The following is a 256,112-nucleotide window of genomic DNA, read 5'->3' as shown; positions in this document are numbered from 1 at the left end:
GTATGGGCAACGAAGAAGAAATAGTGCCTATATAAGATGTATTATTTCCCCAGCATGTGTGTAGAGAGCTGAAGAGAGCCAAGAATTTGTTGTTTTGATGGCCGGCGGAGGAGGAAGTGTGATTATGCATTCTTGAGGTCAGTGATTGAAAAGTGATTGTCGAAGGCCACACAACTGAGTTAGGGGCTAATGAGTATTGGCATATCCACTGCCTTGATCCAGCTTTGTAAATTTGATTATCTCATTCTCTTTGGTGGTGATCTTAACTGCATCAAATGCACAATGAACTTGCTAGTCGCCCAGTCAGATGTTTGTAGTCTTTCTCTTCAATTTCACAGCACAACTCTTTCGTAGAAGCTGTCAATGAAAGCTTAAAGGGCTGGTATAGTTTTGGTTGAGGCCTAACTTCAGGTTTTTAACATTTTTGGGTGAGATAATGAGAAATCTCTTATGAAATATGACAGAGCATGTAATTCCAAGAGGAATCCAACGTTTATTTGATGAAAATTGGTTATGAAATGGATGAAATACCCAAAACAGAGCAATACTAGTAAAGTGTGGGACCCACACTTTATTACGATTGCTTTGTCTTACTTTGTTTTTGGATGTCTCAGCCATTCCAAAACCAATTTTCATCATATAAACTTTGAATTCCTCTTAGAATGGCATGCTCTGTACCATTTCATAAGTGGTTTCCTGGTATCTTGCAAAAAGTTAAAAGCCAAGTCCTCAGCTCCACCAATAATGTACCATCCCTTTAATTCACATTTCCATACTTCACACAGAAAGCTCGAGTTGCATTGTGATTGAGTAGAGTGGTGTTCCACACGGTTTTTTTTCGAGCAAATTCTAATTTTCTGTCGTGGTTGCATCTGCAAAAGTCATGCCTCCCAGATCTGGACAATATAGAAGCTACTGACCATTTGGAAAAAAAAAAACCCACCACCACCACCACAAACAACAACAACAACAACAACAACAACAACAAATAATCATAGCTTTGTCATTAGATTTACATTACAGCAAAACTTGGAATTTTCTTTGTAACTTTGTTCATTGCTTGTCTAGCACAAACATTTCTATAAAAGGTTGCATGACTTTGAAAAACAATACCCCCCCCCCAAAAAAAACCCAACAACAACAACAAACAAACATACAAAAACAAAAAACACTCATTTGTTCCAGTCTCAGAATACTGTGGCACATATAGAGTTAAAGGACAAGTTCACCTTCATAAACATAAGGATTGAGAGAATGTAGCAATATTAGCAGAACACATCATTGAAAGTTTGAGGAAAATCGGACAACCCGTTCAAAAGTTATGAATTTTTGAAGTTTTTGTGCAGTAACCGCTGGATGAGAAGACTACTGCAGTGTACGATGTCACATGCGTACAACAATATAAGGAAAATATAAAGAGAATTTCACAAAATTTCATCTTTTGAAAAAAGTACACATTCCCTTGACTCGTTACCGACATATGTCATGGGTAATATTATTCCCCCTACCTTTAGAAAGAGGCAAGTCAAATGCTCTTTTATTATGCGAAAAAAATGAAAATATGTTGAATTTTCTTTACATTTTCTTTATACTGTTGTACTCATTATGACATCACAAGCTGTAGTAGTCTCCTCGTCCAGCAGTTCCAACACAAAAATTTTAAAAATTCATAACTTTTGCACCGATTGTCCAATTTTCTCAAACTTTCACTGATGTGTTCTCCTAATATTGCTGCATTTTCTCAATCCTTATGTTTATGAAGGTGAACTTGTCCTTTAAGGGACACCAATCTAGTGGTGTTACTGGGCTGGTAGTCTTTCAAAATGAATGATAAGTTAAGTAGGCATATAGATTATGTTTGTGTGTGTCTTGTGTTCTTATTATGGCTGTTTATTGGACAGTGCTAAGCTAAAACAACTCTCACTCAGACTAAAATAACAAATCAATCCTTTGATAAAATATCACTTTATCATTTATTTGATGGTGATTTTTTTTTTTGGTTCATAAAAAAGGCAGATGTAAAAGTTCTTTTGAATAGAGCAGGTGCCTTGGCCTAATATAATTTCAGTTCTTTTATTGGGTGTATCTTTCAACATGCACCTATACTCATTCAAAAAGAGGAATCCATATTTTAATGCTGTCAAGAATTATTTTACTCTTTTGGAGATTAGTCTTATGAAATGCCATTACATTTTGTGCCATATGAATCGCTCACACTGATTGTTGTGTTATAATAAGTCCAGGACAGTCATTTTCATGCTTGCTAATTCACCCATAACAGTTAACACAACCACTCTCACAGACAGAAAAAAATTAAAAGAACCCAAATTTTATATTCCCAGTTGATTCATCTTAAAGGTAGGGAATCCCATTTGCACGCCTTAAATGAAGAGTTGTATAAATACAGTGGTATGTTGAAGAGAGTATCATTTTAGAAACTCCCATAAAGTATTGAAAGTTGAAGGTAACAATTAGTACATTTTTATTGACCGTTAGATTTTGAATTGAATTTTTTTCGGGGCTCACCGTAAATTCCAGTACATTACTAGGCTACCTTTGCAGACCCATGCACTGCATGTGTGTCCATCATGTATATCTTGTGAAGAAAGTTTATCAAAACTTACAAAAATTTCTATATACATTCTTGCCACACACTCTATATGTTATTACATCAGCTCTTATACTTTTAGATTTGTGTTTATAGATAAAAAATACAGAAGACTGCAACAAAAAGTCTTAAGTGTGGCTGATACACAGAACTACTGAGTAGTTGAGTTTTGTGCATTATTCAAATTGTACATAACTGTTGACTTCCAAATTTCTCAGCAGTGGCCTAAACAATCCCCTGAGGTTCATATTTAATGTTTTGCTGCATTTTGGGAGGTCTGTAAAAGGTATTCCCTACCTTTAATGAATTTACATCCTTACTCTTGAAAATGCATTAAAACATATTTCCCCCAAATTTATTGAACAGAGCTAAAGGAAAAATAATGTTTGTCTATTTAAGCAAAGTGAAATTCATGGGTTGTCAATATTCTTACCCAGTAAGTGGTTCTAAAAAGCTGATACCCTACCAAGACATGCATTCTGCGTTTGCTGCTTCCAACATAACGACAAGGTTTGGGACTTACTGCCTGGCTAGTTGGAGTTGGTCACAACTCTCTCGATATTAGTCTAATTTCTCTCCAGATTTCAATGCTTTACTCATATTCTCATGCCACCCCAATCTTGAGTTTGATCCGTACACAGGGAATGTGCTCTCAAGGCTCTGCATTTTGAAGTAAAAATGTTATGAATACAGGATATGAGGAGCAGGCATGTTCACTGGGGGTGAAAGTGGGACATGACACTGCAACTTTAAGATGTCTGCAGTGCACTTATAATAATTGAAAGAACCACCTGGGGTGCAGTTAGTCAAACAGTTGCTCGTGGTCACAAGTCAAAACAATGCTACTTGGCCAATCACAGCAAAGTAATTCTGATTTGTAGGGCCTACTTTTTTTTGGTCTTTTCAGCTGGGAGTATTTGCAACTTCAGATTCTAGGCAGCCCATGTATTTCTGGCCTAGTCATCAACTTCAGCAAAACCTGAGGTTCATAAATTTTACTGTTAAATTGCTTCTGAGTTTGTTTGTTTTTTTTTTCTTGTTTGATATTACAGGAAAACTGTAACAAAGTGAGCAAATCGTCTGTTTTCTCCTTAAAACCTTTCTGCACTTTTTTTTTAGATTTACGTAATAGACAACATTCTAACTTTCTAGAAACAACAAGGATAATGTTTAAGATCTAGTACACCTGACTTTTCATGCCCGTGGTGAGTTGACATCAATTTGAAAAACTTTGTGGGTAGACTAGTCTTATTTCCATGCAACCTCCCTCTTCTTCTGCTCTTCCCCTTCTGCTTCTGCTGCTGCTGCTTCTCCACCTCCTCCTCCTCTTCCTCCTGCTCTTACTCCTCCTTCTCCTCTTCCTTCACTTCATCCTCTTCCCATTCCTCCCTCTCGTCCCCCTCCTCCCTGTCCACCTGCTCCACCACCTCTTCCTCCTTCTCCTTCTCCTTCTCCGCCTCCTCCTCCTCTTCCTCCTCCTCTTCCTCCTCCTCTTCCTCCTCCTCTTCCTCCTCCTCTTCCTCCTCCTCATCATTCTATTCCTCTTCCTTCTTATCCTCTTCTTCTTTGTCTTCTTCTTCTCCTTCTCCTCCTCTTCTTCCTCCTTCTCATCCTCTTCTTCTGCTCCTCCTCCTTCTGCTACTCCTCTTCTTCCTCTTCTTCCCCCTTATCCTTCTCCTCCTCTCTTCTTCCTCATCCTCCTCTCTTCCTCCTCCTCTTCTACCTCCTCCACCTCCTCATTTTCCTTTTCCTCCTCCACCTCCTCCTCCTCTTCCTCCTCCTCCTCTTCCTCCTCCTACTTCTACTCCTCTTCCTATGTCTTGTTCTGTGCTTCCTCCTTTTCCTCCTTTTTCTTTCAAGAAAAACTGCATCTGTTAGTATTCCTAGTTATAAATTATTGTTTCCCATTTGAAAGAAAAAAAAACTTAAATTGGCAAAACATGTATGCAGTCTTTACTTGCAATGAGTTATTTGATATACTGTATGAGCTGAAATTTTCGCGGTGGTTTTATTTTCACGAATTTCGCGAATCGCCTTTGAACCGCGAAAATAACAACGTGCGAAAATAACAATGCGCAAATAGTTACATTCGGTTAGACCATCGCAACCGTGAAATTAACAACACGCGCAAATGTCCTCCAAGTAGCAATTTGCGAAAATATCTGTACACGAAAATTTCAGCTCGTACAGTAATGGCTATACCATGCTCTTCTTCAAGTTTGTGGGTCAATGCAATATATTTTCTTTTGAGTAATAGGTGGAGATGAACATTGAAATGTGAATTTATTTTTCTATGAAATGACTTTATGTGACAGAAGATCAAATTCAGATGCAGTAAAAAACAAAATAATAAATAAAAATCCAGGATCAATCCCAAATTATTCTAGCTTCTAGGCTAAGGATTACTTTCTCATGTTTAGCATGGGACATGCTGCATGGAAAAGTGTCTGCCTCAGTTGTGCCATTCATGGCATTGACCTGGGGATGGGCTTAAAGGTAGGGGATACCTTTTACAGAACTCCCAAAATGCAGCAAAACATTAAACATGAACCTCAGGGGACTTGTTTAGGCCACTGCTTAGAAATTTGGAAGTCAACAGTTATCTACAATTTGAATAATGCACAAAACTCAACTACTCAGTAGTTCTGTGTGTCAGCCACACTTAAGCCTATTTGTTGCAGTCTTCTGTATTTTTTATCTATAAACACAAATCTAAAAGTATAAGAGCTGATGTAATAACATATTGAGTGTGTGGCAAGAATGTATATAGAAATGTTTGTAAGTTTTGATGAACTTTATTCACAAAATATACATGATGGACACACATGCAGTGCATGGGTCTGCAAAGGTAGCCTAGTAATGTACTGGAATTTACGGTGAGCCCCGAAAAGAATTCAATTCAAAATCTAACGGTCAATAAAAATGTACTAAATGTTACCTTCCACTTTCAATACTTTATGGGAGTTTCTAAAATGATACTCTCTTCAACATACCACTGTGTTTATACAACTCTTCATTTAAGGCATGCAAATGGGATTCCCTACCTTTAAGGCAAACAACAGAAGATTGGTAGTCAGGCAAAACAGTAGTAGCTTTTTCCCATAGTGTCATCCCATGAGAGTAGCAGGTTGCTAGGATACACCAATGACAAGGATGCTAGCAGGTTATTCTCATAAATATCATCCAGAGAATGTTAGGTTGCCAGATTGATGTAGTGGTAACTATGGTGACGGGCTGCTTTCACATAATGTCTTCTCACCAAACCTGTATTGCTGGGATGTGGTAAAGACAATGATGCTGCCAAGTCACTTGAATATATTGACATCTCCAGGACACCTGCTTGTTGTTAGAATACAGCAATGATCATCATCATCATTATCATCATCATTAGGCTGGTAGGTTACTCTTAATGCATCATCACATATTTTCGGTTGCTAAGATATGGCAGTGACAATGATCGTGATATGAGTGAAGGACTAAACCATCTACACTCCATGAGACACAAGATGTAACATCTCCAAACTAGCAGGTCCAATGTCTGAAATGCATCCTTCATCTTGGATTTGACCACATTTTCTGCCATCTATTTAAATTAGCTGTTTACTTCTCAGATCAGAGAGAGAGTCCAATGTGAAATGTTTCAGTCTCCTTTCATATCCTGTCTTGTCCATGATAAAACCTTGGTGCACTATTAGTTTAGAACACTGCTTCTCAGCTGCTTGTTCCATTTTCTTCTTCCTCTTTTTTTTCTTCTATATTTCTCTGTCTTCTTCAGACTAATCTCTCTTGCTTACTCCTGCAGATTTTAGACACAATTCCAAGTTAGTTGCTTTGAAGAACAAGCTCATCATTTCATTGATTGCATATTGAATTTTAAGTTGTGGAGTATAGCATACAAAAAAAATATATTATAGGTATTTTTTTTCTCTTCTATAAAGGGGCTTTAGTCTTTCCTGACGCAGATTGCAGAAATTGCAGTCTGTTTTGAAAAAAAAAAAAAGAATCTCATATCAAACATTACAAAATATTCCTTATAGTTTATATACTTCCATAAGAACTAATAACTCCATCCTCTTTTTAACTATCAAAGAGAAGGCTGTCTAGAAACTTTATTCTTCAAATTTGAACATCACTTGTTAATGGTTCTAATGGTACTAATGTTTGATAGATATTTTTATGTGTGTTTGGGGTTGGTGTCTGCCTTTTTTGGTGGTGGGAAAAATGGAACAATGTCTCTGTATATGAGAAAGGGTCCAAATATCTCTGCATCTTTTCATCTTGGCATTATTGTCTCCTATGATTGTTTTTCCAGGGAGGATCACCAAGGAAATGTTGATTTAAGTGTTCCTTCTCTCCAGCCGAATGTTTATGAAGGATTACGGCTTGTATTTCTCTCTCCTTCATCACATCAATTTTTTATGACTCACTGCGCTGTTCGTGGAAGTATTTCTGAGGGTGGGTTTCTGCGTGTTTTAAAAGCTGGAATCTCATGTGCACATGCGTGGACTGTCCCCTTTCTATTATTCTTCTGCGACCTTTCACCCTTCCAAAGTCAGGGTCAAATCATCTCTCCAACGAGAAAGTGAAAATGGGAGTTTCAAGAGTTTGGCCTAACTTCGTGTCTCCATGGAACCTTGTTTCAAGCAAAGGATGAGGACCCAGTTTTCTTGGCACACAGGCAGCTGATAACTCCTTAGTGTACTTGCACGTGTTCGCGTCTGTTGTTCTCTTCCAGGCATCTGCCTATTTTCACTCACAGACTCTGTCGACACATGCAACTGTGCAACTGACTTGGCACTTTGTCCGTAGACTCAAGTGAAAGTTTCCCTGAATTTCTGATGCAGAATTTGAAGTGCCTTTAGCTATGTAGGTCATAATAATGCCCTGATGGGCGTAATGCCAGAAGTTGTATGGATGCAGCTGAAATGGGGATGAATAGCCATTTACATATTTAAGGTGTTCATCAATCTCAATCTTTAAGAAATAGACCTAGTGTAACATCATGCACAATGTTATAATCAGAAATTCATGGGCAGAGAAACCAGTATTCATCATTATGAAAAATCAATTTTCCATCGTCCCAAGTTCTGGCCATTATTACAAGAAAAAGAGAAATTACACTTAGATGATAAGATTCCTCATGAAATTTTTTTTTCAATATGCTGCTTGCACAAATATGTACGTATGGTACTCCTTGAGTTCTGTTACCAGGGCCTCTTAGACATTCATGCTTTCAACACTCTCATATATCATTTTGAATGCACATAATTCCCCCCCCCCCAAAAAAAAAAAAAAACAAACACAAAAAAACACAAAAAACAACAACAATAATAATATTTTGAAGAGTCTTATCGCAATAAGTTAATTCTTATTAAGGTGAGATATTTGTGATTAAAGTTGCTAAAAAGTAAAGGAGACAATATGGAACATTCTTATTCATAACTTACAGAATATCAGTTGTTATGTTGCAAGTGAGGAATCACTGAAAAAGTTTTATTTTCTCTTTGATCTGATGATGGACTTCAAAATGTTTGAAAATGGTGCTTAGCCCATTTTGTGATGAAACTATTCATATTGTGCTTCATTCATCACTTGAACATAAGGAGAAATTCTAACACTTCACTAGACATTTTACTGTGTTTTTATTGGCAGGAAATCAGAAGGGTATTTGCTCTATGCAGATTGTGTGAAATAGTTACACTCTCCAACAGAACCATTATGATAACATTATTAGGGTACCGGGTAACAGTGCTACAGTAACGGATGCCAAGAGAGGGTAATTAGATCGTATGATCTGGATCTCCGCAATATCTTACTTGTTTCATGCATTGTTTACGACAGAGAGAGAGATATATATATACAACAGTTTCAAATTGCGATAATTGTTCTACTTACAAATTGAACAGCTGATAGGCTGTTGCTGAACCATTGCCATGAACATCACAAGTTACAGTTGTTTTTTCGTCATCAATTTGGACAAGGTTGGGTTTTGTTTTTCCCTCTTGTATGGGTATGAAAACCAATCGAATTACTTCTTTTTCCTGCAAATCTATGCAAAATAGATTTGTGCAGTTAAAATATGATCCTTTGTTTCAACCCTTTAAAATCAAGATTCATGACATATAGAATTTTTGTCACCCCTCCCATGATAAATCTTTTTGTTTCCTGGATATTTTGTGACTTACTTTTTAAATCCATTCCGCATCAAGGCTTAGCTTACATTGTTTCTGGAGGAAAATTATAGAAGGTTTATGCATCTTTTGTGACTAAATCCTTAATGTTGACTGAAACAGATCTCTCCTTATTCATGTGGGGTTAGGGGGAGGGGGTAGAACAAGTTCATAAACAAGAAAAAATTATATAAAATGTGAATGCTTCATATGAGCCACCAGAATTCTGCTTAAAGATATTGCACATTTTGAAGCAGTGTCAATGACTATAAAGGAAGTAGTACCAGTAGGTTTGATGATTACTACTTCTCTACTTAACGGACGCATCCGGGATCGAGTTCACAATGCTTGTCAAATATCTCTGTCCATTGTCAAGATTTGCATGTTGCCTAATTCATGTGGGTTTAAACATTAGTAGGTAAGTTTGATTTTATCATTCTTAAAAAAGTCAGCTTAATAGATGCTTTGCATGTAGGCAGGTCTAGTAATATAAAGATTCATAAAGTATTTTGACACATGGTGTGAGTAAAAGAGATTTATTAACACCAAACGTTTGCAGTAAAAATTATCTCATTTATTTTGAAAACAACTCTGTGGCAGCATAGTCCACAATCCCGTCATCGTTTGGAGAATGTCGTGCTTACCATCTCAGACATTTCTACCAGAGCTAAGCTGTCAGCAATGAGTCTAGGTGTGCAGTTTGACCCTGCACTTAAGATGGACAAGCATGTTTCGGATCTCTGTCGCGGACTGCATTACCATCTGTCAAACATAGCTCGCATTAGACCATTCATTATTTGAGGATGCCGTCAAAACCATTTTTGCATCCAGACTGGATTACACCAACTCGCTGCTTTATGGCATCAATTCTCAGCAGGTCCAGCGCCTTCAGAGGGTACAGAATCATGCAGCAAAACTCATCTTCATGTGCCGTCGGCGTGATCATGTCACCCCCTTGCTGAAGCAGCTACATTGGCTACCAGTCGCACATCGCATTGCTTTCAAGATCTTAACAATTGTATACAAGTGTCTTCAAGGGAAAGCTCCAACTTATCTTAGATCTCTGATCATTCCATACTGTTCTGCTCGTCCTGGACTACGTTCAAGTGCAGATAGCACCTTACTCCATGTACCCAAAACCAACAGTAAAGCAGGGAACAATGCTTTTGTGACAGCTGCACCGCGATTGTAGAAAGATCTACCCCGGTTCATTCGCATTTCCCCATCCCTTGATGTCTTCAAGAATCTTAAGACTTTCCTTTTTAATGCTAATCTGTGACTGAATTTTGTTGTGAAGTGCTGTGAAACCAGTCATTGACTGTGTAAGGGCGCTATATTAATGATCCGATTGTACTGTATTGTATCGTATTGTATTGTATTGTATTGTATCGTATTGTATTGTATTGTATTGTATTGTATTGTATTGTACTGTATTGTCTTGTATTGTATTGTATTGTATTGTATTGTACTGTATTGTATTGTATTGTACTGTACTGTACTGTATTGTATTGTATTGTATTGTGTTGTATTGTATTGTATTGTATTGTATTGTATTGCACTGTATTGTATTGTATTGTATTGTATTGTACTGTATTGTATTGTACTGTATTGTATTGTATTGTACTGTATTGTATTGTACTGTATTGTATTGTATTGTACTGTATTGTATTGTATTGTACTGTATTGTATTGTACTGTATTGTTTTGTATTGTATTGTATTGTATTGTATCTAGAACTGCACCTGATTGAAGAAGTTCAAGTTCAAGCTTTTTTTTCCATCTCCTGTGAGAATTAAAGATATGAAACATTTTGAGTGTGATATGATTTTTTTTTTTTGGGGGGGGGGGAGGAGGGGGGTTGGGTTGGATATGGGGGACCCACTGAAAAGTGAAGTTACTAGATTGTGGGTCCCATTACGAACATTTCAGGTCACATTGTGGGGTTTAAAAAAAAATCTTGTCTGAGGCTGTACGTGCCAGAATGGATTGAAATCCCAGATCTTTCTATGTATGGATCAAGAACTGTGTGCACAACATTGCAATGCGAGCACATGTAACATTTTTTTTTTTTTTTTTTTTGGGGGGGGATACACATTGATTCAGCTGATGAGAGCTATTTGCACACTCTGTGCTTTAATCACTGATATAACTTGATTCCAGTTGTTGCCACACATAGGTGCAGCTGCATGAGAGAAAGATCAGCATGAAAGAGTTGGATCTGTGTTCACCCTGCTGTGTGTTTTGTCCCTACGTAGTAGTCGATAACATGGTTTGATGTTCATCGACAGATGGTCTACAAATTACAGCAAATTCAAAGACATGATTCGATAAACCAAAGACCTATCAAAATAGCTATGCAAAAAGAACCATTCTATGGTGAACAAAGAGCTTTCATTATGCAGTTATAGCCCTACCTATGATCCCAATTTGTTTTGGAAAAGCTGGGGTCAGACTGTACTGTGTGCTTACCTGCAGGTTGTGGAAGTCAAATGAAAACCTAATAAATGCCTCCTTGATTTATAGATTCACATCTATGTACATACATGACCCCCTGGATCTGTGTAATGTAGGTATGTATTGCAAAAAGTCCTCGATGTAATTCCTATTTCTGCTCTGTCTTACAAATTTAGTGGTAACGTACCAAATAGTCTTAATGTAAGTTAAAAAGGAAATTAAGAAATCTGTATACTATCTATATGACATAAATGATATGAAATCTATATGAAATATTAAATATTACACATTTTTAAAATTTATTACTGCAGTCCTGAAAAAACAACAACAGCCAAATGTTCTATATTTTGATTTCAGTAACATATACATATATTCTTATTAATTCTTTTTAACAAGTTTTGCTATGAACTAGTATTTTTCAGGTTTTGTCCTTTTTTTTTCTGTGTAAAATTCTGTAAACTAAACATAACCATCAATTTTTAGTTCAGGAATAAATTCCCATAAAACATCATACATCTACTTGATAGGCAGGGAGAAATGTATCTTGGCATCGATTTTTACAGAAGTTTCCCCACTGTTGTCTCTTCCCATCATTACTGGATTAGGATGTTTAGCATACATATAATCATCTTGAATGTGGCAGTTTTGTTTCATTTGTGTGTGTGTGTGTGTGTGTGTGTTTTTAAAATCTCTACACAGTTTAGAGTGGAGCAAAGCTAAGCTGAGAAGAAAAGACGTTCTAACAAGTCTGAAGGGTTGGTAGAATATTTGAGTCCTTCTCCCTCTCGTGAAAGAGTGTTACCCTCTTTACCTTCACTTAAAACCTTTTTGCGCCCCTAGACTAGCTCCAAAGAGGTGACTCGTCTAGCAAAGAAACACACAGAAAAAAAAAACCACAGAAAACACCCTGCAATTTGTGCCAATTTTCTCCATTATGATGAGAATCGAATTTAAAAATGAGTCAAGCTCTGTGGCAATGCTGGTTTGGCAGCAGCAGTTGCGTCCGACCGATATGAGCTTTGCCCCGCCGATTAGCGGTGGCGTAACTGGGGTCAATATAGGTGCGCTGCTTGAGGGGCAGACGGTGTAGTCACTGCCAAGTTTGTGGAAGCCAAATTCACCTTCACGATCATGGGCCCAAGGGCTGGTCCACACACATCGGAGGAATAAACCTTGTATTCAGTTACAGCTGTCCTCTTGCCATCACAGCCACACACAGTTTGGCTAATATCACCACTGGTTTTTTTTTTTCTTTCTTCTAAAGTTGGTCCATAATTATTTGATGATAACAAATTAAAAAAGATATTTTCAAGATGATATGGAAACTTATAGGATCTTTGATAAACCTGACCTATTACTATTAGGGACTCTTTGATTTGTAGAGATGATGCATAACAAGAAGAATGTTTAAGGCTGAATGCAGTAAAATGAATCATAATTCAAATTAAAGTCACAGTAACAATAATTCTCATTATGGGTTACGATTCACAGCTTCTCCTTTCATAGGTACCCTGATAAAACTTATCCAGAATCATTAGAAAATGCTGTGGCTGAAATAAGAATGATTGATAGTGCTTTCTATAGCAACCATACAAATTTCAACTATCAACCCTACCAACTCCAGAAGTAGTACTCTGAACTTGATGTAAGTAACGAATTATTCATTGGTGCATGAGAGGTGAAAATCTTTCCAATACAAACGATATAATTGTCAATCTGTAGGTAGTGGGAAAAAATCTTATCAATTTGTGTCTTTTCTTTTGCAATGTCTTCCTTACAAACATGAGTTGAAAGCTCCATGGTATCTCTTCTTCATTTCTCATATCCATTGGCAAACAGACTGCAATTCTGACAAAATGATCTTGGAGAAATACACACAAAAATCTCTTGAAGACAGCGATTCTGACAAAGTGATCTTGGAGAAATACACACAAAAATCTCTTGAAGACATATATACCTTTTTATTCTGTCTTTCTCTCTCTTTTGCTTTCTAGCTATAAAAACATTTTAATAGTAATGTATTTATATGTATGTGTGTTTGTGTGTGTTTGTGTGTGTGTTTGTGTGTGTGTGTGTAGAGAGAGAGAGAGGAGGGGGAAAAGAATGATAAAGAAAGAGGACAATGTATAATTGTATGTTTAATACATATACAGCTAAATGAACTTGTACTTTCAAAGAGATGTAAAGTCTTGTTTGCTTGTATCTGTGTGTGTGTGTGTGTGTGTGTGAGTGAGTGTGTGTGTGTTTATAAGTACATTGTATCTGTAGGGAGAAAAAGAAAAAAAAAGAAAAAGGGAGGAAAAAGCATGCGTAGGGAACTTTTGACATTATGCCACCCACCATACAAGACAAACACATACGGGATGACTTCTCTTCCGGAAGAGCGGAAGAGCATAAACAGAAGTAAATCATCCCAGATTGGATGTGGAAGAAACTTGAACGCAAACTCAATGAATCAGTGCTGATGTAGGGGGAATATGATTGAAAATATCCATGTGATGAGAACAAATAGGTTGCGGAAATAACTGGAGAGTGAATGGAGAGAGACATTGGGGATGAAATGGTTTGAAACATTAAGGTGAACAAGTGATAGCATTGGGTAAAAAGTGGTGGACTTTTTTGCTGCAAAACATAATAGAATGCTTTAATCAACGCACATTAGATTGACTCAGAATTATACATACACAAAATATTCAATACTGTGGACAGCACACTGAAATAAAAAAGGGAAAAGAAATGAGAGATAGAGCCAAATAACACATTGGACATTGAGAGTAAAATGCTTTGGGTGAATGAAAATTCAATGGGAAAAGTGAAGTGAAAGAGATGCATTAGAAAATACAGACATATATAGACAAAGAGATATATAGACAAAGAGATATAAATAGACAAAGATATATGAAAGAGATATATAGAGAAAGAAATATATAGACAAAGAAATATATAGACAAAGAGATATATAGACAAAGAGATATAAATAGACAAAGAGATATATAGAGAAAGAGATATATAGACAAAGAAATATATAGACAAAGATATATAGACAAAGAGACCAAGAGAGGATGTGAAGCAGAAAAGGAAGTTAAAAATGGGAAAGGGAAGAGAGAGAAAGGATGAAAAGGAATAAAGTAAGGGAGGACTTGAAAGGAGTAGGAAGAGAGATGAAGAGGAATGCAAAGAACTTTGAAAAGAAAGATGTGAAGAAATTGAGAGAAAGTGGGGAGAGAGAGAGAGAATGGGTAACTCTGCCAAGGAAAGCAACTGCACATTCTTGATCTTGAACTATGATGCAATCTAATGGCTTCTGTTCCCGTTACCTGACGAACTTGACTTGAGGTTAGTGGAGCGGCTGCCAAAAAATTGGCATTACACGATTTTTGACGGCCATGATGTTTTGATTACCGAAGGATCGTGCCCCCGATCTTGAGACATTTGAGTGCAGAGCCAATGCCTGGTGAAATGCGATTAGCATGGCATGTGATACAGTCTGGTGGGTGCTGAATTTCACATTCATATTGCTTCTGTGCTGACTGTCCAAGACTTTGAGACGGCAAAAGTGATGTCTTCATATGTATTCCCTTTTTTGCACTATTTTGTTATGAAGCATGAAAATTACAAATAGTCTTTAAGGATTTCATAAAACTTTATATTTACATGCATACTCTGTGCCTTGCAGGAGTCACCTCATCACATTCTGCAGCAGTGATTGCAAAACTTGACATCATAAAGGAGGGGTATGGAGGCATGCCAGTGCATCTGCTACTTATGTCGCTATCCTCTCATTTCGGGATATCACAGCTTTTCAGAGGAACATTGGTGCTTCTGGAATAACCTCTCATGGACTTTACGATGAAGCCAGCAAACATCTACAAGAATTCATTAAGGTCTTCCTTATTTTTTTTTAAGAGGACATGCAAAATTATTCATGACGATATTCTCATTTTTTCTAATAGTTGTCGAATAGCTGTCATTGAAAGTTGAGTACTGGTGACACATGTTTTTGTACTTTTTGACATAATCTATTTTATTTTTTGTAGTGCATTTGTAAAGGAAACCTCGTAATACATCTATAATTTGTCTTGTCTTGTCTTGTGCAGGACGGTTTGTCTGTGTAAAAGTTATTCAGTTGTGATGGAAATTAGTTATATCATTGTTATTGCTAATATTACTATAAATGACATCATTTTTTTAAATTTAATTTGTGGAGTGCGATTTCATACTTATATGCTTGGATTGTACAGGACCTTGATGTGAAACAGTATTTGCTAGATAATCTTATTAACCTGTTGAAATATCTTGAAATAAAAGAATAGATATCAGCATTACCAGTAGTACTGTAATTAATATTGCTATCATTTTCATTGTTATCATCATTGATACCATAGTAACGAGCATGTTTGTGTACTTAACTGTATTTGAAGACAACAAGGACTCGTTTATATCATGGTTGCAATACTTTAAATTCTAAAGTTGATAGAAAATATCTTACAATACACAGAATTGTTCTGTGTGAGGTATAGAGAGATACAAATATGTTGTACTGGTTTTATCTTCAGTGAGATTACAGAGAAAGATAAGGCTGGCTGGCAGTATGTAAATATTTGTCCTATCTACCTGGTTTATTTTTCTGCAAAAGATTCCAAGAATAGAAAATATCTTACTAATACACACAATTGTTCTATGTGATATATTATAGCAGTATAAATATGATTGGGTGTTGGGTTTATCTTGAATGAGATTGTAGAGAAAGATATGGTTGGCTGGCAGTATGTAAATATTTGTCCTGTCTACTTGGTTTATTTTCCTGCGAAAGATCACAAAATAAGAAATAAGGATGTGGGAGGATGGAAAATATTCTGTATACCTGGAAAAAAAAAAGTCAAAACAAATAGGCCCTTTGGGTGTGTCCTATTCATTGTCAGAAATAATTTTGTGTGCATTAAAGATACCGTTGTTGTTTTTTTTTTGGGGGGGGGGGGAGCAGTGATATTAATAATGTTCAAGATATCACATTTAATTCATGTGTAGGTCAGTTGTATCACAAAAACATCCTACCATGCAAAAATTTTGCAATAAAGCCTGAATTATAAGGAGATAACACTACTTTTCTCAATAAACCATAACTGTAGATGGTTTAATCTAGATACACTTTTATTATACTTCTTGTTCATATTTTGTATGTTTAACAATACTTAACATTGATTATACTGATTAAACTTTTAAAAACTGGTTGTTTCTATCACGAACTCACATTTTAGGACTATTTTGAAGCACTAAAGCTGGGTTTTTTGTTTCTTCTGCAAATGGTAAATTATGCCTTTAAGACAACACTTTGCATAGTAATGATACAATATGATTTGTTCTGGCTTTTTCATTAATGAGATAATAGAGAAAGGTAAGGCTGGTTGGCAGTATGTTAATATTTGTCCTGTTGAAGCTGCCGGGTTTACTTTGATGCTAGAGATCACAGGATAAGGAATAAGGATGTGGGAGGATGGGAGATGTTTCCTGTACCTGGAAAAAGTCAGACAGATACGTATTTTCCATCCATGTCAGACATAATTTGTGTGCATTAAGACAACACTTTGCGTCAAAATCATAGAACTGATTATATTGGACTGAGGCTGTCAGAACAGATCACGAATATAAACAGTTACATTTTCAAGCAGCATGCTGTGTGTGTTTCATGCCTATCAGCAATGCATTATGAATTGAAGCGGAAGAATTTGCCTGTGTGTGCACAATCTCACAGCTCTGATTCCTTCAAAATCATCAAAATCAAAATATTCTTGTCCATGGTCATTTTCATTGCAGGGGACATGGAATTGGAGTTCTAGTTTTGTTGAGTGTGCATTGGTTTGAGTGTAGTCTCTGTTCTTGCAATGTTCATAGACATGAGATTTAAACAGGTATTATGTTTTAGTGGCAGAAAGAAATTACCATCTATCATACTCATGATGCAATACTTGCATTTCATGTGAAGTTATGGAAGATTGCATACAAAATTTTGTGTTTTTGTGTTTTGTTTTGCACAGATTTGCCAGTTAAAGAGAGAAACTGAAACTTTAATGTTTTGAAAATATGTACCCAAACTTTAGAATAAATTATACATGTAATGTAATGTAATGTAATGTAATGTAATGTAATGTAATGTAATGTAATGTAATGTAATGTAATGTAATGTAATGATTGCAAAAGCTTTTCAAAATTCTGCAATGCAAAACAAACAATTGTATAAGAACAATATTGAGTGATCCACATTTTACAAGCATTTTTTTTTCAGTAGGTCACTCTTTTACATTGCTTTATTTACTTTTGATCAACTTTGCAAAGTATAAGACAAAGTATATTATATATTATATCATTTCTCTCATACGTGTGCATTTATTTGTACATATATTTTGTAGTATGCTTTATGACTAGCACTTCTTGCAAATTGTTAAAACGTATAATTCATTCTTGTGATACAGCTTACAATAGATATGACAAATCATGATGAAAAGATTTAGCACAAAACCATATAAATGTGGTTTCCAGGACATTTTGGGTTCATCCTACTTGTAATCGGACCTTGTGCAATATCTTCTTGATATAACATTCTATATAATCTGATATGCTAACTTTATGATGACATTGCAATACCTTGTTTTATATCCAGTCTTGGTCGTGTCTTACTTCACAAAAATGATTGTTTTATTAAAGTATAAGTATGGATGTGTTTAGATTATATGTTGTGAAATTAACTTTGAAGTGGAATACATCTAAATCAGATCTGTTCATGATACCCCATGCATCCGTGCTTCACTCAATAAGATGAACGATGTTTAAGATACTTCTGACACTTGTGTTGGTGGGAAGGTTTACTTAAGTTTTTAAGTCAAAACATACCCGTAGTTGCACTGTTTGGTAATGTATGTTGAGGGCATCATACCCAGGTACAGGAAACATGGATTTTTGTTATTGTTATTTTTTTTCTGCAGTCTTTGAATGTTGTTTTACCAATTGGGAATGTGTGCTATAAATGAATAATGACTAATGCTATGTCCATGCAAGTTGACGGTGATACAGCAGTTATCTACATAGTGAAGCATGAGTATAAGTTGTGTATCTGTGTGCATCTGTTTTTATTAACAGAGATATCTTTGATATGTTTGTGAGATCTTTTGTTCTCGAGCATTGACTCAACTCTTTACAAGACAATTAGACAGGGACTGTGAAGCAGCTGTTATGAGGAATAACTTTGAAAGAGTGTAATAGCTCGATATTAACCAGCAATATTCAAGACTTCCCCTTGTGGTCTGCTCTTAGTTGTTGCTGTGATTAATTTGGCTTTTCCTGCTTATTCCTCTAGAGCTTCACTCTGTAGTAAACATTACAGTGTGCAAGAGGAAACGCATTCATGATCCATTGCACCTCAAGAACGTAGCCATTAAAATTAAAGCTTTAACATGGTTCTCAGCAGGACTCAAAATTCATGCTGCAGCACAGGCTCTACCAACAAAACTTGTCTGACTGATGCAATTTGCCAGGATAATGAGTTGTTTGGAGTATTTTGAGATTAAAATGACTTGGGAAAAAAAAGTAATGTAAGATGTGAAAGTTACAGATGTGATGTCAATTACCGGGAAATATTTCCCTGTATGTGACAGTGCTTTAATACCTCTCATATCTTTACCTTTGATATTTCACTACTATTGGCATTTTCTTCTCTGATACTTACTCCATTTTTACACCTATATTTGGCTGATGTAAATTTGCATTTTTATCTTCTTTTCCTCTCTCAGTTTGCCCAAGACCTGGGTATTTACATGATGTGACAAAAATTAATGTGATTTTGTTTTGAACAAATTTATGTCTACTGAAGTGAAAATGTGGAATTACAGTGTTAGTTCATATGTATCATTGTTAAGTACCAACAAATTGTAAAGAAAATGTATCTAATCATGGCAATGCTAGAGTTAACAAACAACTCTCTTGTGAATGGCAACCTAGTACCAGCTGTAAGACATCTAAATATAGAAATGACATCATTTGTGCGTGACTCCAGGCTCTGGAGCAAATACGATGATGCTACGGGGGTGGGGAGAAGGGGAAGAGGGGATCTGTAAAGGATTTGAGTGCGTGACACAGTGAATATACTCTGCCCAGGGAAGACATGCACCCCTGGGGTGACAAGACCTTGTACCTCAAAATTCATGAATTTTTAGGAGTGCAAGAGACCTCTTTTATTTTCGCTACATTTTCAGAAAATAACATCAATGTTGAAATTTAAAAATGTACAACCATCATTCTAGATTACATTAAAAATTGTAATGTTCTAAAACTATACCAGTATTTTTGTTATTCAAATTTGACTGAGGAGGTTTTGAATGTATGCCAAATGTGTTACGAGGTCTAGGTCCCGTCAGCCCAGGGACGCAGTGATTCCTGTAAAAGACTTTCGTAAGAAGGCAATGACAAACTCAGGTATATCAGCAAGCATTGCTGAATAAAGAAATAACAACAACTACGACAATGCCAGTGAATCAAGAGAAAACCATTCCTCTGTTCTTACTGCTATTAAAGTATATTCTATATATGTTCTGATGAAATCTCTGTTGTATGTAGGCTGAATTTTAAAAGGCATCTTGTGAATTTTATGGGAATTAATTTCCATTTTTCTCCAGAATGATAATGCTGTCATTCTATTAAAAAAAAATATTCTTTTTTATCTATTTTTGTGATGTATATGTTTTTTTTTATTATACTGAATGACTTGTGCTTATTTCAAATGGTTAAATGTTATGAACCCATATATGTTTACTTTGTATTATATATAATTGTGCAAATTAAGTATAACTGAAATGGAAAATGGAAAATAAAAATTTCTAATAAAAGAGATATTTGTACCTGAGACATCTTTCACTTGTCTATCATGTACATCTGTATCCCATCTGTATCTAACACATACACATGCACTCGTATTTATATGCATGGAGTATATGATGTAGATATATATACAAATAGTCGTGACATGAGGGGCCAGCAGATGTAGCAGTTATTCATTTTAATGCCTGATATATTATTATACATGTGTGTATATAAGTGTATGTATAATATATATATATATATATATATATATATATATATATATATAACATATATATATATATATATATATATATATATATATATATAAACATGCTGAGATTTTGCATATTGGCTCTACGGAGAAATGAAGAAACAAACTGGTAAAGCATTTGACCAATAAACCCTTGCTTCATTTGTCAAAAATGCATTACCAGTTTGTTGTTTGTTTCTTAATTATATATCTATATTTATCTATATATACATATATATATATATATGCATGTACATGATATATAATATACTCAGTATATTAAGTGGGTTTGTTACTAAGCTTACACTTTGCTATATGCCTTTCCATTCATGTGACCTTCAAGCGGACAGGGATCTATAGGTAATTAATGAGTATGCAAATAATATCATGTAAGATCAGCCTCTTCCTTTGATTATTTAAGTCATTGAGTTTCAGCATTGAGGGTTGCCTTGGGTATGACAAGTGATTGACTTTTATCTGGAGAGAAAAACCTTCATTGGCCCTGAATCACTGGATTGGAATATAGACAGGGATTTATTTTTTACCTTGACTTATAGTTTCTAAGTTACAGTGCTTGCTTGGTTGAAGAACGGATGTTTTGATGATCAAACCAGAAAAAAGGAAAAAATAGTTGAATGCACAGTAATTTATAATCCTTGGTTTAGCTAGGTTTTGTTTTTAACATTTAGAAATCATATTCACAAAGAAGCAATTGCAGAAAAAAAAAGAAATGATAGCAGCTAGTAAACACATAAACATACACATGTGTGCACACACACACAAGAACACCCAGTGTGTGCAATGAAAATCCATAAAAATTAAATGCCACTCAATTTTCAAGTTGATGGTAACCCATCTATATTCAGGCTGTACAGATATGACATGTATTTACTCTATGAGGACTAATTACAATATCTGGAGTGAACAGTTTAATACTTTGAATGAAATCAAGCAAATTCGACATGGCAGTTTCATGGACCTAAAAATAAAAGTTACTAAATTCTAATGAGTTCCCCTTTGACCTGTGCACAAATCTTCACTGTAGATTTCTTCTTTTGTGAAATCAACAAGAAAACATCCACTACATCAAATGAATACAGTGCGGTGATAGTCCTGGGAAGGCCTTATAGTTGAAAGTGATCAAACAAAATGATAAGTTTTTGTAATCTTATGTGAACAAACTAAGAGGGCAGTTGTGAGGTGATGAAATCATTACCTCAATCGATTTGCATATTACCTGGTTGCCAAGAAACAGAAACAGGTGAATTTTATAAGTCTGCAATTTTCTTGCTTTGCATGTAATTTTTGATGAAACTTCTACTCTTTGATTTGCTTGCATTTTCTCTTTTTGTTAAAGCCAACTTACACACAGAATGCTTTTTCACTTAAATTGATATATTTTTGGCCTTATCATTACTAGTCTGTGGTACTTCCACCTGAGCTCAATGCCTGAATAAACCTGTTTGAAAAGAGAAAGACATCTGTTGATTATGTTATCACGCAAGACAGATTTTATTTTTGCTCTGTAACACGTATTCCAGATATATTACATTCTCCTCTCTGTGATGAGCACAACCAACTGGTTAGAACTGGACCAAGACTCCCCCAAATGTCTGGCTCTCTGAGAACTTATATCAGATAAAATATTGTTAAAATATGACCGTGCACCTCAAAACGAACATAAAGTCGCACACACTGATTTTGCGTGAGGACTGAAAATAAGTGAAATGGGTCAACCTAGCCGAACTTGGCTTTTTCATATTTTCTGAAAGAGCAGATCTTCTTTTACATTATGCTAAAATTTGGTATCACAAAATGGGCAGGAAAGGGTGTTTTTTTTTTTTAGTAGTTTATCTCGAACATTTTTGGTAGAATAGTGTGATTAGGTGTTTCTTTAGAATCCCTTTTTCATTTCTAAAAAAACCTTGTCCACACTCTTCACTTTCAACTCTAATAACTTTTGAAAAGATAGTGCTACTGCTTTGAAAGTTGGCATTAATTATGGACAGAATGTGTTAATGAGGCATGCTTAATTTCAGTTTTATCTGATAATCCCTTCATTGTTGTTACTCTGGTGGTTTACTTCCTGTTTTTTGTCCCATTCATCGCACAGCCAGCACGGTTTGGTAGACACTGTACTTCAGAGCCTCTTTTCTCAGTTCACACTTTTCCTGAGTTTGTGCTTTCTTTCAAATATTTAGATAGGTTAGGAGAGTCCATTTGATTTGAGTTATACATCATTTTAAAGCTTAAAGTCTGCTCTTTCAGAATATGGTCTTAACTAAAAATTCATGTCTGGTGACTTTTTGTTGGTTTTGAGGTGCAGGGTCACAAATAGAATATGATAGCCATGTTTCCAAAATGTGTCCAAGCTCATACCTACCGGTTGGATCAAGTTTTCATATTGTGCCCAGGCTCATACTTTATACTATATGACCCATTGGTCCATAAGAGATAAAGAAAAGCTATCTTTACAAATTTCTAACTTTCTGTGAGCTCACAGTCATCATTCATTTGCCTAGTTGGACATATAGGTAATTCTTATTAAGATTTCTCACTTAAAGAGACTTGTTCATTAATGTTTATAATTTTGGTTAATTCAGTTTGAAGAGTTGAATTGAAAAACATATATCAATTTTCAACGGTTTTTAAGGAACGTCATCATCAAATAAGGAAAAATCATATCTTTTTCAATGGTACTGCACTCCCTACATAACAAGAAATATTTTTAAAGATATTGCTTATATTATCACATTATTATATTTCAATTATTTCATTTGTTTTCCAACAGCTTCAATCTCACGAGTCTCAAGTTCATAAAACTGGATAGATTATTTTTGCATTTGATTTCTTCATATTTTACCCTCTATGGATGGGGATGGTGCAACAATTTATAATGTCACAACTGAGCAATGATATTTGCATACTTTTTGTACTAAAAAGATGTTATATTAAGAAAAATATATTTTCTCAAAAGCATTGTTCTCTTGTGAGATAACAATTACTGTAAAGTTCCCATCTACAGAGGGCAACACATAGAATTCATCAAAACTAAAATGTTACTAATGATGACAAATGATAATGATGATAATAATAATAACAATAATAATGGGGACAATAGTAATGATAGTAATGATAATCATCATCAGCAGCAGCAGCAGCATTATCATCATCACTATGGGGTTTTCTGTGCCAATCAGCACTCAAAACACATAGAACGAAAATTTAAAGGTTTAAGGGGCCATAATAAGATGGTCAGTAGTGAGTAAGTCTCGTGTTCTTCTATTATCTGTACTACTTTGGAGGTCAAGGGGGCACTTCACATATTCTGATTATATTTCTGTCTAAATTTAGTGTCACTTTATGGATAGCTGCTATATGTGTTTGGCATTTGTCCTTGAGTTTCGATCATCTCTACGAATTTAAATCTATAGAGCTATTACTGCATCCCTCAGTGAGTTATATAGGCCCATTGACATGTTACTTACTGCACGAGTCAAACAGAGTTATTTATATATTTTTTAATGAGTTTATTAAAAATATTGGCCCCTATCGTCATTAAGCATTGACACCATTGTTCAGATACTATGTGCATTGTTTGAATATAGATATATTTTTGACCACAGATTCCAACTATGCAGCTTTCTCCTGCGTCAAGGCCATTTTCACAAAATCTCCCACCCTCCTGCTTGAGATCGAATTTTTCCTGCTCTAGTTGTGTGTCTCCCACTTAAAATGTATTTTATACCACTGAAAATTGAATATCTCCCACCCCGACATTTGTTTTGTCGGGTGCTGTTCGTTATTCCGAAGGTTCGCTATTCCGAAGGTTTGTTATTCCGAAGGGTCGTTAATCCGAAACACGCAAATTCCCTATACCTACAGGTTCGTTAATCCGAAAATGAAAAAGGGTTTGTTAATCCGAAAATTTGTGGCGTTATTCTGAAGATTGGTTAATCCTAAAATGAAATTCGGAACAATGAACCTTCGGAATAACGAATCTTAGGAATAAAGAGCCTTCGAAATAACGAACCTTCGGAATAACGAGCTGTAACTGTTTTGTCACATACATGTTAAAAGATAAGGCTAAGATAGCACCACAGAGAGCATCTAAAACCCTATAGACATTGCGCTTGCAGTGTACGCTATGCGTATAAAATATTGTGCCCATTTTTACTCGATCAGAGACATCAGTTTGCAAGGGAGTCAGTGCTCCAGGTTGGAATCCCTGCTAAGTCTCTAAAGTGGAAAAAAAGTTATCATTGACTTCCTGAATGTCATTGTATTTGTTTAAATACTTATTGTGATCATTACACTGTGAATTGATTATGTTGTTGTTGTTGTTTTGAAGACAAGAAGAGAGAGAAAAATAGGGCCGCATATAACAAATAATTTGCCCCAACAACACGAGTATGTGCATGTAGGTTTGAATGCATGTAGCGAAAATCAAACTTAAAATTAATTAACTTTCATGCATGATTTTCATTGAAAAAAACTCTACCTCTGTCATTTGTCATATCATGTGCTGATCTTCATCTTTAAAGTAATATAATAGAATTTGGCAGAAGGGTATCAATCCTATAGAAGTTAGTTTTCATTCAGTTGTTAAGAGTTTCAAGACAATGTGCACTTTCATATAATTAGCAACAAATGTTTGATTCTTTTAATCTTTGAAGCCCTGAAGACATATAAACTGCAATACACTGTATAAAACATTTTCAATCAACCAGTAGTTTGATATGGAGATACTTCTACAAACTTCCATATAAAGCATTTTCAATCAATCAGTAGTTTGATGTATGTATGTATCTTTCTTTTTTTTGGGGGGGGGGGCGGGTGGGGTGTTAAACTCATAATTAGCGGACCCATACTTTCACCTCACCTCTTCTGCATGTGCCCTCATATTTCCTTGTTAAATTTATACTGTGAATTGATAGAAGATAGCTGTCAAATGGTGTTTTTTTTCTTGGCACAATGGAATTTCATTATCATATTTATTTCACACTCTAGTTTCAATTCATTTTGATACATCTTCATAATTTGGATGTTGCTTGTTGGCCTGTAAACCATTAGAAATATCATACTTTGGCTGAATGTGTTTTAGGAAAAATGTAGAAAAAATGAAGAAACTGAATCAAAACTGAAGTTGTACACTACCTTTAAGAATGACCTGGGAGATGCAAACGTCTTATTGCTTTATAGGAAGTACAGTGAGTCATACCTAGGCCAGAATCAGTCGTCAACATGAATACTGCTACCCAACTAAATTATCAGACACTTGAAGGTAGACGCCCGGCACCTGGAAAATCTCCTTATTTCGCTTCATTGTATTTAACTTTGTTTCCTGTTGAGGGGATTGTGTTAGCTGTGGTGCTTATTGAAGCTCCTAAAAAGGGGCAGAATGCAAAGATCCCTGGAAAAAAAACATTCACATGGGACATGAGGCAGGAGAAATTGGAGAAAAAGTGTGTGATTTCAGTGTGCTGCTTAAAGGTTAAGACGTCTTAGTCTGTGCAATGGCATCACCAGTAATGCCTAGAAAATAAACCGGCCATGTCATGAATATTACATCATATCTGTCTCACGTTGGGTTGCTGTAAGCTTGTTCTAGACATTTTCATTCCAAGTTTGGCTCATGGCGTGTATTCATTTTCACTGCTTGACAAAATTGACTTTTCTGTATTTTTACTGGGATATAAAAAAGTAATGATATTATGTTTGTTTTCACTGTCCTTTTAACAGTTGTCCATGAATGATGTTCAGTTTATTTCACTCATCATAAAATACATAAAAATACAAGGACATATACAACTACAAATTTTGAACATTTATTTCATGTGAATGGGGATCAACAAAAAGAACTTTATAGTTTTATGACACGTAAACCCCTGAAATATAAAATATTACATCAAGAAGGACACAAAACACAAACACAACCGGACAATCATTAAAAAGTAGATAACGATACAAAAGTAGCTTTCAAACAAATCAGTGACAGGAAGAATACAAACTCATAAGAAGATCTTTATAAGCACGTTTAAAACCATTAAGGAATGGGATGTTTTTAAGAAGAAGCGGTAAACTATTCCAAAGGATTGGACCTTTAAAAAAGATAGTGTTTCTATAAGCATTTGTTGGGACCAAAGGAGGGTGAAAGTAACCGGAGTTTCGCGTATGGCTGTCATGAATAATATTATCTAACTTAAACTTTCTTAACATAACTACAGGCAGCAAACCTGTGGAACAGAAGAACATAAACATGGCGTGTTCAACATATTAATTTCATATACATTCAATAAGTGTAATTCATGGATAATTGGCAATGTATGGGCACTAAAAGGGGCATTTGAAATTGATCGGACTGCCTTTTTCTTTAATACAAATAACCTTTTCATAAAACAATCGGAACAATTTGACCACGCTACATTACAATAATTAATGTGAGAAAATATCAAAGCATAATATATCATAATCAATACGTGTTTCGGAAAATGTCTAAGACGACAAAGCACATCAACACATTTCACTACGCCGTTGCAGACGGCACCAACATGTTCACGCCATGTTAATTTATTATCAATATATACACCTAAAAGCATAGGGATATATTATGTACACTTACTAGGCAGGAATTAGTATTTTTGGGGGTTTGTTTATTTGTTTGTTGTTTACCTCTGAAATACATTGACAAATTCTTGGTTGAAGGAAAGGGATTGTCTCTCAGTGTCAGAGTTTTTATAGACTTAGCTTCAATTCTGCTCGACCTTGGATTATGTAACGGGACAAGAACATTGTTTTAGCAAAAAGAAAAAAGAAAGTAAAAATACAACATTTGCAGCGTAACAATATTGTAGTTTCTATGAAATCAGTTTGATAACAACAACAACAGCAACAACCAATGCAATGCAATTGTTTCAGTTGTAGCTTAGATAACTGCTATTGTGTGACAACAGTCATTGAAATTTATTGACCATAATTGGGAGTCCATTTATGAAAGTGGATAGCAAACATAAGCTAATTAGCCTCTGTTACATGCAAGCCCTGATTCCCATTGTAAACGATATTGGCACTGGGCCGGAGAATTGTCCGTGAGTAAACTCTTCTAATCCACCCTTTGCAAATATGTGGACTACCAAATCCAAGCTTGTTTACCGGGCGTTCTCCTGTGATTGGCTTTTGAAAGAGTTCTTCTCTGCTTCTCATTTGCCCCCGGGCCTATTGTTAATGCGCCCAGTCAGAATGCCAATCAGTGATTGGTCGAGACTGAGCAAACTTTCATCAAACCACGGACTCTGTGAGCTCTGATTGGTCGGTCCAGTTTCCCCCTCTGCTGGTGATCCCCTGTTGCCGTGAGACTGCAGCAGTGTGTACTGTTTGTGTATGCTATGTGTACCGGTATTTTGTTTGGTTTCGTGCTGTGCACACTGCATACTTGGGAGCGATTGTGTATCGTATCTTCCCCGCTGCTTTGATCTGAATAATTTACGTCGTCCTGACTGGCTGTGTAGACACGGTGAGATCCGCATACTTTCCCTGGTCATTTGATTTATTAATTTATTTTTTTTTTCTGCCTTACACAACTTTAGATGATTGCTTGTTTTTAAATGTCTACTGAATGCTTTCACATAGATTACTCTACTTTTTATGCTGTTTTTAAAGCTTTCAGAAGAATGGTGTTAAGTTATTTTTATTCCAAATACTAGTATGCATATTTCAAATCAAGGAGTTCCTGCCCGAAATTATCAATATCACCAAGCAGCATATATGATCCTGTTAGATTAATGACTTTGTCTGTCATTTTAATGAATGACTTCTTGTTTATCATTCCACCAACCATGCTGTATTGAGAGTTTAATTGTGATATGAATGCTAGCAACTAATTAATAGGAAGAAGGGAGCTTGCCATGCTGGTTGTGCAGATAGTATGATTATGAATGATCAGACGACATCAGCCCGCGCGCGGGGTGTTGTTTATATACACTCTCAGTACACCGTCAGCCCCTTGATACTCGTAGCCAATGATCTACTCGGATTCTTCACAGCTGAGCTTGGGCACAACACATGACCGCACGCTGGTGACGTACATGCACGACCGACCCAAACACATCGCTAAAATCTCACACTCTCTCGTCCACTCAACAATTTAGTTCAAGACAGGGGCACAGCCGCAGCAGACACCTTTATGCTCCTCTAATCCGTTCCGACTTCCTTCTGAACCATCGAAAACAAGTGAAATCCCACTGGTAATTCCGCTTGCACTCTGCGAGATACTCATTTTTGGACCCCATTTCACCCCTGTGAAACTGACGCTGAATGTGTGCTTCCGAAGTGACTTGAAATCAATTTGACAAGGGATACTTGAGCTATTCAGTCTGTCATTGTTTTGGAGGAATATTCCGTGATCCTGCAGTCATTTTGTCGTGGACATCGCAGCGAGTGAAGATCACGTGTTGTTTATTTTGCTGAGGTCTTTCCTATTCATGTTGGATTAGAACCGACCTTGATAGGGCCTTGCGTTCTACGAGAATTGTCGCCTTCTGTGTTTTGAATGAAGGTGAGAATTAATTAGCAAACATTTCGAGAATGTATTTGATCACGAATTCTGCAAAGGGTGATGCTCTAATCAATAAGCCGGTAGGAATATAGAATCTTGATACTTCATGCCCCCTAAATGTTATCATCCTTCACGTACGCAAATCTTTGTAATTCTATCAACGAACTTTTCACCCGCTGCACGATCGCTGACTGATCACCGTAAATTACTGCTGGAAGTCAAAATGACATGCCCCCTGATTTAGCTGAAAATAATGATTTTTGGCATATTAAGACAGAAGTTTTCCCTAGTCTAAAGGTCGCAAGCGTAGGTGGGTATATGGATTGCTCTCCAGCATTTACGTGCAGGTATTTGAGGCCAAGCATTCTGTAATAAACTTTGTATTATATTCAAAATGACATGTAGGGTATAGGAAATGTCCTATTCGCTTGATAATATACTATATAGTTTTTATTATTAAGTTTTGTGTATCAGACATTCTTGTATTATTTGTTCAGAGATCTTATCTGTTTGGTGTATAGCTGTATTTTGGGCCAGGTTAAATGATGTTCAGTCAACCCTCGATAGTTGGGGAGCAGAAAAAAAAATCTGATTCCAAAAATAGCTCTACCAAACTGAGAATATGTTTTTGGTTTTTTTTGGGGTGTGTGTGTGTGTGTGTGTGTGTGAAATGTGAGCTGAATTTACAGCAATTGCATATTAAAAAAAAAATGTAGAGTTGGCCATCGTGAACAATATTGTAAACAACTGATGTTTCACTATTATGTCTTCATTACAGTACAAGTTTATATTTGAATAGTCACAAGTTTTTTACCTATAGTGTGACTACCAAAGATTGCTAAGTAGGCTAGAATAGAGATTACATATAGCTCGTTGAACATCTGGGAAACAACTCTTGTAGAAACATATTAACAAAATAAACAAAACTAGGTTTTCATTGTCTTTCTTTTTGCTTATTTATTAATTGTTTTCAAGATGTTGTCATGATGATATAGTTTGATCCTAACACTGAAAGAAGATAACAAGATAAATCAAAGAGTAATCTTGTTTATACCTATTGTACTTTCTTTATGGAGGGATTGTTCATAATATATAAACATGACATTTTCATTTCTAAGCAAAGTTTGAGATGAAATTGGCAGAATTCGAATAGAGGTTTGCAAAGAAGGGCATGTACAATATTTCATAAGAATTTCTAGAGTAGACACTGTGTCAGATACTGCTGACATTCAAGAAAAAAAAAAGACACAAACAAGCAAACAAGCATAATCATTGCACAACCTTTATTAGACATGACCCCAAACACCTTCTGATGTGGAGACTCTCCCACCTGAAACCCCTAGCCAATGGGAGACTCCAATTTCATGTGCGCAAAGTGCACATCACGAGCGCGAAGCGCAGAGTTCCTTTCGGTCGGGGTCCAGGCTGGCCCTTAAGCGGGCCTTGGAAGTGGGTTCCAGATGCTCCCTCGTGCTATCTCATGCTTATTTTTCGACATACGATGTTGCTAAGTAAGAGATCATTTCAGGCATGAGAAATTGCATCTCGAAAAGCGAGAGAACGGGAGATTTTGCAAAAATGGGCTTTTGGTGGGAGATCTCCCACTGAGTTGTGTTAGAAATTTTGTCAGCCAGACTTCTATGGATGACTGACTATCACAAAGCCTATTCGTCCCTGACCAATAGGATTTAACCCACAATGTCCCTCATAACCCAGGTACACAAGGGCACCTCAATAGTAACATGGGTAATGATAATGCCAATGCCCTCTGGTAGGACATTGCCATTAGGCCTACTTTGGAGGCTACCATGAGCCAATATAAGATCACATTTTAATGTCATTATTGTTGGTTTTTCTACTTCAGCTGTACTAGATTTACTACTTCTGTTAATGCTACTATTGTACTAGATACTGTTCTATTTCATTTCATTTATTTGTTTCCATATCCAAATGATACAAAATAATTGCAAAGTAGCATAATCAATTTGTACAAGAAGGTGAAATGTTTTTAACAGCATTGCTGTCGTGTGAGGACAAGCACCTAAAGAGACCAATGTGTGGCTTCAGTTTATCAAAACAGGAAGTCACACACACACACGCGCACATAATGTGCTGCATTTACTGGGTTTTTTTTGCAAGTCCTGACACCTCAGACAAAAGCTATGTTTGAGCATAAGCCTATCTATTCATAAGCCGAAGTGTCAATGTTGGTGCCAATTGTGAATTGACTGTATAAACAAGGTCAGTGTGTTATTTTTTTTTTTCTTCTGTGGGATCTGGATAGTCTTTTGATTAAAAGTACCAGGTACACAGCCCTGGGAATAGGTTAGTAAGGTGCATGTAAGTCATAACTTTCAGAAGTGAATCATTGCTATTAAATAGCATATATGTTAGTCCAGTTTGGAGAGTTTGTGTCAAGTGAAGGTAGTATTAAGAAAATCCTATTGAACAAACTCAAAATAGCATCATAAGATTCAAAATTCAAAACCATGTCCAACTCCCATCTGTTTCTTTGAATGTTTCAGGGAAAGTCCTGTATTTCATTAATGTGTTCGTGTTTCTGTAATGACGGAATTATTACTTGTTTTTGTTATCAATTAGGATCAAGGCTTTATGGCTTTGTTAAAAAGGGAAGTCCATGGTGTCCATGAGGAATTAGTTCCCTTCCTGAATGGTACTTAGTCCTAATGTCAGGAGCTGTGAAACAGACACATAATTGACACTTCAGAAAAGTAGGCCGGATGCTTGATCCTCTTATCGTGAAGGAAACAGATCTTGAAGGACTTCAGACTTACAAAGGAACCTGTTTGTAAATACTTCAGAAGCACGTCTCATGGTGATCAAGTTATTTTTTTGGTTTTTTTGTGTGTGTTTTTTTAACCCTGAAAGTGCTCAAGAATCAGATTCTCCTGGACACATCTTGGCACATCACCTTCGGCCATCCCACACCCAGACCTGATTTCTGATGATGATAATCACTGGTTGTAAAATGCTCTTCAGCCAAACAGGGCAAAGTTTGGGGTAGGGGTTTAAAATGATAATTGATGATAGAAATAACTTGATGGCACAAGATGGCAATATCACAACTTTCTACTGTAGTTAGTAGGGTCTAATGTTTGTATATGTTGTCATTAATTGTTACATGAGATGGGGTAAGAAGTTATGCTAGTTGTACAGCAAGGTGATAAAAACTCTGTATTCCTACTTGGGTTGATTGAGCAAATTTACTCTTTGTCCAAATATGATTGGTGATACTGAAAAGTGTTTTTTTTTCTTTGTTGAAGCTCCCTTTAATCATTCAGGGAAGGTATTGTTGAATAGAGCTTGCTTTTGATTCATATCATTACATGTTTAAATATCACAAGATTTATGAGATGAAATTTTTTCTTAAAGGCATTGTTTACCATTTGCAGATGAAACAAAAAACCAGTGTTTCAGTGCTTCAAAATAATTCTGAAATGTGAGCTAGGGATAGAAACAACCAGTGTTAAAAAGTTATTCAGTATAATCAATGTTAAGTAAAATATACATACAAAATGTGATCAATAGTTATGATAAAATTGTTTCTAGACAAAACTGTCTACATTTATGGTTTAGTGAGAAAGTAGTGATATCTCCTAATATGTTAGCATTTAATGCAAAACTGTTTATATGGTGGGATGTTTTGTGATACAACTGACCTACACATAGGCCTATGCATCAAATGTAATAACTCCGAACATTTTTTGAATCACTGCTCCCAAAAGTAAACAGTACCTTTAAAATGATTCACAGAGCATTAGATGTAATGCTTATCACATAAAGTTGCTGTATTTCAGCAGGGAGTCACCTCCCTGATATCAGGCACTTGATGTGTGTAGGTGCATGTATGTTATTCCTTCCTGACATTGACAGTTTGCTGTGTGAATTTGCACCTCATGGGAGCCTTTGAGTATAGGACATGCAAACAATGGGTGGCCCAAGTGGTGCAAGTTGATAGGAAGTGTCGGGAGGTCACATGAACAAACTTTGAGAGATTAAATTGCTACCACGTTCACGTCGGAAACTCACAAGTGGCTCATTCAAGAGTTTTGGAAAATTTGCTAGGCGACAAACTGGTTTGAACAAGTTTGCGAGTTTTCACATGTGGTATTTTGGGATCCTTGTTGGATTGATTATAAAGTAAAACATCTCAGAGTTTGAAAACTCACAGTATTTTAATGTATGTATGACTTGCCCTGTTGCCCACAGTAGTCACAAAAGCAAACTTTGAGGCTGCAAATTGCTACTACGTTTACATTGGGAACTGACAAGTGGCTTTTTCAAGAGTTTTCAAAAATTGCTAGGTGGCACACTGGTTTAAACAAGTTTTCTAGTTTTCACTTGTGGTATTTTTGGATTGCTGTTTGATTAGTTCAAGCAAAAACTTCTCAAAGTTTGAAATCTCACAGTATTTCAATGTATGTGTGAATGGCCTCACTGCCCAGAGTAATCAAAGATAAGTCTTTTATTGCAGTCATGAAGGGTGACTCATTGCCAACTGCAACCACAAACCCCAAATTTGTTGGTGCTGCAAGATATGACAAGCAGACCGCTTTTTTCATTGTGTTTGTGACAGAATTACGCGTTCCTTTGTCAACGTACAGAATGGTTGTAGTTGAACATGTTCTGATGAGGTACTGACCACAAAAGGCGTGACGAAGTCGTTGGACCATGCACTTACTGGCCTCAATTGTTGCCTGCGGCTTAGAGTGTTCAAACTTTTTTTTTCGTCAATGTCAACATTTTTATAAAAATCTTGTACTGATGTTTCTTTGTTGTGGGTAGTGAGTGAGCATGTATTAAGCAAACTAGTAATAGCCATCCAACTGAAAGAAAATCTATTTTGCATTTCTGCTTTCAGAATAGTAGTATGTGGTATGGGATTCATGCAAAGTTACTGAGAATTTCAAAGGATTTCACACTTGTAAAAGTTTTGATAATCATGACACACTGGTATTACACTGTATTCCTGCAACAACAACAAAAAAAAACCTAACTTTTTTTCTTCCTTGCTCTCGACCTACCAATATTTCTACTTGAAAACTTCATTTTTTTCTTGTATGTCTAAATATCATTATCTTCTTATTTTTTGTTTTCAACGCAGAATGAGGTGTGACTTTAAGTTCATTTGACTTCAGGTTTGTTCTAAATTGTGAACAGTTTTTACTTGTGCAGGCCCTTCTGACATTGACAACTTTGGGGCTTAAAAGCTATCCCTCGAAGTGTAACTTTACCCTTTTACCTCACTTAGGCTCTGAATTGCCCCCACCTTGGCATCCAAAGAAAACAGAATGATTTCCAAAAATTAAAAACAAAACAAAAAGGGTCACAGAAGTGAACTTCTACACTGGAAGAATTTAGCTGCTGAAAGTTGAAACCCGATGATCTGCTTTCTACAGCCACACAACTTTTTTTTTTTCTCAGTTGGTATAATGTTCTACTTGAGCTTTGCCCTGTACCAGAGTCACTGAAATCAAGGCAGAGGAATGTATCATATATCGGTACAGGTGTGTCAGAGTGTTCAGACGCAAAAATTTGTACTAGAACAGTATAGCTATACCAAAACAGTATAACTACTGTAAAAGTGGAAATTTTCGCGGTGTTGAAATTTTCGCGCATTTCACGCAACCAGAAACTAGCGCGAAAATAAAAGCCTGCGAATATTTTTGCTTGCCATATGTTCCTGTGCGTGACATCTTGATTCCGCGGAATTAAAAACACGCGAAACTCTTCTGACCCGGCCAAGCGCGAAAAATTAGTCACGCGAAAATATCCACTTTTACAGTATATGATGAATTTATACATCTGAACGCTGACTAATGAAACGACGTATAGGTAAATGATGGTCAGAGCATAATTTCGAACTAGAACTCGATAACGAATCAGCATTCCATTGTGTCCATTGTGCGTCTGAACATATGGCGACCATAGAACGGTATAACTGGGTGGGGCTTAATGGGAGTGGTGACCATTCCGGAATGGTCTAAATTAATGTCTTAATGGTCTGTCGGCTACATGATTCGTCATACGTCATTTTTTTAATTGAGATTTGGTATAAACTGGCTTGCGTCTGAACAGGGGGTGTGTCATGACATACCTAGCTTCAGCCAGATACAATAACTTTGTTTTTATTTACGGAGACATGAAGTACCAGTGCTCAATGATCAAAGGATTGCCTCCGAACATCAAGGGTATCATATGATCTCAAGATTAAAATCTGCCCCTGCACAAAAACACCAACCATCTTAGTAAATCTTCAATCTGCCTTCTATTAAATTGTTAAATGCCAGCCTTTGTTTCTGGAGAATACAATTTCAACCTGGATATAATGCACCCAGAAAAATGCTTTAGATTAAGGCACTGCCTCTTTTGTGTTGCACAGCTATTGGTGTATCAGGTTTGTTGCCAAGAGAGTAAAACGTCATCGTGATTCAACTCAAAACCTAAGCTGCAGAATGTGCTCTGCATTTGATACCATATATCCTTGCTTTGTCAAGTTTATATTACATACAATCCATGCCCCGGGTAATGATCTTGGCAGTGCCTGTGTAGAGATAAGAATTTTGATATCTGAAATTCATGATAGACACACAATTTCTGCTTATGTTTAGACTGTGTTTATTTTTGAAAGAGACTTTTATGATGAAACATCAAAAGCCTCTTTACCAGTTTCCCAGACATCTTGTAAATAACCACAGGTAAGATTTATATCTGTGGTTGAAGCAAAAACCAGTCTGGGAGAAAAGGGGACATTGCCATTCTTCTGCATACAGACAAAAATATAGGGTAATGAAAGGTCAGAACTTGCGAGGCTTTCAAGTCTTCCTTGGCTAATGATATGATGAATTTCTTTGTTTAGCTGGCTTGTGATTTTGTTTAGATTTCATTTAAACATGATGTAAGATGAACATGATAAGAGTGCTTTGAAAACTGTCCAAATCGTCTTTATATTGTGAGCTTTGTGTATGGCCATAGAAGCTTGTAAACTCTCCTTTGTTGCCCTGTTACATGATAGGTATAGTGTTACCAGGAAGCAGTTTTAATCAAATAGTCCCTCGGGAATTTGAAGAGCATAACAGATTTTTTGAAGGTTTTGTCCTTCGTCAAGAAGAAACGTGATACAGAAGCTGTTTGTTAACAAAGACAGACTACTAAACATGAAAAAAAAGAAGAGCAAAACATGTTATTTGTCACATCCGCTTCATTTCCTGTAACTTTGATTATCATGTTGTGCTCATTTTGTATTGCAACTGCTTGACAAGATGCCTGTCTGGAGATCAGGAGGTCGTAGGTTCAAATCCTGCTCAAGTACCTATGTATGCCCATGATTTCTTTTATCATGGGTATTATCAAACACTCATCAGCGCTTCTATCTAAACATATGTTGATGTAGGACAGTCGTCAATTAGTTGCAATAAAAACAATCTGATGCTAGAATTTAATCAATTCAAGTCATTCTGTATTGTCTGAAATTTCTGTTGCTATTGTGTAATCTGTAAATGTCTGTTAAGAATGCAATTTGTGGAAATTTTTATAAACAAGTGGCAGAATCAGTATCTAAGTGGATTCAGGCTAATAAATTGTCATTGAATTTGACCAAGACAAAATTTATGGTTTTTAGCAATATAATCAATATTTTACCGGGTAAGTTGGTTGTAAACGACGTAGAATTGAACCAGGTGGAATATATAAAATTCCTTGGTCTTTATATTGATTGTAAGTTGACATGGAAAGTTCATGTTGATTCTTTGCGTAAATTATTATCAAAAAATGTAGGTGTTATGTATAAGTTAAAACAGTTTTTTCCTAAACATGTTCTGTATTCATTGTATTCTACTCTATTTTTGCCTTATATAGGTTATGGAATCCTGGCATGGGGAAACTGCTGTACAACTAGACTTAATTCTTTATTATTGATACAGAAAAGAGCTATACGGATAATTAACTTCGCCACATTTTTCAAACACACTAATGTCTTATTCTTTTCCAGTAGAACACTTAAGATCCAGGATTTATATCATTTTAATATCGGGTCATTTATGTATCAATTAAACTCAGGTGGTCTCCCTGATGTGTTTTCTTCGATGTTTGTCAAAAATACTGAAGTTCATTCTTACCCTACTAGACAAAAAGATTCTTTTCATCTTTCTCCTGTACGAACCGTATCTGCTTTAAAAACAATAACCACTACAGGACCTAAATTTTGGAATGAGTTGGATAGAGAAATAATCCAATCTCAGTCTCTTTATTCATTTAAACATAAACTGAAACTAGTTTTTCTGAATTCATATCTATAGCTATTCTTCGATCCTCCTCGATATTCTCTGTTCATACTTCACATTACTGACATTATCGATTATGTAACATGTGCCTCGCTCGTGATTTCTGTATTATCTCCTGAACTTCCTTTGTACACATTTGGTATCTCTGCTATTGTACACTGCATCTGACTTGTACCTCGCTCGGGTGATCACGCAACACTCAAGAAGTCTGTGCCGCGGACATTGTTTTCATTGTTTTCTTTTCTCTTTTTCTTTTTACTTTTTGGCGTTTATATTTCTCCAATTCAGAAATTGTCATTCCTTTAATTACATACCCAAGTAAGAAATAATCTCACATCCGCATCTGGGAATCTACACCCTACAAGCAATGCTTCTATGTAGATTCCTCATATTTCACATGTTTTATTGTCTTACAAGCTGTACGTGACAATTCATCCAGGCTTTTGTATTGTGACGTTTATGTTTTATGTATTTGTTGAAATGTGGAATATGGAACAATAAAAAACAAAAAAAAAACAAAAAAAAAAATTCCAACTTTTGGTTCAAACTGGCTGTCAGGTATACCAATTAGCATACTGGCAGCTGCCATTGGAGGTCTGTACCTTGACATGCATGGACCATGATTACATGATGAAGGGTAGGGGGTGGAGTTACACCTTCCATGCCAATCCCATTAGATACTAGTATGTTACCAGAGATGGTGCGTATCTCTGGGATTGGTTCGTATGATTTGCATGCTAATTAAGTCAACCCATTGAGGATGGGCTGATTTCACTGCAATACACACTTCCCATAGAAAATTGCCCGAGCTTACTCAGGACTCATCCTCACCAGGGTAATGTTAATGTGCTCAAGAGTGTTTTATCATCACCAAAGTTCTCACTGGTGATATCATACCATGCATGGGGAAAAAAAGAAGACTTCAGTCCATATGAAACAAATGATCCATGTGCATTGTTCACCAATGCACATGGAAATATATAATCTAGACTAAGAACAGAGTATACAGGTATAAAGTAGAATATCATACCCTCAATGTCAGGCTAGGACATTAAAGGAAATCAAACCTACTGATACTGCTGGCCAAATGTAGAAGGTCATCTATGGTAGAGATAGGAGGCAGAAGAATAGGAAACCAATAAATAAACCTGATTGTTTCTCAAATGTTAAAGGGACTGTACAGTACTGGTTGAGGTGGGGATTCATGTTTTGAACATTCCTAAATGAGATAATGAGAAACCTCTTATGAAATATGAAAGAGCATGTAATGTTAAGAAGGATTCAATGTTTATTTGATGAAAATTGGTTTTCAAATAGCTGTGATATAAAAAAAAATGAAAATAAAAGGCGACAAGCCACGCCTTTAACATAGGATCTCTTTGTTTCACTGTGTTTTTGGATATCTCAGCCATTTCAAAACCGATTTTCATCAAATAAACTTTTGATACCCCTTAGAATTGCATGCTCTTTGACATCTCATAGAATGTTTTTTGAATATCTCTCAAAGCTAAATCCTCACCTCGACCAGAACTGTATACACCCTTTAATGTTTGGCCAACACTGATTGCTTGGCCTTACACATTTTTTGTGGGTCCCCCCCCCCCCCCCATAACCCTATGAGTTGATAAACAAACCTTGTGTATGATTTCCCCTCATCCACACATTTGGTGTATTAGATGTCCTTTGAACCACATTGTGCCAGATATGTTGAGACTAATAGTGCTGACAAATAACACAGACATACAGTACTGTCAGACTGAATGCCAGAACAAAAGGCTAGACAGATGTTTGTTCTGACATCACATTCTCTGTCTTTTCATATGAAATTCCACTATTTGTTCATGTCTGATTTGCAATGTTTATTGAGGGGGTAGAGCTCATCTTTGCTCCCTTCAGATTTTAAAGGGTGTGTTCTGTTCTGTTTTGTTTAAGATTTTTCAAAGTATTATTTCTCTGGTCAAGAATCACCATAAATTTCACAAATCTATACATGGAGTTGTGGATTTATGTACAACATGATGTGAAATTATGAAAATCGTCTGGAATGTCCCTTTAAATTTTTGTGAATTTTACTATATTCATTGTTCACATTTTGCATATTCAACAATACTTGATTGAAATTTTTACAGTGGTTGTTTCTATTCCTAACTCACATTTTAGAACTATTTCAAAGCACTAGTGCTGGGTTTTTGTTTCATCTGCAAATGGTAAATTATGCCTTTAATGATCCAACATTTAAAATGCTGGCTTATCTGGAGCTAGGAGGACGCCTTTAGAAAGGTAGGCAGATTACTCCTCACCTGCCGGAAGAGGTAGGCTTCGTGTCCTTGTCTGCGAAGCCTCATAAGAGCTGGTGCTTAATGTTCCATAAATGCTTACTGGCAGGATCTCCTGCTACACATTAGATTGGCTATCAAGTTAATCACAGTGGGAGGTGATTGAATGTGTATTAATGAGTTCACACTTTTTTACCTGTTGGCCACTTCAGTATGATATCTACATTTGTCTAAGATGAACAGTTATGTTTGTTTGTTTTTTATATAATGGGAATTGCAATTAACTCAGTGAGAGGAATAGATGTACAATTCAAGAAATAAAGTTCTACTGTCTGTATATCAGTTCCTTAAACGTATTCTGTTTTCTCTTGTTCTTTGTCTTTCAGTATCCTTGGGCTTGTTTACCAAATGCAATTAATGTTATGGGCCTACCAACATACCGGGCTCAGTGGCGGATCCAGAGGGGGGCGCAACCAGCGCATGCCCCCCCCCCCTTTATTTTTCGTTAAAAAACAAAACAAAAACAGAAATGAAACCCCGGAAGTGGCACCAAAAACATTAGTCACGCCCCCCCCCCCCCCCCCTCCTTTACAGAATTTCTGGATCCGCCCCTGGGGCTTCATATGAGCCACTGCTTGTGAGAGCCACAACAATTCTTTTTTTGTCATAAATTCATCCACTGGTAAATCTAATCAGGCCAGTTTGGATCACACACTGTTCCTAAACTTTTAGTTTAGGTCAAAAACTTAACTCTCGATGATTACCTTGTAGTTTAGCACCGTGTGGACGCGCTCAAAAGTTAGCAATCTTTAAGTTTAGTGGATGATTAGAACCACAAGACATCCTAGGGTTTATGCTCTTTCCACAGGGAGGGGGTGGGTCTCCACTCGCAGTTTTGCTTCGTGTAGACACAATAATCAACTAGACTTGGAATTTGTCAACACTGACAAATTAGGTGATCCGATCTATTTGAAAATCAATGATTTGAGTCCTGATCCCAATAGGCACGACCATACCGCTTTCATTTGTGTTAAGGAGACACTGGCCGTGTGATGTCTGGATTCTCATTTAGAAAAGGGAGTCGGACCTGCCATCTTTGGTACCGAATTCCGTATACACTAATGAAGATACCGAATGAAGTATATTTGACCTTTGACCCCACTTTGCACACCCAAGATGGTATCTGAGCGAAAAGTGGTTATTTTGTGAAATGATCCTTGTAACATGCCCTTTGCGTGTGCAAAATATGGGAAAGACAGGCCATGTATTCACCAAGATACAGGATGAACCATTTGTGACCTTTGACCCTAATTTACCTACCCAAGATGGTGTCTGATCAAGTAGTTGTTATTTTATGAAAAAATGTACATGACCTGGACTAAACATGTGCAAAATATGGGGGTGATAGGGGCTGTTTTACTGGAGTTATTGCAAAGAAAATTGCAGAAAGAAAGAAATATCTCCCTACATCGAAGCTAACGTTCAATTTCAACCAAGTTTTCCGATGTGATCCCGGCATCCAGTAAAAAAATAGATGGCGTACGGTCGATAGCCCAAAATGTCAGCTACAACATATTAAAATCTTTGAGAAATTCACCAAAGGGTAAGTGAGCTAGTGCTCGATAAAGACAATCATGTCAATTTTCACACCTAGAAAAATTCCCTCCCATAGAGATAACACGTCATAACGAAGATACAGAAAGAAGTACATATGACCTTTGACCCCACTCTGCATACCCAAAATGGCATCTGAGCAAAAAGTGGTTATTTTGTGAAATGATTCTTGTAACATGGTCTTTGCGTGTGCAAAATATAGGAAAGATTGGACATGTATTTACCAAGATACAGGATGAAACATTTATGACCTTTGACCCTAATTTACATACCCAAGATGGTGTCCGATCAAGTAGTTGTAATTTTATGAAATAATGTACGTGACATGAACTAAACATGTGCAAAATATGGGGATGATAGGGGCTGTTTTTCTTGAGTTATTGCAAAGAAAGTTGCAAAAAGAAAGGAATATGAAAATACATCGAAGATAACCTTTAATTTCAACCAAGTTTTTGGACGTGATTCCGACACCGTATGAAAAAAATGAATGCACATTGACAATAGCCCAAAGTCTCAGCTACAACATATTAAAATCTGGGAGAAATTCACCGAACCGTAAGTGAGCTAAAGCTCGAAAAGGACAGTCATGTCATTTTCTATTTCCAGAAAAACTGCACTCCCATAGAGATAACCCGTAAACTGGTCAAATTTGACAAGGTTACATTCAATCGATTTTTACGAGGTAATGCCGTCACCCAATCAAATTGTTGTTATTACATAAATGAAAGAACATGTAATAAGCTACAACATATTGAAATCTGAATGAAAATGGGCAAAGGATAAGTGAGATACGCTCGAGTGAACTTGAAATTTGATGACGTCATTTTGAAAATGTACTTTTTTTATTTCATTAAGAAATTTGATACCTTTTAATCATTTTTCCAGCATCGCCAACCCATGAAAGGACATGTACAACTCATCAGCTTTCAAAATATGTAAAGAAAATGGGGGGTCACCGTCCATCCTGACGAGTAAAATCGGATTTAAAATTGGCGGTTTTTTGGCATAGTTGCACTGTATATCGCCATTGACGCGCGCGCGGAATTTCAACTTTGACGGGCCCGTATGACGTCATATTGAGTCGAATTGACTTGAAACTTGGTAGAAATATTCCTTGACATTTCAGACATCCGATAAATGTGAAAAAACGGGAAATTTCTATTGCATATGAGCTGTGCGTGCGTATATGTGCGTGCGCGTACGCGTCCGTACGATTTTTTCAATTTTTCAAAAAATGCTCCAAATGGTCTGAAACGTGTGCAAAAAAATTTTGAGCCCGATTTGAGCATACAAATATTTCAACGCGCGTATACGCGCACGTATTAAGAGTATAGATGAATTTTGAGAACATGAGTAGAAGCAGCTTAACTTGAACTATATGTGACGTAAATTTCATTGAAAAATTCCATTCCATTAATTCGATATGAATGAAAACGTGTTTTCATATAATGACATCATAGTGACGTCACGGTCGACTGATCATTTTGATTTTAGTTCGATTGTCGTCTTTGGGACACGATACATATATGGTATAATTTTGACATTGATAGGAAGAGGACTTTCTGAGCTAACCTCTGCACAACTTTTGTCCAGAAATAAAGAAGAAGAATAAAGAATCCGTACAGATACAGAAGGTGATCCGAGAGGATTCTCGGATCACCTAACGAGCTTGTGAGTTAGTGTGAACCTCGCGTCTCGTTCTCTGCGCTTTTTTGTATGGGCAGAAGGTCATCTAGCAAAGACTGGACTCGAGTAGGGCTTGCTTGTAAGCTGTAACTTAAAGTTTAGGTGCATGTGTGAACCCGCATTGTGAATTCACAAGTGAAGCTAATCATCAACAGTTAAGCTTTTGACCTAAACTTAAAAGTTTGGCAACTGCGTGTGAATGTACATAATGTTGTCAGGTGTAATGAATAGGAATAAACTGGAACACATTTCCTTCAGTCTGAGAGGGTCAGAGGTCAATCATCAGCAAGTGGTCAAAATCAGTTTACTTCATCAAAATGTAAATGGAGGGCATGTCTTTATGTCATAGAGAATGATTATGTGAGTACACAGTTGTGATAGAGCATTGCAGACAACTGCATATAAAAACATCTAAATGATTCCAGCTCAAAATCAACTTAAAGAGAAGAATTTATTATCCCTCACACTATATTGCAGAATTGTGATGGTTTGCATGATGGATTTTTGTATTTTTTGTATTTTATGAATCATTTAAAAGAAGAAGATTTCATATTGTCTTTTTTCATGTCTAAAGTCAATTAACGCGTAAGGGCCTGACTGAGTTTGCTACAACACACATTTCCCATAGACACTTGCCCGAGTATACTCGGGACTCGTCCTCAACGGGTTAATGAAGCCAAATACTTGTACAGTGCTCTGGACATGACTTTGTTGACAAACAGATATCATACACCGAGTACAAATGCAACAAAAGCATGACTACCAGAGTTTGGTATTTCATGTTCACCTTCACCTTTCTTCCACATCCCCCCCCCCCCAAAAAAAAAGTAATAATATTGAAAAATTAAATGATGATGAATGAGGAGACTGTGCTTGTAAAGATGTAGATGAGTATTGTGTTGTTGATCCATATACTATTTAAACACATTGACCTCATGGCCCGTCTCGACAGGTATGAGTCATGTAGAGTGTGGTTCATTGGTAAGCTTGTTACTCAAGATTGACACTTTCTGAAATCAAAATGAGTAATCTACCTATTTTAAGGTAAAGGGCATCCTTGTGAAAGCCTAAAGTACTAGTATATAATATAGAAAAGTTATGAAAATTCGAACAAAATGAAATAAAGACTTGTCATATGATTGGGGAACTGAAAACTGCTTCTTTGTTGAATGTGAGGATTATGAAGTTAGGATTGACGGAAGGATTTTGATTTAATGGATATGACTGTCTGTATCTCTGGTAAGCATTTATTGTGTGATATTTTTGATGATACATCAATGTCATCCTGCCAAATTATAGTGCTGATGAAGATTTGTTTAAGGATGTAGCAAAAATCTACAACTCAAGTTGAACAAAAAGGTGATTTCTCAGGTAAATTTAATTTGTAGCTCACTATGAAGCACAGTTTTTATAAGCCATGTTCAAACACAGAAGTTTTTGATAGTTGCACTGTGATATAAAAAAAAGGAGAGATTAAGAGATATTTGAATGTAGGCTCTACTGTTGAATATCATTATAAGGCATTGTTTATAGATTGATATGTTAATGGGGCCTCAAGTGAATCTTTCTAAATCACTGTTGCATAAGATAAGATTACATCTTGGGATTATTTGAGTGTGTGCAGAGATAGCCTTGTAATTGTGCAAGGAGCTCTGTCATTGGACTGTACTTCAGTTTCTTTATCAGAATTTGAAGAATTTGTTGAACACCTGTTATTATCTCTGAATACTTGTTGGCACCATTCTCGTTTGTAAAATACCATGGTATAACACAGAAATTCACTTGGTACAGTTCTGATTCACAAAACAACATTTGTGGATAAACAAAAGTACTGAAAATTGCAAATGCACATATTTCCAATGGGAAAAGATGCAGAATGTGTCAGATCAAGGGAGAAATACACCACTGTACATTAAGTTGTATTTCATTACATGACTCACACTAAAATATTGCAGGCATATTTCATGCAAAGTTTGGATTACCACCATAAAGTTCCATGGCAGTTCAGAGTGACAGAGTGAAATTTTCATTCACATTATGAAATGCCACGTTTTTTCACCGTGAATGTTAATGCTTCTCTTGTTGCGTGCAGTAAAATTTCATGCGTTGATTCTATTTTCATGGCAGAACAAATTGTTATTGTCTCAGTGGTGTTTGAATAACATAATGAATATCCTTGACACATTTTCTGCCCCGTCAGGAAAAGAAATTTGAGTTTTGTAACTATTTCTGTGCTAGTTTTTTGTCATGCACCAAGAAATGTTATATATCATGCAAGTAATGTCGCAGTTGCTTGATCAAGGCCAGTGTTCAATGGCATTAAAGATCATGATATGACAGTTGAGAACTTTAGTACATGTATCTTTGTGCAAATAATACATTTGAATATATACTGTCATGTTTATAGACATTTTCCCCAAAATGTTAAGTTTTGATCCTTCACCATTCAAGGGTCTTCACACACTAAATTGTCATCTGCAAGTATGTCATCTGCAAGTAGAAGATATCACTTTTCATGTGGATGCAAAAGTATCTTTCTAGTAATTCTCAAGTTATGACATATTCATTTATCTATTCATCTTTAATTGCTTTCACATTTGATTATTCTTTTATATATATGTGGTTAAATACTTGGGAAAAGTGATTAGTTTGTAAATTCCGTCATAATGTGATCATAAATCAAATTCCGGGATTTATGTTTGTTATAGATAATCAAGTTCAATATCTTATGCGGTCTGTATCACCTAATTACAATTGCATCATACCCAGTTAATAGCAAATGGAATGTGGCAGCACATAAATCATCCCACAGTAGACAGTTCAAGGGGATGTAAAAATTCATAACAATACTACCTTTCGTTGATATGACCTTTAAAGGGATGGTATAGTATTGGTGGAGGTGTAGACTTAGCTTTTAACTTTTCGTGAGATACTAAGGAACCACTTATGAAATGTTACAGAACATACCATTCTCAGAGGAATTCAAAGTTTATGATGAAAATCAGGTTTGAAATGGCTGAGATATCCAAAAACAAAGTGAAATAGAACAATCATAATAAAAGGTGGATTCCACCTTTCCTTAGTATCTCTCTGTTTTGGATCAGCCATTTCAAAACCAATTTTCATCAAATGTTGAATTCCTCTTGGACTTACATGCTCTTTCATATTTCATAGGAGAATTCTCATGATCTTACCAAAAACAGCTTGAAACCTGAAGTTTGGTCTCATCCAATCCCTTTAAGCCATTTTGCATGTACATACTGAAATTTGTCACTTTGGCAAAAGCTGGGGAGGTCATATGATAGGACTTCATCTGTTCGTGGACTGGTAGAGTGATAAAGGTATAGTGTAGACTGAACAAAGCAGCAGTTTGTCACTCTTACAAGCTTAAAGGGTAAGGTTTGCTGTCAGCAAAAATTACCACTTTCCTGTGGACTTGGAAACTTGTCACCGTGGACACAGGGTATTCATCAGTGATTATATCTATTTGTTCTTCAATACCACATTCTTGTCACATTCGAAGCATTTGATAAAGATATGCTGTGCAAGGAAGTACATGTATTTATTTTGTGTGTTATGATAATGTCTAAGCATTGAATTGAATGAAGGAATGAGTGCCTGAAAGCAAATTTATGGACAGTTAATCCATGGTATGCCTTGCCATATAACTTCTGTAATCCATGAGGTTTTCTTCATCTGTACATTGCATTGTCACACACGAAAACAGTTATGTGTAACAATATTGTCAGTACTTTCATTTACTTATAATTATGATTATGATCATTGAGAAATTAAGGCTTTTGGGGAGCTTTTCTTCCACAACGAATAGTAGGTGTTCAAAGTGAATGGCATGTGAAATAATATTTCAGTGTAATATCCATAGAAGGGCACTGGACTTTTAACTAGATGGCAGCATTGAGGCTAGCGGGAAATATTCACCATGTATTTCAGTGGGTAATCATCCAAAACGTATGAGTTGTAATTATCAAACGTCTTTAGTTTTTATGATAACATTGCCATTAAAAAATAGAAAATAATTCTTCTATTTGTTTCTCCCTACCTGGCTGGGCAAGGGCTACGTGCATGACTAGAGAACAAAAGGATAGAGTAAAGATTCTTTACATTGCTTAAATAATTTCTTGCGAAATGTGATTGTTGCAGACGAGATGTTAATACCAAGACTGCCACTGATCCCCACTCATTTACACACTTGCCAGTGAATAAAGGAGAATGCATTGTATTCTTTGCATTCAACAATTCTGAGTTTTAACTAAGTCATTGATGCCATTTATTGGGAAAGAGTTGTAGTTGCCGACTATGTAACTGAAAACATCATGTGGAATTTTTTTTTGTCTTCACAACCAATAGGACTGTATTGAGCTGATAATACCATCACCTCATCTTATGTGCTCTTTTGGTTAAGACCAATTTTATATGTGTAATTTTGTGAAATAATAAAAAATGTGTGAAACTCAAAAGATTCCATACCTTTCTTATCGTTCATCAGATTTACTGCAATAGCTCTCGTTGAGGGTTTAATTTTGACGAATCTTGTGAGTCACTATTGAACTGTGAATTTAACAGTATGTGAAAATATCTGAAAGTGACAGGCATAAGTCCATTTATAATAGCCTCGGTGTAAAAATCATGAAAAATGGCATCTTGCCTAAATGTCTGTGACCTCCTCATGTGCGAAAGGTACAGGAAAACAAATGCTTAGGCTCATACAGCCAGTTTCGTGTGTTTTTAATTCAGCAGAAAACATTGTAGTACATCACAAACAGGAACAAAGGGCAAGCAAAAATATTCACATGCTTTTATTTTGACACTAGTTTCTGGTTGCGCAAAATGCACTAAAATTTCAACACTGCGAAAATGTCCACTTTTACTTTTTCATGTTACAGTCAACTGCAACGCGGGAGTGGCATTAAACTTTAAAGGGAGTAAGTAGGATATTATGGTTCTTTTACTGAATCGATCCAGGTTCGCTGCCCACCATGGCACATTCCAAAATTGCAACAAGCACAAAATAGCATTTGCCCATCAGGTCAGCGAATATGCATTGCAAATCGGAAACTCCAGTCAAGCAAGATACTACGGCTGCATTTATCCTGCATGGTTGTGAATACACGATTTTGTTATAGAGATCATGACCCAAGCTCAATAATACCCTGTCAGTCTTAGCCCATTGAGGCAAGCTGATTTTGCTATAACAAACATTTCCCATAGATGCCTACCCAAGTATACTCAGTATTAGTCTTCAATGCGTAAAAAAAAATCCCTAGAATAGCACACCCTAAAGGTGAGCGCCATTGGCCAACGACCTTATATCCTGTCAACAGTACAATCAAGCCTTTTCTGACCCAGGGACCATCTTTACAGCTGGACATAATGCCTTAAAGGGAAGTACTCCCCATGTGTGCTTTATGTGAATGCAGAAATAATCAAAAACACATAAGTGAAGTTTGAGGAAATTGGGCCATCTGATCAAAAGTGATTAAATTCTTTAAAGTTTTGGCTGAATCCATTGCTGGATGAGAAGGACTACAGCAATTCATGATATCACAGTAGTATAACAATATGAACCAAATATGAATAGAATTCTACATTTTTGTAGAATGCCTGTGACTAAACAGCCTTCAGAAAGCAGGGAGAATATTTCACACTTAAAGTCTTACTTAGTATGTCATTAATAAAGCAAGGGAATGTGTAATTATTATCAAGTTTTGTGAGATCTTCTATACTTTCTTTGTATTTTTCTATTACTGTGACATTAAGAATTGCTTAAAAAAACCTTCAGCTGTAGCGATGATGGCGCATGGTTTTAACCAAAATGTTAATATTCACATCTTCCGATCGCCCAATTTTCCTCAATTTTCACCAATGTGTTCTTCTAACATAATTTTTGCATTCTCTGAATCTGCATGTACAACTGGAGTAACAGTCCCTTTAAACTAATAATTGGAAATAGATGCTGAGAGTACCAATACAAACATAAAATTTTGCCAAACTGTGTGTCTGAACACAATCCATAATAGCTAGATACCAAGAATTGAAACATATATTACCGGTCAGCATGTGAATGCAATATTACCAATTAAAGCTTTACCATAGAATGCATATTTTCTAGCCTACCTAAAAAAAGCTTGAAATTCTGTCAAGGGTCATGTCCTAAATTTTGAAGCACATGTAGTGGAAAAATTTTGGCTGTGTATGATATTATTATTACTTTGGTATCTTGTAGAATACTGTGAGAAATAAAGATTTGATCAAGAAAATCACAATATGCGCAAATTTTGTACAGCTAACTCTCTTAGGTTTTCATGCAGCAAAAAAAAAAAATAAATAAATAAATAACTGCATATCAACTTTTACAAAATTTATGGGTAGGTTGCTCTTTTGTTCAGATTTTTATCAGCATTATTTATTTCCTTTTTTAATTCTATGATGCATTGAATTTATCATTCCATCTTGTTAAGGCGGAAATCAAGTTGATTAATCCTTCTTTTAAAATAGATTCTTTATTACATTATGTATATTGACCAGACTTTATCCCATCTTTTATAATGGAGCAACTGAGTGACTGAATTTTTAGGGCTCTGAAGAGAAATAAGTGTGCAATACGTAGTACATGCAGTCTCATGAAGAATTGCTACAAGCTTGTTACGAGCTTGCCTCATGTCTTGAATTTCTCTTAAGTGTTACTCCTTAACCCGTTTAGGACGGACTGATTTTGCTACAACACGTAATTCCCACAGACACTTGCCGGAGTATACTCGGGAGTCGTCCTCAACGGGTTAACTTCAAAGCCTATACAATATGCGTTAAGAACAATTCTTTTGCTGTGTGACTCTGTATTTTCTGCATCTAGAGCAGGGGTAAACTTTGTTCCCAGACTCTGTCTGACAGAGTCTAGGTCGAGTCAAGTCTTATCCAAACACCGAGTCCGACAAACCTGTCTCAAATTGATAAATCACATTTCCCCTTTTATCTCAGTGAGTGATAAATGTGGCCACCTCCTCCGTACTTGTCATTCTGCGGGCATCTTCAGAGCCGATTAGATGTGTTTGTGCTGGAGGTACGGTCGCCCTCTAGCTCAGATCTCAAACCTCAGACCTCAGACGGAGGTTGTTGATGTGTCCGTTCTTTCAGACAAGATGCAGGCAAGATCGCCAGATTTTGATCACTCTTAACGAGCACAAATAGGGCGATAACATCGCCAGACACAAGCTGTTTTGATGGAATATGATTCCCAGAAATGTATGTTTGTCGGGGCTATATGAGTGAGAGCTGAGATAGGTCATTTATAATAGTGCCTGGCAGAAGAGGAAAATATTTCAACGATTATGTATTTATGAAAATAAAACAGGCTTCTTCAAGATCCTTGTTTGTTATAAAGCCTGAGATTGGGTATGAAATTAATTGATATAATCTGTTTAAGATAATTGATGAGGCAAAAATCATTGTATTTTAAAGGTACAGTTTACATTTGGGAGCAGTGATTTAAAAAATTTTCAAGATATCACATTTGATGCATGATGTGTAGGTCTGTTGTATCACAAAACATGCTACCATATAAATTTTTGCAATAAAGCCTAAAATATAAGGAGATGTCAGTATTTTTCGCAATAAACCATAACTGTAGACGGTTTAGTCTGGAAGCATTCTTATTATAACCAGTGTTCACATTTTGTGTATTTAACAATACTTAACATCAATTATCCAGATTCAGATTTTTACAGTGGTTGTTTCTGTCCGTAACTCACACTTTAGAACTATTTCAAAGCACTAATGCTGGGTTTTTGTTTCATCTGCAAATGGTAAATTACACCTTTAATCAAGCTTTCACTGATGTGTTCTACTGATATTGCTGCATTCTTTCAAAGCACACATATTTTTCTGGTTTAATTCCCCTCTTACCAGATGCAGAAGAAACAAGATTGTTAGATACTTTGGTAGTGAATCATTCCAGGGACACTAACTATGAGTTCTTGGCCATTTGCCACATTTCTTTGGATGTGGTTGACTGTGGCTGTATGAGGATGGCATCTGGGCAATATGGGAACCATCATCTCAGCCCCTTGACTGGCTGCAAGGGGTCAATGGATTTGGGCCCCATGACTCTGAACCTGATCCCCGAGATTGGTCCCTGGTTTTGCCCTGCTCAGCATCATAATCCCATCAAGGATCTATGCCATAATATTGACACGATTATGGATACTTCACTGGGCTGGATATGATATTGTGATGGAGTCATCGTGATAAACATACGCCAGAAGTGCTCTAGTGACAGATGTGTAGTTTACCTTTGGGGGCAAGGCTGTTCCTATAGATTGGAGTCTGCCATTCAATAACTTGTCCCCTCTTTCTCTGCTTTATGTCTTATCAGGTAGTGGCTGGAGGATTTATGTTAAGGCTGCGTGTCTGGCTGTAAACCTGCTTGTTTTGTCCTTATTGGTTTTGTATCTAAATGCCTCAATTTTGCCTGAATAATGGTATGAAATCTCTTCATTAGGACCTTTCCTTCTGACAATGAAAAACTATGACATTCCCTTCCCTTCACAAGTTCCCTTGGAGGCCAACTGTGCCAATACCCACCTCTAACATTGCACCATAGAGAAAGAGCATACCAGAATACAGTGGCAGAGCCAGGTGGGGGCACACCAGGCATGCGCCCCCCTTACTTTGTGTTAAAACAGAAGAAATAAAAAAAGGGGGCATGTGCACCCCTCCTAATTTTGTAAAAGCATTCTTGGCAATCAAGACCAATCTTATAAGAAAAGTTCAGGCACATAACACAAACAATTCTCTCTGCAAGCATGGATGACAACATGAAGCCAAATCTACAGCATCATTTCATGTTACATTTGTATGTTTCAATATTTGAATGATTGCACACTGAAACAACACCGGAGTTTGCATTGTCTGTTTAGTAAAATGTCATTGGTGGTGCCTTGTAAAAATTCTTTATCTGAAGAGTTTGTTTGCAAAAACCGATAAGTCCATTTTTGAAGATTTTGAAGTACGGTCTCTGTCATAAAGTACAAAATAATACCTTTTAAATGATATATTGGTCACTACATATAAAGGTACATTTTTTAAAGTTATGATCAAAAGAACAAAAATGTTCTTATTATTCTTTTTATTTTTCTTGACCTTTAATCGCAAATATCTCCCTTTGGCAAATATGGACTTATCAGTTTTTGCAAACAGACTCTTCATCTTTTTTTCTTTGATATCTATACCAGTAAACATATTATAAATTTGCTTTGTTACATTTACATTTTTCTTCTCCCAGGTGAAGACGACTACAAATTGCTGATCTAGGCTACCGTACAGAAGGAAAGATATTGTTCATAAGAACGTGGTCAAGTCAGCTCTCTGGAGGCATATTGAGTGGAAACACTGGGATTGGTGTATGAGACTGCTTCATTTGTTCTCTGGACACAATAAGACCATGGCAATCTTACCCAGAACTGGATATGTTTGGTGGATTTTAATGTGAGTATCCAGAAAAGTTCACCTTTTTTTTCTCCCACAGGTGCATTTCAGAGGGGTGTTTCATCAAGTTATTCAGCGCTGACAAGTTGTCAGTCTCTGACAATCACCATGGTAACAGTCGGCGACCAGAGCATCTCAGCCAATCAAAACCACGGATTTTGCTGAAATTGTCAGCGCTGACAACTTGTCAGTGCTGACTAAATTAATGAAACACCCCCAGGTGCATTTACAGACTTTCTGAAGAGATTTTCACGGTTGTTATGTATGCAACTTGGATGTGAGAGATGATTTTGATTGACAGAATGTACTTAGTGTTTTTGTGGGTAATCATTATTTGTTCTGGATTAGAAGTGTTTGTCTTTTGCATTTTATCAGGTGATGGTTATCTTTCTGTTTTACTGATAGAGCTGACGAGGATAGTGAGTAGATGATGATGATGATGACGAGGATGATAATGACGATGACGATGGAGATGATGACGATGATGATGATGATGATGGAGATGATGATGATGATGACGATGATGACGATGATGATGATGATGGTGATGGTGATGACAAAGATGCTAATGACTATGATTGGTTTGGTGATAATGTTGTTGCTTATTGCAGTAGTGAAGGCACAAAGTTGATGAACATAATAACTATTCTTATTCTTCATATATGGCACAATGTGCCTGGTTGTTGCTCGTCTCCAGGTGTGAGCTACGAGGGGTCTGCATCATATGCCAATATTCTGGTTCAGGTATGGGAGTGGACCACTTCACCAAGTTAGCTCCCTACTCTTTGCGATGATTGACTGTCATGGGGTCTTTTACATGCATTAGACATGACTAACTCACACACGGGACCTCCATTTAATGGCCTAGACCAGGGACAGAGTGTTTTTGCCTCTAAGAGGGGGCGACATGATTGCATACAACATTGCTGAGCCAAACTAAATGGGAATTGAACCAGAGTCATTCGATCGCGGAGTGGATATGCTACAGACTGAACCACATCACCTTCCTTTGATTATGATGACCATTATAAACCTGTAACCCAGTTAGGGTGCAGCTATAACACATACAGTCATAATTTTGAATTCTACTCATTGTCTTTATTTGTGAAAGCACAATTTCCCGAGAATCCACAAGAACAATATTCAGGTCTTTTTTATGAGCTGTGATCAGTATCTATGAGAGTATCAGGATAATGTTGTCTTTTCTAACATTATCTAGCTTTATCAGTTTGGCATCCATGCTTGCAGAGAGAATTGCTTGTGTTATGTGCCTGAGCCGTTCTTATAAAATTGGTCTTGATTGCCACTGCGATCAGAGAAGTGAGATTGCTGGTGTGGTTAGTCATATATGTGCTAAATGTCACTTGGGCTGCACTTGGATTATACTTGAGCGTGTCAGGCAACCTCTTGGGTTGATTTTGGGGCTAGTTTACCACGAAAAGGGATTCATGCGGGGAGAGTCAATGAGCCCTGATGCCCATGTGCTGTACGAAAAGAAACAAGTGACACAGTGACAGTTCATGCTTTATATCAGTCCCTCAATCTTTTGACGATAATTCCCCTAAATCTGGTGTATCATTCAGAAGGATACCCAAACTGTGTTTCAAGCAGAGCAGGTTTTCATCTTTTTTTTTCTTGCATGCATGAGAACATATCATTCAAAGTTGTGCCTTAAAAAGTGCCTAGTATTGCTAAAGCATGTTATTGTTAGAGCATGTTCATTCCTTTCTGTCAAAAATAGGCTAGTCATATTTTTCAGATGATGTCATTTGTATTTTTCTCATGTGCGTGTTGCTCTAGTCTCTGTGATTTGTTCAGAGGACTGCCAAAACAAGCGTTGGTTCTTCCCTAGACTTCAAATGAGATCTGCAGGGGAGCGAAGCAGGAAACCCTGGTTCACGTGGCTAATCCATTACCATCAAGCTTGACAGCACAATGACTTCTTGTTCAACTTCCATTGGCACTTCCAACATTTCTTCTTCTTCTGTTCTTTTTTTTTTCTTGCTTCGTTTTATTCCTTCCTTCAAAGTCGGATTTCCAAAGAATGCCTCATATTCATGCCGACGTTGACAATTGGTCACCTAAAAATGAGCTTCCTCACGAGACTGTCTTGCTTTATCGTGTATTGCAAAACCTATAGGCATTGTTGCACTTTTAAGAGTCTACTACTTTTTATGTGAAGTCCTATGTTGAAGTAATTTACATCTTGTCAATAGGCTGCGGTTATCATATGTCCCATATTTGAAACACCTTTCAATACCCACTATCAAAACGCATTTGCAAAGGCCTTTCGAATCATGTTTCTGTTGTTCTGTTCGTGTTGTGTTTATCATCTCTATCTTGAGTTGAGAGGGAGGCCTTAGTTGGCAGTGGTTGACATGGGATGGTCTGAGCTTATATACAAACACATGTAAAAACGACTTTGCGTTTATCATCTCCACAGAAATGCGTTTCTAGCTGGCTCAAACATGTTTATGATCACACTTTTTGTGCGGTTTCTAACCCCATAATCTGAACAGCTTTATGTTTTACTAACTACGTAAGTCTCCCTGAAAGTTGTAAAGAAACCTTTACCTTCTACGCCAGAAGTGAGTTGATAAATGCATCCATAGTCTGAGTTTAGGCACACACACAAAAAAATAGATTGTACCTATATATCTGCCAATTTGTAGGCTAAATATGTCATATTATTTATTGTGGTTCATGGCCTAGTCCAGTATTTTTTTTCTCTCAGTACATACATGTACCTATGATGGACATATACACTTTATATGCCAGTCGCAACTTTCTTGTGTGTTAAAAATATAGTATTCACACTCACCCAAAGATTCATGGTTTTCCAAAATAAATTTTTGTAATGCAATGCAAAAACTGTGAATTTGTGTGCATGGACACAAATAATGTTCTGAACTATTAGCATTGCAATACAAAAACCAGTGGATATTCTTCATTTTTGGACGCCAGCTTTGTGTGTAAACTGCACAAACGCCTTAGGTCACTCCCCAGTCATGTTTAGGCAAGTGCAGTTTGGAGAATTAAAGGACAAGTTCACCTTCATAAACATAAGGATTGAGAGAATGCAACAATATTAGTAAAACACATCAGTGAAAGTTTGAGGAAAATTGGACAATCGATGCAAAAGTTATGAATTTTTAAAATTTTTGTGTTGGAACCGCTGGCTGAGGAGACTACTACAGCTTGTGAGTCATATGCGTACAACAGTATAAAGAAAATATAAAGAAAATTCAACATATTTTCACTTTTTTCGCATAATAAAAGAGCACTTGACTTGCCTCTTTCTAAAGGCAGGGGGAATAATATTACCCATAACATTTGTCGGTAACGAGTCGGGGGAATGTGTACCTTTTTCATAAGATGAAATTTTGTGAAATTCTCTTTATATTTTCCTTATATTGTTGTACGCATGTGACATCTAAGTTTTTCACACACTGCAGTAGTCTTCTCATCCAGCGGTTACTGCACAAAAACTTCAAAAATTCATAACTTTTGAACGGATTGTCCGATTTTCCTCAAACTTTCAATGATGTGTTCTACTAATATTGCTACATTCTCTCAATCCTTATGTTTATGAAGGTGAACTTGTCCTTTAAAGTGCTTACTCTTGCCTCAAAATTAAGTTAAGTTTTTTTTTTGTGGGGGGGGGGAGGGGGTTGCCAAATTGTTATCATCTCTCATTCAAATATGTATGATTTCTGATTTAAATCAGTATTATCTCTACTTAAACTTTGTTTTCTCTCTTTTGATATATGTTTCATCTCTTATTCTAATGTGGCATATGGAACCACTGAAGTGTATACCCTGATGTAACTTTGTAGTACCATACCTGCTATATGACATCACTCTGAAAGGGACTGATGTTACCCACATAAATCTGGAAATCAGATGAAATGTTATAGTTACTTTCATTTTATCAGGCAAAAAGTTGAGGATTCTACAATTAATGTGTCTCAGGTATTATGAATGATATGTGTGACACTATATATGATAAGTTTTATTTCTCCAGATTTGTTATAGCATCAAGTGGTCATATTGAATATCTGGAACATGATGTCATTAGCTGTGTGTTTCATGTTCATTTTGATTTGATATGATTTTTGCTTTGACTAATAACACGCTGGTATCAAGAAATGTCTCTCCAATGTTGGCATGTTTCATATTTGGCTGTATTAGAGAGAGAGAAAGAAATTTGAGAAAGAAAGAGAAAAAGAAAGAGGGGAAGGAGATTGATAGTTAAGCATGAGGAAGCATGGGAGAGAGAGAGTTTATGCTCCTACCCGATAAAAGTACAATTCAATACTTTCCATAGTGTCTTCACCTTTCTGATTATGGACTAAAGATCCAAAGTTTTATATAAAAAATTGCTGATGTTGCATCAAACTGGAATAGCCACTTCTCCTTCACCCTATCACTGTCTGGATTACATCCACAGAGCCCTCATTCCATCTGCACTAAATCTTTATTTAGCATTTGATCCGTAAAGCAGAACATTGATAGTTTGAGTGTGCCCTGACAGCAGAAACAGCAACAACAACACTTATGAGGCAACCGATCTCACCACGGGATACATTAATAATATCTGAATCACATATCTCCACTCCTGTCACCTCATTACCCCGCAGATTTATACCCCATCGCCCAATCTCCCCAAAATTTGTTTCCTTAAATGTTAATTTTGTGGCATATGTATGTTCCAGAAGCATAACAAAATATTTCTCCTAACCAATGCCAGCGATCTATAAATTCTGGCATGTTTTTTCCCTTTTGGTAGATAAAGTGTTGACAAGTTTTCAAAACTCTAGATCTTAGTGAAGGAGGGAAAGGAATTGGATATGTTTGTGATTGATTTTAGAAGGAAGAATCAGCATTTGGAAACACTGGTCCAAAGTGCCCTTCACAGCTTTGCTATTTATGCTCAGTTTTACTGTACCTTCGAGCTCAAGAAAGAGCCGATTTTGCAAACATGCACTGTATTGTTGAAAAACTATAAATTCCTATTGTAGTGAACTGTTCAGGGTACATGATTTTGCATTTATGCTTCCCCAGTAAATGTGATTACAGAGAATTGCCAATTGTAAACATGGTTTGTTTTTATTTTGCATTTCTATATATATTATTGCATCTGATATCTGTCAATAAAGAAGAAGAAGAAATGCAATGAGTTTTGCAATTATGTGTGTGTTTCTGTATGTATGTTAAGACAAAGTCTTGCAAATCTTTACAGGTAGAATCTAGGTCTCAAGGTGATTATTTCATGTGCTGTTCATATATATTGGATAAATCGCATGTTAGTAACTCAACTGTTCCCCCCCCCCTAGCATTCTTCTAGTCTAGATTGTCTCTGTATGAGGTCTTCCATTCATTGAGATGGATTAAAGGAAAGTTCAGCAAGAAAGAAAAAAGTGCCATTATCATCCTTAGCTTCACTGTATAAAAGTGATAATTAACTTGTTGGTGCGCAGAGTTATAGTGACTGCAGTAATCAGGAAATGGATTAAGAGAAAACTGTGAGCACTTCCTAAACTTTCATGACAAAAGAGAAAATCAGAATCCATGTAGCATGATCATCGATCGTTGTGGTGTAATTTTTAATGCATTCCCCCTGAAATATTGTAATTATCACATCATGACATGAAATGCTGTTCTTTTCTGAGTTTATTATAAACTGCCCTTGATTCGTCAGGCCTCGTAATCTCGCTGGATTAATAAGGGTAAATCCCCCCCCCCCCCCCCCCCAGTGAGCAGAGAATTGTGATTTCTTGTGCCATCAATACAGAGCCACAAGTTGCAATAAATAGTTAATAGACCCATTCACACATGTCTGAATATAAAGTGTTTTTAATTTTAAATCCTGGGCAATCTGATGCAAAACAATTCTTGTGTGAATACCAAAAAATGACTAGAACTATCACAATCTGCATTGCATTGTGAAAATCAGTTTGTCCTGATTTTTTTTAAACCCTCATAATAATTTGCTCGGTGCAGTGTGTATGACCACCATGCAGAAAACAAATTCTTGATGATTTTTTTTTTGGACCTCTTGACCTTTTGCTTGCAACCAACTGATTTTGTTGTTGTTCTTGTTGTTATTGTGCTAATGGTGGCATTGAAACCGATTTTGCTTTGCGATCCAGAAACTTACAATTTGACTGTGTGAATGGGCCAATTGGTACTCTGGCTGTGAGAATACTGAAGGGAGGTTGCAATGTACCTATTTGTAGTGACCATATCAACTAATTGATAAGATTATGAACTTTCATTCTGTCAATTTAGGAATATGAGTAATATAGAATGGGAGTGTTGGGAAGGATGGTAATTGATACATGCCATTCTTTCAGTCTGTCGACTGAAGATTTGTCACAGAGTATGCCAGGACTCCCTATCGATTTCAGCGCCATTTCCAATACGTAAGCACAGCAGCGAATCATGTTACCGATTACGGCACACTGGTCTGTGTGTTCACACTTTCTAAGTTTGAGCTAGAAACGAATCTTACACACATGACTACAGCACATTGTAGCAATAAGCAGCATGGAATATTTCTGCTACTCCACCTGAAGGTGTTAAGGATTTATAAATTGATTACCGGTAACATGTCTGAATTGCATACTAGTGATTTAAAGGACAAGTCCACCTTCATATACATAAGGATTGAGAGAATGCAGCAATATTAGTAGAACACATCAGTGAAAGTTTGAGAAAAATTTGACAATTCGTTCAAAAGTTACGAATATTTTAAGTATCTGCACAGTCACTGCTGGAAGAGAAGACTACTACAGTGTATGATGTCACTTTAAAAATTCATAACTTTTTAACGGATTGTCCGATTTTGCTCAAACTCTCACTGATGTGTTCTACTAATATTGCTGCATTCATTCAACCCACATGTCTATGAGGGTGAACTTGTCCTTTAAGGTTACCTTTGGTGTTCACTGAATCTGGAATACTTTGAACTGCCAGGACAAATTCAGAATGTTGAAACTATCATTCAATCTAACATGCTTTCTTGATAAAATTCATCTTTGGTTATGTGAATATTGGGGTATGCAAATTTGTGATTCATATCTGTAGACACAAAATGTGTATTTCTCATTAGGTACTTTCAGCTGTTGCAAAGTAACTTTAGTTGATTGAATGGATATTTAGTGATTTGCAAAAACTGACATCATGGGAAGCAGGGAATGTGTACATCACTTCATAATGAACTTTGATGGAGTAACCATCAGTGGACATAACTTTGAACATTTCCAGTAATGTATCAACAACTGTCATATGGACAACTGTTCTTGAAGTGCCCATTGAACATTGAAGGAGATTTTTAGCTATTCATGCTACAAGTTGGTTTATCACCCCTATCGACAGATTTACTCAGGCATCGTTGATTTGTAAGCAGGTCTTTAGTTTCATTGCATTCACACAATTTATGTTTGCCTCGATGGATATACTACCTTTTAGTCATTGTCAAATTTGCATTCAAAACTGAAACATAAAAAAACAAACTACACGTATCTGACGGTAATAGCATTTTTTTCTTACTTGGATGGCACATTTCTTGTTCAGATGGCACAATATGCCAGGTTGATAGTATACATGTAGTTGCTCACTATTGGTAGTTACATGGGATGAATCATGAGGAGTCGGCTTCATTTGCCCGTTTTCTGGTGTGGGAGTGGGGGCAGACCATTTCACTGGGTTTGGACCCTGCTCTGTGTAAAGAAGTTGGATCTTCTACATTTGTGACTTAATACTTCTGCACACACTGGTCCTCCATTTAAAGGCATACAATCGTGGCAAGTGGTTTGTGCGGCATGGAGACGAACGCAACACGTTGCCTCCCCCATTCTGTATCAATGTAGTGACCCCGAATGAGAATAGCGCTGGCTCAATGGGTCGGCGAACAACACTCTAGACTACAAGAGCTCTGTGTGCTACAAATCTCCTAACCCAAAATGGCTGTCCGAGCGAGCCACGAGAGCTTCCGAATGGACGCACACTCTCAGTGCGCATGCGCATGAAGAGAGGCCAAAAGAGCCACGCGTCTTCTGGCCTCTCTCCTCCAATCACCGCAGCTCGCGCCGACAATGTTTGTGTATGATGCGTACACACACACGCACACACACACGTGTCTCAGTGGCAGCATTGTCCCACACGTTTATGGATATATAGCACCGAGTCTGGCATTGCACAATTGCATGCACAAACTTCGGTCGTTCGGAGTTTACGTACCATAAGGGATGACGATCGTATGCCTTTAATGTCCTTTCAGAGGGATAGAATGATCAAATATAGAGGTTTGACAGATCCAATATAAGAGATTTCTGAGGAATGTCATGAAAAATGACTGATCTACTGGGACTATTGCATCAAATAATTTTAGAATGCCTACGTGTACAGGAGTGGAATTCTTCAACTAGCGGGAAGCATATCAGTGCTGCAGCTTTATCGTGATCCATGAGCGGGCTTTAGAATCAAGGCATGATTAGGGTAGCATCGTAGTATGGAGATTTGCCGATTACTGGCATTGCTAAAATCCCCAACTGATGCTGTTTAAATACCTCAGTGATTCAGGGGGTTATTCTCTTGTAGTAGGCATCAGGTTGACTTGCCTTTTTTCAGTTTTGTGTGTTACTACGATTTTTTGTGATGGTGAGATTTATCTCCTGATACGGGTGTCAGATTCGGGTGTCTGGTTATGTGGGTTCAGATCTCGCTCATTGTGTCACTGAACTTTGCACTATGAGAGGTAAAAAAAAAAAGACAGAGGAAACGTTCTCTTTTTATTTGAGTGTTTGTCTGGTGTGTAATTACAGATTAGAATAGATTGATATGTTTAGTAGTATTGAATCTCTCTCTCTCTCTCTCTCTCTTTGTATAAGAAGAGCATTAGAGCAGGTGGCAGAATGCTTAGGAAGTGTCATAGCCTGCTTAATTCCCCATCAAAAAACAAAAGAGGAAAAAGAAACATTAAATGTCTGGAGGTTCAGCATGCTGGTAACTTTTTTTTTTTAGGAATGGTCTACATTTTTATCTGCCTGTGAATGATATTGCTGAGAACCTTTTTTATCTATTCATTCATTTATTTATTTTTCCATGTCTTTTCATGTTATTTTATGTAGTATAGGCCTAATGGAAAATAGGAATGCTTAAAACAAGTGGAAGGGTATTACATGTTGTGCTAGTACATTGTGGGCTTGAAAACTTCTATGGTCACAAATGTAATACTGTATGTACGGCAAGAACTGCTTTTCTATCAAGAGCATACAAACTCACGAAATATACTGGGGTTTGGACCATAGACCTTTTGTGATATTGTTTTTTTGTTTGCTTTTCCTTAGTCAGATGCACAAAAGAGTTCTAAACATCACTTTTTTTCCACCTATGTCCGAATGGCTGTATGGATTAAATTGCGACTGGTGTAAACAAATTGGAAACAATAGTCAGATTAAGACTTGTAGGAAAAATATTTAGTCAGCTGTCCCAACCTGTAAACTAGAAGACAATGACTCTGTGGATGTGAATGGATTTGGTTAAGTGGTGCTAACTGTTTATTTATGGTATTTTTCTTGTCGGAGTCTTTTTACCTGTATGATGTTTTAGTCTGGTTTTTCAGGCAACATACTGTGAATTGTCACTATTCAGTGTGATCTGAAGTTAAGTGAGGGAAGGAAACTTGCTGATATTACCAAAGATAAGTAATTTTTATCAGTGTGGAAATGATCTACAGTTGAACCTCTCGTATCCGGACAAGTCGGGACCGGGGCTCATCCGGATAAGGGATTTGGCCGGATACGGGAGACTCAATGCTTTATACATGTACATATACATACACATGTACTGATGTAGCCCATTGTAGTAACACATGTAGTCCATTGTAGTAACACATGTAGTAAGGTGTATACTGCAATCTTTTCATTGTTACACTCAGTAACAGACCCCAAAATAGAGGTTCGTGTTTGCAAGAATGAAATCATTTTCTTTTATAAATTCTTGGGATGGTTTACCTAAATAATTATTAAGAAATGTATCAAGTATATGTAATTCATGTGTGTTTGTGTAGGAGTTCTCAAGGAGTAGGAATCCTCCTTTCCTCCTGTAATTCTTTAAAAAAGAGAAAAAAATCACGGCGAGATTGCGTCCGGATAATAGAGAGATCCGGATAAAGGGAGGCCGGATAATAGAGGTTCAACTGTACTTTCATTTGGAGGCTGAGTAATGCAGAGTTTGTGATCTGCTTTCTGCTGCACTGTTTAGTTTATCCACATGTAATCCCAAAGTGTGATACTTACCTAATTCTCCCTGTAGTGGAATTGTTTCACGACATTAACATAATACTTTTTAACTGTACCTTTTAGTTCGTCAACAAGAGCCACTCATTTGGATTGAAGATTTCCTAAGCTGTATTTGAAGTTTGTTGAGCTTTATGTGGTGAATGTAACTTCAATTAATTATGCTCTGAATCCGTTATAGCTTTCTGTATTAACAGAAAAATGCTGTAGAATACCATAGTTTCTTTATGTCACTGAAGTGGTGATTCCTGTCACCATAAGACCGCTGAAATTGTTGGTAAGAGTGACTTACTTAGACACAACTTAATAATGGTAGGCAAATACCAAACTATTGCAACCAACAATGAAGAAAAAACAGTATTTCATTCTAAAGTTTTTTGTTACTGAAATGGTTGTCTGGAGATACTTTTATGATCACAACTCTCTTTTGTCTAATATTTCTTTCTGAAGTTTGACTGTCCTCCTCCTTCATTGTTAGCTCTGTCCCAAAGGTGGATAAGATTATTTTTCTGAAGTCCTAGGAACAGGTTTTCTTCCACCAGCTGGGAGAAATTTACATCCACGGTAACAGGATGTTGACAGATAATGGTCTGCATGCAAAGACTAGTGTAACACCATTCTTTTGTGATTGACTCCTTTATGGGGTAATCACCGTCCCAACTGAACATTGCAAGGAGGCGTGAAGTGCCCCTAGACACTGGCAAAGAGATGGACTGTAAAAGTGGCCTGGGGTTTTATAATTTCCATCAGTGAACTTGAGGTGAAATTCAGGTCAGTTTTTGTTCTCTCTCAGCTTGTTATGTTGTTGTTTGACTTAAAGACTTTATTGAAGTTATTGTTCCCTGAAACCATTTTTTTTTCTTCTTTTTTTACAAATTGACCTGTTGATATGGTAACCTACATAGTCAGGGTGTTCAGATGCAAAAATTTTATCGTAGAACCAGTGTAGTTATACCCTAACGGTATAGCTATACGATGAATTTATACGTCTGAACGCTGACTAACGAAACGATGGTCAGAGCATCGTTTCAAACTAGAACTCAGCATTCCATCATGTCCGTTATGCGTCTGAACATATGGCGACCATAGAACGGTATAACCGGGCGGGATTTGATGGGGGCATGCACGAAAGGTGACCCTATACCTGTTATTCATGACCATAACAGCATGCGCATTGAGAAACTGCACATATACCTTACACGACGTTTTCCAGAACGGTCGACATTAGCATCTGAAAGGGGGATTGTCTGGTATTTTGGAAACTCCAGTCACGAGATTGGGACTGGAACTATCTTATCCCATCATGTTCTTATGTCGTCACTGCATACCAGCAAACAATCTCAATGTCAGGAAAGTGAATCTTCAGTCTGTCTGAGTCAATATCAAAACATGCTTATTATAACTACAGGCCTCGGATCCATTGAGTCACATTTCATTTACAATGCTTTAAAAAAAAAGGAAAATAAGAGAAACCCCATCAGCAATTTCAGCTGGTAATCTAATATCTAACTTAGATGTTTATTGAAGAACAATGAAGGATACACAACATTATCTCTACAAGATGTAATTTTGACAAATTTGTAGATGATACTGACTTATGATTGATATCATGCAATCAGCACAAACATTAGACCTCCAATAGTGTGCCATGAAGCATGGTGCTCAATCCCCTCTGCATATTGTAGGCTTATGATTGAAGAAGATTTATTGCAGTTTCTCCTGATGTGCCCGCAGTATCATATATCTTTGTGTTAAGAAAATGTAGACATTTATTTATTTATTTATTTGTTTATTTATTAATGTATTTATTTTTTGTTTACTTATTTATTTGTTTGGTTATTTGTTTAAGTGTTTATGAATTTATATTTATTCATTTATTTATTGATTTATTCATTTATTTATTCATTCATTCATTCATTCATTTATTTTATTTTGTTTTATTTTGCTAAACCAGTCAAAGATGATGTTAGATGTGTGATGTTATATCTCATAGGTGAAAGAGCTAGAGTGGCAATAGGAACATTCACATTTGATTTACGTGGTATTAGATACTGCAGTAACAGATAGTACATACCATTTTCATTCATAAAATACCACGAGTGGCTTTTCTAACCTGAAAGTATACCTCTCTGAGGAAAGCACTGCACATACTAGTATCTCCAACCGGGAGAAAACAGGGGGTGATCAGGTCATATTGGAAATACTCTGACATATGATTGGTGGCATTTCATGACACTCTTTCATAATCAAATCTCGTGCAAAGTTTGTATTACCATATTAAATACCATAGTATTTCTCAATGTATTTGGTGGTTTACTTTGTCATCAATGTATGTGCATTCCCAGTACAAATTTACTGTGCAAAATACCATTATTCAATTATCTTGATTATTTCACCATAAAAGTGAATGCAACTAACTTTGACCAAATCATTCATAGTACCCCAAACCAGAGCTCTGAGAATCTCAACCAGTGCTTGGGAAGTGAAATCCATCCTGTGAGAAAATCCTTAAATATTATATGTCTGTGCCTCCACTTTATTATGTCTGGCACATCAGCCTCCTGTGGAGGTATATTTCTCTAGAAACATTTTGGAAGAATTCACATTTTTGCAACCCAGAATTTGCCAGATGATTTCTCCCCCCCCCCCCCCCCCCCAACAGAAGATGTCTGTAGTACCGCATTGGCAATGCAAACGGTTCTTTTGATAGTTCGACTGTCAAATGAAACATGGTTGTCTGTTCTGCGAGCTTTCCACCGGGTCTCGCGAAGCCAGACTCGTTGACTTTGTGCCAGCAGACGACACGCTCGACAGATGAATGGAATACCTGTATCAAAAGTGTGGGTTGATTTGGGTGAGGATTGATCCCATTAACGAAAGCGTTCCTACGTTGTAATTGCTTTTCATGCTGGCTGGGAAATGCAGAGAATGTCTCAACAAAAGTTTAAGAGACGATTTGACCTATGGGTGACAGAATGAATATACGTGGACCCTGTTCCATGAAGCATGTACAAAATTCACAAATTTCAATAATCGCATCTACCAAGAGGAGTGTGAAGCAATGCACAGAAAGCTGGAAGGCCTTTAACCTGTTGACTCCTAAAGCCCTGGTAGGTCCTGTAGAAAGCCTGTGTGAATTCGAGAATCTTGTATGGAATAGGTTAGAGTATTTTGCCTTGTTAGTGGTGTTCATTACAAGTTAGAACAATTTCCAAGCATGAATATACTTTTGCATATACTTTGAATATACTCATGCATACTTTATATTGTATTTGAAAAAAAAAACTGTCCGTAAGACAAATCGACAACTTGTACTGCTTTGAATCATGTTTTCTTTTTCTTTTTTGATGATGGAGATAAACTATTGAATTGAATTGAAAATCAAGTGGCATGCTGGTCAATCTATGAGGAGGATGAATAAGTGCAGCAAAAATAGAAAAATTTCAAGCAGCCCAATTTTTTTGAAAGGACATGCAACAACAGAAGGAACCAAAGTCACTGCAAGTGGTGTATAACTGCATATAGACCACATACATGCATTGAAGAAAAGGTCATGAGGAAGAAATTTTTCCTCCGATATGATGGTGTGTAAAAACAAAGAGCACAATTCCACACTATGTTCTCTCCTTTCTTCATCTTCCTTTTCCCCTTCCATCTCAACTTTATTCCTTACTTTCTCTTTCTTCTTTTTTCCCCCTCTGTCATAAGCATATAGGCAGATCTTCCAAAACCCAAAGAGAAATGTGGATTGAGTGAAAGCAGCAACATTAGTAGAACACATCAGTGAAAGTTTCAGGAAAATCGGACAATTGATGCAAAAGTTATGAATTTTTAAAGTTTTGGTGTTGGAACTGCTGGATGAGGAGACTACTAGAGGTTATGACATCATGTGTAGACAATGATATAAAGAAAGTATAAAGGGAATTCAACAAAAATTCACTTTTCTAGCATAATGAAAGAGCACTTGACTAACTGCTTTCAGAATGCAGGGGGAATGATTGCTACCCTTAACATATGTCAGTATCAAGTTGATGGAATGTGTGATTTTCATGAAAAATGAGTTTTTGTGGAATTCCCTTTATATTTTCTTTATATTGTTGTCTACACATGACATCACCATGGGGCCTAAGTGATGTAATGCAAGCTGTGTTTTTGATTCAGGTACCCCAATGTTGTTCTGATTTCTGTTTATATCACCTGTAGTTACTAAAATATATGTTTTGACTTATTTATATCAGGAGAAAACAAAATGTCATTGTATTGTAGTAATAAGGGTAATTTAACTTCTTTGTGTGTGTGTTTGTGAACACAAAGTATAGATTCAAATTAGTTAATTCATGAGGCTCCTTTTATAGATAGAGTTATATCAGATGGACAAACATTCATAGTAAATCAGACCTGAAGTCAAGGGAAAAAAAGAAAGAATAAAATGTATGTTCTCTGACAAGGATATATTAGTGAAACATATATGACCCAGGTGTAAATGTTCAGCATAATTGAGGCTCTAATTTTAGGTATATACTTTTGACTTTACTCATAAACATAAACATAAACATAAACAAAGCTACAGTTGTCATAGAGCTTGGAACAGTTGATGCTAACTTGTTTCTTAGAGATAATGAAATCTCCATTGTCTTTGTACAGTTTATATTAGTTTACCATATCTAATGGCTTAATTTGGACGTCATGGTAACTTTGAAAGTTTGGGACCCAAATGTTGCCAGGATATTGAACATAGTAACTACAGGTCCTTGGAAGCATGTACATCATGTCAAGTGCCAATGTGTTAATTAATTGAAATCTTTTTATGGACTTTACCCTGACAACTGTTCACATTGGTTCATGAATTACACACTATGTTGTTATTTCCATGGAGCTGGTTTGCAAGGACATATATACAATTAGAGGCTATTTATGGTTCTTTACAAGCTAATTTGGGCACTAGTCAAATTTCCTCTTTGTTTCTGGTGTATTATGATTGTTGTTGTTGTTTTTTCTTTTATCTGCCTTTCTCATCCTTCCCATGAAGAGTGAGTGGGGGAAAAAAACAAAGAGAATGGAAAATGGGTTAACATCTCAATGTTTTCCTGCTGTTTCTATTCTGTTCTCTTTTTTTTTGGTCATATTTGTTAATGTGTGAATTGCATGATGTTCATGGCTCAAAAATCTCTGATGCAAATTATCAACCATCTTTTCAGAGATTATAGGAGCTTATTTTGCATGTGTGTTTTCTGCATTTTGTTTTACTCTCTTTTCCAGTTTGAAGGGATATGGATGGTGATGCAATTTTTATTCCCACTTTTCATTTGTTCAGAGAAAAAACCTTTATTTGCATAACCTTTGCGGTTGATGTTTTGTTTGGGTGAATAAAAGGACACTTTGCCTGTTATTACAGGAAAGTGTGAATAACATTATTAACTTTGCCTATTAATGTCCCAAATTGGCAGGAAAGGAAAAAGAAAATGACCCACAGACTGTGTGTCCTTCTTTCTTTGGTTCTTGCAAGTTTCAATAATAGTAGTTTTAATGCAAAACTGCTGTGGTCGTTGTTGATTGGTTGTTGCCTATGGTCATTGCCATGGCAACTGCAGCTATGGATGTCAATGATTATCATAAAATTATTTACTAAGGAATGGAGCTGGAAGAACTCATGTGTATATGGTACTATTGTATGACTTCGAAGGATATTGTCATGTTTGCTACCCATACTCTTAAATTTCTCTTTTTCTTCATTTAATGTTCTCTCTTTCATTTTCTTCAATGTGATTGGCATGATATTAGATTTCTGTCACCAGGGTTTAGGATTACAATTTGGCACTGTTCATATTTCCATCTATTATAGAAGTGACAAATGTGTGTCACCATTGTTGTGATTTACAGGGCCTCATTATCATCCCATTCTGTGTCCCTCCTGACCAGAATTGCCATCAGCATTCCAAATGATATTTTGATATATGACATTGAAAATTCTGTGTTGTGGGGCACAGTGCCAGAGGCTGGGGTGACAGTATTGGTTGCACCTGTCACTTCTACATTATTAGGTCTGTTCAATGCCCAGTAATGTAAGATTGAATTTAGCAAAGTAATTGTCAGATTTCCTGTCGATTTCACCACGATAATCTTAAGGGGAACTGTCATATAGGGTAAGGAAAAAAAAAAGAAGAAAATGAGCTCATGAGGAAAAAAAAAATCTATTACACCCCTTGCCTGACTTGTAATTCTTGCCTTTGCAGGATGTGCATGAAACAGTATGCCTTTTTGACTCTGCATCACAAAAACAACAAAAAGTCACCAGATGTGGATTTTTAGTTAAGGGCAGATTGTGAAAGAGCAGACTCTCAGCTTTAAAGTTATTCAAAATTCAAATGCGGTCTCCTATTTATCTAAATATTGGGAGGAAAGTACACACTTTGGAAAGTGTGAACTAAGAGAAGAGGCTCTGAAGTACAGGGTCTATTCAAGCAATTAATCTTTACCAAACAGTGCTAGCTGTGCGATGGTCAGGACAAAATACAGGATGTAAACCAACGGAGCAACAACAATGAAAGGATTATCAGATTCATGTGAAATCAAACATGCTCTATTAACACATTCTGTCCATGGCTAATTCCAATTTTCAAAGCAGTAGCATTATCCTTTAAAAAGTTATTAGAGTTGAAAGTGAAGAGTGTGCAAAGAATTTTCAAGAAATGAAAAGGGGCCTCTAAGACATGCCTGATCTCACAACTTTACAACAAAAAAGGGTTGTAGAAAAACTGCTGAAAACACTCTTTTCCATTCATTTTATGATTTCAAACTTGAGATTAATGTAGGAGAAGAACAGCTCTTTCAGGAAATATGAAAAACTGAAGATTGACTTGATTGACCCATTTCACCTTTTTGAGTCCTCAGTAAAATCAAAAGATGCGACTTTTTGTTGGTTTTGTGATGCATGGTCATATCTAATAAATGCATTTGAATAGAGATTGATATGTGAAAGTTAAATTCTTGTCTTTCAAGACATTGCAATTATTGATAGAAACAATGCTGAGACACCTGAGGCAACAGTGTGCATGGAACAGAAAGAACTAGGTAGGGCACTGACACCGTATTAGCGGATAATGTCAATCAAGCAAGTCTGGCATGTGCATTGGGTGTCTTGGGTGTCTTGTTTTGGTTTGGTTTCATCTTTTTTATGTTAGGGGGAAGGGGGTGACAGGAGAGGGGAGAGGGTAATATTTTAGTTTATGAGACTTTGAATTATGGCATGGTTTGGGGAGAGAGATTTAAATTTGTGATCTGTCTAAAACAAATAGTCTACACAGGATATATTTTGCAAGTGGTTTCATTTTAGGGGTCGAATGAGTAATCCATTTTAAAGCTACACCTTGATGCCATTTCTTCATTTGATGAAAATGGATAAGCAAGCATGCAGTATGCCTTCATGAGTAATTATATGAATGCATATAGATGATCATATATTAACCCATACACATATCAACATTTATGCACACACTTTCACATGTCTTGCAACAGAGAAACTACATGAGATCCACTTTATAATAGTGTCTTTTACATTGTTAAAAATCAGATATGAAACACTGAAAGGTGTAATGCATGATTTGAAAGTTCATGACCTCTTTAAAGGTACTACTGCACTTTTTTTACTTCTTTTCTTACACCATTAAACTATAGGGAGGCATTAAATCTCCCTTATCAAATATATAGCCATTTAGAACCAGGTGTATACACTCAAGAGAAAAAACAAACAAACAAACAAAGAAAACATTACATAAGCATGATTTTGTGAAGCTCAAAGGTGATTGACTTTTCAACTTCTGATCCTGACGGGTGGAAGGCTTATGTCATCCAATGCTGTGGTCTGTTCAAAAGCCCTCTACATTTCCGCTAGTACAAATGTGAGCAACAGCTTGCTACTGATTCCCAGTTGCACATCACAGCTCACATGTGACCTGTAGTTGCCATGGATCCCTAGATCAAAACAAAAACCTGGCTCAACCACATTTTCCACAAAAACACCTCCGCCTGGTATACCCTTGAGTTTTTTTTTCCTCTCCTCCCCTGGCTCCCGGGAATCTAAAGTGTGAAGTGGTTGCCTAGTGATAGAATATAGTGTTTTTTAAGAATGACACATCAACTTTTTGACTTGTAAATCAGAAATAAGAGTTCATTCCTTCTCATAAAACAAAGTTTTTGTTTAGAGGTTATTAAAACTCTCGTTAGAAGCAGTTGATAAGTGAGCAATCCAATCCAGTTTGTGTAACAAGTACTTGGGGTATTAAGTGGGCATTTGAATATCAAGATCAGCAAACCATGCCATTCTTGAACCTCTTGAGTACTGATCTTGATCTTGTCTCCATTATATCTCTAGTGCAGAATTTTATGCTATGTACTGCATAAACAAATTAAGTGACCAATAATCATATTCTGTTCATTACTGCTTGTTGACTTCAGGAATCTTTAACTATTCATAATGTTCTGCCGTTATTTGGATACGGTTTTAGGTTTCATTGAAATTGCCTCAGACTTTTACTTTTTTTTTGTTGCTTCCCCTCTTTTATTAAAAATCATGAAAGAGAGTGTGTATAGAAGAATCAGCATTTGCTTTTAATTCATTAATAGAACACTTGGAACAAATATTTACATTATTTCCTCTGATCATTGTACAACTGCTTTGCTTCAATAGAGTAAGAATCACAGAATATTCCAGATCATCTTTTTATCTGACCTATGTGTTGTTTGTCTATTTGATATGTGATGACGTTGGTGAGGACCTATTAAATGCAATGAGGCACTAAATATCTGGAAGCCATCAAATATGTTTGTGGTGCTGAAGACACATGCACATGTATATGATGTTTGCATCATGTAGTTTCGCAGAATTGTTTGTTTGTGGCAAATGTTATGCACTGATGCACAAAGTTGAAATTTACAGAATTTCTTTTTGTTTTTGGAGCACATTAGTTTACCTCTCAGAACATGAGGTTTCAGCATGAGTTCAAGGAGGGGACAAGAACAAAGGAAATCATCTCACTTTCTTTGAAAAATAAAAATGAGAAAATAGTTCAGTCACCTCTCTCCCTTGAATGGTAATATTACCAATTATTGAAATATTATTTGATATGCTTTACTTTCAATAGAACTGTGATCCACTTCAAATGATTTAAGAAGCATTGTAACAGCAGAACCCCCCCCCCCAAAAAAAAAAAAAAAAACACACACAACAACCCAAAACCAAAAACAAACAAACACAAAATGAATCCCCCAAACAAAAAACAAAACTCTAAAAATTACAGCATCTGAAGTGGGTTCAAGAAAAGTTTTGGATGACTGCATGCCATTTGTAAAAGAAATAAGCACTAGGGATATTTCCCTCATGATTACAGAATATGCAGGCTACATATAGAACAGCTTATAAGTTAGCATTGATCATGTCCTTAATAAAATATGCCCCTCTTTCGTGCCATTGACATATTTTGTAGGAAAATAAAACACAAAAAGAGAAAAGGAATCCTTTGAAGGGTTACTGTTATGCAACATGACAAATTAAAGATCAAAACTGTCTCTTGGCATCGCCACAAAAATTCAGGCTTTCTATGCAATTTCCTTTAATTTCCTGGAGTTGCATAATGTTTTCTCTTGTGGCCTTGTAGAAAAAAGTAGTCCATGCTTTGATTGTATAGTTACAGTGGGGTACATGATTGTCAATTGAAGTTATGAACTGTTTGCCACTAAAATGGTCCCTGAGGATGGTGTACAAGTTTGGGCTGTTAGCTCTCAAGGAATTATGAGAATGAAGTGTGTTGAGAGGCATCCCAAACCGAAGCTTCTGTCCATCTTTCTTCCCTACTCCGCCCCCACCCCCCCCCCCCCCTTACTGTACAGAGAACTTTTCTCTCTGAGGACTTTAGAGGATACACTAATTGGATGCACCCGCTTCCTAGTCTGGACTCTTCATTTCTCTTGCTCCAGTATTTTAAAGACTAAATTGATTAGATTTGTTCCCTATTTGGTGACATTCATAGCGCCACCAAACCTGTACTTTTGAGTGGATTGCTATCAGATTAACTGTTCCCAGTGCTATATGGATAGAAACCATGATAAGAAAGATAGCTACAGTTTTGGTATTTTCTCTTCTTCTTTTTTTTTTGTGAGAAAGGACTCTAATCAATTCAGACAGAATTAGGCCATGTTGTCTGCTTTGACGTTTGACTAGTGTGGCCTAGGTTCAAGATTTAGACATTATTTTATTAGTTTTGATATGGGCAGTATCATGTTGACCATCTGAAAGGCTGTACACACTACCCTTGTAATGAGTTGACTGGACCCCTCCCCCCTTAGCTCAAAGTATGAGATGCATAGAAACACTATACCTCATATGGCGACTGTGTCTCTTTTCAGAAAAAGCATTGCTGTTTCATCAACTACTGGGAGTATTTGAATAGTTGTGATGCATTTGTCATGCTTTGTCATGCTTGAACCCAACCACGAATGTTTGCTGGTCTGTTTGTGTTTGTCTAACTCAGTAATTTGTTTGTCAAGAAGTGCTCCTTCCAAGATCTATTGTTGTACCTGGGTGTAAACACGTGCCCATTTTGGGCAACCCAGTGTTTGGGGAAATGCCCTTGTGCCAAGACGATTATTTGATATCATCTCAAAAGTCTTTCCCCTGCCTGTTGTATTGAGTCAAAGATTGAGGCAAATTGTAAGCTGTGACTGAAAGTTTAATATGAGCGTGCTGTACTACTACTAGAAAACATTCTTTATCCACAAGCTATAGATGACGCCACCACACTGGTGGTGGTTCGGTGGTGTTTACATCAAGCAAATATCGGTGGCTGAAGAATGAGACTAGCAAGAGTGGTCATTTGAGGGCACGTCTGTCATACGGAGACACCAAATTGTGATGGCAAGTGTTGGTGCCTTAAAGTGCAAGGGACACCCCTCTCTTTAAACTTTGTTGTGATCCCTAGGAGAATGAGGGGCGGGGGAATGAAAGAATGATATTTGTGGCATGTCCTTCCTCCCAGATATAAAGAAGAGTTTATTCTAAATCTATATAAATATTACTTCACTACTCTGGCATACCAATGATAAAGAAGTGATTGATAGCTAGACAATGGTGTTTTGAAATGTGACACAAAAATACTGGATCATGGAGGTGGGCAGCAATTTTACTCTCTGTTATTGGACTGCACTCCCTGTAGTGTGCCAACACCTCCTACATTTAGGCCTTGGAATTTCCTGTGAAAATAGAACTGGGCGTCAACACATTTGTAAGGATTTTCAGCAATATTTCAATACATTGACTCTTGGTGGTTTCTGTGACACATTCTTATGTGTGGTCAATTTTGCTTATTGACAGATTGACAGAGTGATAACTCCCTCTAAAAAGGATGGGAGTAACCCTTTGCAACTCCTGTTCCCAATTTCTAACAAATTTTGTCTGAAGATGACATTTGCTAGCAGAACATGTGATATAGTTCAGCTCAAATGAAATATGCTTGTTATATAAAGAGAACATATTTTGTCCCTATTTTGTATTTTTACATCAAACATCAAAACCAAGCAGTGGAGCTGTATTCAAAGAAGCTTTATGCATATATAATTCACACCAATGCTGATGGGCAATATCAGCAATTCCATTTGTTTGATTAACTAACTGAATTGTTGTTACTTAATTATACAGGAGGTGTAGTAGGCAGGTTAAGCTTTCTTTCAGCTCATGAATACTGAATAGTAGTCACATTTGCAGATCTAAAAATTCTCTTGACATGCTCGACTTTAGCTCTCATTACTTGCAATGTTGGCATTGAGAACTAGTCTTTTAACCTGTCGAGGATGAGTCCTGAGTATACTCGGGCAAGGGTCTATGGGAAATGCGTGTTGAAGCAAAATCAGTCCATCCTCAATGGGTTAAAAAAAGGCTATATCACTTGTGTGATTGTTGAGTTGTGCATGACATGTTGGTCACTCAGAAGGTGGATGGTCTGAAAACTTCACTGTACAGATTGTTTACAGTCCAGCTTGATTTGTTCTAAGAGCTCCTGCATCAGCTGTCCCGTTGACTTCCTGCCTTTGTCACAAGGTCATATCAGTACCCTGTAGAATTATGACTCCTCTGACCCAAAATGAACCCACCTATTCACTCTCAGATTGTTGATGGCTTTTCAACTTTCAGAACAGCGTTGACACTTCCCATCTAGGATTACAAACATTCCTAAAAGAAACCCAGCTTCTCACACTACTGTAAAAGCAGAAATTGTTGCCTGCATTAAACTTTCACAATTATAGCAGTAAGAATCATCAACCAAAGAGATGTAACAGAACCATTTTGATTCATATTTCAACTCAGTGATTGTCTAGATACTGGCCTTTTCTGGTAAAATTTCAATAATCTGTGATATGATATGTATGAAGGCATTCAAAGAGACCATTGAGAAGTAGAATAGAGGATTCATGAAAACTGATCCAACCATTTTGATCTAATCAGTCTTCTTCTTTTTTTTTTTTGGTGTCATATGACAAGGAGCTTCTACAAAAACACACAATAAACACAAAAAACAAAACCACTACCCCTGCAACTCATATTCTGAATTTGTGCATCAAAAGGTAATATGGGATTGCAAATAAGTTGAAGATATACTTGTTCTTTATTCCAAATAGAGCCAGTGACAGACTGATTAAATTTCCACCGACTGTCCTGGATTATGTATAAAAAGAAAGCTTAACAGACTCAGTTCACTCTGTACATCTACTACACAGCCTCATGTGTGGGAAATAAACTAGTGATCAATTTCCTGATAGCATTTCACTATGATGTATTTCACAATAAAATTTATGCCGCAACAAACCTTATATTTTACTGACCAGCTTCCGTCCAGCTCTGTGGCCTTTCTGGTATTATCTTACTAAAACTGATGAAAGTTTTCTGTTATATATGGTATATACCAATTACTTTTTAACTCTTTATGAGCCATGATTTAAGTGATATAAAGTGATGTAAATTATATGACATTCTATGATTATTGTTCTGTTCTTTCAATAGGCTATGACACTGTAACTGCATGTATTGTCCAGGAATGAAAGGCATGACTTTTGAACACAACAGCTATGTCAAAAAATTAGAATTTAAATCCCTAGGGAACTCTGCTTAATATCCAATTGTCATGCAATGCAAGCTACATGTGAGAGGAATATAAACGTGAGTGAAGCTTTCAATACACCGTCTCATTTGGCTATTTATCAGTCGGTTTGGATGGGTTTAAGCGTTTGAGCAAAATATGCAAACTTGGCATGCCGTTGACTGACTCGGGTGTGTGAACGTATAGTACCTAAAGAGTTACAGGAATTTCCTCCACCTACCTTTCAGACCAAACGGCCATGAAAACTTGGCCACCAATGTTAATAGCTTGATCTGGGGGTGTGTGGTTGTAAATGGCATTGTTTCAACATTGATTAAATGGGAGAGGCCATTAAATATATAGAAACATGAATCTTCTATCGAATCACTGTTTGATTATTGGGAGTTGCCCCAGGGTTGAAGAAAGAATCTCTTAATAGCTCAAATTGTCATTGGCATTTTTAGTGAATCACTCGGGATGATCTGAGATATTTTCCAAACTCAAGAAATTCAATGAGTGCATAAGGCAATTTCTGCTAGTAATCATGATCATCTCATAGGTAGAGTAAAATTCTTTCATTTCAGTCTTTTTAGTTTTTATTTTGTCTAGGTTGTATGCTACTAAAACTATTAAAAGCCTTTAGAAGCCTATACTTCTTGAAGTTACAACTGATCATCAAATTGGCAACATTTCTTAAGAGGAATGAATTGCCTTTGTTTCCTTCCATATTTACCCACGCCGATGAAAATCGGCAGGGGGTTATGTAAAGGGTTCCGTATGTTTGTTTGTTTGTTGTTTGTTTGTTTGTTTGTTTGTTTGTTTGTTTGTTTGTTTGTTTGTGTACAAGATAACAAGAGAACGGGTAAACGGATTTGCACGAAATGTTCAGGGAATGTTTGGATAATGACAGGAAAGAATCGATTAGATTTTGGTGATAATCGGTTGACCCTTGCAAATTCTGTGTGACCTTGAAGTTTTGACCCCATGGTATAGTGACCATTCCGAAAATTTCCCGTTTCTCACTTTGCGATTTTCCGCTACCATACGAAAACATAAACTCCCCAACGATCCGACTTCGCTGCTCAAATGTTCGTAAGAATTCCGAAATTTATGTTTAGGCCTATTTGAGGGACTATGTCCTTCTAGATTTATGAAAGTTCGTTCTCCGTCATCACAAACTGGCCCGTATTTTGATGATTTTTCAAATTAACATTGATTGTTTTTTTCGTTGGAGGAGCATTTTGCTCGGTCGCAGTCACACTGCACGATATGCGTGCTCAATGTCAATGCGTGTGCAAGGCCGCTGATGATGCATCGCGCTCTACACTGTTGGTGCAAAATTGCACCGGGGACGTTGCGGCGCTCGTTGGTGGCCGAATACTGGTGCAGTAGACATTTGCATTCAACCCTTGCATTGAATAATTCCCGTAGACACTAATCATAGGGGTAATTGCCTAGGGGGTACGTAAATTTTGTTTTTCTTTTTTGCTTTTGTGGATACCATCAAAGATCGTACACTCATACGACCTTTGATATCATCACACTCTCGGCTTGCTATAATCAAAATATCCCGCAAGAAAACGGCGTATTTCTCGATTTTTAGCGCTTTTTCCGCGACCCGTCGCGTAGACAATACTCTTAAAACTGGACTTAATTCGCGCGCGCTTGGAAAAGTTCCGATTCTGCACTTTTGACGGTGGAATTTGGGATTTTCGATGGATTTTTGGAGGAGACTTAAGGACTTTCCTGTACGTAAATGAGTGTTAATACCGTATGTGTAATGATGTGATTTGCGTGTGATGTGACTGTAGAACCAAAGATCGTACACTTCAGTGTACGATCTTTGGTAGAACTCACTGGCTGGTGATAAAGCACACTGGCAATTAAGTGGCCGAATTCTGGTAGATGACCGAATGCACATTATGTTTACCCCGACTTTGTACTTAGGCGTGGGTCTGCCGCCTTTGACGGCCCCTCTCTAGTTTCAGAATATGTTACCTCTTAATATTTCTGAAATGTTCTTCGTAAATAACAGCATCCATCATTATGATACTCGTAACAGTAATTTATTTCATATGTTTAAGATTAATACAACTTTTGCTAAAAAATCTGTCCGGTTTAATATACCCGTTGTTTGGAATTCTTTGTCAAATGATATACACTGTCAAAGATATTTAAAGACGTTTAAAAAATCTCTCAAAAAGTACTTTCTTGACAGATACTGAACCATTTTTTCCCCCGCACATTTTCATATGACTGTTACATCTATATGTTTTTGTTGTTTTTGTTCTGTTCTTGTCTCGAAACTGTAATACACTCAATGTGCCTCCATAATCTAGTACTCGTACATACCTGAGGGAACTTATTTCATACAAGGCCGCAAGGCCTTTCTCTAGTTCTCTTTTTCATTTCCATGAATTGTTTGATTTTTGGCAAATATGTAAACTTGAACTTTGTTTGTCTGTATTATGTCAATTTTCGATTGATTATTGTTTTGTGTGTTTAGTAACCACAGATTTTTATTGGAATGAATAAACGAAACTAAACGAAAGGGGCATTTCTTTGTATTTCTATCTGTTTGGTGCAGTTTAAAGAGTTTATTTGGTTGTATCCAGTCTTTCTGAAAACTAAAGATATGCAGTAAAATTCAGAGTTGTCCAATTAATGAGGAGACTTTGATTTTTGTTTTGCAGTGCAACTTGATGGGTTAAAACAACAGCGATTATATGAAGGTTGAAGGTAGGGGCATAATGGGGATGAACAGGTTGATGAATGTAGGACAATGCGCAAGTTCAGCCTTCTGCTCTGGGTTACTTTGACAATAAATCAGTGTCCGTTCTTCCTGGTATTTTTTTATTGTTATTGATTGAGGCTGACATAAGTTTCTTTTACAGTACCGTAGCTCTCTGCAAACATGATAAATCACAACGGCATACCAGTCACGATACATGTGTGAATGCTCAATACGTGCTATTTGTGTATGCTGATTCCTATTAAGGATATAGGACTTATATGCACAACTTATGTGGACCAGATTGTCATGCTACTTTGTAAAAGAAATGTTCATGCAAAGCAGAGTCTTTATGGGCGCATTTTTTTAACTTTTTTTTTTTTTTTTGCAGAGACAAGTTTTCCAAATGGCTTTCAGGGAATGCTATTAGCTGTTTTGATTATGGGGTTGGGAAAGCCTTTTGGAAGACCACAAATTTGTGCTTTTCGAAACGGGTTTCAACCAGAAACACGTTTCTAGAAGTGAGATAAAGACAGACGCAAAGCTGTTTTGAAACAGCTTTGTACTGCACACACTGTATAAGACCCCTTCTCCTCGGGTCAAACGGCGCAATATAGCTGTGCAGGGACAAGGCCAGTTTTCGTGTTGGCGATAAGTTGATAAACGCAACTTATTTTGGAAGGCATTTGCAAAGGGCTGTAGAAACGACTTTTGATAGTGGGTATATAAAGCTGTTTCAAAGTGGGGAAAGATGATAAATGCAGCCTAAGTTTGTATAAAGGAGAGATATTGTAAAGAAGGAGTCTGCGGTGAGAGACTAGAAAAGATTTATGACTGGCCCCTAGCCTGATGTTGATGTATGACCTCATGAGGATATCTCCCAGGAGACGGTTGCTATGGGATACCTCCAGGCTTCTCCTCTGACCTTGTTCAAGTTCCCTGCTCGCTGCTTTGTCAAGAGGCATCCATCCATTCTGTGATGTTTCAACACTGGGAAGTGAAGAGTGAGTCCAATTATCAGCACATCTGACTGCGAATCTAGTGCAGAATTTCAGAATGCACTGAATCTGCTCTTCAAAGGTTTAACAAGTATTGATGTTTGACCTCAGCATATATTAGTCTGAATTAATGCCAATGTATCAAACATTAGTGATTAAATGTTGTTGACCTCATCAAGAATTGCGCTTGAATTTATGTTGACCTCCATAAACATTTGGTGATGAATTTAAGTTGACCTCAGTGAACATTATATTTTGGATTGGTGATGAATTGATGTTGACCCCAGTAAGTACTGGACAAGACTGGACATTGACCTCATGATCAGTTTCCAGGCCATATATCTGTGCCAGTGGAGTTCTACAACCAGAAGTCCAGCAAGCCCATTTACTGGAATAAACCCACGACGACTAAATACCTTACAACCAAGTCACTACTAGGTTGTCAATTCAGGTGATGAAACTTTTAAATCTTTGAGCTTTGGAACAATTTACCTGGATGCATAAAACAAACAGACTTGATAAACAAATTCAAATCCATGTTAAAAACTTATTTTTTTATTGAGTAGTCTTATGTCTCATATCTAACCATCTCTGAAACTGTACCTTCTTTTTTTCTTTCTTTCGTTCTTTCTTTCTTCTTCCTTTTCTATTTTCCCCCGTAGCACTTAGAGACATTTCATGTGATAATGCGCTAATTGAATATTGTGAATTATTATTATTGTCTTACTTTGACTTACAACTTTGCGATAGGGATGGTGAAACAGGGACAAGATATACCCTTCTGCTTAGAAATGAATGAGAAAGCAGAAAGGAAGAAATGGTGAAATTGAGGCAAACAAGCAAGAAAAGAAGAAGGAAAAGATAAAGAAAAAATGATATGAGTAGTTTAAAGCATGGCAGTCTGTAGGGAGGCTTTAGGAAATAATGGGCAGAATGAGCTGAAATTGTTCTTTCAACAGGATTAGATTATGTTAGCGTCAGCAGTATATGTATCTCTCTTCCAGCTCAAAACAACTTGGCTGGAGTATAAATACATAGTTGCATGTACACTATAATAACATGCAGCAGTTTCTACAAATGTCACTTGAGGGCAAGAAGGGCATTGGTGCCATATAGGAGAGGTATTAAGTTACCAATGTCATCTTCTTGGGTTTGTGCTGTTCTTCGAACAAGTTCTGCTGAATGTGAGGTTCTTTGTTGTTTTTTAATACCTTTTTGTCCCAAAGAGTATCTGAGACATTCAAACTTTTTTTGTTGTTTTTCTTTTTTGTTTTGTTGGTGTGTGTGTGTGTCTTTTTGCCACAAATTTCAGGAACATGATTTGTGACCATGCATCACAAAACGAACAAAACTTCGCACCCCTTGATTTTACGTGAGGACTCAAAAAAGGTGAAATGGGTCAACCGAATCAATCTTGAGTTTTTCATATTTTCTGAAAGAGCTATACTTCTACATTATTCTTTAGTTTTGGGTCATTACATGAATGGGAAAGTGTTTTTTCAGCAGTTTTTCTACAACCCTCTTTTGGGGGGAGAATAGAGTGATCAGGTATGTCTTAGAGTCCCATTTTCATTTCTTGAAATCCTTTGCATACTCTTCACTCTCAAGTCTAATAACATTTGAAAGGATAACTGCTGCTTTGAAAGTTGGCATTAATCGTGGACAGAATGTGTTAATAGAACATGCTCAATTTCAGCTTGATCTGATAATTCCTTCATTGTTGTTGCTTCTGTGATTTACATTCTGTTTTTTGTCCCTTTCATTGCACAGCTAGCACGGCTTGGTAAAGATTAAGCCCTTGAATAGACCCTGTACTTCAGAGCCTCTGTTCTCAGTTCACACTTTTCCAGAGTATGTGCTTTCTTTCTAGTATATAGATACAATGTAGGTTAGGGGAGTCCTTTTGAATTTAGTTATACGTCATTTCAAAGCTTAGAGTCTGCTCTTTAACCCATCCACGTACGGGCCTCTGTGTAATCTATAATATCGTGCCTGCCTAGTAAGTTGGCCATGAACTTGGGCGCGATCTTCCCTACGGCGCGATCTACACGCGAAGAGCATTCATACGTCATTGAAAAAACTGCCTGTGTCATTCCCACTAGGCAGGAGGGATGATGCGAGTACACTCGTGCTAATATGCACTTAGTTGATTAAATACAGCACTAGTTTATGTGAATTTTATGAAAGAAATAATAAATTGTGCAGGAATTATGAAAAAATATTGTTTCTGTGTATTTCATTGATAAATCCTCTTCATTTCAAGCCATCTGTAATCACATCTTACCCACTTGCGAATCGACGTGTCCATAATGTCCTCGAGCCCCCCCCCCCCCCCCCCCCCCCCCCCCCCCCCCCCCGAGATAGCTCTGGAACATTCCATTCAATGACGGGGTTTTTATTTTGCAACGTTATCTAATAACTCTCATGTAAGCAAGTTCTTGCTATGGCTAATCTATTTTGTAATGTATCATAATCTATCTATGCTGAGATAGCCTAATTCAAATTTGCAGAGACATAGAAAAAGATTTGTTTTACAATCATGATACGTTCAACTACTCATTTACCCTGTGCTGAAATCCGCATGTCTGCTCCGCACATGTTATCGCTATCGCTCAAACTTCGATCGCGATGGCTTGTGTGTGTACAGGTACACAGTGCTAGTGTGACGTGTGTGGAGAAGCATGGGGCTGAAAAAACACGAACTCCATGTGGTGTACAGTCAAAAACAAATCGGACGTTCGAAGTCGTACATTCTAGAGCTAAAACAGACAAATAGCGAATTCAAAGTCCACTGAAAAGGTCTTGACATTGTAATGTATGTTCCAAAATCATGTCTGGCTTAGTTTTGAGAGAATTTTCTACACGTACGAGATCAGGAATGAGATCGGTGAACTGGCTAACAACGTGTGTACTGTGAACATGTGACTGGCTTGTGCACATGGCCTAGCTAGGTGATCGTGAGAGTGCGGCAAGAACGCTAGGAATGCACCCGAGATGCGGTGTGTTGCAAATTCTTGGGGTGAAATTAGACTTCCTTGTTCAGCCCGTCTAGTATCTATATTTTTTTTAATAATTCTAATTCTTCATAAAATCACGATAAAAAGACTTCATATATTCATTTTATATTTTAGAAGCGTAATATGAAATATTTTGGGGTTTTTTTCAGTCCAAGAAAAAAAAATAGTTTGAATAAAAAAATAATAATAAATAGTAGTCGTTCTTGACTCAAGTCTAATTTCCTGCGCCTTCTTGCAGTTACCCCGCAGTTGCCCATGGATACGATGCATAAATAATCAGCTGTTTACTGAGTCGTACTAGTGTACCACCCTACTGCTCTTGTTCAAATTGAGAGGATTGTTATTTTATCGGCGGCACTTAGTTTTATAACCTCATCCAATAAAAAGACAAATTCAAACATCAAATGGTGTGACAGTTTTTGTCAGAATTCCCTATCAATTTCAACTTGTTGCCAGGATAGTTTTCAGATTTCACTTGCTTCATTATCGAAGCTGTTTAACATTTGAAAGAACTGCTCCATAAGAAATCACCTTTCATTTGTTATTTATTTTCACAAACAAGTATTTTGGTCACTTGAATATTTCTTATTATTATTTCAATGTCATGATATTTCATGATGGTTATGTATTCTGTCTTTACATGGCAAGATGGGATTTTTTTTTTTCCATCCAGGGTCAAAGAAGAAAGTGACAGGAAGGAAACCAAAAGGATAGGGAGGAAATGAAAAGGATACTATGAAACACCTGATCAGCAGGCTCTTTTTTATTACAATGGTGAATGCAGTACATCAGAATTTAAGTACAGTTCTAAATAATTTATCAGTTGAAAAATGAGCAAAGAAAATGGATTTCATCGAGTTCTAAATGAAAACTAATTTAGCATCGCCATTATGATTTAGATCTAGAACCTAGTGCTAGTACTACAGAATAGACCTGATGCAAACTTGTTGTCAAGCTTTTGGTTGAGTTCTTCAGAGACACGAATTTTGGTAGCACAATACCCGAGTGAATAAGAAAAAGGAAAAAAAATATGAATACACAACTGTAATGCAGGTCTCTAGACCACTCCCGTGCACGAGCGAGCATCAGCCCCCGTTTCTTCAGTGTCACTCTCGTCATTGGCCTAGGCTAGGCTACTCGTGTCGTAGTTTTACTCGCCATCATCAATGTCATACATGGTTACACAAAATAAATTACATCTTGCCATCACCTCAACCACAGCAAAACCCTGAATATCACTCCCATCATAGTCACTCTCAGCTCACAAAACGTATCAGCAAACGATACAGACATCGCAGACCTAGCTAACTAGCTCTAAACATAGTTGTAACTACGCCACGTTAGACATTAGTTGTACACAAAAATGAAACGGAGGTGAAAAACTAGTAATGAATACACGATGATCATCAACGATGGCATATTACCGTAGAAAAAAATACACAGAACATCTTGCACCAAAAAAAAAAAATCGAGGTAAAAAACTACGATGAGAAAAACTAGGGTGAAAACACGATGCTTGGAAGACGAACGATGAAGACACTACGGCAAAAATGCTTACACGGAAAACAAACGAGTGGGTACCACACAAACTCAGATGTTTTCGCACATACGTAGATAAGCTACATCGTGTTCAATCAAAAAACTCAACAAACACTAGGACAAAAACTCACCTCTAAATTGTTGCAAACGAGATAATCACTTAGAAAAAATGAACAAAACACTCTCAGAAGTACGATTGTACTCTGAGAATGAAAGATATAGAATGATACGAAAGCAAAAGAGAGAAAAGAGAGAGAGAAATGGACGGGAAACCTAGAGAAGTTACCCACACTCACTAACGTAAATGGAATTCAACACACACACCCCCCCGTCCGTGCCCGGCGGCGCCCCAGCATAGCAGTACACGTACACGGTACACACAAGGAGATATCGTCAAGCACTCTGAGGAGATCGATATCACGATACCGCGCGTAAGAAATCACTGCAGTTGCTGGGGCAACAAAGATACATGCGCGCTGTAAACATGAATATTGATTAGTTTCTCAGCAGGCTCGAACCCCTGGCAGGTGTTTTGGCCAATAAGAGACATTCTAAAATATGTTTCTTTGCATAAATTATTTTTCTGAGTCCCAGTAAGGATCTCTGTGATTGGCTAGAATTATTCTACAGCTCCTGGCCAAGCCTGAGGTCCTAGGACGCCCTCTTTTGGTCATAAATAATAAAAACCACGTTTTTTGTGGGAGCTGACGGGGATGGGTTAAGAATCTGCCCTTAACTAAAAATCTATGTCTGGCAACTTTTTGTCGGTTTTGTGATGCAGGGTCACATTTAATCGTATTAAAGCCTTTGTGTGCTTTTAGTGCTAATTGGCACAGAAAACCTCATAGCAATGTACACACTTTCCAAAGTTCCTGGTACAGAAAGGGTCAAGAAATTTCCTTTCGTAGAATTTCATAATGATTGGCCCAGAAACAATACACGAAGTATTGATATTCTGATTTTATAAAATGGGTTCAAGAATGTAGCCAATAGGAAGCGCTGAAATGAGTCACGTGTGCTTTGGTTATTCAAGTCTCATCGCACTGCGTGTTAAATCCTATTGCCGATCGTCTGTGTGCACGGCAGCTCCTTTGAATTGCATGCATACAGTACGCGCTGTCAATCCTGTAAACAACTTCTAGTTCGGGCTGCCGGCCGGCCGGCCTTTCTTCCCTTGTGCATAACATGTGTGGCGTACATATACTCTTATACGCACACTTTGTACAGTACAGTAGACCAAGCGTTGTGGGACCGGACGCGTACATGGAGTCACTTTGAAGGGCAAATCCAACGATTTAGCAGGTTAATTCTCACGCCGTTTTCAGAGTATGTTGTCTAGTAGGCCTATATGAGGAGTCTATATCAAGTCTTTAAGGTAAAGGGTGCATATTCTATGTAAAATAAGTAAGTTTTCATGCGGGAACTTAAGTGTCCGGAAACCCAACCCCCCATCATACTTATACTGTATGTGCGGGATTTCCGAGTGCGACGTGCGTAGATGTTTGGGAAGAACATCTTCGGACGTCTTGACCCACAAAAGTACGTGAAAAACACTGAAAAATGCTGTTAGTTTTCGAATTTTCGACCCATTTTATAAAACAAATGATGCACAGGATTATTTTGTGGCGTTAGTGGAGGCATATAGCGCACTCGAGGGTAGTTACAATTGTGAAACATGCACGAGGCGAATATCCTGTGCATCATTTGTATAATATTCTAGCATATCTGTCAAGGTCAAATGTCACCGGACTTCTGCTTTTTCGCTCACCTGAGCCGAAGGCTCAAGTGAGCTTTTGCGATCGCTCTTCGTCCGGCGTCCATCGTGCATCGTCCGGCGTCCGTCGTGCGTAAACTTTTTACATTTTCATCTTCTTCTTGAGAACCCCTTGACCGATTTTCACCAAACTTGGCAGGTAGCATCCCTAGGGGGATAGGATCTCAATTTGTTCAAGTGGGCACCATACCCCACCTGGGGGTCCGTCCCCCAGAGGGGCCCAAACCCCCAAAAATTAGGAAATCTTAAAAAATCTTCCGGTTCTTCTTTAGAACCAGAAGTGATAGAGCTAAGTTAATACTATGAGTTAGTACATTGATGACTGTAGTTTTAAGTTTGTTCATGGCGGAATCAGGGGTGCCCCCCTTGGGACCCAGGGGTGGGGGATGGGGAGGGGTCCTAATTGGGCCTAAATTGTACATTTTCATCTTTTTCTTGAAAATGCCATTATGAGATTTCACCAAACTTGGTAGGTAGCATCCCTAGGGAGAAAAAATCTCATTCCCATCAAATGGGCACCATGTCCCACCTAGGGGCCCCGGGGGGCCTAAATTTGGACCTAAATTGTAAATTTTCATCTCTTTCTTGAAAACCCCATTGTGAAATTTCACCAAACTTGGCAGGTAGCATCCCTAGAGGGATAGAATCTCAATTCCATCAAATGGGCACCATGCCCCACCTGGGGGGCCCCCAGGGGTCCCCCCCCCCCCCCCCCCCCCGTGAGGAATGCAGGCCTAAATTTTTATTTTCTTGCTGAAAACAGCAAAATGGATTTTCACCAAACTTGGCAAGTAGCATTCCTAGGGGGATAAGATCTCAAAGTGTTTGAATGGGCACCATGCTTTCCTTGGGGGCCCCAGGGGGTCCAAACCTCCTAAATTAGTGAATATTCAATAATATTTTTCTCTAGAATCATTTTAAGTGATAGGGCTTTAAGTCTTTTTTTTTCCATACTGCATAATCCAACATTCAACATAAAGTACAGTGTACTTGACAGGTATTTTTACCAGTGTGATGGAATATGCAAATGGACACCATACCCCCATCTCTCAAAGCTACCCCCACTACAAGTTTCCAATGTTCTCAGGTAAGAGTCTGCAAGAATGGAAGGTGAACGTGCAATACTCGGGTGAAGGTGCAATACTCAGGTGAGCGCGAGACCCTCGGGTCTCTTGTTAATTTTCTTCTTTTAACCAGCTGTAATTTCAACTAGTCCAATGAATATATAATTTGGTTAGAAGGATACCATGATCGTGAATTAGCAGTTATTTGTATGAAGTGCTGGGGCATACAGAGTACTAGTATATTGTCAGATCTTAATGTCGTTTGGTAGAGATATCATTTTCCACCTGTCACTTTAGCTTGGAAGAACTGTACACCATTCGCTGAGGTGGATAAAAATGTGTTTTAATCATATGATGTGAACTGACAGGGCTGAAATAGTAAGGGTCACCAACATTTAGCTTAGAATACCAATAATGGGACAGAACTGGAGAAAATCCAATGAGAATGTTATTCATATTTTGGGGAGAAAGAGGACTAAAAGTCAATTAGCGAGGTAAGTAGTCTAGATTGAGGGACTTAAATGTAGGGTCATACTTATGGCAAAGTAAGTTATTATGAGAAAAGTTGGAGACATTTCCATTGACTGCAATCTGCAGATAAATTGCTGTAAATTGTCAATTTATCATGACTTCTGATTAAGTAAAAAAGGAAGAAAAGCACATTGATTTCATTCACTTACTCAGATGAGCTGCACCATCATCCACACATGGTTATGAAGGACCTTTTGTGTATTACCAAGTACATTGTGACAAAAAGTGACTGGCATGCTGAAAAATGACAGATGTTTCATTGTACGTATATCAGAAGGATGCTGATAAATGTGTGTGCAGCATCAAGTTTATATCCACAATATCCTTCTTTTCTGTAGCTTGCTTCTAATTCTCAAGCAGTGATATGTTTTCCTGAGGCTAGTGGTGACACCATAGATGTGGATTTTCGAAGTGGGGTCTGTAACTTGAGATTTGCCCATTAATGAGCCAATTGGGACAGCTGAAAGACTTCGGAAAATGACTCTCTCCCCACATATTACCCTCTGGCCTGTGTGTTAAAGTGAAAAGTAACTGCACAGATTGCCAAACTTGATGTGAGGCTAAAAGGGGACACTGTAAAAAGCAGCTGGATGCAATTTCCTCACCACATGAGGGCGGCCTTTCATCTCCTTTGTCTTCTATGACACCTTGGTGTCAAAACTGATTATGGAAAATATGCCCCCCTACTTGGTGAATATGTAACAGCACAACAGGTTGCAATTCACTTTGTCACTGCAGCAGTTGAAGTTTGATTGTATATACTCCAAAGATCCTACACTCCATAAGATGATCAACTCTCCCAATTTTACACAGCCGCTGGTGAAACGGAAGTGGTTGCCGCTCGCTAGCGTTGAGCAGGTATAGATTGAACGAGCGTTAGCCTTTTGCAAAGGCAGCTCGCAATAATTTGTGGACGTGCACAGTCACAGCAAGTGTAGCGACCTGCGAGCGGAGCTGAGTGAGCTGTGTGCAAGTCTACTGCTCGCTGTGACCAGGGAGGTGAAACGAAAATTCGCGGTGCACAGATTTTTGGAAATTGAAATAATGATAAACCTGCTGACGGTTGGTGTTGCTATTGATGCAGTTTAATGCACTGCACCAATTATTAGATGTAGGCCTATACTCATGATTCTTTACAGAAAATTCCCTCTTTCTTGTCTTAGCCTGTCTTGGTCCTACAGAAACATATCGGGAAAGTACAACTCACCCGGAAACTTTTCCCCACTCTACGCTAGTTGGCGCACTCCTTAAAAATCCCACAATTTCAAGCGGCAGCGTTTCACTTTTCAACTGAGAGTTGACCATCTTATGTAGTGTGTAGGATCTTTGATCTTACTCATGCAACACAGCAATGGTGATGCTTCATGGGGACTCGCTGCAACCCTGGCTACAACGGATGCTGTTTTAACCCAGAATGACTATTGAAGGATGTAGTTGACTTATAAAGGAACTCTTTCACAGTAGCCCAGTTTGGACTGATGCTAACAAGAGTCTCTGATATTGTGTGAATATGAATCTTTGAGAGAAGTAGGGTTGAAAGTGTGAGGTGGAAAGAAAAAAGAATGAAAAGCTATACGACACTAGATTAACCATTCATGTACGGTAGGCAGTAGTGTTACTGTTAGAATTATAAACCATAGCAAGATAGTGTATCCTGGTATGATGCAGCTCTCTTGATTGTGGCAATGTAATTCTCAAAAAGTTTGTTTGCTTTGAGTTTTTTAAAACCCATTTAGCTCATTATGTGCCATGGTGGAAACCCCCTGTGTGCCACATTATTCTGAGACACCAACGTAGTCATGCGATGAGAAAACATACTGTTTGTTCAAATCTATATAACATTTATAGATTTATGTTCAATTGTAGACGAAGTGAGCAAAGTTGTAGAGAAAAATTCCAAGCTTTGCATTGATGTAAATTCTACGGCAAATCTATAACTAATTTTCTTCGAAATGCCCAGTAACTACATTACTGTAATGTATGACTTTTACACACAAAACAGAGACAGAAACTTAGAATTTGCACGCAAATACAGTGTGAAACACTGCTTGTTAGTCAATCACCACATAAAATGCAAGCTATAGACGAGAGGAACGGAATAGCGAGAAACGCTTTCATTGTACTGTGGCATTTGGCGATTTATCAATCGGTTTGGGCGCGCGGGTTTGTGCTTTTGAGCGGAATATGTGAAGTTGGCATGCCGTCGACTGAGTCGGACGTGCGAACATGGCACATAAAGAGTTAAACATCATGATTAAGCTCAGTGTAGTGTAGTCACTGATAGCAATATAGCGCAAATTGACTGACTATGTGAAATAGACACTTGGAAAATATTCCCTGAGAGATACAGCATATGTCTCTCTACGTTGGCTATAGAGTAAATCACTTTATTGGTCTATCTTGCACAACTCAGTCAACAAATGTGATATATGTTGCACATGTATGTGTATCTCACCAAGGTTTCTGAAGGTCAATGAATATATCTTGCTTCCTACAGCTGCAGTCCCATATATATGTTTTTCTGTGAGGTACCAGCCAGGTTGCTTGTAATGATCAGATCAACCCCTCAGGCACTCAGTCTGTCAATGAGGAAGATTAGATGTTGGATTGAAGGAAATCCTTAGGATGCTTCTCTTCGACTCAAGGTCATTTTGGAATGATGGGAAGGAATAGATCGTTAAATGCAGTCATAACTTGAGGTAGAGGGATATAGAATGGCATTAACGATGGGCAAAATTGCTTTCATAATGAGCCGTAATGAGTACCTGTGTCTGAGATAATCAAACTTATGAGTCAGGTGCTCTACATTGGAAATTAAATTGTTGAAATGTAAGCCCAACGATCAGTGTTACATTTTGGTTTTTGGCATGCTGCTGGTTTATGTGGTGCAGAAGTGATAGATCTACAAGTGGACCTGCGCTACTGTAGCACAGCAACTTGCCCATACTTAATGGCTAATTGACTTTATCATTTGATGCTTGCATATGATCAAGGTGATGTGCTATATTTCTTTGAAAACTTAAAAAAAAATATATATTTCTGTCTTCATGATTGAATCTTCTTACCCCATCATAAGATTATCACTCTGGTTACTAATTCTTATTCCATGCATTTTGTTTTGTTTGAGCTGTATGAAGTCTCTACCCTGTACAAGACTTGTGCATTTCATGTATTTCTTACAGTCTTGCTCTGATCTCAGTAAATGTCATGCTTGAGTGGAAAAATACCTCATGGTAATATTATGAATCATCACAAACAATTGTGAACATAACAAAAAGAGTTAACATGTTAGAGATGGCAGCCCTGTGGATGTTTGGATGAAATTGATGGTGGAATAAATATTACATATCAATCAAAGAATTATTGAATATTGTATGGGAACCGGAAGAAAATAATTAAGTTGTGATCATATGGTCAGAAATAGCCAACAAGAGCAAGGGAATGCAAATGGTGAAGTGTGAATGAAATTGTAGATTAATTAATTAATTCATTCATTCATTCATTCATTTCTTTCTATCTCCAATAGAACTTGTAAATACATTTTTGTTTTCACATAAGATATAAGTACATATATATGGCAACATTACAAAATATGATAAATGAAATTTATGGATATACAAATGATAGGGTGAAAAAGAAAAAGCACAAACAACAGTTTGGAAAATGCAGGAGATGGGGAGGAATGCTGAAGAAGAAATGCTTGTAGGGTGCATTCCCCCCCCCCCCCCAAACATAGTAAAACAATTATACATATCATATAATTGATATTCTACTTTGTACATGAAACTAGATATACAAAATGAATTCCACAAGCTACATGAATACAGGGAGAGAGAGATGGGGAGAGTGGAAGAGGGTACAAGAGAGAGAGGGGAGGGATAGAAGAAAAGAAGGAATCTTGTGACATTTGGTAGGAGGATTGTTGTCAGCAGCACTCTGTCCAAGTCACCCCTGCCACACATTTCCCTTCAACTACTCCAGGAAGGAACTCATTACGTCCACAAGGGCAATTAGTCTTCAGCAATGTTCAATATGTACGATGGCCCCTGCTACAGAGATGTCCGTGTCATACTTAAGCCTTTTATTGAGGCTATAATTCCCAGGTTAACTTCTCCTTTCCCAAATACGTACACACGCACACACACAAACACACTTTTCTTTCTCCTTCTGTAGAGTCAGAAGGAAACCGTAAGCTCTTTCCACAATAGTCTTCCATGGTGTTGCACTTCTCTGTAGTACTAGTATTAGAATTCAATTTCCATTTGACCCATATGACGTACCTGCTATCCTTCCTATCATGTTCAGTTTTGTTGTTATTATCATTTTATTAGCTTTTTCATGGGAGTAAAAGGTGGAAATGAGGATTGCCAACGCATTAAAAAAAAATAGTGATGATGATGCATTGTGCTGTTTTATTTGCTTTCCCAAAGGAAAAGGGAAACATTAATATGTGAAGAATCCTATCAGTAGCTTAGAACTGTAATCAAATATTAAGTAAATCATTAATTAATATGTGCTTTACTGATTTGAATTTTATGTTCTTTTTTTTTTTGGTCTACCTATAGGTGATAATTTGGAGGAAGAGAAGATTTCTGTGGAAACCACTAAACGTGTTATCACTAATGTTTTCACCTCTCTAGTAGACTCATGCTTGTGTAATCAAGTGACGAAAGCTTTCAGCGAATGTTTTGCAACATAACCTTGCATGAGTTGTGTAATATCATAATGACCTTGTTGTGTAATGGTTATCAATGAAGCCAGCTGTAGTATGTATATGTTTTAGGAGGAGGGGATATAAGATATAAAGATTGATTGAGGCATGTAAACATTACATCAGGATTGTGGTTTAGTGTATCATCACTTCATCTTCGAGTTAATTTTAATGAATGGAGTTGGGTCACACAAGCAACGAAAGAAGATTCACTGAAATCAGATGTATGAAGAGACAAATATATAAATCCTGTTGTACAATATTTGTTTGTAATACTGAAAATAGTTAGTATTTGATCAACCACATCCAGATGTCGAATTGGCTATGATATCATTGCTTCACAACTCTTCCATTGGTGTTTTGATGTATGATATTTTCTTTTTCGTGATGATGTAGCAATTACAGACCCTTCCTTGAAACTCATTACTCAGTTATTCACCTCCACAACAATTTGACATGAAAGATGGGATTTGGTCTTTTTGATTTCATTTCAAATCATTGAAATTTGATGATGTTTTCAGGCACATTCAACTACGATATTTTTAGAGCAATGAGATCACAAATATTCCAGTTATCCCTTAAAAATCATTAACTTTTTATAGTGATTTGAACTGTCTCAAATTTTCCTACTTATACCTTCTGGACCTAAATGGCAGACTAAAAGCTTGACATAGCATATCTCATGTGTCGACGAATTAATACACATCAGGAAGAGCTAGCTCTTTGTACGCCATGCCATAAAATAGCATGTGGGAATTCATCGATGTTTAATCAAGATGGGAAACTTTTCAAACCACAGTCTCATGACTCTAGGCGTGTCTTCATCAGCCCGAAGTTCAAACTAGCGGGACATTTTGCGGTCTTAGAAAATAGCCCGATACAGCGAATATGCGTCTTCATCAGCTCGAACAGCCTGCTTCGGGAAATTAGTCCGAAAATTGACGCATGCGCACTTTGCAATATTACTCTGCCTGGCTCGCGGTTCGAAAGTGGATTTCCCCGCTCAAAATCTCCTGTATCACCGTATGTACGATTCTACAACCAGGGAGGTGAGCAGTACAGCAAATTCTCTCCAAAGGGATATTAATAACGCTGCTCTTTCTTCATCCAGTGAGGCATCTTATATGAAATTAACGAATTGCAATGTTTAAACAAATCCAAAATGCACACAATCTGCGAGAATCTTCAGCTAAGGTAGAGTGGACCAGAAGAAGAAGTTTACAAAAGAATAGCTAGCATGCACGGCACTGAGTTTTAATAGGGAGGTGAGAGAAATCACCTCCCTGGTTTTAAAGATGACAACAACAGTAGGCCTATAGTACACACATGTGATCCTTGAATACACCGTGCGTGTAATGTACTAGCTACTTGTACATGCGCTTTCCATTGCCAGCTGGCTAACCAGAAGCGTGGAGGGATCGAGAAAATTTTGGGCTGATGGAGACGCACCCAAGATAGCGCGCTATTTCACGAATTAGCGCTCTAGTTGACGAACTAGACCAAGATTTTGGGGGAAATTTTCCCGATCAAATAGCGCGCTATCTGCGTCTTCACTACACAGATAGCGCGCTATTTTGACATCGGACTAGTTTGGTAACCGCAAGATAGCGTGCTATTTTGAAACTTCGGGCTGATGAAGACACGCCTACTGAGTCCCCCATCAAACAGTAAGAAGTTACTGTGAGGGAAGTTGAGGAGGTTACAGTTCATTTTTCCTAAAGGTTTGTTATTCCAAAGGTTTGTTAATGTAAAAATGAAATAGGTTTGGTATTCCAAAGGTTCATGAATCTGAAAATGGTTTGCTATTCTGAAGGTTTGTTGTTTTAAAGGTTTGTTATCCGGAAGATTTATTAATCTGAAAACGAAAAGAAGGTTGGTAAACTTCAAAGGTTCATAATGCTGAATTTTTGTCAGTGTACACTTCTTTTTCATTTCCAGATTAATAAACCTTTGGAATACCAAACCTTCTTTCATTTTGAATTAATAAATTGATGAACCTTATTTCACTTTTGCATTACCAAACTTTGGGAGTTACAAACCTTATTTCATTTCCAGACTAACAAACCTTCAGCATATCAAACCTTTGGAATAATGCCACAAATTATCAGATTCGCGAACCCAACCAGTATTTCATTTTCAGATTGATGAATATCTAGGTATATAGAATTCATGTAATTCAGAATAACAAACCATGAGAGTGAGTAGTTCATAGTTGGAGTAATAAACATCACCCAGTAAGGAAGGTAACATTCTAAGCGCAAATTTTTTGTCACTGTTTTATTGGTGTTTCAACACCAGTTATGCTGAGATTTCGGATGAGTTTGATTTAGTGGGTTGTCCTCGGTGCACGTAGTGAAAATTCCCTGGTGTCAAAGTTGTTCACAATGGGGGGGGGGGGGGGGGGGGGGGAGGGGGAGGGTAATGAAAAACAAATGTGGTAATGGACATGTGATTGTACATACAATGAAGTGACATTACATCACTTTGCACCATTTGAAATAAGGAAGCGGCTTTGCCATGTGAGGAGGAAAAAAAAATTATCTGGAAACATTGGAGTGTGATGGGAATGACTTCCAAATTCAAAGGCATGTGTTTTTTGCACAAAGAGTATTAGTGGTGATTGAAGCATTTAAAATCTACAATTACTTTAATTGCTTATTGAATTACATCAAACAGGTCTTATTTTCTTCTGGTGTCAACTTGCTTTAAAGTAGTGATGAATGCAATCTGCTGTCTTCATTCTATACTGCACTATTCAGTCCCATCAGAATGTCTCATACCCCCTATCAGACGAGAGTTCTCGTATCAATATACAATGTATGGATAAACGATATACAGAAAAATCGCATCTTTTTTTCTCATCTGCTCCCATACAATTATTGAATAACAGGGTGTTGCATCTGAATGGACTTATATCAATACGTCGTGAACTATATGTCATATGAAAGTACGAGAAGTTGATACGTCTGAAAGGGCCTTAAATCCAACATAAGTGAATTGATCAATACTAGATGTTTGACAAGTGCTCTATCAAGGCATCTCTCTGTGATGTAAAATAGAATATTCACAAAAGCCATACTCAATGACATCAATCATACCACAAAGTAAAGTGAATCCTGTGACATCCAGAATGGAGCCTCTCACGAATGATCACAGATTAGTTGAGATACAGACAAGGAGTGTGTTTATGTCACAGTGTGTATGAGCCTTCTTCTTTCCCATGTGCAGCAAGACCTGGACAAGATCAAGGCGACTCACAACCTCCTTTGAAGTAGTGCAGCTGACTAAAATCTTTACGAGCACAAGAACTTTCCTTGTGTAAGAGAGCGCTTGATCCTCTTAATTGGGATATGTACTTCAACACATCACGAGGATTTCACGTTTGACCCAGAGCATGTCTCTGGCAGGGCCTTCATATCCCGCTATCGGCAGTGCATTTGTTGATTCCTCGCAAAGGGCCGATGCGAAGTTCGCCCTTCGTTGCTAGGATGCATGCAAACATGGCATTATACTTCGCTCAAAATCTAATTTGCCCTAATGACAGTGCACGATGCCTACTTCACTCACACCTCTATGCAGCTCCGTCAGCATATCAAAAAATGTGCTGTAATATAGAATTCTTGCTATCATATAGTTTATTTTCAAAGCATTTCATAAAGAGGATGGGATGATATTTTTATTGAGGAGCAGCCATGTTAAACAGATGGTAATATGATTTCTTCTCAGTGAGCTCACTTGAACAGTTCAGTCATGTTTCAGAACTTTCCCATGTGAATCATAATGACAAGATAATACAAGCATGTTATATACTTCATGTGTGCTGAGGATGTAATGCAAAGTTTCATTGCCAAGATTATAGATTCAAAAAAAAAAGAATGGTAGAGGTCTCACAAGAATCAGACTTATCAATAGAAAGTTAACTAGAGATTGTAATTTGTCATCACTGACAAATTAAGGTGATCCGATTTTTTTTTATCAATGATTCGAGTCCTGATCGCAATAGGCATGACCATACAAGTTTCATCTGTGTTTAGAGACATTGGCCGTGTGATGTTTGCATTCTCATTTAGAAAAGGGAGTCATATCTGCCATCTTTGGTACCAAATTCTGTATACACTGAATAACGAAGATACAGCAATGAATACATATGACCTTTGACCCACCTTTGCACTCCCAAGATTGCATCTGATGAAATAGTGGTTATTTTGTGAAATGATTCTCGCGACATCGTCTATACGTGTGAAAAATATGGGAAAGATAGAACAGGTATTCACTAAGATACAAGATGAAACCTTTATGACCTTTGACCCTAATTTACATACCCAAGATGTTGTCCGATCTAGTAGTTGTTATTTTATGAAATAATGTACGTGACATGAACTAAACATGTGCAAAATATGGGGGTGATAAGGCGTGTTTTTCTTGAGTTATTGCAAAGAAAGTTGCAGAAAGAAAGAAATATCTCAATACATAGAAGATAAGCTTTAATTTTAACCAATTTTTCATCGTAATCCCGACATTGTATGAAAAAACGAAGGAAACAAAACGATAGCGCAAAGTCTCAGCTACAACATATTAAAATCTGGGAGAAATTCACCGAAGGGTAAGTAAGCTAGTGTTCGATAAAGACAATCATGCCAATTTTCACATTAAAGAAAATTCCCTCCCATAGAGATAACACGTCATAACGAAGATACAAAAAGAAGTACATATGACCTTTGACCTCAATTTGCACAGACAAGATGGCATCTGAGTAAAAAGTGGTTATTTTGTGAAATGATCCTTGTAACATGGCCTTTGCGTGTGCAAAATATGGGAAAGATACAACATATATTCACTAAGATACAAGGTGAAACACTTATGACCTTTGACCCTAATTTACATACCCAAGATGGTGTTCGATCAAGTAGTTGTTATTTTATGAAATAATGTTCGTGATATGAACTAAACATGTGCAAAATAATGTGGTGATAGGGTATGTTTTTCTTGGGTTATTGCACATAAAGTTGCAAAAAGAAAGAAATATTTCAATACATGGAAGATAAACATTAATTTCAAGTAAGATTTTTGACATGATCCCGACATCGTTAGAAAAAACGGAGGGCACACTTACGATAGCCCAAAATCTCAGCTACAATATATTAAAATCTGGGAGAAATTCACCGAAGCATAAGTGAGCTAGTGCTCGATAAAGATAGGAATGTCAATTTTCATTTCCATAAAAACTGCACTCCCATAGAGATTACACGTAAACTGGTCAAATTTGACAAGGTTACTTTCAATCCATTTTTACGAGGTGATGCCGTCATCCAATCAAAATTATGTTTCTACAATTATGAAAGAACAATTCATAAGCTACAACATACTGAAATTTGGGTGAAAATTGGCAAAGGATAAGTGAGATACGCTTGAGTAAACTTGAAATTTGATGACGTCATTTTGAAAATTAACTTTTTTTACTTTATTAAGAAATTTGATATCTTTTAATCATTTTGTCAGCATAGCCAACCCATGAAATGATATGTACAACTCATCAGCTTTCAGAATATGTCAAGAAATTGGGGGGTCACCGTCCATCCTGACGAGTAAAATCCGATTTAAAATTGGCGGTTTTTTGGCATAGTTGCACTGTGTATCCCCATTGACGCACGCGCGGAATTTTGATTTTGACGGGCCCGTATGACGTCATATTGAGTCGGATCGACTTGAAACTTGGTAGAAATATTCCTTGACATTTTGGACATTCGATCCGTGTGAAAAAACTGAAAATTTCTATTGCATATGAGCTGTGCATGCGAATATGTGCGCGCGCGTACGCGTCCGTCCAATTTTTTCAATTTTTCAAAAAATGCTCCAAATGGTCTGAAACGTGTGCAAAAAAATTTTGAGCTCGATTTGAGCATACAAATATTTCAACGCGCGCGTACGCGCGCGTTTTTGAGATAAAAATGAATTTTGAGAATATGAGTACAATTCACTTGACTTGAAATATATGTGACGTAAATTTCATTGAAATATTCCATTCCATTAATGAGATATGCATGAAAATGTGTTTTCATATAATGACGTCATAGTGACGTCACGGTCGACTGATCACTTTGATTTTACTTGCGCTGTCGTCTTTGTGACATGATACATATATGGTATAAGTTTGACATTGAGAGGCAATGCACTTTCTGAGCTAATCGATGCACAAATTTTGAGGAGATAGAAATAAAGAAAGAATCCGTACAGAAACAATAGGTGATCCGAGAGGATACTCGGATCACCTAACAAATTTTCCAGTTTCATATGTTTTTTGCAAAACATGAATATTAGTAGCAATCACATATAATGCAAACGGGAAAAGGGGGAGGGTTATGAGGTCTCCTATTGACCTATATGCATGCACATCTTTACTAATTAACCCATTTGACATAAAAATTTAAAGAAAAAAAATACATCTTTCACATTTGTTGTTGAGTCATTGTAACCCAGCAAAAATGGCTTTCTGAAAAAAATGTAGTTCTAAAAGTTTTGACCTAAAACATATTCTCATGATATAGTTGTGTACAAATCGATGGGAAAGCTGTGAGTTGGTGACATTTTTTACCTACATTTAGTTGCATATGTGGTTAAAAGTATATCACTATTTGGTAAAACACATTTAAAAAATTAAACATTTTGCAGCATTCTTATTTCAGGTCTGATTTTGTATGGATATTCCACCATTCTGTCATGCATTAAAGCTGATTGTTCTGACATGACTGTGCTTGTTGGCCAATATTTGTAAGGAATTTTGAACCTGACCAAGGAGCCTCAGTGACTTCCTTATTAGCTTGACACTTATCTCATACTGCTCTTGTCTACTCAGCTGCACTTGAGTACTGAGTACAGCCTGGATGTTAGCCAACAGAGGGCTTACATTCCTTTTCTAATGGAAGCTCCGTGTATAGATTGTATTTGAAAGTAGTTGGCCTCAATCTAACGATTAGACAAGCAATGCTTTTCTGGTTATCATTGAATTTGAACCTATTAACTACCCTGTACTCTTCTTTGTCATTATGTAGTTCTACACACTCAGTACCCTTCTCTGTTAATATATGCCATATGGAGAATATATAGGCCTATATGTTGCTTTTGATTTTCATATTATGTTTTGTACTTTTATATTCTTTGTTGAAAATAAAATGAAATATGCTATAAAATGACCACAAGTAGGAAATAGTTTCTCTTCACTGTCTCTCTGTCTTGGAGATACATGTGAGTCAAAATTTGATATTTGGAATTGCAGTTTGAGAGAAAAGGAAGACACAAGAAAGTGTTTGGTCTTGTTGAATATTGTTGTCATGGCAACCAGACTTGCGGTGCATCCCATGGATTGTGGGAGGCATGCATAATCAAAACAGGTCCGGGGAAAATCCCCTCAGATGCGAGCTCAGCCTGGGAAGTGGTTGGAGGCAGCAATTCCGACCGAGTCATTCTCGATTTCGACACGATGGCGTGAATGTCGTCCAAGTTTGTACGTGGGAGAGATGGCATTGCGTTCTTGATGCTAAATGCATGAATCTGCAAACACCATTCCAATGTGCCAGAATTTCTTGCAGTTTTTGACTTTCATGAGGAACGAATTGTGTGGAGACAATTCAACATGTTACAGCTTCTTTTCAGCTACGTTTACTGTAGAAGATATTAAGTTCTTCATTATTTAAGTTTATTGTTACTCCATGTCTGTGTCGATTCTGATAAAGAATAAAAACAAGTAAATGGAAAGAAAACATAATCATTAGAAGCAAACAAAATGTATGAAAGTGATGAAATTTTGAAAATTTTCATGTGTCACACAATTGATTTTTTAAATAATTTTGTTTCAAATCCATCTCTCAAATCTCTATGGCTAGAGAACCTCGATCTTTGTCTATCTGATCTCCATGTACTCTCAAGTTAATCCATCTGCCTCCTGTTTAGAAGTGTGAACGTTCTCCTGTAGCTACTTCCTTGTTCCTTGGTCTGCCATGTAACTACTCAAAACAATATGGTAGTACTGAGGTTAATTTAAGAAATGGTACCTGTAAATTGTGATGAGTGTAGAGGTATTTCCTTTGCAATCGGTCACAAATAATGTTGTATGTTGAATTCTTGCATAAGAAAGAGGTGAAGTTGAAAATCAGTTTACTTCATACATGAGCAGCAATTGATTTGTGTTGTTACTTTAGTTGTACAGTCATTGACACTCCTTAGATTTGAAATCCAATAGATTAAGGTGTCTGCCTTATAATCAAGTCGTCTGGGCGAGAGGCCCACGTTGGGTCTAGCTATGCAGTATCATGTTTTGTCATTCCATTAACTCTACGAAGAGGCAAAACACCCTGGTCTGTAGGATAGAAAGTAAAATGAGGGTCTTCTGTGTGTAGGAGAGACAGAACTCATGCTTCGTAAAATACAGCATTTTACTTCCTCACGAAGAGCAGAGTGAAAACTGGTCAAGTGGTCTATACTCACACACCTTGGGAGCAGCGGAATGATACCTATCTTATGGGGTCTGCCTCAGGTGACTAGCAAGCCACAAAATGGTGTCTGCCTTGCGTCGTGCCAACAAAAGAAGAAAAAGAGATCCAGTGGAGGCTAGGGCCTTTTACCTCAATGAATTTGTGTTCATGTTTCATGTTAATACCAAACAAACATAGACTGTGATTGCGTGCCAGGATCTGGGTGGGAGGGAAGTAGGGTCTTCCGTGATCTCTGAAACGAGTCTGTCAAGTCGGTCAAAAGGCGGAAATGGAAAACATTTAAATCCATTAACTGCTGTGCAGGGTAGCAATTACCAGATGGTGGTAGAACTTTCTGGATGTTTTTGTCTTTTCTTATGAGGGGTCATGGGTAGGATGAGAGGGCAGGTGGTATTATAAAAGATTTTATATATGCAACTTGAAGTGGTAACATTTTGTGACTTATGTAAAGATTAATATTATGGATCTGATCTATCTGATTCATTATTTCATTCATGGTCAGAAAAGAAGATAGTTTTCCACCTGTTGAGGACAAGTCCTGAGTATACTCAGGCAGGTGTCTATGGGAAATGCGTGTTGTAGCAAAATTAGTCTGTCCTCAACGGGTTAAGGTATTAAAAAAAAATACAATTTCTTTTTCTTCTTTTAGTGCTTCTGTAGTTTTAGCTAATGTTTGACTGAGTATTTTGATTTTGAATGCTATCTGTAAAAAACTCTTCAAGAAACGTTAAAAGAACTGTGAGGAATGTTTGCTACCTTTAATAGGACCTCAAGAAACTTTTTTTTTTTCAGGTAAAGGGATTCTCCTCAGGAGCTATCTGTTTTGATAAGAAAAAAAACAGTAAACTTTACAAACACAGAATTTATGAATTTAAACAAATATATATGCAGAGAAGAATATGAATACTTGAATGAATGTAAGCCATTAAACATATAACATGTTAGGAACTGCAAATTCAGATTGGTCTGCATGTGACTTTGCAATTGAAAGGCTTTTCGGGGGGTTGGGATGAATTCTTGGGAGAAAAATGTCTATTTTCTTGATCTTCCTAGATGTTTTCTCTACATGCAAGTCTTAATCCTGTGCAGATTTATATCAGCCAAGTCTGTACTTGCTCAACTTTACAAGTTGTGTATAATGGTACCTCCTTAGGGTGTGCACAAGCTTCCCTGTGTTTCTTGATAGCACCGTGTCATTACTATGACCGTAAAAAAAAAAAAAGTAGTTAAACTCATTTTCAAGCTTCTGCCATAATGAATTCAAGCAGCTAGCAAAATGTGTCTGCTCATCCTGCATGTGACCACAAACTTCCCTTACCAGATATCAAAGATGTGAGCATTTAAAGGTGCATAGTCCCGGTAGTGTAGAGGGCGCTGTTGATGATACTGCCGGTCACCGTTAGCATTGATACGAAGATTACCGAAGTTGAGCTGTCATCAAGAGTAAAGTGCGTAGGTGTTGCTAAGTAACGTTGCCTTCATTGTCTTCTCTGCGCATCGCGCAGCCTGTAGTAATGCCAGGGTGTGTGCTTATGTGCTTGTTATTATGACATCACAAAAGAAGTTTGCTAAAGCTGTCATCCCTCTCCGCCGAATCATGAGCCGAACTGTGATCGGACCACTGATTACAGTGAATCAGACTTCTTCGGACTCGGGGAAGTGGGCCACAGTGTAAGTGCCAAAGAGGAGTCGATAGCATAGGTCTCTATAGGAAACTTGCGCCATGCGCTCGCGTATGCATTTGACTAAAACACCGGGACCATGCACCTTTAACTTGGTAACCCTGTGTAAAATTGTGAGGTGAGTCAGAAAAAAAATTGGTGTTGTCTGTTTCTGATGGCTGAGTTGTTTGTTGGATTCTACATCACTCATTGAATCCATCTATTCATTAGTTTCTTTAGAGGAGTATGCCACTGATTTTAAACCTTCATTATCAAAATGTCCTGAACAGCAGTTCAGGACTCCCAGTGTTGCCTGTATGTGCGTGTGCATGTTTGTTTGTTTTTTCCTTGTTGAAGGGCATCATTGTTCAGCCATAGTTCAGATCATAACATCTGGCAAGACATTTGCCTACATGGAATTTCTAGGATTGTTTTTACAGCTTTCAACATCATGTCATTACATGGTAGAAATTCAAGTGAACGGCAGACGACCAGGTATTAATGACACAGCCAACCTGATCTGCCAGAGCTCTGGAGGAAGTTTTGTAGGTCATTCCCTTATCAGAGGCAACTGAAAGGTGAAGCAGTAAATAGTCACGGGGCGGTCCAAAACTTCCAAGATTTCTTCCACGTTAGACTGATCCTTGCTTCCTTCATGTTCTCCTGGGCTGCTGGGATCGAAACTCCGTAATCTCTACAGAGTCGTGTATTTAGACGTAAATATCATATTTATGCCCCCGAGGTACTCCAGTAGGGGGATGTGACTTCGGTGAGGCCTGAATAAAAGAAAACCAAGATAATCTGCTGAGAGAGGGTTATGAAGTTAGATAATAATATCAAAAGGCACCTGTTTGGGGGCTGAGAGATATGTCTTTACATCGTAAGAGATTTAAGAAGGCAGACAATGAAAAGAATTTAGCCCAGGTTGCCGTCGTCCCCCTAGTGTGCAGATTACTATACGGTGGATGAAAGGGAAGGAGAGATCTGAGGAGAGGAAGAATTGAGAGAGGATGGGAGGAAGAAAAGAAGTCAAGTACATCCTGTCTGTCTGCGGTCCCTGTACAGACAACATAGACTCTCTTTCCCATCACAAGGCATTGAGTACAGTCATTATAAATAGTTTAGCATGAGGAGTTTCTGGTTAAACAACTTCAGTATGCATTGTGCATGGTGATATAAAAAGACATATTATGCTCAGACCTCGTAATCTCATAACAATTTAATAGGAATACATGAGTAAGTATTTCGGATGTTATCTGTGGAATATCATGACTGTCTGATGCTATTCCTTTGCACTGCTTCCAAATGCTAAGTTTTTAAATATGTGTAGCAATTTTGTCTTCATTAAAAGTAAGAAGCATGCATGTTTTTGAAATAATCTGTATTTCTAAAATTTGATGTGTCATGCTAAATATATTCAAGAGTCCCATTTTCACTTATATTATTAATATTGTTTTGTTATTATAAACTACGTATTTGGGTTTTTTTCTATTTGTCTGTGTGTTTTAATTTGTTTTAATTTGTTTTAATTCATGCTTGAGCTTTCACCTGTCCTGATGTCGCAGCACTTGGCGTGTTCTGTGTGCAGACCTCTCTTCTTTCTTCTCTCCTCTTCCTTTCCTGTCTTTTGTTCTTCGTAGACTTGTATTGTTACCGTCTTCTCTCCTCTCGGTACTGTCTCGCGTCTTACAGTGTGGGTAATTGAATGTGTGTACGAACGTGTTGTCCTTGTCATATTTTCCCGGTACACGTGGTTCAGTGAACAGTGTCCGGGCACTAGCATTGGTATTCTATATTTTTTTTCCCAACCGGTGTATCTCAAAATAATTACATGTATATTGTTATAGAATAGTATATCATTTACTCATTATTTATCTAGCGATCCACGTCCGACAAGCTTTGCTTTTTAGTGGATTACTATTTTCCATAATCGAATTTATTTTCCGCTCGCCCACGAAGTATTTATACAGTGTTTTTCCTAATTATTGTACATATATGTTGTTCTATAATTTGTCTCGTATATGTATTACATGAATCTTTTGCAAACGTTTGAACAATATTATTTCATCACATGTATACTTTGTACTATGTTTTTGATTTTCGATGATTGGAAATAAACTATGATTGATTGATTGATTGATTGATTGATTGATGTGTTATTTCATCTGGCCATGTTGACAACCAAGTCCCTGCTTCAAAAAGACAGCTTTCTTGTAAAGTTTGTAAAAGATGGTAAGAGATCCCCAGTGCTACACAGATGGTATTAGCAGGGAAACTATAGGCTTTTGACATTGATGTGGCAAATTCCAACATGATGGCATCATTGAGAAGCTCTGTACAAAGGACATCTTGTTTCTGTCCTTCACTATAAAGTGACTCAACCTTGGCTGTCGTCTTACATCCAGCGTGTGCTGTATTCTCATTTGATAGTCTATATTGACGTTGTACATCATGAGTTCAAGATTTGTTTTGTTGTGTTGGGGGGGGGGGGCTGCAAGAGGATGGAAGTTGACCACTTGTTTGAAACTTGCTCGCATACACACAAATGACTTCAAGTGGAATACTGAGGTATGATACAAGAGCCTCCCCCCATAAAGAAAGCCCCAACAAACAGGAGACATTTCATGTACAGAGCAAGGTTATATGAAAATTGAACATTAATTGACAGACTAATGTCATGGTCAGATGACTAGTCAGGTGACCTGACCAGAGACCACTCATTCCTATTGCCTCTTGGATGACTCAGTATACAGTCAGACTGTTGAGTCTTTCTCAGTATTAGTCATATTCCTATCAAATAATCCAGGGCAATTTTTCATGAAAGTTGTCAGTCCTGACAAGTTATCAGTCTCTGACAGTTACCATAGTAACCGTCAGTGACCCGGGGAGGATGTTGAGGAGATGGAGGAAGAGTAGGAAAAGAAAGATAAGGAGGAGGAAAAGAGGAGGAAAGGATGAGAAAAAGGAGGAAGATAAGGAAGGAAGGGGAGGAAGAGGAGAAAGAAGAATATGATGATGATCATCTTCTTCCTTCTTTTCTTCCTCTTCGAAGAGGAAGAAAAGGAAAGGGAAGAGGAGGGCAAAGGAAAAAAAGACGAGAAGAGGAAAGAAGATGAAGGAAGAGAAAGATACAAAGAAGATGAGGAAGAGAAAAATGAGGACAAGGAGTATGATGAAGAAGGAAGGAGGAGAAGGAAGATTAGGAAGAGGAGGAACAGGGGAAGAAAGAGTAAGATGATGACGACAAGGACAAAAATATCTGTTTGGTAGTGTTAAGTGAATCAAAAGGAGAGTGTATATAGATTCAGCAATAATCAAAGAATAGTTTATCATGCAACTTGTACTCTGAGTATAGCAAAATAGGACAAGATACAGAGTGCAATGACTCAGAATGGTAACAGCTAAGGGGGTCAAGAAAGAATGTACTAGAAATTGATGTTAGAATAGATAAAATGATGAGATAGTAGGCTTGTATCATCACCCACCTGTTCTGCAGTTGTTGCGCCAATAACACATCTTACAGTCCACTGTGTAATCCTTGGCAGAACCCTGTATATCAAATGTCTCAGGAGTAATCAGATTGAAAGTGTAGTTAGGAGGCAGTTATGAGTTAATGGTTGAGTGGATGTCAAAATGAAGGCTGTCACATTGTAAGAGCCATCTGATTCATAGCAGACTGGGACTGGGCTTCTCGGCATTAGTGGAGGAAATTGGTGCTCTCATGGGAGACAGTTTAAACTTAACCTTTGACCCAGGCTGTTCCAGTGCCATTAGCAACATATAGATAAAGTCTTTGATGTTTTAGTCATGCAAAAGCAAGGCTACTTATTCATTGATTGAAGAAACCATGTTAATTTTTAATCTCGAATCCAGGTCACTTACAGGGTAATGTAGGCGGAAGTTGTGCCCTGGATTTTCCACTCACGTTTTTGTTACTGACATTCTTGGACTGAGTTCATCAACTTTCCCATGTTTTAAAAGTATTTTTAATACCTGCTATAAAAATGTGTAACTTACAAATGCCTTTAGGAGCACATTTCTCGAAATGTTACATTCATCAACTCTGTCTTGAGTTGATAGGGAGGCCTTGTCACTGTGCTGCTTCATTGCGCAGTTTGACCTGAGGAGTGGAGATGTGTAGTCAGCAGCGGTTTTTGTGGGCAGATTTGTCAACTTGACAGAGATGCGTTTCAAAACCCTGGCGTTTGTGATTGCACTTTTTTTGCTGTTTCAGAAACAAGTTTCTAATACCTTATTCAAAACAGCTTAATGTTTATCAACTGCCAAAAAAAAGAAGAGAGATATACCCCTTTCAGTAACTCCCCTGGCGAGCGCCAGGCCCGAGCTAAGTCGTAAAATTTTGAGTTTATGAATGGGTCGGGCCAAAGTGGCCCGTGCCAGGAGCGGGCTATTTTTGGCGCTGCTACAGCTAGCACCAGGTGCGGACCAGGCACGGGCCTGGCGCTGATCGAAGAGTTTATGAACGTTAGCAGCGCCAGGCGCAGGCCAAAATTCCTTTCACTGTCAAAGGTCGCAGCTTACGCTGCTCAGCTCATAAGCACGCGGCATGCACATCAAATATCGCGCAAAAATGCACTTCCGCTCTGTCCATGACGTGTTCAGTTACCATGGCAGTTCCTTACGTGGCCGAGTTCGTGAATGGGTCATCGTAAAAGTAGCGCGGCTCTGCTGTAGTTACTGAACGCAATTTTTACTGCTTGGCACGGGCCAAATTAGCTCGGGCCAGGAGCTGGCCAAAAATGCATGAGTTACTGAAAGGAGTACTAGATTGCCAATGTGAATCGGGTCTGTTTGGATATGCCATGTTATTTATATTGCAAATTTGCTGTGTCACTTCATTGAAATGACTTTTCCTTCTATTACCTCGTTGCTAAGCCTATGATAACCTGGTATGACCTGTATGAAGTCTAGAGGGTAAGTTTTAGTCAAAAGGATATGTAGAGGATTTTGTAATTTCATGGGAAATGGGTTCAGACACAAGTCTCTTTTCAAGTAGCAGAACAATGTTTGTAGAGTCTGGTTTGTTACCAGATGTCGGCTCTCCAGGGGATATTTGACTTCTGACTGTGTATGAACAATATCTGTAAAAATGTCTGGCATTTATGAGCATTTCTTAAAGATCAAATTATATCATTTTAGACACTGCATGTATGTAGCCTGTGGTAGTGCTTTATTCATTTAATTTTTTTTTGTTCATGCATATTTGTTTTTTTTTTATCCTATTTTGATAACTCCTATTCAGAACAGATTTATTTGATATGACCATTGATAAGTTTGTGTAAAGCTTTAATGAGATTGGTGAAGAGATTAGCAATAAGTACTGAATAAAAACATGTGCAATGCCCCTTTAAAGAATCCAAAATGTATTGATATTTTTGAAGTGAGGAGTACTAAATATTGCTTATAAAAGAAAGTTTTTGCTTATCCACATCATTGAATATACCCTTACAATGAATACATCAACCTTAATGGATTTTTTAAGTAATGTATAAATCCATGTACTGTTTTCACTGGGTAAGAAGGCTACAAAATATGTGATGTCACAATAAGGGAATGATTTAAAGAAAAAAGCAAAGAAATTTCCTCATATTTTTTGGAGGGGCTGAACTGAATTAAATCTCCTTCAGAAGTAAGGGGAGTAATATTACCCTTAACACATGTCAGCAATAAGTTGAGGAAATACGTAATTTTTATCATGAGAAAGATCACATTTGTGGAATTCTGTTTATATTTCATTTATATAATTCCAAGTACTGTGATATCTATTTTGGTAGTCCTTGTCCAGTGATATCAGTGCATGGATTTGACCATTGAAAGTTCATATTGAATATTGGATTGTCCAATATTCCTCTAATATTTCTGCATTCACTGCATCCACAGACATGCATATGTTTGTGGTAAATCTCCCTTTAAATCTCCCTAAAGGGACTGTACAGTACTGGTTGAGGTGAGGATTCAGGTTTATAACATATTTTTGGTGAGATAATGAGAAACCTCTTGTGAAATATGAAAGAGCATGTAATTTCAGGTAGGATTCAACGTTTATTTGATGAAAATTGGCCTTGAAATGACTGAGATATAAAAAAAAGTGATCCTATTAAAATTGACAGGCCAAGACTTTTATTAGGATCTCTTTGTTTTTCCTTGTTTTTAGGTATCTCAATCATTTCAAAACCGATTTTCATCTAATAAACTTTTGATTCCCTTTAGAATTTTATGCTCTTTACCAAGTCATAGAGTGGTTTCTAAATATCTTGCAAAACATTACAAGCTGAATCCTCACCTCAACCAGTACTGTACAGTCCCTTTAAGTTGGCATTGGCACTCTGTACTATACAGCTGGCTGAGCTTCTAACCACCATGTCTGTTAGACAATTCCGCTTCACACTCTTCTCTCCCTCTCTCCCTCCCTTTCTGTCACTTCTCCTGACCTTGTCACTGATCTTGACAGGTCCCTCAAAGTCTCCCACTGACAGAAAACCCCTTGGTCTGCCAGGAAGACATTTTCTCTCGCTAATTTCACATTTTCCGTCAAAACCAATATGCCTTTCCATGAAATTGTGCCAAGATTAGCAGAGGGTAGTTGTTATGAAGACTCCCTCTTCCCATCCCAACCCACCCCCCCCCCCCCCAAAAAAAAAAAAAAAAAAAACCACACACTCTCACTCACACTCACACAAACAAAGAAACAACAGCAGGAAAAAAGAAAACTGTTTTTGATAATTATGAAGGGTTTAGATGCAAAAAAGCAGTCTTTCCATTTTGAAAAAAGAAATTGAAATGTTTCAGATTGAATCTGTTGAAAAGCAGAGAAAACATATGTATTGAAATATATTCAATAATTTTGATGACATCTTCAAAAGTATTTCTTGTATAGTAATGGAGTAGTATCAATGACAGATATTATTCCTCTATGAGTGAAAATGACCTTCAAAAACTTTGAAAATAGCATTTATCTGTTTTTGCATTCAAACTCTTCATATGCTTTTCTAAAGTAAGCCAATGTAAAGCAAGTTTTTGAATTTCTTCTCATTTTTGCTCAATCTTTGTTTCTGTCACTCAGCATAAAAACTTTTGTCATTGATTATTGTGCAGATGATATGATTTATGATTGCTGCAATTCATTAAAAAAAATCTACAAAAAATGTGTTTAGTATGCCTTGATGTGGCTGGCAGAGATCATTGTTATGTCCATCTTCTTTTTTTTCCTTGTGATTGGTGTGATTTTCTGTCTGGAACCGAAATATTTTTCCTGAAAGATCATATGATGTCCATCTGATTTCAAAATGTTAATGCCCTTCAGTTTGTTGAGTGCAAAACAGAAATTCTTGGCCAACTCTCAAACGAGTTAAGTCTCCACAATTTCCTATCATTATCTTCAACTCTAACAGCTACAGCATCATTTTCTCTCTTTTTTTTTTTTGAGCATGAGGGAACCTGTTACATCGGCATGAAAAACAGCTCTCTTGGATAATAGGAATATTTGTTAAACGATGTGATTCCTGGCACGGCGTCAACCATTGTCAATCAAGCTGTACCCATGAGGTGATTTGTAGAAATGCTGACCACTTGAACTATTTATTTGATTACTTTATTGGAACATGTAGGGCAGGAAGCCATAATAACCCTCTCAGCTGGCAAAAATAGCTGTAGAACAACTTTTTGGCAATACCATTCTATGCAAAACAGAAGTATGTGACAAGATGATATGGACATTTATTAGAAATATGTTGCAGAACTTATTGCATAAATGAAATGAAATGAAATGAGGTCATGTCAAGTGAGGTAAAGTGAGATGTATGAAGAGTACAAAGTGGTTTGAGACCTTATTAACTTTTTGATGATGATGATGATGATGATGATGAAACAGCATTTATATAGCGCCATTCATATGTTGAAACATTCAAAGGCACCCGGCTCCCGCAATGTGTCACACGTCATTCACAAAGTTGCTGGAAAAAATGAGTCTTCGGTTCATACTTTGTATTGAGGCTGTTGCAATTCCGAAGCAGGACTTTTTACAGTGAAATATCAAACATGCTGTTACAATACTGCTGAAAAATTCACAGACCTAATGTATGCTTCAGTAGGAAGCAGATAGCAGAAATTAGCATGTTGAAGGCTGGTCCTTAGTAAGATTGGCAGGTGTCTGTGGGAAATGCGTGTTATAGCAAAATCAACTCGTCTTCAATGGGTTAAAACTGGACTCTATTCTAGTTTCATGCCATCTTATGAAAGCTTCATTGTAGCTGTAAAGGTATGATATGAGTGTGTAATTTGATCACAGTTAGATAATTGATTGCCATCATCTTACAGTATAGGTCCTATATGGTTTCCATGTCAAGCACCTTGAAATATTTTGTGTGTGGGGCATTTTTATAAATGTTGATCATTGTCAAATTCATATCATGATTGCATCTTTAGATACTTACAGCCAGAAGTATCCAAGCAACATAACAAATACTCCTGGCTTTTACTTTTGGATCTGTCATCTCTTTCCTTCAGTGTTCTATGTTTTGCAGCCATGGGTGTTGCAATTCATTATTTTGTGGTTTTTCAGGTCATCTTACAGCAAATTTAAGTCTAATAGGGAGAATTGTTTAAACTTAGATGTACCAGTTGGTCATAATATTAACCAACAGTGCGTCATAGCCCCTTGGAGGCGTAGCGACTTACATCATAACCAATATGCTGAGTCATCCATAGAACAATAGAAATTCATGCATGCCTCTGTTGAGACTCTGTCTCTGTCTTCATTCAGTAACACAGTTTAAGGAATGCCAGCTGTATAATGCTTTACAATCCAATTGTCTAACATTCAAGTTGAGGTCTCGGAGCCTCTGGATGCAACCAGCTTAAAAGTTAGGATAACAGGAAGTGACAGTCCCTTGCTTGTCTAGTCTTTCTGTCTTTGTGTTTTTATTTCAGCAGAGGAAAATGATACTAAAGAAGAAACTTGAAGTGAGAAAAAAAAAGTGAAACAAAAGCAAGAGACAAGAGTTACAGAGAGTAAGAGAAATGGATTAATATGAAAAAAAAAAATTGTTGTTATAATGCCAGTGACAAAAGCAAGAATGAGAGAATTAGCTAAGTATGAGGAAAAAAAGATATTGCTGTTATAAAACTTCCAATGAATCGCCTATTAAAGCATTCAACAAGCCAAAATATTTGTGTAATAAAGTGGCATGACAGTAATATCCTTGGTGGTAAGGATCTTTGCTTGTTTTTTTTTTTTGTGTGTGTGCATGTGTATAAAGAACATTTTTGTCTTGAGACATGAACAAAGATATATGCATATTCATGCTAAAAGGTTTCTCATTATCTCACCCAAAAATGTAAGAAACCTGAAGTTAAGTCTCAACCAAACTATATGATCCCTTTAAAGTAGAGTATTCAACTTCTGAATTTCTCTGAGGTCAACAATGACTCAATGTACCTTATAGCATTATCACCTGAGAGGGAATCCGTGAGCTAGAGTGCGTGACAGGTAGCAGATTTTATCTATGCCTCGCTTGTCACCTTGATGGTATTGTCTCTTCATTGCCAAAGGGATTTAGATGAGACATCTGACCTTCTTAACCTCCAGACCGTTTAAGTATTGGTATTGTAGTTTACCAGGATAATCCTCTGTCAATTATGTTAGGGAGATGAAGAGAAAAGTGTATAAATGGACTAGTTCAAATTCTTTCTGTGGATGATGGAGTTCTGTCTTCGTCCATTTATCTCTAGGGAAATAGTTTCAACAAAGCATTATGAGTTATTATGCCACTCATCTTTCTTCCTCCCATGTACCACATCAAACATTGTGGATAATTGTTGGAAAAAACAGACAATGCCCCAGTGGGCGTCATCATAATAGATCATTCAGTGCAATAACATGTCGTCGATGGCTGTACCTGGGGAACCAGTTGCTTTCCCCCAACAATGGCAGGCAAAGTTAATTGTGTTCTCTGGCTCCATGGCTTAATGAAAAGATTGTAGGAAAACAAGTTGTCTGATGCTCAACAGTTGTATAAATCTGTTAGACCATGAACAGACACAAACAGCTTGTGCTCATTTAGAGGGGACAGTGGAGTACATAAAGATAATCCAATCATTTTCAAAGTAGTCTTAATGGCAAAATCTATCCTAATATTGTATTGCTTGAATTGTATGAAAGTAGAGAAATCAGAGAAGTAAAGTGAAAATTTGGAGAAAAAAAAATCAGACACATTAAAAAAGTTATGACTTGTAAAAGTTGAGAGAGTAAGTCAAAGTGACACTGTGTAATATAGATGTTGAGATACTCTCCTTTTGTTTTGTTCACAAAATTTCAGTTGTTTTCATATTTCTCAAATGTATGGATGCAAAAAGAACGTATGCACTGAGGGTGGCAGGCAAGAACATATTACTTGAATGATATTCCAAGAACAGATCTGAAGAAAAAATTTACAGGAGAAAAATAAAAATTGTTTGATTTTGCGTGTAGCAAAATGGAGAGTTCCTTGACACTTACATAGAAAGCGCAAAGTTGCATATTTGCTTTAATCTCTAAACTTTGATTCATCCATATATTAAGAATATATATGCCTTTGGTTTATGTTGTAATATAATGCTATGAAAATTGACCAAAAATTTTCATTGTTTTAATCTTGTGTAAGTGTAAATGTGTACATCTATTGTTTCCATATTTATTAAATCTTTTGTTTTGTTGGTAGAAATTCTTGAATGACACAATGCAGGAAGGACAAATTTTCAAGTAATACGATTGTTAATGACCTTGCAAGATCTCCCAGTAAAGAAGATGAAAAAAGCAAGCACATTTGTGAAAGCTGTGAACTTGAAATTTATGAACGGAGATAATTATGGAGCTTGTTAGCTCTTGGAGTAGGTTAGAATTTGTAACTGATTTCAAATTCCACTCACATCTCACACAAAAAGTGAAAAATTGCAGTGACGGATTAAAGTTTTGTCATATATTAGCGATGTCTTCTTTGAGATCACCAATGGAAACACAAGGGAAATGTTTGAATTCTATTTTACATGACTTCTCCAAAATTTTGCAGAGGAGTTTATCACTGTTAAAATGCTTGTCACAGCAAGAAAACTGCTGCAGTAGGCTACATTTCAGTCTTGAAAGTTTAAAAAATTGTTCTTGATGTGAAAGTATTCCTGACTCCATGACGATAGCTAAAAACTTGTCCTGCTGGTCAAAAACATCCTCTCCAAGTGGAGAAATTGAAGCTGGCCCAACTCCCATGGGTTATTTGTGGCATTGTAATTTGAGAATTGAAAATTTCCTGAGATAAGGTTTCATATGTCAGTAATGATTGGTTACAAGAAGCAGAACAGGATCAAGAAGAGTTTGGTCAGCCCAGACATAGGGAAACAAAAGGAGGAAAGGATGACACGATATCTGTGACTGTAGGAAAAGTCTTGAGCAAAAATAATTGGTTCATGTAAGGCCATTCCATTTTTTAGAAAAGACAAACAAACATGAAAAGGAAAAGTATATTTAAATTATTAACTTAATTGACTTTTAGATTTTGTTGACATACCCTTAATGAGTTAAATAGACATTGCAAATGCCTTTAACTTTGCCCTATTTTTTCCTTTGTGCAAAGGAAATTTTCAGCAATTTTAGTTTAAGCCAAACTCTTTTAGTGTTTTTTCATGGGTAGTCGTTATTATTATGAAGCTAGAGATCTGTAGTAGATGACAGAAGACAAAAATAATGATGCAGCTTTTTTTGTTGTTGTTTGATAACCATGCCAAGCTCAGCTTTACTCTGTTGACGTCAAGCGTTACACCAAGCGTCACCAAAATGATGTATCTTTTCTCATGCTGTTGCCATGGCATTTTGTCATCATGCAGGTGTGAACCAGACTTTTTTGATAAAACTGACTAATTTCAGTGATGAGCTTGTATCCAATTTATAAATCTTCCCTTTTGATATGTTCTCTATTGTATCAATAACTTAATGGGAAACTGGCATCACTTATAACTCATCAGTGTATAGTGATGACGAATGATCTTCCTCATGTCAGTTGAGGCCTGAAAATAACATCACCGTTATCTTGCTTAAAATCGACAAACAAGATTTTTTTTTCTTTGTTACCGTTATCTTATCTTATCAAGGGTGGGTCCATGATTTTAGCTCATTTTTCTGGCACAAAGGGAATTTCAGAGGCGACATACATTTCTTTGTTGTCTTTCCCCTGCACATCCACAGCTGTTCCATATTCAATCATGCCATAATCCGACTCTTGTCTCCGACTCTCGTCTCCAACACTTGTCTCTGAGCTGGACACCTGACTGACGGCAGTGTCCATGTCTGATGACTGAGTCTAGACAGGAGGAGTCAAGATAAAAATAAGACCCCATTCACATGTGATTTATAATGCACATGGCTTCTTCCAGACCCTCTCAGAAGGACCATCAACTTGTATGCTTCTTTTGTCTTCCTGCCGGATAGTATTATTTCCCTAGTGAAAGCCAAATGAGCCTATTATTAGGATCCTATTACTGTGATGTCTGAGTACAGCTTGTGCTATTTCATCTTCAGTTAGATCTGCTGGAACACTGTAGCGGAATACTGTCAGCTGTTGGTGCATGTTCACAGTACTGTTTTCTTTTATAAGTGTGAATTGGGTTCTTGGATGGGTTCATGACCTCCATATGAAGAAGAAAAAACACAAGGCTTGCATGATATTACCCTACTTTTCTGCTCAGTGCGTCTCTAACAGACCCGAACCTTTCAGTCCACTGATCGCTATTTTCTTCCAAAATTAGGCTGTTTGTGGCTGTGATGTGAAGAACAATTGGTTAACTTCCCCAGTTGACTGATCTAACCACTGTAAAAGTCCGTTTGTTAACTGGGTGGCTTGCATTTTTGTTGGCATTGTGCAGTGTATGTCTAGTCATTCAGCTGGAATCATATGCATTGATATCAAATATAACAAATAAAAAAGAACACACATACTTTAAGACTTGATATGTTACATTGTGTTATCATGTATAATTGCACATTTTTATTATCATTATTTTTGTTTTGTTTTGCAAATTGGCTGTCATTTTTCTGTGTGTGATCCTTTAAACCAGTGATGCAAGACTTATGCCATAATACATGTTTATTTGTTCATATGATGTGACATAAAAAACTTGTTATTTATCTATTTGTATTTTCGTGTTTGTTAAGATTCAGCACCAACTATATATACAGTGTAGTTTGTATCATTGTAAATGGTCAGTATTACAAATGAATACTACAGCTTGCTTTCTCATAGTCCAATCAAGAGGAATTCAACATATATCATACATAAATGCCCACACTCAAACGGTTAAGCAAACCTGCAAGATGAACAAACAGAGGCTAAAGAAGAAATACACAAAAACCCACCTGGATATCAATCAGTTCATAAAATGTCCAACTCAAAATGTTTTTGTCTCATTCATTCTTGTTTTCAGACTGTGCAGTCTTTTGCACCACATAACAGCAACGGGATTACATTGTGGGTCTAGACTTTACGCTGGACGGGGCATCATCAAATCGCCCAACTTCCCCAGCAAGTATCCAAGCGACATCGGCTGCGAGTGGACCCTTATCGCCGAGGATACGGGTCATGTGACACTGACATTTGAGGCGTTTGAACTGGAAGAGAGCCCAGGCTGCTAGTAAGTGATGACATTTGAACGTGAACTTGAGTCGCTTCACACGTGATAACAAGATGTCTGCAATTTGTTTTCATGCATCACCACATTTCTTCCTGCTCTCCCTCTCTTTTCAGTGGTTTTTGGGAGCAGCATCATTTATCAAGATTTAAGATGTGTCACTTTAATTTTGTCATGTAGGTTCTTCTTCTCATCTTGTGAATCTGAAGTCCTGCTGTCATAAACTCTGTCGGGTCAAAGCTTAAGACATTTCTAGTGCTTCTCTGCCTGGTATTATTCTCTACATTCAACGGATAAAGACGTATTCCTTTCTTTCATCACCACTAAACACATGAGTGAGTTTTAGCCGATAGTTGACGCTTGTTGTTCTGGTGTCATGTGTCACCTGCAGACAGAACTTGGGCAGAGATACCAAGGGTTTGCCAAAGAGGGCGGTGCTTTCTTCTTTTTTTTTTGGGGGGGGGGGGGGGGTGGGGTGGGGCTGGGAGGGGGAGTGGGCAAGGGGGTTTCTCTGAAAGTTTTGCAGAAAGCTTCAGTCATGCTCTCAACCTGACCTGAGATCTGCCAGATGATATGTTTGACTTCCTGAACATGCATGCTAGAGAAATCATGTGATGATGGAAGATGTGTAGAACATGAGATGCATTCTTTGGATGATGTCTTTCAGCAGAAAGGCTCAGATCAAATGTACTCTGTGTTAATGTTATCCTTTTGCTTAAATTCTAGGTAAACACCCAACCCTAACAGTCTGTGAAAACAAATAGTGGACATAAAATTCAGAATATTTTGCTGGCATCACACCCCCACTGTCTGATGATGAGGAATGGGTGGTTGTAGTGGTGGTGGTGGTAGTGGCAGTGGAAGCAAAGGGTGTGGTTTCAGACTATAGAAAAAAATCGCAGTAATCAATAAGTTTAAAACATATTTCATTCTAATTAGGCTGCTTTTGTAAGTCTGAAAGCAGGCCAAATCACATTTCTCTCTAAATTTCTCCAATCATGTTTGCTTGTTTGTTATCCTTAAAGTGCTTCTAGTGGTAGTTTTGCATGATTCTTATGTATATGTTTGCAGTCTGAAAGTATAGACCACTAAAGCATGATTGAGATTGATTACTTATATACAAGTTCATGTTGTATATTATGTCGTCTGACATGTACACTGTAAAAACATCGGTGTTAGATTTAACACCACGGGTGTGTTAAATCTAACACTGATCAAACTTCAATAGAGGACCACACCCACAGGTGTTTATGCACTGTGATGGTGTTGAAAAGTGTTCACCTGACACTTCGTGGTGTTCATTTGACTCTGTACCTGGTGTTATTTTGACACTGTACTGGTGTTAATTCAAAAATGACACCACATGGTGTTGATTTGATATTTGTTGGTGTTAATATCAATGGTTTAACACCCGTCCAGCTTCAATAAGAGACCACACCAGCTGGTGTTACTTTGGTGTAAATTTATTTTCACATTTTTTCAAAAATCTAATATTTTAATGTAAAATTCTTGATCGTCTTGTTTAAATTAGAAATCAACAAGAAGTGCAGTTACTAAGAAACTCTTCAAAAAACAGTTTAAAATTTGGAAATGACACCCGGAGGTGTTAATTTAACACCATAAATGAGCACCGAAAATTTAACACCAGCTCGGTGTTCACCATTTAACACCGGACTTTTTGCAGTGTAGGCATGTCAATAGTTGCATATTTGATGGACAGGCCAGGGAGAATTTTACACATCTGTTGTGTGGAATGTTGTTTGCAGTAAGCAGTCAACAAGGACTCATTTCAGTTTGTGAAAACTCTTGAGCATGTCGTGTAGAAATGGTTGTCAAAACGTGATTACAAACAATGCGTTTTTGAACAGCTGAAACTCCTAAGCGTTGGAGCACCGACCGTGATGACGCACATGCCAATTTCTTCTCTCTCTGGTGCCCACATCTGATTGTCATTTACCCCTCGGCTGCGATTCTCTCCGCGACGAGTGACATTAATGCTTGAACAAGAGTCTTGTGAATAACAGCGCAATATTCCTGGCATAACTGTCCAATCCTAGAGTTTCACTCTCCTGCTTGAAAGTTCAAAGAGTTTGAAACGATTAGCAGGTAACCAGCAGTGTCGTTTTAAATGCCAGATCAATCGTTTTTGTAAGTAGTGTAAACAATCTGCTCCCTGTTCCAAGTGTAGGAGTCCAGAGTTTTACAATTTTATGCTGATAAATGAATATTGAATCTTCCTGGCAGACAATGAGCACTGCATTTAATGTTTATTTTAAAAAAAATCATTTGGGAATACCAGTTCAGTTGTTAGCACATCTGTCAAGTACCAGAGTTTCTCATTGATGCAAAAAATGTTGACATCTGAAAATGCATGACATATTATGAGCAGAGAACTACCTGTCCAAGCACCCTTTTGTCCATCATTCCATTTTACATCTTGTTGTTGCGATTTAAGAAAAACCCTCGTCAATCAAAACATCACATTTTGCTCAGTTTCAGTCACCAGAAGCCCAATGTTGAAGGCCTGCGAGGGCTCAAGTTTAGTCGCTCAGGTGCAAGCCGTGTGCTAGCAAGAACACACAAAGCTGTCTTATTCTGCAGTAGGTTTCCTGAAAACTTAAAAATCTTGTCATTTCCCTTACAAGAGAATATAGAAGCCTCCTGATTTGGTATTTGTTTTCCACCTATTAGAGATCCATGTACACTAGCAGCATCTCTTTGATTTCTCTGTGGGGACTTCCTGAGTTTGAATATAAGATGTGTGAATGTTGATAGCAACCCTGCATGTGCACACATTTTCATTCAAACACAGAGCATGGTGCAGTCGCATGGCAGGATTTATGATATTTGGAGATGCGGGGAGAGCTGCAGGCTTTGTGCATGCTTAACAGAGGATCTGATTCATGTACTCATGAGCATGGCATAATGGAAATTGACAGTGAAGAGACTCTCATGTTTCTATGATGCATAAATGTTCAGCTCATATTGATTATAAGCAGATGAGTAGTTAAACTACCCCTATGTGTTAGTAAGATTCACAAGGAGCTGGCGTTACTTTAAGTTGAGCATGGAGTTAGCCAACCTTTTTATGATGATAATAATGCCCAAAGGGAGGTAAGCTAGAAGTTAGGGTCCTCAAGAATTTCTCAGAAGGCCCATTCACACATGTAGTATTATCAATTTTCGGATCATGTTTGCAAGACTAAAATCAATTTTATTTGTTATCATTCACACATGGCCAAGAAACTCACTCTGCTTCTGTTGAAACTTTTAAATCCTAAAATTGTTCATGCCTACAACTAGAACATGATCCAGGCACCCTCATGCCAGGTTTGGAGGACGAGTTGGATCATGGGATTTTTAAAAAAAAAACCAACAACAAAAGAATTGTTGAGCGCAGGCCCATCACACCCACTGCATGAAGCAAATTAAGGATTTGGAAAAAATAAATATTAAGATGATTGACTGATTGTAGCAACATCATGTGGATCACAATATTAAGTGATTTGTGTGTATGTGCTCACACACAAAAATTTACCAGTTTTTGTACTGTGTTTCCCCATTTGATCTTGTCAATTCTTGTGGGGGAGTGTGTGTGAATGGGTCGATAGTGTACTAACTTCAAATTATAATAAAGTTCAGTGGATGATGGTAACCACAAGATTAGCAGTGATTATCTCAGATGGCTGGATAGATAGGGGATATCCCCAATGGAGCTTTGCTGTTAGTGATCCATGTGAAAGCCGTTATCAATGAACGCGTGATTAATCTTGGCCTCTACAACCTCTTAATAACAGACACATTGGAATACATTCATACAGTGTATAAGCTAGCCTTATATGTTTAATGAAACAAAATTAAAATTTTGATTTCCCTGGGAACAAGCTCTTTGCAAGAAACTAAAGTTGTTGCTAGCACAACTGAAAATCCTGTCATTTGCGATAGGCAATAAGTGAACAAGCTCATTATTGGTGGATCAGTTTCCCTTTCACAGTAAACGTAAGTGGATCCAGAGGGGGGTACCCCGTGCGCACCTTTTCGTTTAAAAAAAAAAAAAAAAAAAAAAAAAAAAACCTGAAAGGGGGCGTGGGCACCCCCTTTAATTTTTAAATTTATAGTGGCCTTCCAAGGGAGATGTAAAAAGTGCCCATTATAGACAGGGTTATTAACATGGCTTTGGGGGGGGGGGGGGGGTATTTTTACTGGCCATATATGGCAGATGGCCACTATAAACAGGTGCTCACTAGGTCAGGTTTGACTGTATTTTGTTATCCCATTGTCCCAAGTATGCTCAGGCAGGTGTCTATGGGAAACATGTGTTATAGCAAAATCAGCTTGTCCTCAACGGGATAAGGGAGTGTGTTTTCATGTGCCTCTCTCCTTCGTAAGTCCCTTCTGTGTCGGTCTTACCTGATCATTTTGAGTGGCCATATTTGGCAAGTGGTCTCTAGGTAGACAGGTGGCCATAAAGGCAGGTTTGACTGTATTTTGTTAAAGAAATGTATTTTTCATATACCTCTCTCTTTGGTAAGTCTCTTGCTCTGTCTGGCTCATGTGATCACTTTCGATGTTGCAAAAGTGGAGACAAGTCACTGTTCATGTGAAGAAATCCACCTGTTTGACATGAGGATGATCATCAGGAGACAGGTTGAATGTTATCTGGATGACTTCAAGGTCACATACCCTAGTCTCATCTTCATCTTACCCTCTTTCCTTATGGTAGTCAAATTGGATTTGCATACATCTTTTAATGTCTCCACAGGATGTTTGATTGAGATTGCATGGTTTTCTGTCTCCTCTAGATCTTTCCACCACAACTTAAAGGACAAGTTCACCTTCATAAACATAAGGATTGAGAGAATGTAGCAATATTAGTAGAACACATCATTGAAAATTTGAGGAAAATCAGACAATCCGTTCAAAAGTTATGAATTTTTGAAGTTTTTGTGCAGTACCCGCTGGATGAGAAGACTACTGCAGTGTATGAATAACTTAGATGTCACATGCGTACAACAATATAAGGAAAATATAAAGAGAATTTCACAAAATTCCATCTTTTGAAAAAAGTACACATTCCCCTGAGTGGTTACTGACAAATGTTATGGGTAATATTATTCCCTCTGCCTTTAGAAAGAGGCAAGTCAAGTTCACTTTTATTATGCCAAAAAAGTGAAAATATGTTGAATTTTCTTTTACATTTTCTTTATACTGTTGTACGCATATGACTCACAAGCTGTAGTAGTCTCCTCATCCAGCGGTTCCAACACAAAAATTTTAAAAATTCATAACTTTTGCATCGATTGTGCAATTTTCCTCAAACTTTCACTGATGTGTTCTACTAATATTGTTGCATTTTCTCAATCCTTATGTTTATGAAGGTGAACTTGTCCTTTAAAGAAGAAATCCAGGTCAATTTCTTATTCATTTCATACACAGAAATAACGAAAATATAATCTTTTGGCTGTGTAGATATAAAACTTGCCTTAAAACCACCCGAAATAAAAATAACAACTGCTAAAGGTAAAACATAGCTCTCGTTCGCCTGCAGAACTGTCAAATTTCGCTCCAAAATGTACACATATGCCTAAGAAATGTGTGGAGTAATGCTTTAATAACAGGATATTCGTTTGGTAACGACAAAAAAATGTAAAATATTAACCAAAAAAGTTTGCCAGAGTCGCAATCTCAGAACTTACCCAATCGGGGTCAGGCTAATTCGGACTCGGGGACAACTTGGCCTTGCTTTGACGGCAGGGCTGAGTTGTCCCTCTGAATTGTGCAGTTGTACCATGGGAGCACTTCGCATTCTGGCTTCGCATTATGCCTTTTCATGTGTCAGCTAAAAATGACAATTTTTCTGAATTTCATTAACATACATGAAAATTGTGAGGGCAGGACATTATCTACTCACTCATCTAAATAAGGACTGGTCAGGAAATGTTTTCCACAAAAAAAAAAATTGAAATTTCAAAATGTCATATCTTCTTTATTTCTCATACAATTTTTTTCATTTTTTATTTGTTGTTGATTTATTTTGTTTTGGAGTTAATCATTTTTTGGATGGATTTCCTCTCTAATAAGAAAAAAAGAATGCCCTTATAAACTTTCTTGGTTCTTTGTACACTTGTGCTACTTGAGGCTATGAGTTGGAGATGTGCTGATTAGCGAATTTGGACAAAATCTGAGAAAGGTGAAAATGGAAGGTCAAATGTCAGTAAAATTGGGCTACAGTGGTATTTTTTAGCAGTAATTTCAGTTAGGAGTGTTCACTAAGAAATTTATTTGTTAGGAAATGTTAGAATGAATGCATGAATATTCATGTAAAATAATGTGTGGTTATTACTGGGTCAAGTTCAAAGTTAACTTCCACTTGTGCAACTAAGGTTCATAATTCTGAGAGTTCATTAGTATGCCTCTCCTTTTCATTTCAGATTAACAAACCTTCCGAATAACTAACCGTATTTCAGTTTCAGAGTAATGAACCTTCAGAATAACGATCTTCATTTAATTATTTCTGGGTGTATAATTTATTTCAGTTACATAGTAAGCATGGAAGAAGGAGACTAACAAGGAGGAGCACATTGGGATAACTCTTAGGTGCTTTTTACACTTGCAAATTTTTGCTTAGTCCGGTACCAACGGTGGGGCTAAGGGGTGGCCTTAGCCCCATCGTTGGTACCGGACTTTCCTTAGCCCACTTTCTGTTTACACTCGTTTTTGCCAAAGTGGGCTAGCCCCACCAATAGTCCCGTACTATCTGGCCCTGCAAAATAGCAGGGTTAGCACCGCAATTGCGGTGCTAACCCCGCAATTGCGGTGCCAAGCAAACGAGTGTAAACAAAACGAAAAAATAATCCGGGGCTAAGCGACGGAGACGAAGTCCGACCCCCACTGACCTATCAGAAACAAGATAATCAAGTGCTGCCGGTGCGTGCGTGTACGTGTACAGTGCACAGCGTAATCATGAATATGCATGTGGTTTGGAAAGTACCGGACTAAGAAATACGAGTGTAAAAAGGTCAATTTTCTCCGTAGCCCTGGACAAGAGCTTAGTACGGGACTTATTGGCGAGTGTAAAAAGCTGAAAAAATTGGTACCGATGGGACTAACGATAGTCCTTGCTCAGAGAAAGTACTGGGTTAAAAAACACAAGTGTAAAAAGGGCTTTAGGTGCTCTTCCAAGGCTGCATTTATCTAACTTGAGAGGGAGAATCACGTTTACAAACACCGTTCCAAACGTGGTTTGAAACACGTTTCTCAGGGTGCCGCGTTTATCTAACCATCATACAATCGCGATTCAAGTGGTGCCACTGCTCAGCTGCTTTGCGCCGTTTGACCCCGGGAAGTAAAGGTCAACTGCATACCCCGCCACCAAACATGCCTCATCATTCACACACAAATAATGGGTAGACAGCACAACCGGAAACAGCTGGGATTTGACCTTGAGATATAAACGCGTTTTAAAACGGCATTGCATTTATCTACTCATAGAACGAAGATCGTGGTCTCTAACGTGTTTCAGAATGCCCTTTGAAAGGCGTTTCAAAACGGCATTTCTAAACGCGTTTGAAAACACGGTTGCATTTATCTAACCCCTGAAAATGCCTTCAAATGCGTTTAGGGTCGTGATTCTCCCTCAGAAAATTGTTAGCTAAACGCAGCCCAAGTCACAAAGTTAAAGGTAGGGCCTACTGTTAACCTTTGGGAGCAGTGACTTAAAAAAAAAAAATCAAGTTGCGGCATTTGATGCATAATGTACTATGTGTGGCAGACTACTAGAGGTTATGACGTACAATGTATGTGCGGACAACAATACAAAGAAAATATAAAGAAAATGCCACAAAAATTCACTTTTCTAGCATAATGAAAGAATAATTGCTACCCATAACATATGTCAGTATCAAGTTGATGGAATGTGTAATTTTCATGAAAAATGATTTTTTTTTTTTTTTTTTAGTCTCCTCATCCAGCGGTTTCAACACCAAAACGTTAAAAATTCATAACTTTTGCATCAATTGTCTGATTTTCCTCAAACTTTCACTGATGTGTTTCACTAATGTTGCTGCTTTTACTCGATCCACATTGCTCTTTGGGTTTGGGTTCCCTTTAATGTGTCCACAACCCATCTGGTTGGCATCAGTCAATTTCAGTGGATGATTCCAGAGTCTCCGATTTCTCCCTCGTCACTTTTCAGGCACACATGTTGAAGGATTGTCAACGGGATGATGAGAATCATGGCTAACACATGGGTCATGGGCTGATTATCACTACCAGGACACTATGGGGGGGGGGGGGGGGGGGGAAGGAGGAAGGAGGGATTATAAAGCCTTATTTTATTTTATTTTTCTCCTCAAAAGCAATGAGTCTATTTCCTTCCTGCCATTCTTTTTTTATGTATGTGTGTGTGTGTTTGTGCTATAGGGCTACAGGGCATATCTGATCATTAGTGTGAAATCATTGATTTAACTCAAAGACATAGAACAATAATGGGTTCCGAATAGATCATTCATTGAATTAGGATAAGTAGGTTGTAAAAAGTTGAGTGTCTCCAAATAATATATAATGGCAAAGGTCTGGAAGTGCAACTAACCACACTTGAGGTCACTGTCATGTTTTTGTCTGTAGGAAATTAAAGATGTCCCTCGGTTCTTCATTCTATACTCTCTTTTTCGTGGCATGTAATGTCACCAAGATGGGTTTCTTGGCAAAGGATGGCTCCAGAGGTTTCCGATTGTAAGGAAAGGGAAATTAAAGGGATCGTGCAGGAATTTTGAAGTATGGGCCCTCATTTAGTATTTGCTGATGTTATGTGCCCTTAAAAGATAGGTTCTAGCTGTCATCCAAGAACTCAATTTATAGTATGTTTTCAAATGTTTTGTGATGTTAACAGTTTGAATAATACTGCTTCTACTACTACTGCTACTTTCAGTAATCATGGTGAAAATAATAAGTTTTTCATTCTTGTCGGGCATCCATCATGCCATTTTTTTGTGACCTTTTCAATTGAAATTTACAAGATACAATACATAATAGTTTTTTTTAAGTGAATGTTTCGTAAAGATGAATTAAGACATTGTTACTCACTTTTTGAAGCCCAATTATAGGCCACTTCAGTGTCCAGATATCTATTAGTGGTAATTATCACTATGAATATTACAGATCTGGACCACACTGAAGTGTCAATTTTTTACATCCAATTTGTGAATGTGTCTTGTTTCTTCACCCTTTGTATGCCTGGTTACTTTTATAGCTCAACCTGCCAAACTTTTTATCTTCATTAATCCTTCCAAAGCTTGACCTACTTTTCTCATGGCTATTACTCATAAACACTGAATAATCGGTGTGTATTTATGTTGATGAAGGGCAATTTGTCAATCAGTTTGCTATATACAAACCAACTCGATGCAATAATTAGCAATTTGAATTACCGGTAAAACTTGACCCTTTTACTGTAGATTTTCAAACCCACTAAGCAAATAGGTGGACCAGTGTGCCTCAGTCCAACAGAAGGTCATGGTGACCCAATTGGGATTAGGGGGATTAGATGATCTCAGTTCATCTGACAATTAGTTTCCAGCCATCTGTGCCAATTAGTGATAGAAAGCACTCCAGCATCTGTGCCTAGTGGCAAACAAAGCACAAGCAGGGTAATATTTTGAGCTCCCTCATGGGGACATTTATTATGAGCTCCCTTGTGGAGACATTTATTCTGAGCTCCCTCTTGAAGACATTTATCATGAGCTCCCTCATGGGGACATTTATTATGAGCTCCCTTGTGGAGACATTTATTCCGAGCTCCCTTGTGGAGACATTAAAGGACAAGTTCACCTTCATAGACATGTGGGTTGAGTGAATGCAGCAATATTAATAGAACACATCAACGAGAGTTTGAGCAAAATCGGACAATCCGTTAAAAAGTTATGAATTTTTGAAGTTTCTGCTCAGTCATGGCTGGAGGAAAAGACTACTATAGCTTGTGATGTCACATGAGTACAACGATATAAAGAAAGAATAAAGAAAATTCAACATATTTCCATTTTTCTCGCATAATAAAAGAACACTCGACTTCTCTCTTTCAGAAGGCAGGGGGAATAATATTACCCTTAACATACGTCAGTAGCAAGTCGAAGAAATGTGCACTTTATTCAAAAAGTGAAGTTTTGTGAAATTCTCTTTTTATTTTCCTTATATAGTTGTACGCATGTGACATCATACACTGTAGTAGTCTTCTCTTCCAGCAGTGACTGCGCAGATGCTTAAAATATTCGTAACTTTTGAACGGATTGTCCAATTTTCCTCAAACTTTCACTGATGTGTTCAACTAATATTGCTGCATTCTCTCAATCCTTATGTATATGAAGGTGGCTTGTCCTTTAATTATGAGCTCCCTCGTGTAGACTTAATATTGTATATCTAGTGATAATGTTTGATTTGTTTAGAATTTAGTATGGTCTGATTTTATGTCAGTATAAATGTCTGGGGTGAATTATTTTTTTAATAGGGTCCCATTTTTTCTCCTTTTCTTTTTCTTTTTAAAACAACAACAGGAACAAGGGTGATACACTATCGCAAAGAGGATTAATAATCTACTTGTAAATAGGCGTGAGTTTCATGCCATAGTAAAATTGCTAGACTTTCAACCCCAAGCAGTTCGAGCTACCTTGATGAAAGCTTGGAAACACCCAATCAAGACTTGCAAGCTGTGGTATTTGCAGACAATATAAGATACTGTGAGGTTGTTGTTTTTTTATGTTAAACAGGTCCCCTGTGTGTTCGTTAACAACATGTACTTTTTTTTTCTCCTCGCAAAGTTACTAAAAAAATGCAGTTTCTGGAAGTCCTCTTTCCTCTGTCTGATATAAAAACTTTGAGGTTTGGCTGTAAGAAGGGGGAGGATTGAAGGGAAGTAACCTTTCTATAAGTCTGACCTTGGCATTTGCCCGCTATACTGACTTGGCTGTATTCTCCAGTATAGGATAAGTGGTGGCCTTGATGCTCCCTCTTTTTATACCTAGAACAGAATGTATAAGTCATTAAAGGACAAGTTCACCTTCATAAACATAAGGATTGAGAGAATGCAGCTATATTAGTAGAACGCATCAGTGAAAGTTTGAGGAAAATTGGACAATCAATGCAAAAGTTATGAATTTTTAAAATTTTTGTGTTGGAATCGCTGGAGGAGGAGACTACTACAGCTTGTGAGTAATTATGCGTACAACAGTATAAAGAAAATGTAAAGAAAATTCAACATATTTTCACTTTTTTCGCATAATAAAAGAGCACTTGACTTGTCTCTTTCTAAAGGCAGGGGGAATAATATTACCCATAACATATGTCGGTAACGAGTCAAGGGAATGTGTACTTTTTTCAAAAGATGAAATTTTGTGAAATTCTCTTTATATTTTCCTTATATTGTTGTACGCATGTGACATCTAAGTTATTCATACACTGCAGTAGTCTTCTCATCCAGCGGTTACTGTACAAAAACTTCAAAAATTCATAACTTTTGAATGGATTGTCCGATTTTCCTCAAACTTTCAATGATGTGTTATACTAATATTGCTACATTCTCTCAATCCCTATGTTTATGAAGGTGAACTCGTCCTTTAATATAGTGCCACATACACTAAGGATAAATCAGTAAATTTGATACACTTTTAATCAAATAGTAAAATAGTGATAACTGTTTATAATTAATGATTGTTATTTGTACTTTTTTTATATCACTGTATTTCATTTGTAGATTTGTTGCAACAGTCTATTTATTTTATGTTTCTAAATTATACAAAATCACTAATCATTATACCAGTGTAACCATGCATCAATTCATACCAAGTAGTAAGCATTCATGCGACCATTTTCCCCTTTGGATTTCTCTTCTTGGAGAGGATTGGGATGGAGAAGAGAAATATTATTCATCCATAATTGCTCTAAAGTAAATAATGTGGGACTGTGGTAGTATTGTTAAACTTGAGTGGGTCGTCAGATTGGTAAGGTTTTAAGTTTAGAGACTATTGTATACCAGGTAGATCATCAGTAGGTGCCCTATAGTGGTGCACTGAGACTTCTCCAGTAGTTGGCCTGTGACTTAATTGAGAGGTCATTACTGCTTTTTAAAGTGAAAGAAAACATTATAAGCCCCTAATGTAATGTCTAGTCATTTTGCTCAAGTTTGTACTTGTCTGTTGCTGGAAATTGTGAGCATTATTGTAATGTAAATTACTTTGTTTGAAACATAGGCTTTTAAAGGGATGAGATAGTTTTGGTTGAGATGGGGGGTTCAGGTTTCTAACTTTTTAATGAGATAAAACCTCTTATGACATATTACAGAGTGCACAGTTCTGAGAGGAATTCAAAGTTTATTTGATTGAGATTGGTTTTGAAATGACTGAAATATCCAGGAATTATTAGGACCACTTTGTTTTACTTTGTTTGTAGATTTCTCAGCCATTTCATAACCGATTTTCCTCCGATTAACTTTGAATACCTATTAGAATTGTATGCTCTGCAATTTTTCGTAAGTAATTTCTAATCATCTCACAAAAAGTTAAAATCTGCATCCCCCATCTCAACCAAAACTATAGCCTTTAATATCAAATTTATAGAAATGTTACTTGAACTGTCTCATATGGAGGAGGAGTTTGCTGGCCATGAATTTGATGAGTTTCTCACTCCCTGTTGCTCAGGGGATGATTGTGTTGCGAGCTCAATAAATTGTGCCAAATTACTGCTTGATTCCCTGACCTATATGATGACGGTAAATAGTGCCGGCAGGGTGAACTGTCAGAAGATGACACTCAGGAACTGTGTTAGTTGCCAAAGAATTTCTGGTATCAGCAATGTCTGTAAGGTTAAAGATGGAATGCATATAAGGTTTGCAAATATGATTTTCATCAGTCAGTGTATGAAGTGGATTGTGACCGATATAATTTTTTGCTTTAAAAAAACATCCTGTGAAACTTCGAAATTCCATAGCTTGCTTCTGGTTGCCCAGAGCAAGTAAAACCTGCCGGAGTGCAAGGAGTACACTTGCCTAGCCTGTTGAAAATGCGGTGTCATTGCTGGAAAGCCCACTTTGGTAAAGGAAGGAGATATCTGTTGTAATGCCCTGGTAATGGCAGAATTCAAAGAAAAGATATTGTCATGATCAGGATTTGAAGTCAGGGCTAGCTCAGACTGGATGTCAACCATTTAGCATTTCATGGTATAAAGAAGTGTCCTACATGTGCCTTTGATAGTGCTTGTCTGAACTAAAAGAAATGATTAATACCTACAATGTAAATGGCATAAAGCACACTCAAGAAGAATTAGTATCTATTCGCAAAACATTTTGACATCTTGAGAAACTTCCGTGTGGGCTACTTTATGTTCAGATGCAAAGTTTAACTGCCACATGTTCACCTAGCAGATGCAAGGCAGAAGGATTTGTCAAAAAGGTTACAGCATTAGCACATGATGACACAATAGCAGTAAGGCAGGGATTATATGTTTAACGACGTAATTGTATGATTTCCAAGAGATTCAGGCCATTGAATGTGATTATATCAAGATTGTCAGACTCCGGCTGACGATGGCTTTTTCTGTAATGTGTGATTCATTAAAAGGCAAATAGATCTGACTGTGATCATGACAGATATTTTAGAATAAAATGTGCAGTTTTGTTTGCAACATGATTTTTAAATCAAACAATTTGACTATTACATGCCATGTTTGATTTGTAAGGTGTGTCATTCCTAGACAATATTTTCCTCGAACTTAGATATTTACATTCCTGTGGAATTTTTGTTGACCAAATATTGACATACATTCCTAGCTGCACATTGTATACCATGTGTTGAATAGTCACCTCACCATGCCCTGTTCCACACATACCTTGTTTCAAAGAGGAGAAATGGATGTGATGAGGTTTCCATTGGAATTTTAAAAAAAAAAGTTCCCCATTGTCAAAGGAGAGTGGCACAAAATCCTGGTGTCAACACAGCATGAGATTGGCACGTCCCCACTTGGCAGAAACTCAGACAACACACCGGTTGATAGATACTTTTTCCCTGTCATGCATGATTGACATCTCTCAAAGTGAAATTTTCTATAAAGAGTTTTAAAAAAAAACTTACAATGACCAGACCAACTGATTTAACAAATTCTCTCCTCACCTACAATATTGTAAAAGCATAAGGATAGGCATATATAACCCAATTACCATGAGAATCCTACAAGGTCAACTGACCTACTTTGATGTTTATTAGTTCTAACTTTTGAAGACTGTAAAAAAACAAAGAAATAAAAGCACAAAACGAACCATTCCAAACAAGGGATTAGACAACCCGCAGTTACTAGAACTTGGCTTTGAAATTTGGGTGCAATCAATCAAGGTGGATATCAGACATGATAAACAATGGGTCAATTCAACATGGCATAGGAACACGCTTGATAAAAACATATATTTTGAGGTAGAACATACTTTGAAATTAAAGATTTTATCCTATCAATTGTGGGAAAAATACAAATTACTTGTGTTCAGCAGTGTTGGCAGGTTTAACTGAGTATGATTTTGGTGACTTCATCAGAATTGCATGTTACAATTAGCCACACATTAGCTGGGAAGTGACCTTTTTATAATCTTTGTACTTTTGTGTCCTTCAAGTTTAAATGCTGAAGCTTTTAGTCCAATGATATCTTCTTCTAGTTGTGATAGATGAGGATGTAATCTTTTCTGTTTACCTTCTGTCTACAATTTATGATGGATTGTTAAAAAAAGATAATGCAGTGGCAGATCCAGGCAGGGCAGCAACGAGCACGTGCCCCCCTTTTTTTAATCAAAAGAAATGAACAGAAAAATGTAGGGGGCGTGTGCGCCCTCCCTTTAATATTGTAAAGCCCTCCCCCCCCCCCCCCCCCCCTTTACGGAAGTCTTAGATCCGCCCCTGCCATGAATTCATAAAGTCAACATGATGAAATGGATTTATTATTTTTTTTCACTAATTGACTGTGTGAAAATTCTTTAAGAAGATAAAAAGGGGGGGGGGGCTAGTAAGGGGGAGAGGGCAAGCCTAGCTCATCTGCAAAATTTGTTACGAGAGGAATTGTTGAACAAAATTCTGACAGGTCCTAAGAATACTGATTTTGAAGAATAGTTTGTCAATCGCTTTTGCTTATTTTTGCCAATTCTAAACTACCAGTAGTAGTGCAAGTTATTTGGAAACAAAATAGGGCAAATTGAGTCAGGAGATCCCCCAATATATGTGAATGTGCTTCTACAATACCTTGTAGAAACATCTGGTACATCAAAACAACACAGTGATCGTACCACAAATATTCGTTGCCATCAATGACTGCTCTGCAGACTGATGCAGACTCCTCTGCCAGACTTGATCCAGCTCTACCACTCATTATGTTTTCCTGTCTAGGCTCATTTCCAATAAAGTCCCTAGATTTGAAGGACATCTCACGCCTACCTTTATCGTGGTCAGGTCAGAGATATTTTTAATTTTGACCGCATGCAATTCTGTTTTGTTTTTGTTTTAGTTTTTTTCTCCAATGAAAACACCATTTATTGTAGTTATTTCATTTCCCCTGGTAGATAAAAATATACCTTTACCTCTTGGTGGGGGTGGGGGGGGGGGGTCTATTGGTTGTTAATATGTAATGGTATTGGGATGTTGTTCTCGTTGCCCCATAAAGAGGGCATCACCCCCCCCCCCCCCCCCCCCCAATAATCATCTGGTGTAGAGCAGAATTCTGTCTGCAGGAATTTGAAAGAGTTCAAAGCCAGTTCAGTGGATAGTCTGGCTGCTGGGATGGTCATGTGATAGTAGATTGGAGGTGGCTGGTGGTAGCAAAGTGCAAAGGAAGTTTAGAACTATTTACTTTTATAAAAGTTTCACACATGCAATGTCCAGCAGTTGGAGGTTGTAGTGATATATCTCTTTCTCTCTTTTTCTCTCTTTTCCAACTTGCTAATTGCTAGCTTTATGTGAAATATTCAGCTTATAATGTGTATACTTCAAGTAGCAGATGACTTAGGGCAAACTTGAGTCACTCTGATTGTGAGAAAGTATAAATGCAATGATAGATTCTACATATGCATGCACTGTGTGCAGCTTCCACAACTCAAGTTCACGTGTAGAATAGGTCCATGGAGTCTGCATGGAAACTGATCGACAGCCATTGTAGATTCAAAACAGGAGACTTAAAAAGTAATAGAAAAACATAAATAAATTACCAGAAAGAGATGCCGTTGCACAGAAAATTATCAGCAGCTTACAGCAGTTTCCATGACTGATCTTGTTAAGCTTTGGTCCGGTCTAGCAGTTCTGTTTTATCATACCATAATGGGTTATCTGTGTTATCATAACATAATGGGTTATCTGTTTTATCATACCATAATGGGTTATCTGTTTTAATATACCATAATGGGTTAAAATCACTTTGTGACAGGGTATGGTTTCAGAAAACAGTTTGGTTCAGAATGTTCATTGTCTTTGCTGGCATATTTTTGTTGTGTGGGCAAGAGTTGAATTAATGTCACATTTTCCAGTAGGAAGTGTTTTGTATTGTCTTTTTGCAAGATGTAACTTGGTCATGACATGGAACACTAATGACAACAAAATTGCTCTAGGGTAATTTTCTTTCATGTGAATTAAGGCTGATTAGATTGGCTTTCATCCCAATTCTGTCACATTTGTGTGAAAGATAAATGATGATGTTCTACATGAGCTGTATATATTGTAACATGAATGAAAAATACAATGCTGTGGTCCCTACAGAATGCCATGTGTGGTAACTTTTTGAAGTTAAGCTAGACAATTGTGATCTTTTTCATATGGATTATGATACATCCTCACTTCTTCACTATCGAAACATGTTGCTCTATATCATTGCTCTTCTGCACAGGAACTTTCGCTGTTTGGAAGTGTCTCCAGCAAATACCAAAATTTTAGCGGCTATTTGCTATTTGTAGAGTTTCTTTATTTCTGAGACCTTACTTAAATTCTGTTCTGGTTTCCTCTTCTTTTCTTTCTTGCCCACCAGCTATGACTATGTGGAAGTATATGATGGAGATAGTCAGAGGGAGCCATTGCTTGGAAAGTTTTGCGGGACGACCAAACCGCGGATCATCACATCGAGCTCGCAGGCGCCGTTCGTCCGCTTTGTCACCGATTCGTCAATTGAGAGGCTGGGCTTTAGTGCCAATTATAGCACAGGTATTTGTTTCTAATTACTGTAAAGCAAGATATTTTTGCGGCATGAAATTTTTGTAAATTGGACGAGATGGCCCTTTTCTCAGCATGAAATTCTTGAATTGCCCTCGGAATTCAATGCATATAGTGTAGACAAGAACCGTTGTGTGCATTTTAATTTTACGAATCTTGACTCATGCAGAAATTCACAAAATTAAAATGCATTTGAACATTCTTGGTTTCACAGCATGGTGTATTAAGTAAAAATATGGTTTTCTGAACTGACAGATGTGCAGAATTCACCAGCTTCTTGATATAACCCCAAAAATTATGAATAATGTCAATCAGTTTTCAGCCCAGGCATGTCCAGTGAGAATTTTTTTTTCAATTTATGAAGCTACATGGAACTTTTGTGGTTGCCAAATAGTCAATTAAAGGTCTTCTTAACTTACCATGCAAGTGATACTTCGTCACCATGCTTAAAAGAATGGTATAGAATTGGGTGAGGTGAGGATTTAGCTTTTAACTTTTGTGCGATACCTAAAAATACCTCTATGAAAAGTTATATAGCATACAATTCCAAGAGAAATGCAAAGTTTACTTGACAAAAATTGATTTTGAAATGGCCAAGATATCCAAAAACAAAGTAAAGCAAAGCGATCCTAATAAAAGGTGGGTCCCACCTTTTATTAGGTATGCTTTGTTTTGGATATCTCAGCCATTTCAAAACCAATTTTCACCACATAAACTTTGAATTCCTCTTAGAATTATATGCTTTTTCATATTTCGTAGAAGGTTCTCGTTATCTTACAAATAAAGAAGGAAACCCGAGTCCCCATTTCAGCGTAAAACTATATATACCATCCCTTTTGATGTATTTCCATATTACCATGCAATATGACCACTAGTACAATTGCATACTACCACATCTATACTGATATTTTATGTACTACCAGTACTATTGCTACTGTAACTTAAATCCTAATTTTTAACCCATTGAGACGAGGATGAGTATACTCAGGTGAGTGTCTATGGGAAATGCATGTTGTAGTAAAATCAGCCCGTCCTCAATGGGTTAACATTTCATAAAATAAGCAGTTCTAATCACCTGCTTAAATTGATAGCATCCAGGTTTGATGAGCTATGATTCAGTTCATATCTCCTGTCAAAAATCTTGCCTAAACTAAAAATCCATGTCAGGCAATTCTATTTTTTTTTTCTTTAATGCAAGGTCACAGACTTGGTTTTTCCAGAAGCAAGCCAAATGATCAGTTACGCACAAAGCAATTTTGCATGGTATGCCTCATGATCATGCTCATCAATGTGTCTAATTTGTTGCATCATTGTCATAAAGATACCACAGCAATCAGAGTTGAACTGTCTATCTTTGTCTGGTGACCCTGAAGGCTTTCCATGGCCAGTGAAGTATGATGACATGATAGAATGCCTGGATCTCAAAGCCCAGGGTAAAGTTGAGAGGGAAATTCCACAGTAACTACTTCCCTCTCACACACACACAAATATATATAATATATATTATAGTAATAATAATAAGAAGAAATGTTTGATGGAGGTATGATCGGGGGGGGGGGGGGGGGCATTTTATGAAGCATTTTGTCAGATATTTCGTCTGACAAACTGTTCAAAGCTACTGAAATCCTTGCATCTGATTGGCTGAGAGCAATTTTGTCTGACAGAGTTTTTGGACAAAATGCTTCATGAAAATGCCCCAGCTTGAAGGATAGAAGTATAGGGACAATCATCTCCATGACAGGTCAAACTTCAAAGTTAAGGTCACTTCACCACCCCATCCCCTAGCTCTTAAGATATTATGTTTGTAGCCACAATTTCAGCTGGCAGTGGCAAAGTCAAGTGGTAATATGATTTGATAGGAAGTGTATAAGTTAGTAGGTAATCATGTGGTCGCAATAAGTGGGATGAAAGGCTAATTGAATGCAAATTGCTTTGAATACAGTTACCCTTTAGCTAACATGATGGGATTGTGAAGTAGGCTTGACAGCTAATCAACCAAAGAATGGTGCAATATCTCTTGGTAGCATTAATCCACTTAAAGACATCGTTCTTGTGGTTTGCTGTTACAATACTCATTCTGCACGTTTTGCATTCTTTCATTTTTGTTTTTTCTCTCTTTGGTTGAGGGAGCGTTGTGCCTGAGTGGCTATAGCTCCCTCGTGAGACGAGTATTGTTATGACATGAGGAATGTCTACTGTTCATGTATTGTTTAACTTAGTAGGGGGCAGTGAACTTTTCTATTATTTGTCTACCAAAGAGAAGTGACAAGGCAATTAAGCTTGCCCCACTATTCTCACTGAGGCATTTTAGTATTGAGGAAGGGAACAATATGATTGGCGTGCCTCATTGATGTTTGACTGACAGAATCTTTCCCATGCATGATTGATACTGACCAAATAAATGTTTTGCTCTGTTTTCATTTTGTTTTGGGGGAAGAATTTTGAGTGAAGTTTGTCGTGGGTGGAGCTGTGTAATATGTCTGATTACACAATGATGTGATAATGAGTTGATAAATCGTATTGCAGAAAAATAGGGAAAGAAAATAGAAGTGGATAGAGTGAAAGAGATGAAGAACATTGATTGTGTGCTCATACTTAACCAGTACTTTTATATGTATACATACCACATTTGGGCATATGTTCAGGTCACCAATCTTTCTTTAATGACTGGTAAAAATATATTGTCTTGATGCATGATTTGTTATCACTTCTAACTCTAAAATTTCTGCACACAAGAGCCCCTTCAGGGCACCACTCCTCAGATTCTGCTCTTCAGTGGAGGTGATGAGAGAGATAGGTCTCCCTTGATCCTGGCTCTTGCATGCTAATATCTATTTTGTGAGTTTGTGCAGACAGTCATTACTAAAGGGCTTTTTACACTTGCAAATTTTTGCTTAGTCCCGTACCAACGGTAGGGGCTAAGGGGGGGGGGGGGGGGGGGGGCCTTAGCCCCACCTAGCCCCACCGTTGGTACCGGACTTTCCTTAGCCCACTTTCTGTTTACACTTGTTTTTGCCAAAGTGGGCTAGCCCCACCGATAATCCCGTACTAACTACTATCTGGCCCTGCAATTGCGGTGCCAAGCAAGCGAGTGTAAACAGAACAAAAAAAAAAATATGGGGCTAAGCGACGGAGGCAAAGTCCGACCCCCACTGACCAATCAGAAACGAGGTAATCAAGTACTGCCGATGCGTGCGTGTACTTGTACAGTGCACAGAGTAATCATGAATATTCATGTGGTTTGGAAAGTCTGGGACTAAGAAATACGAGTGTAAAAAGGTCAGTTTTCTCCCTAGCCCAGGACAAGAGCTTAGTACGGGATTTATTGGCGAGTGTAAAAAGCTGCAAAAATTGGTGCGGGACTAACGATAGTCCTGGGTCAGAGAAAATACGGGATTAAGAAACACAAGTGTAAAAAGGGCTTAATAGCACCTGAAGCAAACAGACAGCAGCAGACCAAACCTATTCTTGACATCCTGCAAAGGTCCTCAATCTTCATGACCTGCAGATTTTCTTTAGATGTTATCTCTCTACACAATGACAATCATGCATCATTGGAAATAGAGACCAGAGAGGAAGAAAAAGGGATGAATTTGGTTTTGTTTCAAGTTTTTGCTTCATCTGCCAAAATACATTGAAAACAATTAGCTATCTTAGTTCTTACTTTCACAGAGCCAGAGCAAAAGAATCCACATGTTATTGGACACTTTCTCTGCAAAAGTTATAATTTCTTTAATACCCTATTCATATCTATTCCCATTTTCTTCAATTGCCATCAAATTGTCCCTTATAGTGTTCCCTTGAATGGAATGATTTGATTTATTGCCAGTTCAGACGTAAGCAACTACAATGAAAACCTGTCGACAAGTTTTCATTGTAGTTTCTTATGACTCAACTGGCAATATTGTGTTGAGAGAGCCATAGGCCTCGAGACATTGTGTCCGAATTATTTTCTGGTCTTCTTTAGAGGTAGTGAATAGGTAGATGTCTTGCTGAGATTGGATTAGCCCACATTCCTTGGCTTGCCATCAAAACAGGATTAGCTGTAACCACGTAAGGATCAATATTAGTTCAATGTGATCAAAGCATGAAGCCACAAATAATCACAATAAGAACCTTTGCTCAGTTTAGTGTATTCATCACATCATAGAGTAGGTATCATTTCTTGAAAGGAGAGCTCTGCGGTCTACCGACTTTGGGGGGGGGGGATCCGATGAATATGGACCAATCCGAAAAAGCCTTCACCTGGGGTTTACAAATTATAAAGTATTTCCATTGTTGTTGTTTAGGACAGTGTGTTTTAAAGAAATGGTCTGCATAACTTCTGAGATTAATGCAAGGAATGTCTCTTAGTATTGAGTATTGTTAAGGACAATGTATAGGCCTAATCACCTTCTTACCAAACCACCACAATCCAAAACAAATTGTCAAACAACAAATTGTTTCTACTCCCCCCCCCCCCCCCCCCCCCCCCCGCCCCATCACCACCTCCTCAAAACAAAAACAAAAAAAGAGCAGTTAAAGTGCATAACTTCTTTCAAGTACTAATTAATCAGTAAGGTTACTGGAAATTCCTCTATGTAAACTGACATGTTCTTTTTAGTGGCAGATTACTAAAAGGAATAGTGTTTGTGAAATAGATGTAAATGACAATGATGATACATATATCGAGACACATATATACACATAGCCTAAAGGGGAAAACAAGATTAGTTAGAATAAAGGTCATAATACCACCATTTGGTTCAAAACTAGGATTTCGGGGAGGAGATGAAATAGGACTCTGGCTTTTTTTCTTCCATTTCCTCCATCAAGAATTCCTATGAGAATTCAGACTACATTTCATTTCTGTGTGCCTTTAAAGACAAGATGGAAATGACTTTCATGTACTCTTTAAAAAAAAGGAGCTATCTTTTTGCTGCGATAAACTGTGGGCAGTTTCAAGGGCATGCTGTCTATGTGTACTGAAAGACAAGTATGTGCAGAATGCTATCTGTTCTGTTCAAAGGATGTTTTTTTTTTTTTGAGGGGGGCGTCTTTACTGATTGAATAATAGATATCAACTTAAAAACTATGAGGATGAAATGCAGCATTATTGCTGCTCTTTCTCTTTGGAATGCGTAATATTTCACGGATAAATTCAGAAGCAAATACTATATTTGGTTTCAGGGTTTTTAGCTCACCTGTGCCAAAGGCTCAAGTGAGCTATTGCGATCGCCCTTCGTCCGGCGTCCGTCGTGCGTCGTGCGTCGTGCGTCGTGCGTCGTGCGTCGTCCATCGTCCGTCGTGCGTAAACTTTTTACATTTTCATCTTCTTCTTGAAAACCCCAAGACCGATTTTCATCAAACTTGGCAGGTAGCATCCCTAGGGGGTTAGGAACTCAATTTGTTAAAATGGGCACCATGCCCCACCCAGGGGGCCCCCAGGGGGCCCAAACCCCCCAAAATTAAGGAATCTGTAAAAATCTTCTTCTCTAGAACCAGAAGTGATAGAGCTAAGTTAATACTATGGGTTAGTACATTGATGACTGTAGTTTCAAGTTTGTTCATGGCAGAATCAGGGGTGCCCCCCTTGGGACCCAGGGAGGGGGGTGGGGAGGGGTTCTAATGGGGCCTAAATTGTACATTTTCATCTTCTTCTTAAGAACCCCATGACCCATTTTCACCAAACTTGGCAGGTAGCATCTGTAGGGGGTTAGGAACTCAATTTCTTAAAATGGGCACCATGCCCCACCCAGGGGGCCCCCATGGGGCCCAAACCCCCCAAAATTAAGGAATCTGTAAAAATCTTCTTCTCTAGAACCAGAAGTGATAGAGCTAAGTTAATACTATGAGTGAGTACATTAATGACTGTAGTTTCAAGTTTGTTCATGGCAGAATTAGGGGTGCCCCCCCCCCCCCTGGGACCCAGGGGAGGGGGGTGAGGAGGGGTCCTAATGGGGCCTAAATTGTACATTTTTATCTTCTTCTTGAGAACCCCATGACCCATTTTCACCAAACTTGGCAGGTAGCATCCCTAAGGGGTTAGGATCTCAATTTGTTAAAATGGGCACCATGCCCCACCCAGGGGGCCCCCATGGGGCCCAAACCCCCCAAAATTAAGGAATCTGTAAAAATCTTCTTCTCTAGAACCAGAAGTGATAGAGCTAAGTTAATACTATGGGTTAGTACATTGATGACTGTAGTTTCAAGTTTGTTCATGGCAGAATCAGGGGTGCCCCCCTTGGGACCCAGGGGAGGGGGGGTGGGGAGGGGTTCTAATGGGGCCTAAATTGTACATTTTCATCTTCTTCTTAAGAACCCCATGACCCATTTTCACCAAACTTGGCAGGTAGCATCTGTAGGGGGTTAGGAACTCAATTTCTTAAAATGGGCACCATGCCCCACCCAGGGGGCCCCCATGGGGCCCAAACCCCCCAAAATTAAGGAATCTGTAAAAATCTTCTTCTCTAGAACCAGAAGTGATAGAGCTAAGTTAATACTATGAGTGAGTACATTAATGACTGTAGTTTCAAGTTTGTTCATGGCAGAATCAGGGGTACCCCCCCCCCCCCCCCCCGGGACCCAGGGGAGGGGGGTGAGGAGGGGTCCTAATGGGGCCTAAATTGTACATTTTTATCTTCTTCTTGAGAACCCCATGACCCATTTTCACCAAACTTGGCAGGTAGCATCCCTAAGGGGTTAGGATCTCAATTTGTTAAAATGGGCACCATGCCCCACCCAGGGGGCCCCAGGGGGGCCCACACCCCCAAAATGAAGGAATCTTTAAAAATCTTCTCTAGAATCAGAAGTTATAGAGCTAAGATAATACTACGAGTGAGTACATTAATGACTGTAGTTTCAAGTTTGTTCATAGGAGATCCAGGGGTGCCCCTCTTGGGGGCAGGGGTAGGGGGGGGGGTGGTTGGGAAGGTCCAAATGGGGGCCTGAATTGTACATTTTCATCTTCTCTTCCTGAACACCTCGTGATGGATTTTCATCAAACTTGGTAGGTAGCATCCCGAGGGGGTCAGGATCTCAATTTATCAAAATGAGCACCATGCCCCACCCAGAGGGCCCCAGGGGGCTCCAATCCCCCCAAATTAAGGAATCTGTAAAAATTTGGGCCCTTATTGTACATTTTCATCTTCTACTTGAGAATGCCTGGTCAAATTTTGGTAGAGCTGTGAATAATTTAGATTAGTGATTGCGTGAAAGGTGAACTTGCGATACTCAGGTGAGCGCTAGACCCGCGGGTCTCTTGTTTATATTCTTTTAGAAACAAACATTCATATTGCCTTGGAATATCGAACAACTGGATTTGCCAGTGGATGGCTATTCATTTAAACAATCTAGTGTAGCCATAACAGTCTCAAAGAGTCATTTTAAATTGATCAGTCAACTTGATTGGGTGCTGCTAATGAAATTGACAAAAGCGCTCTAAACTGATCAAATTCAGTAAAATTTTGACAGCATAGATTTGGATGGCACAGTATGTCAGCTATATAAACTAATATTACAACCATTACATTCAATTATGTAACTGGATGGTGCAGGTAGATTAATTTTTTGTGAACTCATGCATAGCTGTTTTATTGTCATTGAGAGAGATCCCAGCAAACTTCAGCTAGATCTAGGTGAAAAATAGTACAAAGCAAAAACAAAAGCAGGAAGGTGCGAGTATGCACCACAAAAAAAAAAGTATATGATCAGGACACCTCTAAGGATGTGCTGATATTGATTTAAAGAGATTATGCCAATAAGCTAATAAAAAGAGCAAGGTGAGGTAACCTAATAAGGCACCTTCTTCTGTTTGTGACTCTTTATTCTTTCAAGCTCATCCTGTATGTGTATTTTTAGTTGTTTTTCTTTGCAAAAGTAGATTTACCAGGAGTTTAAAAGTTCATTACCATGAAGTAACCATGGACAAGAGTTCAGCACAGAATTCATGTCACTGATTTGTGGTATTGTATGACCATGAAAGGCTCACCATTGTTGTTATTTGTTTTTTCTATCACTTGGGACATTCAATAATAATTGACTTCTTGACTGAATAGACCTTGATGAAACAGAGTCAGCTCAAACAATCATAACAGTAAAATTCTCATCCACACCTGGCTAAGAGAATTCAAATAATGTCAAAGTTTTACTTGTTTCGTTAAAAACTGATGACGGTCCATTCACATATGCAAACTAGATGAAATGAAGATGTCATGGTCTGTAAAAGACTCATATACACACTTGCACGCATACCTTTATCAAAATTTTCTCCTTTTTTAAACATTAACAGTTGATGTGTTGTGTTTGCTCACCACTAATGGAATGTCACTTCAATATTTATGGCCACATGGCGGAGTGCCACGTGCGTGTTTACATGCAATCGGCATACAATCATTTTCCAAGTATATGCCTACAGACATTAGAATAAAGCACAGTATGCATGATTGGTTCCATTATTGAGGTATTTCTTCAGCACCCCAGTTTTGTTGCCTATTTTTAGAAATCTTGCGGTGGAGTCAACTATTGTTGTTTACAAGAAATCTCCAAACAACTCAGTCACCTTATCATCGGCTGAGTACTCAGTCGGCGCACTGAGGGTTTACGATCATGTTTACTGGGGGAAAAAAGAAACATCCTTTGTTTCAAATTGTTCAAAACTTTAAATGACTGAGCAATGATGGTGATGTAACGTGGAGGGAGGTCGAAATTCCTGAATTAGTGACTTCAAGAATGATTTGATGATATAATGAAGCTGGAGACTTGTGTGGTGATGGAATGATAAACCCTGTCTAATTTGCATTATATCGCATCTGTCCCTTGTGTCATAATGCAATCTAAAGAATTTTGAGCAGAGGCACTGTTTAGCAGAGAGATTCACATATATAATCATGCTGTCTGCAATTTGTGTAAAATCCACATTTCACAACATATATGATCAGCCTTTTTTTTTTTTTTGTAAAGATGTTTCCACTGCATACTTCATTTTTTATATGCTTCCTCAAAATTTCAGCTTAAAGTGATACACACCACTGCTCTTATGCAGAATTTAGGTTCATACTGCTTATTTTTTGTAGGTTGCCCAATTTTGGAAAAAAAAATGCCCTTTACATACAAATAAAACTTAATTGCTGTGTAATAAAAGAAGATCAAGTATTCAGAATGTAGGCAGCTGAAAACCAAGGACAGAGCTAACAAAGGAAATTGTTTGTGCTACATGTTTGTTGATGCTGCATAACTTGAATATCTAATGTAAGATGTGTATGTACACGTGACCTGTCAATCACCCTCGTAAACTAATAAAAAACTGTAGTGGAAAAAGACATAAAACTATTGGGTCTTCCCAATGATATATGTTGTCAAAGAATGGTTAACAAAAGGATAGGAATTTTAATATCTTGCCTAACATCTTTCTGAATTTCAGACTTTTTTTGTGGCTGTAATCATGTTTGTGATGTATTTTTAGTTGACCAATAGTTTCTGAATCCCTTTCTATTGCATGATGGTGTTCGCCTTTAACCTCATTGCCAATTTTTCTCAAAAACATGTTTTATTATCAGATAGCCAGCTCTCATATTACTTGTGTAGTAATAAGTCTTTAGACATAAATTGAAAGAAGATGTATATATTTGAAAAGCTGACATTGTGTTTCAATAGTTCAGCTCTGACTTTCTAGCAAAATATATTTGCCTCCTACTCAAATATAATGTTGTATGATATATTTATTGATCCCTCCCACTTTCTCACCATCTCTACCTTGCATTCTTTCTCTCTCACTTTCTTTCTCTCTCTCCTTTCCTTCTCTCTCTCTCCCCCTCCACCCCACCCCCTTTCCTTCCCTTACCATCTCTCTCTCTCTCTCTCCATCTCTTTCTCTCACTCCCCACGTCTGTCCAGGATGCTCCCGGACATTATTTGGACCAAGGGGGACGGTGACTTCCCCAAACTACCCCGGCAGGTACCTCGACAACCTCAACTGCATCTTCAAGATCGTGGTGGGGAGGCACAAGGTGATACGGCTCATTTTCCGGGCCTTCTCTGTAGAGGGCGGTACAGCGTACTGCAGCTATGACTACTTGGAGATACGAGATGGATCCTCAGCTGGTAAGCAGTGCTTATGTATGACAGTGGGAATCATTTTGTTGTGTTGTTTTTTTTGGGTGGCAGTAGGGAAGGTTGTCATGGGAACCATTGGGGAAGGTGGAAGTAAAAGCATCAACCTTTAAGACCAGCCATCTGAGGTATTTTTATTGATAAGCATGAGAGCTAGACCCTGGATGACTCTATTGTACTGCAAAGTTTACGGCTATGGCTGAGACAAAAATAGCTACATACACACAATAAAAGTTGCGGGTGACTGTGCATTTTTAACAGACTGATTGCGCAACACGTCATTTCTTTCCATCAAGCTGTCCAGTCAGTAATTAACAATGTCTTCAGGCCCATCCTAGATGTGATGTAAACCATCATGCACCTATAGAACCTGACAGGTCGTGTGCTAAGTATGTGGGGGTTTTAGAATTTTGTGCTTGATGAGATTCATTTTCATGAAATAGCTGTCTAGTGTTGTAGGCAGCAGCTCTTCATTTGTAAAGTGTTTTCTAAAGTCTGAAGTAGAAATGGACTCATTTTGCCTCATGCCATCCATTCTTAGGCAACAATAGAAAAAAAAATCTACACTTAGAGGAATTAAAGTTTTCAGCACAATCATCAAATTTTTACTTGACTTTTTATTCAGTTGAAAACTTTGTGTCTTAAAACAAACTCTTCATGATTACAATGGTATTGGGACTACCATCTCCCTTTAAGAATCATTAGAAGCTAGTACATGTACAAAAGCCTTTGTCACATGGTGGTGTTTGATAAGCGCTTCTTTTCTTTTTAAATGTCTTTACTTCAGAGGGTGCTGGAGGCATTCTCTCTCTCTATCTCCTACGTACTTTCTAGAATGTTCTAGATTTTGAGCATTGCCTTGAAATTACCTTGAATTAACCTTAAAGTGCTGCACCTCCATCTTCACTTAGATTGCAAGTGTTGCAGGGTTTGAGGAGCTTTGTAGACCATTAGTAACCCAATTTGGACAATTTCTTTTTGTATGTGGAGTGTCAGCAATTAGATGACATTTTCTGGGAATTTGTTCCAACTATCTACCACTCATTAGCTGAAGATTTTTTTTTAACTGTCTTTCTGACTCCTTTTATAAAATATCCATCCATTTCTGCCACTGCAGTGTATATCTTTTGATGAAGAAACTTTAGCATAGTTGGGGAGAGAAAAACAATGTGTTGGGAATTAGACCTATAGTGTTCCGTGCTTTCTTAGCTTAAGCAGTGGGTTCCTGTTTGCCATTGAGGGAAGTGCTCCGGGTGTTTTTTTGGCCGCGGTGGAAATCATTGGGATCGGCGCCGCTAATGCCGGAAAGAGGGAGGAAGTTATTCCAATCGCAGAGATTGGCACAGCGATATGGCATTCTTGTTTGTTGGCGGCCTAGAAAAATGTGCTGTCAAGTGGTGTAATTGTGACAAGGCTGTTAACATTCTCAGCTCATTCTTAACCAGCACATTCTTGTGACATATCTCAGTTTGGACCAAAGCTTCCTTACCCGAGTGATTACTGTAAAACCAGAAAGATTAGTGCCATGAAACTTTCGCAAATTGGAACCAACTGCCCTTTTTGCAGCATTTCATTCATTTTCATTTCATTTACTTCATTTCCAACAACATTTTCATACACAAAATAACACAACATCAATACAATCTCGTAACAAAGAAAAATATGTGAAGTTAACAATACTACGCATGAAAAAAAGCAAGAGAATATTGAATTAAAACTAAAGTTGCAGGAAATGGAGGAGACATGCTAAAAAGCCAAGCATGAACCTTTTGCAAATTTTTACAGCATTCAATGCCTTGGATAGACAAGCACTTTTGCATTCATTTTACTTTTGCAAATCCCGCCTCCTTGCAAAAACTTGTGAAAAGTTTCATGCTCATGAAAATTTCTAGTTTTACATTAGCCATTGGCCCTCATTGTAACTTCTTCAGTGATGTTTTATATTTTTATGAGCCAGTATTTGCAAATCACTGATACAGCTCTCAAATAGTGACAGGTTATTAATTTTTGGCCCATAAATGAAAACTCACGATGGTGTAGTGTTTGATTATCATGTCACAGCCATACTCGCAATGCCATTCCTGTCAAATTTTGACCCCCCAAAAAAGAAATGTGCAGTTTTATAAAGTTGGAGATCAAAAATGCTGTTCCGAGAAAATTTAAAAGGAAACTTAAATGAATAATTTGCTTCTCAGCTCTTACTTGAAAGGCGACATTGTTTAAGTATTTGGAGCTTATGGATGTTGTTGAAAGTGTATATTCATTGTCTCCCAACATTGTCTGACTACTGTGAGTACAGCATGTTCATATATACCTGTTTTTTTTTATAGCTCAAATGGATTAAAGGGCACATATTCTCTTTCTCTGTGAAATACATTTTATCACTAAAACAATAATTCTACATTCCATATGATTCATCTCTGCCTCTGTCTGTCTGTCTGTCTGTCTGTCTGTCTGTCTGTCTCTGTTTGTCTATTTCCCTGTCTCTCTCTCTCATCTTTTGTACTCTTACATCTCATGCTGATTTTTATGACTCTCAGAGTCAAAGTCGATAGGCCGGTTCTGTGGGGAGGAGGACCCGGGAGTCTTGGTGTCCACCGGCAACACGATGATGCTGAGGTTTGTAACCGATGAGTCTGTCAAGATGCAGGGTTTCATGCTGGAGTATGAAGCAACAGGTGAGCGGGCATTTTCCCCTTATACACAAAACAAAGCTTATGTGGTGTTTTGTGTAGAATGGTACTTCATTTCACACAATCAAATAACTACAATATGATACAATGGACGTGCATGCTCAGCAATTCACCCAAGCAAGTGTTATTTGCTAGTAGTTATGTAATATATTGTAGAATTGTCTAATTTTGTACTTTGAGCTATGTGATACTCAAATCAGTGGGAGATCAATACAGACAGGAACAATGGAAGGAAATCTTGTAAGCATACTTTATACTAGTATGTCCATATCTCCTGTTGGTCAGGTCAAATTTTGTGCTGCTGATAGACAGGTACCATATTCATTGGCAATAAGGCCGCTCCTCTGTATAAGCAGCATTCCGACTTTGGGGACACCCCCCCCCCCCCCCCCCCCACACACACACACACACACAAAGGGGGAATGCAAAAGGATTTTATTCCAATAAAGATTTCTTAGTGAAAACTTGAGCAAAGAAAATGGGATTTCATCAAGATTCCATCGAGATTCCCAAAATTTATTTCACTGATAACTCATATTTCTCATCAGTTTCTCTTTGTTTGCATTTATTCCAGTCAAAATTTTATCACATCACTGTTTTAATTTATGTCCAGCAGCAGTGAACCCTGCTGCCACGGATCCCTGTATGGTGGACAACGGCGGCTGCTCAGGGTACTGCCGGGTCGACGGGGATGGCAATGCTGTGTGTGATTGCCTGGAGGGCTATGAACTAGACTCCTCCGGGAAGGACTGTGTAGGTGAGGAAAACTAGACAGAAAAACAAGAATTCAAAGACTTCAGGGATTTTTGTATTGATGCAGTGGCTCTTTTTGATGGGGGTATACAGGTTTGTAAGGAAGGGATGGAGGCATAAACCAACCCCATCCCTCCTTTACAGCAAACTTTAATAACTAAGTATTGACTACAAACAGGTATCGGGGGGGGGGGGGGGGTTAAAGTTTAGGGGGCAACAGGAGAGTGTTCACCCCCTCCCCCCACCTCCGAAACAATCCTGGAAAAAGAAGTTAAACTTGGTAAACTGCCTTTAGCCACTTAAGCAGATCATTTGGGCTAATCCCTGTCCACACTCCCATCAAAGAAAAGTTAAAAAACAAACAAACAAACGACGATTTATAAACAGTTTGTCTGTGGCAAGAAGTTATGACACAATATGATTCCATCAATATGTTGTGGGGAAAAAAGGTTCAATTTACATGGATCATAACCTCATGGGTTTCTTTACTCAACTTTGTCATGTCCTAATCATCTTAACCTTTTAGTCAATGAAATACCTGAAACCGCCCGTTTTATTACTCACTATTTAAACACCCAAATCCACTCTCCCTTTTTTCCATAGTTTTATGCTGTATATTTGTTTTTGTTTTTGTAGAGAATATATGATTATGTAATTTGAAAGAGGTCAAAGGTCAACATAAGTATGTAAGAATTATGTCTGTGACACACCATTCTCTTAGCAAATTCGTAATAGGCTTTCAAATAAACATAACTTATGATAGACAAAAAAAACATGCAGTGAGCTATTTTACATCATTTAGAAAGTTGTCGAAATGAGAGCAATATTGTTGTACCTTCCAGAGAACCGTAGCCCTTTATTTACAGAATCTTCAGTTGCTAAAAGATTAATCAAACTAGAGTAGTCCTTCCACATGTCTGTTACTGAAAGACTTTGAATCCTCCTACCTCATGTCTGTCCTCTTCGGCAGACATTGACGAGTGTCAGAGGAGCGAAAGTTGCCCCCACATCTGTGTGAACCTGGAAGGAAGCTACCGGTGTGAATGCCTCCAGGGGTTCCAAGTCTCGGCCAATGGCAAGGCTTGTGACGGTGAGGTCCATATATAGCTTGATGGGTCACACAGGTTTCATTCTCTCATCAAAAACAAATCACGTCATCTGGGTGCCCGAGTAGGAAAAGCAATTTCCCCTCATCACTACCCGCGTGACAAAGTGTTGCGCAAAAGAAGAGGAAAAAGCTTTAGAGCTGACCACATTATCACGAAGGGAAATGTCAAACAATGTGAAAATGAGTCATGTTAATCTTTCCTGATGTACTTCAAGCATTGCACATTTCTGTTCTATGTTTATTTGCCATAAACAATTGGGGGACCTGTGTTACAGTGGAAACTACTCTTCATTTTTAAAATGGAGGACCTAATTTTGAGTCCTACTAAGTGTTAACATCTTTAGACAAAGTATTTTTACCCACCATGTCTTGGGTGTAAAAAAGGGTACCTGGCAATGCTGGGGTAATAATAATGGCAGGGCCCTCTGGTAGAACAGTGTCAGCACTGAAGAGGCTACCCTGGGTAAAGAAGCCCAGATTTATATATTTTAGTCATTGTTATGATTTACAAGATTTTTTCAATTCAGTTATTTCCTTTTTTTCATATGAAGATAATCCAATGATAACCCTTAGTGTAGAATACTTGGACAAGTGAAAATGTGGTAATTCCTTTCAGGCTATCAAGGGGCGTCTTTTCGTCTTTTTGAATATTTCCCCACAGCTAGCCTTAATGTTAGGATTGAGCAATATTTGGGTCATGCAAATATATCTGTGTCAGTGCCTTTTCCTCAGAGTGCACTGAACTTTTCACCTTTTGGAATGTGTTCCAATTGATATGTTGAGTTGCCAATCTAGTGAATTGCATATGAGCTTTGGTAGGTCCTATATCTTGACTGCATAATAAAACTGATCGTAAGTTCCTGGACCTTTGCAGCAATGTTCATCTGTACCATAGTAGATGTGGATGTGCTAGATTCTGTCATCTTTCATTCTTTCTGTCATCTTTCATTGTAAGATATGCATTATGGGATGTTACAAGAACAAATATACCTTCCATTCATTTTCCCACTGTCTCTTAGTATGTTGTTAAGTAAAAATTGGTGAATACAAAATCACTTAAAGGACAAGTCCACCTTCATATACATAAGGATTGAGAGAATGCAGCAATATTAGTAGAGCACATCAGTGAAAGTTTGAGGAAAATTGGACAATCTGTTCAAAAGTTATGAATATCAAAAGTATCTGCGCAGTCACTGCTGGAAGAGAAGACTACTACAGTGTATGATGTCACATGCATACAACTATAATAAGGAAAATAAAAAGAGAATTTCACAAAATTTTACTTTTTGAATAAAGTGCACATTTCTTTGACTTGCTACTGATGTATGTTAAGGGTAATATTATTCCCCCTGCCTTCTGAAAGAGAGAAGTCGAGTGTTCTTTTGTTATGCGAGAAAAATGGAAATATGTTGAATTTTCTTTATTCTTTCTTTATATCGTTGTACTCACGTGACATCACAAGCTATAGTAGTCTTTTGAACAGATTGCCTGATTTTGCTCAAACTCTCACTAATGTGTTCTACTAATATTGCTGCATTCACTCAACCCACATGTCCATGAAGGTGAACTTGTGATAGGTACAAAAATTGGCTTGCATTCCTTTCAGTTATTAGTGGTAGTAGTAGGCCTGTATGTGTTTACTGTATACCGAATATTTCGCGAGGTTTTTATTTTCGCAAATTTCACGATTCACCTGCTATGCGCGAAATTAAAAACACACGAAAATATTGACTCTAGTACCGATGAATGTGACATACGCGTATACATTTCTCCGTTCAGTACAGGACTTCACGATCGCAAATTTAACTACTCGCAAAATTGTCGGGAAGTCCCGATTCGCGAAAATTTAGACTCGCGAAATATATTTGGCGTGTACAGTATATCAATCTACAAAGTGTACCTTTTTGCTTAGATGTATGTGTGTACACTGGTAAGAATATGTGCCTGTTTGTGTAAACATATACAATATGTTTATGTAATGTATATGAAGTTATACATAGATTATAATAGAGAGATATAGATATGAATTTATATGTTTGATGTCTATATGTGTATATGTCTCACAGATATCAATGAGTGTGATACCAGCAATGGAGGCTGCTCCCAGCTGTGTTTCAACACTCGAGGCTCCTTCTACTGTGGTTGCCAGGAGGCAGGGATGATCCTTATGGATGACTTGAGAACCTGTGCTCCTGGTGAGTTCATCTGCCACAATATCAGGCACTCCTCCCAGGCAGTTGTATTGTCGTAACTCACCTGACCCTTGATATATCAGTGACTCTATGTTTGTTTTTTATTGCTATTGATATCTCATAATGATCATGCTGCCTTTGCAATAAAATTTGCTGTTCAGCAAATTGTGAAGTATTGTTGTGGACAGAATATGTATTTTCCCTGTCATAGAATATGTGCTTCAAGCAGTTGTGGTGAAACTGAGCATATCTAATGACACTTGTTTTGGTGATATCCACAATTTATTACTCCATATTGCGGTCAGTAAAAGCCAAGCAAAGCACATTCATGCTATTAAAAAAAGATGCCCTACCTAACCCCTTTTTCAGGGACACATGACTCCAGTACCATAACTTTTTTTTTGCCTTATGCTTCTTTTCTGAAGAAAGACTTTGAGTTTTAAGATCCGTGTGTCATGAAAGCTGAATAAGCAATGTTCTACTGTTCCTTCAGTGATATAAATCTGGCTGTACTCCAAAGATGACTTCCTCGTCATATTTTCAAGTTTAATGAAGCATGTCTCATGTTGACGGAAATGTTTCAAGGAGTTCATAATTTGTACTTTGCGTGCCAGAACTTGTTTAAATTGAGGAATAACAGCATGACTGTTGCCAGAACCAATGGGGGGGGGGAGGAGGCAAATAGATAAAATGATGATGGAAGGACATGCATTCAACATTGATAAACTTGTTTGTGAATCTGCTTGAAATTCATCATCTTGATGTTTCTAAAGAGAATCCCTTTTTTACAATGATCAGTACATCACAAAACCTACAAAACTTGCATGATGGACAAATCCCAATTGGCCCGAAAATATATGTTTTGGACCACCATAGCTGATTTTTGTGCAAGGGTATTTTTTTAAAGAGTTTTGACGTGTCACAACATCACCTCTCTTGTTCCTCATAGTTGTGATAACGTGGAAGGCAGCAGCTTCAATCACAAACTTACCTGTATACCTTGCATCACAAGTTGACCCAGAGGGTGTTTCATAAAGCTGTTTTTAAAGTTACAAACGACTTAAGAATGACTGGTGATCAATTTTTGTGCTGAATTATGGAAATTCTGATAAGCATAGTACAACAGAACTGATCACCAGTGGTTCTTAAGTCGTTCATGACTTCAAGAACAGCTTTATGAAACACACCCCCCCCCCCACCCAGGTTTGAATGAATGAAATGTGACACATTGCTGTACATGGACATTAACCAAAACAAACACTGAGCTAAGGATCACCGATGCGTCATTTGATGACTTTACCATCTCATACAGAAATAATCGAGACGAGTTGCCGTGACAACAACGGAGGATGCCAGCAGGTGTGCCATGAGCGGGTCGGAGGTCACTATTGCTCCTGCCATGCTGGCTACAATCTGGCTCCCAACGGCATCAACTGCACAGGTAGCCAGCCTTTTTTGTTTGTTTGTTTGTTTATTTGTTTGCATTATGTTGAACGTGTCAGGTTGATGCCACTTGTTGACTCTTGATTGTCTCAATAGGTGACCCTCACGGGGTTGGTAGTACTTTCGCAAGCTTTCTGTTCCTGTTTAGTTTTCCATATTGACTTTTATTGCCTTTTATTACCTGTGAAAAAGAAAATGTACCATTGTGAGAGAGAAAAAAGAATGAATGAATTGCCTACTGTACCATTATTATTAAGAGTTATTTTAAGTACGCATCAGACAAATTTAGGTAGGGAGACTATCGAAAATCTCTCTCTGGAACTTAACATGTTATCATGGTATATGATATTGAGGTGAGTAAGTTTTTGAGTTGCTGTCAGTTGCAATTAAGGCAAAGTCATTATTGTCACATTTTCATCACATTGATGTAATTTGTCCTTAAAAATTTTCAATGGGATAATTTTAGGAGAGTATAGTTTTGCGTAATACTCGAAGATCTAGTAAAAGATTTAATACTATTCTCTCTTTTTTTTTTGCATTTGAATGGGTAAGCATGTACAGTTGAATGTATTACTTTTACATATGTGTTTGTATTTTATTTCTCTCTCACATACCACTCCCCCCATCTCCATTGCATTTCCCTTCCACATTTCATCCTCTCAATTTCTTCCCATCTCCTCTGTTCTCAGATGTGGATGAGTGTTTGACTCCTGCCACGGAGCAGTCTTCCTACAGCAACCACTGCAACCAGCGGTGTCTGAACACGCCCGGAAGCTACTACTGTGACTGTGACGAGGGCTTTGAACTCAGCCCTAATGGCAGGGTGTGTAAAGGTAGGATTGGCGATCTCGTGCAACATATACCAGTTAAAACCTAGCAGTTCTCTTCAGCAAAACCTCTCATTTTTAACCAAACTTTATTTCCAGATTGTCTTTGGTAGCAAATTCCAGAAAATCATGTATTTGATGGCCATTAGCTGAGGTTACTGATGGGAATATCTTGAGTGTGCAGAGTAACAGCATTCCCTTGGTTATCTTGTATATTAAAAAAAAAAAGTTTTATTATGACTTTGCATCCAATTTTTTGAGATGTCCATCTCATGATCTGCCCCTGTATGTACAGTGAGTGAATATCTTTTCACAAGCATTGCAAATTTTAGCTGATCATGACGGTTGTATATGGACAACAACATTATCCAAATCCTGACAAGTGTATTTCACATACGCTATATGACTATATAAATCTCATCAGCTCTATCTTCTTTTAGCTATTGGTAATGCTTGACTTTTCGCTGGAATAGTAGTTTGTTGTGGAGATTTTTCTTGTGTAAGTTGAGACTAAAGGTTAAAGGGAGTGTACAGTACTGGTTGAGGTGGGGATTCATGTTTTGAACATTCCTAGGTGAGGTAATGAGAAACCTCTTATGAAATATGAAAGAGCATGTAATTTTAAGGATTCAACGTTTATTAGATGAAAATTGGTTTTCAAATGGCTGAGATATCCAAAAAAGTGATAATAACAAAAGGCGACAGGCCACGCTTTTTATTAGGATCTCCTTGTTTCACCTTGTTTTTGGATATCTTAGCCATTCCAAAACCAATTTTCATCAAATAAACTTTTGATACCCCTTAGAATTGCATGCTCTTTGGCATCTCATAGAGTGGTTTCTGAATATCAAAACGTTAAATGCTAAATCCTCACCTCGATCAGAATTGTACACACCCTTTAAGAGATCTTATGTTGAGGTAAGGTTAAGAGACTTGAATAAATGAATGAAAAGCGATTAATCGACATGACATATTCAAATACAATGAAGACTGTAATGCTTGAAATCAAACCTTGCTGAACAGATGTCGACGAGTGCGCCACGGAGTTGAGGTACCAGTGTGAACATGACTGCATCAACTTTCCCGGAGGATTCCGCTGCCAGTGTTTCCCTGGTTACCGCGTCCAGCCCATGGCCTCCACCATCAAATGTGTAGACATTGACGAGTGTGACCCGCCGATGGATGATTGCCATGTATGCACCAATTTAGAAGGAGGGTAAGTGTGACTAGAATAGCAAGATCTTTACTTGCCATATAGCATCGAGAACAATGATCAATTTCACTTTATTCACAGACTATATCAATTTGATCTGTTCTTGATTTTGATGATGTGTATGGTCAATCTACTCGCTTTGAAGCATGCATCAAATTTTATATGAGATGACACAGCATAAGTTGATTTAAGTTGACTCTCTTTCATTTTTTTTTTCTTCAGAAGCAGGAACAGTAACAAGTAGAAACTGAGGTCATTGTTCTGTCTCATGGAATTTTCCCTTGTATAAGCCTCTGCAAAAAGAACAAAATCAAAACTAAGTCTAATTGGGTATGTTTCTTATTTTCTTCTCCAATGACTACTTTGCCACACCTGAAGCTTTGAGTGCGGGTGTCGTGAGGGTTTTGCCTCCAACGAGAACCGAACGGGTTGTCTGGACATCAACGAATGCGACATCAACAACGGCGGCTGCCAGCAGGTCTGCGTCAACCTGCCAGGGTCGCACGAGTGTCGGTGTCGCAGCGGTTTCCAGGGCACCGATCTCAGCAACACCATCTGTGTAGATATCGATGAGTGCGCGGCAGACCGGAGTGGTCCCTGTGACCACCTTTGTAGCAACTCACAAGGTTAGTCAAGTGTACTACGTACAATGCACTCCCATTGTAACGAACACGGTTATAACGAAATTCCGTTTACAGCTAAATAAAAATGTGGGTCGCAAAATTATCGGTTGTTTATTTGTTCGGTTATAACGAAAGAAAACTGCTGGTCCCGAGGATTTTATAATGGGAGTCCACTGTAGTACCAAATACATTACCCCTTACTGTGCACTGTACGTCCAACGATTGGCACACTGTAAAAGTTGACTAACTTTTCACACTCGGCTCCGTAAAGAGAGTTTCTTGTGTATCTAATTCCGTGGAATCAAGACATCAAATACTGGAACATATGGCAAGCAAAAATTTTTGCGTGCTTTTAATTTTTGCACTAGTTTCTGCAAATGCACAAAAATTTCAACACCATGAAAATGTCCACTTTTATACAGTACATGCCATATATAAAAAATGTTTCCTTGCTGTGGCCAAGCCACTATGCATCTATAGATGCTTCTGTTGTTGGTTTTTGATGTCTATGATAACTCTTTGCTTATGTAGACATGGCACCTAAAGTTTTCATTTACTCAATGACAGGAGGATCATCAAATTTCAGCATGATATGTGTAGTCTTGTTCCATAGGTTATGAGTCACAGATACAGGTATGTGTCTTTGTGATATTTGAATTGAGTGATGCTCATTTGCGTCAGCGTATATCCTTCTCAATTTGAGTTAGAAGTCTGCTTCATATTGTAATGGCTGGAATCTCCTATTCCAGGTTCTTTTGAATGTACATGTAGGAGTGGATTCTACCTCCGAGAGGATAAGCTGACCTGTGCCGATATTGATGAATGTCAAGACAGGAATGGTGGTTGTAGCCAGCAGTGTATCAACACACCAGGAGCCTGGACATGCAAGTGAGTCTGTTTGTCATGGAAACAGACATTGACTGCTATAAAAAGCTATTTAGAAAACAAAAACAAAAACAAAACAAAACAAAACGAACCAAAACAAAAGCAGAACAAAACGAAACAGAAACTTTGTCCATGTGAAGGAGAACTGTTCTTGTGGTGTGTTTGTTTTATGATTATAATGTAGGCGACACTAGCTAACTCCTGTATTGGCCTGTGTAGTTAATAAAAGAACTGAAAAATAACTTGCACCATCTTTTGCCATTTTGAAGGCTTTAGAAATTGAACCAATTTATAAACTTATTAAGTTGTACTATTGAGAATCAGGTAGTCTTACTCAAATTTCACAGATCTAACAGTCTGAAAGGGAACATTGTCAATAGCTCTAAGTGTGTTAAAGCAAATTTTTGTTTTATATGTATTGGCCAGACTATATGTGAGACCAATAAAACATATCATCATATGTATCAGATATTCTGTTTTACTATCTTATAGTTTATATATCAACATCGTATTTTTCTGCTGCAGTAGCAGCATTGTGGCATGTATAATCTTTTATCACAGAGCATGCTTGGCATTGTTTGTGAGAAAGTTCACACTTGTTCGATGCGATGCTACAGAGGCAATTATGTAGATGTTACTCTCCAGGACAGTCAATATTATATTGATATTTCCCTTGTGCTATTGAGTTTGCCTGTTTCACATAAAGCAGGATCATAAACAGTCTTGATTCTCTGTGAGGATTAGATGCTCATGTTCTGCCTAATACCCCAGGTGCTTTGATGGTTTCCGGGCACGCAATCCCGAGGTTCCAGACGCAGACGTCTGCGTCGACGTCGACGAGTGTCGAGAAGACATCCACCGGTGTGTGGCATCAGAGGAGGCCATATGTCAGAACACAGCAGGAAACTACACCTGTAGTTGTCCTAATGGGTTTGAAACCTATGAATGGCTTCATTGCAGAGGTGAGTATCCATGGTGACCATTCATTGGCCCCAATCTTCCCCTGTCCCATCTTCTGTCTGTTTGTTTGTCTGTCCATCTGTTTCTATTTCATGAGCTTTATAGTTCTTCTTCCTGTTGGGTATACAAAGGATTGATATGTGCTTTGCTGACAATATATGTCATGTAGAGTACTGGCCATATATTACCATATGTTTGAAATTGATGTAAAGTTCATCCATAATATGCAAGCATGTAAAGATGAAGAAGAAACATATCATCCAAAATGGTGGCATACACAGATTTATCTAGGGTAAGATTAATTAACACTGATATATGGAAATGAAATGCTTTGAATAAGTGTTGTATCCTTCAAAAATCAGTATTCATGTTTGTCTTTAAAATATTACTTTTTACTAGACATGACTTGACATGAAATGATGAGATCAAGGAGACACAAACATAATCACCCTCAGTGGAGTTCTGTATTGATGAACAGACATGACAGTGCTCTATGTAGAAGTATCAATCATCTGTACCAGACTATGATCTACCACCAGAATTCATTGAGACCAGTAGCAGTATCATCAATCAGGAAATGATGATGCCAATTTACCCATCTGCGTTTTGAAAGACACAATTTTAGTTTAACACCATAGTATGACAGTACCTAGCATGCTGAATGAGAGCATTAGAATGATTTGAGCCTTTGATGTTTCTTTGTGATGTATGCATTGCATGATGATTTAGATAATTTGTTCTACTTTGACCAGATATTGATGAATGCAGTGAATCTTCTCTCAACTCTTGTCAGCAAATCTGCAACAATACACTGGGCGGGTGAGTGTCTATCACTGATGCTGTATTATCTTCCTTCTTTTTGGCAGTTCTGATATTTGGTAACCTAAATCAGATCATGAGCTACCAACTTGCTCACAATTTCAACTAAATTACACTTTCTTTCCATCTATCAAAAAGTAACACGATACAGAGTATACATTTGTCAATTCACATTATTTATATAATCATATAATACATACTTTTCTAATAAAATAATACACACTTTTCGGACAAAAAGTAGATACAGCGATAGAAAAGAGTGATCTACTGAAATAGTGGATCACATGAAAAAAAAAACACAATTTGCCAATAACATATACATGCCAAATCAATCTACAATGTAGGTACCATTAGAGCATTTGATAAGTGATACCTTTGATGCTGATGATATAAAAGAATAGTAAACAGGATTAGTGTTTTATGTGTGGTTATAAGTTGTATATTACATTCAGCACTATTTTTGGAAAACACATTTTTAACATCCTGTGTTGAAAGAAGTGATGTAAATATTTTCTATCCTGAACTATCATGGCAGTTGTGAGTGACTGTAAACATGCCATGGTTATGCAGATTCTAGAATTGAACTAGCTTCTCCGAAGCTAGTAAATAGACTCTAGCTGTGTAGGCCCTATATGTTTGTGTTTTTATATGTTTTTGTGTGTCTATGTGTGACTGTGTGTCCGCTTTTGAGTGCAGAAAGGGGAATTTTGCTCTTATGTTTGTTCATTCTATGCTTCTACCATACAGTACCCACATTACCACATGACTGTTTCATTCTTATTCTTTTCAGACATATATGCACCTGTGAAAATGGCTATGTACAAATCAATGAAACACATTGTAGAGGTAGGTACTACATTGATTAATTCTATGCTGTATTTTTATAATCAATGCTTTGAATCTGTGTAGTAAGTCATGAGTTTCATATTAAGTTTGATTTTATTCCCTGTTGGAAAATCAACTGGCATCTAGTGCTATGTGTTTGATTCTACCAGATATTTTGTAGATTATATCATATTGTATGTTAATCATTATATATTGTAGATATTTGTACATACAATGGAATCAACATTCATGTGGCATGTCATGATATAGTTACATTTGTGTGTTTGGTGTTTACCTCTTGCAATGGAATAATCCATTTGAACTGTGTTGATGTAAGGTTTTTCTTGTCAAAAACCTGTTGTTTTGTTATGTCGACTTGTAAGAAAAATCACTGATATCTTCATTTTTACAATAGGACTATGGCAGATGTTTACAGCATAACAGTAAATGATACATAAAACTGATGTCTTTTTGAATGAGTGCTCAGGCATTCCTATCTGATGTTATATTTCTTAAGCATGTATCAATGTACATGATAAACTTGATCAGACTTCTTGTGCACCAAAAGAATGAGCTGTGAAACAGAGGGTGCTAGCAGAAATAAAGTTGACAGAAAGTGGTGTCCCTTTGTCAGAGCTTCCAGAGATGTTACATCTCGAGGTTGTGATTAGGGCTTCAAAGTTGACGGGCATTCAACCCACCAACTTCTGAAGTTTGGAGGAAGCACGAAGACTACACAAATTCATTTTTCCATTCTATTCTGCAGATATCAATGAATGTGACCTGGGGATCTGTGATCACAACGACTTGTGCTCCAACTCCAATGGTAGCTTCACCTGCCGGTGTCATGAGGGCTTCTATCTGACCTCCGACGGAGTGTCCTGCTCGGACGTCGATGAATGCAAGGTGGACAACGGACACTGCCAACAGATTTGCATCAATGACAGAGGAGGGTTAGTGTCATCATACAAGAAAGATACCCCTTTCGCCACCATTATTCTGGCTGCTGCATTCTGTAGGAAGCAATGTCCTCGTGCAAAAACTTGTAACCGTATTGTTGTGATATCACTGATGAATAGTCAAGAACTTGCAGAGATAAGATATCCATATCCATGTGAAATCTGGACAGGAATAAGTGGAAATATCAGTGATTTCCCCATGTGTCAGTGCATTTGTTTTTAGGCAAATTACCATTATTTTGCATTGCTCTCAGTCTTACTGTTTAAGACTCCATCAGGGTTTTCATTGTAGAGGGTCAAAGGTCATACTTTGAGGTTCAGGCATATGTGAAGGGTTTACATGGTGGAAGGTTACATATGTCTGAACCTCGATGTATGACCTTTGACCCCTTGAAGTCACTAGTTGTGTGCTGTTTCACTTTCACAAGATGTGATGTGTTCAAAAAAATTTATTTTCAGACACCGATGTGACTGTGAAGAGGGGTTCAAGTTGAAAAAGAATGGGCAGACATGTAAAGGTGAGTTTTTTAAGTCAAAGGAGAATGAAACTTGCATATGTTATGTGGATTGATGAAATGCAACAAAATTAGTAGAGCATATCAGTGAAGGTTGTTGATAATCGGACAATCCATTCAGAAGTTATTCATTTTGAAGTTTCAGTGCTGCCATCCCTGGATGAGGAGACTATTTCACTTTATGATTATTGTAGACAATGATATACACAAAGTATAAAGATAATTCCACAAAATTGTATATTTTGCAAAAAGAACACATTCCCTCTTTTTGATACTGACATATGCTACAGGTATTCAATATATCTCCCCCTGTTTTCTGGGAAATGTAAGTCAAGTGCTTCAATGCTCGAAAAATGAAAATATGGTGATATGTTATTCCACAAATATAATATATATTTGGGTTTTTGTTCTCCTCAAATGGTTATAATGATGATGGCTAATCTACAGCTATGCTTACACTGATATTACATGTATGGTGTTGAGGAGCAACAACATTATTTAGTTTGAACTTCTAATTGAATGAGAAATAAGTATCATTCATTTTCAGGGGAAAATATTAAAGTGATTTCCCACCTTGGAGAAGAAAAGCATTTAATTTGTATCATGGGAGACAAAATTTTAAATATAGATGTTAATATTTCATGAATATCAGTTGATCACAAAAATTGAAACCACCAAAAAAGTATATTATGTAAACAATATTCAATCAGTGACTTGCACAGAAGAGCTACTTCCTTTCATAAATTGATCATCATCATCCATTGTGTTTTTGTTTGTTTTGGTCTTTTTCCTCTCGTGAAAAAAAGACGTCAATGAGTGTGAGACAGACTATGCATGCTGCAACCAGATGCACAACTGTGTGAATCTGCCAGGCACCTACACCTGTAGCTGTGATCCAGGCTTCTACATGGACGCTGATAACTGCACCTGTCTGGGTAAGCTAGCTAGTATGGAGAACTTTATCTACAAGTATTGAGAATTTTAACTACAAGTATTGAGAACTTTAACTACAAGATGTTTGAAAGGCACAGAGGAATGTAATGATCGTAGTTGTGGTATTAGAGTCAGTAGCAGAGATAGTAGTAGCAGTATAGATTGTAAACGTAGAAGTAGTGGTAGTAGTAGTTGTAATAGTTGCAGCAGTAAGGGTTATGATAGTGATACACATAGTATGTTATGACAGTGGTAACAAAATAATATTACTGTTGATATGGAATGATGTAATAATGAAGTGAATAAGTAGAGCCTACAATTACTGACAATAACAAGAAAAAATGTAAAATGACATAGAAAGCCATGCCAATGGTAAACTATAACAGCAACAACAACAGCAATATAACTGTGCAGTGTATATTTGCTATTAAAGGTGATGAAAAGATATAAAACTGTGAAGTTGTAAAGGCATACGAAAAGGGGTAATTGTATATGAGTTTAATTCTGTAATTCTAATGACCAACTATTATGGATGACTCAAGAAGGTCTTTAGGTACTAGGTTTTTGCATGCTCATGTCTACAATGTGCAAAAGACAATGTTGCAGGAATCTTATCTTGGTGAAAATAGTTTGTCTGGCAGTCTGTCCAATCTTTTGTCATGTCATTCACACTTTGACCAATTTTGTACATTTATTCATTGGTTACAGGACTCCTTATTTCATAGTTGGAATGAAGACCTAAATAGATGAACCACTGATGAAATATTAAGTTTTGATTTGTCCCATTCCTCCAGATATCAACGAGTGTGAATTGAACAACGGAGGCTGTGACCACATATGCACAAATTATGACGGAGGACACAAGTAAGTGTGAATTTTGAGAGCACAAACTGTGATGAGTTTCTACCAACTACGTAGTGTCGAGACTAATCTTGTCACAATTCTCCTTATCTCATATATAAATGTCATTATTTTGTTGCAATATGCAATAATTGCATGTAATTTTTCTCTATTTATCAGGACTTAAACATTGTCATTTCACAATAGTAATGCATTTTTCAGAGTTTAAAACTTCAGATTTTTTTTCCGAGCATGTTACAATTGCCGAGAAAACTGCAAAACTATGGAAGTTTGGAGATAGAGATGGTGCTTCATGTTTTTCATGTACGATTAAATATAGAGCTTGCGATGTGCATTGGCACAGTGTACTGGTAGCTAGGTGATTGATCATAATGCAATCATCTGACTCATGCAGTGAGGATAGATACAGTTATTGAAGAGCAGTGAAATATGATTCCAGAATTGATTTGGTGTCATTAAGGCTAGAATAACAGGCTTTCAAGTGGCCCTACTTTTCCTACTTTTTCCTACTTTTTTACTGCTGTCCCTACTTTTCCTACTTTTTTGCTCAAAATCCTGCTTTTTCCTACTTTTTCCTACTTTTTTGGTGAAAAACCCCACCAAAAAAAAAATGTGCAAGGCTACTTAAATAATTCATATTCAGAAATGATGAGTAGACTCTAGTTGCAGATTCTTACTGGTAGGAAGAGCCTCTTCAGCATGAAAGAGGGATCTCACACCAATCAACCACACGACTGCTGCCAGCCTCAGCTTTTGCTCCTGGGCAGATGTGATTGATCCCACTGATATTGCAGCCTAGGACTTAGATCTCAACCAGCTCTCATCATCGCTCAAAGTCAAAATTACCAGGCTCGCCCAGGAGCAAAAGTGAGGCTGAGGCAGCAGGGTTGTGAGTACAAATTAAGATTTACATGTAACATCAAGAGTTCTGGTGAGTATCGACGAAAACTACTCCAAAAAGCCTGCACATGTCCTGACTTATTCCTACTCTTTTTTCTTTAATGCCCTACTTTTTCCCCCTCTTTTGTCCTGCTTTTTCCTACTTTTTTAAAGATTTTGTTCCTACTTTATTCCTACTTTTTTACATTATCCCGCTTGAAAGCCTGGAATAAAATGTTTATTCATGTAGACCATGTGATATAACAAATATTGACTTGTCCATTAGTGTAATATAACAGTCAACACTCCCTTGGGAGATATATTTTCCTCAAGACAGTAGTATATACTATATAAATTATGATCTCTTGGGGAAAATACAACTACTGCAGTGATGTCAAGTGTTATATTAGACCTCTAAACAGGCAATATCTGTATAATATGATCCTATGATCTTTTTTTCTTAACCACTATTGATTTCTTTTGATCGCCTTCCTCACTCTTAGCTGTTCCTGTCAAGAAGGATATGAGCAGCACCACATCGCCTCAAACAGGTGCAGAGATATAGACGAGTGTGCTACGGTGAGAAATGTCTCTAGCTTTATGAACCCTTTATTCCACACAAAAAATAGACCTTAAAATTACATTTATCTGATACTAAGTGATGTCAAGAGAAATGCTGGAAACACAAGCTTGCTTTAGAATAGAGACTCATAGAAAAGAAAAAAAGGTAACTCAATCTACTTTCAAAGTGTGCCAAAAATTTAGATGGACTCTTGATGAGGATGTCCCTCTTTGTATGGGAGAGACTAAGTCAGGAACATTTTGTGGGTTGTAGTTGTCGTTTGTATGTTTTGCTCAGTCTATTTTAATGATTACAGTGATTATCTTATTTTCTGGAGAGTTTCACAAGGTTTTGTGTGCACAATAAATTCAGTTTTTTCCCCCAGTAAGTTCATAAAATGACTAAGTAGGATGCCACAGAGGCTGTATGTGGTTTCTACATCATAATGTGAGAGAGGACCGTTGTTATCGGGATAAAGAGCTGATAAAATTGCTGGAAATGTAGCAAATTGGACATGAACTTTAGACACACACAAAACAGCAATTGTTTGCATCACATGCAGTTGGCAAGGACTTGTAATTAAATTACTGGCACTTTATTACCACAGCGAATGTCTTCATATACACAAGAACAGAGTTAAACTCAATAAAGTTGTGTCACAAAGTATTTAAAGGCAATCTAATAAAATGTCCGGGTATTACGGATGGGGACGGGATGGTCTTTATAAGGGCAAGTCCTTCAGTACATCTTGATTGCTGAATACATTGAGTGTGTTGTTGATATCTGAAAATACAGCTGGAAAGATTTAACACAACTTGGCATGTACAACATTTGGACCTCATTGTGTCAAAACTTTTGTATTATTCTGTAGTGGATGACAATGTTTCACGCTGTCTGATTCCTAAAAAACTTTGGAATGTCTAGATTTCATTGTTTGTACAATAACAAGCCTTCTTATTCTTCTCTCTTTTTTTACATATTGTGGGCATTCAAATTTAGTAATTAACACCAGCCTCAAAATGCAACCTGCTCATTCTTAAATTTCACCTCTTCTGAGGAATTCAAATTGAAAACTGGTCTTTGCTGCACAAAAAGATTCAATCAAACATATGTCTCAAAATCAAACATAAGTCAGGTTCAGCCAATCAGCATTTAGTATTCAAAGTCATGATCTATGTTTGATCTCAAATTTTATGCAACAGACCCCTGTACTGCATGATTCAAATGGAAGATATACATCAAATACACAAGTAATGCAACTTTGATGTCACTGCTCTCGCTGATTATGACGGTGCCAGCGGCATTTCTCTAACCAGCAGTCCTTAATTTGATCAGCAGTGTTCATGATAAATGGATGACGCATTTACGTCTCACATGCCTCTGTGGTATTGCACACATCTTTTGAACAGACTAGACTTGACCTATTTACATCTGTTTTTAGGACAACTGTCAACAGCACTTATTCAAGCCCTTGTACATAATTTGGAGGGTGCTAAGTTTACACCAAATTGTTAAATCTGACTTGAATTATGTGCAATCAGACGGCAAACATTATCTCATTTCTGAGATACAGTGGACGGGGATCTTTCATATCTCCTTCAGTATGCCTTTTACTCTGAGACAAAGGCATGATTATGCGACATTGCAGGGGAATCATAAATACATTAATACCAGTTCATACAGAAATGTCAGTTTTTTAACAAAATGTGTGATGTGTTTGGTTCACAGGAGAATGGAGGGTGTGATCACTTCTGTTCCAATTTCCCTGGTGGCTTTAACTGCTCCTGCCAAGCCAACTCCAAGCTTGGCATTGATGGAAGCTCTTGTAGACGTAAGTTTTTCTTGAGCATGTTTTTTTTTTCTTTCAAATCTTGTTTCTAGACCTTCTCCTTCTGTGAAATTAGCAAAACTTCAAACTTTCATCACTTTTAAAATTTTAATCCAACTTTGATGAAATTTTTCACTGTTGTGCTCACACATTTCACTCTTTCTTCTCAGGCTAACTTTTAACTGGTCTGGAGTTTTCCTTTAATTACAATAAAAATCAGTTCAAGTTGATGTAGCCTGAAGTATTCTTTCAAATTTCTGTCTGGAATTCTTTCACTATGATTAAGCTTTGAAGTCTTTTGTATTCTGCTCACAAAGCAATTATGATAGTCAATGTGACCGACAATGTGATTCTTACAAATTGGCAATACATTTCATAAGATTAAACTTCATTCTCTCTCTCAAATTGGTGGGGTTTTTAAAGATTCTTTATAATTTGTGTAAATGATAATGAATTCAACAAGTTCTAATAATCTTGATACAAAGTACACAGTGAAATTCAGGTGTCAATCTAACGAGGAAAACATGATTAATATCAGTAATTCTTCCAGGACAAGATGGTATGTCTTAGGTGCTCTAACTTCAACCTGTCTCCCCCCCCCCCCCTCCTTTTACCAACAGCCTGTCCCACATGTGAGAATTTTGAGGAGATGCAGGAACTGATAACAGATTTGATGAAGAAAGTGGACTCCATGACCAACATTATAGAAGAACTGAGGCGCAACAATACTCGCATGGAAATCAGGGTAAGATTGAGGTCTGGACCCTGTTTCACTACCATGGGAACTATATCAAGTCAGACTATGAACCCAAAAATGGGCCAGATTCACATCAGGTCTAGTTGGGAAGGATTTAAATAGATTAAGAGATCACATTCAAGATGTATTACGCCATATATTCAACAAGTCTAATTTTTCATGAATTGGGACTTCCTGATGATTTTGCCATGTAAAGCAGTTAAATTTGTGATCATTGAGTACAGAATTAATGAACAGAGAAATGTACGCATGCACGTTGCATTCATGTTGAGATCAGAGTTAATAAATATGCTTGTTGTTAATCTTGCAAAGAGCACCCACATATGAAATTCACGAAAATAAAAACATTGCAATGTGGCAGGGTTGGCACAAGGTATTGATCCCAAATGGCTTAGTGAAACAGTTCCCAACATCTTGGGATTGATTGATCCCAATATTGTCCCTAAGATCAGCTCAATTGAACTAAACAATTGCTTTTAGAGCTTTGAGAAACAGCCCCTTGGTGATATAAGTTGTAAGAGGCACCAGTCCACTCACACTGCTATAGATAGGGATGGCTTTGAACAGGTGATATAATGCAGTATTTACAATGTACTGCAGAAAGTAACATTTGTTTGTACTCCTTAAGGAAATTTCACCGTTGACAAAGAAAGAATTTATAAACATGAAGGCAAATTGATATGTCATTAGTGTGTGACTGGAAATCTGCATAACAAACTTATATGATTTGTAAACATGTATGTCTCTGTAAAATATCAACATCTTTCACGCCAAACAGTCTAGCTTGCTCAGCAGCATAATCTATGCCACTCAAAAAGGAATTGTGCAGTGAAAAAAAAATGACATTAGACATTTTGCTTTACCTACAAGTGATAAAGAATTTTTATATTCGAGAACAGGCTCTTTCCATATCTGTTATCAGATATTGATGATGACTTTCTTCTCTCTCACATTTCATTCCTGTGACAGTTACGACACGTCGAAGACTGGCAAAGTGGTGTGATCGAGGACAGAAAGTTTCCAGGGAACATCAACGTCATAAACTGAGAGATGATTCCCTTGGAACATCGCTGTAAATACATTCTGTATGGATAATATAAAAAGCTATTTAATTCTCAAAAAGTGGGGTGGGCTGCCAAGACTTTAAAGTACATTTTTTTTTCTTTCTTTTGAAATTGCAGGAGGGTTGATAATGAATGAAATGAGTGCTTGTGTCTCTAGTGTGAAATGAATGAAAAACATGAGCCTTTTTTTTGTGAAGTTAGATTTTTTTTTCCTTTTAGGTTTATTTTCCTAGCAGTTTTGTCAAAGGAATGATTCAGGACCATAACTTTGAACATAATGGTAGCCCTAAAATAACAGTAATGGATGTCCAGGTACATGTATTTATAAGTACTGAACCACAATGCCTTAATTATCCTTAATGATCGTGTAGCTTCCTTATTTGGACTTTCTATGCATTCTACTCTTTTGTAACAGCAAGTTATCTACAATGGACAGAATTAGCATTAAAACTTTATGCACCAAGATGATGTAAATAATTTATACCTATGTAGAAAATGTGTGGGAATTTAACATTATGATTTTGGTGATTGGTCCTGACTTTTGGTCTGTTAGCAGAAAATGAAAGATAGATATTGGTGACTTTGGCCAAAAGAAAGAGTTTAAACGGTGAAATTGGGATTAGAAACTTTGTTCCCCATCCACGTCTTTCCAGCTTGTGCTGTGTATTTGAAGTACATTTGTCTCATTATGCTAGTGTGATAGAAACTCCCCCCTTTTTGGGTTTTATCATTGTATATAAATATAGACATTTTCAAGACTTTTTCTGATCGGTATGAAATGATGTATTTTTGTGACAAACTACGAACAAAATGTGTAAATTAATCAAGTACGTATTTCAATACTTTGGAGCATAATAATATGTATTAATAACACTGCTAAGCAGTAATGAAATACTCTTTTCTTCTTTTGAATTAAACCATTTCCAGGATTTAACAGGGTGCTATGGATGTAATGGTAATGTGAAGACCATAGCAATGGCATTTTTGTGTGTTAAAAGCAATAATACAAATTGGTGCTACTAAACCTCAGTGCTGCACTTGTGTGTTAAAGGGATGGTATAGTATTGGTGGAGATGAGAATTGGGCTTTTAACTTTTTGTGAGATATCGAGAAACCTCCTATGAAATAGTACAGACCATACCATTCTAAGTGGAATTAAAAGTTCATTCAATGAAAATTGGTGTTGAAATGGCTGAGACATCCAAAAACAAAGTAAAACAAAGCGATCATAATGATCGCTCTGTTTTGGATATCTCAGCCATTGCAAAACCAGTTGTAATCAAATAAATGTTGAATTCCTCTTGGAATTACATGCTCTTTCATATTTCATGAGAGGTTTCTCATTATCTCACCCAAAAATGTTAGAAACCTGTAGGTAGGTCTCAACAAAAACTATACAACCTTTTAAGGGGGAATACAAGTCTGCATTGTTTTACAGTTACTTCTACTCATATCATCATCCTAGTCTTTTATTTGTGATGTCATGGTGGTTTGTTTTTGTAATTGTTTTTGCTCTTTTTTTGTTACAAGCATGTAGGAAGTACTTGTCAGAAGTTGACTTATATTTCTTGTTCTTTATAGTGTAAAGAAAGAGTCCACGGTTGAAAGGGGTACATCGGTGTTTGTTGATAAAAGCAAGTTAGTCTTTTATTTGTGATGTTATGGTGGTTTGTTTTTGTAATTGTTCTTGCTTTTTTTTGTTACAAAGGGCATGTAGGAAGTACTTGTCGGAAGTTTATATTTTTTGTTCTTAAAATTGTAACAAGGAATCAATGGTTTAAAGGGGTACATCTGTGTGTGTTGATAAAAGCATGTTTGGTTCTCAGTGAGTGTACCTTTCATCTTGTATGAGAGGGATTTTCATCGCCTTATGAAAGTTTGTTTTTCTTCAAAGGGAAATACAGTTATTCTTTTATGATTATTTGGATCTTGCGACTAGATATTTTGAGCAAGCCTTGAGTCCCATTTCGTATTGGGATTTTTATTTTTTAATACATTAAAACTGTTCACGCACAAAGTTTGTGAGGAGTCTCCCCCACTAACAAGATATTTTATTTTTCTTGAAAAAGCATGCTGCCCCACACTAAAAGGAAACCTGCTGCACAAAATCAATTTCATAAAGCAAGTTCTGAACCTTTTTTTTTTTTTTCAATGCTGCTGTTGCCTTATGAGGATGTCATGGGGAAACAAATGATAGACTTTGCCGATTTTTTTTTAATATTTTAATGCAATATGTCATTGTATGTATGTATGTCCCTATATAACAGGAGCATGAAAACATGCCTTAAAAGTCATAATTTGGTTTAAATCATGACTGATCAAGAAATGTTAAAAGTAAGCCCCATCACTAATACCATTAACTCATTCACCTTATCTGCAGCTTTATAGCCATAGTATGTATCACAAGAGTATATCAATGATGGTACTATTAAAATTGAACATATCGAACTTACAAACTTAATTTTTCAAAAGTTCTTGGAAACTGCATTTCTATTCTTTGTACGCAAGTTTGAAGCTTATTGGCTGTATGATGGTGCTGCATGGATTTGATTGTGTACGGGTAGATACTGAAGCTCTGCTTTGTCTTATTTATGCCTTTGTTTAGAGTGAAAGTACGCAGAGCAAAGTTTTGTTTGCTATAGAACAGATTTGGTCCAATTATGGCAATTCATATGAAATGATTCTGAGGAATCAATAGTAAAGAGTGGAGATCATAGGTTATTCCTAATGTACCAAAATCTTTGTCCTGAAAATTTGCTGAAAGCCTTTGTATGGAATTGTATATGAAATAGATTTAAGATTTAATTATTGTCAAATGTGAAATCTAAATGTACAATGTATGTAATGCTTTCCTTTCATGAGAGTTGACAACAGTATCAATGCAGAAAACTGTTAAAATATATTCTCCCATACATGTACATATGTTTTTTATTCTCTACTGACCCTTTGTTCTAGTACGTACTTTAAATATTATGCATAAATCTCAACTTGTACAGGAAAAGCGCTATTAGAATTCAGTTGCAAAAATTCACATTTTGGATGGAGGGTGTAAAATGGCAATTTTATAAAATTTGATACATTACTAATTCTCAGGATAACTACAATTAGCTCCATGTATTTGAATGTGAAAATGAACACAAAATGTCAAGTAGTATAATTAAATATGAGTGCAGTTGCTGCAGAAGTTGTTTGGTGTAATGCTACAGGACAAAAGTGGAACTCCTATACCAGCCTCTGTAAAAGTGGAAATTTTGGTGTGAGTAAAATGTTTTTAATCCATGGCAAAAAGATAAACTTTGCTTGTTCTTACTTTTGCAGACTGCCACTGTGTTAACGGCACTGCTACTGGTAGTTCATGTTGACAAACTAATGTAGTAAACAAAATATTGGCACATTTTCTTTTGTTTGTGTCATATTGAGCTAACAAAAATTTCTACACTGCTGTGAGGAATATTCCACTTATTGTGCCTTCACACAGTGCACAATTTTTCTGATGAATATGTCTGGAGCAATTTTGAAAGGGGAAGTTATTGTATATGTGTAGTGGTGTAACAATTTGTGTCTGTATGCAGAAATGGTAAAGCAAGATGGTTATGACAAAGCTTTTGCTGCAACTTTTTTCGACTACATGAGCAATATATGTATCTAATAATCCAGAACAATCTGGTTTTTATTTCTGTTTTTAATCCTACATTCATGAAGTGAGCATGTTAGTTGCATGTTCATGGCAATTATTGTAGCTATGCCTTATCTAAGCACTTGGAGACATTAATTTCCCTAGAACTTTCAAGAATTGTACTTGAACAAAAAAAAAAAAAAAATTACCTTACGTTGCCTCCTTTAAAGTTGGCTTTGCTACTCTGGCTCCCAGACAGTTGTGTCTTTATACAGCCAGAACTTATTCACATTAGGTTTGTAGGTACATTGTGCCTTGGAAAGGCACAAGGCTGAAAGACAAATCAATTCTAACTAAGCTAAAACTTGATCATACTAGTGAATAGAGGCCTTCCAAAACTCAATGTTGCTTCCAGAGTATAAGTCAACTCAGTCTGAAGAAGACCTGGTAGAAGCCTGTCACAGGAGGCTCATATGCCGTACCATTGTTTTTATCCTTTTTGCAGCACCAAGGCAAGCTACATAATTATATTATGATACCAAGTGTGGAATGAGAATGAGAGTAACTAGTACCGTGATCTATGCACTTGCTGTATTTGCAGAATTGACAAGGGCACAGTGCCTGGTTTGTGTACCATAGTGTAAATAGTTGTACTCTTACTTACAGTGTAGATTTATATGATTTTATGGTGCTTTTTGTATTAAAACCTGTGATGTGATTATACTGCTGGTTATCACTGAAGTGCTTCTGTACTTGTGAATGCGAAATATTACTGGTGATGATGGTAGTGGCGATGATGGTTTTGTGATGATGGTGGTGGTGATAGTGATGGTGTGATGATGATAGTAGTGGGGATGATGATTGTGTGATGGTGGTGATAATGGTGATGGTGGTGATAATGGTGGTGGTGTGGTCGTGGTTATGATGATAATTTTGTGGTGATGGTGGTGGTAATGGTGATGATGGTGTGGTGGTGGTGATGAAGATGGTTTTGTGATGATGGTGGTGGTGTGGTGGTGGTGATTATGACGATTTTGTGATGATGACAGTGGTGATAGTGGTGGTGATGATGGTGTTGATAGTGGGGGTGATGATGGTGATGGCGGTGGTGTGACAATTGTGCGATGATGGTGGTGGTAGCAGTGATGGTGGTGATAGCGATGGTGTGATGATGATGGTGTTGACAGTGGTGATGATGGCAATGGTAGTGGTGGTGGTGGTTATGATGATGGTTTTGTGATGATGGTTAAGGTGATGGTAAAGGTGATGGTGGTGGTGATGATGATTGTTTGATGGTGGTGGTGGTAGTGGTGATGATGGTGGTGATGATGTTAATGGTGTTGATGACAGAAATGGCAATGGTGTTTGCAATGGTGATGGCATTTGTAATGTTAGTGTTGATGTATGTGACAGTGATGATTTTAGTGGAGATGTGGATGTTACATGTATTTGCCATGATGATAGTAATGGTGGTGGTGTTGGCAGATTTTAGCAATGGTTAAAGACATGACAATCATGAGTGAGTGATTATATTATTACTGCATGTGCATCTTCACTATGTATTAAGTTTGTGGAGGTTAACAGAAGGAGGTTGTGGGACAGGGTGTCCCCTCTGACATGAGGGAACTTCAATTGCATTCTTGAAATTGAAATTTAATGTTGTGCACACTTTTGGTGGAATATTTAAAAATTTCAATAAATAAATCAGAAATGTTCAATCTTTTGAACAGGTTCACAGATACAATTTCTATGAAAAATGCTAAAAACGTTAAAAAAGATAAGAATATTCAGCTTTACAATTGGTGGGGGGGGGGGGGGGATGTCCCCATCCCTCAAGGAATCACTACTCCTTCGGTGGTGGTAGTTAAAGATGCTGATAATCCCTAGCAACAGCTTCTCAAAATTGAGTTTTTCTTTCTCAACCCATATCAGTTGATAAACATGGTATGAAAGATACCTCAATATTTAGTTATTAGCATACTGACAGAGCATCTATAATTGTCCCTGAAGGTATTTTTAAATTTATGTGTGTGTCTGTTATTTTTTTGTGTGTGTGTGTGTGTTTAATACATTATTTCTGTATCCATACATTGTATCTGCATGTTTTTAGAAATATTTTATTGTATATACTATATGTGCTTTGTAAGAAGCGAATAAAGAGTATAATAATAATAATAATAATTGGCTGAGAATGAGAAGAGCGTGAAGGTGCCTGGAACACTATGGCTTTAGTGGCGACTTAACACCCTTTTCATTCTCAGCCAGTGCTATGTGGGAACATCTCATGATCAGTCAATACTTTACACACACACTCTTTGGTTGGTTTTTCAAATAATCTTTATTTGGTTTCAATAATATAAAATTCATCATCAATGTAAGTATAAAACAAAATACAATCAATGATATCACTGGAACAAAGCGTGTACTGTACAACAAAAATATCACTGTCACATCATTGCCTTCATCATCACACATGCAAACGTGCACATATACAAATTTATGCCACAATTGACAGTCTGGTTGCAGAGTAGTCACTGAAGACCATCATAGTTCATGCATAGTAGTAGTGACAGATGAGCAAATGTGAAGGCATATTAAAAGAAAAATTAGTCTTTAATACAAACTCTTGGAAAGCATGCATGCCATGACTTTCAATCAATACAGAGTACAGTGGAAACTGGATATTGGTTAAGGGACCCAATATAACAAAATACCTGATATAACAAATTAATTTCTACGGTCCCAAAGAGTTTATTTCCTTTGTTTAATATTGTTTACTGATGATTGATATAACAAATATATCTGATATAAAGAACAAATTGACTTGGTCCCAAGGATCTTCTTTGCTAAGTTTCCACTGTATTATACAAGTGTATATCATGTATTGATTCATTTGTAATTGTCGTAGACATGTACGTGTATTCTGTCTTCTGAACAGTTAACTCGATCCATCACAAAGTCTACTCCAAAAAGTACAATTTAAAAAAAAAATCAACAGACATTGCAGTATATGGTTCAAGAGAGCTCTAGCTTACACAAATGATTGATTTGACACTGAAGACAAACCAATATTGTGCACATCACGACTGTTTAGCAATTGATGCAGATTTACACTCCTCAAATCACCACCATAAATACAGTGCTGTGTGATGAGGTTAATGCATGGCGACAAACAGGTTTAGTACCGGTGAAAGCGCTATTCAAAGATGCAGCTAGAACATAAGAATTCATCTTGAGGTATTTCAGACACAAATGCTATGCTATGGAAATGAACAAGTGTTTTTCACAACTAACGAAAATGTTTTAAAGTAATCTAATCAATTTCAAGATATGTGTACAAACCATATGGCAAGATGTAAGGCAATGACATCATCAAGTCACTTATTTGCATATACAGTATATTCACATGAAACCCACCACAACAAAAGAATCCTGAAGTCGTGTACAGTTGAAGCCGAGAAAATCAAGTTTGAAGTCAGAGCATCAAAACTGGTGAAAACCTGCCATTTTCTGATTTTGACATGATTTTTTAGTCTGATGTATCTTCTATCATCTGTCGAAATTTTGACAGTCAGGACCACTTGTCGAAAACAGCAAGTCGCATATCTTGCCAGAAGTGGCAAGAATTTCGCACTGCTGCCCGTTAACGATAATACCGATGATATCGCTGTCACGAATGTACGTGCTTTGTCTATGGAAAAATATTCTCCGGGGGGAGTCATTGTATATATCGCTGTTAACAATGTGAGCGAAGTAACGGACTGTGCATTTCAACATTCTCAACACAGTATGTTACATAAATAACCTCCTTTCTCAATCATATAGGGAAAAATCACCACCGAACCAATGGCGAAATTGTTTAAAAAGCAGAGCCATGTTTAGAAATTTTTTTCGAAAACGAAACAGTCGTTTTCCGAATAGTCTTATTTGCCAGTCATCTAATGAAAATATGCAACTTTGTACGTGCATCGCTTATCATCGTGTGTGTGTGAGTGTGTGTGTGCATGTATGTGTGCGTGCGTATACATCACTGATCGTCCGAGACCAATGGTATGAAAACACACCTTTTGTCCGAGGACAAAATCTACGTCCGAGGACGTAACATGCTGTCCTCGGAAGGAATAGACGTGCAAAATGATATTCTACGTCCGAGGACGCATCTGACCCGATATTCGGCTTGTCCTCGGACGTTCGAAAAGTATGAAGTTGACACACATAACACTCCCGTCGATGCAGCAACGTGTGTTAAAGAAAAAGTTAAGAGCGCCCCCTGTGAACACACAGATCCTGGCGATCGCGCACGCGATTAAGCAGTGCTGCAGCTAGCTAGCGCTAGGGCGCTAGCGCGCGCTTCGCTAGCGATCAGCGATAGCGCTAGCGTGTAGCGCGCGGTAGTACGGTATACTGTAGGTGAAGTATGAGCAGCATGCACCGTATGGATCCGGATCGTAATGTGTGAAAAGAGGTTTGAGCTCGCCTTCGAGGACCGCTTATCAAATGTCAACGATGTCAATGGTAAGAAAACTAGCGGTACCGTCCGCAGATCTATTCATTCTTTTATGTTTTAATGTCAAGTTTAAGATCATAGTCATGGTGACAGAAACCACGATAATGTTGGTGTCCACTTGTTCCTTTGCACTCACGCACCTGTGTACAACATGAATGAAGCCTGAGGCTGAGGCTGAAGCTGTGAACGCCTGCTGCTAGTCTAAAATGTAATGGACGACGAACGACGTTACCAGCAGTTCACAAAGGAGACTCGATCCACTGCTTCGAAAATAATTAATTTAAAATTGTGGGTATTAGTCAATGGAAAAGGGGTGATGATAATCACGTAATTTACGGGTAACTCAGGGAGTCATTGGCATTGGTATGCTGAGCTGTGCAAATTTAAGTGACATGCGGCCCTCTATATTTGGAGATAGAAATCACCAAGATAATCAGCAAATTCTTGGAACATAGGTCTATATATAATTTTTTGGCATGTACACCTGTAATGATAAAATATCCTATATCCTATTTTCAGTCCATACCTTCAATTGGATCTAAATTACCATGATCAAGTGAATTTTTAACAATATTTTTCTGATCACTGCTCTTGTTCCTCTATATTAGAATTCTGATAGAACGTCTAGATCTAGAGAACGCTACTTTTCTATTGTGAGCAATTTGCACTATGCTAGACCTGAGTGCTAGGTTATCTGATGATAACCTGGCATGAGTGTTAGTGTGCTACAGTGCTTGTGGCACAGCTCTGTAGACTGGAGTTAGACTAGGCCTACAGTACAGTCTGTTTTTACACTTATGATATAAAGACTATAGGCTAGATCAGGGGAAAAATACAGGAGGGTAAAGGCGATTTGCCCCAAAATGTGAAAAATAGCCCTTGTAAGTTGCAAAAGAGCCCCCATAAATTGCTATTAGATTCAATAGAGAATTTAATTTGGAATGAACAGAGGTAGGAAAAAATAGCCCCTCGTACAGAAAAAAGAGGGGTTTTTTCCCCTGGATTAGATATGAATAGATATTTATCAAAGATATGTTTATGTTTTAGATTCTAGAGAAAAAGTGAAAAGAAAAGAAAAGAAAAGAAATGAAATGATATATTACTTTACATATAAGTATGCAGCTGGATGTTCATGTACAGCATTTCATAATCCCCTATTGACAGAGTATTCCAGGACGAAAAAAGCGGCGTGTCCGCATCTCACCCAGTCTTATGGCGGAGCATTGGTGTAAGCTGGGAAAAGATCAAGAAGGTTTCAGGAAGGTTTTTCTCAACGACGACATAGGTACACGTAGATTATCTCTTTGTAGTTTAAGGAGTGGTAGTATTGAACTGGTCAATGAAGAGGTTTCAAATTTTACTGTTTCCCTGCCAACCTGTACCATATATGAAACACTTTATGTGCTACTTGTGTCAAGGGCTACTTAAGGAGGGTAATCTTTCTCTGTGTAGACCCACAGGGGATCATCCTTTGTGGGGGGGGGGGGGATGTTGAATGTCAAGCAATCTGCACGTTTATGCCTGAGGTGCATGTATTAGACTGTCCAGGTGACCTACTTTTTGCTATCTAAACAAAGTGCAATTGCACTCATTCACCGACATTGTTCGGGGGGGGGGGGGGGGGGGGGGGATGTACATTGGGTTTGTGGGACTTTGCATTCCTAACTCCTCTGGGATGAATTAACAACAACAACAAAGATTACTGTACTAAAAAAGCACTTTTACTTTAGGATGGTATTGTATAAGGCCTCTTGTCTTCCCCTAATAAAAAGGTTACAAAAAGAGCTAGAAATTGACAGATAAGATAGTATATATGTACGTGTATCAAAAGGCTTATCTTGCAAGAAAGCATCATACATGTAAGTCCCTGTATTTATTTAGAAATCTCAGTGGAGTCAATGACAACATTATCCACTGGAGTTGGCTAAGTCTTTAGATATGGTAAAGTTCTTATGTTATCACAGTATGAATGGTCTCAAGAGAGGTTTCAAATTTTACTGTTTCCCTGGCAACCAGTACCATATGTGAAACACTTTATATGCTACTTGTTAGAAACCGGAATGGTAAATTTGTAAAGGATGAATCACTAAGGACTGTCCAGGGAGGTAGAAATTTCTCCTTGCCAAGGGCAGCGGGCTGTACAAGCGAGGCAAATGATAATGACCACATAACGATTTAATACATGCAAGGCCATACACAGAATTTTTTTTTTTTTTTTTTTTGGGGGGGGGGGGGAGCAAAACACATACAAACTTTGAAAACCTGAAAACGAGGGAGCGAAGTGACTGAGCTGGTCACAAGGGTGCTTTTGCATTTTTAACAGTGAAATTTGGTGCACACTTTTGATGGATTGTCTGAAAATTTTCAGTAGAAACAAATGTCAGTTTTCAAAATTTCTGGGGGCAACACCCACCCCCACCTCATTTCTGTGTATGGCCATGATTGCTTGAAACAGTATTGTTGAAAACTTTGTTTGCCATAAGTTTTATAAAAATATAAATGTGTTTTAAATGTAGTTTTCCTTCTCCATTTCTAGGACATGGACTTGTGACCACAAGACCATTTCTTAAGGGAGATTTCCTGCTTGAATATCGTGGAGCTCTGTCCATTGCTAATGACGAAGATGAAGAGAATGTGGATTACATTTTCCATTTTTCTCACAGAAATACGGAGTATCGGTCAGTAATTTGAAATAGTATATTGACTCTTATATGTTCAGTGTATGCTGGTTGATATTTGCATGCTGTAAAATTTATTATTTTAGTGTTTTGGATAGGTCAATTCTCAACAGAGCAAATAAATGCAATCCGTTAGCTACCTACCCAAAACAAGAAGAGCAAAATCCCCCCCCCCCCCATCACCAATCTGAAAGGGAAGATTTGATGCCATGAAATAGTTTACTAATTTATTTTACTAATTTAATTGCACTGTAAACAGATTTTCACTAGTTCATGGATAAATGTTAAGCACCTTATCAAAAGTCAGAGCCCATTTGGAACATGTTTTGTTAGTGTCTCTCCTGCACAGCGTCTTGCTCAAGCTCCCAAAGCTCTATGGACAGACAATAGGGGATCGGGAAAGCCGATGTAAGTAAAAGAAGAAGACGATTAAAGACGCAAGACGAGACTTTTGATAAGGTTCCTGATTCAGACATACAGACTGTGTTTCCTAAAGTGCTATGATTACTCGAAATATGGATATGAAGAATTATTCTTTATTCCCTTTATTTTGATGTGTATTGTCTGTCATATGGTACAAAGCTAACGAATGTCCTGTTTGTTTAAATGTTGTTGTTTTTTAGGCCTCTGTAGATGAAGTCTTGAGGGAGCATTAAAACATTGCACCTTTTTATCCTTCTGTCCATCTGTCCTTCCGTCTCCAAATTGGGTTTCCATGGGATATCGGTCTGATTTCAATAATTGTTGGTTTGGGGGAGACGAAACTAACATACAAAGGTCACACTTCATTATATTTACAAATTGGTCAAATGTGGTTTTCCATCCACAAAACTGATTAAATGATTGATGGATATTAGTATTTTTTGGTACATGTATATCACTTGTTGTTTTATAATGACCCCCCCCCCCCCACGAAGTCTGGAGAGTGAATTAACTTTTGCACCTGTTAGTCCGTCCATCCCCCAAATTGGTTTCCACCCGATAACTTGAAAAATATTGGACAGATTTGAATAATTTTTGTTGTGTAGGTACATCACACTAAAATACAGGTCGTTTGAATTTGGAGTCGGCAGGTCGCAACTCATTCTTTATGCGCATTGGTTTCCACACAATAAATTGACAAATCTTGGACAGATTTAAGTAATTTTTGGTTTGTAAAATATCACACTGAAATACAGGTCAAGTTCGAATTCAAAGTTGGCAGGTCAAAGGTCACAGGTCATAATATATGCAAATTTGTTTCCATGCAATAACTTGAAAAATATTGGGCAGATTTAAGTAATTTGGAGTATAGGTAGAGCACACTAAAACAGGTCAATTTCTAAATTCAGAGTTTGCAGGTCAGAGGTCTGAGGCCAGAGGTCACAGTCCTATATATGCAAATTGATCAACATTTTTGATGAACTTTTTCACACCAAAGAACTAAGAAATGCTTACTAATCACATTAACTTGGGCATCCGTGTCCTATGGACACAGCACAGCTTTTCTAGTTAATTTTTCATTTTAGTGCAGTGATTTACCATTTGGGACAGATAGGGGAGTTGAAAACTTCCAGTACTGTATATAAAGTTCCTGTTCTGGGTATGTTCACTCTCTCCAGGATTGATGCATCAGATAGCAATTCTTGCCTGGCAAGGTGGGTCAACGATGAACACATCCGTCCAAATAGCATCATGAAAAAGGTCACATTTGATGATAGCTTCCCCCATCTGTGCCTGTTTGCTTTGGTGGACCTTAAAGAAGGTGTTGAACTGACATACGACTATGGAGTAGAGAATTTACCGTGGCGACAGGTAAGTGAATATATATGTTTTTGTTGCTTATTCTAGTGTATGCACTTGTTAAAAGGTGGACCTTAAATGTGAAAAACTTGCTTATAAAGTAACCTAACATTAGTAGACCTTTGACATTCAAGGTAATTCCATTGTAAAAGAAAAAAAACCCTGCTGAACTTACGTAATACAGGTGGTCCTTACAGTGTGTAAATGACTAAACTTAGCTATAAAAAAAGGATCTCACTTTGATAGACAGGTCCACATTTCAGAATAAACCCTCAGAAAACGTCCTTTAGGAATATTCTGTTAAGTGGTAATTTATCAATTGTTTCAAAAAATTCCAGGGTGCTTAATGAAAAAAAAATTGTTTGCCAAACTTGATTCTCAAGTCTTCCTCCCCAATTGTCCCCCCCCCCCCCCCAAAAAAAAAAAAAACACAAAATGGCGACAATTTTCTGCATAAATAAAACAGTGGAGAATTAAAAAAGCGAGAGGAAGAGAAATAAGCAACTCAGCAATATAATGCCCTCAATCGTACAAGTATTTTAGGAGAGAAATAATAAATTTGACCAGTTGATATTTAAGAATATGACCGTCTTATTTGTGCAACTATGAAACTATCAAGACAATAATGAAATGTTTTATGCCTTTTCCCATGAATTGCAGTCCACTCTGGCCAAGGACACCCCAGTAAATAAAGGAAACAGCAGAAAAGATGCTCATGAAGAATCTGTGGTAAGTAATACCTGCAAAGGGTTTCTTTAGGGATCCTCAATAAATATGCTGATAGCTCAGCTATGATATGTCCTCGTTTGAATATGATAATAATTTCTGTGTCAAATTTGCAGTGTTATGTCCTCATACATTTATTGAAACAAGTTCATTGTTGTATTTGCAGTGTAATATTCTCACACATTTTTGCAAACAAGTTGTGTGTTCTTTAGTGTATCAGGGGGAGGGGCATGTCTATACCATTGCCAGCACACTGCACCAAAAGTGCAATGGAGAGAAAGAAAAAGAAGAGAAATTAGCATAGGGAGCAACGTAATGTCCTCATTCATAAATGTAAACAATTTCTGTGTAAAATTTGCAGTGTAATGTCCTCATACATTTATTGAAACAAGTTCAATGTTGCATTTGCAGTGTAATATTCTCACTCATTTATTTCTCTCCGAAACTACTTTGTTCTTTAGTGTAAAGGGAGGGGGGAGGGGGAGGGGGGAGGGGGAGGGAGAAGGGGTATGTCTACACCCTTGCCAGCACACTGCACCAATAATGCAGTAGAGAGAAAGAAAAAGAAGAGAAAAGAAGAGAAATTAGCATAGGGAGCAATGTTGTGTCCTCGTTCATATATGTAAACAATTTCTGTGTCAAATTTGCAGACCTGTGTAATGTCCTCATACATCTATTGAAATAAGTTCAATGTTGCATTTGCAGTGTAATATTCTCACACATTTATGCAAACAAGTGCTGTGTTCTTTAGTGTATAGGGGAGGGGGAGGGGGTATGTCTACACCCTTGCCAGCACACTGCTTCAAAAATGCAGGAGAGAGAAAGAAAAAGAAGAGAAAAGAAGAGAAATTAGCATAGGAAGCAATGTAATGTCCTCATTCATATGGCAATAAACAATTTCTGTGGAGTGTAATATCCTCATACATTTATTGAAACAAGTTCAATGTTGCATTTGCAGTGTAATAATCTCACATATTTATGCAAACAAGTGCTGTGTTCTGAAGTGTATCGCGGTGGGGGGGGGGGGGGGGGGGAGGAGGAGGGGGAGGGGCATGTCTACACCATTGCCAGCACACTGCACCAAAAATGCAATAGAGAGAAAGAAAAAGAAGAGATATTAGCATAGGAAGCAATATAATGTCCTCATTCATATATGTAAACAATTTCTGTGTCAAATTTGCAGTTTTATGTCATCATACATTTATTGAAACAAGTTCAATGCTGCATTTGCAGTGTAATATTCTCACTCATTTATTTCTCTCCTAAACTACTTTGTTCTTTAGTGTATAGGGATGGGGGAGGGGGAGGGGGAGGTGTATGTCTACACCCTTGCCAGCACACTGCACCAAAAATGCAATAGAGAGAAAGAATAAGAAGAGAAAAGAAGAGAAATTAGCATAGGGAGCATTGTTGTGTCCTCGTTCATATATGTAAACAATATCTGTGTTAAATTTGCAGTGTAATGTCCTCATACATTTATTGAAACAAGGTCAATGTTGCATTTGCAGTGTAATATCTTCACACATTTATGCAAACAAGCGCTGTGTCCTTTATTGTATATGTGACGGGTAGGGGGGTATGTCTACACATTTTCCAGCACACTGCACCAAAAATGCAGTAGAGAGAAAGAAAAAGAAGAGAAAAGAAGAGAAATTAGCATAAGAAGCAATGTAATGTCCTCATTCATATATATAAACAATTTCTGCGCAGTGTAATGTCCTCATACATTTATTGAAACAAGTTCAATGTTGCATTTGCAGTGTAATATTCTCACACATTTATTTCTCTCATAAACTACTTTGTTCTTTAGTGTATAGGAGGGGGGGAGGGGTATGTCTACACCCTTGCCAGCACACTGCACCAAAAATGCAGTAGAGAGAAAGAAAAAGAAGAGAAAAAGAAGAGAAATAGCACAGGAAGCAATGTAATGTCCTCATTCTTATATATAAACAATTTCTTGGATGAATTTGCTGTTGTGATGTCCTCATATAGTTCTATATTTCAATGATGAAATGTTTTATGTCTTTTTCTTATGAATTGCAGTCCACTCTGGCTAAGGAAACCCCAGTAAATGGAGGAAACAGCGGAAAAGATGCTCATGAAGATATGGAAGAATCTGTGGTAAGTAATACCTGTAAAGGGTTTCTATAGGGATCCTCAATAAATATGCTGATAGCTCAGCTATGGTATGTCCTCGTTTGAATATGATAACAATTTCTGTGTCAAATTTGCAGTGTTATGTCCTCATACATTTATTGAAACAAGTTCATTGTTGTATTTGCAGTGTAATATTCTCACACATTTTTGCAAACAAGTTGTGTGTTCTTTAATGTATCAGGGGGAGGGGCATGTCTACACCATTGTCAGCACACTGCACCAAAAGTGCAATAGAGAGAAAGACAAAGAAGAGAAATTAGCATAGGAAGCAATGTAATGTCCTCATTCATGTAAACAATTTCTGTGTCAAATTTGCAGTGTAATGTCCTTATACATTTATTGAAACAAGTTCAATGTTGCATTTGCAGTGTAATATTCTCACTCATTTATTTCTCTCATAAACTACTTTGTTCTTTAGTGTATAGGGATGGGGGAGGGGGAGGGGGAGGTGTATGTCTACACCCTTGCCAGCACACTGCACCAAAAATGCAATAGAGAGAAAGAATAAGAAGAGAAAAGAAGAGAAATTAGCATAGGGAGCAATGTTGTGTCCTCGTTCATATATGTAAACAATTTCTGTGTTGAATTTGCAGCGTAATGTCCTCATACATTTATTGAAACAAGGTCAATATTGCATTTGCAGTGTAATATCTTCACACATTTATGCAAACAAGCGCTGTGTCCTTTATTGTATATGTGAGGGGTAGGGGGGGTATGTCTACACATTTTCCAGCACACTGCACCAAAAATGCAGTAGAGAGAAAGAAAAAGAAGAGAAAAGAAGAGAAATTAGCATAGGAAGCAATGTAATGTCCTCATTCATATATATAAACAATTTCTGTGCAGTGTAATGTCCTCATACATTTATTGAAACAAGTTCAATGTTGCATTTGCAGTGTAATATTCTCACACATTTATTTCTCTCCTAAACTACTTTGTTCTTTAGTGTATAAGGGAGGGGGGAGGTGTATGTCTACACCCTTGCCAGCACACTGCACCAATAATGCAGTAGAGAGAAAGCAAAAGAAGAGAAAAAGAAGAGAAATAGCACAGGAAGCAATGTAATGTCCTCATTCTTATATATAAACAATTTCTTGGATGAATTTGCTGTTGTGATGTCCTCATATAGTTCTATATTTCAATGATGAAATGTTTTATGTCTTTTTCTTATGAATTGCAGTCCACTCTGGCTAAGGAAACCCCAGTAAATGGAGGAAACAGTGGAAAAGATGCTCATGAAGATATGGAAGAATCTGTGGTAAGTAATACCTGCAAAGGGTTTCTATAGGGATCCTCAATAAATATGCTGATAGCTCAGCTATGGTATGTCCTCGTTTGAATATGATAACAATTTCTGTGTCAAATTTGCAGTGTTATGTCCTCATACATTTATTGAAACAAGTTCATTGTTGTATTTGCAGTGTAATATTCTCACACATTTTTGCAAACAAGTTGTGTGTTCTTTAATGTATCAGGGGGAGGGGCATGTCTACACCATTGTCAGCACACTGCACCAAAAGTGCAATAGAGAGAAAGACAAAGAAGAGAAATTAGCATAGGAAGCAATGTAATGTCCTCATTCATGTAAACAATTTCTGTGTCAAATTTGCAGTGTAATGTCCTTATACATTTATTGAAACAAGTTCAATGTTGCATTTGCAGTGTAATATTCTCACTCATTTATTTCTCTCATAAACTACTTTGTTCTTTAGTGTATAGGGATGGGGGAGGGGGAGGGGGAGGTGTATGTCTACACCCTTGCCAGCACACTGCACCAAAAATGCAATAGAGAGAAAGAATAAGAAGAGAAAAGAAGAGAAATTAGCATAGGGAGCAATGTTGTGTCCTCGTTCATATATGTAAACAATTTCTGTGTTGAATTTGCAGTGTAATGTCCTCATACATTTATTGAAACAAGGTCAATATTGCATTTGCAGTGTAATATCTTCACACATTTATGCAAACAAGCGCTGTGTCCTTTATTGTATATGTGAGGGGTAGGGGGGTATGTCTACACATTTTCCAGCACACTGCACCAAAAATGCAGTAGAGAGAAAGAAAAAGAAGAGAAAAGAAGAGAAATTAGCATAGGAAGCAATGTAATGTCCTCATTCATATATATAAACAATTTCTGTGCAGTGTAATGTCCTCATACATTTATTGAAACAAGTTCAATGTTGCATTTGCAGTGTAATATTCTCACACATTTATTTCTCTCCTAAACTACTTTGTTCTTTAGTGTATAAGGGAGGGGGGAGGTGTATGTCTACACCCTTGCCAGCACACTGCACCAATAATGCAGTAGAGAGAAAGCAAAAGAAGAGAAAAAGAAGAGAAATAGCACAGGAAGCAATGTAATGTCCTCATTCTTATATATAAACAATTTCTTGGATGAATTTGCTGTTGTGATGTCCTCATATAGTTCTATATTTCAATGATGAAATGTTTTATGTCTTTTTCTTATGAATTGCAGTCCACTCTGGCTAAGGAAACCCCAGTAAATGGAGGAAACAGTGGAAAAGATGCTCATGAAGATATGGAAGAATCTGTGGTAAGTAATACCTGCAAAGGGTTTCTATAGGGATCCTCAATAAATATGCTGATAGCTCAGCTATGGTATGTCCTCGTTTGAATATGATAACAATTTCTGTGTCAAATTTGCAGTGTTATGTCCTCATACATTTATTGAAACAAGTTCATTGTTGTATTTGCAGTGTAATATTCTCACACATTTTTGCAAACAAGTTGTGTGTTCTTTAGTGTATCAGGGGGAGGGGCATGTCTACACCATTGCCAGCACACTGGACCAAAAATGCAATAGAGAGAAAGATAAAGAAGAGAAATTAGCATAGGAAGCAATGTAATGTCCTCATTCATGTAAACAATTTCTGTGTCAAATTTGCAGTGTAATGTCCTCATACATTTATTGAAACAAGTTCAATGTTGCATTTGCAGTGTAATATTCTCACTCATTTATTTCTCTCCGAAACTACTTTGTTCTTTAGTCTATAAGGATGGGGGAGGGGGAGGGGGAGGTGTATGTCTACACCCTTGCCAGCACACTGCACCAAAAATGCAATAGAGAGAAAGAATAAGAAGAGAAAAGAAGAGAAATTAGCATAGGGAGCAATGTTGTATCCTCGTTCATATATGTAAACAATTTCTGTGGTAAATTTGCAGTGTAATGTCCTCATACATTTATTGAAACAAGGTCAATGTTGCATTTGCAGTGTAATATCTTCACACATTCATGCAAACAAGCGCTGTGTCCTTTATTGTATATGTGAGGGGTAGGGGGGTATGTCTACATATTTTCCAGCACACTGCACCAAAAATGCAGTAGAGAGAAAGAAAAAGAAGAGAAAAGAAGAGAAATTAGCCTAGGAAGCAATGTTGTGTCCTCATTCATATATATAAACAATTTCTGTGCAGTGTAATGTCCTCATACATTTATTGAAACAAGTTCATTGTTGTATTTGCAGTGTAATATTCTCACACATTTATTTCTCTCATAAACTACTTTGTTCTTTAGTGTATAAGGGAGGGGGGGGGGGGGGGAGGGGTATGTCTACACCCTTGCCAGCACACTGCACCAAAAATGCAGTAGAGAGAAAGAAAAAGAAGAGAAAAAGAAGAGAAATAGCACAGGAAGCAATGTAATGTCCTCATTCTTATATATAAACAATTTCTTCGATGAATTTGCTGTTGTAATGTCCTCATATAGTTCTATATTTCAATGATGAAATGTTTTATGTCTTTTTCTTATGAATTGCAGTCCACTCTGGCTAAGGAAACCCCAGTAAATGGAGGAAACAGCGGAAAAGATGCTCATGAAGATATGGAAGAATCTGTGGTAAATAATACCTGTAAAGGGTTTCTATAGGGATCCTCAATAAATATGCTGATAGCTCAGCTATGGTATGTCCTCGTTTGAATATGATAACAATTTCTGTGTCAAATTTGCAGTGTTATGTCCTCATACATTTATTGAAACAAGTTCATTGTTGTATTTGCAGTGTAATATTCTCACACATTTTTGCAAACAAGTTGTGTGTTCTTTAATGTATCAGGGGGAGGGGCATGTCTACACCATTGCCAGCACACTGCACTAAAAGTGCAATAGAGAGAAAGAAAAAGAAGAGAAATTAGCATAGGAAGCAATGTAATGTCCTCATTCATATATATATACAATTTCTGTGCAGTGTAATGTCCTCATACATTTATTGAAACAAGTTCAATGTTGCATTTGCAGTGTAATATTCTCACACATTTATTTCTCTCCTAAACTACTTTGTTCTTTAGTGTATAAGGGAGGGGGGAGGTGTATGTCTACACCCTTGCCAGCACACTGCACCAATAATGCAGTAGAGAGAAAGCAAAAGAAGAGAAAAAGAAGAGAAATAGCACAGGAAGCAATGTAATGTCCTCATTCTTATATATAAACAATTTCTTGGATGAATTTGCTGTTGTGATGTCCTCATATAGTTCTATATTTCAATGATGAAATGTTTTATGTCTTTTTCTTATGAATTGCAGTCCACTCTGGCTAAGGAAACCCCAGTAAATGGAGGAAACAGTGGAAAAGATGCTCATGAAGATATGGAAGAATCTGTGGTAAGTAATACCTGCAAAGGGTTTCTATAGGGATCCTCAATAAATATGCTGATAGCTCAGCTATGGTATGTCCTCGTTTGAATATGATAACAATTTCTGTGTCAAATTTGCAGTGTTATGTCCTCATACATTTATTGAAACAAGTTCATTGTTGTATTTGCAGTGTAATATTCTCACACATTTTTGCAAACAAGTTGTGTGTTCTTTAGTGTATCAGGGGGAGGGGCATGTCTACACCATTGCCAGCACACTGGACCAAAAATGCAATAGAGAGAAAGACAAAGAAGAGAAATTAGCATAGGAAGCAATGTAATGTCCTCATTCATGTAAACAATTTCTGTGTCAAATTTGCAGTGTAATGTCCTCATACATTTATTGAAACAAGTTCAATGTTGCATTTGCAGTGTAATATTCTCACTCATTTATTTCTCTCCGAAACTACTTTGTTCTTTAGTCTATAAGGATGGGGGAGGGGGAGGGGGAGGTGTATGTCTACACCCTTGCCAGCACACTGCACCAAAAATGCAATAGAGAGAAAGAATAAGAAGAGAAAAGAAGAGAAATTAGCATAGGGAGCAATGTTGTGTCCTCGTTCATATATGTAAACAATTTCTGTGGTAAATTTGCAGTGTAATGTCCTCATACATTTATTGAAACAAGGTCAATGTTGCATTTGCAGTGTAATATCTTCACACATTTATGCAAACAAGCGCTGTGTCCTTTATTGTATATGTGAGGGGTAGGGGGGTATGTCTACATATTTTCCAGCACACTGCACCAAAATGCAGTAGAGAGAAAGAAAAAGAAGAGAAAAGAAGAGAAATAGCACAGGAAGCAATGTAATGTCCTCATTCTTATATATAAACAATTTCTTGGATGAATTTGCTGTTGTGATGTCCTCATATAGTTCTATATTTCAATGATGAAATGTTTTATGTCTTTTTCTTATGAATTGCAGTCCACTCTGGCTAAGGAAACCCCAGTAAATGGAGGAAACAGCGGAAAAGATGCTCATGAAGATATGGAAGAATCTGTGGTAAGTAATACCTGCAAAGGGTTTCTATAGGGATCCTCAATGAAAATGCTGATAGCTCAGCTATGGTATGTCCTCGTTTGAATATGATAACAATTTCTGTGTCAAATTTGCAGTGTTATGTCCTCATACATTTATTGAAACAAGTTCATTGTTGTATTTGCAGTGTAATATTCTCACACATTTTTGCAAACAAGTTGTGTGTTCTGTAGTGCATCAGGGGTAGGGGGATGTCTATACCATTGCCAGCACACTGCACCAAAAATGCAGTAGAGAGGAAGAAAAAGAAGAGAAAAGAAGAGAAATTAGCATAGGAAGCAATGTAATGTCCTCATTCATATATATAAACAATTTCTTCGATGAATTTGCTGGTTTAATGTCCTCATATAGTTCTGTATTTCATTGATGAAATGTTTCATGTCTTTTTCCCATGAATTGCAGTCCACTCTGGCTAAGGAAACCCCAGTAAATGGAGGAAACAGCGGAAAAGATGCTCATGAAGATATGGAAGAATCTGTGGTAAGTAATACCTGCAAAGGGTTTCTATAGGGATCCTCAATGAATATGCTGATAGCTCAGCTATGATATGTCCTCGTTTGAATATGATAACAATTTCTGTGTCAAATTTGCAGTGTTATGTCCTCATACATTTATTGGAACAAGTTCAATGTTGTATTTGCAGTGTGATATTCTCACGCATTTTTGCAAACAAGTTGTGTGTTCTGTCGTGATTCAGGGGGAGGGGGATGTCTACACCATTGCTAGCACACTGCACCAAAAATGCAGTAGAGAGTAAGACAAAGAAGAGAAATTAGCATAGGAAGCAATGTAGTGTCCTCATTCATATATGTAAACAATTTCTGTGTCAAATTTGCAGTGTAATGTCCTCATACATTTATTGCGACAAGTTCAATGTTGCATTTGCATCGTAATATTCTCACATATTTATTTCTCTCCTAAACAACTTTGTTCTTTCATGGATAGGAGGGGGAGGGGGAGGTGTATGTCTACACCCTTGCCAGCACACTGCACCAAAAATGCAATAGAGAGAAAGAAAAAGAAGAGAAAAGAAGAGAAATTAGTTTAGGAAGCAATGTACTGTCCTCATTCATATATGTAAACAATTTCTGTGTTGAATTTGCAGTGTAATGTCCTCATACATTTATTTCTCTCCTAAACTACTTTGTTCTTTAGTGTATAGGAGGGGGGAGGGGGAGGGGTATGTCTACACCCTTGCCAGCACACTGCACCAAAAGTGCAGTAGAGAGAAAGAAAAAGAAGAGAAACTAGCATAGGAAGCAATGTAGTGTCCTCATTCTTATATATAAACAATGTTTGGATGAATTTGCTGTTGTAATGTCCTCATATAGTTCTGTATTTCAATGATTAAATGTTTTATGTCTTTTTCTTATGAATTGCAGTCCACTCTGGCTAAGGAAACCCCAGTAAATGGAGGAAACAGTGGAAAAGATGCTCATGAAGATATGGAAGAATCTGTGGTAAGTAATACCTGCAAAGGGTTTCTATAGGGATCCTCAATAAATATGCTGATAGCTCAGCTATGGTATGTCCTCGTTTGAATATGATAACAATTTCTGTGTCAAATTTGCAGTGTTATGTCCTCATACATTTATTGAAACAAGTTCATTGTTGTATTTGCAGTGTAATATTCTCACACATTTTTGCAAACAAGTTGTGTGTTCTTTAGTGTATCAGGGGGAGGGGCATGTCTACACCATTGCCAGCACACTGGACCAAAAATGCAATAGAGAGAAAGACAAAGAAGAGAAATTAGCATAGGAAGCAATGTAATGTCCTCATTCATGTAAACAATTTCTGTGTCAAATTTGCAGTGTAATGTCCTCATACATTTATTGAAACAAGTTCAATGTTGCATTTGCAGTGTAATATTCTCACTCATTTATTTCTCTCCGAAACTACTTTGTTCTTTAGTCTATAAGGATGGGGGAGGGGGAGGGGGAGGTGTATGTCTACACCCTTGCCAGCACACTGCACCAAAAATGCAATAGAGAGAAAGAATAAGAAGAGAAAAGAAGAGAAATTAGCATAGGGAGCAATGTTGTGTCCTCGTTCATATATGTAAACAATTTCTGTGGTAAATTTGCAGTGTAATGTCCTCATACATTTATTGAAACAAGGTCAATGTTGCATTTGCAGTGTAATATCTTCACACATTTATGCAAACAAGCGCTGTGTCCTTTATTGTATATGTGAGGGGTAGGGGGGTATGTCTACATATTTTCCAGCACACTGCACCAAAATGCAGTAGAGAGAAAGAAAAAGAAGAGAAAAGAAGAGAAATAGCACAGGAAGCAATGTAATGTCCTCATTCTTATATATAAACAATTTCTTGGATGAATTTGCTGTTGTGATGTCCTCATATAGTTCTATATTTCAATGATGAAATGTTTTATGTCTTTTTCTTATGAATTGCAGTCCACTCTGGCTAAGGAAACCCCAGTAAATGGAGGAAACAGCGGAAAAGATGCTCATGAAGATATGGAAGAATCTGTGGTAAGTAATACCTGCAAAGGGTTTCTATAGGGATCCTCAATGAAAATGCTGATAGCTCAGCTATGGTATGTCCTCGTTTGAATATGATAACAATTTCTGTGTCAAATTTGCAGTGTTATGTCCTCATACATTTATTGAAACAAGTTCATTGTTGTATTTGCAGTGTAATATTCTCACACATTTTTGCAAACAAGTTGTGTGTTCTGTAGTGCATCAGGGGTAGGGGGATGTCTATACCATTGCCAGCACACTGCACCAAAAATGCAGTAGAGAGGAAGAAAAAGAAGAGAAAAGAAGAGAAATTAGCATAGGAAGCAATGTAATGTCCTCATTCATATATATAAACAATTTCTTCGATGAATTTGCTGGTTTAATGTCCTCATATAGTTCTGTATTTCATTGATGAAATGTTTCATGTCTTTTTCCCATGAATTGCAGTCCACTCTGGCTAAGGAAACCCCAGTAAATGGAGGAAACAGCGGAAAAGATGCTCATGAAGATATGGAAGAATCTGTGGTAAGTAATACCTGCAAAGGGTTTCTATAGGGATCCTCAATGAATATGCTGATAGCTCAGCTATGATATGTCCTCGTTTGAATATGATAACAATTTCTGTGTCAAATTTGCAGTGTTATGTCCTCATACATTTATTGGAACAAGTTCAATGTTGTATTTGCAGTGTGATATTCTCACGCATTTTTGCAAACAAGTTGTGTGTTCTGTCGTGATTCAGGGGGAGGGGGATGTCTACACCATTGCTAGCACACTGCACCAAAAATGCAGTAGAGAGTAAGACAAAGAAGAGAAATTAGCATAGGAAGCAATGTAGTGTCCTCATTCATATATGTAAACAATTTCTGTGTCAAATTTGCAGTGTAATGTCCTCATACATTTATTGCGACAAGTTCAATGTTGCATTTGCATCGTAATATTCTCACATATTTATTTCTCTCCTAAACAACTTTGTTCTTTCATGGATAGGAGGGGGAGGGGGAGGTGTATGTCTACACCCTTGCCAGCACACTGCACCAAAAATGCAATAGAGAGAAAGAAAAAGAAGAGAAAAGAAGAGAAATTAGTTTAGGAAGCAATGTACTGTCCTCATTCATATATGTAAACAATTTCTGTGTTAAATTTGCAGTGTAATGTCCTCATACATTTATTTCTCTCCTAAACTACTTTGTTCTTTAGTGTATAGGAGGGGGGAGGGGGAGGGGTATGTCTACACCCTTGCCAGCACACTGCACCAAAAGTGCAGTAGAGAGAAAGAAAAAGAAGAGAAACTAGCATAGGAAGCAATGTAGTGTCCTCATTCTTATATATAAACAATGTTTGGATGAATTTGCTGTTGTAATGTCCTCATATAGTTCTGTATTTCAATGATTAAATGTTTCATGTCTTTTTCCAATAAATTGCAGTCCACTCTGGCTAAGGAAACCCCAGTAAATGGAAGAAACAGCAAAAAAGATGCTCATGAAGATATGGAAGAATCTGTGGTAATTAATACCTGCAAAGTGTTTCTATAGGGATCCTCAATAAATATGCTGATAGCTCAGCTATGATATGTCCTCGTTTGAATATGATAACAATTTCTGTGTCAAATTTGCAGTGTTATGTCCTCATACATTTATTGGTACAAGTTCATTGTTGTATTTGCAGTGTAATATTCTCACACATTTTTGCAAACAAGTTGTGTGTTCTTTAATGTATCAGGGGGAGGGGCATGTCTACACCATTGCCAGCACACTGGACCAAAAATGCAATAGAGAGAAAGACAAAGAAGAGAAATTAGCATAGGAAGCAATGTAGTGTCCTCATTCATATATGTAAACAATTTCTGTGTCAAATTTGCAGTGTAATGTCCTCATACATTTATTGAAACAAGTTCATTGCTGTATTTGCAGTGTAATATTCTCACACATTTTTGCAAACAAGCCGTGTGTTCTGTAGTGCATCAGGGGAGGGGCATGTCTACACCCTTGCCAGCACACTGCTCCAAAAATGCAGTAGAGAGAAAGAAAAAAAAAGAGAAAAAAAAGAGAAATGAGCATAGCAAGCAATGTAATGTCCTCATTCACATATGGGCATTTCCACGGTAACTCACGTTACATTTTGAACTCAAAATTAGGTCGTTGAGATCAATATCCTTAAAACCAAATTAGTGATATGAGTTACTATATGTGAATGAGTATCATGCACCTCCATCCTACCTCACAGCAACATTACATCCACAGACTCTTATGAGAACTATGAGAAAAAACGCTACAAATGTCGGTAACTCACGTTACATAATTTGGACATGCAAAAATTTGGCATGTCTTATATTCAAAAGTTTCCTCAAACAAGAAAAAGAGAGACTTTAAAGTCTATTGTGTCAAAGTCATGGACTAACAACATACATCACCGAGTATGGTAAAAATTCAAATTGTCTTACATTCTCCAGCTATCGTCATGTGAAGCGGTAACTCACGTTACGGTAACTCACGTTACAGTTTGTCCACATGATCAAAAGACGATTTTTTGTCTTAATAATCCAAAGAAAACTTATCAAGACAACTTTTTTTCACAAACAAACTCCATAAATAAAGAATCTAAATTGATTTGAACATTGATCTGACAGTAATTAATCCCATTTTATCCATGAGATTACCAAAAGGCAGGAAACTTTACATTTAGAATATCAACTTGAAGATAAATGTCATTTTTAATTGAGTCGTTTTCCAAGCTTTCATTTGTACTGAGACAAAAATTGTATTCAACAAAATGATATGAAACAGAGTCTATTTCATTAAATTACACTCTTTTCCAGGTAACAAATGCATCAGAAATTGAGGATTTACTTGAGAATTTGATTTGATTGTTTTTTTATTTTACTAGATTTAAATGGATTTCAGGCTATCTAGATAAAAGAAGTCATCCATAAACTATTCCATTTAATACACTGAGTCACAAGACTAGAGACCTGTACATGTAGTCTGTGGAGAGTTTAAAGGTTCAGAAATGAATATTTCAATAAATCTTTTAACTTTTAAACAATGCAATTTATATTCCAATTATTTGATAATTGTTTGAATTACTCAATAATCAATTGTTTGTATGTTTGATTTGTTTACAAATTCTTATACTCAACTGGTACAGAAATTAGACTTGAATTACAGAAACTGCAGACAAATTTTAGTTATTTGCTACCAGTATTGATCAGTTTAATAAAACATGTTCATAAATTTTTAAGCCTTAAAAAACAATGGCTTTGGTCTATGTAATGTCAAGCAGCCATTATTTAAATTGTACATGTATACATGTAAAAAGTATACCAGTATTTTCTAGAGTAATCAAGCAGACTGAAGCAGTAAATCCCAATGAAAAACATGAATAGTAAATATTTTGTGATCAGGAGGCTAACTATTAATATCACAAAATGTTGATAGTTTGCTTTAAGGTACATGACTGTCCAGCTCTTAAAGTCTGATAATGAGGTTCATATTCAACAAGTTTTGGGTAATAGATCAGCATGTAAAGTAAATTATAGTAAACATGGTAAAAGTTTCATTGTAGGATTTTGCAACAACATAGCTAAAACCTCAGAGTAGAATAGTATAAAACACATAAGCGTGTCAAATTCACAATGTTCAGTTCTCAAAAATCTCTGAAAAAACAGCAGGAAGCGAGCTCCAATCTTAAAATTCTGTTCACATGTAAATGTTTCAGCCTCATAAACAATGGCTTTGGTCTATACAGGTAGGTATAAACTATGAAATGTCAAATAGTAATTACTTGAATTACAAAAACAAGAACCTTTCAAGAGTAATCATGCAGTGATTATTCCAATCAGAAGGCTATTAATAGTTATCACAAAATTTTGATAATTTGCTGGAACAAGGTCCATGCAGCTTTAGAGGAAATGTCTTTTAACAACTTTCGTAACAGATAAGTATACATGCACTGTAATATTAAATAGTATGGAACCTGTTGAAGCACATGTGATGAACATGTGTAATTAATACATTGTACATGTAGACCAGTTGGTTTGGTGATAGAGAGAGAGACCAAGAGAATAACAATCTACTGGAAATAGAATCTTAATACAAGAGTTCAGTAATCATGTACTCATTGGTTACTTACAATCACAACCTTCATATCATTTCTTGGTATTAAAGAAAAATCATGTCGGTAACTCACGTTACACGGTAACTCACGTTACAATTTTAAGACCTCTGTTATGAGAATTTGAAGCAAAGACTATAAGTCCCATCATATTTCTTGGATGTGTGCTGCATAGTTATTTGATAATCCAAAATACCATGTCTCAGTTGGGCATAGTAAAATTGCTAGGTTAAAAAGTTCATGTTTCGGTAACTCACGTTACAGCAGCTTCTCGAGCTATGTAAGAGCACGCTGATGTCCGAAGTACATATCTTATATCGAGGTCTCCACTTTATTTACTGCTAGATTAATATATTTTTGATTTGTAAAACCAAACAAAGTTTGATTTGAGCCTCAAATATAAAAAATAAACACAAAGAGCAACAAAAATGCATTTTTAGGGATTTTTAGGTCAAAAAATGCTTTCTGGTTTCAAAAGGTATAAAAATGCACAAAAGGGAACTTTTCTTAAAGGTAAAGTTGGTTTCACACACTTCAAACTATGGCCAACAAAGTAAGATTATCAGTTGTCCTGAAATATGCGGGTAAAATTTTGGTGGTCATGTCGCACAACTCACGGAAATGCCCATATATAAACAATTTCTGTGTCAAATTTGCGGTGTAATGTCCTCATACATTTATTGAGACAAGTTCAATGTTTCATTTGCAGTGTAATATTCTCACACATTTATTTCTCTCCTAAACTACTTTGTTCTTTAGTGTATAGGGCAGGGGGAGGGGGAGGGGGAGGGGGAGGGGGAGGGGGAGGTGTATGTCTACACGCTTGCCAGCACACTGTACCAAAAATGCAGTAGAGAGAAAGAAAAAAAAAAAGAGAAAAGAAGAGAAATTAGCATAGCAAGCAATGTTATGTCCTCATTTATATATATAAACAGTTTCTGTGTCAAATTTGAAGTGTAATGTCGTCACACATTTATTGAAACAAGGTCAATGTTGCATTCGCAGTGTAATATTCTCACACATTTATTTCTCTCCTAAACTACTTTGTTCTTTAGTGTATAAGGGAGGGGGGAGGTGTATGTCTACACCCTTGCCAGCACACTGCACCAATAATGCAGTAGAGAGAAAGCAAAAGAAGAGAAACGAAGAGAAATTAGCATAGAGAGCAATGTTGTGTCCTCGTTCATGTATGTAAACAATTTCTGTGTTAAATTTGCAGTATATTGTCCTCATACATTTATTGGAGCAAGTTCAATGTTGCATTTGCAGTGTAATATTCTCACACATTTATTTCTCTCCTAAACTACTTTGTTCTTTAGTGTATTGGGAGGGGGGAGGGGGAGGTGTATGTCTACACCCTTGCCAGCACACTGCACCAAAAATGCAGTAGAGAGAAAGAAAAAGAAGAGAAAAGAAGAGAAATTAGCATAGCAAGCATTGTAATGTCCTCGTTTATATATGCAAACAATTTCTGTGTCAAATTTGCAGTATAATGTCCTCATACATTTATTGAAACAAGTTCAATGTTGCATTTGCAGTGTAATAATCTCACACATTTATGCAAACAAGTGCTGTGTTCTGAAGTGTATCGCGGTGGGGGTGGGGAGGGGGAGGGGGAGGGGCATGTCTACACCATTGCCAGCACACTGCACCAAAAATGCAATAGAGAGAAAGAAAAAGAAGAGAAATTAGCATAGGAAGCAATGTTATGTCCTCCTCATATATGTAAACAATTTTGTGTCAAATTTGCAGTGTAATGTCCTCTTACATTTATTGACACAAGTTCACCGTGCATTCGTGATGTAATATTCTCACACATTTATTTCTCTCCTGAACTACTTTGTTCTTTGGTGTATAGGGAGGGGGGAGGGGGAGGGGGAGGTGTATGTCTACACCCTTGCCAGCACACTGCACCACAATGCAGTAGAGAGAAAGAAAAAAGAAGAGAAAAGAAAAGAAATTAGCATAGGAAGCAATGTAATGTCCTCATTCATGTGTAGACAGTTATTGTGTCAAATGTGCAGTGTAATGTCCTCATACGTTTATTGAAACAAGTTCAATGTTGCATTTGCAGTGTAATATTCTCACACATTTATTTCTCTCCTAAAATACTTTGTTCTTTAGTGTATAGGAGGGGGGGGGAAGGGTGTGTCTACACCCTTGCCAGCACACTGCACCAAAAATGAAGTAGAGAAAAAGAAAAAGAAAAGAAAAGAAGAGGAATTAGCATAGGAAGTAATGTAATGTCCTCATTCTTATATATAAACAATTTCTTTGATGAATTTGCTGTTGTGATGTCCTCAAATAGTTCTATATTTCAATGATGAAATGTTTTATGTCTTTTTCTTATGAATTGCAGTCCACTCTGGCTAAGGAAACCCCAGTAAATGGAGGAAACAGCGGAAAAGATGCTCATGAAGATATGGAAGAATCTGTGGTAAGTAATACCTGCAAAGGGTTTCTATAGGGATCCTCAATGAATATGCTGATAGCTCAGCTATGATATGTCCTCGTTTGAATATGCAAACAATTTCTGTGTCAAATTTGCAGTGTTATGTCCTCGTACATTTATTGAAACAAGTTCATTGTTATATTTGCAGTGTAATATTCTCACACATTTTTGCAAACAAGTTGTGTGTTCTTTAGTGATTCAGGGGAGGGGTATGTCTACACCATTGCCAGCACACTGGACCAAAAATGCAATAGAGAAAAAGAAAAAGAAGAGAAATTAAGAGAAATTAGCATAGGAAGTAATGTAACGTCCTCATTCTTATATATAAACAATTTCTTTGATGAATTTGCTGTTGAAATATTTTATGTCTTTTTCCCATGTATTGCAGTCCACTCTGGCCAAGGAAACTCCAGTAAACGGAGGAAACAGCGAAAAAGATGCTCATGAAGATATGGAAGAATCTGTGGTAAGTAATACAGTCAAACCTTGTTATAAAGAGCACTGATCTAACAAACTCTTGTTATAACAAGGTATTTTTTCTGGTCCCAACTCTTTGTATTCTATTGTATTTTATGCCCTGATATAACAAAGTTTTGAGAGAAAGAAGTAATTTCTCTGGTCCCAAGCACCTTGTTATAACGATGTTCCACTGTACCTTCAAAGGGTTCCTATAGGGATCCTCAATAAATATGCTCAAATTGCTTACGTTGTAGTAGTGATACATGTATGTCCTCGTTTTAATATGTAAACAATTTCTGTGTCAAAATCCATCCATAGAGATGATGCAGAAAATACCAAAGTTTAGGTATGAAACATATTTAGGGTTGACCATAAGTATGTGGCATTGAAAGTAAATTGAGACTTCTCAGACTTTCATGACATTTCTTCTGTTCCCCAATGTTAATTAAACATGTAAATAATTTGTTTCCCTCCCTGTTTTCTTTTCATTAAAATTTACTTTTCCCAGGGTTTGGTTTCTTTCAATTGTTAGATAACTAAGTGTGGTCTATCAGTAGATTCTAGTTCCGTGGGGGGGGGGGGGGGGGGGGGGGGGGGGGGGGGGAGGGGGTGCTGTAAAAGAAAGAAGCAAATATTTAAAGATTGATGTGTGTTGTGTCTGGTATCATGTCATAAAGTGACTTATAGAGATGACTCTTTATGGGGGGTATTAATAGAAATAGGTGATAATTATGAGGAGACATTCCTCAGCTATTTTCAGATCCAGCTTTGCTTGGCAAAATATTTCATTTTGATTATTGCATTTGCATTTACTTTGTGTTTTATTTGTTTCCATAGGAAGAAATAGATGATGATGATGATGATGCTGACCCAACATGGGTGAATCCAAGTGGAGTCAGCAGTGATGATTGTGATTCTGATGTCTTTCCATATCGCTTACCGCGTACATCCAGAGCAGCTCATCCATATGAGGCTAATACTAGTCAACCTGGCTTTACACATAGGTCAGAATCAGAAAACTATGCTGGAAATCAAGAGATGGACATACCGTGTACATCCAGAGCAGATCATCCATATGAGGCTAATACTAGTCAACCTGGCTTTACACATAGGTCAGAATCAGAAAACTATGCTGGAAATCAAGAGATGGACATACCTTGTACATCCAGAGCAGATCATCCATATGAGCCCAATACCAGTCAACCTGAATCAGAAAACCATGCTGGAAATCAAGAGATGGACATGGCAGAGAAACCTCAGGATATCAAGGTTCTAACAGCAAATAATGCAACTGGAAGGAAGTGGGACAAACGTCACTTTTGTGTCTTTTGTGAAAAAGACACACCAAAATTTGCCCGACACATTGAAATGCATCATTCCAATGAAATTGAAGTGAAAAGAATCATGGCACATCCAAAGAAGTCAAAGAATAGGCATAATTTACTTGAGATTTTGCGCAATAAGGGCAACCATTCTCATAATCTTCAAGTTCTAAGAGAAGGAAAGGGTCTGATCATTCCTTACAAACGACCAACATATGAAACAGCAGTGAAAGACTTCTTGCCTTGTACTCAGTGTTTTGGATGGTTCATTAGGAGTGACCTATGGAAACACAGAAAGAAGTGTGTTGGAAGCGAAATAAAGGAATCTGGAAGTTTTCAGTCTCAATGTTCCATGATGCTGCCAATGCCAAAAGAAGTGCCTGTAAGACTTCGGGATGAGGTCTTCCGTCGAATGACTCATGATGATGTTAGTTTGGCAGTGCGGCATGATGATTTAATCATAAAGCTAGGTGCACAACTTCTGTCAAAGTTCCAGGATTCAGAAAACCATTACAACTATGTTGGACAAAAGTTGAGGGAAATGGGTCGGCTACTCCTTCAAATGAGATCTATAAGACCAGGCATCAACTGCTTGTCTGAGACCATTGACCCACAGGTGTTTGATGATGTGGTCAGAGCTGTCAACAATATAGCAGGCTTGGATGAAAGCTCAGGGAAGTATAAGACACCTTCACTAGCGCTGAAAGTAGGACACTCACTCAAAAAGTGTGCCAGGATTCTTATGGCTGATGCACTGAAAAAAATGGACACAAGTCAGAAAGAAAAGGCTGAACAGTTTGGTGAACTGTGCTCTATTGAATGGGCTGAGAAAGTTTCAACAGGTGCCCTCAAGACTCTGTACGCAGCAAAGAGGAACAGACCAACAATAATTCCTTTGTCATCTGACATACAAAAGGTGCACAAGACCATCCAGGGCCAGGTGCAGGAGTCAATGGCACACATCACAGCAGGTTCTGTAAGCAGGGAAGATTTCTCCAAGTTGGGTCAAGCTATGCTTGCCCAGACTGTCCTGTTTAATAGGAAGCGTAGTGGAGAGGTGGAAAGGATGACAGTAGAAAACTACAAAAAACGTACTGGAGAAGTCAACAAAGACGTTCTACAGGGCCTCAACAAGCTTGAAAAGGAGCTTTGCAAGAAACTGTCAAGAGTTGAAATACCCGGAAAGAGAGGGAGAACAGTTCCTGTGGTTCTGACGAAGGGAATGAAAGAAGCACTTGATGTTTTGGCAGATGAAAACGTTAGGCAAGATGCTGGAGTCCTAGAGTCCAATATGTACCTGTTTGCACGCCCAGGTTGTACCACACCGTATAGGGGTTGTGATGCTGTGAGAAAGTGTGCTCAGTCGTCTGGAGCAGAACATCCAGAAAACATCACATCCACTCAGCTGAGGAAACATGTGGCGACCATGTCCCAGATATTATGTCTGAAGGACAATGAACTGGATGTACTCGCCACCTTTATGGGCCATAACATTCAAGTACATAGAGAATTTTATAGATTGCCCGAGAACACACTACAGGTAGCTAAGATCGCAAAAATACTGCTGCTAATGGAAAAGGGACAGATGAGCGAGTGTTCTGGGATGTCCTTGGACAGTATCAATGTCAATCTTAATGGTGAGTACAAGTATTCTTAAACATCTTTATTCCAAAACACTTTTCATTCTGATATACGAGTACAACATTAATCCACAGAGGCTTATTCATATATGCTGGAAGTATACATTCACCCGCATGTTCCTAGAGTTGTGGTAGTACAGCCCAGTGTAGTGAAAAAAATATCCTGGTTCATTCGATGAGGAAAAGGGAGGGGGAAGGTATCTAGAAACCCATGGAATGATTTTTGATCCAGTTTAGTTCTTTAGATCTATTGACAGTCACAGTAACACAGAGGTACAAATTTCAATGTCTGGGAGTATGACATCTTTTTAAGACATTGTACAGGAAATGATCACACCCACTTTTCGAAAGAGTGCTGAAAGGCAGTGTTTTAGTATTTTTCTTGTAAAATATGCATAGAAGAAAAACATACGTGAGAGAGAGAGGTGTGCCACTTTTGTTTCTCATTCCCACTCAGTTTCTTCGACTCTTTTTTCCTGTAGTAGCGTTGCAGCTCATCGCAGATATGTTGATTCAGTTGCATTTGTTGCTGAGCTTGTTGTTGTCTGTACTGGCTGATCTGACTCGGTTCAACATAGTCCATCAAGTCAAGACTCTCCTTGATCTTCCTGAAGAGTTCATACTTCTCACACCCTTGAACCAGAATGTAGAACGTCTCTTTGTCCTTCTTCGCCTTCTTTGAGAAAGATGTAACGCCCACCACTAATGTCACTTTGCTCCAACCTCTCGAGGGGTTTACTATTTCTTCTGAGGTGCTTTGGACCTCTCAAAGGCTTTCTCTTCCGTTTTCCAATCCCTCCCTGGGCAAGCGCACACCCTGACATCCAACACCTGACGTCCAAGGATATTCCCACTCTTGTTGTCTAGTGTGGAGACCAGCTGGATCTTTCTCCTGTTGAGCCCACCTACACATGATGTAAAACATTTGAAGGTGAAGAGGTACTTGGAGTACTCTGTGCCCACTTGAGGTGCGGTGTATAGGGCCACAAGGCTGTGACGTCCAGAGGAGAAATCTGTATAGTAGGCTGTTGAGGGATCATTTAACATAATTAGAATGACAGCTACTGAAAGTGCCACATACCGGAGAATTGTGCTTTAAGTAGGTCAACCTTTCTGAAGTCAACTGTCTTTCTAAAATTTGAAACATTGGACAAACCCCCTCTCCCAAGTCTCTCATCTCTCTATTTTCACTGCAGAGTCGTGTGAAGAAGACGATGCCCCTGATGGAGATGTTCAAGAAGATGACCAGTCAAGTAGACGTAAGTTTATTTAATGGGCAATTCCACGATAACACTGTGACACTTTTGATTAGATTTTCACTCAATAAATGTAAATAATAAACAAACAGTGAGACTTGAGAACAAAGTTTTATTGTGTATCTATGACTATCATCACAAGCAACTTTGAAAAGAAAAGAATGAATAAAACTTCACAGTGATAAATGAGTTATGAGCTATTAATTAGTACCATAACACCATGACGCAAAATGGACATGGATATTTGCGCACTTGATTTTCTGTCCAAACTCTGTGAAGTTAATGAACATTTTGAAAACATGGTAATGTTGAATGGGTGTATCAGAGACTCAATGACAATAACCAAGTAGAACCCAGTGAAAGAAAATTTTGATTGACAGTAGAATTGTGACTTAGATTATAACTAAGTGCACAGTAATACCGTGACTGTAACAACGTGACTTCAACAAAGTGTGTACAAACTGTATGTAAAATCTTATTGTCGTACTCACAACTCATATATTTTTCCCTGTAGGTAGTTAGAAGCAATCATTTACAGTGAATGTTTGACATAGCTGTGTAACACGTCAAGATAAAACAAGACATGATTGAAATTATAAATCACTAATAAAAAAACAAAATAAGGTAAACTTTGAACTGTAACACTGACACTTTGATTAGATTTTCACTCCATAACTGTATTAAAATAATAAACAATCAGTAAGACTTGAGAACAATGTTTTATTGTGTATCTATGACTATCATCACAAGCAACTTTGAAAAGAAAAGAATGAATAAAACTTCACAGTGATAAATGAGTTATGAGCTATTAATTAGAACCGTAACACCGTGACGCAAAATGGACATGGATTTTTGCGCACTTGATTTTCTGTCCAAATCTGTGAAGTTAATGAACATTTAGAAAACTGGTAATGTTGAATGGGTGTATCAGAGACTCAATGACAATAACCAAGTAGAACCCAGTGGAAAGAATTAATTGACAGTAGAATTATGACATAGATTATAAATACATGTTCTGTAACACAGTGACTGTGACACCATGAGTTCTGAAAAGTGTGTACAAAACGTATGTACAATCTTATTGTCATATTCACAACTAATACATTTTCCCCTGTAGTTAGTAAGTAGCGATCAATTACAGTGAATGTTTGACATAGCTGTGTAGCACTCCAAGATTTAAAACATGACATGAATGAAATCATAATCCACTTATAAGAATAACAAAATAAGTAAAACTATGCACTGTAACACTTGTAAAATATGCATAGAAGAAAAACGGACGAGAGAGAGAGAGGTGTGCCACTGTTGTTTCTCATTCCCACCCAGTGTCTTCGACTTATTTTCCTGTAGTAACGTTGCAGCTCATCGCAGATATGTTGATTCAGTTGCATTTGTTGCTGAGCTTGTTGTTGTCTGTACTGGCTGATCTGACTCGGTTCAACATAGTCCATCAAGTCAAGACTCTCCTTGATCTTCCTGAAGAGTTCATACTTCTCACACCCTTGAACCAGAATGTAGAACGTCTCTTTGTCCTTCTTCGCCTTCTTTGAGAAAGATGTAACGCCCACCACTAATGTCACTTTGCTCCAACCTCTCGAGGGGTTTCTTCTGAGGTGCTTTGGACCTCTCAAAGGCTTTCTCTTCCGTTTTCCAATCCCTCCCTGGGCAAGCGCATACCCTGACATCCAACACATGACGTCCAAGGATATTCCCACTCTTGTTGTCTAGTGTGAAGACCAGCTGGATCTTTCTCCTGTTGAGCCCACCTACACATGATGTAAAACATTTGAAGGTGAAGAGGTACTTGGAGTACTCTGTGCCCACTTGAGGTGCGGTGTATAGGGCCACAAGGCTGTGACGTCCAGAGGAGAAATCTGTATAGTAGGCTGTTGAGGGATCATTTAACATAATTAGAATGACAGCTACTGAAAGTGCCACATACCGGAGAATTGTGCTTTAAGTAGGTCAACCTTTCTGAAGTCAACTGTCTTTCTAAAATTTGAAACATTGGACAAACCCCCTCTCCCAAGTCTCTCATCTCTCTATTTTCACTGCAGAGTCGTGTGAAGAAGACGATGCCCCTGATGGAGATGTTCAAGAAGATGACCAGTCAAGTAGACGTAAGTTTATTTAATGTATCTTAGAGTTACACCTTGTTTGCACACCATCCTATTACTGATATTCAGTTACTTTTATATTTATATTGCATCTGGCATCATTTCTTTTTTTTAAACAACTGTGTCCTCATGATATTCAAATTAAAAGAAGTTAAATGTACCTAGAAATACATCTACTGACATCACAGATATTTAACTGGTTAGTGTAGTGTTTGGTCAGTAATCCATATCTCAAGGTTTCTCAAAGGAATTTGTGTCTTCCAAACTTCTTTATTATATATTCTACTTCATTTTTTGCCAATAAAGTATTTCATGAAAACATTGTACTTCATGAAAATATGGGTGTATGGTGGGTATCCCTATGTCTACATGTAACATATCATAAGCTGAAATTGAGTAAACATGTTATTAGTAATGTGTCATGCTTAATCTTATTTTGCTCTTTCTGTTATCTTGAAGAATGTATGCATGGCCTAAATTTTGTATGCCTTCGCCCACCAAAGGTGGGTGCTGGAGGGATTATGTTTTCGGGTTGTCCGTCCGTCAGTCTGCTGTCTGTCCGTCCGTCGCGTTTTTGTTCTCGTGATGACTTCAGAACCATTTGACGAATCAACTCCAAACTAGGCTCATGTATGCATATGGGAGGAACAATGATCTGATTAGATGAGTGGGTCTCAAGGTCAAAGGTCAAAGGTCATAGAAGTCATATACATAAAAATGGGTTGTTCTCACAATAAGTTAACCATTTGACGGATCAACTTCAAACTTGGCTCATGTATGCATATGGGGAGGAACAATGGTCTGATTAGATTTGAAAGTCATGAGGTTAAAGGTCAAGGTCATAGATGTCACTGTATACATGAAAATTGCCCTTTCTCACGATAATTTAAGAACCATTCGATGGATCATCGTCATATATGGCTGACACGGTGTCATTTGAATAAGACCAATTTCCTACTTTAAATGTATCCTGATACATTTCCCATAATTAAAAGTGATATTCATGCACACTGGAGTGGTATGGTGCCATGGTATATTATTTGTAGTAATCTCAGATATTAAATGCAATAAACAGCATTAAGTTGTGTGGAGTGATTTAGTTGGCTATAAGATTGTACTTTGTGTTGCAACTATTTTTTTTTTCTAGAGCCCTCAGATGAGAGGGATGGAACTAAGTTAAGCAAGAGCCATGGAATTGGAAAGAGATCAAGAGGTAACTATTAGTACATATTTTTCTGATGGTCCTATTTCAACTTGGAAAAAGTTAAAAGCAAAGAACATGTATTTAGAAAGTTTAATAGAAAAGTACGAATGAATACAAAGTAGTCCAATTAATATCTGGGGGAGGGGAAATGCTTTTTCATTGGCTTTTAAAAGAGGTGCAAAAAAAGGCACAATAGAGAAAGAAAAAGAAGAACGGAAGAGAAGTTATAAATTCAACAATGGAATGTCCTCCTTTGTATAGGTGAAAAATGTCTGTGTCATATTTGCAGTTTTGATGCCCTCATACTTTGTGCGAACAAGCACTGTGTTTTTTCTTTGCTGTTTAATGTCCTCATACATTTATGGCAACAATTTCTGTGTTACATTTCTGTGTAAGGTCCTCGTACATTTATGCATACTAGTTCTGTGTTTCATATGTAACATTAATCCAAACAAGAACTGTTATTTTTGCAATGTAATATCCTCATGCATCTATGGAAATAAGTTCTGTGTTACATTTCTGTGTAAGGTCCTCGTACATTTATGCATACTAGTTCTGTGTTTCATATGTAACATTAATCCAAACAAGAACTGTTATTTTTGCGTTGTAATGTCCTCATACATTTATTGAAATAAGTTCTGTGTTACATTCACAGATGAATGTCCTCACAAAGTTGTTCAGTAAAGTACTGTACTACATTAGGAATACAGAATTTCTACACAGACACATGAAATTTTGTCCCAAATATTTCTCTCGCCTGCATAGTAGAAGCGAGACATAGGCGCCGTTTTTAAATGGCGGCGTCATCGACATAAAAAAACCTAACCTAAGGTTAAGTTTTCGAATTTTTAACATAATTTAGAAAGTATGCACATGCACATTCTATACAACTTTTAGGGATATTAAAGAATTTGTGTGATATTTCCATGTCACAAAGTCAAGAATGTTGCCATGAATTGCATAATGCAGGGGAGACTGCCAGTTGCACTCCACTTGTGCTAATTTATATGATTTTTTTTTTTTTTTTTAATACCACAGCCAAACTAAATTTGAAGGAGGTGTATAGGGATCAGCGTGTGGTTGGTCGGCTGGTCCGTCCGATGCAAATCTTCTTCCTCAGTTTCTGGGCAATGCTCATAAAATTTGGCACACACATTGGTCTTATGGTGAAGATATGCAAGACCTCTTTTTTGAATGTGTCAGAAACTGCATTGCCATGGTAACGGCATATGGCAATAAATCAGGTAGAAATATTGCGGATCGAACTACTTCCTAATTTTTCAAGCAAGACGTCATGTTTTAATGTGTTGGAAACTGCATTGCCATGGTAAATTAATGTAGGATATTAATGGGTTGTTTTTTTCTTCCCAGAGCTCTCAGATGAGAGCGATGGACCGTGTGGGACTATGAAGCCAAGCAGGAGCCATCCTGTTGCAAAGAGATCAAAAGGTAACCATTACATGTAGTTCATATTTTGCTGGTAGTCCTATTTTAAGGGGGTGTATTTACTTATCTCTCGGTCAACCCAAAGGTGGTGCCAGAGAAATTGTTTTTAGGTTGTCCATCCATAGATCCATCAGCTTAACCTAATCTCAAGAACTGTTTGAGATTAAAACTTTGAACCTGTTCAAAGCATGTATCACCCTGGGAAGAAAATCTGGAGATCTAGAGTATGAAGGTTAAAGGTCACAGGTCAAATTTAAAGAAATTTCAGGTTATAGCTTCTTTAACCCGTTGCCTATGGGAACCGGGTGGGCCCTGTACAAAGTCTATGGGGATTTACAGAATATAGTAGTGAATGGGTTAATATGATATGTCAAGGTAGTGAAGAGTCAAGACAACATACCTGTCGCGCTATGTTCAGGTTTATAATTCTATCACAGTTAAGTTACGTGTGAATACACAGAAAGTTGACTCAGACGTGAATCCATTTTGTTTGTATTAATCTTGAAGACCTTATTGGAAGCAAAAATTTGAATTGACAAATTAAACACTAATGGAATGCTTGTAAGCTACAAAATACAACAATGCAAGTTTCATGCATTTTCACGGATTGCCAGCCGAGTATTTACTTTAGAACTCAAATTCACAAGCTCTGAAGATGGGCTGTATTGCATTGTACATCAGCCAGAATTCTCTGACATCGTCTCATGAGAACTAAGGTGTGATTACTTGCGTTAGTATTGTGTTTGTTTACTAGCCGGTTTCACGCAACTTGCTACAACCAATGACGTCACAGGCTTTGGAAAGGAAAAGACGACTGGTTTTTGCCATTTCTGGTCGCTAGGAGGTGCATATGAAAATTGTGACTGTAATTAACATATTTGAGCATTATAGATAAATTTCTTCTTACATTTAAGTTCTTTAGCTCACAAGCTTTCTATTGATTTATAATAAGCCATTCTTTGAGGTTCTACTATAAAAAATTCAAATTCTTGATGTGGAAAATAAAAAATAATCCATTTTTTCAATGTAAAACCAATGTAATCACAGCCTTGCTCTCTCATGACATGATGTCAGATAATTCTTCTTCTTCTTCTTCTTCTTGGTAAGCCCACGTCCTTCACTGGAACATGTGAGGGGTGCAATGAAGCCTATATTTGAAGCTCGCATATTTTAGTGTTGCTGAAGCAAAATGCTCAGCTGGTAAGCGGTGAAAATGCACGAAACTTTCATTGTTGTATTCTACTTCTTAGCTTTCTACTGATTGGTTTTGCTTCTGAAATGGTCTTTAAAGAATACTGCATGGACAAATTACCGCCATTTATTTTGATTCTTTTACCAAGCTTAAAATACACCACACTATTAGTAATTCAAGTGGGACAATATAGGGGTTTGAAAAAGGTCAAGTGAAAAAATGATGAAATAATACCTACCAACTGTACCTGTTTGACAGAGACAGTCCCTATTTCTCGGGTTAACAGGAAGAGCAAATTTCACCCTTCACAAACTTTTTTTGTAAAAAAAAAAAAATAGATAAAAATTTGTCCATAGTAATGTATAGGGAATTCAGGAATGTCCCAGTGTTTGACATTTTCTGAATCATTTGTCCCAGTTCCTTGGTTCCATGGTTTGCACGTACATATATGTGACATCTGTACATTACTAAGTAAAACAGATTTTGAAAAGTTTTCAATTTTAGTCGAATTTTTGCATCACATGTGGCTGTCCTGAAGTTATCAAATACGTACGTGAATTCTTTTCACTCACCTACAAAAGCTCTTCTTTTCTTTTTCTTTTTTTCAGCTGAACGTATTACCTGGACAACAGCCCAACAGCATGCTGTGGACACATTCTTCAAAACAAATTATAGGACTTTCAAAGTCCCAGGGAAAGTAGAATGCATTGAGTGTCAAGAGAAATATCCTGTACTTGCGAAACTACCCTGGACTAAGATTAAATACAGGGTTTATAACATTATCAAACAAAAGAAACTAAATTCTCATTGAATTCCTCTTAACTCAATGAGGAAAAGAATACAAGAGCTATATATGTACACACACAAAGATATGGGTCGCAATTATTAGGGATCACCATGATGAAAATCATAGCTGCAAGAAATGGTTATGTGTATAAACTTCCATTGAATTATCAAACCATGAACAAACATTCCATGCACAATTGCAAATGTTTTGCATGACTAATTGTATTTTCTAAGAAGGTGTGAAAAGAAACTCATCACATGACACTTGTGAAAGGTAAGATATCATAAATTCATTGCTGAAATAAAACAAACATCACAATTGTATCTATCCTTCCTAAGAAGTATGGAAGTTATTGACATTAGATCTGCATGTTATACCATGGACTGCAATGGATTATTTGTAATCAAAGAGAATGTGTGTGTGTTTGCATTTAATTTTTTTAACAAAGTGTATAAAGGAGGAAAGCGTCCACTTGTGCAGTATACTACATCCACATTTTATAGATGTATTGTGCATTACTTGAAGCGGACATGTTTTTGTAGCATATCTGATATCTGTCCTAAGTATATTTGTGTCAAAGGTCAAACAAAATATTCTATATTTGCCCATTATTTGTCAATAAGCAATCATTGCCTTCACAGGAAGTGAAGAGGAAATAGAAGAATAAGGCATTCACTTGATTAGATTTAGGGTGAAATTGGCCTGAGGTCAAAGGTCAAGGTCGGATCATGAAATTTATCCGTTTACGCGATAACTCAAGACTGGAACGAGCAAATTTCCCCAAACTTGGTGCAAGGATGAAGTGTGATGGGGCAATCACTTGAGTAGATTTGGGGTGAAATCGGCGAGAGATCAAAGGTCAAAGATCATGGTCAAATCAAGAAATTTATCCGTTTACATGATAACTCAAGACTGGTGGGAGCAAATTATCCCAAACTTGGTCCAAGGATGTTGTGTGATGGGGCAATCACATGATCAGATTTGGGTTGAAATCAGCATGAGGTCAAAGGTCAAAGGTCAAGGTCAAAGCAAGAAATTTATCCGTTTACATGATAACTCGAGACGGGAAGGAGCAAATTTCCCCAAACTTGGTCCAAGGATGAAGTGTGATAAGGCAATCATTTCATTAGCTTGTTAGTTAACTCAGCTGGAGGCCAAAGGTCAAATCATGAAATTTATCCTTCAATGCAATAACTTCAGACTGGAAAGAACAAATTTCCCCCAACCTGGTCCAAAATGATGAAGTGTGATGTGGTAATCACTTGATTAGCTTTTGAGTGAACTAGGCCAGAGGTCAAATTTCAAAGGTCTAGTGAAATGCTCAAATTTCACCCATTTTCCACGTTTAAAGTGGCTCCATGTACTGTCCTGAAACTCTTTTTGTGAAAGCCCATTGTCTACAACATTGCACTGTTTGCATCGGACGCTAGGGAGCGTTGCTCAGGGAGACAAAATGTGTCAATACGATTAGGTTGTGAATTCAATTTTGTTTGTGTGTTATGCATGACGTGCATTTGATAGTTATAGGGACTACTTTTGAAATGTAGGAGAGCCCTTGTATTTGTTTTACTTTTTGACAATTCGTAGCTATTGTGTTTGTGTGTGTTACGATGGATATCGTATCGTTTTATAGTGGGATTTCTGGAATATAACCCGGATTTGGCTGGCATTACTGTTGGACTTGGTGGGGATGAAGTATAATGTTAATTCCCAAAATCTCAAAATGAGGCTGGGAATGCACTGGAGAAATACGGGCCAATTATTAGGAACAGTAGGGATTACCTTTTTACCTTTGCTTTTCTGTTAACCTCACAAAGAGACTGGGATGGATGCATTGGTAGCAGAGAGGGTTGGCCTTTGCGTTATAAAATTTATCTGTATGTTGCAATAGTGGATTTTCATTTCTTAGTAGTTTACTAAGATATACGTCCCATTGCATGAGAGCTTACTGATATAATAACTTTGCCATTATATTAAGTACATGCACCATGGAAAAATTGATTTTGATTGCTTGCTGAGCTCTGTTACCATGGTAGTTACCATAATGGCAACGTTACCATGATAGTATTTATGCAACGGGACCCTGGAAAAAATCCATTGGGCATTACTGACATTATTTGTTCCTTTGTTTTGTTATGGTTTTTTTATTAGGGTGTGTAGAGGTACCGTAAAATAAATACTTATCAATTTCTTGGTGCTTAAAGAGACACTGTGTACAGTCATTGGGTAAATGCTATGAAGATGATGTGATTTGTTTGTTAGGGATACATGTAATGTGCAGATTTATGTAGGTAACTAAGGTTTGTGGTACAGGGAATCCAGAATTGTTGGGATCAGTTAGGTAGCACTTACATAACTTCTTTTTCTCCCTCTCTCTCTCTCTCTCATTTTTAGGTAGAGGGATAGAAGTTAAAGAACAGAACATTAGCCTTGCATAAGTTTAAAAGTGGATATATGCAACACTAATTTTTCCCCTTGTGTTGAACCAATTATATGTAGTTTGCACATGAGAAAGTATGCTTATGTACCAATGTAGTAATCTGTTTAACTTGTCATTTATAATTTCTATGCTAGAGATGAATATTAAAAAAAGAAAAATCGGCCCTAGAAGACAAAGATTCTAAAAATATTTTTTTGGTTGATTTATACTATGCTTTTTGAGTTCTTAAAATAAATCCTTGGTCGTGGACAACAAAAGCCATCACCTGGGCATTTTTTTTTTTTTTTACCCGATTTTTTGTAGTTGAAATTTAACGAAGTCCTTCTGTAAAGGGGGTTTTCAGGTTAAGTTACTTCTGTCCTTTCAAGTGAAATGAAGAGGTGATTTCTGGAGATTTTTGCATTCCATCAAGATTTTGTACATGTAAGAGAAAAGTTGTTTATACATTATGAATGCCTGACAGCATGTATGTCAAGTTCCTTCTTCCCTGTTGAGTTTTATTAAAAAAAAAATTGTTAGAAAACAATCTATATGAATATTTGTAGTGGATGAATTTGCTTGTATCTGAATTCTATAAGTAAAATGGAACCTTGTTATGATAATCTCCTTATGATAGCTAAAATTACCTAATGTAAAATGCATTTATATTACTGCTTTTTTGTTTTGTTTTTTGTTTTTTTTATAAAGAACTGGCCCAGGGCCTAAACGTACTTGATACACGTTACACAGAATGATTTTTTGTTCCTTTAAAGTATGGTTCCACCTTATTGAATTATTTCCTCATCTATTTGGCTTTTATTCTTTCTTTCAGAGGTGTTCCACTGTTAACTGAATCTCTGTCACTTGTCTGCTTGTCTCTACGAATAATTCTGAAACAGGCCAAAGCACAATAACTGTATTAAAATCTTAGTCTTATTGCTGTTCACTGGATTGCAGTAAGAATATTAATGATGATGATGTTAATGATAATAGCAATAATATTCAAGATTCAAGATTCATTTATTTCACTCATCAGTATAAAAATACATAAAAGTGCACAGTTGCACATGATGATCATACATAATTATAAAGTACATACAAATCTGAATGAGTGAGAATCGAGATGAAAGATCATAAGGAACTTGGCTGTTCGACCCCAAAGTCATAAAAATCATACCAGGATTTCTGGCATTTACAACACACACACACACACACACACACACAAAGATGAAGAGGGGCTGGGTTGCAGAGAGAAGAGAAATGAGAAGAGAGAAAAGGAAGAGATAAGTGAAGATGAGAGAGAAAAATAGAGTTTGGAAAATTGAAGAGATTATAAAAATGATAAAAAGAAGAAGACCACTGTGTTGTTTGAGATAATAATAACAACAATAATAATAATCATAATAAAGATAATACCAAAAGTACTCTTTTCAAAAGATACGAAGTCCATGGTACACCAAAATAAACAAAACAGTACAATGAGAAATTTAAAAAGGGATTAGAAAAGATGCTTGTTTCCAGATACACGTACTTCTTGAATGTTGTGAGAGTTAATAAAACGAAACGTATGAGGACATTAAATTGTATAGGAAACACATACCGGGTTTGCAAAAGCTTTCGAGGACATTACATTGCAAAGGTAACACATATCAAGTTCGCGTAGACTTATAAGGACATTAAATTGTACAGGAAACACAAACCAAGTCTGCAGCAACGTATGAGGACCTTACATTGTACAGGTAATTTACACAGACCGAGTTTGCATGAATGTATGAGGACATTGCATTGTAAAGGTAACACAGATCATGTTTGCATAAACTTATGAGGACATTAAATTCTATTGGTAACACAGACCGGGTTTGCAAAAGCTATCGAGGACATTACACTGTATAGGTAACACAGATCAAGTTTGCATAAATGAATGAGGACAATGAGTTGCAAAAGTAGCACATTCCAGGTTTGCATAACTGTATGAGGACATTGCATTGCAAAGGTAACATAGATCAAGTTTGCGTAAACTTATGAGGACACTCAGTTGTATTGGGAACACAAAACGGGTTTGCATAAACGTATGAGGACATTTCATTGTATAGGTAACACAGACCAGGTTTGTAAAAACATTCGAGGACATTTCATTGCAAAGGTAGCACAGATCAAGTTTGCCTAGATGTACGAGGACACTACACTGTATCTATAACACACATATCCGATTTACAAAAGCGTTCGAGGACCTATCATATGCGTTTAAAAAGAACATTTGTATGAATATTTATGAATGTGCAACATTATTTTGGAAAGGAAACAAAGTACGTAGGAGGACGTACAATGTAAAAGTGATTTACCAAAGCCCTATTGCATTATAAGTTACGATTAAACACTCAACAATAAAATTACCGATCTTTAAAAAGTGAGGCATGTTGGAGATTTTACGACTCAAAAGGGGGGCATGTTCAAGGATATATTTTTCAAAAAAAAGCGACCCATCTGAACGGCACAGGCCGGTATACAATATTAGGCGAGTGCTCCCCCTAAAGAATAATAATAATAAATGGACATTTCATTATGCTTTTCAATGTATAAATGCATAAACTGTAGCTATTGACCTTAGTCACAGAAATCTTATTTTGTTAGAATAGCAAGTTTTAATCAAACAGAACCCAGGTTTGCATTATAATGTCTGACAAATGTAATTGTGTGTGGTTGACCTCTGTCGAATGTTGAAACATAAAATGTTAACATCAGAGAAAGCTATCTCGGACGTATACCAAAACGAGAAATCATGTCCTCTGATGTATAGGTCTATGATTATTTTGTAAACTTAAAAAAACGCGCGTAATCTTGTGAGCGTCGTTAAAGGCATTCTTTTTTATTATGAGTCTTTTAACCGTATGACGATTGAGAGCTAAATAACATCTGTCCTCAAGAGGAGGTAGTTTGTCATGGTCCTCGGACATACTAGGCATGTACGTATGTGTGCGTGTGTGTGTGTGTGCGTGCGTGTGTGTGTGTGTGTGTGTTGTCCCCCCCCCCCTCCCCTCCCATTCCTAAAACGGAGAACATTGTGAAAACGGTTCGCTCCTAGGGCCCTCCTTCTTTGAAAACAACATGAACGGAAATGGATACTTACAAATTTTAGATGAAAATGTGATTCCTGAATTAATGGAAAATTTTTCTGTGCAACAAAGCGGTGCGTTCAGATGCTCATGGCGGGCACAGGATGGCGCACCAGCCCATCGACTAGTTGCAGTAAGAAACATATTGGCTGAGGTATTTGGAAATTGGGTGATTGCCTTGTATCATGATGTGGATCTCCGGATCTTGTGACTTTTTTCTTTGGGGTTATCTCAAGAGCAAAGTGTTCATTACCCCCCCCCCCCCCCTGACATTGCAACTTTGAGACAAAGAATCACTGATGAGTTTGAAGCTCTACGCCACCAATGATTCGCAGGGCTGTGTGTGAGATGGAGAAAAGAGCTAATCTCTGTGTGGAAAGGAATGATGGCCATGTTGAGGGGCATGGAATGTAATGTTAAAAAGAAATACTACATGTAGTATCCGAAAGAAGACAATCGTAAGTTGTTATCATTAATTTCATCAATTTCATTAATAGGGATCATTAATTTCATGCAAATTAATTTCATTATGCCATTTGTTTAGTTAATTTCTAATAAGGTGCATTGATTCTTGCAGTGCCTAAACTTGGTTCCAAGTCCAATTTGACCCACTGTACAAAAAGAATGATTACTCAGCCATCCATGACTGTGTAAGAATAAATAAGATATCATTGGAAAGAGGAGATATGTGGCTTTAAGATTATGCTACTCACTTTGGTGTAAATGTAGCACAATCTTCACAAATTTGAAATCAAATCTTGTTGCGTTTTTTTTTTTTATACGCACTGTAGATGGATTATTGACACACTTATCTTTTGAAGTATTTACTAAAGCGGAGGGTATAGATATCTATTATTGTTTCTGGGACAATAAATTGTGGATTTCGGCATGCATAGACACGGGTGGCATATTTGTAAGAATTATTATTGTCTAAACTTCAACTATTACTTTTAATGGGTTCCAATTTTCAGCCAGGGCAGCACGTGTTTCTCAAAGTGGTTGGCACTCTTCCCTTTCTCTCGTTGTTTTGTTTCGTTTCGTTTTATTTTTTGTTTGTTTGATTGTTTGTTTGTTTGTTTGTTTGTTTGTTTGTTTGTTTGTTTGTTTGTTTTGTTGTTGTTGTTGTTGTTGTTGTTGTTGTTGTTGTTGTTGTTGTTTTTTTTTGGGGGGGGGGGGTAACAATGCAATGACTCCTTCCTTATCTCTTGAAAACTTTACACCAGCCTCCTTGTGCTCTAAATTGTCAGCAGCTGCACGGTTTTGCGAGCTGCTGTCTAATATAATGCTGTTATTGTGTTTGTCCTTATTAGAGGTCTATTACCCATATCCATAAAAATAAGGTACGATAATACTAAATTCAATATCTCCATGGAAACACCTGAAGGTTTCTTTCGTTTTGTTTTCTGCTGTGATGATGCTCAGAGGAAGAAGCTGCTAAACTATTAGTGTAAAGATGGCTCAGGAAAAAGGTGGTTTTTTTTTCCAGACAAAGATTAAAACACCGGGTGGCGGTATGTTATATAACGTGCACAGCATGATGATAATCGTGGGAGTGTATGCCTGCAATCATCTTTGTTGTGTTGGTCAATCATAATGAAAATTCACAAAGCCAGATCTGCGACCTTAGTCATTACCCTTTTTGAATATATATGATAGCAAATAATTTCCAAATAAATTGATTACCAGAAGATGTGTTTTATACCATGCAGCGCCCTCTATGTTTAACCACACACATATAATACACACACACACACACACACGTACACACACACACACACAAAGTAGATTGTAAATTATAAAAAAGAAAAAAGAAAAATAGCATGCACTGCTCATGTGCCCCTCTCTAACCCCCGTATAAGGTCTCGCAGCCGAGTCTTTTTCAATTCATCCGGAATTGATGGAAGAAATAGTCTTATTCACGTCAGGAGTAGATGTGATCCGAGGTTCTTTATCTTTAGGCCTCATTTTCCACAAACGGCGAGACTTTTGCTAAACGCGATGCCGAGATTATTCTTATTTTTCCTTTACTGGATTTCTGCCTTCTTGGGTGAGTATTGTAAGAGTATTTGCGAAGTGTTTGATTTCAATAGTTACTTACAGTGTAAATCTCTATATTGTGTTATGTTTTTAATTTTTGGATCGCGATTTCAATCAACAACTCAACTGTTAATGTTTCGCTTGCGTGAAGGTAAGTTTGTATCTTCTTTTTTTCTTAATCATTGCAGTTAAACAAGGACAAAATCCTCTCATCCAATAAGAAAATCTGACAAGTTCATTTAAATAATCCTAAAAGAATGATTCCTCCAAAATCTATCAGACGCACGCCGAGCCCCAATTTTTGAAATCCTTCTCTTTCTGATATTTGAAATTGAAAGTCTGTGTACTTTTTTTTTTTTTTGGGGGGGGGAGCATTAAAACGATGTAGCTGTCTGGATATAAGTGATCATTTGACATGTCAATTTCAGTGTGCTGTACATGAAATTGAGAAAATGTTACCCCAAACTGGAAATGATATTCTTATGTAATGTTTTTAAATTGCCCCATGAATTCTCAAATTTCTAAATCAAAACGATAAAAAAACCTGAAATTCAATCATTGTCGTTTACTTCCTAGATGACATTTGGAGTTAGGGTTGGTAGCAAAATCTTATTTTCCCCCTTTAGTTTCCCGCTTTGATTCTGTTTGAGGACATAAAAAGATATTAGAGAACAAAACTTTTCTTTGGCAATTCAACTCTCATTCTGCTAAATTGGTCTTCTGTCGCAAGTCTGTTGCCATTGCTATCTAAAGTGACATTTGGACATGAGTGACAAAATGTCAATTTTTTGCAATTTTTACTTTTGTGCCTCGGAGGACAAAAACGAATGTGTTCACTTCATGCATTATAGTTTCCCTTTCTATAATCTTACCAGGTTGATAGTTAATACTCCCTTATCAAAGTCTTCCAATGAGAAATATGCACAGGAAAAAAAGATGTTTACTTTCATATATATGTATATATATATATATATATATATATTTTTTTTTTTTTTTTGGGGGGGGGGGGTTGCATATGTGACCGTGCATCACAAAACAAACAAAGAGTCGCACCACCCACTAGGTGAGGACTAAAAAAAGTGAAACGGGTCATTCAGGTCAATCTTGAGCTTTTGATATTTTCTGAAAGAGCTACTATTATGCTAAAGTTTGGGATCATTATATAAATGGGAAAGTGTGTTTTCAACAGCTTTTTTTTTTTTTTTTTACAACCCGCTTTTTTAAAGAGTAATCTGATCATGTGTCTGTGAGGCCCCTTTTCATTTCTTGAAACTACTTTGCACACTCTTCACTTTCAAGTCTAAAAACTTTTGAAAATTAGAATTTATCATATTCAGCATGTTCAAAAAGTGTCAATAGAATGCTCAATTTCACCGTAATCTGATAATCCCATCATCGTTGTTAGTACGGTGGTTTACATCCTGTTGTTTGTTTTTGTCCCATTTGTCGCACTGCTAGCACCTCTTGGTAAAAATTCAACGATTAAATAGACCGTGTACTTCAGAGCCTCTTTTCTCAGTTCATACTTTCCAGAGTGTGTGCTTTCTTTTCAATATTTAGATAGGTTAGGAGAGTCCATTTGAATTGAGTTATGCATCATTTCAGAGCGAAGAGTCTCCTCGTTCTGAATCTGCCATTATTTAAAAAAAAAAATCATGCCTGGCGACTTTTTGCTGGTTTTGTGATGCAGGGTCACATATAATGGTATACATACCAACAGTGTATGTGCATAATTACGATAATATCATCAGTGTTCACATGTATGTGCATGTTGGACAATTAAATTAAACTAAATTATTCAGATCATGGGTAGCATATCATTATTGTTTTGTTGAAGGGACTGTACAATACTGGTTGAGATAAGGGATTCATGTTTTGAACATTTCTAAGTGAGATAATGAGAAACCTCTTGTGAAATTTGAAAGAGCATGTAATTTTAAGAAGGATTCAACATTTATTTGATGCAAATTGGTTTTGAAATGGCTGAGATATCCAAAAAAGTGATAATGATAAAAGGCGACAGGCCACAACTTTATTAGGATCTCTTTGTTTCACCTTATTTTTGGATATCTCAGTCATTTCAAAACCGATTTTCATCAAATAAACTTTTGATACCCTTTAGAATTGCACGCTCTTTGACATCTCTTAGAGTGGTTTCTGAATATCTCGCAAAACGTTAAAAGCTAAATCCTCACCTCGACCAGAACTGTACACACTCTTTAAATGTATAATTATTAGCCAAATATGCATATGAAGGGTTTGTTTGCAAAAACCGATAAGTCCATTTTTGAAGATTTTGAAGTACGATCTCTGCCATAAAGTACAAAATAATACCTTTTAAATGATATATTGGTCGTTACATATAAAGGTATATTTTTGAAGTTATGGTCAAAAGAAACAACAATTTTCTTATTATTCTCTTTATTTTTCTTGATCTTTAATCGCAAATATCTCCATTTGGCAAATATGGACTTATCGGTTTTTGCAAACAAACTCTTCATAATTCTCCTCTGATGAAAATTACCAAATTCATTATCGACATCTGGTCTTGTCGGTCATCGTTCACTACTGGGCCACGAGTAATATTTCACAAATTTTCAGAGTTAATGAAGGTAAAATATGAATTATATCAAAAGCGTTTCATGGTAGAACAGTTGTGCATATCAAATTTCGTCATCACCTCAACGAAAATGTCACTTCACCTTCCGCGTCGTCCTCTTCTCGTGCTTTAATCATGTTGTATTGGCTTTGAATAACTATTACTCTAATAAGAAAGGAAATCATTATCTGAATTAATTACCATCACCAAGTTTTTTTTGAAGTCTTCAATCCTAAGAAACGGTGCTAACTCAGGTTCTTTCTCCTCTCTTCCTACGTTATGTTGTAAAGTAGTTTTATATTTCGAGAAGACGTAGCATTTTCAAAGTAACATGGCGCCCCCAAATGATCGTTGTGCCAAAAAGCTCTCTGCGTCATGAATTTCGGCCGACGCTATAATGGTCCGAAATTCGACGTAAGAAACTCAGACGACCCGAGGTCGATGTTGATAAGCGGTCTGACGCATGCACAGAACAGGTAGGCCCTTCTTATTTTTCCTCGGAATTTCCGAGTCGCAAATCTAAAGCTCCCTGATACTTCGGGGTCATGATACAAGACCGACACCCATGATTCACACAGCTATTAGAAACAAGTTCGACATTGAAAACAGGTCCATGAGTCATACAGCTCAAGAGTCATACAGCCCATGAGTTCGACACTAGGTAAAAACAGCCCACGAGTTCGACAGATACAACACTGGTCTTAATGTGGCGGTATCGTGGCATTGTTAGCTTAGTGTCGAGTTCATGGGTTGCATGACATGTGAGCTGTATAACAGTGTTGCTCATGGGCTCTATGTCTCGTGGGCTGTATGACTCGTGGGTGTCAGTCTCGTTCCACGTAAGAAACTCAGATGACCCGAGATCAACGTTGATTAGCGGTCTGACGCATGCTCAGAACAGGTGGGCTCTCGCATAGAAATAAACATACATAGCGACCCACACATGCAAACACACACAAATATTAACAACCACCACACACACACGCACACACGCGCACGCACGCACACATCGATGTGCTGTTAACAGTATCCCCGTAATCAATTATTTCCACAACTTGTTAACCAGTTACTCTTTTACTTTAAAAAAATGCAGGCCTACAATTCTGTTTTTGTTCTTTTTGTCATAGGCCTACATAATCTATCCTTGCAATTATTCTTGCTGGTACACTGTATATTTACATTTCTATGCTGATTCTGATTCTTTTAAAACAAAGGCAACAAGGTATATCATGTACAAGCTATCATACAGAACTGGGTCACCGTGCTACGAGAAACGGTTGCAATGGTAGGCGTGTTTGGTTGCCACTTAAAAAGCTATAAGAGATTCCTTATATAGCTCTCAACCGACGCTTTATGTTCCATTAGAACTCCTCACCCACCTCAATATTTAGCAACAGTTACGGAACGTTGGGAGAATAAAAGATTATGATGAGAGACAGCGCTGTGTTCATTTTAAAAATCCGATAAAAACCTAAGATTGATCGTCAGGCTGTGTCACTTGCGTTTCAGACCTATGCATTGTATGAATTGTTTTCTTTTTCAACTTCGGTTGAGGTACTTATACAAACGTTCCACTTTCCATATATCCTCACTCTGTAGGCGTGGCCACATGCAGTACCACTGCTCACATTTCGTGGTTTACCAGCCCACGAGAGGGAACCGACTGGAGTGCTTGGTTGGACAATCACCACTTCAAGCCGCAAGAGAAAACAGCTTTGGAAGGACGCCCTCAACTTGCCTCGACAACACAGTTCTTGCTGTGCACGAAATCAGGTTTGGAAATGCATTCTATAGGCACCTTACAGAAAACCCTGCACATAAGAAGAACTACATGTACAACACATTATAACATGATGCTCATATTGTTTTATACATGATACGACGCATGACTGAAAACCCCACCATAAAAACGCGCGCGTGCGCCCACACACAAGCACGCACACACAAATAAACAATCTTAGACATTAATAGATATTGCTCACAGACATACACATACGCTGGTGTTTTTTTTTTCACGTAAAATAATGTATGGAAATATTACATTTTTGGGGGTCATGTTTGATTTAGTAATTGAAAGACTTTCCAGGGCAAGAAAGCTTAATTTCATTTGATTGTTCTTGATTAAATTTGCAAAGCGGTTATTTTGTTAAATGTATTGTCATTATCTACACTCTTTGTAGATTCTGGACAATGGGGTCAAACGACATGTTTATTTTTGGTTAGGTGTGTGTGTGTGTGTGTGTGTGTGTGCGTGTGCGTGTGTATTGTGATTGTTATTGATGTTGTTATACAATAAGTGATTGTTTCGTCACGTATAGGACCGGCGGCCTGTCAGGACCGAGGAGAGGTTTCTGAGAAATTTCAACAACCGTTTTGCAAGTGCAAGTCGTCATATACGGGACCAGTATGTCAGTGTAAGTCGCGTGTTTTAGCCCATGGTGCGTTTTTGATAGACCCACGGCGTATAATTTGCTTGCCATCGCATTGAAAACAAGAGGAGCACTTGTGATTTTTATCTGCATTTGATATTCCATTGCAACTTTATACATGTAATATGATTATGTTTTATTATATATATATATATATATATAAGTCATATATATATATATATATATACATATATATATATATATATATATATATATAATCATATATATGACGGAGGAATGACTGCTCGCAGACGTTGCAGTATGTTCACTGATGTTCACTGATACAACGTAAGAGGCCGAGCCCACTTCACCGTATCTATCTATCTATATGAACATAATATATATATATATATATATATATATATATATATATATATAATATACATATCAAATGCAAATATGTGCTGTCAATTTGTGAATTTGCGCTTACTGTAGAATTATTTTAGTATACTCATGTAATATTTTCAGATAAAGAACATTAGTGTACTTGTTGTTGTTGTTGGCAAAAAAATAAGCATAAAGTGGATGAATAATTTCTCTTCTGCACAAGATCGCGAATTGCTTCTAAGGAGTGGAAGGCACCGCACCGTCCGGATGCAAAGCAAAACAACGTTTGAATTTCTAGCCCGAGGATCTAAATGCGTGATTAGTTTCAATGAAGGATACTGTCGAAACATCGTAACGATCTGTAAGTAACAAAGGAGAAATTGAATTCAGTTTAATCACAGCAACCAATCAAACAAACTTACACTTAACATTTTCTCAATCAATATTAGAAGGGAATTACACCCATACGCTTATTATGAGTGAGGTTAATGCAAGCAGAACTTATATGTAAAATACATTTTAAATGAAGTGTGGGACATTTTGAACGAGCCGTTATGAATTTTTGAAATCCACTTGTCGCCTTGCATGTTCTGGGAGACACGTGTGAAATTTTAAACACCGTTTCTTTCATAATGTCACATATGAACCTTTGATACTAGGATCATATATACATCGACTCTCCGTGTGATCCAAAAACAGACAGATGTTACCAAAAGAATATTCAAATCTGCAACTGACGTGTAAAAGACTGAAGCATGTCAAAGAGGGTCACAATATTACAGCGAAAAACCTGACAAGCAATTAAACAAACAATTATACACTCATCGTGGTATTGAATATTGATGATCTTGTTTGTCTGCTCGCACGAAAGGATATAATCATGCACGTGATCTAAAACAATGTTTTAGTTTATTTTAGAATAATAGAGCAGCCTCAAACAAGTAAAACTAATTATTCCGTAACTCACTATCGCACATATTAAGTTTTAGTTATCATTATTTTTATTATCACATTTTTCTTGGGTTTACTATACGTGGAATTTCAAGTCATTGATAAATCTATCTTTGCTTTCGATTGATATATTTATATATATATATATATATATTATATATCATATATATATATATATATATATATATATATATTATAGATATTTAAAGATATTGTTTATCATTAGGAGCAATGATTTAAAAATGTTCGAGATATCACATTTGATGCAAGTGTAGGTCAGGTGTATCACAAAACATCTTACCATGTACAAATTTTGCAAGAAAGCCTAAGATGTAAGGATATATCTATATTTTTCTCAATAAAACATAACTGTAGACGGCTTAGTCTGGAAACATTTTTATTTTTACTTTTGTTCATATTTTGTATATTTAACAATGCTTAACATTGATTATTCTGTATCATTTTTTTTTTTACAGTGGTTGTTTCTATCCATAATTCACATTTTAGAATTATTTGGAAGCACTAAAGCTGGGTTGTTGTTCCATTTGCAAGTGGTAAATAATGCCTTTTTACCCAATTTCTGTGAATGGAGATCGTCAACGCGTATCTACCAATGCTAACGGGGCAATGTTCGCCGGGTGCACGTCACGAAACCGACACCCACGAGTCATATACAGCCCATGAGTTGACACTAAGCAAACAAGGCCCACGAGACCGACACATCAAGCCCCGTGTTGTATCTGTCGAAGTTGTATACAGTATATTGCTGATCCCTTGTGTGATATTTTCAACAAGTCTCTTTCACAAGGAATTGTTCCACAAAAATTGAAATTAGCAAATGTAATCCCTGTATTTAAAAAGAATGATAGCAAATGTATAGAAAATTATAGACCAATTGCTTTGTTGCCCATTTTCTCAAAGATCCTTGAAAAAATTGTGTATAAAAGATTGGATGATTATCTTCAATCATATAGTGTTTTGATTCCACAGCAATTTGGTTTTCGGAAAAAATGTTCCACTAGCATGGGTGTCTTGAATTTAGTGAATACTCGGACTATGCTATTGATAGTGGCAGGTATTGTATTGGTATATTTTTAGATTTGTCAAAGGCTTTTGATACTATTGACCATTCGATACTCCTGTGTAAGCTTGAGCATTATGGTATTTGTGGGGTAGCTCTAGCTTGGTTTAAAGATTACTTGCAAAATAGACAGCAATGTGTAACGGTAAATGGAGTTAAATCACAGTCGAGGCAAGTAACATATGGTGTTACACGGGGCTCAGTCCTAGGCCCTTTATTATTCCTTATTTATATTAATGACATTATCAATTCATCTAGCTTGTTTACTTATTCGCTTTTTGCAGATGACACTTGCTTACTTGCCCACCACAACTATTTGTTACCCTTAATAAACTCTGTAAATGATGAAATTGGTAATATATTTGAATGGTTTTGTTGTAATAAACTATTATTGAATACTAGCAAATCTCAATATGTTGTATTTAGATTAAGAGGGAAAAGAATCCAAAATGACATTGTTCCACTGGTTATAGGCGGTAACCAGATTGATCGAAGCCAAAATGTACGATTCCTAGGCGTTATAGTCGATGAATATTTATCGTGGAAAGACCACGTCAGTTACGTCTGTACTAAAGTTTCTCGTAGTGTTGGTATCATATCTAAGTTACGTCTCTATTTACCAAAAGAAACCTTAATTACTCTGTATAATGCCATAGTTATGCCTCATTTAATGTACTGTAATGTAGCTTGGGGAAATACTTATAAGACTCATATAGATAAGTTGATTGTTCTTCAGAAAAAAGCTGTAAGGTATATTACAAATTCAAACTATAGAAGTCCAAGTTTGCCATTGTTTATTCAACTTCATATTTTGCCATTTGAAAAATTAGTTATCTTGAGTTGCTTGATTTTTATGTTTAAGACACAAGGTGATCCGAAATCTTTCATGAAGGATGCGTTTGTGTTAAATTCTACCGTTCATGCTTATAATACGCGTAAAAGTAATCTCATTCATCAACCCTTTGCAAGAACTCAAACTGCCCAAAATTCATTTGTATAATGTTTGTATTAGAGAATGGAATAAACGTACATGTCGCATCTATCTTGAGGGAAATTTGTAAAACAAGAATTGATCAGGGAAGCTGAATTTAAAAGTATAGTAAAATAGAAAGTATCTTTCTGCAATTTCATGTGAATTATATGTATGTGCATGAGCGTTTTTGTGACACGTGTTTGTGTGATTGAATGTGTGTGTGTGCGTGTGTGTGTGTGTGTGTGTGCTTGTGTTGCATCTGTCCTATGTAAATATGTTACTATTATACTTCTTGTTAATATGTTTAAAACTTTAGTACGTTTTGCTTTGTTTTATATGTTTATCCGGGACCCCTTTTTTACAAGCTCTGCTTCTTTTGGGGTCCCAAACCATTCATTATTCTTACTGTTGTATCCTTTTGTAAAATGTCAAATGTTTAATGAATTGGTTAAATAAACTTGAAACTTGAAACTTGAGTAAGTATCGAACTCATGTGCTTTATGACTCGTGAGTTGCATGACTGATGGGTGTTGGTCTCGTGGGATGTCCCCTGCTCGCCAAGCTTCTTGGCTCATTGCTCGCTTGAATAACAGTGCTTCTATTGGTAGGGCTATAATACATTTAAGGTCTTAGACCGTACACTTGTATAGATCACTCTACCACTTCAAAAAATAACTCAGCAAATCGAGTCCACTGTGGACCGTCTTTGTTTCGTCATTTTTCAGGTCTTGGTTTTGACTCGGGTGTTCTTGGCAGCAGTATCATGCACTCTGAGGCGTCATGCTCCATCAGTGACGTCAAGGCACGTAGCCGTCGACGGGTCATTACACCGCACGAGTTCACTCCTATCAGGGTGACTATTACCGACGAAGAGTTCGTAGTGGAAGTCGTCGGTGAATCCGACGTGGTTCTGAGGTGGAAGAAACCAACTCCTTTTAAAGTCCGCAGTAAAGTCCAGATATACTCGTACCGGTTTGCTGAGTATCTTATCAAAGTACCCTGAATACCTCTGACACAGGAGTGATGTCCATTATTTCGACGGCTTGTGAATCAGAAAATGGAATACGGATCGTTATTCCAGAACATGCAAATTACTTATATTTATACGTTGGATAATCCAAGAATGAAATAAGAAATGGAGCTCGATAATTACAAAGATGTATGGCATTATTTCGAAGTTCATTCGTTAATCATACGATAGACTGAAGTTCGTTATTTCGAAGGTTTGCTAATCTGAGTATGAAAATATAGTATAAGGTTCGGTGTCCCGAAGGTCCTCGTTGAACAGAGCATTACTATGTGAACTCTATGTACAAATCACACCACTGTATGAAATTCACACTGTTAATATTGAGCTTTTTCACTTTGTCAACTTTGTGAGCAGATTTTGAACACGCTGTGAGACACTGTGTTCTTTCCAGCAGGCGTATCATGCACTTATGTGAATATACAATCAATTCTTACGTTTTCGTGTATAGGCCTATGCATTCTCTCAGCATACGAAATGAATTATTGTCAAAATCATTGCTCACTCGGGCTCATCAGCCGCAGCCATTTACATAATGAATAGATGCCTGGGCAGGGCTAAACACCAAGTAATGAATAGCTGGATAAATCAAATTATAATCAATATGACAATCACGTAATACATTGTACTACACTTTCTCCAGATTGTATTTCAGAGGATGAATTCATATTCAAATTTTCCCATGTAGAAAACTGGCTATTCGGAATTTGTAATTCCATTCGGAAGTTGCGATTCTGTACTTGATGCTTCACTTATATCAGTGTTTTATGACCTCAGTCTTAAGTTTGGAGTTTACATTACTCCCAGTAGAAATTGGCATTAGAGAATTCACTTCTAAATGCTGAATTTTATTTTCCTATTTTTTCTACCAAGAGTGTTATCATCAGAGGATAACGAGGAGGAGGCTGTAGAGAAGCAAACTGAAGGATTGCATGTCATATTCGATGTGACGATATTCTCGAAACAGTTATTTCATTATTCTCTGTGAATTTAGGATGATGTAGAGAGGCTGCAGGTTGATAAATAACCTGCGTCGGTAACTGAGGATTTCATCATTTTACAATAAACCAACGCAAAAGGAAGTGGTTGAGTTAATCCATTTTTGCTTATAGGCCCTACTTATTGTTCGCATTTTGTATATTTAACAATACTTAAGTTTGATTATACTCATCATTTCTTTTTTTACATTGGTTGTTTCTATTCCTAAACTCACATCTTAGAACTATTTTGAAGCACTAAAGCTGGATTGTGCGTGTACATTAAACCAAAGCTGAAATGAAACATACATTACCGAAACATACGTTTTGCGGACTGTTTTTTTTTTCTTTTCGGGGGGGGGGGGGTAAATTTAGTTACGATCGTGGTGATCATGCCTGATCCACGATAAAAAATGAAAACTTGTGATTTCATACGTCAAAGTGCTCAAAGCAACGGGCGCTGAAATGAAATAATGCATTGTAGCAATACAAGAGGAGGGGAACCAGGAGTCAAATTCTCTTTTCATCAGTTGAGCTACAGGTCAGTTTCATTGCAACACTAGAATGATAGATAGTACCAAGGTGTTGTTTTAAAGCTTGTTATATGATAGGACTGGTTGGAATAAAAGAGAACATTTTAAGGAGATATTCACTTTGCAATAATTAACTTTAGATATATCCAATTTATAAGACAAGTTTTGTCTTTTGTAACACAGGTGTCAACTGTTTTTGGCCTTTGCATGACGATTTCTTTTTTTTTAAGCAATTATGAGTTAACAAGGATGAAAGTGGTCAACAATTTTTAGTGACGCATTCAATCTTTGTAAGAGTATGTCACTAGCACTTGTAAAACTGAGGCTAATTTAGTGGTAATGTAGGTTACAATATTCCATATTAAAACTTGATATCCATGTGTGAAAAAGCATGAATGATTTGACATAAACGTACTTGTATTCCATAAAAATACTTAGGTCTCCGAGAGAGAGGTGACGTTCCTTCAAACTACCCCTTTCCACCTCTTCAGTATATTTCAGCTATGTCTAGGTATTATAGTCATGAGTTTATTAGACACTATGCCTCTTATTTTTGTCATTACTTGGTCATACAAACACAAAATCATCTGTGATATTAAAATTGATGTATGGTAATTTGTCAAGTAGATGAAATACGAAAAATATATTTATATCAATATTGTACGAATATGAATTATCAGAATAACAATAACTGGCTGTTAGGCGGAAGCTCGGTATTCAAGTGAATATAGCTCCTGCTAGCAATCATGATTTCGTCGGTTTTAAAATTTCGGTCATATTTTTTCCTTTAAAGGTTCGTTATCAAATCTGAAAATGAAATAAGGTTCCTAATTCCTAAGGTTTGCAATTTCGAAGCTCAAACGCTCCCTAAAACTAGATGTGCGTTGATCAAAAAGTGAAAGGGGTTTGTAAATCCGAGCGTTAATAGCGTTATTCTGCAGGTTCGTGATCTCCCAACGTTCATTTATCAGAAAATGATACAAGGTTCCCTACTGGAGAGAACACAGTGTCAGCTAGGTTGACCCATTTCACCTATCGTCAGTCCTCACACAAAATCAGTGTGTGCGACTTTTTGTTCGTTTTTGTGATGCACTGTCACACATTATATGCTATATAGGAAATTCAGAAAAATGGTAAGTTAGGCCTATAGCCAATACAAGTAAAAGCATTTTCCCATATTAAGACATGTCAGAGTTAACATGGGTTCATTTTCATTCTGAGTAGTTTAAAGGCACGTTTTATATCTACACGGATGAAATATGGGATATTTGCCATTTCTGTCGACAAAATGAATATCAAAGAAATTGCGAGGCATGACATCGTCAACTTGCTGTTTTGAATACTTATTACATCTGGGCAAGAAGATTTTTTCCAAAAAATGTGAAATTTTACAATTCTTTATCTTCCTTATTTCTTATCCGATTTTTTTTTTCATTCTTGTATCGTCCTGTAGTGAATATTTTTCACTTTCTTTCAAGTTTACTCATTTTTCGGGTGGATTTCTTATTTAAGGTTTACATCCAACTGAATTAAATATTGTTCATAGTAGCTGCTGCATGCTTATGCTTATGCCTATTGCTGTCGACTGGGGAATTGGAAGTGCTGAGTTATGCTCTGAATGAAATGTGTTGCTTCAGGAATAACCAATGTCATATTCAAATGAAAGTTTTGACTTAAATGTATTCAAGCGCTATTTTCTTCCTTCACGTGTACATAAAGTTGACTTTTGTAGCCTAAGTGACCCACCATATGAAACATACGTCACCATAATCACAAATGCAGCATGCTCTTTGTTTTCATTGTAAATCGAAAAGTGTGGTTATATTTGCCAAGTACATCAGACAATCATGTTACAATCAAAATAATGACACGGTTACCATCAAGTACGCGCAAAAATGTTAAAAAGAATGTAACATGGGTTGCACACGAACTTCTTCACATGCATGGAAGCCTCAAATACACAGCGTGTTAAATCCTGACATTATAAAAGCGAAAGTTGGAAAAGCAACGTGAAATAAGAGCCATCTAACCAATAGCCATAGCTAGTAGAGACGCATCATTGTTTTTTTTTTTCTATAAAAGAAGATGGGCTTCAGCAAAGTGTAGTGACGTAGGTTACAATAGTAAAATACATAGGTTCACTTTGAATTGTTTCCAAATAAAAAGTTCAGAACATCACATGCTAGTTTTTCACTGTGTCATGATTATAAAGTGTTCTCTGTCATTATTTTAAAGTAGGAAATATTTTTTGCAAAGGTCTATTGTTCACAAAATGTTCAAATCGCAATTGTACATTGTCAGTGGTTTTGGTCCTACAGGCAAACAAGAACTATGTTCTTGTTTTAACCAAATGCGTTAATTTCTATAACATTATTCAGTCTTTTAGCAATAGTCTATTTTGTACACAAAAACAACTTGCTGAAAAAAAAACAGTCATGAATTTTTAATTACTCTTATTTTCATGGAAGTATTGTTCAGTGTTACTTCTTGGGGATGTAACCCTAATTCAGAAAAGAATAATTATGAAGAGAAATTGTTTTTACAGAGATGTGACTAGAATATGTTTTCCTGTACCAAATTGCAGTACGCAGTGGTAAGAGAAGTATGGAAGTGATGAGTATGTAATTCGCAACATTCGCAAAGTATTATGATTATTATCGCACAATTGTTTTTTTTTTTCTATGAGGTCGGGAATTGAAATAGGACTGGCTGAGACTATATTTGAAGAGTTTGTTCGCAAAAACGGATAAGTCCATATTTGCCAAATGGAGATATTTGTGATCAAAAGTCAAGAAAAATAAAGAGAATGATAAGAAAATTTTTGCTTCTTTTGACCTTTATTTCAAAAATGTACCTTTATATGTAGTGACCAATATATAATTCAGAAGGTATTATTTGTACTTTATGACAGAGACCGTACTTCAAAATCTTCAAAAATGGACTTATCGGTTTTTGCGAACATATTCTACATTTTCTGTTTCATGAAATACCACTCATATCATTTAACATCTATACATGTATACACAGTTTTTTTTTTCCCCTGGGTCTCAGTTGATGCTTTTCCTGCCGTGTCGGATTTCATAATTTCACCTAGAGCCTCTTATTTGTGTATCATTTTGAGGTATCGGACTCTTAAAGGTAGGGAATCCCATTTGCATGCCTTAAATGAAGAGTTGTATAAATACAGTGGTACGTCGAAGAGAGTATCAGTTTAGAAACTCCCATAAAGTATTGAAAGTGGAAGGTAACACTTAGTACATTTTTATTGACCGTTAGATTTTGAATTGAATTTTTTTCGGGGCTCACCGTAAATTCCAGTACATTACTAGGCTACCTTTGCAGACCCATGCACTGCATGTGTGTCCATCATGTATATTTTGTGAAGAAAACTCATCAAAACTTACAAATATTTCTATATACATTCTTGCCACACACTCTATATGTTATTACATCAGCTCTTATACTTTTAGATTTGTGTTTATAGATAAAAAAAAAATACAGAAGACTGCAACAAAAAGGCTTAAGTGTGGCTGACACACAGAACTACAACGTAGTTGAGTTTTGTGCATTATTCAAATTGCAGATAACTGTTGACTTCCAAATTTCTCAGCAGTGGCCTAAACAAGTCCCCTGAGGTTCATATTTGATGTTTTGCTGCATTTTGGGAGGTCTGTAAAAGGTATTCCCTACCTTTAAGACGTGTGTTGATAAAATAAAAGATATATGTTTCATTGATTGCCCTTTAAAAAACTAATCTTTTGGACATTCATTAAGTGGAAGAGAAATGTAGATCGTTGTTCTTGTGTAAAGTTTTTACTATTCGCGACTCTTTGTGCTCTAGTATCAACATCTGCCAGTTTTCCCGGGAAGTTCTCACATTGCTTTGTTTCAAACCTAGAGATAACACCGTGTAATCCTCATTTAGTTGTTGGTCTATCGATATTCATTATACTAGCAGAAAAAAAAAAATCAGTAATGAGATAAGCCTATCGATCCAATATCTCCATGGAAACAGCTGCAGGTTTTCGTTCATTTGGTTTTCTGCCATGCCATGGCGAAGAAGAGAAAGATGACAAACTATATTAGCTTTAAGATGACTTGCATAGAAGCAGTCTCAGATACTAGTTAAGGTACCGGGTGACCTTGATTGACAAAGTATAGGGCATGATATTATGATCATAATCATGGGAGTTAAAATATTTTCTTTGGTGTATGCTTTATCATAATAAACTCACAAAGGGAGATCTGCGTTCTTAGTTACCGCCCTATTCAAACATGTTAGATAAAACATATTATGAAGACTATCAATTTCCAAATAGATCCATGACCAGGAGAATGACTTGTGTATTACAGTGCAGTTTGTAATTATACGGAACTTGCGTTTTATGTCAACAGCGCCCTCTATGTCAAACATGCACACACACACACACACACACACACACACACACACACACACACACAAACAAACACAAACACAATACTCAAACGTAGAATGTGTACATCCAGCGGTAAACTGGCACCTCGTCTACAACCACACTGTCCACTGTTCACCTAGTCTAATGCCATCTCGTCTAAACTCGCTTCGTCTACTACCAACTCGTCTACCAACCATTTTGTCTAAATGCCAATTAGTCTAATTGCCATTTCGTCTACTAACCATTTGTGACCGTGCACCTCAAAACGAACATAAAGTCGCACACACTGATTTTGCGCGAGGACTGAAAATAAGTGAAGTGGGTCAACCTAGCCGAACTTGACTTTTTCATATTTTCTGAAAGAGAGGGTCTTCTTTTACATTATGCTAAAATTTGGTATCATAAAACGGACAGGAAAGTGTGTTTTTTTAGCAGTTTATCTCGAACATTTTTGGTAGAATAGTGTGCTTAAGTGTGTCTTTAGAATCCCTTTTTCATTTCTGAAAAACCTTGTCCACACTCTTCACTTTCAACTCTAATAACTTTTGAAAGGATAGTGCTACTGCTGTGAAAGTTGGCATTAATCATGGACAGAATGTGTTAATGAGGCATGCTTAATTTCAGTTTAATCTGATAATTCCTTCATTGTTGTTACTCTGGAGGTTTACTTCCTGTTTTTTGTCCCATTCATTGCACAGCCAGCACGGTTTGGTAAAGATTAAGCGCTTGAATAGACACTGCACTTCAGAGCCTCTTTTCTCAGTTCACACTTTTCCTGAGTTTGTGCTTTCTTTCCAATATTTAGATAGGTTAGGAGAGTCCATTTGATTTGAGCTATACATCATTTTAAAGCTTAAAGTCTGCTCTTTCAGAATATGGTCTTAACTAAAAATTCAAGTCTGGCGACTTTTTGTTTGTTTTGAGGTGTAGGGTCACATTTAATCTAATCTCTAATTTGTCTAAGTCACATTTCGTCTAATACCCAGTATGTCTATGGACCATTTCGTCTATTAATCATTAGGTCTATAAATGAAATAGTCTACAGCTCATTTTGTCTAATAGCCAATTGGTCTACATCCACCTTGTCTAATACTCAATTAGTCTAATAACCAGTTAGTCTACTCCCAACTGGTGTACACCTTACTTGTCTACTCCCAACTGGTCTACTCCCAACTGGTCTACTCCCAATTGGTCTACTCCCAACTCGTCTACCCCCAACTGTTCTACACCCAACTGGTCTACTCCCAACTGGTCTACTCCCAACTGGTCTACTCCCAACTGGTCTACTTCAAACTGGTCTACACCCAACTGGTCTACTTCAAACTGGTCTACTCCCAACTGGTCTACTTGTCATTTTTTTTTTGGTCTACTCCAAACTCCTTACCTAAGTCTACTCTATCCAGTTTCCTTTCCCACTGAAATATGTTGAACACTCTTGGTGCCCCATTTGGTTAAAATTTTTGTTCTAATTACTTTATGACAACTTTATATTTTTTAATAAAAAAATAATGTCACAGCGTGAAAAACTTGCTGTGTTACATTTGTGTACCAAACGCGATGAAATATTACTCGATAATTCCTCATTCGGAATCCCGCTAAGATCGCTGCATGCATGGACGGAGGTGGACGGGGTGGGCGGTTGAAATGTAATTCTGTTTCGTATGACTGACAATTCGTTTGTGATGGAGGATTGTAACTGAGCTAGTTTAATATTATTTAGTTATTTTACGATCAGGATGTTGACTGGAGAGTCGTGTCTCACCATTAATATGTCTTTATATTCAGCATGTGCGGAGATTTTTGTACCAGGGCAGGTTTATCAATAGTTCGTGACAGTGAGACGGACTGGACACTGGACAAAGTGGTATATTCATTTAGCATGACCAGATGGGAATGATCAGTTTGGGTAAATTGTTGAGAGTATACCAGTTGGGAGTAGACCAATATTGGGTATAGACGAGTTAGGAGTAGACGAGTTGGGAGTAGACCAGATGGGAGTAGACCAGTTGGGAGTAGACCAGATGGGAGTAGACCAGTTGGGAGTAGACCAATTGGGTATAGACCAGTTGGGAGTAGACCAGTTGGGAGTAGACCAGATGGGAGTAGACCAGTTGGGAGTAGACCAGTTGGGTGTAGACCAGTTGGGTGTAGACCAGATGGGTATAGACCATGTTGGGTATAAACGAACTAAGGGTTGGACGATATGATAACTGGACAAAGTGACTGTAGACGAGATGACTTGTAGACGAGGTGGGAGTAGACAAAGTGGCAGTAGGCGAAAGGATATTAGACGACGTGACAAGTAGACATTGTGAGTATAGAAGACTTGGCTATTAGGTCAATTGCTCAGTAGACGAAATGCTCCTTAGACGAGTTGGGTATTAGACAGTACGGGTAGTGGGCAAAGTGACTATTAGACAATATGTGTACTAGACAAAACAAGTTGTAGACCATATGGGTATTAGACGAATCGGTAATAGACGATTTGCCAGTAGCCAATTGGAAAATAGACAGAGTGGCTGTAGACGAGGTCACTATAAACCCATCCAGCAGTCATTAAAAAGTAGTTTTTCCTATGTGTCCCCTTCCCGTCGTATAAGAGTACAGAGCAGAGAATTTGCGCTTTTTTCCGATGCGAAATGAAAGTAACTGTTAATTGTCATCAGAGTAGATCTGGGCCCCGTTGCAAGAAAGTTGCAATCAATTGCAAATAATTGCTAATTTTGAAACAACCATTCTGATTGGCTCAGGGTCTGCCCTATTACGAAGACATGCATGTAACAATGATTTTCATTGGCCAGTGACAATCAGTTGCAAGTTGCGTTTAAACGCAAAGTTTCTAGCAACGGGGCCCTGGCATTGTTTATCTGTGAGCCTCATCTGCCACAAACGACGAGCATTTGCAAAGCGCAATGTCAAGACTATATGTATTCCTTTATTGGATTTTTGCCTTACTGGGTGAGTTAATCGTGATAGTAACTATGGAATGTTTGATCTATATCTACCTATAAGATCTCAATTTTCTGAAATACTTTCAGTGTTTGTATTTTGCAAAAAAAAAAAAAAAAACCAACCTCACGTTTCATGTTTTGCTTATATACATAACAGTCAGTTGTCACTTTTTTGTTCTATTTGTTTCAGTTGAAGAAGGGCATAACACTGTCATCTTACTAGACAGTTTAATCTTAATGAAATATATCTCTGTGATATTTGAAATATAGAGTCAATGCACTCTTTTAGGAAAGCTGAAAATAATGTTGCTATTTGGATATTAGAGATGATTAAATTTTGACATGCCAATGTAAGTGTATACAGTACATTAAATTCCTTCGTGTAAATATGCTGTACTAATTATAGGAAACCATGTTATAATAAATCATCAATACTAATAATGTACGCCTAAACTCGTCTACTACCTAATTCACGCAACTTTTCTTGCACCTATACTGGGTACGGGACTCGCTTTAGGATACATAATGAACATGCTTTGCTTTAATGCTTTAATTTACCTCATCTAATATTCATTTCTATGTTTATTTACTCAGTAAAGAATTATCATGCCACAAAATGCCTTGACTGTAAGTTAAAGCGTTCAAGCGTTGTTGTTGTTGCTGTTGTTGGTGATGATGTTATTGTTATTGTTATTATTATGACTATTATTATTATTATTATTATAATTATCATCATCATTATTATTGTTATTATTATTATTATTATTATCATTATCATAACGATTATTATCATTATCATAATTATTATCATTACTACTGCTATCATTATTATTTGCATGTTTGCTATTTCATCATACGTTCTGTATTATACGTACCGCCGACGCCACGTTTTCAAAAGTAGGTTGCGTAATGCGTATATCCCATTACTCCTAAAAGTTTGCATGGTGAAATATGAATTATTCAAAGCATTTTATGGCAGAATACTTGCATATTGAGTTTCGTCAGACGCAATTCTAAAAGAAATTAAACTCTTTCATCGCTCCATTAACCCTCTCCTATAATATCGTATAGGCCTACATCGTTAAATTTTATTGGCCTTCAATTGTACTGTTATTACACTTTGGTATTGAAGAAAGGAAGTTTTAATAGCATGGGTGAATTAGCAGACTGGCGTCACGTTCTAATTTATGCGCGGGTATTCCGGGGAATATTATGATAATACGAAATAAGTTTTAATCTGCAAGGTGTAATTTTGTGAAAGTTCAAGACAACACTTAAGTAAATTTCATTAATCGAATGCAAAAGCTATACTTTCTATCACACAATAACATTGTACCATTTTCAATTAACATTCTCAATATAACATTTTCTTATACTAAATGGGTTAGTCAAATACCGGTTTAGTGATTGGCTAAATACAGTCACGTGATGGAGGTACATTCGTTATGTGTTCCTATGGGCGAGCATTCTTGCAATGTTCTCCCATGGGAAAACATTTTCACGTAACAAATGACAGAAGGCCTAGCTGGAGTAGGACCGCGCGCTCACAATGAATTTGGCTCAACGAGCGAGCGGGTGCGATCAGGTGCGTTGTGCTGCTGGTGGTTGATGTTGACGTATTTGACGTATTTGACTAACCCATTATAATGTAACAGATGATGGCTTTTGTTTTCGGGAACATGTACCAAACGTTTCACCCTCAGGGTTTGTTATGCTATTTCGGGAGGCTATAAGTCCCAAGACGAAGTCTCGGGTGGAACATTCGGTATGTTCCCTCCCCCGCCAGTCATCATGTATATAATGCTTAATTAATTGTTTTACCCCTGAAAAATTTAATGGGCATTGCAAATATACTTCAGAATTTAGTATTATTCATTTTAATACCCGTAGTCTCCCGAAGAATTTTGAAGATACATTTATATATTTCTCTCCTCATTGAAGCACTCTTTTAGTATAATTGCACTATCAGAAACATGGATTTATAAAGACCCTGTGATTCCATTTAATTTATGCTGTTATGCATACATTCACTCAGATTTTTTTTTTAAGAATTCGAACAGACATGTTGTTTACAAGTGAAATTGATAAAGATTTCTGTGAGTTTGTTTATCGATTTTGTATATGTTAACTCCAAATACACTGTTGATGTTATTTGAGAAAACCAGTCTCAAATGTTGACGATTTTAGAGAATTTTATTCTGAAGTGCTCTGTATGCTGTTACAAAGGAACATAGAAATATATTTTTAACAGTACTGGTGACTTTAATGTAAACCTCCTTAAGTACTTAGAAAACCAAGGTGCTTATAAGCTTTTAATTGCTAATTTTTCATTTGGATTTGGTCCCCATATACAGAATGCAACTCACGACTGCAACTCAGTTCATTGTATGGAGCCTTCTTGTTGAATATAAATATAAATAGAATTCTTTCCTTTTCTGAGTATTGTAGATCTGATATAGGATAATGAATACATCAGTGGTAGAGAGAGAGAAAAAAAAAACATACTGTGAAGTCCAAATGATTATGATAAAGATTTCGAGCTTTTCATGCGGGGGGGGGGGTCCTAACATCGAGACTAGTAGTTGTGACGCGAGAGCACAAACAATCAACAAACACACATACACACAGATAACCACACACTCTCAAGAATAAAACATAATGAAAAGCGAAAGCTGTGTTCCTTTTATAAGCCAGATAAAAGTCTCCTTTTATCAAAAATTGATAGACAAAAGGTGTCTATCACTTGCGTTTTATACTCATGAATGGTAGGGATAGTGTATCCGTGTCGTTGTTAAACTTTGTAGTAGAGATGATTATGTATGCCAGCCACCATTCGCTCCCCTCCCCTCACCGACACAGACACACACACACACACACACACACACACACACACACACACACACACACAGACACACACACACACGCACACACACATCACGCACGTGCGATTGTTGCGATACACCATAATTGTCGCCCCCGGCTTGGGGCGATAATTTGTGACGGAGGTGGCGGCACAAACTGTTGCCCCGTCACAAATTGTCACCAGACGACAATTTGTGACGGGGCGATGCTTGTGCAGTTCCCACTTCTTGACCTCAATGGCGCCAATTTGTGCTGGCAAAAAGGAAACGTAGCTGCACAAATTGTTGTCGGCCACGCACTGTAAATTGTATGCCTATCTGTGTCAGTGTTTGTGTTTTGAAGTTTGTGCAAACGATTTTTTTTTTTTGCAGCAGCAGCAGCAGGCACTATTGTGGAAATGAAAATGCCTTCAACGTCTATGAGCAAGACTAGTGTTTATAGAGTTCACAGCGGCGTTGATTTCGAAATAGTATGGGTATGTCAATTTCAACTGTGAGGCGGGCTAGGAGACAAAGACAGAGAGAAAAGGCATACGAGGGAGGTACCCTTTCTAAATGTTATCTGTCTTTGTTCATTTTTTTTCACTGCTGTCATATTCCTCCATCAGTTTTAACTTCAACTTCCATATATTTGTGACGGGGCGACAAGTTGTGTCGCAATACACGCTCCTCGTTCCCATGATAGTTCGGAGGATCTTCTGCAAATGCTATTGTTTCTGTGTCCTTACGTACACTATAGGCGTGGTCACCTTCAGTACCGCTGCCCACATTTTGTGGGTTACCAGTCCACAAGAGGGAACTGACTGGAGTAAATGGTTAGACATTCAACACTTCAAGCAGCCGGATAAAACAGCTTTGGAAGGACACCCTCAACTTGCGTCGACAACACATTTCTTGCTATGCACGAAATCAGGTAAATGATATTGGACTTTGACGTAGAACACGACAAAATCACACCAAAAAACAACAACATCAGATCAAAATGGACATGTACAAAGGACAAGAAAACTGTGTAGGGGCATGGAAAGGAGCAAGGGAAGCAAGATGGCAGTAGATTCCAAACCTTTATTCTCATTATCTGCATTTTTTTTTCTTACTGAAACCTATTTATTGGTCTTGAGTACAGTCACTGTCTTAATATAATAATATAGATTCCGGCCAGTAGAGGTAATAAAAAAAGGCTTCCTTGTAAATGTGTATATTGATTTGTATTTTATTTATTCATGTTTTCTTTAAAAAAGAATACAGGGTAGGCACATTCAGTTTGCTATCTGCTTTACAATGGCGCCCTCTATATACACATAACAAAACAACAAATACAAAATATTATATAGATATAGTCCTAAAACAATGTTACAATAGAGGAATACATTGCCTTGATTTTAACTGAAAACCCGGATTTTCGTGGGCCTCCCCTTTCGTCAGGGATGAAAGTACTTTAATAATATTAACAGTGTACTAATACGCGGAGCAAATACAATGTTTGGAAATGTAATATGCGTGTGTGTGTGTGTGTGTGTGTGTGTGTTTATTCTTGTTTTTGCTGTTGTTGTTTTAAATAACTATAAGTGATTGTGTTTTGTATAGGACCGGCAGCCTGTCAGTACAGAGGAGAGGTTTACGAGAAATTCAGCCAACCTTCTTGCAAATGCAAACAGCCATTTACGGGACAAACATGTCAGTGTAAGTCTGTGTAATTTACCTCGTAGTGCGTTGTTGAACTCACTTCGTTTATGTTTGCCAACGCATGCAAAAAACAACAAAAAACAGAAGAGCATTCTAAAGATAAACCGCCATTAGGCAGCCATGATTACAATACAGTTCAACCTCGATTATCCGGCCTCCATTTATCCGGAAATCTCGATTTATCCGGACGCGTTCACGCAGTGAAGGTCTTTTTTGTCCATCGAAAAATTGAGAAAAGACAGTGACTTAAACTCACTTAGAATTGATACAAAACTCACAAGATTTACCTAAAATATTCCCGACAGGAATAACATAAATTCACACCACATTATCATCGTAAAAGTATATAATCTATGCATGTCTTCTCCTTTTGTTCTGCTTCCTTGAGCGATATTTTGGAAACTCATGCATTCTTATGGTGACTCTGCCAGGTCATCATCCTTGTTCATTGCAAATTGTTATAAATTTCGAAAATATTCTTATATTTCATCCAAACTATCATAAATTCTGAAACTCTGTCCTCAGTATAACTAATTGATAGTTGTTCAAATGTAAAATTTTGAAAATCATCCGGAGGTCTCCTTTAACTTTTGGTTTTATTTCTCTTCCACGCAAGATTTTAAACTGCATCTGAACTGGAATGGAGAGTACGTCAGCGTAACGATGCAAACCGAAACAACGTTTGAATTTTTTGCCCGAGGATCAATGTCCGTGATTGGTTTCACTGAATTGAAGGGCTGTCGAAACACCGTAATTATCTGTAAGTAACAAAGCAGAAGCTGAATTTACTATGCAGCACACAGGAACCGTACTGTTTATTCTTAAATAGTTTCATAATCCCTCTTATTAAGGGGAATTCACACCCATTATGAGTGAGTTCAATTCAAGCAGAAACTGTAAAGGTTAAGGAATTGGATAAGCCACTCAGGAGTAATCTTTGAATCCTTTGATTAAATCCAAGTGTCGTCTTCCATGTAGGCCTACACGTGAATTTGATACTAGGATCCTAGAATATAATCAGTATCAATCCGGTAGATAAATCATTGAACTGTGTCAAGAAGGGTTCTAAGTTCTAATATCACGGTAAAAAACTCGATAAATAATTATACAAATTCTACACACAACAAATATCTTGTTTTGTAACCCACTACACACTATCAATAAACTTATTTAGTCTCAATTATCAAGATCATTGAATAGCATCATTATTCGTGATATTTATTCATGAGTTTGCTCCACTTGAAATTTAAATCATCTATTAATTTTGTCTTTCCCATTAGTCTAAAATTATATTACTGATGTTTAACCAGTCTAAACACCCATGTATAAGGATCGTCAACGCGTACTGCCAATGCTTTACAGTGTTCTCCCGCTATAACGAAGTCCTCGGGACCGGCATTTTTTCGTTTAAATAGAGAAATTTCGGTATAAACCAACAAAAAAAAAAGGCATGTGGTCGGTGAGATGACGTTGGCTCAACGTTGGGCCAATGTCTTTATGGTCGCCATTTGCGGTCGATGGATATAATTGGGTATCCTACGTTGGGCAAACGTTGGCGATGGTCGGTACGGTCGCAGTTTGTAAACTTACGTTGCTGCAACTTTGGGCCACCGTCTCACCTTGTCGGTGATGCAAGATGGATATTGGTTGGTTATTCTAAGTTGGGGCAACGTTGGCAATGGTCGGCAAGGTCGCAGTCGGTAAGCTAACGGTGGTACAAGGTTGGGCCATTGTTTTACTTTCGTTCCAGAGGGAAGGTGGAAATTATTTGGCAAACATACGTTGGGCCAACGTTGGCAATTTTTGTTTTCGCACAGCTGTTGAGATAACGTCGGCACAATGGAGGACCACCCGTCTCACTTCTGTCATTGATGCCAAATGGATGTTGGTTGGCTATTCTACGTTGGGCCAACGTTGGCAATAGTCGGCATGATCGCAGTTGGTATGCTTACGTTGGAACAAGATTGGCCCATTGTCTTACTATTGCAACTAATCTAAGGCATCGGGCCAACATTTACCCAACAGTGAAATCCTGTTGGGAAAACGTCATACGTGTATGTTGGCACAATATTAGAATATGACGTTGGCCCAACGTTATTTTAGCCGTCAGACCACCACTGGTCCAACAGTGAAAGTCTGGCGTTGGAGTGACCTTGGTACTATGTCAAACCAACCATATATCCACTGAAAGGGCAGCATTTATCCAATGTTTATCCAACTTACAAGTGTGTATGTTGGCACAACATTGAGAAATTTGACGTCGCGCTGACGTTATTTTGGCCACCGGGCCAATATTGGACAAACAATGAAAGCCTGACATTGGACCGACGTTGATTCAATGTCAGACCGACATTATACCAACCACATTAGCACTTTGAATGCTGCGTTGGCCCAATCTTGGAAAAATGTTATGCGTGTATGTTGGCACAACTTGAAAATGTGTATGATGGCTCAACGTTCGAAATATGAGGTTGCTTCGACGTAATTTTGGCCATAAGGCCAACATTGGCACAACAGAAAAAGCCTGACGTTGGAACAACGTTGGTTCACTGTCAGACCGACATAATACCAATCATGTTACCACTTTGAATGCTGCGTTGGCCTAATGTTGGTAAAACGTCATGGGTGTAAGTCGCCACAACGTCAAAATATGACTTTGGCTCAACGTCATTCTGGTCGTCGGGCCACCACTGGCCAACAGTGAAAGTCTGACATTGGAATGACGTTGGCACAATGTCAAATCAACATTATATCAACCATATTTCCACTTTGATTACTGAGTTTATCCAATGTTAATTCAGCTTGAAAGTATGTGTCTTGGCACAACGTTTGGTGTCGCTCCTACGTCATTTTGGCCATCGGGCCAACATTGGCCCAACACTGAACGCTTGTCATTGGACCGACGTTGGTTCAATGTCAGACCGACATTATACCAATCATGATACCAATTTGAATGCTGCGTTGGCCAAATGTTGGTAAAACGTCATGCGAGTGTATGTTAGCACAACATCAGAATATGACGTTGGCTCAACGTCATTTTGGTCGTCGGGCCAACACTGGTCTAACAGCTAAAGTCTGACATTGGACTTACGTTGGCACAATATCAAACCAACATCATATCAATCACATTTTCACTTTGCATACTGCTCGTAGAAATATGACGTCGCTCCGATGTCATTTTGGCCATCGGGCCAACATTGATCCAACAGTGAAAGCGTGACGTTGGACCGACGTTGGTTCAATGTCAGACCAACATTATACCAACAATGTTACCGCTTTGAATGTTGCGTTGGCCCAATGTTAATTCAACTTGAATGTGTGTATGTTGGCACATCGTAGAAATATGACGTCGCTCCGATGTCATTTTGGCCATCGGGCCAACATTGGCCCAACAGTGAAAGCGTAACGTTGGACCGACGTTGGTTCAATGTCAGACCGACATTATGCCCACCATAAATATTGGTTACCATGCACTTTGAATATTGCACTGGCCCTATGCTGGTCAGTCATGCGTTTATGTGGACCCAGCATCATAATATGACGTTGGCTCAACGTCTTTTTGGTCGTCGGGAAACCACTGGTGCAACAATGAAAGTCTGACGTTGGACTGACGTAGTCACAATGTCAAATCAACATCATATAAACCATATTTCCATTTTGAATGCTACATTTGTTCACGGTTAATTCAACTTGAAAGTGCGTACGTTGGCACAACATTCGAAATATCATGTCACTCCGATGTAGTTTTGGCCATCGGGCCAACATGGGACGTCGGCACAATGTCAAATCAACATCATATCAACCATTTCTCCATTTTGAATTCTGCATTTGTCCAATGTTAATCCAACTTGAAAGTGTGTACGTTGGCCCAACGTTTGAAATATGACGTCGCTCAGACGTCATTTTGGCCATCGGGACAATATTGGCCCAAAAGTGAAAGCCTGACATTGGACTGACGTGGATTCAATGTCAGACCGATATTATACCAACCATGTTACCAATTTGAATGCTGCATTGGCCCAATGTTGGTCAAACGTCATGCGTGTATGTTGTCACAACATCATAGTATTATGTTGGCTCAACGTCAATTTGGTCGTCGGGCCACCACTTGTCAAACTGTGCAAGTGTGACGTTGGTACAATGGCAAATCAACATCATATTAACCATATTTCCACTTTGAGTACTGCATTTGTCCAATATATTGATCCAATTTGAAAGTGTGTCTGTTGGCACAACGTGCGAAATATTACGTAGCTCCGACGTCATTTTGTCCATCTGGCCAATATTGGCCAAACAGTGAAAGCCTGACGTTGGTCCAATTCTGGTACAATATCAGACCAACGTAATATCAAAAATTTTCTACTTTGAATGCTGCGTTGACCCAATATTGGTAAAACGTCATGCGTGTATGTTGGCACAACGTCAAAATATGACGCTGGTTCAAAGTCATTTTGGTCGTCGGACCACCACTGGTACAACAGTGAAAGTCTGACGTTGGACCGACGTTGGATCAATGTCAGACCGACAATATACAACTATGTTACTACTTTGAATGCTGCGTTGGCCCAATTTCGGTAAAACGTCATTCGTGTATGATGTCGGCACAACGTCAGAATATGACGTTGGCTCAACGTCATTTTGATCGTCGGGCCACCACTGGACCAACAGTGAAAATCTGACGTTGACACAATGTCAAATACATCATATCAACCAAATTTCCACTTTGAATACTGCGTTGTTCAATGTTAATCCATATTGAATGTTTGAACGGTTGCACAATGTTAGAAATGCAATCGGACCAACATTGGCCAAACAGGGAAAAACTGACGTTGGTCCAATGCTGGTGCAATGTTAGACCAACATTACATCAACTATATACTTCTCCAGTTTGAATGCTACGTTCGTCCAACGTTGGTCCAACGTCATGCGTGTACATTTGCACAATGTCAGAAACGTGAGGTTGGCCCATCGCCATTTTGTCCGTCGGGCCAACATTTTTCAAACAGTGAAAGCCTAATATTAGACCAACGTTGGTAAAATGTTAGACCCTCATTGTATCAACCATTTTCCTTTTTGAATCCTGCATTGGTCCAACATTAGTCCAACGTTATGCGCGTATTGTGGCACGTCAGAAACATACTGTTGGCCAGCCCTTTGGCAAAGAGTTGCATGAGTGTTATTTAATGTTGATTAATTGTAGCATACAGTTGAGTTAGCTAGAAATGGCCTACTGGGGTGGGGTTGGTGTACTATTGGACTGGTACTACATATAAGTTCACTAAAATAGCGTGGTCTGAAATTGGGATAAACGTCATTTCCATTACTGTATTATCAATCATAAGAGAGTCTGTAAATTGAAAACTAGTGAAGATAGACAAAAGACATTTATTATGATAATATATTGATGCCAAGATTAAACTTTTTTTTTTTAGATTCAACAGTTTTATTCTTATTTCCACCAAAGGAAAAAAAAAATGATTTAAAGCCGTATATGTTGTCAATTTCACTTTCATTCATATAGAAATGGCACGAATTATATAACAAAAGTACACTTCGTCATGGCAATAAAAAAGAATTGAGGCATATTATAACAACGGAAAAGAGAAACCTTAAACTGTTAAGCTATTAAAATGTTTACTGCTTATATTATTGCAACATGTTCATGATATCAAGACATTTTTGAATACATTGTATTTTGATTTTTTGCCAAGTCATAATCATGTGAAAAAGCAGTTTGGACAACATTGGCCGAACGTTGGAATAACGACATACAAAGATCATGAATATTAATGTGAGCATTTGCAATTCAAATCTGGCGCAAAATGCAAAAAAAAAAAAAAAAAAAAAAAACAACCGTTAAATTCAAAAGTATTGATGCTGGGATTTAACTGTAAACTGTGTTAGAAATTGTCATCGAACTATTGCTGATTTATGCACAATTTCCACTCGCGTTTGAAAAAGTATTCCGATGTTTTGATGGAATTTTGATGAAAATGTAATGAAATTGTCACCCAGTTAGTAACCATGTCTTGAAACATTATCGTCACGCGGGGGTTTATAAAGAAAATCACATGCTATTCTTTCAGCTAGGTATAGGGGTAGGTCTAGGTCTAGGTATAGGTATAGTAATAGGTACAGGATGTACAAGCTTAGGATTAGGGTAGATTGTAGGAATTATAGGAATGTACTCTAATTCACGTGGTTTCTGCCCTGAAACAAGACTAAGATGGCCTAACGTCAGAAACATGACGTTGGCAAAAAAAAAAAAGCTTTTTAGGTCATCGGACCAACGTGGGCTCAACAGTGACGTTGGAAAAAAGTTGGTACATCGTTGGCACAACGATGAAAAGGGAATGACAAACTGTTGATCCAGCGTTGGGACAACGTCATAATAAGGTCGGAGAGGAATTTTTACGACGTTGGTTGGATGTTGAGATTGCGTTATTATATAGTGGAAGAAATGGTTGGTATAAGGTTGGTCTATCACATCATAACACTTTTAAAAAGTGGTAGGTATAACGTCGGGATAGTGTTATAGAATAGTAGAAAAGTGGTTGCTACAAAAGTGGTTTGACATTTTGGATAACGTCATAACAGAGTAGCAACGTGGTTGGTATAACGTTGATCTACGGTTGGGATAATGTCATTACATGGTCAGAATGTGTTTGGTATAATGTTGGTAATAACGCCATATGACAGTTGAAATGTGGTCGCTATAACAGTGGGATACTGTCATAGTATGGTGTAAAACTGGTTGGTATGATATTGCTTTAACGTTGGGATAACGTCATTCCACAGTGGGAAAAGTAGTAGGTATAACATTGGTCTAAGCTCGGAATAACACCATAACATGTTTGAAAAATGGTAGATATAATGTTGTGATTGTGTCATAGTATGGTGGAAAAGTGGTTGGTACAATGTTGCGCTAACATTGGGCAAACGTCGTAACAAGGTGGAAAAGTGGTTGGTACAACGTTGGGATAACGTTGGGATAACGTCAATGAGGGGTGGTTGATACAACGTTGGTCTAAGGTTGGGATAACATACCACCTTTGAAAAGTGGTGGGCATAACGTAGAGATAATATCAACATATGGTGGATCAACGGTGGGATAACGTCATTACACGGTGGAATAGTGGTCGATGCAGCCTTGGCCCAATGTTGGGACAGCGTCATAACAGAGTCGAAAAGTGGTTGGTTTAATGTTGGGATAACGTCATTACAAAGTTGAAAAGGAAATGGTTTATAACTGTGTGATAATGTCATCCTACAGTGGAAACGTGGTTGGTATAACGTTTAGCTTAACGTTATAACAGGGTGGAAAAGTGTTTGATATGATTTAAGTATTACGTCAAGATTTCACTGTTGGGCCAATGTTAGCCCGACGGCCAAAAATGACATTGGATCAACGTCATGTTTCTGACGTTATGCCAACATACACACATGTTGTTGAGCCAACGTTGGGCCAGTGCATCATGCAAAGTCGAAGAATGGTTGGTTGTGTTGGTCTGACATTGTACCAACGTCGGCCCACCAGTAGGCTTTTACCGTTGCAACACGTTGGACCAACGTGGGACCAACGTTGGCCCGATGGCCAATACGCGCTGAATTTTTTGAAACGCTTAAAATTGTCTGACACGTCGAGAAAACCCATCGAGAAGTCGTTTTGAGCATTTAAAAATATCTGATGCTGACCGTCATGATTCGTCATGATGACAGGGGTAATTGGCATAGTACAAGACGATCAGTCGTGACTTGAATTTTATGTCTACCGAAGATGATGAAGAAATGGCATTTTGTTAGGAAGTTTTATCGATCATGTGACATTATCTGAAAATCACAAAATGGCGCCTGGATGACATCACAGATATGTTATCGTCACGAAAAGTCTGATGTATAGAGATATTGATAAAGATGCGCTGACTGAAAATATGTAAATTAGTTATGTCATTGTTGAAATATTTTGACCACAAAGTTCGTCAGAAAGAAAGAAGAATAAAAACGGAAGATTCCGTACAAACAAAATTATATGTGATACGCTGAGAGCGTGTCACCTACTAAAAACACAGAGAGGTTAATGCTGCTGCTTTTTTTTTTCGTTAAAACAGTGTTTGTTATATATAACGGGAGTGCACTGTATAGTGCAATGATTCTGGCAAATCCTCATTACGAAACATCTGTGCTTACATTGAAAGGGCTATAATACATTTAAGGTCTCAGACCGCACACTACATCTCTACCACTTCAAATAGTCGAGTCCATTGTTGTCCATCTTTGTTTCATGACATATTTCAGGCCTTGGTCGGGTTGGCACCAACTCGGATGTTCGCGGCAGTGCCATTTTACACTCTGAGTCATTATGTTACTCGGATGGCATTAAGGCACGTAGCCAGCGACGTGTCGTTACACCGCACGAGTTCACTCCTATCAGGGTGACGATTACCAAAGAAGAGTTCACAGTGGAAATCGTTGGCGAATCCGACGTGTTTCTGAGGTGGACAACGCCAACTAATTTTAAAGTCAACAGCGATGTCATGATATACACTTACGAGTTTATTGAGTATCTTTTCAAAGTATGAATGTATCTTTAAGGGAACATTTTCGGTATTCCGAAGATTTGTTAATCCGAAATTGCAATAGGGTTGGTTATTCCTGATGGTGGTCATTCCGAAACACACAATTTCGTACACCTTGACATCAGATAATAAAAAAATGATATATTTTAATAATCACAACATTTTTCTTAGATTCCTTATTTCGAAGGTTCCTTAATCTTTAAATGGAGTGAGGTTCGTTATTCCGAAGTTTTGTTAATCTGAAATGAAATAAAGTTCGGGATCATAAAGGCTGTAGTTCCTTATTCCGATGGTTCGTTAATCCGAAAATGCAATAGGGTTTGTTATTTCGGAGGCTTGTCATTCCGAGACAAACAATTTCGTATACCTAGACGTTCGATAATTTAAAAAAAAAATGATATATTTCGAAAATCAGAACAATTTGCGGCATTCTGTCTAAGGTATATTTCAAAGGTTCCTTAATCTTAAAATGGAGCGAGGTTCGTTATTTCGAAGTTTTGTTAATCTGAAAATGAAGTAAGGTTCGATTATCTCAATATGAAAAGAACGAACTAAAGAACATGCGAGAACTGAATATCTTATTTCCTTTTCGGAATGACGAACTTTATTTCATTTTCGAATTAACAAACCTTTAGAACTATACTAACCTTATTACATTTTCGGAATGATTTAAGAGGGAACTAAAGAACTTGCGAGAACTGAGAATCTAATTCTTTTCGGAATGACTAAACTTATTTCATTTTCGAATTAATGAATCGTTAGAACTATACTAACCTTATTTCATTTTTGGAATAACGAAACTTCGGTATGGCAAACTGTAACCTACGGAACACCTTTTATGTTAATTCACCTTTGCCTAAAAGGCTTGTTCCTGTAACACAGTTGTTGTCTCCTTTCAATTTCTTTTTTAATTCTCACCTTTTTTTTCAATGTGGCTTGGGAAATGAAATCACATCATAGCTGCAAAATAATGCAATGGACTGCAGAGGACATGTGAAATGAGGGTCCATCAGCTTGATAGTCTTTGCTTTCTTAGACGTGCGTGATACGCTTCCTTTTCACTTTTTCTTCAAAATCTTTGTAATCATCAAAAGACAACTTTATGTTATATTGTTGTAGGATTTGCTTAATATAATAAAAAATTGCAATACGTCTGTGAAAGACGTACTACTGTGTATAGAGCAATTTTCACGTTTAGTTTTCAGTTTTATTTATTTCCATATTTCTCATACAAAAACAGTACATCATGTTACTATAGATTGCATTACGTGTATAAAGACTTTCATTTGAATCTGAAGAATTACAGTGGACTCCCGTTACAATGAAGTCCTCTGGACCGGCAGTTTTCTTGCATTAGAATCCACGTACTTTTATAAGAAATCTGTACAAACGATGTCACTCTCTTGATATCAGTGATCTCATTATGTCATTCTAATTGTATTATACATGAAATTCCTACGTGGAAATATCGCCGTTCTTAATTCATTTTGTAATATTATGCATCCGACCATGACCTGTAACTCTTCACCTGTACCTCGTACCTGTACTTGTACCTTGTCATGCCGTATTGATCACTGATCTAGGTGATCTCACTTTGTGTAAACCTTCAGCGAAAGCACACATACCTCTCTCTCTTCCTTTCTTATTTCATATATCCTATCTCTGCGCAAATCATTCCTTCCTCCTATATTTCCTAAATGATATGTATATTTTGTACGAGAGCTGCACGTTAATCAAGCTACTCCTAAGCTGTATAGTCTTTCTGCATTATTCATTGTATCGCTGATATGTTTTGCTGTGCATTGTAACGGCAATGAAGAAATTTACATCGTTAACAAATAATGTTTATGACTATGTATGGCACCAGCAATGTATAATACATGCGTATGGATCTGTATTTGCAGTGACAATGCAGGATCCAATAAATCAAATACAAAAATCAAATCAAATATTGATATTAATATCAATGATAAAAAGCATAGAGCGGATAATATTGCGGCCTGTATGTTTGCTCCGTTGAAACCGGAATTTTGTTATAACATTGTTCGTTATAAAAGGGAGTGGCTGAATGCAGTTTAAAAGTACATAACAGGACATCATGCTGGCACATCCAAATCGCAAATATAAAAGAGCAGAAAGAGATAGAGTGCTGAAGGAAGCCTACGAAAGGTAAAGGTTTGTAGGAATTGCATATTTAACATAAAATAAGATATCTTACCATCATTTTTCCATCAATACGGAGACCAGAAAGTGCACAAATGAATGAAAACAAAAACTAGATTGAAAACTGAAAACATTTTACAACTGACCTCAACCATTAATAATGTAAAAACAAGACATAAACGGGGTAATTTCTATTTTGAGGCAGAACAAAAATGTTGATGTTCATTGAGACAGCTGACCATGCGGGCAGCAGACAAGAGATGTTGTTTAAGTGTGCTCATTTAGTATAAATGTATAGTCGCGAAAAGCCCTGTAAAATAGCAAGGAACTGTTATTAAGAACTTTGTTTTACACGACAGCGGTTGAACACAGCCCGGGTATATATTATTTCCTATTTTGGAATTGATAACAGTTTGAGGTAATGTAATGTAATGTAATGTAATGTAATGTAATGTAATGAAATGTAATGTATACGTATATTCTAAAGGAATATGTAAATGATGAAAATTAACTCAACCCATATCTCATAACATTCAGTTTACTGTGAAATAATGTGATCTTTAGCTACCGATACAAGTTAAACATTAAAGGCATTATTTACCATTTGCAGATGATATGAAAACCCAACTTTAGTGATTCAAAATAAAAATAGTTCGAAAATGTAAGCCAGCGATAGAAACAACCAATGGAAAAATTTGAATCTGTGAAATTGATCGTATAGTTTTGGTTGAGACCTATAAGTTTCTAACATTTTTTTTTTTTTTGGTGAGATAATGAGAAACCTCTTATGAAATATGAAAGAGCATGTAATTCTATGAGGAATTCAAGGTTTATTTGATGAAAATTGGTTTTGAAATGGCTGAGATATCCATAGACAGAGCAATTCTGATATTGTGTGGGACCCACACTTTACTACGATTGCTTTGTTTTACTTTGTTTTTAGATGTTTCACTTATTCCAAACCCGATTTTCAACAAATAAGCTTTGAATTCTTCTTAACATTGTATGGTCTGTACTATTTCTTAAATGTTATCTTGGTATCTCGCAAAAAGTTAAAAGCCCAATTCTCATTTCCACCAATACTGTACCATCCCTTTGTGTATTGCTAAGATATACAAAATGCGAACAACAGTTATGATAAAAAAAAATGTTTCCGGAGTAAACCGTGTACAGTTAGGGTTTATTAATAAAAATATTTATATTTCCTTATATTCTAGGCTTTATTGCGAAAATTCTATATGGTAGGATGTTTTGTGTACAACAGACCTAATCAATACGCATCAAATGTGATATCTTAAATATTTTTATTTTAAATAACAGCTCCCAAATGTAAACCAGATCTTTAAGAACTTTGCAATACACTGCAGCGCTTGAACACAGCTCGGGTACACAGTATTTCCTGTTTCTGAATTGATAACAGTCTGAGTTAAATATTCGCATGAAAATTTCTTATTCGGAATATGTAATGATGAAAATAAAATCAATTCAATCTAGGCCTATTCCTCTTTCTATTCAGTTTATTGTTAAAAAAAATGATTAAATATTCAGCTATATATACCGATACAAGATTATCATTAACATCCTACGTCTTTATACCATCCTCAATTCACAGAGAATGATAAATTTCAATTTCAATTTCAATTTCAATTTATTTTCATATTTCTCGATGAAAAAATACATAAAATATAAAAAAAATTGAATGAAATACATGACATCCAGCTGGAAACATACATGAAATATTGCAAATATATAAAGCATATTATTATACTGGTCGATCTACGAAGTTTCGAATCTGTGAATGAATGCTAAAGAAATATGAAGGAACCTACTTAAAAGCGAGCTTGTTGAGCGTAGGTCCCAATTAAAGTCGAGTTAAAGATTAAGATTGGAAGCACGGGTACAACAATGACCGAAACGGAGAGAAAAACAAAAAATTAAAAAATACAATTATACAGTTATATAGCAAATTCTTCTCTAATGCAGGTTTGGGGTCGGATAAGCCACATGCTGTAGGCGGATGAACCATTGCCGTTCTGGCAATAATAACAATACGACTCAATATAAAGTAATAACAATGATTAACTGTATGTCTCGAATGCATCGTTACTTTGTAAATGATATAAGTAAATCCCCCAGTTTGCTTCTCCGTAGCCCTCTCCTTTCTATATCTGAAGGGTTTGTTTGCAAAAGCCGATAAGTCCATTTTTGAAGATTTTGAAGTACGATCTCTGTCATAAAGTACAAAATAATACGTTATAAATGATATATTAGTCACTACATATAAAGGTATATTTTTGAAATTATAGTCAAAAGAAGCAAAAATTTTCTCATTATTCTCTTTATTTTTATTGACCTTTAATCCCAAATATCTCCATTTGGCAAATATGGACTTATCGGTTTTTGCAAACAAACTCTTCATCTTTTGATGACACTAATGGACAGTGACAAAACAAATTTAGCACTCAAAAGTGAATTCTAATGTTAATCATCGATCCGAACTCCAAGATTTACAACTGAAGGTCATGAAACACAGATACAAAGAAATATTATAGAAGACCTTCGAATAATTTTCAGGTTTTTACATTTGAACAACTATAAATTAGTTACACTGAGGACAGAGTTTTATAATGTTTGATATTAGATTGGGATGAAGTATAAGAATATTTTCGAAAATTGGTAACAAATTCCAATGACCAAGGATGATGACATGGCAGGGGCACCATAAGAATGCATGAATTGGGGCTCCAGGAAGCAGAACAAAAGAAGAAGGCATGCATAGATAATACACGGGTGAACTTGCAAGCAAGAGGTATTGTAATGGAATGACACTGCTACATTTCTGAAATATGTGAGCCTGCTTATGTCATCATCCTTGTTCAGTGTAATTTATTGAAGGTTTTTCAAGGTACTGTTTATCTGCTCAAGAACCACAATAAATTCCACAAATCCATACATGGAGCTGCTGATTTATGTATTATATGATGTGAAATTGTCTCATTGTTAATATTTTGAACTACATATATTCTACTTACAGAACCTATTGTCATTTATCAGCCATTTCTATTACTTTGATACCATCAATATTGTGCTGATATGTAAAGTACCAAAAAAAAATCAATAGTTGGGAACTTTCTTGAACATACTTTTCTATTTCAGATACTTCTTCCGGAGTTGAAAACAAGACTCAGAACTATGAATACACATTGTTGCACTGAGAGATTGTGAATATATGGAACTACATAAATTATACGTACAGAAAAGTTTGTCATTTATCAGCCATTTCTATTACTTTGATACCATCAATATTGTGCTAATATGTTAAGTACAAAAAAAAGATCAATAGTTAGGAACTTTGTTGAACATACTGTTCTATTTCAGATACTTTTTCCGGAGTTGAAAACAAGACTGAGAACTAATAGTGCACATTGTTGTAGGCATGTCTGTGTGTTCCAGTGTGTTATCACGTGAATTCACTAATTCTTCTAGATTATTCTGTCTGACCACCTAAAATGAAGTATGTCGGAGGAGATGGAATAACGTAATATAAGTACATTTATTGCGGTGAATTTACACAACTGAACCATACATCCATATATGCAACAGCTCTGTGACCTCTTTTCTTCATATTACAATTTACCTAGATTACTTAACTTCCTTCCGCTCATCATCTATCAACAACCCTTTAATTCCGTTCATTAATGATTCGCAACATTGACTCTTAAAATCTGTTAAAATCACTGGATTACCACATAATGTAGGGGCCTACTTCTTATGGCATTAACCTACCATGTCTGGCTTACCAAAGTATATCTTATCCTTGAACACAAATGTTTATCCTTGAGTCCAATTCAATGGTGTGATTCCAATTAATCGAATGATGGAGGAAAGTAAATACTGACTTGGGTCGCGACTCCCGGATCCTCGAAAACAGAAATTCATGTTTTGTTTTGTTTTTGTTTTTGTTTGTTTTTATTGGGGGGGGGGGTTTCTGAGATGGTGCTTTTCCTGCCGTGTCGGAATCCATAATTTCACCTAACGCCTCTCATTTGTTTATCATTTTGGGGTTTCAAGCTTTTGAGACGTGAGTTAATAACATAAAAAAATGATATGTTTAATGGATTTCACTTTTGACTGACTAATCTTTTGGAACATTAAAGCAGAAGACGACGTAAGATACTTGGTCCTGGCCCTGTTTTATGAATAGTTATAATTGATTGTATAGTTGATTTCTATAAGTCCATGGCGTGTGTGTTAAGGATATTTATAATCAATTATATCTTTCAATAAAACGGGGCCCTTGTTTATGAGCCAGTAATTATTGACTTTTGTCATGCATGGAAGCGTGCCGCATTTGAAGAGACGTAATATATTCTTCATTTCGCCTATAACTTTAAATGACCACAAAATGCACAGCAAAGACAATTCGAGCGACACTTGTTTCTCCACAAGCTCGTTTAGGAGATATTTGTTTTATGACCCTGTTGTTATCTCGTGCAAAATTTATACTAGTCAGGACTCTTTGCGCTCTATTGCCCATCACCTTTGCCAGTCCCCCCCCCCCCCCCCCCCCCCCCCTTCCAATACTGCGCAATCCTCGTTTAGGTGTTGGTCTATCGATATTCCATACACTAAAAAACAAAAAGGAAAAAAAATAGAAAACAGTTGTCAAGACTCTCTAATATACGGCACTGGCGTACCAGTATGTAATGCAGCGGCATCTAAGTCAAACACACACATTACACACACACACACACACACACACCCTTCGCATAAGATTACAGAACCGAGAATTTGTAATTTTTTCCAGTGCGAAATGAAATATTTTATTGTCATCAGGAGTAGATGTGATCTGGCGTTATTTTTCTGTGGGCCTCATCTTCCACAAACGACGAACATTTACGAAGCGCAATGGCAAGATTATATTATGTTCCTTTATTGTTTTTTGCCGTATTGGGTGAGTTATATTAAGAAAATGAATTCGGGAACGTTTGATTGATATGTACATAAGATCTCATTTTTTGTTTTAATTGAATTCAATATGTGGATTTTGGCTTCTGTATGGAAAATCCAGCCTTTATGTTTTATTTACATAACAGTCAGTTGCCATCTTTTTCGTTCTGATTATTTCAGTCGAAGAAGGACATAACACTTTTATCTTTAATCTGACAATTTCATCTACATAATCCTGAGATGGTGGTGGCTCTGCAATCTATCTATGTGAAATATGAAGTCAATGTACTCTTTAAGGAAAGCTGTTAAAGAAATGTTGCTATCTGGATATCAGTGATCCTAAAGTTTGCACTATATTCAATTTTTTCATGTAAATATGCTGGACTGATCTTACGAAAGCATGTTACCTTTAATAGTGGAAATTTTTGCGCATTTCACGCAACCAGACGCCAGCGCGAAAATAAAGGCATGCGAATATTTTTTCATGCCATAATATGTTCTAGTAATTAATGTCCTGATTCCACTTAATTAGAAACACACGAAGTCAATTTTACCCGGCCGAGCGCGAAAAATTACTCGCGCGAAAGTATCCACTTTCACAGGCAGTATGATAAAATCTTTAATTCTGACCACCTACGCCTTAACAACACAATGCCTTCATCATCTGCAAGTTACCTAATTCGCACATTCCTTTTTTTTTCTTGCACCTATTTTGACATTATTATATCCAGTAAGGATACAAAATGTTTTGTTTTATACAAAAGATGATTCATTCAGTCTCTTATATTTCTATGTTTAGTTTATTGTTCAGCAGATTATCATTATTATATAACACAAAATGCCGGACTATAGGTTAATGCGTTAAATTGTGGTTGTTGTTATTATCATTGTTATTATTGTTATCATCATGATTATCATTATTATTATCATCATCATTTTTATCATTATCATTTATAATTATCATTATTATTATTATCATTATCATTTATTGTTTGCATGTTTGCAAGTATACCGTACGTTCTGTGTTTATACGATGTCGTACTGTCGGCTCTCATTACAATAATGAATTATGCTGACATTGTTTTCACGTTTCACACACTTTGTTTTATTTATTTATTTATTTATTCATTGCAATTCTTTATACAGAGTAGCCTGATCAGCATGAGATATATAAACAGGATAAAATATTACATTTCAAAACAGTATAAAGTAATCACACACATCAAGTATATAAATAAAATGATATCATACAATCATACAGATTTAAAATAGACTAACTGCCGGTCTTCCTCAGGGCTCTGTTTTCGTAAAAATCCATGAAACATGAACAACAACATCAACAACGGTAACAACACCAACAATAAGAAAACAATTTGTTTAAAAGTAGATGATTGTGGCAAATCAGCACGGGACACGTAATACAGTCAAATATAAAAATGAAGTGAACGCACATGTACAAACACCTGGAAATCCGATAAAACAAAATAACATCTAGAAAAAGGAGAGGAAATGATTCAGTATTTCCTATTAGGCGGCTGCAACTCATTCCGCTGTTCTACCGCGAGGTAATGTGTGTTATAAACAAGGGTCCCATTGATTATCAATACAAGGTTTTTAATTGCCCTCAACACACTTTACAATCAGTTCATTCAATCATGCAACATCTGCTCCTCACAGGGATAAAATATTTGCTTCCTTTCAATATTGTGGCCGCAGCGCATGTACGTTATAGAAAAGATGGGAGAAGAGAGGAAGTGGCTTCCTATGATCATGTCGATCAGTAGTCTGTAATGTGCGTAATACGTAATATTCCATCACTACTCACAGTTTCCACGGTAAAATATGAATTACTTAAAGTATTTTATGGCAGAATACTTGCATGTCGAGTTTCGTCAGGTGCAATTCCAAAAGAAATTAAGCTCTTTCATCGGTCACTTAACCCTCTCCTATAATATCGTACAGGCCTACATCGTTAAATTTTATTGACATTCAATTGTACTGCTTTTTCTGGTAAGAAAGGAAGTTTTAATATGGGTCATTTAAACAGACTAGCATCAAGTTTTAATCTATACAAGGGTATTCCAGGGAATATATAATAATGATACCTGTTTTACACGAAATAATTATAATCTTAAAATTTATTTCTGATAAAGGTCAAGATAACAAAGCAGATTTTATGAGTCTATTGTAAATGCTACACTTTCTATCATGCAACTGTAGCAGGCGTGTTACACGTTTGTTATTTCTTATTTTTTATACCATAGCAGGTATACACATTGTCAGCTGCGCACTACACCTTTATACCGATTTATTGTAATGGTAAGGATGGAATTAAGCGATCCTTGTACAAGCCAACGTTGTTTGTGTGTCGAAAACCAATAATATTGGCCTAATAATGATGGTGTTGGGTTTCCTTTTGCATTTGGCCCGAATTCTCCACCAAGGGATGATATTATATTAAATGGTATCAAAATGAATGATCCCAATGTATGCAAATTTATTTAATTCATTTTCGTTAACATCGGTCTTTTTCTTAA

The 256,112-nt window shown here is 37.2% G+C and overlaps 1 protein-coding gene and 1 long non-coding RNA gene across 2 annotated transcripts; both read left to right on the top strand.

The window, feature by feature from the left end:
* Positions 1 to 28,525: 28,525 nt before the first annotated feature.
* LOC139723954 (uncharacterized) lies at positions 28,526 to 167,066 on the top strand. Its single transcript, XM_071635153.1, has 25 exons — positions 28,526 to 28,885; positions 52,063 to 52,265; positions 115,676 to 115,882; positions 132,911 to 133,083; positions 142,966 to 143,172; positions 145,722 to 145,859; positions 146,491 to 146,631; positions 147,598 to 147,717; positions 149,802 to 149,930; positions 151,240 to 151,368; positions 152,060 to 152,203; positions 153,221 to 153,413; positions 153,789 to 154,036; positions 154,783 to 154,921; positions 155,690 to 155,880; positions 156,631 to 156,697; positions 157,488 to 157,543; positions 158,289 to 158,475; positions 158,941 to 158,999; positions 159,803 to 159,931; positions 160,724 to 160,793; positions 162,173 to 162,248; positions 163,960 to 164,062; positions 164,680 to 164,804; positions 165,786 to 167,066. Exons 2-25 carry the CDS (start codon positions 52,183 to 52,185, stop codon positions 165,861 to 165,863), a joined length of 3,192 nt encoding a protein of 1,063 aa, XP_071491254.1. The 5' UTR covers positions 28,526 to 28,885; positions 52,063 to 52,182; the 3' UTR covers positions 165,864 to 167,066.
* Positions 167,067 to 202,142: 35,076 nt separating this feature from the next.
* Positions 202,143 to 205,736, top strand: LOC139723953 (uncharacterized). The gene is made up of 3 exons (XR_011710403.1): positions 202,143 to 202,881; positions 204,026 to 204,091; positions 205,454 to 205,736. It is a non-coding gene; the product is annotated as an uncharacterized lncRNA (long non-coding RNA).
* Positions 205,737 to 256,112: the final 50,376 nt, after the last annotated feature.

Source organism: Diadema antillarum, unplaced genomic scaffold (assembly GCF_040938485.1).
Source record: "Diadema antillarum isolate AM-2024a unplaced genomic scaffold, OU_Dant_1.0 scf00000203, whole genome shotgun sequence".
Classification (NCBI taxonomy): Eukaryota; Metazoa; Echinodermata; class Echinoidea; order Diadematoida; family Diadematidae; genus Diadema; species Diadema antillarum.
Note: the sequence above shows the minus strand (reverse complement) of the source record. Positions and strands in the feature narration are given on the sequence as shown.

Coding starts and splice junctions, on each gene's coding strand:
- LOC139723954 (XM_071635153.1), top strand. CDS start 52,183: ATGAGACTGCTTCATTTGTTCTCTGGACACAATAAGACCATGGCAATC. Junction 154,922..155,689: donor CCAGGAGCCTGGACATGCAA/GTGAGTCTGTTT, acceptor CTAATACCCCAG/GTGCTTTGATGGTTTCCGGG. Junction 164,063..164,679: donor TGATGGAAGCTCTTGTAGAC/GTAAGTTTTTCT, acceptor TTTTACCAACAG/CCTGTCCCACATGTGAGAAT.